The sequence below is a fragment of the Meleagris gallopavo genome, chromosome Z (assembly GCF_905368555.1).
Source record: "Meleagris gallopavo chromosome Z, MGAL_WU_HG_1.1, whole genome shotgun sequence".
Taxonomy (NCBI): domain Eukaryota; kingdom Metazoa; phylum Chordata; class Aves; order Galliformes; family Phasianidae; genus Meleagris; species Meleagris gallopavo.
Genome location: NC_139435.1, coordinates 59,201,210 through 59,446,426, shown reverse-complemented (window position 1 = coordinate 59,446,426; position 245,217 = coordinate 59,201,210). Strand labels below are relative to the sequence as shown.

The 245,217-nt window shown below is 36.9% G+C and overlaps 2 pseudogenes; both read right to left on the bottom strand.

The window, feature by feature from the left end:
- Positions 1-24,883: 24,883 nt before the first annotated feature.
- On the bottom strand, positions 24,884-159,970 carry LOC146542326 (uncharacterized; annotated as a pseudogene).
- A 145-nt stretch (positions 159,971-160,115) lies between these two features.
- Positions 160,116-160,933, bottom strand: LOC146542325 (uncharacterized; annotated as a pseudogene).
- Between the last annotated feature and the right edge of the window lie 84,284 nt (positions 160,934-245,217).

The following is a 245,217-nucleotide window of genomic DNA, read 5'->3' as shown; positions in this document are numbered from 1 at the left end:
TCCAACACACTGCAAGACTTTCCACTTGATAGGACAGCAAAGTTTAGCATCAAAAAATATAAAAGCTATGATAGCAAAACAACTTTAACGAGAACTTCTTGAACATTTAAGTAAAGTTATAAATGCCTAATTCCTATGTAGAGATGTATTTTCATATATTTCAAATATTTTCATAATATCCAAAGCTTGTAAATACTACTAAAATAGAAAATAAACAGAAGAGATGATGTTATAAAGAATGCATTATTAATTCTAAATCATTACAGAATTCTGAACTTAAGTTTTCAATACAATCAATCCCATTACCCTTGATCTTTTACAAAACACAGTGTAATCCCACAAGCATAGCATGCAATGTGTTGAAAGAAAAGGATCAAACTTCTCTGATAGATGTTATTATTTTTATTATTTCAACTGGTGAGAAAAATTGCCAGCTTCAATTTCCTCAGAAGAAATTTATCAGTGTCAAAACTCCACAATATGAAATGTTTTACTTGTATATGTCAAAAACACATTTATTTTTTGTGAGTTAGGGAAGTATTATCCTCAGATTTAGGTATTCAATTCAAATTTTCATTGAAAAAAATTTATTTTGATTTGTTCAAATATTTGCAATAACTGCTATAAAAATACTTTCCTATAAACATATTAACTTCCTAGGATATTTGCACTCTGTAACTGTAAAAATAAATTCACTCAGTACTTTTGAATAAACATTCATGGACATGTCTGGAATATTCATATAACTTAAATTGTAAACCTCAAAAAAATTACAAATAACTCCCTTTATTGCCACGATAGTTATTGTCTTCCACTCGTCAGGCAGCTACTAATACTTTCTTTTACTATTAAGACTCAAAAGCCAAATTTGCTACTACTCCTCTGCTGTTGCTGCTCTCTCTCCTTACAGCTGAACATGCCAGCACATCTGGAAATCGACTTGTAGTCTCACTGCAAAACAGAACTGCAGTAAAGCTTGTATTCCCAGGTTTTGTTGCACATTTAGAAGCATGTTACATCTTAGCAAATGTCCAATTTGGGCAGTGTTACAATAATAGTCATTTTTGCACAGCAGCTTTTTGTTTTAATAGACAGTACTGACTTCCTAGTCATGAAGAAATTCCTTTAGCATAAACAGCTACGTATTGCCTTCTAATGAAATCAAATGCCAGAACCTCTCTAGCTTCACAACAGTGAAAGTTCATACCATCATTGTCTGACCACTGTTATAACTTTCCATTCAGAACAGATCAACTTCAAATAGAAAATATAATCACAGAATCGCAGAATCACAAGGTTGGAAGGGACCTCAAGGATCATGATCTCCAACCCCCCTGCTAAGATCTAAATATACCTAGACTAAGATCTAAGCTAACTCAGTGTCTCATTTGACTTAAAGAAACAAGCTTGTTTTTCAGATCATTATAAAAATATGATTCATTACATGGTAAAAATAATAGACACAAGACTGGAAATTTATGCCAGTTTTATAATTTAGCCATATATATAATAAACTTTTTCTTACTCAAATTTAAGAGTATTTTTTTCTATATAAAGTATGCGCCTTACAGTATCTTTGCATTTTTCTTCTGAATAACTATACTTTACACACTTGCATTGACTCACTGAAAGAATGAAGAGCTTTGAAAATGACACTTTAATGACTTTTGTTATGACTCATGCAGTCTATGATAGCAATCTTCATTCTTCCATTTCTCGACAAGTATACTACATATATAGTTATCTCCAAAGAGAGTACCTTTTGTTTCTCAAAAAGGTCAGTCACATCCAAAATTTTGCTCACCTGTTGGTAAATTATTCCTTCCTAGAATTTACTATGATATTAAGATATTTATCACATTGATGCATGTCTGTCAGGTATGTATGATTTAAAACATTCTTTGTTGTTTTCTTAAAGGATTAAACAAAATAATCCACTTTCAGAAACATTTATTTTGGGGTAAATGTAGACATGTTTTAACCACATCAGCATCATTTCACTGGGATCTCTGCTGCTATTCACTTGGGCATTTAGAAAAATAAATCACTTTATACCCTATCAATGTTATCAGTAGCCTGTGCTTCCAATGCAATATTTTCCATTTAAGATAAAATTATTATTTTTTTTCTTGATCTACATCATGATTTTTCACAGAACTATGTCAATATTTAGAGACAAAAAGCATTCCATTGTTCTTGTATTTTGAGATGTAGCAGCACTTGTTTATCAGGATTTCATCATATTATCACAGGTATGCTTTTGATCTTACTCAAAAACTCATTTGGAGAATCCCTATGAAAACAAGTTTAGATAAATTTAGTGTCTGTTAAAAAGCATATTCCTGAACATTTTAAAATTTAAAGGGGGTGCAACACAAATACAACAGAATTGTGAAACACTGGAAAGGACAGTTTTAGGTTTTATCCTGGCTGATTTAGATATTAAACTACATAGCATGAGAGTGACATTCATAATGAATATGCTATTCACTGTGAATGCCAGGGCAATACTCAACATGTAAGAAGCTTCTCACAGTTAAAAGCCTGTTTCTCAGTACTTTTGCACATACGCACAGCCTTCATCATTCCCCAGAGAGGAAGAAATTAATTAGCTTGTGACCCAAAGGCTGGTTGACAAACTGGAAGCATAGTTGATGTAAAGTTTAAAACAACTGTCAAATCAGGAGTACACAGCACATAAAAAAAAAAAAAAAAAAAAAAAAAAAAAAAATGATGAAAGTGGGAGAAATAAAGCAGAGCTTAGACTTACTCAGCTCTGTTTAACTTAATTCTCTTACCTTTTCATAGTTTCTCTTTTCTGTTTAAACTAATTCAGATCTATTGCTCAAGCCAGCCAGGTGATATATGACATCAACAACAGCACAGCTTAAGCACTGCAGGGAGGGTCTGTAATGTGGCAAATGGTCAAGGCTCAATAGTTACATTCAGAATGAAGCATGCTTCAGAATCAGAGGAGTTGAGGGAACTAGGCAGAAGAGTAAGGTAATCTTCCACACCTAAGATCTATCTGTCTGACTAGTTACTTATTTTTTTCACAAAAACAATTCCTCAAGTTAATTTTTTACCTCTTCTGTAAGAGTTCCTCATGGCTTGTTCCATAAAATTTCTTGATTTGTGTTTAGATTTTAGTATATTACAAGACTTTTTTCAAATGTTTGAAGCATACGCTAAATGGGACTGTTGATGGATAGATTAATTAAAGAAAATTGTTATTCAGTGTAGGTATTTTGAGCACCAGAGTTGCTGTCCAGAAAGTAACAACAATACCAATGTTTCTTGTTTCATATAAATATATGTTTCATCTTTGATACTAATATAGTTACAATACAGATACTTGTGTGAACTTTAAATTATTATTTTTTAAATGAAACTAGAGACAAATAAAAGCTAATAAATTAACAATCTTGACTGCTTATACTTCTTGTTTCAATTTACAATATTTAACACTATCTAAAAATGGTGCATTATATTTACAGTTGTCAATTTTATCCAGAAGTTACTTGAACAAAAATGAATAACAAATATTTTACAAGTTAACTTCTGAACACATTAACAGAAGATGTGTTAAACTCATCAGGAAGGGAGGAAATAAATTTGTGAATGGATAACTGCCATTCAGAGCAAACTTCATTTGTTTCCTCAAGAAGAAATATATGCCAGAAAATTCTTGCCTGTATCATTTGACTTCTGCTTCACTTAAGAGGAAACAGTTAAACTGCTAGTTACTTTGCTTAGTATCATTTAAAACCACTTCTTTCCAAGTTTTTTCTTCTTATTAGATTTAAGGAAACTAAAAATGAATGTGGTGAAGAAGAAGAAAAACATGAATAAAAAAAATAAATTGCGGATTAGCAATTTTCTTAGCAGATTTTTGGTAGTACTTTTTAAAACTGAAATTTAGCAAAAGCAGCTTCTATATTTTTAAAACATCTATAATTGTAAGATTTTTTGCTATATTATCAAGTTAAGGAATGAGTATTTAAACTTGGGTGAGATCCCCGTTAATTCATGAGAAGGAAGAAAAGCTCTAGAACCAAGGAAAAGCCTGTCTACCACTAATGCTTGAACAATTGAATGCCTGGGTATCTACAGGTACCTGAATTGAATTGTAAAGAGCCTAGTAATTAAAGGTCATATGGCACTGAACCTCCTTGAATATTCACTGGTACACTCATAACTATGTGAAATGGAGTATTTGAAGCATATGATTTAGCACCCTTAAACAGGAAATCTGCATTCAGCCATTAAAAAAAGTCATGAAAGATGTTTCCTAGATGCATTGATCTTTTCCAGCATGACTGCTGTGCTGTAAAACATGCATCTGTGTTAAACACCCGTTACATTTCCCTGTCTTATTGGTGAACTTCAGTATACTCATTGCCTGAAAATAGCACCGGGATTTATTTTTTACAGAGAAGAAAATACATACAAATATCTCCAAATTGCAATCTATCTGTAGCACAGAAATAAAACAGAATCTTAGATCTGTGCAGAAGAGATCTTCCCTGACTTTTCTCAAGTGAAATTAACAGTGTTGACATTTCAATTATAGTCACTAGGAATCTGCATGAAATCTTATTTGATGAAACAAATAGAAAATTTCACACATTTAATAACTGTTTTCATCACTACTTTTCATGCATCCCTAGAAGTTTAAGCAAATGCCTCATCAGTGATGAGCTGAATTTTCTTTCATAACTATTATACATATTTTTTTAAATGGAAGATCAGAATCAGAATAATAGGACAGAAATTAATTTTGTCTGTTTTTTTTTTCTTTTTCTTTTTTCTTTTTTTTTAGCAGAGAGTGAATATGTCAAAAAGCCATAAATATATATTTATATATATAATTACATCATTTGCAGTCTTTTAAGAAGTGACAGAATAATCATATTTTTAGAACTTGAGAAATGCATTATTATTTCTTGCTTGAATTAACTGTACCATTCAAAGTTAAAATCTCTACTCTATAAGAAAATAGAGTTTAAAAAACCCTGTTACCTGTCTCCAGTTAAGACAGTTTTGCAAAATCTATTTTTTTAAAAATTAAATGCTCAAATTCTAGAATTATATGCTTCAAAATAAGAAATTTCTGTGAATGTCATTTTCATAAACTGGTAGTAGGATTAGTCATCAAATCAAATTTGTGGGAGATAAACTTTGGAAAATGCAGCTATAGAACTAAAAGCCATCCTGATTCATGTTGTGGATCTACTCTCCTTTTGTAGACTGTTTTCTGTGCTAGACACACTAGTCAAATTATTCATTTCAAAGAGTGATAAGGGGCAAAATCAGATTGAATACATCAGAAGATGTTAAAAACAGTTTCATGAAATCTTTCACTGGTAGTCCATACGTTGAAAAATGCTCCTGCATAGCTTCATAGATTTTCTTTTATATTAATCTATTATCAGATCAGAATCTTACTGTTTATTATCTATCTTATGATAAATCCTATGTGACCCTATTTCACTGTTAGCCTAAACTAAAAAGAGAAGTCTTGATGTGCACAACTGTACATAGTATTTTTCTGCTTACTACAGAAAGTGGTAGAAAAATTTTATCACAATTACACACAAAGGAGAGGAATGCACATCTATTTTTGTTTTAATAGCTTGTTCTTTTCTTTATACTGCAAAATAAGAAAATGCTCTGGTGTCTCTTGTAAATTGTTTTTGAGAGGAGTCTCTGGGTTTGGCAGCTGGCCAATTTAAGTATGAAAGGCAAGACAGTTATCTATGAAAATTTGGTATTTGAGAATGTTATGCTTCATGACTTTTTGCATTTAGTATGGCATAACATCTTAGGGAAGGTTGTCTAATTGTACAGAACTAAATGCAAATTTGTCCACGTATTCTCTGTTAAGTGTGTTTCTGTATCTGCCAAGTCAGTACCAAGTTAAAACCACTTTGTTTAAAGATAAAAATAACTTCACCAAACACTTAATATTTTAAAAATAGACTATGAAGGATTTCAGTAAAGTCTAGGTCATCTTCATTGCCTTTTAGATGTCATTATAACACTGTAGTAAAACAAGAGACAGATATGGTTGCTTATACTGTTCAGCATTCTCTTTCTTTACATTATTTTTCACTTATTTTCTTTCAACCAATAATGTTGAAGTTCTCAAATGTAAAAGAATGAAGTTCCCAAAAGTAAAAAAATTGAGGATTACAGTAAAAATTGTTAATAAAGTTCAATTTGGTTTACTGAAAAACATTATTTGCCATTTGGAAGGAAAATGCATTTTCTGCTCCTTGTAATCCATATATTCATTTTGTGATAAGTGTAAAAGTCTCATGACATATCAATACATAAAGTGCTCTTTCTGTCTGGTAAAAATAAACCATAATTTTCGTGTCATACATAATCTCTAAGGTAACTATGTTGACAATGATTTCACTTGCACAGACCAGCATAAAATATAGATGTAAAAGATGTAAATCTTTTGTATGTCATTTGCCACTGTTTAAAATTTCTAAACATGTAAAAATATGCATGTACTGATAACCATCCTGTTTTTAGTAATGTAAGAGTTCATAACATTGAAGGATCTCAATTGTTGATGACTGTTCTGAAAAAATGATGTATGTTCTGAAAAAGGAATGAATGAAAGAGTAACTAATGACTGTAATGTGAGGTGTTTTTTTTTTTTTTTTGTAGTTGTTGTTACTCTCGATTCTTCCTTTTCTCTTTCCTTACTCTGTTTCTTGAAGTACAAATGCCTAAAAATATTTTATTTTCATTCGCCAGTTCCCTGTGAGCATGTAACTAGTGACGTCACAGCTGGTTGCTAAGGAAATTATTTTCATTTCTAAAAAAGCAGGCTAATGGTAACTTGGATTTGGGAATTAACTATAGGAAATTATGATCTTTCTTCTTTGTCTTTTTTTTCTAATACAAATGGTCAAAAAAAAAAAAGTCTAAAATATTCAAAACTATGACTGCTTTTAATGTGAGGAAGATTAATACCTCTACATCTGCTTATTTAGATATATTGCATAAAAAATCAAGGATATACACAGTAACATATGCAAGTGAAGGAACTCTACCAAATTATGGCTTATCTAGAACACTCTCACTGATGGGAAATCCACAAATTCTCTGGGCATTGTGTTCCAAACTCAGCAACCTCATCATTAAAAAGTTCTTCCTGATGTGCAAACTAAAGCATTTTACTCTTTTACATTAAAATGTTTGCTCCTTGCCCTGTTACTCATAGCTGTCTCTAGTAAAAAGTTTTTCTGTCTTATAAGCTCTCTTTGTATCTTGAAAGATTGTAACAAGATCTCCCAGGAGCCTTCCCCAGGTTGAACAACCCTGTCTCTCTCAGAATCTCTTCACAGGACGAGTGCTCCAATCCTGTTAATGTGCTACAACTGGAAATTTTCAGAGTCAGATTGGGTGGGTCTTTGAGCAACCTGATGAAGTGGAAGGTGTCTCTACCTATTGGAGAATCTTTAGAAGTCCTTTCCAGCCCAATCCCTTCTCTGTTTCTACAACTGATTTATTGTGTGTGTATGTGTACATGTTTTCTTGATGTTGCAGATATTCCTTTCCTCATCAATGTACTTGTAGAATCTCTGCTTCTTTACTTCACATTCCTTATCAAATTCATTCCATCTGTGCCTTAGCTTCCCCAATCCCATTGCTAAGCAAGAATTATGTGACTGTTATAATGGTCTTCTCAATCCTTCATAATGACTCAAAAGCAATGATAGATAATGACTATACCAGGAACATCTGTCTTTCTTCCCATAAGATAATAGCATTAAAACAGAAACATTTTTATTCAGGTTTCTAAGGTACCAAGCATCTTTTTTGTTAGGAAGAAAAGCCCCATACTGTTAATAACATTAATCAAAATCACTGTGTTGATTATGCAAGTAGGAGGCTATGTGCTGTGGTTTGACCCTAGCAGGCATCTAAATACAACATAGCTGCTTACTTACTCTTCTCAAGTGGGTTGGGGAAGGGAACTGAAAAGGTGGAGGTGTGAGAAAAGATAAATTTCTTTGACGACTCTGGGTCAGATGTCCTGATTCCATCACCTCCCAGCTTCCTGTGCACCCCCAGCTCCACTCTGGCAGGACAGTGCAATATGCTGAAAAGTTCTAGATGAAATCACTGCTCAGCAACAACTCAAACATCGGTGTGCTAATGTCATGGAGTTAACTAGATCAATCTATGACTGTGACAGGGGGGCAGTAGGCCCTCTGGGCTCCCCCATGGCCCCATAAAATGGGAAGGAGAAGGGAAAAGGGATGGAGAGATGGGAGCTGGGAAGGAAAAAAAAAACCCAGCAGCAATGATCTATGGAGGAAAACTTATTTTACTAACTATGATACCAGAATGCAAGATTAACACAATATAATACAATCTAATTAAGACAAATAAATCAAAATAAAATAGGAGAGAGAGAGTTCCTGAGACTGAGTCAAACCTGAAAAGCTTGGTACAGCTAGGAAAGCACCTTATGCACCCCTTGCAAGGCAGTAAGAGTCCACCCAAGCACGAAGGGCCAGATCCCATGACTTCCATGACGTACAGAGACAGGTACCTGGAATTGGAACATTAACACTTTAAATCCCAGTGCACTACCTGATGTTATGATGTGGAATACCGAAAACCAAAAATCACAAAACCATGACAGTTAACGCTATTTTAATCAAAATCCAAATCATTGCATCTTGTGAGCTTCTCCAAAGAAAATTAACTCTGACGCAGCAAAAACCATGACACTACACCACATCTTAAAGTATCTGCCCTGCTTTTGTAGGAATTGAAGCCCCTACTATACAAAGAACCTATAGAGTGATGCTGAATAAAAGATTCTGTACTCAAGTGGGTAGTTAAAAGTGCTTCATCTTCTGTTTTAGTTACGTATTTTTAAAAAATCTATTTATCTTCTCCTTATCTACCTCCTGTGTTGTCTCATTGCTTCAGAACAAAAATCTTCTGCAGATTTATGGACAATGTTAAGCAGGCTAGTAAGTCTGCTAACAAAGAGAAAGAGAAAATAAAAGTCTTAAAGCTAACTTCCTGATTCTAATGGTCTGATACTTCTCGGTTTTGGATGACTAGTCAAGTTTAAGAAGTGTCATTATTATTTTTCACGCTTTCTGACCCTTTATTAAAATTGTAACTTTTCCTACACATTGACATTATATCTCTTTAATAGATGCAGAATGTTTCTGCAGCACTGTAAAAGTATAACTGAGGAAAGAGTAATTTTTTTTTTTTGGCTTCATGGACAAACTACTCTAAGTTACAACAAATCTACCTGCTCAAGAAGGGTTTACATAGCTGCAGGAGAAGCCAGTTTTGTGGTCAGAAGCAAGCAGTGGTTCCAGTTGATAACAAGGGCTTGGTGACAGTCAGCTTAAGCATAAGGCAATGTACAAACATTTCAGGACACCTAGTCTTACTAAGACAAAGTAAAAATGAATGTAGATTCACCCACATAGTGTGATGAGTTGAGTAGTAGAAAAGGTAAAAACTATTTTATAGCTCTCAGCCCCTCTACTTTACCTTCTGTTCTACCACACCACAAATTCCCCAATTCCCTATTTTAAAAGCATAACAATTTCAATGACAGTACAGTACTTTTTCTAATATACACAGGAGAGATGATGTATTTATTAGTAGAGTGGTTCACTTAGAATTATGGATAGTAGCAATATGCTAAATTTTCTCTGGAGTATGTTTTTCTATTGGTGTATATATATTTTTATAACTATGCTGGTTTAAGTATGTATATGTGGTAAGCGTATAGATGTAACGCTATTGAAATTGTTCACAAGAAGAATGGAGTGAAGTGGAAAAGAATAGACAATGGAACAGAACAGAACAGAATAGAAGAGAAAATGGTTCAGTTGGAAGGGACATACAACATTAATAATTAACAAATGATTGTGGCTTCATTTAACATGAGCATACACAAGGTTCTTCATGCTGAGAGCTGTCAAAAACAGTATCCCAATAGAGATGAGTCATTTGCAGCTCCATGTCCACAGTGTCATGATTTTGTGGTTTGTTACTGGTATTCCACATCATAACATCATGCAGTGCACTGGGAGTTAAAGACTTAATGCTGCAACTCCATGGAATATCAATATTTCTAGTCTCTTGATCTCAGAAGAGTAGAGTGAACTACAGGTCCCACAAGATTTCATTTTTCTGTTTCCATTTTCCATTCGGAGAGTGTTGCCAACCTCCTCGTAACCCAGCCCGGTTAGCAACACCGCACCCCTACCATCTGCACCCCACCCAGCACAAGGACACGAGAGACCCACACATAGAGTGTAGCTCAAGTGCCGATTTATTGCTGTGCAACAACTGCCTATATACTGTGAAACATGACCATCCCGTGACCCATTAAGCACCACCCAGAACCACCCCCTGTAAGTACCACCCACCATAGCCCGAGTACCACCCACATCGAGTATCTCCCACATCTCCCCCCTCTCTATGCCATGCTACTGTGTCCCCTACTTTCTACTATTATTTCCCCTAGTCACTAGGACAAGAATAGTGCATAGTGGCGCAGATATACTGGATCCGCTGAAAAAGATTAGTTCTTGTCTACGGCTGTCATTGTGCAGAACAGTTCCCAATGTCTGTCACTGGGGAATTGCCCAGGGGCAAGGTCTCTCCTATTCTTGGATTATCAGTCTGGCAAGAAGACTAGATTCCCAGTTCGTGCCTTCCTTAACATCCAGAGCGACGCCTCTGCAAGTGCCATTGCGCATGCTATTATCAAGGAAGCGTTAACCAGGACCAGACTTGAGATGTTCAACTCCTTGTGGTGCGCTGTCCAATTCAGGTAAGGCAAGCCCAAAGGATAGAGGGAGAATGGGTCATCAGTTGCAGGAAGTGTGAGACACTTCAGTCTGTCTTGTCTGCTGGGCCCTGGGCTGGCTTTACCCATTTTCCAGGAATCCAGTGCAGGCCACCACTATCCCCCACACAAGCGTACCCACACCGAAGCACCAAGAGCAGACGGGGTTCTTTCAACCATACCCCATCCAGACCTTGAACGTACACTGCCCCAAGTCGGCTGCCGACCTTCCCCAAAACTGTGATCACCCTTTCATTGTTCCAAGTGGTTCAAACTGTACAGAGCTCTTAATAACTACGCCAAGGGGCACAGTTCCTCCCAGGGAATTTCTCCCCTCTCTCTAAGAGCCACCAGATGCCCCTTTAGCATGGCACGCATCCACTCAACAATGGCCTGACTGGTGCTGTTGCCTGCTATTCCTGTGACGTGCTCAATGCCCCACAGGTTGCACCAGGAGCATAACATGGCACTGCGATAACTTGGCCTGTTACCAGTTTTTAGGCATTGTGGCACACCGAGAACCACTACTGCTTGATGCAGGGCTTGCACACAGTGTAGAGCTGTCTGAGCTGTTAATGCAGTAGCCCATATCATCCCACTGCAAGTATCTACCATGACATGCAGATACTTCTGGCGCCCAAACGGTGTGTATTCGGTTACGTCCATTTGCCACAACATTATGGGGCGCAACCCTCGTGGGTTCACCCCTGGATGTAACGTTGGCAAATTAGCGGAACAGGCTGAACAAGCCGCCACGATCTGTTTAGCAGCAGGTAGCAGTAAGTTGTAAAGGCGGGCAAGGGTAAGGCGCTTTGGTGATATAGCTGGTGTGAGTGCTCTGCAGCAGTGGCTGTGTCTATGTTAACCGTGTAACATGCTGCGTCAGCCAGCTTGTTGCCCTCTGAGATAAACCCAGGCAACTCTGAGTGACTGTTGACATGCATGAAAAAGACAGGAGCCATGCGCAGGGACAGTGCATTATAGAAGGCAACTGCGATGGGAGTGATGCCCCCAGTGCAGTCCCTACATAACGTAGCCATCCAAAAACAGTACTGGCTACCAGTTACCATGTTCGCCAGTTCTTCCTCCTGAGTTGCAGAGCTAACAGCACCGCCTTCAGCTCTAATTGTTGGGTAGATGTGTCTGGACAGATCTCAACCCGTTTGCACCATTGCTTCCTATCATGCCACACTACAGCATATTTCCCAATTTTCCCTGAAGCATCGGTGAAAAGGGTCCGACCCAGTAGTGGCTGATCACTGACTGGAACTCGCGGTATAATGTTACCAACTTACATAGCGTCCCCACTGAGATAGTTTGTACTGCTCTTACCTCACCAAGAAAACCCTCCAAACTTGCCTGAACCACAGGACTATTCTGAAGATATTGCGCCCAAATGTCCCCTGCAGTCTCAATGGACACAGACCCTATGAGAGCGGTAACCTTTCACTGGACCCATGACTAATGGCTTGACTAATAAGAGTGCCCCACTGAGGCAAAGCAACTTTGGGCACTGCCACATAGCCCCATAAGATGGGTCGCTGTATTCCCCTTTGATGTAATGCTATTATGGCTCCCTCCCGCTGTAAACCAATGTGACCTCATAGTTTCTCCCCTGGGACCTGATGATAGAGGGCCAGGGATTGCGTGCGAGACAATAGATAAGAGATAACACGCTTTTGTTGCGATGATAATTGTCGTGGAGGTGCTAGATCTGTATCACCTTTGAGACCGTCAGTTAGGACCTTCTTATCTGCCGGTACCAGTGGCACGAACTGTCGGAGCCACTGTATGGCCCCTATGAGAACCTGTAAGTCATTCAGAGTTGTCATGGCCATATCCGCCAAGATGACCTTCTGCGGCTGAATCAGGTGCTTCTCTACCAGGGTACCTAAGTACTTTATAGGAAACACACTCTGGGTCTTGTCCTCCCCCACTTTGAGGCCTCTTGCTAATAACCCCTCCCAAAGGTCCTTTTCTATGTCGGGCATCAAATTTTCCCCAGCTACCAAAATGTCATTCATGTAGTGATACACCACGAGCTGCGGGTACTTCTCTCGAAAGGGTCTCAGGGCCAAGGCAACATACATCTGACAAATGGTGGGGGAATTTTTCATACCTTGTAGTAGTACAGTCCATTGGTACTGCCTTGCGGGTTCTGCATTATCAACAGCTAGGTGAGTCATCTGGATGTAAAGGAATACTAAAGAAGCAGTCCTTCAAGTCAACTAGCAGATGTTGCCAAGAGTCAGGTACCATGGATGGTAAAGGCAGTCCCTGCTGTAAAGACCCCATATCCTGTAAAACTGCATTGACTCCTTGCAAATCGTGCAGCAGTTGCCATTGTCCTGACTTCTTTTTAATTACAAAAATAGGGCAATTCCACGGACTGGTGGATGGTACCAAATGTCCCATAGTGACCTCCTGATTGATTAATTCATTAACAGCTTTCAACTTTTCATGAGCGAGGGGCCACTGAGAAATCCATACTGGGTCATCACTTTTCCAGGTCATTTTCCAGCAGGTTACTTTCCCAGCGGCCCCAGCTAAAAATCCAGACCACCATCTAACTTGCCTTCAATGGAGATGTGCACACTGACAGCGGTAAGTGCATCGCGCCCAAGCAGCGGAATCAGAATGTCCATGCCATATGGTCGAGTCGGGCTCAACTTCTTCCTGCTGCCATCTTGATAACTAAGAATAACGGGATATACACTACACTGTCCCACCAAAATCCCGCCAACCCCTCTAACCATGGCTGTAGATGCCGCCACAGGCCACCACACCGGCCACCTCCCTATGGGCATGGCAGTCATATCTGCCCCTGAATCCAACAACACATCAAAGTACCACTTAGGTGGCGCTGGTGTCAACAATCCTGTGATGCGAACCTGAATTTGAATGAGGGGTCTATCTTTACCCAGCCCAAGAGAGAGGGTCATAAGTGGAAGTGCCGCCTGAGGCGTTGGTAAACAGCCAGTTGCCCTAGCCAGGATCTGGCTGCCGTTTGTGGACTGGGGAGGTGCTTCCATCCCCAAATCTCCTGCCCCCCCCCCCCCCAACTACAATGGTTCCAGGTGCCACTGGCCATTCTACTGTTTCATAGCTCCACGCCCGGGACAGCAGGGGATCTTCTTTGACTCTAAATTGTGCTCCTGATCTGGCCCCGGCCATGGTGCTCCCCATGAAAGCTGAGCCACTCTGTTTTTTTCCTCTGGGACGATTGCACTGCGCTGCTGGGAGCGATGTCCCACCCTCGTCCTAGCTGATCTGTTTCCCTGATATCTATTTGGGCAAATGCGAGCTACATGAGGACCGCCACACACCCACCATGTTACTGATTTACATGTAGCCTGTGTTCGAGTTGGACACTCTTTATGGATGCGATCTGTCTTCCTGCACCTGTAACACTGCGCCCCACCTAGAACTACCTGCTGTAAAACTGCCACAAGAGGCGCCTGTTCCACACGCCTACTGTGCAGAACTCCCCGTTCTATCAATTCCGCTGCTGTATCTGCTGCTGGCAGATTGTCTAACACAAGTTTACACTCTGCCATCGCTCCCGAGAGCAAGCAGTCACGCAAGACAGCGTCTCGAGCCACCATGGGCAGGCTGCTACTATTGACTGCAGCCTGGAGGTGATCGGCAAAGGGGCCAAAACCCTCACCAGGCTTCTGTTGTACCAAGGTATAACTCTGTTTCTTTGTTAACATACTACCCATGTGTTCAAAGGCCTCTCTCCCTATCCCAGCTGCAATCATCAGTGCAGGCGTTGGCAGCTCTAACTGCTGCTGCAGTGATACCCAGCAGCCCTGCCGAATTATTTGACCCAATTCCAACGCATGATCCGGATGCTCCGCATCCATCTGCGCTTGTATAATAATCTCCTCTGCCTGAGCCCTCACCTGTTGCTCCCACACTGTACATTGTGCTGGTGTTAAGACTGCCATGGCCGTCAGTCAAACATTAGCGGTCCTGACATCGCAATGGTATCTAACATCAGCTGTGCCTCTGATCCCAATATCCCTTCTGATTGAATAGCTGATCTCAACTGTAACAGAACTTTATAATTTACAGGATTCCATTGAGGGGTCCCATCTGGACCAACCAGAACTGGAAAAGCCGCTGAGGGTGAGGGTGCATCAGGTTCAATTGTTCGCAGCTGACAGCCTGTCAATACACAGTCCCTAGCCATGATAAGCCACTCCCTTCCATTTTCTTGCAGAGTGCCATTTAAGGCAGCATGCCTGGTGTTCGACGTTTCTTTGCTGCCCGCTCTGCTTTTTGAGCAACTGCACCCATTTCTTTTACCATCTCTTGCATTTTACATAACAGTCACATGGTCTGTGCAGCTGCAGCCTCCTCTACGCTCAATTCCTGTTCCGCCTGCCTGGCCTCTTCTCCTCCAATCACCGGCCCCGGTTGCTCTGCCCCCCGCCCCCCCTTTCCATTGCAACTGCGAGCTGGCTGCCTCCACCCCCACGGCACTCCCCCCGGCATACAGGGGAGGGGCCGTAGGCACTGTCACTGAAACAGCGGTGGGCATAGGCATGTCCCAGGGACATACAAGAACTCCATGGGAGTGCTCTCGTAACCACAGCGCTGCATCCATCTGATCAATGCTGTCAGTGATTTTGACTACAGCGAAACCCCTACCTGCTTTCCCAGCATCTTCAGCATACTCACCACCTGTTGCATAGAAGCCATACTGTGAACTGCTATCGCCTACCCATGTGCGCACACCTGATCATGTCAGGGTCACCAATTGTTGCCAACCTCCTCACAACCCAGCCCGGTTAGCAACACCGCATCAGCGCCCCTACCATCTGCACCCCACTCAGCACAGCGACACGAGAAACCCACACATAGAGTGTAGCTTAAGTGCCAATTTATTGCTGCGCAACAACTACCTATATACTGTCACACACAATCACCCCATGAACCTGTGACCCATTAAGCACCACCCAGAACCACCCCCTGTAACTACCACCCACACCCAGTACCACCCAGAGAGGGAAAGATAAAACCAAGTGGGAGTCACGAGACTTCTCTCTTTGCCCTCTGTGCTCCCAGCTGTCTCACCTACAGCACTAAGTAAAGACTTCAATTTTGGAAATGCACGTTCTCTCTTCATTTTATCTGATTTATTAGTTTCATTCCAATCATAATGCATTATGTTGTATTATCTCACATTCTGCTATTATGTTTAGTAAATAAAGTTTTTTTTCCCTTACCTCATTTTCCCTGCTTTTCTTATCTATGCCTGTGTCCCTATCATTTTCCCTTCCTCCCTTTCCCCTTTTCCTGGAGCACGAGTCCGTGAGTCCCTTTGTCCCAGCCACAGAACTAGGCCAAACCAGGCCAAATCATGCCACCCAGGTTCAGCTATTAGTATTGCTTAGTATGTGTTTCCAGAAGGTACAAATGTACACATAAATGTAATATGCAGGCTGCTCTGAAAGTAACGTCTTCTATTTTATTATTTTGGTCTATGACATCAGAGGCAGATGTTGGTTGTATGGCAGCAGAGGCTGAACCATGCACTGATATTCCATTACATTTTGTTGCCATGCAACAGAGGGAAAGTCTGACAAAATGGCATCTGACGTGGAAGTGTGTATGAAGCAAAGTGTGGCATTGAATTCCTCTGTACAGAAAGAATTACACTCATTGGCATTCATTTATGCTTACTGACTGTTTATAGACACCAAACAGTAGATGCGACTACTGTGAGGTGGTGGGTAGTGCGTTTCAGCAGTGGTAACAGTGATGTGAAAGACAAGCCATGCTCTATATGGCCATGCAGGTTTTTATTAATATGGCACACAGGTTCCTGCTCATCATTGTCAAAAATGTGTAACTACCAGTAGTAACTTTGTTGACAAACAGTGTTTTGTAGCTGAAAACTTTCTCTATCAAATAATGTTGTTATGCTCTTTGTACCTGTTGTTGTTGCCATGGAAATAAATAGGAGGCATTACTTTCAGAGTCACCTATATACATGTATGCATATGCTTGTGGCCAGTCACAAAGGTAAACACAAACAGGAAACAGAAACAACACTCACATAAATGCAAATAATGTCAATGGCTTCACTCTATTTCTGATTTCCTGATCAGGATGAAAGCTAAGAGGAAAAACTATACTTTAGTGTGTGTGTATGTATGTGTGTGTGTGTGTATATATATATATATTCAATTTTGATCACTTCAGTAACTGACAAAGAAATTACCTTCCAGCTGTCCCTGGATCCGTGTTTTATCCTGAATCTGGTCTCTGAGGTCCACAACCTGAATATAGATGCTATTTTTTAGACTCTTTCATGAAAATACAAAAACGTACTTTAACGCATATAGATGCTCACAAACACTATGGAACCTGCTAGTGGCCTGCTCTTTACAATATACACTGGGCCTTTGGATCCCCTGATCTCCTAACAGCCTCTTACACAATAAGAAACTTGCAAAATGGGATAGCGCTGAGGAAGACCCTGTGACTGCTGTAGCTGCTGGCTGGGATCCGTGATCCCTCCAACTCTCAGACCCCCAGGCTTTCCAGTATTCAGCACAGTCTTAGGACCACTTTAACAGTCATCTTCTCAATTTTTCATTGTAGTTGCCACTTTGTTCAGCCTCATGCTCACCAACAATCACTCATACATTATACATATGTACATGTATACACAGGCACACACGTCTCCACAGCCTGGTTTCTCATCATCGGCCTCCACTCCCTCACTACCTGATGATCCTGTGCTCTCCATGCATATGGAGAGGAACTTCTTCACAGATGCCTTCTCCATGAACTTTTCTGCAAGGAGAGCCTGAGCTGTGATAAACAACATATAATTGCTGCAACTTTTCTATCATTTTCATTATGGAATTGAATAATGAGACACAAGTGGACAGGTAAACTTACTGTAAGTGAACATAGATATAATACTCACATTTTTACTTCAAGTATTGTGTCCCTAAATAGAATTGATGACTTCTATAAAATATTATTAAAAAAATGTAGTAGTTCAGTCATTTCAAAAATGCTAAAGCCACCACTAAAAGTAAATATGATCTATGACCACTAGTCAGTATTTTTCAGTGTCAAATCCCAGCACTTGTATCTAACATCACCTTCTGATTGTCATCTACAAAGAAGGCACCCTCAGTATTTACCACTTCTTGGTATACATGTGCATTTAAGTAAATATCCAAATATTCCATGTGCATACATGTTTATTCAGTAGCAGATACTACTGCTCCATGATTGCCTTATATATTTAGATGATTTTAAAATACGGTATAACAAGTTTTGCGTTTCTGCCTTTATTTTCAATTTTAGTTAATCTGAAATCAAAAGTATAGTTCTCTGGCTAGAGGAGCAGAAGTTTACCTAGCAGATTGTTCTGTAGATTTCTCCTGTAGTTGTGCCGCTATGCCAAATTATGTCAATTTTTTTTAGTGGCTGCTACAGAAACTCAGAGTCCTGTAGTCTGCTTTTAGGTGCTGAACATAGCCAGCATTTGTAGATGTGGTACTTTATATGAAATGTAGAGACTGTAGCATGATATATACTTTTTTTTCAGTTATTCATTTTTATCATTCTGATTTTAAAACAAGTGGTTTTTTTGATGTTATTGTTTTTCTTTCCTTGTTGGGAAAAAAAGATAAGGCACTCAACCCTGTTCAAAATGGTTCAACTGAAGAAATTTTCCATAATCAGAATGTAACAGAAACAAATATCCTGATAACTCCAAAAGCTTTTGCAAAGCTAGAATGCTATTCTATGGAAATAATATTTCTAATAATAATTATTATTAATAATAAGTATCTACATACTAACAAAGCTAAAAATATTTTTCATTCAAGACACTAGAAATAGTATTATTTCTTAAAATCTCAGAAAGCTAATAGGACTTTTTTTTATCACTTTTAATAGCATCCTTTAATTCCTCCCTAATATAAGTAACTTTAATGCAAATTGAAATTGAATTTTTTCTTATTTACTTTGCAGCTAAAATTGACAGAAGTTGTAGCTTTATTCTGAAATTATTCTATGAATAAGAAACATTCTAGGGGGATATTCCTAGTATATCTTCGAGCAGATGATCTTTATATACTTTGGACAAGATGTCTTTTTTTTTTGCTTCACACCTTGAAATTTGGAAATCATAGAAGATACACACGTGTGTGCACAGATCCCTGAAGATTTCCCAAAGATCCTGCCTATACTGAATATCACAGAGAGTGACATACTGAACAACTCCCAGGTATATTGCTTAAAACAGGGTCATCAAAAGATTAATAAAAATACTTTGAGAGCATCACCATGTTGTTATCTTCTATGTACTTTGCTGCCTAAATGAATGGACTGAGGTTTTTCTACTCTTAATGGTACTTTATGCTGCTTTTATATTTCTTTATTTCCTATGTATGTTGTTTTGGAATAATATCCATTTGAGTCATCTACTTCATATGTTTGTTCCCTCTATACACTAGGTCCTGATGAAAAATGAACTGTTACAGTGCTGTTCTTCAACTGAAAACAAGTGCTTCAATTGATTTTGTAGTGTGCTTTATACAAACTGAAACAGATGGAGTAGTTAAGTAAAAACACAGAACTCTACATTAAGTACATTGTGGATAATTCAAGAGCTTTTACAAAAGAAAAGAAAAAAGTAATATGAACAAACAGCATCTATTCTGATGAAAGCAATTTCTGTTCATTAAGAAAGGCTACCATATTTTCTTTTTCAGTGCCACAGTACACCAGATAGTGCTGCTAAAAAATTGTACGCTCCTCTCCATTTATTTTCATGTACTTAATTGACCATTTTAAGAAAGAAATAGCCTTTTATGATAACAAGATAAAAGCCAGTAATTGACTGAAATTGGCTCCAGCTAGCTAAAACCACTTTAAACTAATGGAAACTTGAATAGAAGGTATGAAAATCTCAGCCAAAAGCTAAAAAAAAAAAAGTTTTTTTTTTTTGTTTATTTGTTTTGTTTTTGTTTTTCCTATAATGAGGAATGAAGACAAAATATCTTGGTTATGAATTATAGACTCTACAACTTTTAAAAGAAAATGTAGAAAAAGAAACTGCCTTGCTTTATAGTAAAGCTGCAGGATGCCTGATAGTTTCATACAATGCTGGATTTATTGTGGAAAATTGATATTATTTTAGAAGCTTTATCTCGCATTATTATGCTGCCAGCACAAGCTTATTTAATGTGTGTGCATCCAGGGAAATTCACTGTTTTTTCAAGTACCTACAGGTGTAACAGTATTCAAACAACATTTTAATGGGTTTAATGCAACAGGCAAGCCAAATTCCTCAAAACAAATATGTATTCCAAACAATAAAAGAGTTTATTTGAAAATAATACTGAAATGAAATTTAATAATTTTAAAAAAATCTCTTACTTACTAAGACCAAGAAATTTTCTGTTGTGTATGTGTGTCCTTCCCCACTCTACTCTTACTCTATTCTCAATGCTAGTAATGAAAAGATCAGTCTTTAGAAAATAAACATTGTCCTCCTACGAGCGCTTGGAATTCGGCACACTAAAGAAAAAGAATAGAATAAATCAAATTCTATTCTTCATAACATGAGTGGATCATCCCTGGAATATTTTCGTTTCTTATATTTGTTGTACTCCTACTTATTTGAAGTTCTTTCCGTGTTCTCAGTTAATGGACACTAAGATTAATCTTTGCAGCCTCAAACACAGTAATATGACACCTGTACATAATGAATTATACTGTATTATCTCTCATGCAATGTGAAACATTTCAGTAACAAAACAGAGCTCTCATGATGTAATTATTTCTCCCAAGAATAATGAAACAGAATCCAGATTTTTGAATGATTTTATGGAAACTTCACTGGCATGCAAGAGATATGGACCATAATAGCTCCAGGCAGCTATGATGTAGGTATTACAAAGGCAGTGACCACCATTCCTGCCAAAGTAAAGAGAAAATAATGGCGACCTTCCAAACTGTTCATCAATGAAAAAAATGCCATAATATTTATAAACAATGAGAGTGAGAACTGAATGAGAATTCTATTCACGACGAACTTATGAAAAAAAAAAGTACTGGCTAAAAAAAATAGCAATGAAACATGTAAAGTAACTACTTATTTGGTGAAGTCAGCTATGCAATTTTATTTGGAAGACAGAGGGAAATCAAAGTGTTGAGGAGAATTGATGAATAAGATCTATAAGTTCTGTGACCCATTGTTGTTTTCAGGATTGCAACTAATGTCACTGTGCTTTGGATATCTGCCATCATATGTTTGCTGCACTTGGCAGCTGTCAGGGGAAGTTAGAAAGACAGGATGGCAAATGCATTCTGAGACCAGTCTGTACTAATCAGGTGACATTTAAGCAAGAACTTGCAATTCTCTAGAATGTTTCACATCACTGGAACGCAGATAGGAAAAGGTTAACAAATAAAAATCTAAGCCTATGCAGATGCGCTAATATATTTTGGAGTGGCCAGCGGTTTACATAAAGGGATATGTTGTCTGCTCTATCAGAATTCAACAAATACCACTTTTGCATTACAACATAGACAGGATAATATACCAACCGTTCTTCCATATATACTTTCCATCTTAGTCTGGAAATGTGTGCTAGGACTCTCCCAAATATGTCCACTGTCAGTGCTTTAGGCACAAACAACAGATGGAGCTGTGACACAAGGAGCTGAATATGTCCTGTATGTAGCAGGACACATGTTCTCCAAGAGCCAATGCTTCCTCACAGCTAGAAGCATTCGATTCACGGAGGAAAATGTTATAGAAGAAGCCCTATAACATGCATTCGTGTGAATGCTAAAAACCAATTCTACCACCTTCAGATAGGTTTTTATCAGGTCACACTCTATGTTACTGTGAATAAAAGTTTTTAGCCCATAATACTGTGGATAAATTACATTCAGGTTGTCATTTCCTTATGTACACTTGTAGCTTAAAAATGGAGAAAAAAGCCATTAAAAAATCAGTACTTTTGTACTCTCTCTACATATTTCTTATTTAAAATATTCTAAGTATTAATTAATTTAAGGTCTAACTTATAATTTGTAAAGTAAGCCCAAATCTCTGGATGAATCTAATTCTTAATTATGTTTAAAAACCACACTGCAACAGTAATTTTGCAAAAAAAAAATTTTATAAGAGACAATTTCCAATTTCCTTAGTGGCCAGATAAAGGCATATATATTCTGAGTATTGCAAAAGAAATGTGAAAAACATTTCCTTTGTTCTGCAAGCATGGGTTACTTTTTTTCCCCCCACAGATGTTTAGATTATGAGCTTTATATGTTGGTTCTCATATTTTAGCCAACATTTAAAACAGATGGTGAGAATGTGCCTTTTAATCATGTAGTTTATATTGTGCTCAATGATAAATGCTACTTAAGTATTTTTAAATGTGTTAAGATTGTTTTATTACAAATACATTCCTCCAAAAATCAGTACTGTGGAACATTACATTTTACACACAGATATTCCTATGCATAAGCCTATATTTCTTTGATCTTCTTAATTTTCCGTTCTCCCATTTTCACTGTGAATCAAAAATGTGCTTTATTTTTTGTTGGGATTTTACCCAACATCATGTGAAGAATTTCATACAGAATAAAACCATCCAACTGTGTAAGATTAATATACTCTTAAAACGCTCTTATAGTATGAAAGCAATAGGTCTGTAACTTTGATATATTGCAATCTCATCTCAGGTAAAGGTCTCACTATTTAATATCATTCTAACTGCATATTGCCATCAGCTTCCCATGCGCGAGTGTTCATATAAGGCTCTCCAGATCCATTAAAAAATTAAATATCTAAGGACATTCAGTGGGGACCAGAAAAATCTCTTGATGCTTCATGTATTTTTTAGTAGCTATCACAGCTCCTTTATAACAATACTAATCTTCTAGTAAAACTACCTTGATCATTTTATTTCAAAATAAAATGGAAGTACAGACACTTGCACTTTTGTAAGTGCTCAGAAAATTCAGGACTATGTTCAGCCCACTTTTCTCCACTCTTGAGTGTGGTTATACATTCACGATACATGAGCACCATATATCTTTTCTCTCTAGCTGCACTGAAGAGTGCAAGGGACCTCAGCTACAGACAAGACAAAAAGCTGGACTAGAGTGCTTAGTCCACAGTGAAGAAGCCTGCTTCCTGTGGTGTTGAGTGGTGAGTTCTGCATTGCCAAATTGATTTGAAGGAATCTCTATTTTAAGAGGTTATTAACCAGCAGATTGATTTTTATACATTTTTTTCTTTTTTAAAAATCAGCTTTCAAGCAAGATACTTTTATTAACAATGGTGTTAAAAAGTAACATATGACCTACCTTTCACAACTAAGAGGACAAACCAATATGTGGAAAAATATTACAAACAAAAGCAACTGCTATTTTTCTTCTCCTGCTGGTATTCTCTCTCCAGGTACACTGCAATTTTTAAAGATATCTTCCACAAAATGAAAGAATAGATTTTCTTTTTTACTTTTTGTTGTTGTTGACAATGTTGATTTTTGTCATCACTGTTTTGGACTTTTTTTTTTGCTTTTTTTTTTCTTTTATATACTTGTTGTGTTCTCAGGAGCAGTCCATAAAATGGTAGTAATAACAGCAACAATAAGGTAGTCTGTGGAATGTGAAAACAATCTGTGGAAGCAGAAATCAGTACTGCAAATACATTATTACTATTTCTTTTTTCTTCCATTTTTTTCTTCCAAAAAGGTAGAATGAGAAGAACTCTAGCTTAATTACAGTTTATGGCAACTTACCTATTGGCTCCTGACACTACTTGTATTCTCCAGTAAAAATATGGAAACATCTTTGACAGCAATACTGGAAAGTTTTAAATTGTAATCACTGTTTCTTTTTGTTTTGAGTATGATGTTCTGAATCTCTTAGACTCGCAACTCCATTTTTAATCACACAGGGGACTATTAATTACTTTGTGGGATTTTAGGTTTTTTGTTTTTTGTTTTTTTTTTCCTGTTGAACAAGTAAATACTGCTGTGGAGTAGAAGTTTTAAATGAAATCTCAATTTCTACCAGTTAATGTCATATAAAAATATGATCATAATACTTGTAAAGTCAGTGGTGGATTTCTATGTGATAGCAGCTGCTAAAGCTGGAAGAGCACAATTAGAAGCATAAAGTAAAGATGTCTCAAATTGTGTGGATTTGCAAATAACATGTACAGAGAAGCTGAAAAGACAGCAATATTCGGACGGTTTGAGATCTAGAACACTATGTTAACTCGTAGACCAAATGTTAAACACCTGAATACATAAAGAAATCTCCAGTACTTTGTATGACTTCGTAACTTAGTGTTCTTATAATAACATCTTGATATAAGTAGTTTATTTGAATCTGAGCTGTTAATAAAGAGCTGTAGTGTCCATCCCTGTTTTTACATATATGCTTCATACTTTTGCCTGAGGACCATACATTATACTTGAAATGTTCTCTACAAATAATAAGTAACACTGGAAACCATTTCAGAGTTAAAAGGAATAAAATAGTGAAAACAAGAAAATGATGTTTGCCATTGTTTTTCTAAATTTTGTATGCTCATGAATAAAATATGAATGGCATTGCATTTTTTCTTGTACAGACAGGTTTTTTTTCTTCTGTCATATCTTTCATTAATAAAGTAGGCTACCAGTGTAAGCTGTGCTAAAACTAAAGAAATCTCACAAGATGAAAGCCTGTGATTGAGATGCTTATTGTAGCTGAAGCAAGAAGACCTATCTACAGACTCCTCTTGATCATGTAGCCTGTAGTAGATCCAAACCACCACAAGTCCTTATTGGTCCAGTTCGTAATTTAAGCCACAACCTCTCAACCTGTTCACTGGTTGTTTCTCAAAAGCAATTCTTTGCACTCTATCCACTTCTTAACACAGAAGGCAACTCCCTTGCTCCCCCTTCACTGCCTGTTTCTTCTGAAAAGCTTGTTGCCCGCAATCATCATGCTCCAGTCATATGAACCATCTCAACATGTTTCTGCGATTTCAATCAAGTCATAGTTTTCTAACTGTGCCATGGCTTCCAACTTCTCCTGCCTATTTCCTAGGCTGTCTGCATTGGTGTAGAGGCATTTCAGCTGGGCTACTGGCATTGTTACCTTTTTAGATGAGCCCTCTTGTAATCCTTCGGGACAATTCTGAGATTTTTCCCTGCTGTTTCCTAAAGAAGAAGTGTTCCTTGGCTTTTCTCTGTCACAGAATTCGACCCCTTTCCTCCACTGAATCTAGTGCAACAACAAGCAAAGCAAAGGGCTAGGATGACAGGAAAAGAGAAGAGAGAGCTATAGACAGTGAAAAGAAATAAATGTGCTTGTAGAAAAAAATGTACAATGAACCTAAAAATGCCCTAACTTAAGGGAAAATGCAGGAAAGCAGCACTTAGCAGCTACAGAAATAATTGAACCTGAGGCATGGCAGTTATATATGAGAATAGTGCTCCAGGTTCATGACCTATTTTCATGGACTCAGTTGGATTCCTCTCTCCCAGACTTTCAGTCACATTATTATAAAATTAACTCAATAGAAAAAAAACATTCTTCACTTTGTTTCCAAATCAGTGTTTGTATATTTGTGAATGGTTCATTGTAGAATTAATGAATATACTAGTGTTATGGTATAGCAGTATACAATTAACAAATATACAGATGTTAAGATATAACAGAGTTTGGTTATTACACCAAAGCAAGAAACAGAAATGATAGGTACACTCACCCATAATCTGGGTTCACATGGGAAACTCCAGCAGAACAGACCTCCAGAAGAGACCCTTCCCCACTGGTGGTCAGCTCTTAAATGGGTCTAGGAGAGGTGGAGCCAGCCTCCACCTCTTCCTGCAGCACAGGTGAATTGCCTTCACATGTGCTCCTGTGGCTGACTCACTGCTCGCCTCAGATGATTAATCAGTGATTCAGACCATGATTCAGCAGTCCCCATACAGTTCATCTAAAGCAATCAATTAAATTACCACATAAAAATTTTGACAACATGAAAAGTTAAGCTTCTTCTGTGTCATATGACAGCAACAGGGAATAAAAAAGACTAAGAGTGGGCTGTGTACCTGGAATTTTTTCATAAAATGGAGGTCATTCCTATTTAAAACAAGTTATTTTAACAGTGCCCTGCGTAAACTGATATTTTGGAGACACCAAAAAGTAGAGTAGATGGAGAAATAAAGTTCAGGTAATATATGCATGATATGTTAAAATTGAACTTCTTCATTGCAGCTTCTAGTTTGATTTTGTTGAAATCTAAGTTTTTCTGTATTTCATCCTTTAAAACAGTTGTTTATAAATGTACATACTGCCAAAAACCTTAATATAAATAAGGAGCAACTGTAAAGTGAGGGATGTTTTTCTCTGTTAGGATAGGGTTATAAAATTCTAGTAAAGAGAGATAATCAAATTTTTATTTCAATTGGATACATGATTTCAATTCAGTGTATTCAGTTTGAAAATTCACTGTTTTAATATATGTACATCAACTGAAAATAGAATCTCAAATTTACCAAATAAATTTATGTTTTTTTTCAGAAATTTTGCAACTTACTCTCAAATTTCTTTTTCAGAGGGAAAGCAAGGCTACTTTCTTTGTTGTTTGTTTTTCACAGAACTGTTTAGCTAATGTATAAAAATGAATACAATTATTTGACATAACTTGCGTTAGCACTGTACTACGCCCTCCATTTTTTCTGGTTTCTACCCAGACAGCGTTAATAGCACATTGATTATTTGGTTGCTGCTGAGCAATGGATGCATACCCAGGCAGGCTGAGCAGTTTGACAGCAAAAAAGATGCCTCCATGATGCTGTGGGGCATGGGGAAGCTGCAGTATAGGCTGGGCCAGGCTACACGCGTCCTGCAGGTCAGTAGGTTAGATATGTCTGGATTAACAGATAGAAGAAAAGTATACACCGATTAATTAATAGCACTTTATCAGAGACTGTTGCAGTGAGTTAGATTTAATTATTAGTAAAGGAAATTTCAGTAAACAATTTAAAATGCATGAAAAGCTGACAATTTCCTAAATACAAAACATAAACTATTCTTCAGTGGTGAAGAAAGGCTAACAGCTTGGCAACTTCAAGCAAATACCTGATGCCTTAACTTTCAGCCATCTGTTATTGCAGACATCTCATAAAAGATTTCTTAAAATAGAATCTCTTTTCCAAACATTGTAGATATAGCTAGAAAAGATCTGCAAGTAGTTGTACATCACAAGAATTAGAAGACAATACAGAAAGGAGGTATTGTTCTTTTATTACTTGTATTAGATAAGAAGAAAATTGGACAAAAGAATTTTTCATTTTTCTTTCATGTTAGTTTCTTTTTCATATGGCCACTGAACAATTCCAATATTTGTGCTTGTTGTGTTGTTTTTTTATTTTTTTTTTTCCTGAAAAAAAAAAAATGCAGAGTCTTTGTCTGAATCTTATACTGAATTTTTCATTTAATACACAAATTTATATTTAGGAAAAGTGTAAAAATAAGACTAAATTACCTCATCACATTTATATATATTTTAATACTTATTTAGTCTCTATTAAAAAAAAAAATCAAAACATAAGCATTTATTGTAGAGTGTCTGTCTGCCCAATTAAACAAGCTAGAAATATGAAGAGAATACATTTTTGTATTACCATATGCTAAAGAACTCAGTTTCTTGTCAAGTTTCTAGTTCTTAATAGATGCTTTCCTGTTTTATAACTAATTTAAACTTTTACAACCTGGATGTAGCCTGGAAAAATATGACCCTCTCTCTATGCTCTAAATGTTGGCATCTTTGTGCTGAGTTATTTTGTCCTATTTGGGGTTTGAAGGACATTCTTTTAACATAAGTAATAAGAAAATACTGTATTTTTTTTTCTTTCGATCTGCCTGAATTCCAGATTTATTCTAATACTCATGAAACAAAATGCACGTCTTACAAACTCTCTTATGAGTTCCATAGCATGCCAATTTCAAAGTGTTTGTTATTCAATATTTTTAAGAATTCCAAAAATCAAATACTTTTGAATCTATTTCATTAAAAAATATATTTTCAAATCATAATGTCACATCACATTCTGCCTGTAAAGGGTGGAAAGCATGATCAGATTAACAAAAAATAAAGAATTCTTCATCTAAACCTAATAGGATTTTATTTTTAATTTTCCAAAATTTAATAGTTTTGAAAGATCTTTGCTTAGTTTCCCAAGTTAAACAAAAGAATGGTCATTTCAGCAAAGTGTAGTATACCAGAAAAATCAAAGAAAATAATCATTAAACAAATCTGTGTAATCTCTTAATCTACTGCAATAATTAGGATATTATAATGTCAATGAATTAAAAAAAAAACAACTGTTTGTAATATTTTAATATAAAGTTTTCAAACCTCTACTTACAGAAGCTTAGTCGCGGTCTCTGTGAAATAAGGATAACTTGCCATCAAAGTCAAAAACTAGACTAGATTATTATTAATATTTCTAGAAATGTAAATAAATAAATAAATAAAATTGAAATACAATAGGTAATCCTGCCTTATAAGAGGAAAACAAAACAAAACGAGACAAAAAAACTTTAAGGGATTAGTACATTTTTTATTCATTTCTAACAAAATTTCTCTGCTCAATAGTCCATTATGGGATTCTTTAATATGAACTGGTCAGTAAAACACACATTACTGGATTAAATCTAATGATCTATGCCAGCAAACATTGTTTTACCCGACAGCTGCATATGTACAGTGCAGTGTACACATACTGAATATATTCTGTTTTTACAAAGTAAACTGATAAATAGTATACATACATGAACATTATAACATTGGTATTATGAGTTAAAAGAAAGCAATTCATCCACATCCCTGGAAAAAAATAGTGTCTTTTTGTTTTATTCACCAAGATCCTTCCTCCAGCAGGACCTGCTGTTAGGTGTTTCATATGCACAAATCACTGGTGCATAGCTCACCAGAACTGATAGTGATTCTTGTGATGTGATCATTTGCAATCCGTGACACTTCTTTCACCAGAAACTTGTAGAAGATTGTGATTGACAGAGTCCCTAACTAACAATAAACCAACAGAAGCAGAATCTGATATTCATTATGCCCCAGATAATCTTCTCTTTCTACTAAATATGGAACTCTATAATGTAGCTTATATAGCTTACTTCTTCTTGAGAAAGAAAGACAATAGCAATAATCCCCTTTTTTCACTATGGTAACTGCCAACAACTTCCAATCTTTTAACAAAAAAGTTTATTCTTCACACACAGTTAACTATGCAGTCTGAACTAGGAAATGATAGAAAGCCTGTTTGCATTTCTTCCATTTCAGAAAACTGACAAGGATTGATTCAGATGCAGCATGACTTTAAGATGAATCACTATCATTTTAAAAAGTTTTTAGTGACTGAAAAACCTCAAAGGCCTTTCAAGGACATAATAATTTCTGGAATTTAGGAGACTGAGAACTGAAATTCAAAAATTATGGAAACACTGACATACTGGAAGGAGTCCTGGAAAGGATGACTAAGATTGCATCTCTCCTGTGGGGAAGGGCTGAGAGATGAGACTGCTCACCCTGCAGTAGAAGAGGGGAACCATATATGTATATATAACTGAAGGAAAGGTGAAAACAAGATGGAGCCAGTCTCTTTTCAGTGGTGTCCAGTGGCAGCACAAGAGGCAACAGGGACAAACTGAAACACAGGAGGTTCCCTCTGAAAATCTATTATTTGTTAGGTAAGTGACTGAGCACTAGTTGCCTAGAGAGTTTGTGAAGTCTCTCCTTGAAGTTCTTCAAAAGCAACTCAGACCCACGTCCTGGGAACCTGTGCCATGGTGCCCTTGTCTACTCATAGATTTTGAAATGGATGACCTCCATAGATCCCTTCCAATCTCAACATTTCTGTGATTCTGTCGTTTTGTGGTTTGACATAGATTGTATGTTCTCATCTCTCTTGTGAGACAGTAATTTAACAGAATGTGTATATCTGATAGAAACTCTTTTGAGTTGACTGATTTCCTCTTGTCTTTCCAGCTTACTAGAAGACTAATGTGTGGGGCTATTTTGTTTTGCTTCTTTGTTGTTTTGCTTTGGTCTGAAAGCATTCCATATAAAGCAGAAGAAGCATTTGTTAATTTTCTACCAGTATGTAAAATTCTACACCAATAAGAAGTCTAAATATATTGGGAGTAATTGTGAATAAACAAAGCTGTTTTATTCTTGTTTGCTTCCATAAAATCAAATATTAATGATCATCAGTTAAAAAATCTCACACCCTCCCTGTCCTCACCAGTTTGTGTCTTGCATTCTCATTTATTCAATTCAGCAGTTTCTTTTCCTCTTCTACTATAATTCTCACCTACAATTCACAGCATTAATCACTTAACACTTTTCTGCACCTATGGTTCTACTTAAAGCATATTTGACACTTTTTTAAGAAACTTATCTAAGCAACAATGAACACAAATTTGTAAATTGATAATATATTTGTGTTTAAAATTAATATTTGTTTCTCATGTTCAATAACTACAGAATATACAGTCAGAAAAAATTCCATTATACACTTCATTATTTACAAGTATGACTTAACAAAATGGCAGTGGAAAAGAATACAGTAAAAATGCAGTAATAAAGGCATGATGCAGCTGTGTGGAGTTCAGTCTCCAGACTATGAGGTGATGATTATCTTAAATTTAACTACTTATATACAGAAACCTACTGGAATCAGCGTGTCCAGGTCTCGCTGAATGACAGCACAGCCTTCAGGCGTGTCAGCCAATCCTCCCAACTTCGTATCATCAGCAAACTTGCTGAGGGTTGCCACTATCCCCTCATCAAGGTCATTGATGAAGATGTTGAACAAGACCGGACCCAGCACAGACCCCTGGGGGACACCACTGGTTACAGGTCTCCATCCAGACTCTGCACCACCAACGACGACCCTCTGCGCTCTGCCAGTCAGCCAGTTCTCAACCCACCTCACTGTCCACTCGTCTATCCCACACTTCCTCAGCTTTGTTATAAGGATGTCGTGGGAGACAGTATCAAAGGCCTTTCTAAAATCAAGGTAGACTACATCTACCGCTCTTCCCCCATCCACCCAGCATGTGACAGCATCATAGAAGACCACCAGGTTGGTCGAGCACGACCTCCCCTTGGTGAACCCATGCTGACTACTCCTGATAACCTCCTTTTCTCCCAGCTGTCTGGAGATGGTATCCAGCACAAGCTGTTCCATCACCTTTCCAGGGACAGAGGTGAGGCTGACAGGCCTATAATTACCCGGATCTTCCTTCTTGCCCTTTTTGAAGACCGGAGTGACATTGGCTATCCTCCAGTCTTCAGGGACCTCCCCTGTTATCCAAGACCTCTCAAAAATGATGGAGAGCGGTTCGGCAATGACCTCCGCCAGCTCCCTCAGCACACATGGATGCACCCCATCAGGTCCCATGGACTTGTGGACCTTAGTACTGCCTAGGCACTCACGCACATCCTCTTTCCTGACTAAAGGGAAGTCTCCCATTCCCCAGACCCTCTCCCTAACCTCCAGGGTGTGGGATTCCTGTGGGAGAGCCTTTTCACTGAAGACGGAAGTAAAGAAGGCATTCAGTATCTCTGCCTTCTCAGCATCCCCCATTACCAGAACCTTCCCCCCCCCCTCACTTAGTAAGGGGCCCACATTCCCTCTAGTTTTCCTTTTGCTGTTAACATACTTGAAGAAGCCTTTTTTATTATCCTTTATCACTTTAGCTAGATTCAATTCCAGGTGGGCTTTAGCCTTCCTCGTTGCATCCCTGCAGGCCCTGACTACATTCCTATATTCTTCCCAAGTGGTCAGACCCTTTTTCCACATTTCATGGACCATCTTCTTTCCTTTGAGCTTGCGCATGAGCTCCTTGCTCATCCACACAGGTCTCCTGCCACCTTTTCCCGATTTCTTGCTCACAGGGACGCACGGATCCTGAGATTGGAAGAAGAGCTGTTTAAATGCTGACCAGCTCTCAGAGTCCCCCTTACCTTCTAACACCCGAGCCCACAGGATAGCTCCAAGTAGGTCCCAGAAGAGATCGAAGTTGGCTCTCCTAAAGTCCAGGGTAGCAATCCTACTTATTGCTTTGCTTCTTCCACTCAGGATCTTGAACTCCACCATCTCATGATCACTACAACCCAAGCTGCCCCCAACCTTTACTTCCTTAACAAGTCCATCTCTGTTGGTGAGAATAAGGTCCAGTGTTGGTGAGAATAAGGTCCAGAAGACCTTATTTTTTTTAGAAGAAAAAAAAAAATGTTGATAACACACCAATGTTTTAGGTTTTGTTGAACAGTGCTTCACAGAATTAAGGATGTTTCGTGACCTTAACTGGCCAAAGAGATGTTCCACATCATGTGAATACTGTGAAAAACGCTAAAACACTGTAGCACTGGTCAGGGAGAGTAGTCATTTCTGAGGGCCTGGCTGGACAACAGTAATTGTATTGTGAGAAACTGTTGAACAATACTTTTTTTGTTTATATACCTAAGCATAAACATGCATATATGCATTACATACACACATATATATAAATGCTTAATTATTTACGTATGCAAACAAATATAAACAATTGCTGTTCATGATTTATTTTGTTTATATATATAAAATGTATATACATATGTATATTACTAATATCTGATAGTTCTCTCAACTTACACTTTCTAAATTTTTCCTGATTCTCTTCCTTATTCCTCTGGAGGTGGGATGGGGGGGAAGAATGTATGTATCTTGCTTAGCTGCCTGTCAGGTTAAACCACAAAGCTGTTCTTTAAAAAAATGTAAAAAGGGAATTTAAGCATTTATTCCTAAACAAAGTGCCTTGTCTTGTAGCTCTTGTCAGATTCAGCTTTATTAATTTACACCTAGACTTTTTCCTCTTTGAAAGTTATTTTACAAAAATAAATTCACATATCTTAGGTACGGAATGGGACTAAAATTTCACAGTATGGTAGCTTTTGCACTTTGAGACAGATGTTTTGGCAAGAAACAGTGTGGTAATATATAGTATATAGGGTCATAAATATGAAAGTAGAAATTATTTGGCCTGAAAAAGAAATAAAACTATGTGCTTAGTAATATCATAGAATCACAGAATATTAATGAGCAATATAGTTAGATTAGAAAGACAAAGCCCTGTGGACAAAGCTGTGGGAAAAGATAAAATACTGCAAGTCACAATATCAAGTCCATTGCTGACACACCTGTACAAAATTTGTAAGATTCACAGCATAACATTACACATATTTGTGCTTCTGTATTGTAGATAAAGATTTGTAGAAGAAAGATTTCATTTTCTTTCAGTATTTATCTGAGATCTTGAATTGGAAGGTATGGAAAATAAAAATGCAGTCTTGATTGCCCGGAAGAGCTTCTTTTTCAACGAAAGAACTAACTATAAATGCTTTCAAAATTATTGTTGAGTCTACATACTGTCAGAACTGTCAGAATGAAATTCCTTTTTTTTCAGAGTTGTCTGATTGACATAAAACACTGGACAAAAACCTAATATGTACCTTCTGAATTATTTCAAATGTTAAAATAATAACTGATATGCTACTATATCATTTCCCAGATCAAGAAGCATCACCTTGTAAGTCTTGAGGCTGGCAGAACTAACTGTTCACTTTTGCTTCAGTACTCTCCAAACCTTAAAGGCAACATCCTTGATCTAACAAGAAAAAAGAAGTATGGCCAGCAGGTCGAGGGAGGTTATTCTCTCCCTCTATTCTTTTCCGATATGGCCACATCTAGTTCTGGGCTCCACAGTACAAGAGGGACAAAACTACTGGAGAGAGTCAATCAGAGGGCCACAAAGATGATTAGAGGTGTGGAGCATCTCCCTTAATGACTAAAGAATGAGAGATGGGACTGGTCAGCCTGGAGAAGAAAATCCTGTGAGGGGTTCCAAATAATGCTTTTAAGCCTGTATAATGCTTGATGGTTGGACAAGATGATCTTTATGATCTTTTCCAATCTTAATGCTTCTATGATTCTATGATTCAGGTGTCAAAATAACGGGGCAAGATTCTTTTTAGTGGTGCACAATGACAGAACAAGGAGCAGTGAGCCTAAAGTGGAACAGAGGAAGTTCCATATAAACAAGAGAAAAAACTTTGGCAGGGACAGAAAATGGAACAAACTGCTCAGAGAGATTATGGAAACTTTCTATTTAGATGTTTTATTTTAGATGTGATATTTTAGATGTTCAGTACCTCCTGGGAACTTTCCTGTACAAGCTTTTCTAGGGAACCAACTTAAGCAGGGAAGTTAGACTAAATGACCTCCAGAAGTCACTTCCAGCCCCTACGATTCTGAGATTCTGTGAACTATGTAACTATGTAGATATATAATAATATCCTTTTATGATAAATTCTTTGGAGGAAGACATCAGTGGCTTTGGAAACAAGAGAGTCAAAACAGAATGAGGGAGGAGGAGGAAAGTTTGTCCAAACACAGAGTGATAGCTTATGCTTAAAAATACCAACAGATTGTGAGTGACGCCCTGCCCTAAGGAAAATGAGCAGTTCTAGAATAATAAGATTCTAGGCAGCGCACACATAGCAGGATGTATGCCTAAAAAGAAGTAGAGTTTTCAAGTTAGGCTACTTGCTGACAATTTTTTTTTTTTCCTGTTAGTATTTTACATAACAAAATCAGAAGAAAAAGACAAAAATCTATATGGATAGAATGTCAGTTTCTCCGCTTCTGCCAAATCATAAGAGCAGAAAATGTGTATTTATGGAAGTTACTTATTTTCTGTGTACAAAGAAGAGACAATCTCCTTACTTTCTAGTGCATACCTTAGGTTATAGGAAGTAGCTAAAAGGTAAAAGGAAGCTACTTTGTAGAAACAAACAAACAAACCAACCAACATCTATGTTGTTAAAAACTTTTCTGTGTCTTTAAGGTTTTTATTAATTCTTTCCAGTATACCTTTTGAATACGTTCAATCATGTTGTGCATCATAGTCATTGCTGTAGTTGTATGAAGAAGTCGCAAGCAAAACTAAGTCTCAACTCAGTTGCCTTAGTATAGGTGCCATTTAGTCATGTTGGTATATCTAATACATCACTGTGGAACTGACAGTTTTCACCCAGCTCTTGTCATAATGTTATCCTTTCTGGAAGCCAAGAGTAGTACTCTAGGGAGTTTCAAGTGTCTCTTGCTTAAGCAGCTGAAGCATGGCCAGGTGACAAGTGCTGCAGAAAGGAAGAGAAGAAAAGCGACTTCCAAATTGAAAAGCAGCCAGCAGAGACTTGAATAACTTTACATATACATTTCTTGATCCTTTGGGCAGTGTTACTTTTTCCTACTAATCTCTTCTTGCCTTTATATGCATTGTCAATATTCATTCAAATGCACTATTTATGAATTAAGCTACTATTTTCAACTATGTATCCCTTATCACTCTCATAAAGGAATACAAAACATCAAGCACCTACTGATGAAATGATCTAATCCTATGGATTCAGCATATGGTACTGTGTAAAAGCTAGGTTTAAAAATACACAATTGTCCTGGTTGACTATGACCCAGCAGTGTGTCATCCTGACCAAGAAGACCAATGGTATCCTGAGCCAACAGATCAAGGAATATACTCCTTTCCCTCTACTCTGCCTTGGTGAGGGTACATCAAGAACACTGTGTCCACTTCTGGGCTTCACACTCACATAAGGACAGCAAACTATTCGAGATAATCCAGAAGAGGAATACAAGGATGCTGAGGGACCTGGAGCATCTCTCTTATGAGGAAAGGTTGAGAGGTATGGAACTGTTTAGCCTGGAGAACAGAAGACTGAGCTCTTATCAAAACTTGTAAATAGCTAAAGGATGAGCGTCAAGTGGATGGGTGCAGGCTCCTTTTGTTGATGCATGATGACAGAACAAGGGCCAATGGACACAAACTGGAATGTAGGAAGATATGAAAAACCCACTTGGATTCTTTCCTGATCAACCAACTCCAGTGAACCTGCTTTAGCAGGGGGTTGGACTCAGTGATCTCCAGAAGTCCCTTCCAACTCTTACAATTCTGTGTTCCTGTGATTGTAGAAGAATACAACTAAACAAGTAAAAAGAAATGTCTGTGTTAAGGCTTTATAATGCAATATAAGAATTCTGTAGTCAGGTAAACTAAGAACTGAAACGCAATTGTCCTTGTAGTCATAAGCTAGATAGTAGGCTGATTAAAAGCATAATTATTCAGTTAGATTTTCAACAACTGAGTAAATGAGGGAAACAGAATAAGATGAATTTAAAATCTTGCATTAGGAAACCTCTATGATCAATGATAGGAGTCTTTCTCTATGAGAGAAAGGTGGCTGTTAATCTGCTTTTTGAAGTTAGCTACCATTTCTAGCATGATGCAGGAACAGAAAAGAAGCATGAAGTTTCAAGCAGCCCTCTAGGTACCAAAATTACTTTTAAAACCTCTAAAACTAAATTGCAGTAGTAAATTTTGAGAGGAGAAGTTTGTCCAATCCAGAGCAGTACTGTTCAGTAGATGTAAAGGAATTTTAACTGGCTGTTACTTAGTAAACATAACGTTAGATGCAGCAGCTGTAAAACACAAAAGTAAATTGGATTTTTAATTGTTAAATGCCTGTTTAGATTGATTAGCTGATGAGTGATACATTAAGATAGATTAGCTGATATGTGATACATAAATGTAATATTGTGAATTATAGACTAACTGCCATAATCAATACAGAAGAACTATTGTGGAAAAGTCTTATAAAGATAGTTTTATTACTTTTGATATGTAAGGTTAAAAATTTATTTATGAATACATTTAGATTTTATATAATATGTATCTGTGATATAATTTCATGGTTAACTGTTGACCTCTGAATTTACATCAGTTTTAAAATGATCTGAATTACTTACAAATTTAAGATCCTTTCAGTGACATGTTTTCAGAACTGCTTTTTAAAATTTAATTCCAAACTTTTTTTTTTGTTGTTGTTTCTTCACAAATTTTTCTGCTTCATTTCATGTCTCGTTTTATTGATATTTTTGAGTGTGCATCATTTTCTGCTGGACCTAGCCTTATACTTATATCTGTTTGAGGCATTGCTGAACATCAGGAAACTTGCTATTTTATCCACTATAGAATCATCATCACCACCAGCAGCAGCAGTTAATTTTTTCCAGTGACATTCACTCTCTGAATCCTGGATAGCCAGGTGAATTTCCATGATTTGGCAGTCTTATCTTTTTTGTGCTATTCATTATTCAAAAATGTATTACTTCCTCTCTTGAGATATATATTGGGTTTACATGATAAAGTTTTGGGTGCAGGAGTGACCTCTGCTCACAGAGCCAATGTAGGAACATTGCTGCTCCAGCAGCTCCAACAGCGACCTGCCTCTGTTGGAGCTGATTTGTGGGAGACACTGGGTGCTCTCTGGGTGAATGTATGTTCTAAAATTATCTCCAAAATATTGGCTCTCTAAAATCAAATCTGTCTTAGTCTGGCTAAACTATACGACTTTTACATGGCACTCTATCTACCTTAAACTGTGGGGCTAAGTTTTATGACTTTCAAAAAAGCAATAACACAGAAATAATTCTCAGAATTACTTAATTACTTTACAAGAGAAAAAAAAAAAAAAGCAAAAAAAGAAAACAGAAAAATGTGGAGAAAGAATCAGAGATAGACAAAGAAAAAAGATCAATGATCCATGTTCCAGTGCAGACCTGCTGGCTCCAGAGGAGGGATGGGGTGGAGTGAGCATTCATCCAAGAAGTTGTATCTTGAACCATCAAATAGCAGGCAGTGAAGATGAGATAATGATGACAACACGGGATTCCTCTTAGACATCCTTCTATGCCTGCTATGTTTGCAGGTGCACAATCTCAGAGTCATAAACATGTCAAAAATAAGTTTGTAGCAAATACTTTTCTTCAGAAAAGCAGGCTAGTTTGTCAGCAAAGCAAGGCTATCTTTTTCTCACACAGGAATCTGTACTTCCCTGATATAAGACTTCAATTTGTTGTCACGGTGACAACATTGTCCTGGAACTGTGGCAAGACTTACCAAGCACACCATAGAAAGTCAGAAAGCATTTTTTCTAGGCCCTTTACAAGATCGAGAATCAACTGTAAGTTTCTTTATGTAAAACCTATTTTTTGAAGTCACCTTTGATTGTTTCTGAATTATACAAGTTCTTCATTTGAAGGACGTAGATCAGAATGCTACAGTTGAATGAAATGTTAGCAAATCTATACCACATTATGCTCTTCCCATTAAAGACATAAATGGCGGGAATTCATAGACTACCAACACAAAGTGGAAATAATTATCTGTGGTAAACCAGTTATATGAAGGATTCTGCCACACTGTTCATTCTGCCTCATTATGTGAGGTCTTACCTCTCCAAAATGGCATCTTTAATATTTTCTACTTGAAATGAATCTTTATTTATAATTTTCTGGCATGATTCACTCATATAATCTTTGGGATATTAAGATCTACTTATCATGTAAAAAGATTCACTCCTTTTATTTTTTGTTTGTTTTCTTGAAATGAACAATTAATAAAGACAACTGTTATGCAGAAAAATATGAATAAAATGAGAATTATCTTGGAATTTTGTGGAGGATTTCAGCCTAAGACTGAAAGCTGCATCTTGTTTAAAACTGAAAGCATCCTTCTGAATTCTCTAAGTTATATTATTTTGTATATATTACATACAATATATCTAAAAATATAAATAAAATATAAATTATATAGAAATAAAATATAAAATAAAATATAAAAATATATCTAAAATATTTATTATATATGAAATATATATATATTAAGAACAAGAGTTTTTCATTAAATTTAATTATAAGCTTTTCTATAAAAAATATTTAAAATGATAGAAAAAATATGTGGGAAAAAGTGAAAAAAAAAACTGTATGTGTTCAAACAGTAACATTTTCTCTGGGTTGAAGCCCAGATCTGCAAAGAATTAATGGGCTATGCTGTTGTAATTCAGCTGATCCTACAAATGCCTATGCATATAAGTTGCTTTATCCATGCAAGAATCCCCACTGATTTCAAATTATTCACAGAATAAATATTTGCCAGATCAAGAGCTCAAGTAGAAAGCTATCTTTCTGCTCTATCTCAAATAATATTAATGTAGCCATATTAGTAATATTTTACTACAAATAATCTAAAGCAAATTTTAGCTTTTTATTCTTGAATAAGATAGTATAATAAGTAAATTATAATTATTACTTAGTAATATCAACACTCTTTCAAATAAATATGCACTTATATTAGAATTCTGCTACATTTGCTTCATTATTGTGGTTAATTATCACTACATATGAGAGTATAAATGAAATCCATAATATTTCCTCTCCTCTCCTCTCCACTCCCCTCCATTCCCCTCCCCTCCCCCTCCCCCTTCCCTTCCCCTTCTCCTACTCTCTCCCCCTCCCCTCAACAGTTTTATTGAACAACATGTTTGCAAAATCATGATTAGATTGGCCTGTTCAACACCTTCAGATTAAGAGAGAAATACGGAGCTTGTAAAAATATGAATATCAGACAAGAAAGAATAAAGATATCCTTTACTGCTATATCATCAACATTCATCTCTGACATCATGGGCCAACATAATAATACATGAAGCATTACTTTTGGAGCAGTTTAGGACAATTGTTAGTGCCTTTAGAAAATAGGTCTTCATGTTTCTTATCATAAGGCAGCTTCATTTTTAACTGAATTAGCTCAACCAAATTTTAAGCACTCAAGTCTTAAAACTCTCTTCTATATATTCCTTTCCTTTTTTTCTTTCTCTATAAAACATTCTTCAAAAAACCCCATAGCCAACTTTTCATTTATAAAGAAAGCAATTAGCTTTATTCCCATGAAGTTTTATTATTAAATAAGGTAATTCTATTTTTAAAGAAAGAAATACTCTAAGAAACAGTGTTATTTTCATTCATTAAACACATAATTAACATGTAAGTTAAGTCAATTCTTTCTTTTATTAAGCTGAATTGTCCTATTTCATCCGCAACTGTTTTTTTCTGAACCATCTAGTAATCATTATTTGTAACAGTATCATAAAATCATAGAATCATTGAATTGTTTGATCTGGAAATGACACTTAAAGGTTATCTGGTCAACTCCCCTGCAATGAACAGGAACAATCAGGTGCTCAGAGCCTGGTCCAACCTGGCCTTGAGTGTCTCCATGAACTGGGCTTCCACCACCTCTTTGGGCAAACTGTCCCAGTGCTTCACCACCCTTATTACAAAAGAGGGTTTTCCTTATACCCAACATAATTCTCCATTCTTTTAGTTTGAATCCGTTTTCCCTTGTCCTATCACAACATATTCTGTTAAAGAGTCTGTATAAACCCTCTTTAGATACTGAAAGACCACTACCATATCTCCCTGGAGACTTCTTTCCTGTGGGTTGAATAGCCTCATCTCTCTCATCTTGTCTTCATATGAGAGTTGTTCCATCCCTTGGATCATTTTGTGGCCCTCCTCTGATCACGCTCTCACAGCTCCACATCACTCCTGTATTGAGGACTCCATGTCTGGACTCAGTACTCAGTGAGGTCCCACGAGCACAGAGAATAGGGGAAAGATCACTGTTCTTGACCTGCTGGCCATGCTTCTTTTGATACAGCACAGGATATAGTTAGCTTTCTCAGCTGTGAGGGCACATTGTTCACTCATGTCCAGCTTGTCAACCACCAGTACCCCCAAAGTCCTTTTGACAGGATGTTGCTCTATCCTTTTGTCATCCAGTTTGTATTGATAGTTAGGGTAGTTGTGACTCAGATACAAGGACTTGCATTTGGATTTGTTGAACCAAACGAGGTTCTCCTGGATCCAATGCTAGAACCTTTCTGCATCTTTCTGAATGTCATCTTGGCCCCTGGACATGTCAGCCACATCACGCATCTTGGCACCATCTGCATTCTTACTGAGGGTGCAATCTATCCTACTGTTGATGTCACTGATAAATATACTAAAAAACACTGGGAAAAAAATGAGACTGTAAAAATAAGTATGTATCAACACACACACACACACACACACAGACACTCTCCCTCCAACCCCTCATCCCCTCTTCCCCCAAGAAAAAAAGAAGAAAAAAAAAAAAAAAAAACAGAGTAAGGAACATATAGTCCAGGAAATCTTTAATCAGAAAATTCATGTGAGTTATATCTTTGAAGGACCCAAAATCTTTCACTCAACATATTTCATCTGTTTTTTCCAAGTTGCAATTTTGGAACTGGATTTCTTAAGGATTAGTTACAACATAATTTGATTGATGTCTCATAATAATAAAAAATGATATACTTACATTTTATCTTTTTATACTATTATACTCTAAGTGCTCTTATTGATTGGTTTCTGCTGGCAGAAAAGTTAGTTGCTTATTAAATCTGTTTTCATTAAAAAAAGATGGGAAATAAATGAAAAAAAAAAAACAAACAACTACGCTACATATTTGTGAGTTGCTTATTAAATCAACTTATCAGCTTATATTAAACTGGAAGGCAAATAAGAAAAGCATACCAAACATTTTTGACTAGAAAAAGATTCATCTCAGTAACTGAGATTAGGAATATCACTCTGAGTCAGTGGACATGCTGACATATTTGATCATGAGTGACTAACGGGGTGGTGATTCAATTTGTAACAATTATGATTGACTGGGAAATCAATGATTTTTTTCTAAACTTTTCATTTGTGATTTCACAACTTAATTCATGTATGCTCAAGTTCATGAGCACTATGAGTTCAAATCTTACTTAAGAATTGTTTCTGAAAGTTTAATTGTATAATAAAAAAAAAAAATTTGCTTTGTCCCAAGTTAAAAAAAAAATAAATAAATCTAAATTACTATTCTCTGCATATATTATGCATCCTTATGCATCTTTAGGAAAATTTATTGTCTTTAGTAAAAGATACTTGAGTTCTTTAAAAATGATTTTTCTATCTTCAAGGATATTTTGAGAATAGGATTAGTTCTGTATGCTAATAATTCTGCATTTCCCATTTCAAATGCTTTGAGAAAATGCAAGCAAATTCACATAACTTTAATGTCGGGTGCCATAATTTAGATTGACAGTGTAATGATAGTGATTTGATAGAAGAGTATACCTGCATACAGATGAATATATATATTCATTCACTTACATTTCTTTCATGGTAAAGGAAGAATTACAGTAGTTTACAATCACAAAGGTAATTTTCAGTATGAAACTCTAAAAAATAAAAACAAAAGATGAAGACCTGTGTCTATGATGAGAGTGTTTTTCTTTTTTGAATTTTAAATTAGTACTGAAAAAAAAAAAATCACTATCAGTTCTTTTCACAAACATGAGTTATTCATTGCAAATGAAAACTCAGCTGTCACTGAGGTAAAAGGGAAAGAATACTTTTCTAAGGGTGATCCTCCTCCACAGAGAAGGAAAAGCAAATGAATGAAAGAAAAATGGGAAAAAAAGCTAATGGAAGCACAGACTGAAAAGGAAATGAAACTGTAACATCCACTTTCTTGTACATTAGCAGTATGTTTAAGTCTTTGAAACTGTTGCATGCTTATTGCAAAGAAAAATTGAACCTCTATATTTCTGTGCTAAATATAGTATATGTGAATGTTCACTGTACATTAAGCAGAAGAAACATAGTAAGTGCATCTACTCATGCCTGTCTTCTTCTACATACTAAGGCAAATTAGGACCATAGAAGCTGTCTTTCATTTATGTTTATTTCTATATTTATTTTCCACTACCATTCTTTCAGTCAATCTAGATTCTTCAAAAATATCTATGCTTTGAAGTATTTCCATGACAGAAAAAATGTAGTCATAAACTCTCTGAAATTATCACAGAATCACAGAATTTCATGGGTTGTAAGGGACCTCAAAGATCACTGTTGTGGGTGTGTACTACAGGCCCCCTGATCAGGATGAGGAGGCTGATGAGGCCTTCCAAAAGCAACTGGATGTAGCATCACGTTCCCAGGCACTGGTGCTTATGAGGGACTTCAATTATCCGGATATTTGCTGGATGACCAACATGGCCAGGAACGCACGGTCCAGACGGTTCTTGCAGTGCGTTGAAGACAACTTTCTGATGCAGGTGGTGGAGGAACCGATGCGGGGAGGGGTGTTACTGGACCTTATTCTCACCAACAGGGATGGACTTGTTAAGGAAGTAAAGGTTGGGGGCAGCTTGGGTTGTAGTGATCATGAGATGGTGGAGTTCAAGATCCTGAGTGGAAGAAGCAAAGCAATAAGTAGGATTGCTACCCTGGACTTTAGGAGAGCCAACTTCGATCTCTTCCGGGACCTACTTGGAACTATCCTGTGGGCTCGGGCATTAGAAAGTAAGGGGGCCTCTGAGAGCTGGTCAGCATTTAAACAGCTCTTCTTCCAATCTCAGGATCCGTGCGTCCCTGTGAGCAAGAAATCGGGAAAAGGTGGCAGGAGACCTGTGTGGATGAGCAAGGAGCTCATGCGCAAGCTCAAAGGAAAGAAGATGGTCCATGAAATGTGGAAAAAGGGTCTGACCACTTGGGAAGAATATAGGAATGTAGTCAGGGCCTGCAGGGATGCAACGAGGAAGGCTAAAGCCCGTCTGGAATTGAATCTGGCTAAAGTGATAAAGGATAATAAAAAAGGCTTCTTCAAGTATGTTAACAGCAAAAGGAAGATTAGGGAGAATGTGGCTCCCCTACTAAGTGAGGGGGGGATTCTGGTAATGGGGGTTGCTGAGAAGGCAGAGATACTGAATGCCTTCTTTACTTCCGTCTTCAGTGAAAAGGCTCTGCCGCAGGAATCCCACACCCTGGAGGTTAGGGAGAGGGTCTGGGGAATGGGAGACTTCCCTTTAGTCAGGAAAGAGGATGTGCGTGAGTGCCTAGGCAGTACTAAGGTCCACAAGTCCATGGGACCTGATGGGGTGCATCCACGTGTGCTGAGGGAGCTGGCGGAGGTCATTGCTGAACTGCTCTCCATCATTTTTGAGAGGTCTTGGATAACAGGGGAGGTCCCTGAAGACTGGAGGATAGCCAATGTCACTCCGGTCTTCAAAAAGGGCAAGAAGGAAGATCCGGGTAATTATAGGCCTGTCAGCCTCACCTCCGTCCCTGGAAAGGTGATGGAACAGCTTGTGCTGGATACCATCTCCAGACAGCTGGGAGAAAAGGAGGTTATCAGGAGTAGTCAGCATGGGTTCACCAAGGGGAGGTCGTGCTCGACCAACCTGGTGGCCTTCTATGATGCTGTCACATGCTGGGTGGATGGGGGAAGAGCGGTAGATGTAATCTACCTTGATTTTAGAAAGGCCTTTGATACTGTCTCCCACGACATCCTTATAACAAAGCTGAGGAAGTGTGGGATAGACGAGTGGACAGTGAGGTGGGTTGAGAACTGGCTGACTGGCAGAGCGCAGAGGGTCGTCGTTGGTGGTGCAGAGTCTGGCTGGAGACCTGTAACCAGTGGTGTCCCCCAGGGGTCTGTGCTGGGTCCGGTCTTGTTCAACATCTTCATCATTAACCTTGATGAGGGGATAGTGGCCACCCTCAGCAAGTTTGCTGATGATACGAAGTTGGGAGGATTGGCTGACACGCCTGAAGGCTGTGCTGCCATTCAGCGAGACCTGGACAGGCTGGAGAGCTGGGCAGTAAGAAACCAGATGAGGTTCAACAAAAGCAAGTGTAGGGTCTTACACCTAGGGAGGAATAATTGCATGCACCAATACAGGCTGGGGGATGAGCTGCTGGAGAGGAGCTCTGCAGAGAGGGACCTGGGAGTCCTGGTGGATGACAGGTTGGCCATGAGCCAGCAGTGTGCCCTTGTGGCCAAAAAGGCCAATGGCATTCTGGGGTGCATTAAGAAGAGCGTGTCCAGCAGGTCGAGGGAGGTGATCCTCCCCCTCTACTCTGCCCTGGTAAGGCCTCATCTGGAGTACTGTGTCCAGTTCTGGGCTCCCCAGTTCAAAAAAGACAGGGATCTCTTGGAAAGAGTCCAGTGGAGGGCCACAGAGATGGTGAAGGGCCTGGAGCATCTCCCCTATGAAGAAAGGCTGAGTGAACTGGGTCTGTTTAGCCTTGAGAAAAGACGACTGAGAGGGAACCTGATCCAGGTTTATAAATATGTGAGGTGTGGTGGCCATAGCGGTGAGGCCAGTCTCTTTTCAGTGGTACGTGGAGACAGGACGAGGGGAAACGGACATAAGCTGCAGCATAGGAAGTTTCGCACGAATGTGCGTAAGAACTTCTTCACGGTGAGGGTGACGGAGCACTGGAACAGGCTGCCCAGGGAGGTTGTGGAGTCTCCTTCTCTGGAGATATTCAAGACCCGCCTGGACGCCTACCTGTGCGACCTGGTGTAGGAAACCTGCTTTGGCAGGGGGGTTGGTCTCGATGATCTCTAGAGGTCCCTTCCAACCCCTACAATTCTGTGATTCTGTGATTCTGTGATCATCTATTTCCAATCCCTCTGCCACAGACCAGAGAATGATAGACCACTGTTTAATTTGGTTGTACAGGCTCTCTTTTGTTTGTCTGTTTGTGGTGGTGTTTTTAAATTCTAAGTTGAAGTGAAACATGTTTGTTCATTTTTGGTTGGATTTCCACATTAAAAACATTCTGTATCTTTGAAAGGTTCGAAGCTCTTTCTTCCCATGTGGATTTATTTGTATTTTAATTGTAGATTTAAATACAGAGTTTCCACACAATTCTTATATTCTTACAACTTCTCATTAAGAGAGCTGTAGAGTAGAAAATAGGAGATTCTGTTAAAGGAAAAATTATATTATCCCCAACTTTTGTAGAACTCAGAGCAAATTCCACACAAACAGTGTCTTCAGGACTATGCTGTTTACTGTTTCCTTCACATCTGGTTCAAAGTAGTTCATAAATTCACTGCATTTACCTATAAACATATCTATAAATGTTCTAGTTAATCAACATGTCAAGCTTAGAGTAGCACAAGCAAGTATTTCCTCAGGAGCTCACAGAAAATGAACAATCACTCTTAGACACCATGATTCTTCCAACAATTTGTGCTGAAAATTAGATCTCTTTTGCCTTCCAGTTATAGAGAGCCAGATTTTTCTCCTTACCACAGGTACAGTCATCACAAAGAGATTAAGTGAGATAGCTTGCTTTCTTTTCATATTCCATGGTGGAGAGGGAAGTTTCAATATTGAAAAAGAAAAAAAACAACAGCAAAAGAATCACACAACAAGATGGTGTTTAAATACATTTATTAAAAATATATATGAATGCAAATTATTTATCAGAGTTCTCCTAGTTTAAACTGTAAAACACCAATAATTGGTGCTGTATGCAAACAATTGTTTTCTATAAATTATTTATATTTATTCTGAATGAAACAAATATTTTCCACTATTTTATTACAAAACTTATGGAAGCTCTGCAAGTTAACATGCTATAGAGCATAAGCCATGGATTCGTAACACTTAGAAAAAGGAAATTTGTTTCTGATTCTAGATTTTTTTTTTAAATGATCTTATTATAAAGGTATATCATATATGATAAAAAGATTTAATAAAATGTCCTTCCCAGAAAACACCAGAATAAGCGGTGATATTGGATCAGAAGATGTTTTTCATTTTCACATTATCTACAAGGCCTTCGAGATACCCATGTTTGAGCATGAAAAGGCTTTACTTTGTCACTACTGCTGTTTTTAATGATATCACCTGATAGGCCTTTCCTCATCTAATCTCTTTAATGCGGTGAGTTTCATTAGTAGCTTCTTAATCCTTTGAGTTGATGCTTTTAATAATTTATATCACTTTTATGAACAGGCTTTTAATTTTTGGAGTGCTGATTGTAAAATCACCAAATTTACTGATTGTCCTTATCTCTAATCAGAACTTTCTTAGCATGTCCTTCAAGACCATGAGGAACTTCTTATAATACACCTTAGTTCTAAAGAGAAATAAAGTCTAAGGCCAACAGTGTGTGTGGTAAGTCTTTTATTTGGCTCTCTATTTAAGTTTGCCGATGTTTCTTTGATTGAAGGACCACTGAAATCTAGAAAATGTTCTGCGTAATTCTAAACTACTTTTAATATTTTTCTTTGTTAATTTACTAAAAAAACCTCAACCTTTTCTCAGTGGTAACGATGAATTTAATTTTCCTTTTTGTTTCCAGTTTATGCTTCTTGCAAGAGAGTATGGAAAGGTTATTCATACTGTAAATTCATCTTTTTCAATCTGTTTTATCAGAAAAAAAGTCAATCACCTTGCAGTACACATCATAAAATGGAAACAGCATCATCAAAATAATGATTTATTGATTTCTGTACATCTTATAGATTTTAAAAATCCTGTCTCTTACTGTGATTGGAGTAAAAGTGTTTCATATACAATCTATTAGTAGTTTGTCCAATATTGCAATTCTTTAATTTAAAGCTATATTCAGAACTCCAATTGTTGGAATTTTGTCTCTAGGTGACCTAAGGATCTAGATGACCCCCTGTGGTTTCTTTAGTTGTTCTTGCAGATCTGATTTAGAGAAAACAGATAGAATAAGAGATTTTTATGCAGTTGCAGGACCATGATCTCACTGCAGTCATGGAAACATGCAAACATGCAATACTATCATGGATGTTTATGTGCCTTTTAGGAAAGACAGATCAGCAACATGAGGAGGTAGACTTGCTCATTATGTGAGACAGCAACTGGAATGTGTTGAGTTCTGCCTAGGGATGAGTGATGAGCCAATGGAGAGTTTGTCAGTGAGAATTAAGGAGCAGGCCAGTACAGGTGAAGTAATTGTGGGTATTTATTATAGGCCACCTGAACAGGAGGAACAAGCTGATGAGGCTGTATAAACACAGCTGAAAGTAGCCTCATGATCATAAGCACTGGTTTTCATGGAGAACTTCAATCACTCTGGCATTTGTTGGAAAAGAAACATAGAAAGGCACGCAGAGACTAAGAGGTTCCTGCAATACACTGAAGATAACTTTCTGATGCAGATGGTGAAGGAGCTAACACGGAGAGCTATGCTGCTGGCCCTTTTCTTACAAACAACAAAAAAAGGACTGACTGGGAATATGAAGACTCATTATATTTGATCTATGAGCTTCAATTCTACTTATATTGTATTATAGTGTGTTATCTTACATTCCGATACCATATTTAGTAAATTGGTTTGTTTTCTCCTCAGATAGTTGCCTCTGTTTTTAATTATTCTGGGGCCCCCTTTCCCATTTTCAGTGGCGTGGATCTGTGGATCCCTCCACCCCGCTAGTCATGGAACCAGGCCGAAGCAGCCTGTAAATAGCTGACAACAGGGACTAGAGTATTGGAAAGTAAGGGTGCCCAAGAAATTTGGTTGACATTCAAGCATCACTTCTTCCCAGTTCAAGATCAATGCATTCCTAAGAGTAAGAAATTAGGCAAAGATAACAGGACACCCCCATGAATGAGCAAAAAGCTCATGGAAAAACTCAAATGGAAGAAAATCTATGGAATTTGTAAAGTACTCAAGCCACATGGGAGGAATTTAGAAACACAGGAATGCCACAAGGAAGGTTAAGGCTCACCTGGAATAAAATCTGGCTAGGGAGGTCAAGAACAACAAGAAAGGCCTCTTCAAGTATGTTAATATCAAAAGGAAATCTAGGGAAAAGGTCAATACAGTGCTTACTGAAGTGGGTGCCATGGTAACAGGGGACTCGAGAAGGCAGAGATGATTCTTCTTTGCTTCAGTCTTTATTAATAAGACTGCTACTCAGAAATCTCAAACCCTGGAAGTAAGAGAATGAGTCTGGTGAAAGGATGACTTTCCCCTGGTTGAAGAGGAACTGGAAAGAAATCATCTAGGTAAAATCACTGTAGACAAAATGAAATGAAGGAAGTGATTGCCAATCTACTCTCTGTCATCTTTGAAAGATCTTGGAGAATGGGAGAGGAGGCTGAAGACTGGAGGATAACCAGCATCACTCCTATCCTCAAAAAAAAACCAAGAACAATGGTCTGTACAACTACAGGTCAGTCAGACTTACATCCATCCCTGAAAAGGTGATGGAGCAACTTGTTCTGGATGCCATTTCCAAGCAAGTGGATGAAAAGAAGGTTATCAGGAGTAGACAACAAGGATCAACAAGGTGGAAATCTTTCTCAGACAACTTGATAGTCTTCTATGATTTCATCACCAGCTAGATAGATGAGGGGACAGCAATGGATATTGTGTATCTTGACTTCAGCAAGATTTTTGGAGCTGTCTCTGACAACATCATGGTAATGAATCTTAGTAAGTGTGGGATAAAAAAGTGGACACTGAGTTGGATTAAGAACTGTCTGACTGGAAGAGCTCAGATGGTCATAAACAACAATGCAGAGTCTAGTTGGAAGTCTGTAGTTAGTGTTCTTTCCAATGGGGCAGTACTGGCCCAGTCCTGTTTAACATCTTTGTCAAGATTCTGGAGTCCACCTTCAGCAACTTTGCAAATGAAGCAAAGCTGGAAGGAATGGCTGACACACCAGATGGCTGTATTGCCTTTCAGCAAACCTGGCTAGTCTGGAGAGCTGGCAGGGAGGAACCTGATGAGCTTCAAAAAGAGCAAGCATAGAGTCTGAGTTGTGGGGAGGAACAATCACATACGCATTACAGGTTGGGGGATAACTTGCTGGAAAGGAGCTCTGAAGAGAAAGACCTTGGTGTCTAGATAGACAACAGGTTAACCATGAGCTAGCAGTGTGCCTTTGTGGCCAAGGACAATTGTCTCCCATGATATGTTAAGAAGAATGAGCCCAGGAGGTCTCTTCTCTGCCCTGGTGAGGTCACATCTGGAGTACAGTGTCCAGTTCTGGGCTCCACAATTCAAGAAAGACAGGGAATTACTGGAAAAAAAAAATCCAGCAGAAGGCTACAGAACTGATGAGGAAACTAGCGAATCTCTCTTGTGTGGAAAGGCTGAGAGGCCTGAGTCTGTTTAGCTCAGAGAAGACTGAGAGGGGATCTTATCAACACTTATAAAGATCTGAAGGGATGGAGTAGAGATGGTAGAGCTGAGCTCTTTTCAGTGGTGCCCAGAGGTAGCACAAGGGCATTGGGCACAAACAAGAACACTGGAGGTTCCATGTGAACTTTAAGAAAATTTTTTGTTTTGAGGGTGACAGAATACTAGAGCAGGCACTGGAATAGCTTCTCCAGGAGCAAATTGTACCTGACCAGTCTGCCTCTTGCATAGGAGTGAGTGTATCAGTTAACAAGGGAAGATCTGAAGTTCTGCAAGGCCTTTGCTATGGTGTCACCTGAAACAGAGATACAAATTTGAAAGGGGAACTATCCAATGAATAAGGAGTTGAATGGATGGCTGCAGGCAGAGAGTTACAGTCAATGGCTCCATTTCCAAGTGGAGACTAATGGCAAGTGGTGTCCTTCAAATGTCTGTCTTCGGACTGGTGCTCTTCCAGCAATTAATGAAATATAAGGAAGGAATGCCATCCAAAGAGACCTGGAAAAGCTTGAGAACTGGCCTACATGCTCTGAGTGAAGTTCAAAAATTTCAAGTACAAGATGCTGCACTTGCATCACAGCAATTCCAGATATTTTTGACAGACTGGAGAAAGAATTCATAGAGAGCAGCAATGCAGATAAGGACTTGGGAGTTCTGGTGCATGAAAAGCTCAACATGAGCCAGCAGTGTGTACTTGCAGCCCAGTAAGCCAACCATATCCTAGGCTACATCCAAAGAGGGAAGGCTTGCAGTGCAACGGAAGTGATTGCCCCCCTCTACTCTGCACTCATGAGGCCAGTGCAAGAAAGGCATGGTGCTTTTGAAGCTAATCCAAACAGAGTCACATCAGACATCTGGAACACCTTTCCTATGAAGAAACATTGAGGGAATTGGGCTTGTTCATCTTGGAGAAGAGATGTCTTAAGGGAGACATCATTACAGCCATACAGTAGTTAAAGGGAGCTAAACTACACTGAACTAAAAGAAGAGAGATTTAGATTACATGTTAGGAAGAAATTCTTTACTCATAGATGGTAAATTGCTAGAACAGGCTGCCCAGAGAAGTTGTGGATGCCTCATCCCTGGATTTGATCAAGGCTGGATGGTTGGTACCATGGAAAACCTGTTCTAGTCAGTAGTAATCTTGTCCATGGGAGGGAGATTGAAACTAGATGTTCTTCAAGGTTTCTTCCAACCCAAGATACTCTAGATTCTGTGATTCTGAAATGAAAGACTTAAAAACTGGCTTGCTGTTTGCTTGAGGATTTTAAATTTCATTACTAAATATTTATTTAAGGATCTAGGCATATAGATATGAAATTTTCTACATAAGATATTTATAAAGATGAGAGGTAATCCACGTTAATTTTATAGAGTAAAATGTGGGAAATCACAAAATATAACTGCTACATTCAGTATCTAAAAGAACAACCATTTTAAAATTTAAATGGCTATGGGTTTTTTTTTGCTCACTATTTTATTTTTAAAGCTTAAGGGCCTTTTGTTAGCATAATAAAAGCTACTGGAAGGTTATTATCTGAAGTACCAGTATAAGAGAAACAAAGATAACCAAAATCTACACTTCTGCCTTTGATGATAAACTGTAATCTAAATGATTCAATCATAAATTCAGGTACAGTACACCACATTGATTTAAACTACTTTCTTTTAGTGGTTTTGTATACAATAACTTTCAAAGATACATTAGCTATTTTAAATTCAGTCTGCAAATTGCCCCAGCAACAAGAAAACAAAAAGAAAACAATATATATCCAAACACTGAATTACTTCTTAGGGTGTGTAAAGTACAAAAGCAATATTGGCAATGCCATATATCTTTCAGATGAAAATACAGATTGCAGGAAAAGATAGCCAGAAAAAAGATAATAAAATAGTTATACATTCATTAACCATTATCCTCTTGCAAGATCACTTATTTTAACAGAGTGAGAAAGCCGATAATAAACAAAGAAAATTTCAAAGTAACAAACAGCATATTTTAGAAGCATTCCTAAATGTTTCTTGTGAAATTTGTATGATATAGACAGTATGTTCCTCTAAAAATAGAAATGGTTTTTATATGAACTATTTGTATGAAATTCTTCATACCTAAGGAGTATTATACTTGAAATATCATTTTAAGAAAGAATTTTTATAGTGATTGCATATAAAATAAAGTACAAGTTTGGCTACAAGCAAAAACATAAATCTTATCTTTGCAACTACTGTATTTCCTAAGCATTTCAGCTTAACTTGTATCTCACACCATTAACATGATATTGCGTGTTTCTTTCTCTTTAATATAGTGTTTTCCAATAGAACTCAGCAAAATAAGAAACGTACTTACCGTTTGGCTAAGAGATCTATTTTCAGTGGCATTACCTTTAAGAAATTGAAGCCTATTTTTTGTCATTATCTCTAAATAGACTGTGAATTTCTTAGAATATTTCAATAATGTTCACGCAGATCTAGTTCACTGGTAAAAAGTGGAGAACTAGCCATCAACTTATTTGTTGTTCATAAGACTGATTTTATTTTATTTCATGAATTCTCCAGCTTTTCAATAGCCTGTAAAAGCATTCTGGGACCTGTGCTCTTCCATTTATTTATCATTTATCATAGTGTGATTGAGCACATCCTCAGCAGGTTTGCAGATGAAACCTCTCTAAGTGATGCACTTGATACAGTGGAAGGAAGGAATGCCAACCGAAGAGAGCTGGACAGGTTTGAGAAGCGATATTCTAAAAGCCTTCGAAATAGTTGTGAAAATACTGATTTTATTGCAAAAGTTCTATTCCATGTATTTCCACACACTTTCCTCCCACAGTATTCTCTGGTAACAAATATCTGGTAACAGATATCACCTCTGATATCTGAGAGACATCAAAGGCTGGTAAAATCAAATGAAGCAGACAGCACCTTATTTAAAGTTTAAGCACCTTTACAGTATCATTCTACATGTAGTGCTTTTAAATTAATATTAAGCTGAAAAAGGTAGGCATCACTCACTGTGGAATTACAGTTTAGGATTATGAATCAAGGAACATTTCTTAGTTAGTCTTGTAGTTAATGAATTCAAATTATCTTTCATTTACGTTTATATTACAATGTGACTCCCATCTACAAGAAAGGTTGTAAGGAGGATTTGGGGAGCTACAGGCCTGTTAGCTTGATCTTGTTGCCAGGAAAGGTTATGGAGCAGATTGTCATGACTGAGATCACACGGCATGTGCAGGACATGCGCGGAGGATCAGACCTAGCCAGCATGGGTACATGAAGGGAAGGTCCTGCTTGACCCATCTGAACTCTTTCTATGATCTAGTGACCCATCTGGTAGATGAGGGAAAGGCTGTTGATGTAGTCTACCTAGACTTCAGCAGAGCCTTTGACACTGTCTCCCACAGTATTCTCTCACGGAAGCTGGTAGCCTCTGGCTTGGACACTCTTGGTACACACTTGGTATACTCTAGGCTGGATAAGGAACTGGCTGGAGGGCCAGGCCCAGAGAGAGGTAGTGAATGGAGTTAAATCCAGCTGGTGACTGATCACGAGTGGTGGTCCCAGGGTTGGTGCTGGGACCTGTCCTCTTCCATATCATTACTGATGACCTGGAAGAGGGCATTGAGTGCACCCTCAGTAAGTTTGCAGATGACACCAAGTTGGCTGGAAGTGTCTACCTGCCTAGGGATGACAAGGCTCTACAGAGGGATCTGGACAGGCTGGATAGCTGGGCTGAAGCCAATGGGATGAGGTTCAACAAGACCAAATGCTGTCTCCTGCACTTTGGACACAACAATCCCAGGCAACACTACAGGCTTGGGCGGAGTGGCTGGAAGACTGCGCAGAGAAAATGGACCTGGGGGTATTGATTGATGATCATCTGAACATGAGCCAGCAGTGTACCCAGGTGGCCAAGAAGGCCAATGGCATCCTGGCTTGCATCAGGAACACAGGGAAGTAATTGTCTCCCTGTATTCAGCACTGGTGAGGCCGCACCTCGAGTACTGCGTCCAGTTTTGGGCCCCTCACTGCGAGAAAGACATTGAGACCCTGTAGCGGGTTCAAAGAAGGCCAACAAAGCTGGTGAAGGGTCTGGAGCACAGGCCTTATCAGGAGTAGCTGAAGGAGATGGGATTGTTCAGTCTGAAGAAGTGAAGGCTCAGGGGAGACCTTATTGCTCTCTATAACTACCTGAAGGGAGGTTATAGTGAGCTGGTTGTCAGCCTCTTCTCTCGTGTAACTGGTGATAGGACTAGAGGGAATAGTTTCTAGCTGCGCCAGGAGAGATTCAGGCTGGACGTTAGGAAATACTACTTCTCTGAAAGAGTGGTCAAGCACTGGAATGGGCTGCCCAGGGAGGTGGTGGAGTCACTGATCCTGGAGATGTTCAAGGAACGTTTGGATGTTGTGTTGAGGGATACGGTTCAGTGAGTATTATTGGTGATAGGTGAATGGTTGGACAGGATCACCTTGTGAGTCTTTTCCAACCCTGGTAATTCTATGATTTAGTGGACGGTTGTTAGGGTAGTATGGTTAGGTCGTGGTTGGAGTTGATGATCTTTAAGGTTTTTTCCAACTTGAGCAATTCTATGATTCTATGATTCTATGATTCCACTACCGTCCACTAAAGACAAATCTATGTTTTCCAGTTATGTCCAGATTATTTCTACTTATATAATCAGATCTCAGACAAATCTGAGAATATGTTACACATTGATAAATTAAATATGGACAATTATCAATTCCTTAAACAACTCTCTGTTTACATGTATGAAAAAGCAGTCAATGGAGAATCTCTACAGAACAAGAAAATGTTCTAGGGGTCTAGAAATTGTAAATATTTGCTTCCTGGCAGAAAACACACAGCACAGTTTTGCATGAGTTTTGTCAAGAAATTCAAGATACCACTTCAATGGACTAGAATTTAAAGCTCACCTTACTGAGCGAACTATTTAGTCAAGAGTAAACAAAAATATACTCTTAATTTGAATGCACATGCAGTTATATTTTATTATTCCCAAGTTTGAAACAAACATACAAATACTAGTAGAACATAACTTCAATTGATAATTAAATGTTTTAAATAAGCTTTGTTACTCAGAAGATGGAACTTTCTATTAAGATGAGAAGAATATTAAAACAAACAAGCAAACAAACCCTGTAACTACAATATTTTCAAGACAGCACCAAGGAAAATAAATATATAGTAAGAAAATAGTGTGACAGAGATACTTAAAAGGAAAGGAAACATACTCCCAGTGTATAGGTTTTTGTTTTTATTTTTTTTCCTATCTTAATAGAGCAAGTGTTGAGCTATAATCTGTCAGACAGCTAAGCACCACACAGTTGTTCTCTCATTTCTGCCAAATGGAATGGGATGAGAGAAACAGAAAAAGGTAAAATATGTAGGTTGCAACAAAGATAGTTTATTAGGACAGAAAAGGAATGGAAATTAATAATAACCATAAGCATAAAAACAACAACAATATTAATTATCATCAATATAATAAAAAATAATGGTGCACAATGTGATTGCTTACCACCTGGTGATGGTGGGCTCTTCCTACCCCCACCTATCCTCCTCCTTGGTTCTAGCTATTATATGCAAACCCAGTTCAGGCAGATAATTAATACAGTATTGATTATTAACTGACTTTTTTGATACATGGTTCAAAAGTTGAGGACCAATTGGGCATGAACCAAAACTATGACAATGAGTCAACCATTTTACCCCATAAAGGGTGAGCAGTTCAAGAACCCCTTAACCTTTTCTTCATGGCAACTGGCTGTATCGCAGGATCTGCTCTTGAGAAAGGATTCCTATTGAAGTTTCAGCTGCTATAAAGGTTCCTTACAGCTTGGTGTCAAAAGGCTCCTTGCCTTTTGTCTCAGATCCTCCATAAATGACTAATTAAAGCTTAAGCTTTGTTAGTTTTGCTAAGATTGTATCTTATTATATTGTATTTTTGATCCTGCATATATAGTCCCTTAAGCATAAACTGGTAGCCAAATGTGAGACTAGTAGTCAGTCTTGCGAGAAGGAGTTTAGAAAGCAAAGGGATCTTCTTTGAATCTCTTGATTCAATGGGTGGGGCTCCTGGATGAGTGTGTTTAACTCCACCCTCCATGCAGTAAATAATCAAGTGAACCTTGCCATCTTAAATCTTGCTAAATAGCTGTCTCATTTATGTTTAAGCTTCCTTAAAACACCATATAACATCAATAATTATATTGCTTCTTCACTCTAATAAGTGTAGTTTCCATACATGACATACTCCCCAGCACATGTCCCGCTAGTTTCCAAACAGCAGTCACTCCCCTAGCTAGATCTCCCCAGAGCAGCATCATGTTGTATTGTATAGGATATCTGTTTGGCCAGTTTGGGTCAGTTGTCCTGTTTCTGTCCTGTCCCAGCTTCTTGTGAAGCTCAACCTCCTCATTGGCAGATCAGTATAAAAGCCAGAAGAATTCTCGACTACTGTAAGAACAGCTCAAGAACAACTATCACTTGAGGGTTATCAAAGTTATTCTTATCCTAAATCTAAAACACAGCAACATATCAGCTACTAGGAAGAAAATCAACTTATTTCATCTGAAGCCAGGACAGTCAGATAACTTAAAGTATATTAAACTACTTTATATTGCATACCTGAACAAGCCTGAAATGACAACTCATGCAGAATGCTGTTACCAAATAACCAGAAATCAACTTACAAAGTTACATTAATCCTCACATGGAATATAATAATATAAGTGAAAATAAATTAGATAAATGGTTTATCTTAACTTTATAAAGTGTTATCTATTTCTTACACAGATGGAGAATATAGAAAGGAGATGGAAAAAACACCCTGGAGAATATTTGATCACAACAGTCCCAGACAATGCTACTGGTTTGGGGCAGAGAAGCTGAAAAGACTGCAAAGATGAAAAGACCCTGGGCTTTTTGTTAACACTTGGCTGTACATGAGCCAGAAGTGTGCCCAGGTGACCAAAGCGGCCAATGGCATTCTGGCTTGTATGAGGAACAGTGCAGTCAACAGGACCAGGTAACTGATTAACCCCAGTTGCTTGACTGGAACTGTATAGTCTGGAGAAGAGGAGGCTTATGCTTTCCTCTACAATTCCCTCTATTGTTACCTGAAAGGAGGTTGTAGTGAGGTAGGGATTGGCCTCTTCTCCTAGTAAGTGGCAATAGGACTAGAAGGAAAGTCCTCACGTTGTTCCAGGGGAGGTTCAGATTTGATGAGAAAAAATTCTCAGAAAGGGTAGTCAGACTCTAGAATGGGCTGCCTAGGGAGGTGGTTGATATGGTGCTTCTAAGGAACATGGTTTAGTAAACAGCATTGATGGTAGGTGGATGGTTGTACTGAGTGATTTTGGAGGTCTTTTCCAACCTTGATCATTCTATGATTGTAAGTTAGAACATGTTCATATTTCTCTTTATTCCAAGATATTAGCACTTGAATACAATAGTGTTAAAAAAATAAATAAATAAATAAAAAGAAATCACCTGTATAATTTGTAGTTGGTCACGACAAGTAAGGAACAAACTCCTGAACTCTTTCAATTTCAATCCATACATTTAGTTTTGCTTTTTCTGAATCTTTTCATGTTGGTGGTACAATCTTTTGTAATTGTATTCCATATGCTAAACCAGTAATTCTATCTTCTGATCAGACATATTGAATACTATAGTTATGTCACAAATGCCTGCCTACTGTAACTATAGTTACAGGCTTCATTTGAAGAATCACTGCACTTGGTTTCTATTTCACAAAAATCATAACTTCTTATGTGCAAAAGAGACTTCTGTTTAAAACTTACCGCCAATTAGAAGATACCTAATTTTATTTATTCATTTATTTTTAAATTAATTGCATTTAAATCGTAACTGCAGAATTCATATCTTGAAAGAACAGATGATGTCAGTGCAAGTGAGAACTGGACCTAACCAAGACCGGAATGAAATGTGAGTTTTAATTCCTCGAATCATCTTAATGATCTTTGCACAAATAACACATCTAAAAGCATTTTAATAATAAGCATGTTAAGATTACATGCAAACTCAATAGATTTGGCTGATTTAAATAAACTATGGCTGTTGTTCTTTAGAATGTCACGTGAGCTTACTCATACTATGTAGGATGCAGGGCTTTGCAGGCTTCAAATGTTTTGTTGACAGCACAGCCATTCAAAATCCATACAGGAACTGTGGCAACAATGGACATTCCTTTCTCTGATCCTGCCATGTAGTATATGAATACATTCTGCTGAGCTTTTATGTTGCGAAGGTGTTAAAATATGAAAGATTTTTATTTAGAAAGAGAAGGTTTATGAAGTCTAGGCTTCAGAAGATTCTGGAAATTTGAACTAATCTCAGTTTAGATGGAAATTTTACCATTTTCAATGTTCCTAATTATCCTTATTTCTATATGAAAAATTAAGTGTTAGGGTAAAACTAGAGCACAAGCTTCCAATTCAATTACCATAATGACTTCTATATTCTCAAGCTCATTTTTATCTCACTTAACTGTAGTAGGTACGTATGACTCTCTCTATGTCTAAAACTTTTCTTAGAGATTAAAGAAAAAAAAAATTGCTTTCTGAAAATAAGTATAATTTACTGAATAGTTTTGATAATTTCGCATTATGATGCTTGAAATTGATGCTTCTTATATCTTTTTTTTTTAGGGGAAGGGGAGGGGGGAATGTGAAAAGATCTTTGAAAAGAACTTGCAGCACCTTCAAATTCAGCTCTAAGGTAATTCTTTTAAGTCTTCATAAAATCAACGATCATTTTTACTTCTCTCTGTCTGTACCAATTAATAATAATTAAATAGTAAGCAGAGTTAGTAGGATAATTTGTCCTAGTGTCTTTCCATGAACAAGCCTACAAAAAATTGGAAGATGATAGCATTCAGTTTATTGGAAAAAAAAAACAAACAAAACAGCAACAACAACAAAAAAACACCAAACAAAATCAAAGTAAAAAAATGACACCCAACACACACACCCAACAAAACTATTTATATTAAAATTAACACCAGAATGAATGTGTTATGTGTACATGTAGTATAATGGAATTCTTTCAAACTGAACCTCATCAAAACATTTGAGTTCTACTCCCACCACTGATATACCTTTGTGATGCATTTATCTGAAATTAATCCTGTCACTTGAGCAAATTAAGAATGACTGATGATACATCAAAGAAAGTGTCCCCTGATCCATCAACTCAGTATGGTTATATCATGCAACTTTACTGAAAAATAAACAATGCAAGACAATGTAAGTGAATCTTTAATGCCGGTGTAGAGAGTAAGTATTATGTAAGACAAATTGCAAACACTAGCTATGCAATAAGTAAATAAATAAACAAATAAAAATATGTTGTTTTCCGTTATGCATTTTGCTCTATGAAAAATGAAGAATTTTTTTCTGAAACAGAGACAATATTCTGCTTTTTCTCAAATCACATGTACCCAAAGAAAATAGGAAATATGTGATAGATTGTAATACAAGGGTAAGATAGCTCAGTAAATGTGTTTTCTTGTATTATTTTCTTTGAAAGCATAAACAAGAATTCATTATTTACAGTATGCCACATCCTGATGTAAACATGTGTTGTACATGTTTCAGCCTACTGGGCTTGGAAATTTCCTATCAGAATAAAAATGCAGATTTTTGTTTTCTCTTATAATGAGTGTCACTGAGTGTGCTACACTTTTTACCATTGAATGTCTAGAAAACATCCCATGTCATCTGTTCGTTTATTCCAAGCTGGTCAGGTATTATCACTTCCATAATATTTATAAACGAACAGAAAGAAATGTACCCTAAAATATTATTTTCTTTCCCTTTTATCTGTTATTCGATCCACAGAAAATGGCATTGTTGCCTACTATTCATTTTGTTTAATATTGCCTCGATTAACAGTAGAAATTCAGTCTTCAATTGAAAATGATGATGAGTCACTAAAAACTAGTTGTTATTCACTGTATCATCAGCCTGATGATTACTCACCATCATCTCAAAAAAAAAAAAAAAAAAAAAAAAATCTTATACCTCCAGTGCATTTCTGAGTAGTTAATATTAGTGTACCATGTTAGTGTACCATTAGTGTACCATTCGCACGAATGTGTGTAAGAACTTCTTCACGGTGAGGGTGACGGAGCACTGGAACAGGCTGCCCAGGGAGGTTGTGGCGTCTTCTTCTCTGGAGATATTCAAGTCTCGCCTGGATGCCTACCTGTGCGACCTGGTGTAGGGAACCTGCTTTGGCAGGGGGGTTGGTCTCAGTGATCTCTAGAGGTCCCTTCCAACCCCTACAATTCTGTGATTCTGTGATTCTGTGATGTTATATACTAGCACTATATTTTATTCATTTAGTATTTTATGTTTTATATAATTTAGTACTAATATTAGTAAAGTTTGTTATTTTTCAGAAACTCTTTTAGAGCTTTTCTTATGATTTAGCTATTTTCATTGAAAAGCTATTAAATGAAAACTATCTTCTTTCAATCTGGTATTTTAAAAAAACAACAATCAGTATTTCGCTGGATGCAGGAATTAAAACACTGACTTTTTTTTTCATAAAATATACTTTAGTGATGTGTAAGTTAAATGCAGTTTTCAAAGCTCCTTCTGATCCACGTAGGGCAATATGTAATGATATAGAATGTGATTAAAGTCCTTCTCCACCAAACTGTGACACAGTATAAAACTTCACTAACTGGAACACAGGCTGCACTTATTTTAGCAGTGCCTGACTTGATATACTATGTCTGAACAAAAATTTCAGTTGTTCCTCATTTTGTATTACAAAATACCCAGCGCTGACGGCTTAGAGTCCAGCTAGTAGAAACAATGAATCAGACATATAAAGGGCTTAGGTTATTTAAAACAAGGGGCTCTTTGACAAAACTCACATACCTGTGAAAAATACCTAACTCCAGTTTTGAGATTTAGAAGGACTCCGAAAACTGAACAGATGCGTATAGGCAAATACTTCTAGCATCTTTCCCCTCAGGCTTGTCTAGAAAAAAATCAGCCCTGTCACTGATGAAGGCTGGTGCCTAAAAATTGAGATCATAATTCTTCTTTTCTTGCCTGCTCAGCATCCTAAAATTGGATGTGGTGCTATGGTCATTTAGTTTAAGGTTGTTACAAAACACAACTAACAAAATTTGATTTTCCCTTCAAGTTTCTTCTTTATTCTTTTGTTTCTTTTCTTTTCCATCTTTCTTCTTTCTTTCTTCTACCTTTTCTCTTCAAGAGGCCACCAAATGGTTTACATTTCTTTGAGTCATACTGATGTGAATGATACTGCTAACCAAGTTTTATTTGAGAAAGGATTCTGAACATTTAACAATGGCATCAAATAACTTTTAGATGTTGTTTCACATTTCTAGATAGCTGGATATAATTCTTAAGATACGGCTGCAATAACTCTTGATATTATTAAAAAAAAAAAAAGAAAAAAAAGAGGATATAATATGATTTATCCTTACATTCTTATGTGAGAGGTTTTAGATGAGAATGTGGAGGCAAAGAAATAACTTGCAGAAATGAAGGACAGAATAAATAAACCAAAACAATATGAAGTACTCTGACTAGGTACAAGAATGATGTATCTGCCACTACAGTCCTGAAATCTCTTCTACTGTTAAGATTTTTTATTAGAGTCCCATACAGAAATTGATAAGAAAAGCCTCCCTAGGCTTCGTGGAATGTGAATCTAGACATATTCTGTTAAAGTCTTTGGAGTGCAAGTTTATAATGGGACTATTGCTAACAGCCATTCACATGAAAATTTCTGAAAGCTTCCAGTATTCAGGATCGTAATGTTTTTTGTTGTTGTTGTTGTTGTTTGTTTGTTGTTTTTTGTTTGTTTGTTTGTTTGTTTTGTTTTGTTTTTTTTCACGTGCATGTAGTGTAACAGCTTTGGAAATTTTTGTCTGTTTGTTTCTGTTTGTTTGTTTTGGTTTTGGAGTAGTACAAAATGCTTATTGTTAGTCTTAAAATCCTAGGGTCCAAGTAAACTATACAGTTGCTGTTCTCTGCATGCAGCTTTGTGACATTCATGTTCGCTTAATCAGTCTTGCTATATTATTTCAGTATTTTCAGAGATTGGATAGCTGAGACATCTACAGTGTCTCTGCAAGAAATCTGTGTTCTGCATTTGCTAGACAGGTTGATGCATTACAAGTTTCACTAAACATCACTGTTTAAGCAACTGAATTGGGATTATAATGTCTGTTAAGACATTTTACATGCACAACCTCCTAAGTTTAATGTTTTCATGAGTATCTTAAAATGGCTTCTGTATGCTTAATTGGACTTCTGTCATAAGGGCAATGTTTATTTTGAGAATAATCTACCTCTATATATTTTTTTTTCCAGTTTTCTCTTTGAAACTGAGTTTGGACTTTGTAACAACACAACATCCAGAGAGTTTTTATGAAATGTGGAAAAAAAAGAAAAAAAAAAAAAGATTTAATGAATATATTTAAATATTATTAGGCAATTAAACATCTACTCTCATTATTTTTACACACATAACTGTCGTTTTGGGATACAGTGTCTATCTCATAAAGTTTTTTAAATGTGTATTTGTTTTTGACTTTATATTTCAGAGAAAACTGTAACGAACCACTATTATTTCTGATTTTCTAACAAATATGTTACATATTCATCAGTAGTACCTTGTAGACTTTGATACAGACACTTGTGAGTCATTCTTAATTGCTCTAAATGCAAAATTCTTTTAGGAGAAAACTGGTTTATATATCAGTATTTAAACTCCTTTTATATTAGTTTATGATAGTATATAATTTTCCTGGAATATAATTCTTTTTTTTTTTTTTTATAGGAATTTAGTTCAAATTTTAAAGGATTCTATTTTTCCAGAAGCAATTTTAAGTTGATCTTATTTTGTGAACAGTTATGTCTATTGTACATGACATTTTGTAGTATAGACTTCATTTTAATTAATCAGAATAACACTGACTTTTACAAAAGAGCTCAGATGTCAAGAGAGAAGTGAATCAAATGTTTTCATTGTTGTGTGTACAGTATATCAAACAAGTTTATCTGCATTATTCCTGATATACTGCAATTATAGTTAATATTCTGCATCCCTCTTTTTGTACAGAACTATTGCTACCTGTGAAGGTAAAAAGCTTGATAGGTGATGTGAGTCTTATTAGCTGATATGTTGCAGATGGTTACCCATAATCCCCCCAAATTAAAGTAATCTGTTCTGACAGAATATTCAGTGTGCTATTGCCCATACAAACTTCTTACCCATTCCTCTGTAATACCCTACTTTTCCATGTAATTGCAAATCTTTATATACATGTGAGTATATACAATATTCATAGGCACTCAGGTATTTTACTGCAGTAAAAGGATACAAAACAATAGAAAAAAAGAACAAGGAGAATATCCTTTATTAGATTCTTGGGGAAACACAATGACAAGAGATGAGGAACTGGCTGAGTTCTCTTATACGCTCTTTATCTTGATTTTTATTTGTAAGACTTGGTGAAGGTGAAGGTAGAAAAAGGGAACAGAATGATGTTGTTATAATGAAAATGATTGGAGACCTTCTACATCACTGGAATACACATAAATCTATGGAGCTAGATGCAATCCACCTAAGAGAACTAAGAACTAAGGACTTGGAAGTGCTCACCAAGCCATTTACAGTAATTTATCAGCAGTCCTAGCTAAATGAGGAGATCCCAACTCACTAGAGATTAGTGAATGCAATGCCTATCTATATTAAGGGCAGAAAGATGGATGTGGGAAATTATGGACCTGTCACTCAGAACTTTGGTAAGATAATGGAGCAGATAATCTGAGTACCAGATGGACAACCAAGTAATCAATGGCAGTCACCACAGCTTTCTGAAAAGCAGGCACTACTTGCCTAACCTGATCTTCTTCTATAAGATGACTCATATACTGGACAAAGGGAAAGTTGTAGATACTGTTTATTTGGACCTTAGCAAAATATTTTATTCTGTTTCCTATAGCATTCCTTGGGAGAAACTGTCTGCTCATGGTTTGGACTTAACTGATGAGTAAAAAAAAAAAAAAAAACCAAAGGGTCATTGTGAATGTACTTAAATCTGGGTAGAAGCAGGTCACAAGTGATGTTCCCCAGGGATCAGTGTTGAGGCAAGTTTTGTTTTATATCTTTATTGGTTATATTGATGAGGAAATTTAGTGCTCTCCCTGTAAGTTTGCAGGTGACACCAATTTGGGCTGAAGTGTTAATCTGTCTCAGGGTAGAAAGAGTCTAGGATAAAATCAATGGGCTGTGTCCAATTGTATGGCATTCAACAAGGCTAAATGCTGAATTGCTATACTTGGGTGAGAACTACTTAATGTAGCAGTGTAGGCTTAGTGAGAAGTGCCTGAAAAATTCACTAGCTGAAAACCACGTAGATAAACTTCATAGAAGAACAGAAGACACTTGTTTTCAGAGAAAAGTAATTTTAGGGAGGAAAGAGAGAGATTAATTTTACCTTTCTATTTATTATGACGCAAGAGGTAAATAGCTCTGAGTATCACAATAAAGTGAAGAAAACAACTTTTTTGGTCACATATTACACTTTTAGCTATGTTTGAAGTAAATGTATAATATGTGTAAACTCTCCTTATAATTTCAATGAATATTCTTCATCTAGAGCATATGCAGTAGCTTTGTTTTATGGTAGTTCATCTTCAGTGAACATTCTTGTTTTCTAGACAGCATTCACAATACTTAGGTATCCCAGACACGCACACTGGAGTGGTTCATTGTGTATCACTGAGAATTAATGTTTCTTAAGGAAAGGGAACTTAACATATCACCTTGCTGAGGCCACTACCCAGAAAGTAATACGGAAGCCACATAATAATTTATCTGTTTGAAAGGATTACTAGTATTGCAATCAATGTTAATTTATTATTCAATTTGAAGTAGTTGAAAACAGCTGGTTTTGCACTTTGTAAAATGACAAAGAATAAAGCTAAGACAAGAATTCTGGCAGAAGTCAAAGAAGTGGGTAAAGTATAAATAAGGAATTTATCTTCAGACAATCATGGAATCATAGCGTGGCCTGGGTTGAAAAGGACCATAATGATCATCTAGTTTCAACTCCCATGCAACGTCAGATCAGGCTGCTGAGAGCCACATCTAGCCTGGTTTTGAATGCCTCCAGAGATGAGGCATCCACAAACTCCTTGGGCAATTGTTTCAGTGTGTCAGCACCCTCTGAGTAAGAAACTTCCCCTAACATCTAACCTAAACTTCCCCTGTCTCCATTTAAAACCATTCTCCCTTGTCATATCACTATCCACCCTCATAAACAATTGTACGCCCTCCTGTTTATACACTCCTTTCAGAAATTGGAAGACCACAATGAGGTCTTCCTGGAGCCTTCTCTCGAAGTTCAATGAAATTAGAAACAGCTGCAAATAAGAGGAAATCTAAGGGAAGAAAACACTGACAAACTTAAGCCTAATCTGACAAGTAATTATCAATGTCTGTTTACTTTCTCAAGCAGTTTTGGCTCCGTTCAAGAATACTTTTAATTTCATAGGGAGAAGCACTAGGTCTGTTGTAAGTCCCTTTACTGTCATGCTCTCCTTTGGAATGATTTCCGCAGTAACACATCACCTCTTTCCCTTGTGGAATGAGGGCAGCCAAGAAAATTCCGGAGCTGCATTAGCAGAAAGGAAAACTGCAGTAAGCACATAGAAAATGGAGCTAGAGCAATCAAAACCACAGACAGATTAAATTTTCTCTTGGTTTAATCCTCATGTCACCACTAATAAATTTGTGTATGAAAGGTATGGGAAGAAAGGAGCATTGAGATTTACAGCAAACAGGAATTGAGATTGAGAGAACTAGGAGCCATGGAAAAACAAAATCATGGGATCTAGGGTTTGATATTCAGCAAACTGTGGAGGAACTAGCTCAGTTCCTGGTAGAGCCATGGAGCATCTATCTCTATAATTCCAGTAATTCTTCAGTGGTCAGAAACCTGACAAATAGGCTTGAAGTATCTTAGAGAAGGTTGGTGACATCTGTTCTAAGACATTAAGAAAAGAAGAATTCATTAGGAAGAAAGAAATTTAAGATATGAATTTGAATTGTCACACAGTACTCCCAAATTTTTATCACTAGTAAAGGAAGAAGCTTTAAGGTGCTTCGATGATTTATCAGCAATTCCTATTCTCTATAAAAGTGAAAAGAGCATTTACTTTGCCATTGCACAAGCATAGTAGAACAACTGAAAATTAGTGTTAAGATATTACATACATAAAATCCAAGTATGTTATCTCAGAGAAAACAAACAAACAAAAGAAGTATCATGCATAAATCAAAGATTTTGATGTCTAATTAAGAATGGTTTAGAAGTTTCACACAAGATGTTAAATTAAGTGTTGATTTAGGGCATGTAAACTACATATGAAATAAATAGCTAATATTGAGCAATGATTTTGAGACACTAATTTTGTTACTTATTAAATTTAGGTAGACATTTATGAGAAGAATATAACATTCCTCAGTATTTATTTGTTTGAAGCTTTGGAAAGAAAACAGATAAGCTGTTGCTATCTTTACAGTTTTACCTTCAGATAACATTCATACCTCAACAACATGAGTGTAAGTAAAATCTCTTTCTCCTTTTTCACTCTTACCACCATTGTTCAGTAGGAGATAATGCTAAAAGCAAGAGGTTCAAAAGAAATTGATCTTCTGTAATAATCAGTGAAAGCAGCAGAGGTATATTTATTGATGACATCAGACATATAATGATGAAGTAGTATATTGTTTTCTTTACAATGTCAACATGACAAAGCAGATTAAGGAGATAGTAACAAAGAAGAAGCTCCTGTGATTTAAGGAAAAGAAAAAATGTGGCTAGTCCTTAGCAAGCTTCAGTAAATGGTCTGAGAATTGACATTTTCTGATCTTGTTTTCCTTTCTCACTGCAGAAATTTAACATTCATATAGACTAGTCATACAGACTGATTCAGGGCTATACGTGCTCTTTCACTTCAGGAAATACAGGAACTGTTTTTAGCAACCTAAATAAATACGGCTTAGGTCCTAATAGGTCCTCTTTCTAGTAAATCTAACATCTATAGAATATGTCCTAGGAGACAACATTCCATGTACAATCTACTGCTTTAATTTAATTATTCTGTTTTGGCCTTGACTAAGAGATTATAGGACAGAAATTCATTTCCATCATAATTTTTAAGGAAAAAAACTGCACTACCATCAACAAAACATGCTAATAAATTTATTTGGCTCCTGTTTCCAATAATAATTATTAGTAACTGTGGCAATGCAACAACAGAATGTGAGACAGAAATTTTTTTACTGTGTGTTATATGTGGAAACTGGTTTTTTTGGCATTAAATAGTTCCAGAGAAGTAATGAAAAAAAATGTGTTATATACGAGAACTTAAAATAATTAAGTAATCATGAGAATGATACATAGAGTTAAAATTCAAAATCTGTTGCTCTCTCCTTGTTTTTTGTTTTGTTTTGTTTTTTAATTACTTTAGAAGAAAAGTTGCAAAAATTCATTTTTATATATAAGTTCACATCAATTGAGGATATTTATGTATTATCCATTATACTTTTCTGTTTATGGAGCCAATCAATGTCTATTTATGGTAGACACATAGAGAGAGACCTGAGATAACAACTTCACAAATTTATTATTCAGACATTTGTAGAGTAGTCTGGGGAAGTTATCTCTACTTCTTGATTGAAGCACAACATGATAATTAGTCTAAAAAGAAATGGAGGGAAAGACAGATATTCTTAGATAGTATCATAGATCAATCATACAATTGAATAATTGTTTCATGTCTTAAAACATAAATTTCTTCCCTCATTCTATATTCCACTATCACAAGGATAGTTTTTAAGAAATAACAAAGTGAATCTGAAAAAAAAAAAATCAGCTTCTCTATTTCTACAGAGACTGCAGTCAGCAAACAATGCCATCAAAATTAGTGAGTTGTTAAATGAGATTCACGGTGACCTGGAAAATATGAATAGTAGATAATAACTGAAAATAGACCATCTAAAATTAACAATTCATTGAATGCAAGCAAGAAGTACCGGCTCTGTCTAACATGCTAGAAATCCTTATATCTTGTAGAGAGGTGATCAGCAAAACTATGAGTTTCTAATTATCCACTGAAGAATTAATGGAAACATTAGTGAAACAGGAGTGGAACTAAGAGCTAGAAAAATCTATTTTACAGGCACATAGGAATAGAAAAATGCAAGAAATTAATGAAGTGAAGAGAGCCTTCTATTACAGCTTACTTGATAACAACAATAAAATCATCCTTAGGGTATGTTGGTATACACAAAATTATCATCGAATTATGTCTCAGCTGATAAGTAATCCTGGACTTAGAGGTCAATCCAGGTTCTCTAGAGAAAAGAAAGAAGAAAGAATTGCCTTGAAAATATATTTTTGTCATTTGTTATTTTTTCTAGACATCACGAACAAACAATCTGACTAACAACACAAATTCAGAATAAATTGATATTTCTTATCCTGGTATTCTGGTTTTTAGTGGCTACGTTCTATTGTATGCCCTGCTCATTAAAATCTGCACCAGAGGAAGTGCAGATTCCACACTGTTTCACAGCTGATATGATGATGTCATTGCTAGGAAGACATTGCTTATTCAATCCAACTTGCACCACTGTTTGATCTCCATAAATGTTCAACAAGTGTCAGTGAAGGCCAGTGAGAGCAATTTTTTTTCCACATAGAAGAATTCACTGATACACTTTTGCTTCATACGTCCAGGTCAGATGCCATTTTGTAGACTGCTCCTCTGCTGCCATCTGTTGCACAGAAGCAAAATATAATGGAATCCTGGCAGGAAATGGTACTGACATACCGTTAACATCCATTTCTGACATTATGGGCCAACATAATAAAATAGAAGACATTAATTTTGAAGCAGTAGTTAGCTTTTTTTCTTTCTAGTTAAAGGTTTCATGGTCATTGCCACTGCTAGCTACAGCTAATAAAAGCAAATGTGAAAGTGTGGTAGCAATGGAGGTTTCATATGCTAGTGAAAAAGAGAAAAGATGAAAATGTGTAATCGTCAGCAGGTACAATACAGTCTTGCCAGGATTTCACTTGCAAACCTTTTATGACCAACAGTAGAAGGCATGAATATCATTTAATCTCTAGTCTGTATCTCACAGTAGATCATAGTTCCACTGGAGAATTGTGCTTAGCGTAATTGCACGTATAGACAGTATTTTGCCTGTTAGTTCGAAATTTTGGGAAAGAAAACAATTTCTTTTGAAATGAAACTACCTAATAGGGATTTACTATATGGGCACTCGTAGGTGGAACCTTCTACAAGCCTCAATTACATATTAATCATGAAAATATATGGAAATAGGTTAAAGCAAAATGTAATACTTTCTTCCCTGCCTTAATCCCCCTTACAAATAGTTTGCTTCATTTATTCTAGACTTTTTAAAAAGCAATCTATGCCTATTTTATTTGTCTAGATAATAAAACACTTACATTGGTCCCAGCAGCACACTTACATCTTGTTTTTATTATTTTGGATATACAAAGCATAACTGTTTTCTACAGAATTTACAGATTTGCCTTTCCTGCTTGTCACCTAAAATTTTTGCCCATAACAGACATTTATTTATGCAGAAAAACAAAACAAAATAAACAAGAAAACAAACAAAACTACATGCTTGATTACAATGGAAACTTGGAAGAAGAGCCAAATACTGTCACTGTCTGTGGTATTCCCAGAATAATGTCTGATCCAACAGTGAACAATGAATAACCCCAATAATAATAGTATTTTGAAACACTAAATGATTAGCAGTGCAAAAAAAGAGTTTATTTAGTTTATTTTGTTCATGTGTGAACAATTTAAGTAGTTTGTTGTGCATATTCCTTGTTTGAGGGGAAAACAACAATAAAGAAGTATAAATTTAGAGATAATTTATCTGTCTGTATCATTTGCATTATGAACCAGTTTTATAATATTAACATAAGTAAAATAGGTTCTTAAAGTTGAATGGATGCTGTTACAATTATCACTCGTCATGAATACTACAGGAGAAAAGAAAAGCATATTCTTGATATTATAAATAACAGGGTGTCTGAATTCCCTCTACCTCCTGGAACAATTGCTATGTACTTTCCTTTTTGTACATAATTCCCTGTTTATAGTGTTTAAAAAGTTATGCCCCTCTTTCAATGAAATCAAAATTATTGCCATGAAACAATTCATACATTACTTTATTACCTCTGATCTGAGAAAATAGTGCTTCTGTTGTAGAAGACTTTTCTATTGCTTTATTTTTCTAATGCTGTCAAGGTTGATCAGAGATAATAAAAAAGTATTTACTGTATTATATGCTCTCCATTAAGATAAAACTTTCCTATTTGGAAAGTACTGAGCATCAGTGAGTTTACCTGCAATTCAAAACTGTACTTTTTGAAATCATCTTTGTTACCTACTTGGGAAAGTGCATCCTTTGTTGTCTGCTTTTTATGTAACACTTGCACACAAGCTTTGAATTTTATTCTGAGAATTGATTTTTTTATACCAAAACCATTTATATCCCTGAGATATCACAGAAGTACTTCTACTGCTATATTTTTTTTATTTTTTTTTTTTCACCAAAGCAAAGTTAATAAATGTGAAATCCTCTCTCCACACTCAAGATATCAAGGTAAGGAGGATACATTTGAAAAATTGCCCTAATACATCAGAAAATATAAAAATCAATAAGCTATAAAAGCTAAAAAGCTTCTTCAATTTTGTCCCGTTATTGCTCAGTGTAGGTGGCCAGAGCACTGAGAATAGTCCAAGGGTGCAAAAAAGCTATTATATATCTAGATGTGCATGGTGAAGAATATATGAATTCTCTATGCAAGACTGAGTGCACACTTGAGAAACAGAAGGGAGCCAGCAATGACCTTCAAGTTATTGGTCATTTGATTGAGGACTTTAAAGTGTGCTTGAGGGATTCTGCAGCCACAGCTGCGGTTCATGTCATTTTTGTATGAACTCAAGGTATATCCTTTAAAACAGTTTTCTAGTCTTTTATTCCTTGTGTCTTTTTTGAGCAATGAAACTTTTTTATTTTCATCTACAATGTATTCAGAAATTAATACATGAACCAACAACCAGAAGGATTTTTGAAATTATACTTTATGAATGTTTTCATTTCCAAAAGACAAATACAGTTATTTGCAGGTTGTCTCCATTTCTGAAGTTGAAATCAGGAAAAATAAGTAAATAATGTGCAAATCATTCTGTTTCTTTCACCAATACGTGGTCTCATATGAAGACATTCTCAGCTGAAGGGTACAATCAGTTTCACAATCTGGTGACCCTTCCACAAGAGGGCTCCAGTGCCGCTGCTGGATTAATTTAGAAGCCTGAATGTTGTTTAAAAAAATAAAAACAAAAAAATCAAGAAGCTTTCTTGAAGTGTTATTTTTATTCATTTGTTTGCAATTAATGACAACCCATAGAGGAAACAATAAACCAAAGGGTTACCAAACCAAATGCTTTAACTATGAATCACCACTGACTTCTAGCCAAAACCCTTTACAATAAGAATAGCATGGTAAAGATACCTATACAGGACACCAGTCAGCAGTGTGCCCAGAAGGCCAAGAAGGCCAAGGTCTCCTGGCTTATGTCAGAAAAAGTGTAGCCAGCAGAATCAGGAAGGTGACCATCCTCCTATACTCAACGCTGGTGAAGCTCCAGTACTATGTTTAGTTTTGGGCCCCTCACTATAAGAAAGACACTGAAGCCCTGGAGAGTGTGCAGAGGATTGCAACTAAGTTGGTGAGGGGTATGGAGCACGAGTGTGATGTAGAGCAGCTGAGGGAAATGGAATAGTTTAGTTGTGTGAAGAGGAGGCTCAGGGGAAACATTATTGCTCTCTATAACTGCCTGAAGAAGGCTGTAGAGAAGTGAAGATCAGTCTCTTCTTCCAGTTGGTTACTGATAGGATGTGAAATACTGACTCATACGAAATGCCAAATAGACTAGACTCAATTAGATTACACTTGATTAGAATAACATATTTGTTGGAAGGGTCTTACAAAGAGTCATGTTTTTTCAGTAGCTGGCTATGCTTAGTTTTTCAGCTTGCAGAAGATGAGATGGGGAGAAGTACCGCAGTGGCCTACCACTTTTTCATGAGTGGAGTGGAGGGGCGGATACTGACCTCTGCTCTGATGAAAGTGATCTTACCCAAAGGAAAGGCATGGAGTTGCATCAGGGTTGGATCAGGTTGGTGTTAGGAAGATGTTCTTCACTATGAGGAGGACTGGGCATTGGAACAGGCTCCCCATGGCAGTGACACAGTCATGTCAGAAATCATGCTGGAGCTCAAGAATCAACATTCTCAAGGATGCGGTTTGAATTTTGAATGGTTCTGTATGGAACCAGAAGTTAGGTGCAATGATCATTTTAGGTCCCTAAAATTCACAACGTTTTCTGATTCTGTGATTCCTTTCTGCACAGCTGCTCTCCATCCACTCTACTCTCAGTCTGTACATGACTGGCATTACTTATTCCCTTATGCAAAATACGTAATTTATCTTTATTTAACTTCAAGTCAATGTTGAATTTTCAGTACTTCAGTCTATCTAGATCCCTCTCGTCCCTTAAGAAAGCCAACAGCAGACCCCACTGTAGTATCATCAGCAAACTTTCTAAGGATACATTCAACTCCTGCCTCTAGGTTATTGATAAATATACTGAACAGAACTGAATCACAGAATCACAGAATAACCAAGGTTGGAAAAGACTCACAAGGTGATCCTGTCCAACCATTCACCTATCACCAATAATACTCACTGAACCGTATCCCTCAACACAACATCCAAACATTCCTTGAACACCTCCAGGATCGGTGACTTCAACACCTCCCTGGGCAGCCCATTCCAGTGCTTGACCACTCTTTCAGAGAAGTAGTATTTCCTAACGTCCAGCCTGAATCTCTCCTGGCGCAGCTAGAAACTATTCCCTCTAGTCCTATCACCAGTTACACGAGAGAAGAGGCTGACAACCAGCTCACTATAACCTCCCTTCAGGTAGTTATAGAGAGCAATAAGGTCTCCCCTGAGCCTTCACTTCTTCAGACTGAACAATCCCATCTCCTTCAGCTACTCCTCATAAGGCCTGTGTTCCAGACCACTCACCAGCTTTGCACCCTTCTTTGAACCCATTCCAGGGCCTCAGTAGAGCCTGACACTAGAATAGAGCTCTGGGAAACATCAGCCACATGTAGCCTCATTCACTATAAAACTTTGAGATTTACCATTTGGACAGTTCATCATCCAGCATAGCATGAAAGTATTTCTCTCAATGAGGGGCTCAAAACTGGACGCAGTACTCGAGGTGCGGCCTCACCAGTGCTGAATACAGGGAGACAATTACTTCCCTGTGTTCCTGATGCAAGCCAGGATGCCATTGGCCTTCTTGGCCACCTGGGTACACTGCTGGCTCATGTTCAGATGACCGTCAATCAATACCCCCTGGTCCATTTCCGCTGCGCAGTCTTCCAGCCACTCCACCCCAAGCCTGTAGTGTTGCCTGGGATTGTTGTGTCCAAAGTACAGGAGACAGCATTTGGTCTTGTTGAACCTCATCCCATTGGCTTAAGCCCAGCTATCCAGCCTGTCCAGATCCCTCTGTAGAGCCTTGTCATCCCTAGGCAGGTAGACACTTCCAGCCAACTTGGTGTCATCTGCAAACTTACTGAGGGTGCACTCAATGCCCTCTTCCAGGTCATCAGTAATGATATGGAAGAGGACAGGTCCCAGCACCAACCCTGGGACCACCACTCGTGATCAGTCACCAGCTGGATTTAACTCCATTCACTACCTCTCTCTGGGCCTGGCCCTCCAGCCAGTTCCTTATCCAGCCTAGAGTTTACCCTTCCAAACCACAGGCTGCCAGCTTCTGCAGGAGAATACTGTGGGAGACAGTGTCAAAGGCCTTGCCGAAGTCTCGGTAGACTACATCAACAGCCTTTCCCTCATCTACCAGATGGGTCACTAGATCGTAGAAAGAGATCAGGTTGGTCAAGCAGGACTTCCCCTTCATGAACCCATGCTGGCTAGGACTGATTTCCCGGTTCTCTCGCACATGCTGCATGATCTCCGTCAAGACAATCCTCTTCATAACCTTCCCTGGCACTGAGGTCAGGCTAACAGGCCTGTAGTTCCCTGGATCTTCCTTATAACCCTTTAAGACGGCAAGCTTCCTGTCTTCTGGGACCTCACCAGTCAACAAAGAGTGCTGCTAGATAATGGCGAGCGGCTTGGCTATCGCCCCCGTCAGTTCCCTCAGCACTCTCCGGTGAATCCCATCCAGCCCCATGGACCTGTGACAGTTCCGTCCATGTACATATAAATGTAGGTAGATATGTCATATAGAAATAGTCTCTTTACATTTTGGTGAGTTTTTGTTGTTGTTTTTTGTTTGTTTGTTTGTTTGTTTTTGATAATGTCTGATGTTCAAGCTGACATTTTATGATCACTTTTAAAAATAAAAAAATACTTACCAGGAAACAAGATTGGATTGATATCTTTAAGTGTAAGAGAATATCTTTCTTATTTGTTAAACTTAGAGTAAAAATCATGCCTTTTTAAGAGTATATAATGACCTTTTTTTCTGAAAATTCAAGTATTCAAAGAAGAACTGTCATTATGTGGCACTTATATTTGTATTATTTTTTACCAGTTCAGGTGTTCTCAGCTCATTTCACAATGAGCTTTTCCTGACAATCCTAAGAGTAAAGGTCAAATAAATGTTGAGTTTGTAAGAAGGGCCAAGAAATGAGCACAAATAGGATTAGGCTATGTGATGAAGAAATAGGCAAGCAATGCAGTATTGATTCAATCCTTTTTCTGGAAACTCCAGGCATTTTTCAGCAGACGTGGGAATATATTTATATTCTTACAAGATTTATAAAAGTAGATCACAGCTTACAGCTAACCAGTGATTCATTTATAGACCTGGATTCAAAAGTATACTCACTTTGTCAGTAAATGACTTTGAGAAATCCACATTAAGTGAGTTGTGTAACATTAATATCTGTATAATATCCTGAAATAACATACTATAGGGTGCAAAGCTTATATTCATTACTATTTTATTTTAAATTTGCATTTAAAACAAAGAAGAAAACTAACCTTTTTTTTTTTTTACTTTTTTTTCCCCCCCCCCTAAGAAATTATTCCTTGTAGCAGCAAAGAAAAGTATGTAGGAATTCAGTACTACTCAAACAGTTTGAAAGGTTAACTCCAAAGGAAAAACGTAGATAGCTGGGCTTTTTACTGTTTCTGTATGCTTTATAAAAGTGATTATGTTGGTAATTGGTTGTTGTTTTTTTTTGTTTGTTTGTTTGTTTTCTGTCTCCTTTTTGTACTGGATTCTTGTTTTAGAAATGTGTGATTTTTTTTTTTTTCAGTTACTTGCAGGGAAACCTATGAAGATTGTACACTTTCCAAAAGAGGAGGATTTAATTTGAATGGACAGAGTGAACAAAACACATAGGTTTTTGTTTTGTTTTGCTTTGTTTTTCTGTGATATAATCTGAATCAAGTGGCTCTTGGCCTTGTTGAATTTGCAGTATTTACCCACTATACTTTATGGTAGAAGTCTTGCCAAAAGGAAAAAGAAAAAAAGCTGTTTACATGCATTGCTATGTAATATTATTCAAAACTGAATAAGATAAGGCAATGTGAGACATATTTCATGCAAGAGCTTATCATAATACATTAGTGTCTGGTGATATCAACATGCAGCATGCATCACTTTAGTTCTTGAGAAGCATAGAGAAACTGTGCATTAAAGTATTTGATATATTATTCCTACAAAAATGTATAATAATAATAATGACATCATAACATAGGGCACTCCTATTTTTTATTGTTTTTAACTTTTCTTTCTCTCTTTGCTACCACTTAAAAATTAAAAAGAATGAAATGAAATAGTGAATATGTTAAATGTATGCTGATATTCTAAATATACTCATTCATTTGTTGCCTTCACATCGCTTTCTACATCCAAAAATTGACAAGAAGCTTAAACTACACTAGTTGATAAAAACATTCTAAGGTATGCGTCCTGTAGGAAAAAAAAACATTATTTTTCATGTGTTTCCAAGAGATTTTCACTGTAAGCTTAGTCTTTTCCTCAAAAACTCATACACTGAAATTGTCTTGAAAAATTCTCTGTTAAAGGAAATATGGAACAACATCATTAAGAAAGTCAATTCTACTTGTTATGTATTATATTAATTGATTTAGGATATTATTATTTTTTTTTAATCCAAATGTCTGTCTATCAAAAAGAGCTTGATATAGTCAGGGGTAAAGCAAAAAACAGAAATAAATCAACAGCTTTCTAAATGTGTATTTATTTGAATGTATTTTTAAAAATGATAATGTTGCAAACACATGCACAAAGTACTTGTTTTTACATGACTGTTATACCTACTTTGTACATAGATATAATCTCTATGAATGAATGTAATCATAAATAAGGGCCTATACGGAATATGTATTTTAACAAACAAGGTATTCTGGAATTTTGAAATCAATGTTAGTTTTCTTTCATTCTTGCTAGATTGCACTTTAAAAATTAGCATCATACCTACCTAAGTTCACCTGCAGTTTCTGATGGGTAGGGTTGGGTTAGATTCAGTAATATTCTAATATCTTCTTTCATACAGAAAAATGATTTATTATGCAAGCAGACTAATTACTGGCAAGCAAATTATTTTGAAGGAAGGGAATATTCAGTGAATATAAAGGTATCAGCAATTAGACCATGCTGTTGCTGTGCACAGTTAAATTCTAATCTTAGCAAGATATTGTGGTATCCGTGGAGATGGGAGACTTTGTGTGTATGTAAGGTAAAAGTCTTAACCTGAATCTGAAAATGGTTACTATCTCTGTGGATTTTGTCTATGCCCTAGAACAGCATAGTGGCTTTGACATCTTTAGTGGTGGTTCTGAAAAAGAATCCACTTTAACAAAGAGCATTTTAGTAAAGAAAGATTGCAAAGCAAAATAATCAAATAAAGAAGTTTAGACTCATTATTTTCTTTATCAGTGACATTCTTAGGACTTATAATCAAATATTCATTACAAGCCATTATAATATTTTAAACTTAAATTTCTATGAAGCAAAAAATTATTTATCTTTAAAGTGATGCAGTCTAAAGAAATAAAAAAAAAATATAAAAATCTGTCCATCTTTTATTTTTATCCTTGGTTATATTTATTGAGCTTGCTAAGCTATTCTCTCTGTGTACAATTGCAGTTGCAGAAATTTTCTTACATCACAAAATATACATAGATTTATATGAATCAAAGAGCCAAAGTGCTTCTATAATCTTTCCTCCCCTCAAAAAATGTACATATTGAATAATCATGAGTATAGTTTGGAAAGCAATTTATTTTGTTAAAGCTGACCATGAAAGACAAGAATATTTGAAGATTAAACCCAGAATATCTTCAAGCCCACAGTATCAACTGTAGATTCAATGAAAAAATATTTTATTAGAAACATTAATTATGTGCATAAAGAGAGCTGTGATGCTAGCAGTTAATTAACCACAAAGGGAAATTAAAACTAATTACCTAACTGACACTTACTATATGGCACTATTTTATTAAACAAAATAAATTTTAATTTGTCATAGCTGGTACTTCAGGATTCAAAAGGAATGATCAGACACATAAATTAGGTTAAAAGCTGACAATCACATAGGTCAGCTCTATATCAGCAACTTTTCCAATCAACTTTTTTTTTTTTTTTTTTTTTTTAACAATTAGCAGCTAAATTAAATCACAGTAATGCATTCCATTTCTCATGGGAATGTGATTCCTCTTGCCAGTGCTTTGTCCTTCATTACAATGAACTATTACATTGAGCTGCTGCAAACAGTTTGTGAGAATTAACAAAGTTAGATGAAAATTAAAGCTTTTCAAAAGTTCAGTGCTGGTCATATTTTTCTCTGAGTTGGAATGTGTTGGAAGATTTGTCAGGGAAAAAAAGAAAAAAAAAAAAAGTTGTAAGATAATGCTAGAAAATGTACTTTAGCATAAGGAAGAGTTTGAAAGTGATCCAGGAAGGCGTACATTGCAACAAAAATCAGGAAGAGATGATCTATTCTGCCCAGGTCAGGCCTCACCTGGAGTACTATATCCAGTTCTGGGATCTCCAGTACAAAAAAGACAGGGATCTTCATAAGAGACACAAGTGGACAGCCACAAAGTTGATAAAGAGCCTGAAGCATTTATCTATCCGAAAGGCTGAGCAAACTGGGTATGTTCAATCTTGAGAAAAGAAGACTGAAAGGGGATTTGATTAATGTTTATAAATATCTTAAATGTGGTAGACTGAAAACATGGACAACCACTTTTCAGTGATCTGCGGGGACAGGATAAGGGGAAATGGCCATAAACTAGAGCGCAAGAAGTTCTGCATCAATGTGCAAAGGAATTTCTTCATGGTGAGGGTGATGGAGCACTGGAACAGTCTGCCCACAGAGATTGTGGATTCTCCTTCTCTGGAGATATTCCAGACCCATCTGGAAGCATACCTGTGCAGCCTGTTGTAGAGCCTGCTTTGCAGGGGTGTGGAGCTTGATGGTCTCTGGAGGTCCCTTCCAAACCCTAGAGTTCTATGATTCTCTGATTTTGTGATCCAAAGGGATAGAGTACCAACATGCAGCTGCAGATAACATCTCTGTGGTCCATCTTCTCCAGCATTTTGGAACTTTTTGAAACCAAGAATGTGGTGGTATGAATATATACCTTGAATTCCAGAACAACATTATCATCAGAATTAAAGATTCTCTCTTACAATTTGAGATAACATAAATATTTCTCAGCTCCATTAAAATTACTAGATGCCTACAGACCTAGAAGTATAATTTGAATTTAAAGAAAATCATTACAGCTTTGACTTCATATAATAAATGGGATTTCAGCTCATACAAGGAATGCAATTTCTATATGCTTATTTAAATAAACATTTATCTCCCTTCAACAAGAGCCGTTCTACATACCTCTTTGGTATGTAATGAATGTTACAAGCTTTCCAGGTTGCATTCCTACAAATCACCAAAAACTCATGACATCCACAGAACTCAACTGCTGAACATACCAGATGGATCTACTCTATGGTGAGCTTGAAGGAATTCTCAAGAAAACTAGTAAATGGAGGTCTGTAAATTTGACCTTGAGAACCACACAGAGGTAATAATACAGACAGATTAGGTCTATAACATAAGCCTCTTATAGTTAAGCTTCATGCCGACTGTAAAATAATTAAAAAAAAAAAAAAAAAAGAGTATCTTTTCCAAGTTTATGAAAGTTTCTAACACAGGGGGAATTTAAATTTAGGAGATTACTTAGGAACCCATCCAGGTTGTGCTTGGCTAATGCTCTTTGTTCCACTTCTTTCAGAACGCATAATTTCATACAAATATTTAAATAAAGAATTGCAAGAATAGATTGCAAGATCAGATTAGTTTTCTGTTCTTTTTCATCTACAAAATAGGGAATTAACGGAGGATAAAGTAACGTAAATAACAATATGCAACATTTTGTGTTCCAGAACTTTTAATTTTTGATAATATATATATATACATCTTTTGTAGGCAGATTCTTCTTATCAACAAAATAAATTGCTAGAAACACGGAATATATATACATTGAAATTTTTACGAAGTCATACTTCTTAGCATAAGGCTTAACTGAGTAAAACAAAACAGCTTACGTAGAATATTGCAACAGGGATTTGGATAGAAATTTTTTTTTTTTTACTATTAACAAGCTGACTGCTTTACTGCTTTCTTACACGTTCATTGTGTAAAAAGATAGGACAGAAAGCAGTGCTGAGGAGTACCAATAATATTTTATTTGTGGTTAATGTTGTTTTGTTATTACAAAAAATAAACTGTTTTAATTACAAAACTTCAGTCAAGATTCCAGAAACATTAGGATTTTGTGTTTGTATGCTTTATTTAACTTGTTTAAAAATATATCTATTTTTAAATCTATGTGAAATAATACTAGTACTGGAACTTATTCATTTAATTTGAAATTACAGATTTCATTTTGTTTCTTCTCATTTTCATTGTCACTGAGCCGCAATCTGTTTGTTGTTTTTTTTTTTAACATCTATATTACTTTACCATAATAATAAACTTACACAAAAAAAGCAACATAAAAATACAGACACATGAATTAGTGATGAAGAATATTGTCTCAGTCTTCATTTACAGACAGAAATGTTAGATATTGCTGACAGCATGGATGACGTTAAGACTACATTCATTTAGATGTCAAAATACTCTCTGTGCATGTGGGTGTGTGAGCGTGTACATGTGTGCACTTGCTCTGCTGCACAGGAGAAAGACTGACAGGTATCTATCTCTTCAACATACCCCGTGGCAGGTACAGTACAAAATGAAAATATATAGAAACAGCTAACACAGTGTTTCTCTGAGATGTTTTCCAAAAATCTTAGTATAGTAAAAATCTGTATGTCTTAGCAAAAGTCTGTATTTCTATTTTGGAAATAGTTTGTCTGAACTATAGAAACAATCTAAAGCAATACTTTCTAAAGTATTCTGAATATCCTTCCAGAGGCTGATAGTTAAGCACAAATGACAATTTTAAAATATCTATTACTTTTTTCTCTAGATCCTGCAAACACAGAGGAGAAGACCGTCTGTGTAAGTTTCTACACAAAAATATGGCTATATTACTGTTAAACTAAACTTCAGGAAGCATAGGGATACTTAAAGAATCTAGCTCTTGCAACAAAAATAAGTAAGTCAAATATCTCATTATTTTATTACTTGATAATGTATTGTGGGTTTTTTTTGTTTGTTTGTTTGTTTGTTTGTTTTAACTTAGGATCCTATAAACCTCGGATTATGCTTCCCTGAGTCAAACAAATGAATAGGAAAAAAAAAAAAACAAACAACACACCAAGATACCTTATGCTGCATGTGATAGTTTAATTATATTGTGTTGTCATTGTTTGTTTGTTATCGGTATTCCACATCATAATGCTATGTAGTGCATTGGGTATTAAAGAGTTAATGCACCGGTTCTGTGTACTGTTAGTATTTCCAGGTACCTGGAACTACAAATCCCCGAAGACTTCACTGTTTCATTTCTGTTTTCCATTTAGAGGGAAAAATGAAGGTGCATGCAAGTCATGAAACTGCCCCTTCTTTTATTGCTCATCTCTGCTGTCTGTGCTCCCTAGCCGTCTTTCCTTCAGCATTTGAGTGAGGCTGTTGTTTCTGAACTCTCTCTCCCTCATTTTATTTGATTTATTAGCTTCAATTCAATTGTATTGTTATATTATGTTATTTCGATTCCACTATCATATTTAGTAGATTAGTTTTCTCCTTTAGCTCTTTGCCACTGTTTTGCTTTTAGGCCCATCTCTCCACCTTTTCCCTAACCCAACTCCCTCTGTCTCGGGGCAGGGATCCATGGGTCCCTCTGCCCCATTAGTGATGGAATTGGGCCAAACTGGTCCACAAACCTTTGACATATGTACACAGTAACATTGTGTTTCTTGCACATTGCCAGGTTTTATAGGTGACTGGTACCATTTATGCCAATGAAGAGAGCACTGTACAGTAATTTTGAAGTCTTTATTTCTTGAGTCTTCTTCATTCTATAGGATGCTGTGCAATGAAGCAGGTAACAATTTTGTTATTCATGAAAACAGCCTGTTACAAAATGGTAAGACCAGACTAAATGTATTGATTGATTTCTAGTCTGTGACAGTTTTCTACGTGCGATGTAGTCCTTTTTGTTCATAATGGAAAATCACAACCTTTCTTCAATTTGGAAAGCAGAAAATAACTTGCCAGTTTGATTATCCATTCCTATGAAACAATGTTTGAACATAATTATCCTTCTAGAGAGTTAGATATACTTGTTTTCCTATAAAGTGATACCTATTTTCTGTATAAAATCACAAGCGAGCATGCTTATTCAATGCCTATCAGCTTGACAGTTTGTTTAGACAGTGGAAGATAGGTTTTCAAAGTCATTGAAATATATACTGTTTCCTTCTATCACTTTGTATAAAAATAGAGACCAAAAGAGAATTCTGAAGACCAATACATTACATCTCACTCTCTGACAAGAAAATTACTAAAACAAAGTGGATTTTTCCTGTTGTTCCAAATGTCTTTCCTTCAGAACTATAAAATATAACTACCAGATGAGGTTATTGGTACTGGATTACAGAATCTTTTTGAAAACCAGTAGTTTATAAAAACAAACACTTCTAACTCTAGATTTTATTTATTTGTACATGCATACATGCTCTATTTTGATTTGCAGTTCCTTTGGATAGAATAAGATGATAGTATACAAAAAATATATATTATTTCTTTCATTAATTTAAAAAACTGTGTGGTATTTCCACAGACAGCATACTGTAGTTAATTAATGCAAAACATATTAATTTGTTTTTAACTTTAAATTTCTCTACATTCATACAGAATTTAGTAGCTTCATTCAAATGATTCAAGCCTATGCATGAATGTTTTCCTGCATTAGACATTTAACTCTTTCCTAATAATGAATCTATTTTATCACAAATCTTTAAAATTGTCCCTAAGAACAGGTGATCAGGGAAAGGATTCCTTGATCCTAAAATGTACAGACGTCACCTAAGATGTTTGCCACAATTGTGTAAAACACAATTTTAGGGCAACATAGTTTGCAGGGTCTATGTTCAAAATTAAATAAAAAATTAATAGATTCTAGTAATTTCTGTAATTTTCTGTATTTAAATGTCAGTAGCATCTTATTCATGGGATCTGAAACAGGGGATTTGTACATGGGATTTGTAAACTAATCCAAAACAAATCATAGGATGTCTTTGGTTGGAAAGGACCTGGAAGTTCATCTTCACCACCATCAGAGTAAAGAATTTCTTACTCTAATATACTCTAAATATATTTAAGTCTATATCTAAATCTTCCCTCTTTCTGTTTAAACCTATCACCTTTGTCCTATTACCACATGTTCTAATAAAGAGGCCATCTTCAGCTTTCCTGTAGGCCTCTTTGAAATACTGGATATACCATTATAATTTCTTCCCAAAGCTTTTGCTTCTCCAAGCTAAATAACCCCAGTTTTCTTAGTCTCTCTTCATAAGAGAGGTACTCTAGCCCTCTTCTGACTAACTCCAACTGGTTCATGTTCTTTTTGTGTTGGGACCTGAAAGCAGTACTCCAGTTGAAGTTCTCACAGTAGAGGAGTAGGTGAGAATAATCACCTTCCTCTACCTGCTGGCCATATTTCTTTCTATGCAAACCAATAGATTTCCGGGACACACTGCATGCTCACATTGAGCTTCTCATTGAGCAACACCTCAAAATCCTTCTTCATAGGGTTGCTCTCAATCTGCTATACATGCTCAGCCTGTATTCATGTTCAAGATTGCCCAGACCCAAGTATAGGACCTTAAATTTGGCCTTTTTGAATATGATGAGGTTCACACAGACCCACTTCTCAAGCCTGTAATGGTCCTTCAGCCTGTTAACCACTCCACTCATTTTGGTGTTTTTGACAAACTAGCTGACTGAGGATGCACCCAATCCCATTGTCCATATCATCAACAAAGATGTTAAATAGCATCTGTTCCAAAACTGACCTTTGAAGAATGTCACTGTTCATCACAATCTGTTGACTGCAGCTCTTCAAGTGTGATCAGCCAGCCAGTTCCTTATCTAAGTACATTTCAGTTACATGAAATAGCTATGCCAGCTCAAGATGTTTTCTCTTGGGAATTGTTATGTGAAAAAATATAAGGCAGAAGTGATCTTTGACAGAAAATGAATTTCCCATGGAATTCATAGATACTGAAAACTAAACCAGGCACTCCTCACTGTTTATGATGCATCTCATGAATGTAGGAACATCCTCATATTATTACTAATTTTAAAAAATACTCTTAAGCATACTTAAAAATATTTAAATAGTTTCTGGCCGTTTCCCCTTGTCCTGTCTCCACACACTGCTAAAAAGAGTCTGGCCTCGCCACTGCCCCCCACACCTTAGATATTTATAGACCTGGATCAGGTCCCTCTCAGCCTTCTTTTCTCAAGGCTAAACAGACCCAGTTCACTCAGCCTTTCTTCATAGGGGAGATGCTCCAGGCCCTTCACCATCTCTGTGGCCCTCCACTGGACTCTTTCCAAGAGATCCTTGTCTTTTTTGTACTGGGGAGCCCAGAACTGGACACAGTACTCCAGATGAGGCCTTACCAGGGCAGAGTAGAGGGGGAGGATCACCTCCCTCGACCTGCTGGCCACGCTTTTTTTAATGCATCCCTGAATGCCATTGGCCTTTTTGGCCACAAGGGCACACTGCTGGCTCATGGCCAACCTGTTGTTCACCAGGACACTCAGGTCCTTCTCTGCAGAGCTCCTCTTCAGCAGGTCATCAGCTAAAAATCTTTTCAGGAATTAATGCGACAGTCTTCTGAGCAGAGCTGGTATTTGGCTACATCACATCAAAATAAAGAAGAAATCTATGTAACACAATCGGAGATAATTATAATTGTTGTATTAAGGCAGAAAACAAATATCATTTATTACTGTAAGAATCATTTAATTTTACATCTAACAGGAAATAAACTTATTTGTTGAACATTATCCAAGGCAAAAAAGAAAGTTCTCTTTTTTATCTCCAAATGAAAACTAATGGGATATTACAAATTTCTTATAAATAATGAATATTATTTCTTTTATTGACAATTTCATTCCCCAGAAAAGATTGAGTTGATTTAATTTAAATTGATCAGTTAGAGAAATGAAAAACAACAACAAATCCTTAATTTATGTGATGGGTTTGGATTTTTTGTTTCCTTCTTTTGTTTTGTTATTTTTAATTTTTTTAGGATTTCAACAAATTAGGGAACTAATTGTGAAACTAATGAATGAAGATACATAGACTGGAATATAGAGGATGCTTTACTTTCACTTCTGAAATGAAGAGTTCAGAGTTCTGAAAAAATATAATAAAAATAGAAGAAAAAAAGCAGAATGATTCAGCTATTAAAATCAGTAACACAATGTAATTAATAATTACATTAAAGAGAAACAAGACATAAGAAGAGAATAAGGCTGAGCTAGAATTGTTTTTGAAGATTAACTTAAAAGCAAAAGTATCCTATACTCAAATACACGTAACACATGGCTGTAAGGGCATTCCACATCCAATTCTAGTCATTTTCAAGGTACAATTCTTTAAAAAATATTACATTTTCCATGAAAAAAAAAAAAAAGAAGTAAAAAACTTTTCAATGTATATTGAATGAGTTTAGTTGTGTGCCTTTGAGTTGCCTATCAAATTCACTGCCTTTAAACTAATAATGTATTGACTATTGTAATTTTAACTAGACTTTTAGTTTGACAGCTTTTGAATATTTCATTAAAAAGGAACAGGGAAGTGCAGTCAAGTAATTAACAAATGAAGAGTTCTAATTTCTAAGTGCTCTATTTTAATTTCATAGCCAATCAAATTCTAAAGAAAGAACCACAAGAAGGACCACAAAAATGATCCCTGGAATGAACACCTTTCCTTCAAGAACAGGCTGAGAGAGCTGGGGCTGTTCATCCTGGCGAAGAGAAGGCTGCAAGATGATCTGGTAGTGGCCATTCAATATCTAAAAGAGAGCTACAGGAAAGAAGGGGACAGACTCTTTAGCAGGGTCTGTGCAAATAGAACAACGGAGAAATGGCTTCAAGCTCAGGGAGGGTAGATTTAGTTTAGATATAAGGAAAAGATATTTTACAGTGAGGGTGGTGAGGCACTGGAATACGTGTGGTTGATGCCCTGTCCCTGGACACTTTCAAGGCAAGGCTGGATAAGGGCTTGGGCAACCTGATCTATGTGTGGTGTCCCTATTCATCACAGAGGAGTGGGACAAGATGGCCCTCATATGTCCCGTCCAACTCTAAGGATTCTATGATTCTATGAACAAATGACAACATAGAGAGGTAATCGAACTGCACAGTGAGGTAATCTAGGCATAATCTTTCATAACTTTCAGGTGAAAGCTATGACATAATCAACGGATTATGGAAAACAAAAAGATGTTTCCTAGGGCTGGGAAAAAAAAAAAAAAAAAAAAAAGGCTTCTCAGATGTAAATAAGCACCAGACAAATAAATACAGGGAGCAGAGCACAACTGGTGATTTAAAATATTACCTGTGTGAATTACAAATTAATTACCTCCACAACAAATATAGTACTTTGTCATCCTCAAAAGTGAGTTCCGATAGCCCATAACAAATTCACAGTACGCAGATGATATAAACTGACAGGAACTGAATCTATAATATTTCTTGTGCTAGGGAAAATAAAACCAACAATGCTGAAATATTTTCGAGTTATAATTCTGAATTAAACTCTTTCCTCTTTTTACTTCATGGAAAGATCTTGTCAGACATTTTTAAGCAAGTACGTTTGAATAAAGTAAGATACAACGGAAATTTAAAGTTTGAAAAACTTCATTACAAAATAGAAAATAAAAAGGAAAGTTGGAAGACCAACACTGTTGATTAAAATTGATGATAAAATAAATATAATAAACATTGCAATCTTCAAATAAAAAATATATGGATACTTCTTTTGGGTTTCTCATCCTTCTGGAAAAATCTCATTAAGAGCAAAGAATTTTCCACTTCTCTTTCTTAAGTAACCATTGGAAAATATGAGGGAAATTATTTTGGCTGCAGGAACTCATTGCAGACAGCAAAACTTATACCTTTCTTGAAGGAAGAGTGAGAAATCCAAGAACAGCAAAAGAAATTTCAATTTTCAGCTAATAATGCAGCCTTGAAGAAAAGGTACAGCTTTTGTTTTTCATCTGTACTTTTCAAATTTAATGTTAGAAAAACTAATGAGTAGCTACGCAATAGAAAAAGGCAGAAATTGATTATGCAGAAATTCAGATGTTTTGGACAGTTTGGACAGCCTACAAACTTCATTTAATTTTAATTTACTTTGTCTCCCACTACAAAATTGTTGTCCCTCAAAATTATCTCTTTTTTCCTCAGGTAAAGGGAGAAAAGATTTTTGATCTAACATTGGCATTGCCTCTGATATTCAATAGGGAAATCATGATAATGAAAAGAACTGTCCTGCGCTTGATTTTTCTTTGAATTGTAATAAACTCATCTGAAATTTTTTCAAGGAAGTATGAAAATAAGATTTCTGAAGAAATGTTTGCACAACCATTCATGCAAAAATAAACTGAGTTATCAAAAGGAATACGGCAAGTAGTTGTCTTCATTTCATCCTTTATTATTTATATTTATATTTATTATTACTTATTTCTTATAACATCCAACATTCAATGCGTCCATGCAAACATTGTGACTTCTGTGCTCTGTCAGAGTTTTCATTGCATTTCTAAAACTCAGACAAAAATGTCAAAGGCATAGGAGCCTTGTAATTCTGCAGTTATTTTGTTCCAGTTGTAGATTTAAACTGGCAGCATAAGTCAAATTTAATAATCTCCTCTGAAATATACAGATTGATGCAAATGTGTTAACTTTCTTCCTTGGGACTTAGGTTTGAGTATTGCTTCTATCTAATTTATCAATAAATATGCAAAAATTAATAATAAGCTGTCATGGCTAACATTTTAGTAGTCTAAGCCACTGAAAAATTAACTGAGATTCTTCTGAATTGACGGCTTTTTTCTTTTCTTTTCTTTCCTTTTCTTTTCTTTTCTTTTCTTTTCTTTTCTTTTCTTTTCTTTTCTTTTCTTTTCTTTTCTTTTCTTTTCTTTTCTTTTCTTTTCTTTTCTTTTCTTTTCTTTTCTTTTCTTTTTCTTTTCTTTTTTTTTTTCCTGAACACTGGAGAAAGTCAACATTCTTACTTTGTGTAGAGAAGTGACCTAGTTAATCAGCACTGATTACTCTGGCTTGGTCTTTCAGTAATGTTTGTTAATCAAAGCACTTTCTTATGAACAGCTCAATTCCTCCAATGTGGAGGGCAAAACTGGGAGAAGATAGGCATCTCAACCAGCATTCTTTCTCACTTGAATAAACAGAGCTCCTTTCTCACTTGGAAAATCATGGCTGAATTACTGAAAATAGAAAAAAAAAAAAAAAAAAAAAAAGAAAGCCAAAGACATTTTGTCTGCATAGACTTTTTATCTTCAGGCCCCCCTGGCTATCAGTGTGAAGAAACATAAATGAAGTGAACATCTTTTAGTGGGAATCATCATCATCATCATCAAGTGTTTGTCAGAAAGGAAGACAAAATGCAATTATGTGGATTTACAATTGGACCAATAATTACTATTCAGATGTTTCAGCTGCGTGGAAAATACAGGATTCTGAACTGTGATTTTTTTGTTTGAATACAGGGATTTTTTCTCCTTTCTTGCTCTCTTTTTCTTTTAAACATTTATAGAATATGTCAGTCATGATGTGGCACAGCTGAATAATTGTCATAGAGTCAAATACTTGCAGATGGTTAATGGAAACAGAGAATTAAATGAACAGCAGTAAGGAAACTCCTGCAAAATTAAAGAACCCTATTGCAAATTTAAAGGGTCATTTGGTTTCATCAAAAATCAAATAATATGAATATGTTATTCTCTGCATGAAAGAGACTATATTAAATTGTTTTGAGAGCTGAAAAATGAGCAATCAATGGAGCACTAATGAAATTTGTGAAAAATCATGCACTATTGAAATATGCAGTAAATTGCCAGTTAGAGACTACAGAAAAAAAGGGAGAAGGATTGAATTTTGTCACTTTCTGTTTATTTATTAAAGTCTAGAATTAACACTTGGTAGAGTACTACAAAAAAATATAAAAATGAGTATTAGACAAAGTAGCCTTTATCTTATCAAAATCAGGTACACTCTTTTCAAGTGATTTTTCTGTGAATTTCTTATAAAATGAAAGTAGTCCAACATTTCAAATGATATTGATTCAACAAAATACAGAATTAATTTCTATATAGACCTGAAAAGTCTTAGAGTTGCATTATCATACTAAGTTCTCAATTGACATTTTTTACAGATATAATTGATAAATCTATTGCAAGAAACAAAATTACCTTTCTAGGAAAAAAATATGTAACATGTCAGTCGCTATAAATCACTTGGAAGTGGATATAATTTAAAGATCCTCTAGAATTGATTTTGAAATTTAAAAAAAATTGTATTCTTTATATCTCCTCTTTATTTTTCAAGTTTTTATCATTATTTCCCAGTGAAGTCTGAAGTAAACAATAATAACTATGTCCATCAATTAAAATAATAATAATTATTTTATTTTTTATTCTTTTGATCTTAGGGGAAAAAAAAAACCTACAAAAAAATCAGATATGTCAATCAAACATCATACTTTATATATTGTGAGGGACTCATGCTTATGAAAGAGAGGACTTACATAAATTGGGAAAGGAAAGTCCATTAGGGCCTCCCTAATGAGCAATACATGTAAGCTGGCAACAACAGACAAGGAGTAGGCTGAGGTAGTCAGCAATGTTTTTGCCTCAGTCTTCTCTGGTGACCACACCCAGCCCTCAAGTGAATAGTTTGGAAGATGGGACCTAGCAGAGTAATATCCCTCCTGCTGTAAGCAAGGATCAGGTTTGCAATTGCCTGAGGAACCTGAACACCCATAACTCTGTGGGTCCCAATGAGGTGCATCTCAGGATCCTGAGGAAACTGGCTGATGTAGCTGCCAAGACACTCTTGATGATATTTGGAAAGTCATGGTGGTCAGGTGAAGTCCTCGGTGACTGGAAAAAAGGCAATATTGCACCCATTTTTAAGAAGGGTAGAAAGAATGATTCAGGGAATTACAGACTTGTCAGCCTCACTCTTGTGCAGGTAAGATCATGGAGCAGATCTTCCTGAAAGCTTGTTTATGAAAGAGGAAGAGGCAATATGAGATAACCAGAATCGTTTCACCAAGGGCAAGTCCTGTCTGTGCAATCTAGTAATTCTTAATGATGGTGTAACTGTATCAGTGGACAAAAGAACAGCCAATTATGTCATCTGTCTGGACTCAGTCAGGCCTTCAACGTGGTCCCTGTTAACATCCTTCTGTCCAAATTGGAACAATTTAGATTTGATGGATAAGGAACTGGTTGCAAGATTGAACTGACAAAGAGATGTCCAATGTCTCACTGTCCAGATGGAGATCAGGGACAATTGGTGTCCTTCAAGGGGCAGTGCTGGGACCAATGCTCTTTAGTATCTTCATCAGTGACAGTGACAGTGGGATCAAGTACAACCTCAGAAGTTAGTGGATGACTCCAGCCTGTGTGGTGTGGTCAACAAGCCCAAGGGAAGGGAGGCCACCAGAGAATCAGACAGGCTCAAGCAGTGGGCCCAGGAGAATTTCATAAGTTTCAACAAATCCAAACGCAAAATCTTGTACCTGGGTTGTGACAACTCCCACTATCAATACAAGATAGGCAATGAAAGGACAGAGCACAGTCCTGCTGAAAAGGACTTGGGGATACTGGTAGACAGCAAGCTGGACATGAGCCAGCAGTGCGATCTCACAGCCCAGAAAGCCAACTGTATACTTGGTGTCATCAAAAAAAATGTGGTCAGCAGAGAGAGGAAGCTGGAGTCCTCAGTGCAGGAGAGACAAGGTCCAGTTGGATTGCATCCAGAGGAGGGCCACAAAAATGATCCAAGGAATGGAACACCTCCCTTGTGAGGACAGGCTGAAAGAGCCAGGGATGTTCAGCTTGGAGAAGAGAAAGCTCTGGGGAGACCTGATAGTAGAGCAGCCTTCCAGTATCTGAAGAGGAATTATAAGGATTAAGGGGATAGATTCTTTAGCAAGGTCTATTGTGGCAGAACAAGGAGAATTGATTTTGGTCTAAAAGAGGGGAAATTTATGTTGGGTATAAGAAAAACGGTTTTTACAATAAGGGTAGTGAACTGAAACAGACTGCCCAAAGAGGTGGTGTATACCCCCATCCCTGGAGATATTCAAGGTCAGGCTGTACCGGGCTCTGAGCAAACTAATCTAGTTTTAGATGTCCCTTTGAAGGAGTGTTGGACTAGACTTCAATGATCCTATGATTGTATTACTTCCTTGTAGGAACAAGCTAAAAGATAAAAGATCACATGGCACATGCGTAGTGTCCAGGGGATCAGGCCCACCTATCACGGTTCATGAAGGGGAGGTCATGCTTGTCCAACCTCATCTCGTTCTATGACTGGGTGACCAGTTTGGTAGATGAGGGAAGGGCTGTTGATGTAGTCTACCTAGACTTCAGCAAAGCCTTTGACACGGTCTCTCACAGGCTTCTGCTGGGGAAAGTGGCTGCCCGTGGTCTGGACAGATATACACTTCTTTGGACAAGGAACTGGCTAGAGGGTCGTGCCCAACGGGTAGTGGTTAATGGAGTTAAGTCCAGCTGGCAACCCATTATGAGTGGTGTCCCCCAGGGGTCAGTACTGGGGCCCATCTTGTTTGATATATTTATTGATGACCTAGATGAGGGGATTGAGTGCACTCTCAGTAAGTTTGCAGATGACACCAAGTTGGGAGGTGGTATGGATCTGCCTGAGGGTAGGGAGGCCCTACAGAGGGATCTAGATAAGCTGGATCTCTGGGCTGAGATGAATGGAATGAGGTTCAACAAGGCTAAGTGTCGGGTCCTGCACTTTGGCCGCAAAAACCCCAAGCAGCGTTATAGGCTTGGGGATGAGTGGCTAGATGATTGTGAAGAAGAAAGAGACCTGGGGGTGCTGGTTGATGCTCGCTGAACATGAGCTGACAGTGTGCCTGGGTGGCCAAGAGGGTCAACAGCATCCTGGCCTGCATTAGAAATAGTGTGGCCAGCAGGAGCAGGGAGGTGATCATCCCTCTCTACTCAGCACTGGTGAGGCCGCACCTCAAGAATTGTGTTCAATTTTGGGCTCCTCACTACAGGAAAGATGTTGAGGCCCTGAAGCGTGCCCAGAGAAGGGCAATGAAACTGGTGAGGGGTCTGGAGCAAAAGTCTTATGAGGAGTGGCTGAGAGAGTTGGGATTGTTTAGTCTGGAGGAGTCTCAGGGGAGACCTCATTGCACTCTACAACTTCCCGAAGGGAGGTTGGGGTGAAGAGTGGTTTGGCCTCTTCTCCCAGGCAACAGACAGGACCCGGGGAAATGGCCACAAGTTGTATCACAGGAGGTTTAGGTTAGACACGAGGAAAAACTTTTTCTCTCATAGAGTGGTCAGGCACTGGAATGGCCTGCCCAGAGAGGTCGTTGAGTCACCATGCCTGGAAGTGTTCAAGAGGCATCTGGATGAGGAGCTGTGAGATGTGATTTAGAGGCTTGTGGTAGCAATGGTAATGAGAAGACGGTTGGACTAGATGATCTTACAGGTCTTTTCCAACCTTGTGATTCTATGATTCTATGAAAACTATTCAATAAACCACAGAAACATCAACTTCTTCAGAAAATCTTAGAAAAGAACAAAACTTAATAACTGCTTTTATTATGACTTTTTATTATTTTTAATCTTGATTAATGATAGCTCATTTTATCTTGTGTTAATCAGAAAATAAAAGCAATTGCAAACTTTTATGCTTCTTTCATTTACACATGCTCTTGAGCACAGAACATATACATCTATGATATTTTGTTTGCTATAATTCCTGCAAAGTCAGTGAGTATTTTATTAAACTGATGCAGAGATGAAAATATTAACTTTGTTTTCCCAGCCTAATAGGTACAAATACATCCATGGTTTTTTGTTTTTTTTTGCTATAATTCCTACAAAGTCTGTAAGTTTTTTACTAAACTGATGCAGAGATGAAGATATTAATCTTATTTCCCCAGTGTAAGAGGTACAAAGTGTCTTCTCTTACATCTTCTTGGATATCTATTTTACGTTACATATCTAACTGAGTTTAAAGTGGAAGTTCCTTTCCTTTTCTAATAACACAAATAGTTTCAAATACAAAATTGCTAAGGAATGATGAATGCTTCATGGTAAATACATTAAAAATAAGCATTTTGCCTCTCTGGATTTTACTTAAAGATTTAATGCCATTTTCCAAATAGCACTGGCTTAAATATGGAAGCATTTGTATATTTTTCACCAGAATTGTTCAAGTTATTCAATTTTTGAATGACAGATACACAGTACTTGCCATGAGAAATCAATCTTTCACAGCAAATAAGTGTGGCAGAATAATCCATACAATGGATAGTAGGCTTATTTTTACCTATTATTCTTCATGAAAATATTTTAAATGTTATTTCTAGATATGTGACTGCCATTTTGAAAATGTGATACATTTTTTATTCTTTTAATGGAGCTGGATTTTTTTTCCTCATAACTAACCTACTTCCTCATAACTAATCCTATGTGATTCCATAGTTACACTTAACAAAAATATATATTTATTCTGCCAAAATGAACCTTTCTGTTTCATGCAAGAAAGATGAAAATGGCCTTGTCCAACATGTTTTACTTCATAAAGGAAGCTTCAATAGTTTCATTTGTATCCTGCACCTCTTTTGCAAAATCTGGTAGATAAAAGGGAAAAGCCATTCTTGCTTAAACACTGAAATATCAAGTGATATTTCAGACACTTCAAAATCTTTTATTTCCTCTTTTGCTTTCCTGGGAAATGAAGTATCCCAAAAGGCTGGAAATATTCAGAACAGGAAAGGAAGATTAATTTAGGGGAGATGTTCCTGGCTTCATGCTAATTTTAAAGCAATAACACCATGCAATGTGCCGGCAGGTTGAAACCTGTGTTCATTGTGCAAGCAACTGGAGAAAAGAAATATATTGCTTTTGTAGCATGCTGTCTCTTTTTTCTACCAAAGACCAGACCAACACACAGCTTTCAAACACTGTAGGAAGCTGAGTCACAGTGGTGAGCTGTACTAAGCTGGCTGGTTTTGCCTTGATTAAGAAGCTCTTACATAGTAAAACCCAATGGCCAAGAGAGGTAGAAAGCTGGAAATGATGGGAAAATATCTGAAGATGATAGAATTTGCAGGACCTTCAGCTGAGAACAAAGACAGTTTTATCTTATGTGAAAAATGGAAGGGAAAACAGCAACTGAAGACTGGATTTGAAAGGAATTGCTTGTTTGAGAATTTGCCAAAATAATGTGGCAGGTAGCGGTCATCAAAATGTCCGTGATTCTGACCAAGATGTTGATCTATTTCCTTCATGAAAAATGGATCGGTATTTCAACAATAATGGTGTTGGTAAAAGTGTGCTAGTGATAATCACTTCCATGATAATCTGTCACAAAACGTGGACTGTTTTCTACTATAGGTGCTTAACTATTGTAACAAGTTTTTGGAGCAAGAAAAGATCACAGAAAGATCATTCATTTCAGTTTCAAGTCTGTAATTTTTGTAAACAAATTACACTTAAATGCTGAACATTCAATGTAAAATAGCCCACATAAAGCTGGGAGGAGTTATCTTACAAAATACTTTTGTTCTCTAGATGCATTTTTAATGGGACTGAAATGTACTTATACAGGAATTACTGGGGTGTGCCACTGAACAAGATTCCCCTCCAAAATCCAGGAGATACTATGTTACCATCGTTTTCTTAATCTATGTATTAGAATAGAGTTTTTAGTTTGCAACATTGATTTCCAATTTCTGTCCTTCACCAATATGTTTATATGTTGTATATGTTTCAAATAATAATAATAATAATAATAATAATAATAAAATAAATTACAAAGACAATTATAAAAGCAGGAAATGTAAAATTTTATAATTTGAATTGATGCTTACCTATCATCTTTTATTACTTGCGATCTAGACAACTGTTGAAGACAATTTTCTGATGCAGGTGGTGGAGGAACCAACGATGGGAAGGGTGTTGCTGGACCTTATTCTCACTAATAAGGAAGGACTTGTCAAGGAAGTAAAGGTCAGGGGCAGCTTGGGTTGTAGTGACCACGAGATGGTGGACTTCTAGATCTTGAGTGGAAGAAGAAAAGCAAAAAGTAGGATACTTGGAGCTATCCCGTGGGCTAGGGTGTTAGAAGGTAAGGGGGCCTCTGAAAGCTGGTCAGCATTTAAACAACTCTGCTTCCAAGTTCAGGATAAGTGCATCCCTGTGAGCAAGAAATCAGAAAAGGGTGGCAGAAGACCTGTGTGGATGAGCAAGGAGCTCGTGCACAAAGTCAAAGGGAAGAAGAAGGTCCATGAAACGTGGAAAAATGGTCTGACCTCTTGGGAAGAATATAGAAATGTTGTCAGAACCTGCAGGGATGTGACAAGGAAGGCTAAAGCCCATCTAGAATTGAATCTGGCAAAGGTGATAAAGGATAATAAAAAAGGCTTTTTTAAGTATATTAACAGTAAAAGGAAGATTAGGGAGAATGTGGCTCCCCTACTAAGAGAGGGGGGGTGTTCTGGTAACAGGGGATGCTGAGAAGGTGGAGATACTGAATGCCTTCTTTGCTTCTGTCTTTAGTGAAAAAGCTCACCCTTAGGAATCCTGGACCCTGGAGGTTAGTGAGAGGGTATGGGGAATGGAAGACTTCCCATTAGCCAGGGAAGAGGCAGTCCGAGAGTGCCTAGACAACACCAATGTTCATAAATCCATGAGACCCGATGGGTTGCATCCATGGGTGCTGAGTGAGCTGGAATAGGTGATTGCTGAACCACTCTCTGTCATCTTTGAGAGGTCTTGGAGAATGGGGGAGGTGCCTGAAGACAGAAGAATAGCCAGTGTCACTCTGGTCTTCAAAAAGGGCAAGAAGGAAGATACAGGTAATTACAGGCTTGTCAGCCTTACCTCTGTCCCTGGAAAGGTGATGGAACAGCTTGTGGTGGATGCCATCTCCAGACAGCTGAAAGAAAAGGAGGTTATCAGGAGTAGTCAGTATATGGGAACTGCTGAATCACCCAAAAGGTGCAAGGTCCAGGCCTGTCTGTAAATTTTCTGGGGGTGGTTTGGTCAGGAAAGACCAAAGTATTACCCAGTGCTGTCATAGATAAGGTTCGGGTGTTCCCAGTCCCTACAACATCGAAGCAGCTGCAAGAGTTTCTAGGTATATTGGGTTACTGGCGTTCCTTCATACCTCACCTATCGCAGCTGCTAAGGCCACTGTATAGACTCGCAAAAAAGGGGCAGCTATGCGACGGGGGGAAAACAGAACAGGATGCTTTCCAACAAGGAAAACTTGCAGTTAAACAAGCCCAGGCATTGGGTATATTTGATCCTACCATCCCTGCCGAATTGGACGTTCATGTTACTCAAGACGGCTTCGGCTGGGGCCTGTGGCAATGCCAGAATTCTGTTCGGATCCCCATTGGTTTTTGGTCTCAGGTCTGGCATGGAGCAGAAGAAAGATACAGTATGATTGAAAAACAGTTACTGGCTGCCTTTTCAGCACTGCAGGCAGTAGAGCCAATAACTCAAACAGCTGAAGTATTAGTTAAGTCACTCTGCTGATTCAGGGGTGGGTAAAAGATCTGACCCACCTTCCTAAGACAGGGGTGGCCCAACCACAAACAGTGGCACGATGGGTTGCCTATCTCAGCCAAAGGAGTAGTCTGTCTTCATCACCCTTGAAAGAAGAACTTCAGAAGATCCTAGGCCCAGTAACATATCATAGTGATGCACCAAAAGAAATATTGGTTGCTCCACCAGAGAAGAGTCCCGTTCAGGAGGGAAATTATCCTATCCCTGAAGATGCTTGGTACACAGATGGATCCAGCAAGGGCAACCCGAACAAGTGGAGAGCAATAGCATACCATCCTTCCACCGAGACAATATGGTTTGACGAGGGGGATGGTCAGAGCAGTCAATGGGCAGAACTGCGAGCTGTGTGGATGGTTATAACTAAGCAACCTGGTGATGGTATGCTGAATATCTTACAGATAGTTGGGCTGTGCATCGGGGGCTCACTCTGTGGATTGCACAGTGGGCCACCCTAGAATGGACTATCCATGCTTGACCAGTCTGGGGCAAAGACATGTGGTTAGACATATGGAATACAGTCAAACACAGAACTGTACGTGTCTACCATGTTTCTGGTCATCAGCCCCTACAGTCACTGGGAAACGATGAAGCCAACACATTGGCCCGAGTTTGATGGGTTGAGAATTCACCATCTGAGAACATCACCTGCTGGTTACATCAGAAGCTACGGCATGCGGGACAGAAGACAATGTGGGCAGCTGCCAAGGCATGGGGACTGCCCATACAGCTACCTGACATCGTCCAGGCATGCCGGGATTGCGACGCTTACTCCAAGATGAGATCGACACCGTTGCCCGAAACAACAGCCCATCTTGCTAGAGGACACAATCCTCTCCAGTGATGGCAGGTCGATTACACTGGGCCCTTTCCTCAGTCTGAGAGGGTGAAATATGCCCTGTCCTGCGTCGACACTGCAACCGGGCTACTGCAGGCCTATCCAGTGCCGAAAGCAAACCAGGCATATACCATCAAGGCACTCACAAAACTGATGTCTGCCTACGGGACACCTCAAGTCATTGAGAGCGACCAAGGAACTCATTTTACTGGTGCAACGATACAGCACTGGGCAAAAGAAAATAACATTGAATGGTGATTCCACCTGCCATATAATTCAACAGGGCAAGCCTCATTGAATGTTATAATGGTATTCTTAAGGCTGCCCTGAAGACAGACTCCCAGTCCCTGCAGAGGTGGATGAAAAGACTGTATGAAACCTTGTGGGACCTGAATGAAAGTTCCCGAGATGGCAGACCCAGTGCCCTGAGAATGTTGCAGACAGCATGGGCCACCTCGTTTAGGATCCAAATTACGAGCACTGATCATCAAGTAAGACCCCAGATTGGTAATGAAAATAATCTTCTGCTCCCTGCCCCTGAGAATTTAGATCCTGGCACCCATAGAATAAAATGGCCTTGGAAGGTGCAGGTAGGAACCCAAGTGGTGTGGCCTACTTGCACCCTGGGGGAGACTGTTGGAGGCAGGAGGCTCAGTAGTCCCTCCAGTAACAGGTACATGGCCTACTGATGCTGTGGTCAACACTCTGATTTTCATTGCTAAAGGGACTCCCATCATGTCCCTATGGCAGATCAGGACACCTCCTTTGGTGCCTGATATTATTATGCAGCCGCAGACATCTGTCCAGAAGGCGTGGCACAGGTGGCCAGGACATGCCCCAGTACAAGCGGAAGTGTTGACCCAGGATAGAAATACGGCCTGTATCTTGCCCTGGAGAACAGACCTTCCCTTCTTGGTACCTCTGAAACATCTATATTTCTCCCCGTGAGTCTTTGAGCCTTCAGGATCGCCGGAAGGAACAAAATGCCATCAAAGCATTCCAGTGTTACTATCAGATCACATGCAACACTCAGTGATGGTCAACATGAGACTGATGGAACACAGGACAGACCTGCACCTCACAACCGCATGCCTCCAGTAACATCATCGAGCACTGGCCCATAAAAGAATATGGACATTCACTGATCGTCACTCGTCTTGAATTGTACCAACATGTGTCGCGATGGAAATTGTATAAGCGTCGCAGTATATTGGATCTCTGTATTAGGAAAAGCTTACCCTTTAGTCAGCCTGATCATTGGTTCACGCCGTGAAGGGGTGTAGGGTATGGGAACTGCTGAATCACGGCCTGAACCTCTGATTGATCACCTGAGGCTAGCAATGAGTCAGCCACAGGAGCACAGGTGTAGGCAATTCACCTATTCTGCTGGAAGGGGTGGAGCCTGGCTCTACCTCTCCTAGACTTAAGAGCTGGCTACCACAGGGGAAGAATCTCTTCTGGAGCTCTATTCTGCTGGAGTTTCATAAGAGAGCCCAGGTAAGCTTTCTGTCAATTCTTTTTTGTTATTATAATCTGCTTTGCCTAACTCTTATTTATTTCATAATTATAACATTTTAATATTCATTGATTATACAAGTCAGCATGGGTTCACCAAAGGGAGGTCATGCTTCACCAACCTGGAAGCCTTCTATGATGTTGTCACTGGCTGAGTGGATGCAGGGAGAGCACTGAATGTAGTCTACCTTGATTTCAGCAAGGCATTTTATACTGTCACCCTTGACATCCTTATAGCAAAGCTGAGGAAGTGTGGGATAAATGAGTGGACAGTGAGGTGGGTTGAGAACTGGCTGACTGGCAGAGTACAGAAGGTTGTCATTGGTGGTGCAGAGTCCGATTGGAGACCTGTAACTCGCAGTGTTCCTCAGGGGTCAGTGCTGGATCCGGTCTTGTTCAACATCTTCATCAATGACCTTGATGAGGGGGTAGCGGCCACCTTCAGTAAGTTTGCTGATGATACAAAGTTGGGAGGATTGGCTGACACACCTGAAGGCTGTGCTGCCATTCAGTGAGACCTGGACAGGCTGGAGAGCTGGGCAGTAAGAAACCAGATGAGGTTTAACAAAAGTAAGTGTAGAGTCTTGCGTCTGGGGAGGAATAATTTGCGTGTGCCGGTACGGGCTGGGGGATGAGCTGCTGGAGAGGAGCTCTGCAGAGAAGGACCTGAATGTCCTGGTGAACAACAGGTTGGCCATGAGCCAGCAGTGTGCCCTTGTGGCCAAAAAGGCCAATGGCATTCTGGGGTGCATTAAAAAGAACGTGGCCAGCAGGTTGAGGGAGGTGATCCTCCCCCTCTACTGTGCCCTGGTAAGGCCTCATCTGGAGTACTGTCCAGTTCTGGGCTCCCCAGTACAAAAAAGACAAGGATCTCTTGGAAAGAGTCCAGTGGAGGGCCACAGAGATGGTGAAGGGCCTGGAGCATCTCCCCTATGAAGAAAGGCTGAGTGAACTGGGTCTGTTTAGCCTTGAGAAAAGAAGGCTGAGAGGGACCTGATCCAGGTCTATAAATATCTAAGGTGTGGGGGGCAGAGTGGCGAGGCCAGACTTTTTTCAGCAGTGTGTGGAGACAGGACAAGGGGAAACGGCCAGAAACTGGAGCATTGGAAGTTCCACACAAATGTGTGCAAGAACTTCTTTATGGTGAGGGTGACGGAGCACTGGAACAGGCTGCCTAGGGCGGTTGTGGTGTCTCCTTCTCTGGAGATATTCAAGACCTGCCTGGACACCTACTTGTGAGACCTGGTGTAGGGAACCTGCTTTGGCAGGGGGGTTGGACTTGATGATCTCTGGAGGTCCCTTCCAATCCCTGTGATTCTGTGATTCCCATATCATGTGCAACCATGTACCTTCCAATAATGGAGGCAAAAGGAAAATATCCTGAAAAGTCTCTTGCAGTGTATGCATGTGCCTTCATGATCAAATATTGTACTGAAGCAAACAAGGTGCCAATAGTTATAAAACATATTAATAGGCACTTTGGTTTGATGTCTCTTTTACAGCATTTCTCTTAATACAGTTGCAGATCAGTTTAATCAGCTCAAGTACTAACTACCCAGTTCTAAAATAAAGATCTCTGAATGAATCACTGTGCTACAAAGTGCACTAGAGAAATATTATTTTTTTTAAATTTCACCATAAAATTGTACTGTGTGGGGAACTGTTGTTCTGTTGTAACATCCTTAAAATCTTTAGGCTGTGGAATACACAGTTATTTTTATTGTAATTAAAAACAGAACCAATACTTTGTGTGCCCAAGCACTTGATGATTAACTAAAGAGTACATAATCTGCTATAAGAGGTTTCAAATGATTTCTAAGATTCTTTTTATCTTTGGTATAACATTGTCATCTCAGGCAAGATAGTGGAAGTTTTACAGGAATGTAAAAACAATAACAGACAATGAAGGAAGGATAGTATTATATTAATTCTCTACAAAATTCAGATAAACATACTGCAGTTAATCAGAGTTTACAGTTTTCTCAAATTAAGGCCAATTTTCTGATACATCTGAAAAATGACTGAGATATTAGTAATCAGGAGAACAGGTAGGAAAAAAACCTTTCTTTACTGCTACAAGAAACTTCACACATGAATTCCCTAATGATTAACTTCCAACGATTCTCTTCATGGCAGTAGATAGTTTGAAATTTGCCATATGTTTGGATATGTTTATTGTAGAATGCTACTTAATCCTGCTACTAGCGACTTCTCCTCTAAGTAGGATGCTGTCAAGGATGAGGACAAGAGTGTTACTTTGTTTAAACATAACTATCATTGTTAGTCTCCATAAGACATCTGCCTTTTACAACCTGCTATGTGGGTGAGTTATTGAATTCCATTTGTGAATTACTTCCTGTTCCTCTGAATCAAGTAACACTTCAGCAATTGCTGAGATTATCTCTGGAGGGAATTCTGGTTGCTTTTCAAATCAGCCTTCTGGCTTTGCACAGACTGTGTAGGTACACAACACTACCTATAAGTCGCCAAATTTCTTGCCATTTTCTGCTTATAGTAATGGTGTACTTTGGGACATCTTTTGACAGAATCATGGTTCCAATCATTTTGATAATAACAAATTGCATGATTGACTAGAACTACAATAGCCTGAGGCATTTCTACCTAGGACTGAAAATTAACTAAATCTATCACTACATGGTGTGTCATTGAAACATCATTTCCTGTCATTGTCTGCCCAACAGTAGCATCAGCAAGATATTTTTCAAATATTTTTAATAACCTATCACCCCACTGCTCCCAGTTGATATTACAGGATTTTCACTACACATGGTTAATTTTTCCAGAAAATCCATTAAGTACTTTCTACCTACTACTTTTACGTTGTACGTGCCTGCATTTCTTCAGGTTAATTTAACTCAATAAACTTGATTATGTTAGTCTTGAAGGACATTTAGATGAGCTGCCACATTATTCATCCAGTATTAAATATAAGATTTTGTGGAAAATGAAAAATTTAAAATTTCACATGTTCAGTTTATATTAGACAAAGTATTAAAGTCAGAAAGTCAGAAGTACAGACTGGAAAATCACATTTTGTAACAAACTTTCTCTGAAATAATAATAAAAAATAACTTCAAAGGCCTATTCAGTCATGCAGTTTTTTTTACCTCATTTACTCTTTTATGCTTTCTATTACTAGTGTTGTTCACTTAGTCACGCTAACAAGATATAGAAAAACTGTGAACCACGTTTTCAGTCACAGTGATGCTTCAGATTTATATTGTTTTATATACTATTCTCATAGCAATTTTAAAAAATGAGGCTAAAAATGTCCTATGGCTACTTTGAGGTTATCATTTCAAATTGAGAAAATAATAAACTTACTTGTAGGGAAACAACAGTATATTCACTATGAACTATTTGGAATTTTTAATTACAATTGTGTCTGCCAAGTATGGGGCTATGTATCTATTTCTAAATACATTCTCTGTCAAAGTCCATAGGAAATACAGATTCCATAGCAGCTTTCAAGTTAAGAGAATTTATAATTAATTGTAATTCTTAATTCTCCAAATAGACCTTCCTTTACTAACATTCAAATTTATGGTGCCCCAAAATTGCCACTGTTAACTCAACTGTGCATCACGAAGTGGGCTTTCTTTCTTGAACATGACGTAGTCACAGAACCATAGAAACACTGAGATTGCAACAGACTTCTAGAAATCATCTGGTCCAATCGCACTTCTCAAACTAGTATTTCCACTGCAAAACACCAATGGAGAGTGGAGGCTAACAGTGGACTATCATGTCCTGACTGAAGTTGTGCCAATTCTGAGTGTTTTCATGCCTAACATGAAAGAATTTCACTATGAATTGGAGTTAAAGGCAGCCAAGTGATCTGCCACAACTGATATCATCAATGTGTTTCTCTCAATCCCTCACAACAGTTTATTTTCACTTGAAGGACTATGCAGTATTACTGGAATTGACTAACTGCCCCAGGGGTGGAAATACAGCCCTACCATTTGTCATGTGCTGACCCAGACTGTACTGGAGCAAAAAAAAATTCCTGAAAGCCTGTAATACATTGATGATAACATCATGTCAACACAGCAGATGAAGTTTTTAAGAAATGGAAGAAATTTATGCAAATCTTTCTGAATGCTGATTTTGTCACAAGGCAAAGTAAGGTCAAAGGACCTGCACAGGATATCCAGGTCTTGGTAATAAAATGGGAAGATGGACATTATCAGATCCCAGTGAATGTGATTGACAAAATAACTGCTGTGTCTCCATCAACTAACAAAAACAAAATGTGAGCTTTCTTAGGTGTTGTGGGTTTTTTGAGAACACATATTATGGATTATCTGATTGTAAACCCTCTCTATCAAGTGACTTGGAGGAAGAATGATTTCACATGGGGCCATGAAGAACAACAAGCCTTTGAACAAATTCAACAGGAGATTGTTCATGCAGTACCCCTTGGACCAGTCCTGATAGAATGAAATGTAAGGAATGTACTCTACAATGCAGCTGGGGAGAATGTTTCCTCTTGGAGCCTCTGGCAGAAAGCCCCAGAGGAGAACCAAGGGCAACCCCTAGAATTTTGGAGTCTGAGGATATAGAGGATCCAAGACCAACAAAGTTCTAACTGAAGAAGAGAAATTGGTGACGTATGTTGGGATTTAGACAGTTTCAGAGGTGATTGGTACTGAAGCAGAGCTTATCTTGGCTCCTTGACTGCGTGCTGGGCTGGATGTTCAAGGGAAGGTCTCCTCCATGCATCATGCAACCGATGCTACATGGAGTAAGTGGATCTCACTGATCATACCATTGTCCAGAGATCATGGAAGAGATCGTGGTCCGGCCTGAAAGCTGGAAAATCACCAGAGAAGGAAGCAAGATGTGCTGAAGAGGCCTCACTGTATAATAAACTGCCAGAAAATTAAAATATGCATGCCTTTATCACTGCTGGGTCTTTGTAGCATTCCGGGAAAATGTCTTAAGTGGAACACTGCTGTATGTAGACCTACAGGACTGCTGAAAGAGGAGGTGAATTGTGTCAATAGTTTGAACGGTAATTGCTATATAATACAGCATGATGTCACTACTGTAGTTGCTATAGTTGCTATTTGCTTTATTAATAGTATAACGGTAAACATCAACCAGCTTCTGACCTTTTTCTCCAAAACAGAACTGACCCTGGCGTGAAGAAATCCAACACTATGCATCATCTCTTCTGTCCTGCAGGACTATTATGACAGATGTATAGTAAGCTCAGATGTATAACAAGCTCAGCATCTCCTTTTACCTTTTCATATTCTAGAAAAGAGGAGACTTCGTATGGCAATCATAAAATTGGTAACCAAGTGATTTCCTAGACAAGATTATTCTGTTGTCTCAATAACACAACCGTCAAAATGCAATGGAGTTTTATTTCCTCTGAAGCCTATTCGTAAGCACTTTGCAACATCAGTAACAGGACTGGAGATAAGTAGTAACAGAGAGTGAAAATAAAAAAAAATAGGTGACTAAGAGCAGAGACCAGATAGGATTTGTAATGAATTGATTAAGTAGTAGAGTATACAAAAATTTTCAGACCCCAGGAATTGTATAGCACTTTTACAGCACGCAAAATCATGCTATGCAAGATCAAGTTGATAGAGAAACAGGCATCTTTTTCACCTAAAGTAAGGTACAGATACAGAGAAAAGATACCTGAAATACAGTGAACTGAAGGAGACCTTCAAACAAATGGAATCCCAACATAAATAACAGCACCACGAAGGAAAGATTCTGCAATACATGCTGGAAAAGAGAGAGAATTCACCAGTGAGATAAAATCACTTTGAGATTAAAGGTCTTTGATATTTTTAAGCAACCGCCTATTCTTTTTACTCTATAGCCTTTTTTTTAATAGATTCATCTGGCAGATAATAGTTCCAGCAGTCCACTCTTCTTAAAAGTGCAGGTGATAAGAGCAGGAACAGAAGAATAACAGCTATGATGCATTGCACTGCTCTGAGCAGAGCCTTTTGGTCTTATATTTCTAAAAAGTTATTACAATAATAGATTACTACTGCAAAAGCTGTGAATGTTCATTTCAGATTTCAGCTTATGGATTTTGTTTGCTTGGGTGGTGTGAGTGGTACTCGGGCTATGGTGGGTGGGAGATACGGGGGTGGTTCTGGATGATGCTCAAGGGGTCATGGGTTCACGGGGCTGTTGCGTGTCACGGTATATAAGCAGCTGTTGCACAGCAATAAATTGGCACTTGAGCTACACTCTATGCGTGGGTCTCATGTCCCTGTGCTGGGTGGGGTGCAGATGGTAGGGGCGCTGATGCGGTGTTGCTAACTGGACTGGGTTGCGAGGAGGTTGGCAACAGTTGGTTAGTTGGTTGGTTTTTTTTTTTTTTTTTTTTACCTTGTCTTATTTCTGCCTTGCTGAAACTTCTAGCACTTTTGGGGGGAGGGGTTCATTCAACATATTCAAGTAAGGAGATGTTTTATCACTTTATTGTATTATTATTATTGCTTCTGTGTTCTCTTCACTTGTGGCACCATTAACTTCAAAGCAGCAAATTCAAATACAGTAATGATATGGGTTGGCCTTAGCTGACAGCTAAGCATTGCCAGTCCCACTTGTTCATGTCATTTATTCCTTGATCAGGATGAGGCGAGAAAATAGGAAGAATAGGAATGAGCAAGTTTATATTGACAGCAGGATCATTTACTAATTACTGTTGCGCACAAAACACACTGAATATTTAAATACTAATTTATATGTTGGGAAAGGAAACAAAAAGGAATGAAATACCCTATAAGAGAGTGTCTTCTTTGTTTGTCCCCAGGTTACAGAGGATGGAAAGGTGAGATGAGAGGAAAAGAACATGCACTTCAGCACAGGAAGAAAAAGCAGGTATATTTCAGTTTGATGACTGAAGAGGCTGAAAGGAGAAAGTCCTCTGGGGTAAAGTAGTTCTATGTAGGTTTGTGGAGCTGAAAAATATCGCTTTACTTTGAGCAGTGGCTATAGGTTGAGGAGCTCCCTGTAAGCATGGTATCATGAGTAACAGCTACAGATGAAAGTGAAGAAGAAAAACAAAGTAATTAGGAGATTTCAGTTCATCTGTATTAAAGGTTTATGAACAAAGAAGGTTACTTGTAAGCAACATAAAGAACACTGAATGGAATTCAGATTTAATATTTACTTCCTGAAGAAGAAAAATGACATAGAAATACTTAGCATGCATGTCTTACTGATTTTTCTTTTTACTATTTTATATTTTTACTGTGTTTGCAGCCTTCTAAATAATTTCTATTTACTGAGAAATAAGTTATGCAGAATAAGGATATTTTCACGGTATTATTTATTTATTTATAACACATGCACGTGCTAGTTTTCTTGAGTGGCAGAAGAAACAAAGAATTATATGGGCCATGGTCTTTCTGGGAAAGCCTCAGAGCAATCATAGAATTAAAAATCATAGAACGGCTTGGGTTGAAAGGGGCTTCAAGGATCATCAAGTTTCACCCCCATCTGTCACAGGTTGGGCTGCCAGCCACTAGATCAAGTACAAGACAAGGTTTCCTAGGGCCTTAAATAACTCCAGGGATGGGGCATCCACAACCTCTCCAGGCAACGTCTTCCAGCACCTCACCGCTCTCTCAGTAAAAAAGCTCCCCCTGACCTCTAATCTCCCTTCCATTAGTTTAAAACTATTTCCACTCTTTTTGCCACTATTTATCCATGTAAAAAGCTGATTTCCCTCATGTTTATAATCTCCCTCTAAATATTGCAGATCTGCAATGAGGTCTCCCCACAACCTTCTCTTTTCCAGGATGAATAAGCCCAGCTCCTCCAGCCTATCTTTATAGGAGAGGTGCTTCAGCCCTTGGATCATTTTCATGGCCCTCCTCCAGACCCTTTCCAAAAGCTCCATATGTTTTCTGTGTTGGAGGCCCCAAAGCTTGGGTGCAGTGCACCAGCTGGGGGTTCACAGGGGCAGAACAGAGTAGGACAATCAACTCCCTTGCCTCACTGGCCAGTCTATTCTTATGGATTCCAAGATACCATTGGATTTTCGGGCTGCAAGAGCATACTGCTGACTCATGTTAAAGTTTTCATTAACCATGATCTCTAAGTCCTTCCCAGCAGGGCTACTCTCAAGGAGTTCTGCTCTCAGTTTGTACACACATCTGGGATTACCTTAATCCAATTGCAAAATCTTGCACTTTGCTTTGTTGAATCTCATTAGATTCTCTGGGGACCACCTTTCAAGTTTATCAAGGTCGGTCCCTTTGTGTGGCATCCCTTCCTTCTTCTGTATCTACCACACCTCTTAGCTTGGTTTTAACATCTCACAAGAGACAGCTTTATGCCTAGCTCTTAGCACAGGTATCTGTCCAGAATCACTGGCAAAATATAGACATTCTGTTCAGTATTTATACCACAGTTTTGTCTCAGGTCTCAAATTTGATGTTCTTGCTCCTAAGGCCCCCTTGAGCTGTGCTGATTTTTCCATATGCTCTGAGTAGCCTCAATATCCTTCCTGGCCACTGCTGTTTGTATATAGTAAATATGGGCCCAACATTTCAATTTTTATTCTTCCTCGGTCTTAACTTAAACAATCTCTGGCATTCAACCAGGGTGGGGGTGTGGCTCTCTTTTTTTCTTTTTTTGACACTATAGTAGGGGTTGTCTCTCACAGTTTGATGAGTCCTGCAGAGAACATAGTCACCAATAGTTTGAAAATTATGAAGGAATCTGGCCATATGTAGGTGTATTCCCTATACACTGTTGAAGTGTAGTGATCTTTTTTACGCTTCTCATGCAAACCTTTTTCTCCTTTTATTAAAGTTTTTCTTTATTTTTAAAAGTTGCTCCAAAAGTAATGCCTGCAATTTTATTATAATGTCCCAGAGACAATCTTCTTTTATCACCTGACTGAATTAAAAATCACTTCACAGTGTTGCACATACCACTAACGACAACTTTTGTCCAGTTTGCAAAGGTATAATGTGCTCTTGCACAAACCTTCTCCCTTTACTAAACACTTTTGATGTACCTAAATTCTTTTCTTCCAAGTCTGTATGAAGGGATCTCTTTTCTAAGATGGTGATGGTCTCCTAAATGATCTCCAGAATTCATCAGTGACTTGCTTCTTTAATCAGTCCATAAAGTTTCAATTTCGGTTTTGTAAATGTACACAGTACCAAAACAAATATGCTTATTTATATTTCCATTTTCTCAGTGATTCTCTATGCGTTAAAATATACTTCAATCTTGTAGATTTAGGTACAGATCAGATATGTCTGGAGGATTTCAGTTGTTTAAATAGTATTAAATAGAAAATCATATGGCAAACAATTTTGTTATGCAGTGGTGATCAGGACAGATCATTGCCGATATGTAACTAGTCAGAAAAAATGTGTGCTGTACTGTCTTGCTTGAGTGGTACCCTCAGGCAAGCCAATCAAATTTGATATGTTGCCTATTGTTTTTGTTTGCCCTAAACCTCTATACTTTCAACAATGCCAGCAGGTTTTGCATCAGTCTCTCACAAGAAATCTGTACAGTCTTTGTCTGCAACTAGTGAGCTGCCTCATTATTAAAAATAACACTGAAAAGAAAAATCCTAATAGATTTTATCAAGTTGCTATATTACATTATAATGCATGTTATGAATTATGTATTGCTATATCGTTCTGAATAATATCAAAGAGTAGTTCAACTTCTCTCTCATGTATAATCTGATATAACCGCTTTAGAAAGAAACAGCACATTCCTCACTGTCCTATTAAAAAAAAAAAAAAAAAAAAAGTTAAAAGAGAGGATAAATTAACATAGTGGTAAAAGGTCTAAAAATTTAAAAATTACTCCCAAAACAGAATTTAAAAATTACTCCCAAAACAGAATTTAAAAATCCTGATGATTAACAAAAGTGAAAGTTTCAACTATAGCTTAAGGAAATAGGAAACTGAAAGAAATCTACTTTTTCTGCATTCCTTTCTTCTTTTCCAATTTAATTGCATAAATTAATCACTCTGGAGAAAAACAAACAAACAACAAATAAACTAACAAATGAAAACAGAACGCTGTTCATTGAGATTAGGTACAGTGCCCTTTCTTCTTCAACTTTGATTATAGTGAAAATAATTTGACCTGAAGTAAAATAGCACTGTCAGATAATTTATTATTCAGTGCTTAATACTTCTGTAGCTTCAGTGCTTTTTTTTTTTTCTTCAATAGCTAATCTCATTTTAGTTCAGATACTCACAATAGCAAATACCTTATTTAATTAGTAAATGAAAAAAGAGTTTTTCAGAGCCCCTTATCTTTCTAGTTTTGTTATCCCATCTGTGCATGTCTTGAAAGATATGTATAATGCTAATTAATTTTGTACCACACTAGAGCTGTTAAGCCAGGTATTCAAATTCTTTTCCCAATTCAAATGCATTATAAAGCTTAAAGTTATTACTGCTAATGAGTAACTTAATTTACTTTAAGTTAATTAAAATGTATTTAATTCAGTTACATGAAGGTGCTCGTATAGTCTTTGAAAATATATATGATAATAATATCCATGGATTTAAGGAAAGTACTGTTACAAATATTTTTTCATTATATTGTAGAATCACACAGGGCTAATGGTTTCTAGAGTCCTCCAAGAGCTTCTGTAAGATTAAAAACAAATCAAGAGATAATCATCAAAGTGTAAAATTAGCATGTAAAGCAGGCATGTCTGACCCATGGCCCATGGGCTATATGTGGTGCAGTTCAGCCTGTCCTTTGACCACTTTCTTCCCCACACCATCATGGCTCCTGCCAAGAGGTCCAGCCCAGCCTGAGGTGCACACCCATCACTCAGCAACAAACATCAGTGTGTGACTGGCATTTTCTGGACTGAAACCAGAACACTGGTAGGAGAGCACAGGTCAGTGCTAACTCAAATTACAGCACTTTGATACACTGGCTAAACAGTCCCACGAACAGCCAAAAATTGGCAACCTTGCTTTCATTTTGGATAAAGGAGTTTGAGTATAGGATTCAAGATTGATTTCAATTCTTTCCAAGGATGAAGTGTAAAATTTCATCAAAATCTTTGACTAATATCTTGAGCATCCACTATGAACTGCAACTGCTTTCATCAAACCAGATGCATTATTTTCACAAAAGCAAGGTCAGACATCCCACTAGTTTTATAGATTCATTTTTATTTCTCCTTTTTTTTTTTTAATTTTAATAAAAATATAAAACTATGTTTTGTTACTTACATACATTAACTTCATTATATATTTTATACGAAGCTCGAGATACTTCATCTTCATTCAGTGCAGCCTAGGCAAGCAAAAATATTGGACATCCATAATGTAAAATATGATTTGTGATCGAGCAGGAAAACATACTTGACACTTAAAGTTTAAAGCTAAAACAATATCAATAAAGAACAATGAAAGTAACTTTCAAAAGGAATAAATTAGGAGCTGACAGATAAAAACAATCAAAATATGACTTAGCTATGTCAAGGTCGGTTTCTCTCTCTACATTTTGTGTAAACTATCTGTAGGAAAAGAACAGATGTAGACTCTTTTGTTGTTACCTTCCTGTGCACGTAGTGCGTATGTGTTTATATTAACCATCCTTACATATGCATGTGAAAAATGTAAACATATTTTCATGTTTAATGAAAGCCAGACTATTTTACGTGTTAGAAGGAAATAAAAATCAGTGTATTTGTGAGCAATATGCTATGATTTGAATATATTAACTAATGCACACATCTTCAGTGCTGCATTTCCCAGGTATTAAGCTACACATCTTACTCCACCAACCCACAATAAGTCCTGTGCTCAAGAGTAACTGGTGCAGCCTCTTGACATAAAGAACAATTAAGGTCTTCATTGTGTGTTCAATACTGAATCCTCCATTCGCTTGGGTAGCTAATTATTTTAGAACTCCCATTTTCTTTCTCTTTCCATACTTTGCTTCCTAGTAATTTTCTTTTTATCCAATATTTTTCCATCATTCCTTAAAGAACACTACTTTTAAATTTTTATTATTGTTCTCTCTTTTTTGTGTGTGTATGATCATTCTGTTGATTTCCATATTGTTTCTCTTTTTCAGTTCTTATCTTTCTTATCTTCCTCCTGTGTCTTTTCACGATCTACTTCAAATTCTGACCAGTTTCTTGCTCATTTACTTTTATTATTTCATTTCACTCAGATACATAAAAATCTACAGTATTCACAGTCAGTACAATAGTTTTAGTGTTTGACACTGTGCCCCAAAAGTTACAGCTTCAAAAAATTAATGCTAATTATGTAAGAATGTGCATGTGCTCTGGTTATAAAATAATTAAAATGTTTAAGAAAGCAAAGCAAGCAAGTCGTGATTGTAACAGCCCTATCTATCTACTCTAAATGTAGAAAATGGAACAAAGTTGTAAAAGATAAGGTCCGATACTATTAACTTTCCTTTATTACAGTACATTTTAAAATGCAGAAATTTTATGGACTTCTCTACAGAACAAATGTACAAAATATCATAGAGAAAATGGCTAGGTCTGATATAGCTGTACTGCACATTTGCCTCTCTTCCTAGAAGACAAATACTCTACATAAGTTCACAGATGTACAAAAGAATGCATAAGTGTGTAAATAAAAAAAAGTTAATAGATTTAAGTATTTATAGTCCAAATGTGTGGAGAAGATGACAAGTTAAAAAAAATGCCAAAAAGAGAAAGCTACTTAAAATTCTGTGAGAAGTAGATAGTCAGATCAGTGGAGCAGTGAAAAAGAAAAGTTGAGGAAATGGTCACTGTAAGTGGTCTAAATATATTCATTCTACACAGATAAGTCAGCAAATAGTTATTAAACAAAAATTAAAAGATGAGAGTGTTTCAAAGATCTTTGTCATGCCAAGCTATATTTTATATATTTAATTCATTAGAAATACAGAAAATCAATCTCCCCTTTTTGGTCATAGAATCATAGAATCCTAGAATGGCCTGGGTTAGTGGCCCTCCTCTGGAACCATTCCAAGATCTCCACGTCCATCCTGAACTGGGGGCACCAGGCTGGGTTACAGTACTGCAGATGGGGCCTCACAAGAGCTGAGTAGAGGGGGACAATCACTTCCCTCTCCCTGCTGGCTGCTCCTTTTTTAATGCAGCCCAGAACATAGTTGGTCTTCTGGGCTGCAAGTGCACACTGCTGGCTCATGTCCAGCTTCTCATCTACCAGGACCCTCAAGTCCTTCTCCACAGGGCTGCTCTCAAGGAGATCTTCCCCCAGTTTGTAGAAATACTTGGGATTTCCCTGGCCCAAGTGCAGCACCATATGCATTAATTTTTAATCACTGTCACTGGATGAATTTTGAGTTTTGCTAAGTAAAAATAGAGAAATAAAGGAAATAAAATAAAAAATTGGCAAGATATAAGGAAATTTAATCTATTCAAAGCATTTATATTTTCTAGCAACATTAAAATGTGTGATCTCACTCTGATCATTACATCAGCAGAGGATAACCATCATAGATCTGAGGTGCAATTCAAGGAATAAAGTTGAACTAACTTTTCTATACCCAAGTGAGCTCAGAGGACAATCTTTTCTGTTACCACCAACTATTAAAGGCTACCTGTTTGCACTCTTAAAACCTAGTTCTGTACTTAGAAAATAATAATTTAAAAGTATAAGCACATTCATATGAATCATGGTGATTTTCATGGCAACATTAAGATTTTAAAGTGGTAAATAAGGAAAATTCATCACACATCACATTTTGAATTCAACACACTTTCACTGAGAAGCACTTCAAAACTTTAAATTTATGCTTCCTGTTCAAATTCCAAGAAAGAAAAGTATTCTGTCTTTTTTACATCAGAGTTTATGAAAAGAAAAGCTAATTTAAGAATTTGCTGCAATCTGAAATTAATAGATAAAGAACCAAAAATTAGTCCTAATGTCTTCATTAAATTTGCTTTAGAGTCATATAAAGTCATATTGAGACACTCAAAGTATTTGTTCCACCTTAGATTTGTTGTTATATAACTTCCTAATAACTACCTAGTGGAATTGAAACAGATTCTTTCTGAGGAATATTTAGTTTGAAAGAATTTAAGACCCTGTGATGAAAGTTTTCCCAAAAGACATATAATGTAATTTAGCATTTATATAAATTATTAAACAACTTAAACAGATGTTGACATCTCTCAATTTATATCAAGATAATTATCTAGTTAAAAGATCGGTTGTTTAGTTAATGTGTTTCTACATTTAAAGGAACAATAAACTTAAAACTGAGGAGTTGCATTTCATTCCTCTCTTCTGAGAAGAGAACCAGATAACCAGAAAAATTGACATGGAATACAGCATTAACTCTTTAACTCCCAGTACACTACATGATGTTATGATTTAGAACACTGATCAAAAATCATAAAACTATGACAAACTGTGATTTTGAAAGTTCAGAACTTCTTCTCTCTGAAATACATGTGATTTTTTTAGAGCACAGTGAAGGACTGTAGATATAATTTAAAATCTGATACTCTGAAAGTAATACATAGTTCTGATTGTTCTTCCATAGTTTCCTTCCCTTTCCCTTTCCCTTTCCCTTTCCCTTTCCCTTTCCCTTTCCCTTTTGCTTTCCCTTTCCCTTTCCCTTTCCCTTTCCCTCCCCCTTCCCCTTTCCCTTCCCCTTTCCCTTCCTCTACTTCCCCTTCCCCTTCCCCTTTCCCTTTCCCTCTTGTGGGCATCAAATGTTGTTTCTGCATTAGAATTAGATAATATTTTTTTTATTTCATGGTCTCTGCTGCCATAGTTTGCATCACTTATCATTTAGACGAGACTTCCCCAGGAATGCACGCTTAGTATATAGATGTATATGTGTATACTTTGTCATACACATTGCAAGAATATCCTGCACAAGATTGATCAAACTAGAGAACAAGTCATGACATGCCCAAGGAAGCACATGAAGAGACACTGGGAAGGCCTGATATCTCCCCCCCACACACAACACGGTGCTCTTTGTTTAATGAAGACTGAAGAAAAACACCTATCAGTACGACAAGAAGAGAACTGAGACAGGATGGCTACTGTTTGGAGCCAGATAACACACGAATTAACAAATGTAAACCCTTGATAAGATTGTGAATCTGGAGTACCCAGCCAATGGGGAAACAGAGGAGGGGGATAGGCAAAGGGGGAAACAAGGTACAAAAGCTGTCAATGTGTCCTGAGGGGTTCTCCTGCTTGTGGGACGCCTGCCATTGCAATCACAAATAAGATCTGCTTTTATCAGAGATACCATCCTGACAAAATTATTTGGATATTTCCAACACTCTGCATCCCCTCCTCTCCCTTCCCCTTGATGTGCAGAATCAAACTCTGTAACCCCAGTAAGATTACAAAGCAGGTATGGTTTATTCAGTGCTGCACAGATGCAGGGTACAAGGGGGATAGATCAACCTGACTTGCCCACCATAGAGCAAAAGCTTGGTACAGATATAGACTGAACTAATACATAGTCAATGATTTTCCTGGAATTCGTACCCATATTCCCTCCCCTCCCCTTCTCTCCTTTCCCCTCTCCCCTCTTCTGGGTCTTGCACTTTGATCACAACAGCTCCAGGCAATACTTCAGGCTTGGAGCAGAGTGGCTGGAAGACTAGGTAGAGGAAACAAATCCAGGGGTATTGACTGATGCTTGGCTGAACATGAGCGAGTAGTGTGCCCAGGTGACCAACAGGGCCAATGGTATCCTGGCTAGTATAGTGTTGCTAGGAGGAGCAGGGAAGTAATTGTACCTCTGTACTCAGCACTGATGAGGCTGCACCTTATGTACTGTGCTCAGTTTTGGACCCCTCCCTGCAAGAAAGACATTGAGGTCCTGGAACGTGTCCAGAGAAAAAAAAAGAAGCTGGTGAGGGTCTGGAGCACAGGCCTTACAAGAAGTGGCTGAGGGAGCTGGAATTGTTCAGTCTAGAGAAAAGAAGGCTTAGGGGAGACATTACTGCATGCTATAACTCCCTGAAGGGAGGTTGTAGGGAGCTGGGGATCAATCTCTTCACTTGTTTAATTAGTGATAGGACTAGATGGAATGCCCTCAAGTTGTGCTAGGTGAGATTCAGGTTGGATGTTAGGAAATACTACTTTTCCAGAAGAGTGGTTAGGCTCTGGAATGGGCTGCCCAGGGAGGTGGTGGAGTCCCTGACCCTGGAGGTGTTCAAGGAATGCTTAGACATTGTGTTTAGGGGCATAGTTTAGTGAAAACTATTGGTGATAGGTTGACGGTTGGACTGGATGACCTTGTAGGTCTTTTCCAACTTTGGTGATTCTATGATTCTATTGAGTTCTGTGTTCATATAGTGAACACCAGCAGACTTTGAGCAAATGATTGGGCATTACTCAGAATCTAAGAGCAGCCACTCCCAATCCTTCTGATGTCTGTGGATAAGCTGAGACTCAAGATGATTTATTTTCTGCAACTTTATATTGCCCATTAACACAACATAAAATTGATGTAATCAGCAGTATTGCCATGGATAACTGCTGCAAAAGAATATTTAAAAACTGAAGATTTGGAAATATGAAAATAAAGTGATAGAACAGAAACAAACAGGAACAGGGCATAGAAACTAAAGTAAAGGAAAATGAATTTAAAAACCTGCAAACAAATTTCCTAAAGCAGAGTAATGAGTTATAAAAGAAGAAAGCATTAGCCCTGTGCATTCATAGAGTCATGATTTATAATCATCCTAGTGGCATTTCCTGAAGTCTAATTGTAGCATTTCAGAAACAAGATAACGGTGAAAGAAAGGATAATATTTTAACTCCTCTCCTTTCCTTTCTAGAAAGAAAAGGAAAAAAAAACACCCACAGTCCCTCAAATACCCACACTTCCTGCCCCAGAGAGAAACTGCAAAGCCTGAAAAACAAAGAACAAACAATGCCTGAAGGCACTGGGCCTTCCTGTCTGAGAAAAAGCCTATTCATAAATGAATAACATCTCATATATTAATTCCAATTAGTCCTTAAGGACAACTGGCAAAATCTCTTTAATAAATATGGGAGCACAAATTTTAATGTCAACACAACTAAGTTCTGATAAACTAAGCATGAGATTCAGTTAATATTATCAATGTAAACAGAATAAAATGTTGTGTGCGAAATTGACAAAACTAATTTCTGGCTCCCAGGCAGGAAATGTATGTCAACCACTTGCATTGCAATTATAAATTGACATGAAAAATATTTCAGGTTTTGGTAGTTTAAAATGAATGACCTGGGTGCCCAGTTGTTCAGTTCAAATATTGATCCCAATACCTATAAAAACAGGGACACTGCAGTGTATATATTTCAGACAACCCTTACACTCTTAATGCAAAAAATTACCAATGTTCCATAATACCTCATTTTCACTGTGAGATGCAGTGGAATTTCTGAAGTTATAGTGGATTTGGAAATCCTGAAGATGTGAAATTGTACCAATGTAAAATAGAATTGATTAAAGGAACTTCCCTTAAATATGTGGGGACTGCAGTAATGGTAGTGTGATTACCTGTTGTTTAACACACATTTAAAGAAACAGAACAACAATATTCTGAATGAGAAAAGGGAGTTTTATCTTTAGTCTGAGCAGTTAATCAAATTAGAGAAAGTACATCAGAGACAACCTGTGCAAACTAGAAGAATTCATAAAGTGGACCACTGTCTCAGAGGGAGCTGTGGAAAAAAACAGTTTTAGAGTATGGTATGCCTATGGACTTGCAGAAAAATACATAGCTTATTGAAGAACACTCTAAATGCCACATATCACATGTTCATGGGGAATCTGGTGCTAAGTCATTCATAGATAGCCTGATTGTGGGTCAGGGATTCATGTGTAGCAGAACAGTTCCCTCACTGTGATCCCTCTCCTGCTCCCACTACTCACATACACTGAGAGTATACCAACAGCCCCAGTGTAGACTGAAACTGCTAGGAAACAATTCTGCTAAAGTGTCAACTTTACATATCAATAGAAGGAAAGCTCTATGATCTACATGAAATGTGGATTATACTGGACTATTTAAATCACGTGGGAGATATAATACATTTTCAAAGGAGCGGAAATAGTCTTTGGCTTACTTCAGGGGCTAAGCCTTAAAAGGCCCTTCACTACAAGAAATACACTGTGGCCCTGGAATGTGTCCAGAGAAGGGCAACGAAGCTGGTGAGGGGTCTGCAGCACAAATCTCATGAGTGGCTGAGGGATACATGAATGTTTAGTCTGGAGAAGAGAAAGCTCAGAGAAGATCTCATTGCTGTCTACAGCTACCTGAAAGGAAGGAAAGGAAGTTGTGCGAGGTGGAGATCAGCCTCTTCTACTAAGTGATAAGAGATAGGACTAGAGGGAATGACCTCAAGTTGTGCCAGAGGAGATTCAGTTTGGACATTAGAAAAAAATTCTCCTCTGTAAGAGTGGTCAGAGGCTGAAACAGGCTGTCCAGGGAGATGGTTAAATCACGGCTCCTGGAGGAGTTCAAGAAATGTTTAGGTGTTGTACTAAGGGACATGGCTTAGTGGGGAAATACTGGTGGCAGGTGGACAGTTGGACTGGATGATGTTTGAGGTATTTTCCAACCTCAGTGATTGTATGATTCTATAAAGCCAATGGGTAAGATACAGTGCAAAATTTATTGTTTTTGTTCTCAAATCTAACTACTACTGACATTATCTAATATGATAATGGAAAAACTGAGTGCTAAAACTGAGGAAAACAAGAAGGAATTCAGTGGGTATTTTACATCCCATACTGTCTTCACTCAAAGGGGTCAGTAGAAAGAGCAAACTTTTAAAAACTGAGCTTAGTGTATCACCTATCAAGAAGAGATAATATCCATTATCATGATCAAAGCAGCTTGTGATTGATGAACAAATTAGCACATACTGATGCTGTCCTTATGATTTTAACTAAATATTGTAGCCCATTTATCTGAATAGTAGTGATGTTAAACATAAAACTAAGGCATACTTAATTTATCTTTATTTTTAATGGAGTAATCTGTTCCTGTTTCCCTGCTGAATCAAGTCTTCACTTTTTTTATAGCAACACAAAAGGTAGCGAATGGAAATGCTGAGATCGTGCTGCCATCCCAGTCTTTAAGAATGTTAGTACTTTGTTACTTTGTCCCAAAGTCTGGGTTCCATACCTAGGTATGCAAGGAGATGATGTGCACATAAAGCTGTGAGGTATTTGTTTTCATTTCCACATATAGAGGATTGCTGAGGAGTTTGTACACAGGTCTTCTCTGTAGTACAGGATTTATTTTGTAGGCAAGGAATGCAGGGTCACCTTACCTGGTAGCATATTCATAGCATTTACCTTTACTTATGGTTAACTGTTCTTCATTTACATTTGAAGTCTTTTTGCTGCTGGTATTTGTCGTTCAACTTTTTTTTTTTTTTTCTTTTTCCTTTTTCTCATAAGGATAAATTCAGTTTTCTTATATGTACGTGAATGTAGCTTGAGTTTATATCTGTGCTTGTATTTGAATGATTCATTGTTTCTCAAGATTCTTTAGTATCTGAAATTTGAAGAACAGTAAAAAAAGTAGAAGAGAATCTTTTATATTGAGATATGTACTTGTAAATATTCTTTAACATATGACTGATGGGACAGCTGTTTTTTTCCATTTTTTGCTAAATTTATAGGTGTTTCTAAATATCTGATATAATATATACGGACTTTCAAATTGGATATAGAATATACCTGGGGGATGAAGACATTTATTATGTTATAGAATATACATAGCCTGTATATTTAGCTCTGAAATGACACCAATTTGCCTTAGAAAATGTTATCTGGCAATAAATACAAATCTTAGTGAACAGATAGAGGGAGACATGCTCTAGACTGAGTTGGAAACTTTGACGTTTCTTTTTACATTAAGAGTTATTTGTTTTTGGTGATTGTGGGCTTTTTATTTCTTGTGTTCTTTGGTTGCTTTTTTTTTTTTTTTTTTTAATTGTTTGTTTGTTTCTTTCCTCTGAATAGAGTTAGAGTTAGATCTTTCATAAAGATCCATAATTTGATATCTCCCTCTCTCTGCAAATAATGGCTGAGTGGGAAGTATAACAGCAAAGTAAATCCCGTTCCTCAAAACCCAACAAAACCCAAGGATATCAATTCAGGGGATGAATCCTCTTCACGGAGAAGAAAAAAAGGAAAATATTAAGTTAATAATATGGCAAACCATTGTAGATATAACTTTCAGAGGGAAATGACTTTTTTTTTTTTTTTTTTAATAATGTTGATATTTTTACTTCTGGCATTGGTTATATCTAACATGGTAGTCAATTTATTTCAGCCTCAAAGCAGAGCATGATTCTAACTCCAAAGCAATCAGGTCAGTCAGTTGAAGAGTCTGCCATTACCTCAGTAGTTCAGAGAAAAGTTCCCAAAGTTAATTGCTTGCATGTCAAAAACATAGCCATGATCCTTGGAAATAATGCCTTGCACTTTACTTCAGACAAAGACATTCTACCTTTTCAGCATAATGAACAAAAGATTATGAGAGTAAAACACTTGAGTATAGGCTAGTCATACTCCTAATAAAATAGTTTTGCTGATTTGCCAAATGCTTGTCTTACACAGTTGATTACATTGTTGTCTTGCTATTCATTTCTAACAGAAAATAAATCCATAAGAAATGGAACCTGAGCCTTCATTAACATGAAGTCATATAAGATAATTAAGAAATCATCTATTCATATTAACAAGTATGAGATCTGAACTCTCTCTTGCACTTTCTGAGTATTATAGAGGTATCAGTAGGAACACAGGAAGTTACAAAAAATGTGGGGAAAAAACAAAGCAAAGCAAAGTTGAAAGTAATGTTCAACACAGCAGTTAAGTTTTCAAATACTTAGGTAACATATAGTTCCAGTTAGTCTTACATTCCTAAAGAGAAAATGGTATTAGATATCCCTTGAAATTATAGAAGAACCTGAGATTGTATCAAGATTTTATATGCTTATTCCACTGAACTGTCTAAGTGCAAGTGCATATACTGCAGATGTCAGTATTGGAGAGATCTTTAGGAGACCCCAGAGTCTGAGCTCCAAGACACTACGCATATTCTATGACCAGTAAGAAAATAACCTTCATCTGCTTTCAGGATCCATGTTAACATTCTGAATAATTACAAGGAAATGAATGGCTACAGGCCTGGATCTTAATAACAGAGAAAAATATTCTAGTCAAACAAACAAATGAACCTGGAACACGGATGGGCATTTACTAATCAGACAGTAAGACACACAAAAAGCAACAATCTAACCTATGACTTCTCACAACAGTATCACCATATGGAATTAGTATATATCTTGAGTTCTGACAACAGAATCTTTGCAATATTTCTCTTTCTTCTTTCATCTGTGCCTTATTATACTGCCATTTGATTGTCTCAGTTTCACAACTTAAATCTGAAGGTGGTAGAATACATCTGTAGGTATATGACTGCAAAATATGCATACAGTCAGTAATTAGTAATATTAAGAGAAATAGTATACCTGTCTCATTATCAAAAGCAGAGATAATCCTTACATTGCAGAACCCAGAGAAAAGAGAGTTATGCTCAGAGAAGGGATTGTGGACTGCAGACTTCATTAATCTTCACAATTAAGACTTCTATAACTAACCCTGAATCTCAAGGATCTGCAATGCAAGAAAGTCTGAGTTTTTTTGAGCTAGTTCTGAAAGCCATTTCCTTATACGCATCAGCAATTGTTTTTTCAAGTATAATATGAACTATTTTCATCCTTTCCTTTATCAGTTGTCTTATTCAAAAGGAATCCAGAGATTTGAGGGACTCTACTTCTGCTCCTCATGGATGAGCTTAGATCTTTGCCCTCCAGACATTTTTCATGTACCAGTTATACACAGGTATTCCAGTTATGTGGGAGCTGGCTTCCAGTTCACAGAGATACCGTGTCAGGACAGGGCACTGCCATTCTGACAATGCCTCTGGAGCTGTGAAATGTTTTTTCATTCTTATATCTCTGCCCTCCTGTTGATTATTTACTCTTGCCTGACACAGCTGATCTGAGAACAGATACTAGCAAAACAAACATACTAGCATACTTTGAAGTACAATTTATTTTTAATCTTAGCATTCATATAGCAAATTAAAGTTGCTCAAAATACACTAGTGGTTATCTTATTTAATGTGAATAAGCTTGATTATTTACTTATTTAATGCAGACAAGTTTTACTCACATATGATTGAGAAGTAAATAATTTGATGTCCATAATTCAAGTCTGAACTGGCAGGAACATGTCTATGTTAATGCTGTGAAACTCACACTGTGCAGTAAAGCTTATGCCAATATGATATTATCTTTTTATACTATCCTTAGAAGTGAAGATCTTCTTAGAATTAGGAATAGTACAGCTATGACAGTATAGAGCATATTGAAGCTTACTGGTTAAGATTATATCAATCACTTGTGTACTGTGGAATCAAATGAAGTTTGATTGCTATGTAGCCAAACCACTAATAATTTGTGTAAGCATTTGTATGGGAACTGCTGATCATGGCCTGAACCTCTGATTGACCACCTGAGACAAGCAATGAGTCAGCCGCGGGAGCACAGGTGAAGGCAATTCACATGTGCTACTGGAAGGGGTGGATCCTGGCTCCAATCTCTCCTAGATTCCATTTAAGAGCTGACTGCCACTGAGGAAGGGTCTGTTTCTGGAGATTGCTTCTTGTGGAGTTTGTTGTGAGACTACAACATCAGTGAGCATTTTTTATTTATTATCTTTCCACTGTGATAATCCTACTTAGCATAACCTCTATACATTTATTGAATGTACAGCATTATGCTAAAGAAATAGTAAAAATATGTACTACAGACAGTAAGATTTCTTTTAATCCAAAATGTGATTCTTTCTATCACTGTGTAATTCTTTAGAGTCTTATGCCATGAAGATATAATATCTTTTGGTTCTAAACTGAAAACTTGACCTGCAGTGAAAGTTCAAATGATTGTATGAATGTGAATCAGGAAGCACTGAATATGTTAAGCTTCTGATTAATTCTTGACACCACAGCTAATGTACATATCTTTACTCCACTTACATTAAGTAGATAGTATTTGTTCCATTTGATCTTCACAGTATAAATATTAAAGAGCCTAGAAGAGAAGACTCCTTAGTTACCCTTCAGCAAAGAGGGAAGGATCTTGTAAAAAGTCTCAGGACTAATAAATTGGTAGTATTCAATAATAAGTAATATAGCATTTAAGCACAAGTAAGCTAACCAACATTCACAAACTGCTGGAATATTTTGGTGTTCTTCACTTCCTTGAATTATATCTTTGTCATCTTTTTGATCTATCAAGATAAAAGCTGGTGTACCATAAGACATGAAATTTAAGGCCCAAAAAGAACCTTCTTCTCCCTTAGTTTTTTGTTCATTTTAGCATGAAGAAAAGCATGACTTTCTTCCTTACATTGCTGCAGTTTAGCCCAACAGGCAGTTAAGCACTACACAGTTACTTGCTCACTCCCTCCTTTGGGACTGGGGAGAGAATCAGAAAAAAAAGTATAGTAGAACTCGTGGGTTGAGATGAAAACTTTTTACTAAGATAGAGAGAAAAGGAGAAGGAAAAGAGAGTAATAGTTAAGATAACAATATAGAATCATTGGATAATGAAGGTTGGAAAATACCTCTAAGATTGTCTAGTCTGACTGTCCACCTACCACCAACATTGCCCACTAAATCATGTACCTAAGTACCACATCTACATGTTTCTTGAGCCCTTTCAAGGACAGTGACTCCACCACTACCCCAAGCACTACCTGTTCCAGTGGTCTCTCTTTATATATATATATATATATATATATATATATATATATATATATCTCTTTATATATATCTCTTTATATATATATATATATATATATCTCTTTATATATATATATATATATATAGGGAGAGAGAGAAATAGTGATACATAAGCAATTTCTCTCTACCCATCAATCACTGCCCAGCTAGTTCTTAAGCAGCAGCAGACTAGTGAACCAACTCCCACCTATTTTCAGTCTTCTTTCCACATGATGTCAGATAGCATGGAATATCCCTTTGATAAGTTCAGGTCAGCTCTTCTGGTTCTGACCCCTTCCATCTCCTTGTATGTCATTTAGCCCCTGACGGGTGGGACAGCATAAGAAGATGAGAACTTGAAACATCCTTGGCTTTGTACAGCACTGCTTAGCAACAACTAGAAATATTGATGTGTTATCAATGTTTTTTTTTCTCCTAAAACCCAAAACATCTCAAGGCATACAAGCAGAGTGGGTGTAAACAGCAAGAGATGGCACAGCTGAAGGGAAATTTTTCAGTCTGTTTAGGTGAATCTTGCCTATGAATAATAGGTGATGAGAGTATAAAATTTAATACAAATGTCAATGAGCATATTGGTGCTTCCTATTTTTGCCACTAAAAGTAACAATATTGAACAAAGCTTTGGAGGTGGGTATAAAAATATATATATATAAACACACACATATATATATACATATATACTTATCTATAGAACACAACGGTTGAAACAAAACTTAGTAAATGGCAGTTATATATTTTGAGTACAGGAACAATACTTTTAGAGAAAGTGCAACAGCTATGTAAGTTATAAGGATTATGTTGTGGATTTTGAAAATAGGTACTCAAATTTGTTACAAGAATTTGAGGTAATGTTAACTCTGCATACTACTTTTCTACATTACGTAATTTAAAAACAAAGTATTTTTGTATCCTTTCTCATTTCCTAACATGTATATATACATTTGTTCCAGGTATAAATAAATCCTACTAATATATACTGTCAAATATCTTATTTCCACAAATTTCAAGCAACAAAATTAATGTCTTCTCAGTAGCTACTGAAAAATAAAATATTACTGTAAGGATATTACAGGTTATGTGTAGCTATTTAATGATTAATCATTACTGCAAATAATATTTGAAAGGCTACTATGATTTTTTACTCTCAACTAAATATTTAAATCTGCATGAAAAATATTGCTAATTAAAAGATGAAGCATTTAATTTTAATTGTTGTCCTGGCTTTAGACAGGATGCATTTATTTTTTTCTCACCTAGAAAGAACATAACAGACTAATGGGAACTTAGCTATTTCATTTTAAAATTCACGAATACAGGACATAGCAATATCCTGTTCTGCACAGTTTATGAAAAATTACTTAGATTTCAGACAAAATATTTGGAAATAGAACTAGCAGTGGAGAAGTATTAACAATTTTTAGTCAAGCAGATGACTAGATATCAGAAAATTTGTCAAAAGAGCAACTTAAGGAAATAGAAGATGTTCAAAGAGAAAATAACATTTAGCACCATCTGCTATTACTATGCTAACAGACTACAGTAGATAAACACGTATTACATGCTTATATGCATATAAACTGATAATGATAATGAAACAGTAGTTGTGGGGTTTGGGTTGTTTTTTTGTTTGTTTGTTTTTGTTTTCTTTTTTTTAGAATATGGATTATCTGTGATGGAAACATGTGGAAATATCTTTTGATTACATGATGCAATGTGGGGAAGGGAATTTTTTTAAGAACTTGAAAAGAAAAATGATTAAAATATTTTAACTGTGCTGAGAATGTTCCTGGCACTTAAGTCACTGCTGCAACCTGAACTGTCTTTTCAAATGCGTTTTTATAAGCTCCGAAGGAAAATTGGCTATATTTGAACCAATTATAAATATTTCTGGGAAAATATATATATATATATATATATATATATATATATATATATATATATATATATATATATATATTTTAAAGATCAAAACAACCGAGTCCAACTTCAATCTTTTGTAAATTCTGGACTACAGTCATTGAAAGAGTAATTTGTATTATATCATATCCTATGTGTATATTTCGGGATTTGCATAAAAAGAAGATATTTTAATCATTTTCTCACATCATTCTGTAATGTGATAGATCATACGTGGATTTTATGTGTGCTGGATAGTACAAATAAACATCAAGTAAATTCAGTTTTCCTGTTGGTATTTGTTGTTGTTGTTATTGTTTATTTATTAGTTTTAAATACTTCATCTGAAAAATTGACTTTAAGAGCAATTTAGTACAATTTAGTATATCTGTACATATAATTTTAATGAAGATTTATGTGCCTTACTAACCTCTAATATAGCAGCTACACTGTGTTTTATGTTGTTCTTCAAGACACAAATATAATTTAGATACTAAGTACATTGATATTTAAAGTCTTATACTTAGTAAAGAAAGAACACTTGTTTTCCTTTTGGCACTACAGTAGATGATGAGAATAGTCAAGTCCCTTCCTACCTACCAATGCACATATTTTCCTCTCCATTTTAGTGATACTAATAGTTTCTAAAAACTGATGCCAAATTTTAATTTTACTATTTATTATAATTGTTAACAAGTTATGGCAAAGTTATCAAAATATCCCAAGCACAATGGCATTTTATGAGAAGATAGGAATTCATTTTAATTTCTATTCAATATTTGCACTGTGTAATGTTTTTTTTTCCCTAACTGTTGTCCTTAAGAAGTACTGTATTAGTACTTTTGTTAGTAACAGTAGTAATAATAATATGCAAACTGTAATACAAAAGGTTCATTGTTGCAAAATCTTTCCTGCAAGAAAATAAATAAGAAACATTACTATCTTTTCATTGTTTTATGGGTAATAGGGAAATATGCTGACACTCAAAACTCATTCATAGGGAAGAATTTGTTGTTGTTGCTCTGAAGTACAGGTGTTTGAAATCATTTCTTCAGATATGTCTCTTTCATGAGTGCTTATCAAATGTGCTGACATAGTATCACCTAATAATCCACAGGCTTATCATCAAATTCCACAAAAATGTCTCTTCAGTGAAGTAGCAACAGTTTGAAGGTCATAATAATCTCTGAAAGTCAATTTCCTGAAGCATGGTTCAGAGCTTTTGCTATATGCAGGGGTGAACTTGGTGTTTTGCTGCAACGTACTTCAATCAAGAACTAACTTGTGAATAATCGAGAAATACTTCACAAATACTTCTAAGCTCCACTTTCCTAATCCAAAGGTGTGATAGGGTGCAGCCAACCATGGTAATTCAACTTGGAACAAGTTATTATCAGAAAGAAAACATGACGGTAGGCTGAAATGTACTGGAGACTTAAAAGACTTCAAATGTTTTATCTAATAGAATATGCACTTTTCTACTTTTCTGTTTTCTCAGGTGTGTCATTTATATTTTGAAGCTGAGCCTTTTCTATGAGAGGTAAGTGAATAACTTAGTGAAAGAGTAATCTCACAAATAAAAGACCCACAAACTTTGCTTAGCAAAAACACCCCCCAATTTATATCTCTTTAAAAATCTTTGGCCAAGTTTCTACCTTCTCACTCAAACACTGTACATGCAGATCTCTTCCTTACCAGAGAGTAACTTTTCCTTAACCTGAATGTTTGATCTTTCATTCTGAGGGAATGTATGCTGGTAAGATGAGGTCCACTCAGGAATCCCAAGGGAACTGGAGGATGAAGTTGCCAAGCTGCAATTCATCGTATTTGAAAGGTCATGGCAGTCTGTAGATTTGATGGATGAACAACTCACTGGATAAAGAATTGGCTGGATGGTCACTCTCAGAGGGTTGCGGCCAATGACTCAAAGTTCAAGTGGAGACCTGTGATGAGTGGCATTCCTCAGGGACTGATGTTGGGACTGGTACTATTCAACATCTTTGTAGGAAACATGGACAGTGGGATTGAATGCACCCTCAGCAAGTTTGCAGATGACAGCAAGCTGAATGGTGCAGTTGACTCGCTAGAGGGAAGGGATGCTATCCAGAGGGACCTGGCCAGGTTTGAAAAGTGGCCTATGCCAACCTCAGGAAGTTCAACAAGGGATAGTCTCAAGCACAGATACAAGGTGCATGGAGAATGTCTTGTGCTATTGTTTAATCCTTTATACGATGTTTCCTCACTCTGCCTCCTCCTCTCCTCTTCCTCCTTACTCCTCCTTTTTTTTTTTTTAATTTTTTTTTATTATTATTTTATTTTTCTGTCTCATCCTTTCACCAGGCATCCAGACATCCCTAGTAGGAGCCAGGCTCTTCACCAGAGCTTCTGGTCAACAGATACACGTATTTCCAAATCTAGACATATTTGATTTCTCAATAACCAACTCCCTTCTGGTAAGTATGAGATCACAAAAGAATAGTATCATGATAAATCTTAGAGGAAATTTGATATCAACACAAAAACATTTGTGATGAGAGGGACAACAATTTAGAAAGCTGCTTTACTATTTGCCTAGAAAGGAGAACAAGCTCAATAGTCTGAACTCTGTTCATTTTTGTAATGGTAATATCGAGAAGGAATAAAGACAGTTTAGCTTGTCATTAGAATGCTTTTCTGTATGTATCTGTGCAGATTAGCAATCACTAATCTTTTGACATATCACTTATTGAAGTCAGCAGAAATTTTAAGTTAAAGCTTGTAGGTGAAGTATATCTCTTTAATCAAGTACAATCGTTACAATTGAGAACTTTCTCCATGTCTCTGGTCATTTTCAGCAAGAAAGTATACAAAACCATAGAAGTTAGGTAAGAGGAATGTCTATTAGTATATCTATTCCATTTGTCTATCTGCACAATAAATTTTCCCATTTTACTAATGTTACAATCTGTATATTTTTAAAGGTCAAATTTTAATTAAAAGTCAGTTTAACTTATGCATATAATATTATGCCCGCATTTTCAATTTATTATAGCAAATACATTTAAAAAACAGACCTTAATGAGTAAAAGTGACAAATTAAGCATGTCAATTGAATTTGTTCAGGCAGTTTCAATTTGCATGCGGTACATGCTTCTGTAGGGGCAAAGTCTTTCTGTCCCGCTTTCATGATTCAATTAAACAAAGTTATTGCCAAAGTTTCTATTCTTTTTTTGGACAGAAATAACATTAAACCCCACATTCTCATACTATTGCTATTTTATGATATATCTTCCTTCCTATTTTTTATTTAAGATATTGTTGAATAATTCTTTTTTCCATTTTCCATTTTCTCCTGCAAATGTTTGTAAGCTATTACCTAGAATTTTGAGACAGGTCTACCAGATGGAGATGGCAAAAGTAATACTGAAAATGAAATAGCAGGCCTACAATGAGCTCTGTTAGAGAACTCACCTATCCAGACTTGACAGTTCCTATGGAATAAATGAATAAAGTTTTAAAGTTTTTCTTAACACAATTTGTCTACAGTTAATTAACATGAATTTGTGCTGTTTCAAGTCTTTGCAAAGGATAATAATAGATCTCCCTTTTCTGGGATTCTACCATTCGTTTCTGAATAAGTCACACTAGAATTAACTCAAAGCAGCTTTTCCCTTCAGTAAATTTCTGTTAATCATTTAGTGGATGATATATGACATTCGAGTTAAATAGCTGACCACGTTTACCAAGTGACCTCAACGTTACTGCAAATGAATGTGTGTAACTGTAAGTATGTAGTAATCACCAGACTTCATCCAAGCATGGATTCCTTGTTAGAGGACAGATTGAAATTTATTTACTGCTGTTACTCATCATAGTCAGGTGCCAATGACAGGAAGGACAAATAATACAATTTAATTTGCAACTAAATAATGATTTTTATTAGACTTTGAACTGGTGAGACCTCACCTGGAGTACTATATCCAGATGTGAAATCCTCAATACAGGAGGTACATGGACCTATTAAAATGCATTCAGAGGATGGCCACAAAAATTGTATAAAAGATGGAACACTTCCCCTGTGAAGTCATACTGAAAGAGCTGGGGCTGTTCAGTTTGGAGAAGAGAAGGCTCCAGTGAGAATGAGAAAGAGAGGGACAAACTCTTTAGTGGGATCTATTGCAGCAGGACAAGAAGAAATGGTTTCAAATAAGAAGAAGGGAGATTATTTTGGATATAAGAAATATGCTTTTTATAGTAAGTATAGTGAAACACTGGAATGAATTGCCCAGACAGGTGGTGGATGGTTCATCCCTGGAGACATTCAAGGTCAAGATGGACCAGGCACTGGGCAATCTGATATAGCTTTAGATGTCCATACTCATTTTAGAGATGATGGGCAGGATGACCTTTCAACTCAAATGATTCTATGATTTCATGATGATTCTTCATACAGTAGAATAGAATCTAGCCTATACTTCTGATTTAGAGTCATCTATTATAGCTTCCTATTATTACTGCAAAAACATTAGGATCATTATTAAATTCTAAAAATAATGCAAAGTATGAGTCTTTTTTTTTTCCTTTTTTTTTTTTTTTTTTTTTTTTTTTGAGGGGTAGGGGAGAAGGAAAAACTACCTAAACCATGGTAGAAGCATAACTTTGAAATTTAAGGTTTTTCATATTATAAATCAGTTCCAAATTAAAAAGGCAGATTAACTACCACCGAGTGCTTTGTAAACACAGCAGATAGTACCTCACAGCACCAAATGTCACTCTAGTGCCCTTGTAGCTATTATATTTAAAGATAAAGACATGGCTGAATTTGTTGTGATAGATTCTTTCAACTGCCATTTAACCTATGCTTAGGACCATTTTTGTATTTCTACTATCAAAAGTTTGCAAATTGTTTCATATACAAGATCTATAAAAAAAATAGTAACCCTCTCTCTTATTTAATGTTCTAAAAATAACTCAAAATAAAAAAGCTGCTCAAAGGAATTAATATTCAGAGACTTCAAGGTACTTTAAATTGCTTTTAGTAACAGCCATTTTCAACTTCAAATTAACTTTGATTTTTTCCCTTCCTGTTATTGGCATTTGAGTAGAACGAACAACTGTGGTCTGTAAACTACTGATTCAAACCTGAACTTAGCAAATCATTAAGAATCTTATTTAAAATTAAATTGTTCTTTAGGTGTTTCTCTTCCACACAAATTCATCAGAATTAATAAGCATCAAACTCAACACCAGCAGCTTTTTCACATGCCCTGATTACCCTCTTTGCATTTCAGAGAAGGAAATCAGATGAGAGGAATTCATACTTGGTTGTTTTGATCCTCTATCAAAGAAAAATAAATAAAGGAAGATATAATATGAAAGGATCAACTATAATTTCTCAAGAGCCTAAGAGATATTTCAGAGAGGCCGGAATCTGAGCTCCCATTGAAATTACTTTGTTTTTTCTTCACTGTAACAGCATTTCCAACCTAGCTCAGCCTCCCCATACTCAAGTTTTGTTTGTGGATAGCTGCAGAAAAATTTACACTCTTGTAGTTTTTTTTGTTTGTTTGTTTGTTTGTTTGTTTGTTTGTTTTAAAGCTAAGTGTGTGAGAAGAACTTGGAAAGTTCACCTGACCAATAAATGCATGTGACAAGAGTACTCCATCTCATGTACAATGCAGTGTGTCCGTGCCTACAACAGGATGCCACACATTAGTCAGACTAGTTCCCCTGCATGGAACTCAAAGCTGATAATGAACACAGTTTATTGAATTATATAGATTTCAATAGCTGTACTTTCCAATCTTTCAGACTGGTCATAGAACGTGTATCTTCTTAACTTATGTGTTTTGCAGCATAGAATCATAGAATCGTAGAATCACAAGGTTGGAAAGGACCTACAAGATTATCTAGTCCAACCGTCCTCCCATTACCACTGCTACTACAAGCTACTAAACCATAACTCATAGCTCCTCATCCAGATGCCTCTTGAACATTGCCAGGGACGGCGACTCCACCACCTCCCTGGGCAGGTCATTCCAATGCCTGACCATTCTCTGAGAGAAAAAGTTTTTCCTTATGTCTAATTTAAATCTCCTCTGGTGCAACTTCTGGCCATTTCCTCTGGTCCTGTTTGTTGCGTGGGAGAAGAAGCTAAAACTCTCTTCATCACAACCTCCCTTCAGGAAGCTGTAGAATGCAATGATGTCTCCTCCTGAGCCTCCTCTTCTCCTGACTAAACAATCCCAGCTCCCTCAACTGCTCCTCGTAAGACTTGTGCTCCAGACTCCTCATCAGTTTTGTTGCCCTTCTCTGGACACATTCCAGGGCCCCAGTCTTTCTTGCAGTGAGAGGCCCAAAACTGAACACAACTTGCATAGTTTGCATACACAATTTTTTCCCCCAAAAAAAACATTTTTGTTTTGGTTGGAAGGGACTCTTAAGATTATCTAGTTCCAAACCCCCTGCTACAGACAGGAACACCTCCCTCTAAACCAGGTTGCTCAAAGCCCCAGCCAGCCTGGCCTTGAATGCTTCCAGGGAGGGATCATTCACAACCTCACTGGACAGCCTGTTCCAGAGTCTCACCACCATCACAGTAAAGAATTTCTACTTAATATCTAGTCTAAATCTACCCTCTTCCAATTTTAAACCATTTCCCCTCATCCTACTGCTACTTGTCTTTATAAGAAGTCCCTTCCCAGCTTTTCTGTAGGCATCCTTCAAGTACTGGAAGGTGGGTATAAGATCTCCTCAGAGCCTTCTTTTCTCCAGGATGAAGATCCCTATCTCTCTCAGCCTGTCCTGATAGGAGAGGTGCTCCAGCCCACTGATCATCCTTGTGTCCCTCCTCTGGACCTGCTCCAACAATTCCATGTCTTCCTTGTGTTGGGGCTTCCAGAACTGGTGTAGTATCCCAGTTGTGGTCTCCTGAGAATGGAGTGGAGGGGCAGAATCACCTCCTTCAACCTGCTAGTCATGATTCTCTTAATGCGACAAGATGTAACTCCATCATAAAAGGCCAGTAAGTTTGTCAGGCATTCCTCTTCTTTTGTGAAACCATATTTGCTACCAATCATTTTGTTTGTATTTTCCATGTGCCTTCAGAAGGGCTTGCTCCATGATCTTGCCAAGCACAGAAGTGAGTCTGACTGGCTTGTAGTTTCCTGGATCTTCTTTTTTTTCCTTTCTTGAACATGGGGGTTACGTTTTCCCTCTTCCAATCAGTGGGAATTTTGCCATGACCTTTCAAATACGATGAATTGCAGCTTGGCAACTTCATCCTCCAGTTCCCTCAGAATCCATGGGTGGACCTCATCAGGTCCCATGGACTTATGCAACTTTATGTTCTTTAGATGGTCTCGAACCTGATCTGCACTTACAGCAGATCTACCTTCTCCAAGTTCTTACCATTGCTTTATACAACTTGGGAATTATGGCTATAGCCCTTGCCAGTGAAGACTGGGGCAAAGATTTCATTAAGCAATTCAGCCTTCTCTGTATTCCTCATGACCAGGTTTGCAGTTTCATTCCAGAGACGGTCCACATCCTCTCTGACTTCCTTTTTATCATTGCTATACCTGTAGAATTTCTTCTTATTACTCTTCATGTCTCAGGCTACATTTCATTCTGTCTAGATACTAACAATTGAGGGAGGTGAGTTGTAACGGATCTTAAAGGATGAAATGTAGTTTCACCATGTGACAGGTCACGGTGCTAAATAATCTCATTTTATCTCTTTTTTTCCCCCCATAATATTGAACCTGATGATTTTTTATTGTCTCTTCCAACTTAGGCTTTTCAGTAGCACAATTATTGTAACTGTTCATTATTTCTGATATTACAGACAAAAATAGATACATGCACAAAAAATCTAGATCCAAGTTATTTATAATTTTAATATTTGTAGACATGGCTTTACAAAGGCTTCAAAGATTCACTGGTTACTTTTGATTATGACAACAACAACATCTCATTAATTTTATTTTCTAAACAGTTTTACAAACACTACCATTAAAGGATTCACATAATAATTCACAATATATATTTGGATTTCATTCCTACTATTGCTGTGGGAATAAAATATAAAAATTTATATATATATATATATTAATATAATTGCATTAATAATTATATATATATACATACATACATACATATAATTTTTCCTCATCCTAAGTGGAGAATTAAAATAAAAATAAGTGTATTATGATCAGAGAAGAAGTGTATTTGCTGAAGTTTTAGAACAGCCTAAGAGATGAGCACTACAGTTTTGAGATCTAATTCAATACCTGTTTTCTGTATCACATTTAAATGATGGCTTATATCAGTTATTTCTAGTTAAGAATCTGAAATACAAAAGAAAATGTAAAAACAGAAATAAGATGTATAAGAAGATCTTAAAATAAAAAGAATGTACATTGACAAAAAAAAACCTTTATTTTTATGATGTGGAAAAGAACTACAAAAATGTATTCCATTCCATTACTTTTAGGGATGTACTCTTTGTGCCCTTTTCTCATTCATCTAACAGTCTTTCAAATATAGTCCTGGTTTGATCACAACCATCAGAAACAAAACAAAAGAGAGAGTCAGGCCAGATACAGACAATAAGTCTAGGACGATCCCTTTTGGAAGGAATCCAAACTTACATAAACTTACACTGTTTGATAAAGTATAGAATATATTTGTCTTTTGTTACCCCTAGTAAATCACTCCTGTTGGTGGCAAAGTACAATTCAAGAGTATCAAGCTGATTGCTGTTACATTGATTAGCATGCTGGACAGCCTTGCTGTGATACATTGCCCTGCAAGGCAGGTCTACACATCCCTGGGTTTTCATTTGTTGGTTGCTTTGTTCTCCCCAGTCATTTTTTGTGTCTGTCAGAAAATATGATAATCATGGGAATTTGGATCAAAATAAATCTTCCATGGTAATGTTTTGTTGCAAAAAATCATACTAATATAAATGCAAAATTGGTCAGAATGTGTCAAGATTACTGAGTCTTTTGACTCTGATGTCTTCTACATTGTTGAGCCTTAGGCTCATAGATCTATACAGACGTTTTGAGAAATTACTCAATCCTTTCTTATCAAGGTTATGCATAATTTTTCTGGACATCAAATAGAAGAAAAACTCTAACTACACACAGAGAAGTTGCAGAATCAAAGAGAATGTAATTCACAGTCATATATTTCCATTATGGATATGTGTAGCAGGAAGGAAACATGAGATTAGGAGCATGTGGAAGGCAAAAGAAGAGTATTGCAAATCAGGCAACCAATCACTGTTTCTATAGCTGCCTTTGTGTTAACAATATTGAGAGTTAGGACAGATTCTGAAATTAAAACAACGACATGAACACAACAACAACAAAAAACCATTAAGCAGTATTCTAGCAGCTTTAGGACACAGATCTAGACATTCTTTTTAAGTTAAAAGACTTGGTCTCATTCCACAAAAGACCCAATTCATTATAGAAACTCTAATTTTATTTTATTTTATTTTATTTTATTTTATTTTATTTTATTTTTTTGTGCATACAAAGATTGTATGGTGAGTAGGTTGTGTAGTTAAAATTCTTAAAGATATATAAGAGAATTCCTATTTCTCTGTTGCTAAATTTTAGACCTAAGTGTAGAGCAAAGTCCTATTTTCTTTGCTGCAGTTACTGAAACAGCCCTGGCATTTCTGTGATCATCTCCCTGTGTTTTGTGCACTACCTACTGCAAAGCTCTGTCTACTCCATCAAATATTTTATTTGATTTTGACCCTTTTGTTCTTTTTAGAATGTGAGTGCAGGTTGATAAATCATGTATTTATTTCTTATTTTATTTCATAAATGTTCATTGAAACCTTTTATTTTTTTCTTCATAATGTGACAGACATAAATTTCAAATAGAACAGGAAGGATACATTTGAAGAAAAGAACAAAAAGAAGTGTCAAAAGTGTCTCCCTCTATACCTTCCAAGAAATTATACAGTTATTTTGGTTTTAAAATTCAGTTTCCCCAAACTGTTCTTGTAGCATACCTAAACTTCAGAGTTTGATGTTTTATACAGTATTTTCAAAATTGCTCAGACATTCCTTATCACCTGAGGACATGACACTGCTGAGAAAATTATTGAGCTCATGAAAGCTGCAGATCAGCTGTGCAAAAGCAGGTGTCACTATCCACACATCTGAGATGCATAAAACATCAGTTCAACAAGAGTCATATAAGAACAAGGAAAATACTATCTCCTCATAGAGGAATATGAATGGTACCTATTAATATAGAACTATTATATGAGAAATTAGTGTGGATGGAAAGAATGGCATAGATAGAACTTTTCATAGCTGTAATTATGTTGGGAAAATTGTGTTGAGGCTCAGCTGCCCCACCTCCCTCCAAAAAAAATAAAACAAAAAAAAACCAAACATGGTTGTCTTTGAATGCCCATTCATCCGTCAAGTGCCTTAACATCTCTTCCAGATTGCCTTAACATGTCTTCTGGGAGCCACTGTTCCATGATCTTCCCAGGCACACTGGTGAGACTCACCATCCTGTAGTTCCTGCCTGCTTTATTATTCTGAGGAATGGAGAGCTCTTGAGCTCTCAGAAAAGGATTCTTAAAGAGAAGCCAGCTTTGTTCTACTCCTTTTTCTCTAAGGAATTTTTCCCAGGAGATCTTGTTCAACAATTCCTTGAATAACCTGAAGTTCACCTCTTGGACTCCTCCAGACTGGACAGGTCAAGGCCCCCAGCCTCCCTAACATGACATGCCTTCCAGAATTTTTACCAGCTTTGGTGCCCTCCTCTGGATGCTTTCAAGGACCTCAGCATTCTTTTTACATTGGGGAGCCAAGAACTTAATGCAATATTCAAGATAAGTTTACACCAGAGCTAAATATATTGGAAGAATCATTTTTTATTAACCAGCTGGTGAAGCTGCATTTTAATGTACCCCAAAATGCAGTTTTCCCTTGTGGCTGCCAGGGCACACTGCTGGCTAATGCTGAGCTGCTGTCATCAGCAGCCCCATGTTCCTTTCTGCTGCATTTCTCTTCAGTTACTCAGTTGTCAGTCTGTTCCTGTGTCTGGCATTACTCTATCCCACAGCACCTGGCATTTTCCTTTACATCTTCATGAATGTGAGTGCTCTGCATGTGCAGCAGTTTCCACTTTCTACTTGATATGAAAAAGCATGCCCGTGTCACAGAATTTTAGCACCTCTCTGCATAAGTTTTGGATTCTGAAGAAATTCTCTCTAGCAACAGAATCAGACAGTGATATAATCTACTGCATCAGAAAGAGGATAAATTGTCTGAAAATAACTTTTAAGAATTCACAGTCACATACACGTTCTTCCTATCTTTTACATATTTTTCTAAACATAATCTTAGAATGATAACAATTATTATTATCCAATAATTATGGCCATATGAAACAAGAGAATGTATCATTTCTATCCCAGGAACAGTAAGTTCTCCACTCCTTCACTGAATGACATACAGTTCTACCATGAATCATGAGAACAGATTTTCTATATTGTGAGAGCAGCCTCTAGCAGCCTTTTGCATAACTTCAGTGGATACAAGCGGGAGGACAAGAGGCTTGCATAAGTGTAAGCTCAAGAATGAAATGCAGAGGTGGCAGAACTTGTTGTCAAGTGAAGATAAGAAAGTAGAATAGATGTCCTGATGTTGAAGGTAAGATGGCAAAACAGATGCCTCAGCTCAATGTAACATCAGTGGGAACTTGTTCAGGCTACCCCTCCTTAAGTGGTTGGAACTTTACAGTGAAAATGATTACTAGCCTTCCTTCAACAATCACCAGAAACCCCCTCCACATTCTTAGGAGCATGCTTGAAAGGGTGGGACAGTATGTTAATTATTTCTTGGAATTCCTGCGTATGTTCTTGGAGTGTAAAGAATACGTATACGCTACACGTTTAAATATACAGTCGCTACTTTTTGTAGTGTGCAAATCCGTTGGAGCGATCCCCCATGCACCCAATGCTCGAATAAAGGGAATACCTGCTTGACATAACTCACTGGTGTGTCAAGTTACTTTGTCAGCTTTATCAGCTTGAACCCCTATGTACTACTTTATTTAATCCACAAACAAGATGAGATGGCCTTTCTCTTGATGGCAAGTCCTAGAGCACCAAAAATATGAACTTACATACAAGTTTTCCATGTCTTCATTCTCACACATCCTTCCAACTCTTAATCCATAATCACATTACTATGTACTGTTATATTAGACAAAAATAGCTCTGCTCCATTCAGTACTCAGTATGTACATCTGTATTATCTATATTACTTTTCCTCTGGATGCACATAAATTTAAATATATATATATACCTTCTGCGTACATATAGAAATGGGAAAACCAATTAAAAATCTGTCAAACAGAATGCCTTTTGATTTTACTTGGCAGAACTTGACTCAGCAGATCATCTTTGATCAAAATCTTCCACTGTCAGTGACTGACAGAGACTGGTTTATCACTAGTCTCTAGAAATAGGAAGGGAAAGATCCAAATCTAATTATCAAGTATGGCTGACTTGATAAGAACTATCTGGCTTTTTTTTTGGTTCCTCCATAATAGCTCAGTTCTATTCAGAATCTGTATTTTCTTAAAAAATAAAAATTCTATCTATTCTAACAACTAAATGAAGAGACCAGAGGACTGTCAATGTATGAGTACCACAAACTCCCAGGATTCTGAAAAAATAGAAGTGCTGGGTAATGATCCTATGTCCGTGAATTGATCTACCAAAATGCTGAGCTCCTAATGTTTCTTCTTTCTTCTTATTACAGCCTCAGAGAATATTGGTGTAGACCTGGAAGGAGAAAAAGGGATTTCCTCATTATACTGGGAGAGCAATCTTGGAAGTCTAGGGAATAAATTTATTCCCATCCCTTCAATGTTTTGTTGACAGCAGTTAGAAACCAGAGTGCAGGTGGAAGATTACAGAATTTTCTTGGACAGTGGAAGGAAGTAATGGCTCTTGGCAGATCTGATCCTGGGTATACATAATCTATGCCACACATTCCCCATAGACAAAATGTACTTCACTTCATTAAAGTAACTCACAAATATTGATTGTCATAGAATGGCTTGGTCTTGAAGGGACCTTAAATATTTAATATGTCTAGTGGATAGCAACTCTGGCCATGGGAAGGGTGTTGGAACTAGATGATCCTTAAGGTCCCTTCTAACCTATTCTACATTTCTACAGGTTTACAAGACAGAGTGCCAAAGATGCCAAGGCTGTTTGGAAACCTTATGAAACTCTCACACAAAAGATTTGCATAGCCTTTTTCATAAAATGAACTTGGAACTTTTCACCAAATGTATGGAAAATAAAATTTAATCCATCTTGAAGATGAAGTCATAATACTAGTAATTATTGAAATTCACAATGAGATCCCTAGAGTTCAAATTTAGGAAGGACTTTTAAAAAAAAATGTATTTATTTATAATCACCAAAACATTACACTAAGTTGTTTGTTACTGAAAGCTGCGATTTATGGTGTATTTTGAACTATGGTAGCATCTGGCTTCTTGGCAGGTTCCACTGAAAACTGGCAGCTTAGGACTAACATGTCTGTCAGATGGTAAGGCAGATGCTGATGGACAGTGCTTATATGATTTTCCCAGATGTCTTTCATTTTAAAATTCCTATTAAATCTATGAAATCTGTACATCTGTTTACAAAGAGATTACTACGTACATTTTGAAAGAAGTGTGACAGTTAGAGGAATTTTTTATTTAATTGACTTTTCTGTAGTTTTTCTGATTAGCTGTCATAATTAAAGCTACCCTTACGCTGTTTCTAATTTCTGCTAAGATAGATTCTGCTTTATGTTTTCTGTGATTTCTGCTGATTTGCATGTTTTGGATTCTTTTGTTTCCGTTTGCGTGTTTTGAGGATTTTTATTTGTTTTGGATTTTTTTTTTTTTCCCCGAGTTCATGTGTTTTTTTTTTTTCCTAAGCTTTTAAGTATAACTTATAGAACTAGGCAGTGGATCTGTTCTAAACTTGTAGATATTAGTAAGGTGCTGGACACCCAAGTTCCTCTGAATATGGAATGAGAGTTAAAGAAAATCCTTACATATTTTTTTGATATGCATATGATATTGTTTGTGCTTCAGAGAGTTCTGTTTCTGATTAGTGTATGTTTTTGCTGTCAGTGACAAAACGATGCTGTCAATGTTTTATTTTCCTTTCACCTCAAGGCAGCAAGTCTTTCTGAAGTGAGGAATCTTCCATCCATTTTACCTTTTAAACAGATATTTTTTTTTTTAACATGGAATGAACTCAGCAGATTGATTCTGATCCCTCACATTTTCACTGCAGTATTAATTGGTGAAAAATAATTTGATCTTCCTTACACATCTTGTGGAATTCACTACAGGAACAGATCGCTGAACCAAAGATGTTCAAATGGCATTGGACACTTCCCTCTTCATAAGCAAGTACCTGAGGTCAGTCAGCAGCTTTGCTAGTTGAGGTTAAGTAGCCAAGCGGCGTGAAGTATAGGCTAGTTGAGATACAAGGGTAGTGACCTTTAGACAGTATTAAATTTAGTTCATTTACCTGAATGTTCATTGAAAAAGGAATAGTAAGAAGGCACAAAAAAATAAGCAGAATCATCTAAAAATGAGCTGCTAAGATTATTATTCCATGATTATTTTACTCAGAAAGCATTTTCTTAGTAAATCTTTTCTTATTTGTAGTCAGCCATTTAAATGAAAGTAAGAACAGAAAAAAATCTTCTTTCCTATCCCTCATAGTGGAAACCATTTCTTGCCACTAACACAGGTCTTTTTTATGATAGTTGATACTGTCTGCCATGTTGATGGGACACTGAAATTTGAGAGGAAAAAAAATGCATAGTACTGTCTCTGTTTCTTAAATTCCTTGGGAACTACAGGGAGGGAAAGTTGCCACCCAAAACAACAGCCTACAAAGTTAACAACTCGTATACCTAAAGCTAATTACTCAAATAATGCTACACTTGAAAAGAGAAAAATAGCTGTCTGGCTTGTACTAAGTGAAGTGATTTTCTGAGAGATACACTATGGCTTGCTCTCCAATTCAGAAGCAGAAACAAACAGCTCTGAGTCGGATTCTGATATTCCTGAAGGGTGAACAGCATTTGCAAAGAAAAACTTCCAGCTACATCTGCTTTGCATACACTTGGTACATATACTTAGAAACATTCAGCCTCAGTAGTTAGATGTTACTCAACTGCTTTTGAATTTGACATAGACTGATAATAATTTTTTACTTTTTGAGTTTGTTTTTATTTGTACAATAGGACATTAGGTCATGAGAGTCATCAGCTGTGTCCTGATTCATGGAATTTTATTATTTTTTTTTTTTACACTGTTTACGAGGAGAACACAGTTCCTCAAGGACCAGGATTCTGATGCTATTTGCATTCATAAATATACCTTAAATACCAGTTTTCAAACTCAGCTCACAGAATAGGTGAAAATATTAAGCAAATTCTCAGAACTGGTTTTCCTAAATAAGAGTATCATAAACATCAAAGGCATTTGATTCTCACGTAAAGTGTGGCTTTGAACATTCTGACACTTTTAATTGCTGTTCTGGACTTGAGGAAAACCACCATCCTCAAAAGCCCAGACTGTTCTCTCATTAACTTCTTTACTTTTTCCAGAAAATATAAATCATCCACTGATTTAAAGCAGTTCTAAAGTCATTTTAGTGAATCTGATGCTAAAGTTTTATTATTGATTCCTGAATAAGCATTTTTCCCAAATTTCATACAATGTGCTATGAAGTCAACTGACAGTTTCATTTGAAAATGTGCCAGAAAATAAAATGCTGAACTACTTTACAAAGCAGTAATGTTAATAGACAACTAGTATTAAGGATCAGCATATGTAACTCATAGCAATGAGGCTGCTACTTCATGTCAAACTGATGTGTAACTCAGAGGTCAAATCCAAAAATTCAGTTTGCTGGATGTTGAAACCACTGAGAAATAAATCTGAGAGGCTGTAATTAGTGTATAGAGTTATTATTATTAAGACAAAAGTAAATCTGTCAAATTTCAATTTGACAATTAGAGAAAAAATGTTGAATTTTCTTCCAGCTGGTAATATTTTTTTAAAGGAGAAAAAAAAGAATTATTCTGATGAAATAGTTGTGATTTCTGGTGACATAGTAAAGGGACCAGGAGGCATGTCCTATGAGGAAAGGCTGAAGACACTTGGATTGTCTAGTCTAGAGAAGAGGATGCTGAGAGGTGATCTTATTGTTCTCTGCAACTTCCTAGAGAAAGATCCATGGGAATGGCACAAAACAGTCCCATAGAAAGTTCACAGATCACATTAAGAAAACTTTCTTTATCATGAGAGTGATCAAACACTGGAACAAGCTTCCTAGAGAGACAACTGACAGGCCCCAACCCTTTCAATTTTCAGAAGTATATGGACAATGCTTTAATTAATATACTTTAACTTTTGCTAACTTCTGAAGTGGTCAGACACTCAGGGCTCAAAGATCTTTGAACCGAAATATCCTGTCATTCTATTCCATTCCGTTTCATTCCATTCTATTCTTTCACCCTGGAGCTACAACTTGTATATTATTTGAAACAGCAAAAGAACTCCATTTTATCTTTAAAACATTCCCAATTTAATTGACTTTGAGATAACTGCTCTCTGTGACAAGTCTTCTCAGAGCGCTATTTCTTACACTAACACATTATATGGGCACATACAAATATACAGTGTCATGATCATACAAATACAGGAAGTTACATTACCATGTTTTACTAGAAATAAAACAAAAAAAATCAGGAAAACAAGATTCACTAAAGAATTTTGTATATGTAGTTTTCTACTAAGCAAACTACAGATATCTGTAGAAACAAACGATCAGATAACATTTCACATAAAGCTCAATGATACAAGAATATTAATATGCTGCTGTTTTACCAGACAGGACTGAAATGTGCTTTCCGTACTGTCGAGTTTACTTAAAATATCCACTACTTAAGGGCACTGTAACTTAAAAATACCATAGAAATGAGGAATGTCAGGGATCCTGCCAGTTAAAAACATATATATGTATATATGTTTATATATATATATATGTTATATTCAGGAGCAACCACGCAACCACGTTTTCTGTGTCTGCAAAATACATATATATATATATATATGAAAGCAGTTATTTGTTGATGAAGCAAAAACATACAGAATTAATATGAATTTCTGAGGAATATGTCATATTCATTTATATTAGCAGAATTGTTGTAGCACTATATGAATAAATCAATTAATATCATTAGCATTATACACATACTTCATATTTAGAAGCAGTATTAAAAATGAACAAATTACTCAAAGAAAAACATTACACCAAAATATAATGATTTCAGCATTATCTATCTTCATTGATATTATTGACTACGTTAATAACTTGAATCTAAACTTCATATTGGTTGGCATTTTTGAGAAAAAAAGTTGGAAGCTAAATAATAACTTTATAAGGAGTAAAAGGAAAATTTAATTCTGATTATTCTCCTTACACTTATAGATTAGGGTACTGTGAGGAAGAGATTGATTAATTTTTTTTTTGTAAGACTGAGACACAGCTGTTATGCAGTTCCTCTGCCTTAAAATTGATTTGGTGCTTAGAACAGAAGAATTTACAAAGAAAGGCGAATTCCATTAAATAATACTGATATTAAGAGATAAAGCAAGGAAGCGTGACAACAAGAACAAGCCCTCCCTGATGCCATATAGAATCATCAGTTTGGGAAACACAAGCACAGAGTGATATCAAGAAATCATAGTTTCACTTCTCAGAATTAATGAGCTTTAGTAATCTTATCAATTCATTTATATAGTTCTTAAATGAGAAATATAAAAATTATATTTACTATTTTTCAAAAATAGTGATAAGAAAGGAGAAAAAAATCAAAATGCATATAGTTATTATAAACAAAAGTCTGTATTTCTTCTATTAAAATACTGTCATAGTTTTTGATACTATCATAACAGATATTTAGAAAAACGCCTATGTAAAAGCCTTTAATCAGTCAGTATTCTGAGCTACATTACATTTACTGCAAAATTAGTTCCAACAACATAAACTGCCACTTAGAAATAGCATCCCCATGTGCCACAAGCTGAAATATTTATGCATATCACACATATAATCTAGCATTTCATATATATATATATACATATTAATCAAATCTGTAGTTTCCTGAGTGATAATTTCTTACCAAATGGTTTAACATTGTAAATGAAAAAGTAGATGTAATCAGTGGTTCATATTGAGAGGAGAATGGGGAGGGGGAAGGAGACGTTATATTCAGGAGCAACCACGTTTTCTGTGTCTGCAAAATAGCATTTATCTAAACACACTGTACAATGAGCTGGTAATATTTACCAGGCAAAGCTTTACTGGCTTTACTGTGTCTCTATCAAGGACAACACACTCATAGAGCAAACAATAGTAACCCAGAGATTCTAGCTATGAGAAGAAATACAGGTTGCTATGTAGTAATTCATACAGGTTTTGCAACAGCAGATGGACATTTCGGGTGGAATTGATGCCCATTTGGCTCCAGTCCCTTTTTCCAGAGGTTTGAATTTTAAAGCAAACCAGTGTTGAGGTTTTAGAATCTGAACACGTCTGATCCTTCTTTATCATCTTAAGAGTAATAGTCAGAGACATTCATGTATCTACTTCCCCAAAGGTCAAAGTCCAAATACACTCCAATTTTGGGAGAATTAACTCTCATCTCTTTTTTCTGTCATTAGGAATAATTTGAATTTACGAAGTTAGAGTCTTATTGAGAGATGTGTACAAACTGAGCCCTCTGCATTGTACGGATACCAGTTTGAAATCCATTGGTCTTGCTGTTTCACTTGAAGACAATTTCATTGCCTCCACACAGAATTAAGTTAGCTTCCTGCTCATTACTGTAGATCTGCATGAGAGGGCAGGAAGAAATCACAATAAAAATGGAGAAAGAAAGAAAAGAAAGAAAGGAAAGAGAACTGTATGGCCTTAGTAACTAAGCAAGTAAATAAAAAAAATACCATGACTAAGGGGGAAAAACTATTTTTGCAAAGCACCTAGTAAGGAATAATATTGAGGAAGAGAAAGAACACATAACACGCCTTTTCTTTGAAATCATATTGTGGCATGTCTGAATGCGAGTGTGTTCTGCCTCTCTTCATGTGCTGCTGTTGTGGAATGAGCTCCAAACATAAACAGACATATATGCTGTACTGAGCGCTTTGCAACTCTGTGAAAGAAGCTTGCAGTTTCTGTTATGGTAGGGTGGGCAGAGGGTAATTTGGCTGGCATTACAAATAGTACTGTCTTACTAACAATATTGCTGCTTTTTTTCCCTCATAATAGCACACCATTGAAAAAATAGGTTCAGAAACAAATATCTTCCTTAACACCTCCCTTGTGATACAGAACTAAGCCATACTAGCAGCAGTCATAACAAAGTACTCTATATCATGCCCTTCCAAATGCTCTAATTTTATGAAGCTGGCAGACTTAATTCTTACAGCTTTTTAAGATTCCCTGCCTATCCATCTGCCTATCTCTTACTGTTAGTTGCTATTGCCTTTCTTCTTATCTGGTCTCATTATCACTGTCTGAAAACCTGACTCCTGATTTTCATTCCACTGTAACGTTTTTTTACTACTATGACTTCCAGAAGGTATTTTTTTATTGGCTTAATCTGCAAGTAGGTGAAATGCGAGAGTGACCTCAGATAGTCCAGAGCAGCCCACCTACAGCTATTTTAGAAGGGCTCAGCCATCTCCAGCATTGATTGACTATTGACGTTAGCAGTCATTAAGCAATTCAGAGCCACACTGAGATTATTCTAAGATATCTTATGGAACATGATATATCCATGGTTGCCCATTGTATTGGGAAATATAATGGCTTTTGAGAATTTTCTTCTGTTGTATTGTCAGAATAGTGTAGAAATAAAACCATCTGACAGAGGAGATTCAAGTCATATTTCAGACAGATGCGAACATATGTTTTCATTACTGTGAGTCTCCAAGGGACAATATAGAAGTAACGTATTTAGCCACTTCTCTGAAGTTCTTGATTCAGGAATAGCCACCTTAAAACTAACACTGACTTCATAATGTTAACACAGAATAAAACTGTTGCTCATTTCTGTTATGTTTGTTTGGGGTAGGTACACACTAAAGTTTGTAGCAATTCTGATATGCAATTCAAATCAGGATGTAAACAGAGTGACATTTGGGTCATTTTAATCTTAAAACATCAATCTTACCCTAGCCAACAACCATCAAATCTGATATCTCAAATCCCATCAATTGTTATATGAATCCTCAGATAACAAAATTCATAGATGTTTCACAGAAATTTTGCCCAAGGAGATCAGAATTTGCTTGAGAGTACCCTCACTAATGCCTTGATCAGCTTACATTGCAGCTTCCTTTTCTTGTCTGAATCTGGAAGAGACACAAATCTAATCGTTTCCTATTAGTTCTTTCTGTTTAGGTATATTTGATCACTTTTTCTTTAATCAAATGAACAAAAATCATGAGGAGAAACATGATGGCAAAGTACAGCTAACTCAATTTAGTTCAAAGAGAGCTGTTAATAGATGTATTAATGCCTATTTTTAGATGCCCAATAGTTAGACTACACTGAGAAATCAGAAATTCTTAGAGAGTATCTACACCAATATATTAGCTGGTTGATTAGGATACATAGCAGTCATTTATATAGGTTCCTTGTTCTCTTTGATGCATAGATGGAGAACAGTAGAGTTTATTCAAACATTGCAAAAATATTTATGCATTTCACTTTAGTATCTAATTTGATAGAAATTCAACATTTATTCCTTAAAATTACTTTAAATTAATAATTCTAAAGAAAAAAATGAAATGTAATACTTAGAACCAAGGAAAGCAAGAGTCCTCATTGAGAAGTTGGCCAATTATAGATTACTACGTTACAGATTCAGCAAGCTACAACAATGTCTTGTTCTATTGTGTTTCCATTTTCCCAGGTCAAATGAATGCAATATCGCTGACATTGTAGCTTTGACAACATACCCTGTCTATTCTGTCATTCAGTGACCTTAGCTCTTGCCTCTTAAGCAGGAAAGAGATTTAAACACTCTTAAGTTGTGGGTATAATTGAAAACAGGAGGTTTTCACTTGAGTCTACATAAGCAAAAAAAAAAAAAAACAATGTTGTGCCATTGTTCAATTGCTGATTTTCTTGAAGTAGTTAGTCTCTTCAGATGCATTTGAAATCTAAGGAAAAAATATCACCAATACATGATGATTCCCAATATTCAAAAAATTAACTGGACCATGGAGAAGGTGGAAATTGAGACATTTTATGTTTTCTATACTTTATTTTTTTTAATTTTGAAAATTCTCCATTTTCATACATTGAATGATACAAGTTATCATACATCATTGTTCATATATAGAATAACAAAATGTATCCTCCTATTCATATTGACATAGCCACACAATGCTCTGTACGACTACTGAAGTTAAATTGTTAATGTTATTAGTCTGAAATATCCATTAAAGAGTGTAAATAAAGCTATTTTTCTTTCTTTTATTTTCCAATTATTTTATTTTTAATAACATTTATCAATTAATACTTACATAGATTGAGTATTTTAACTTCCCATGTATATATGCTGTACAATCCATGAATATACAGATGGTATAGCATACAATCAATGAATATACAGATGGTATATAGTACATCCAGGAGTTTGGCTGATGTAATTATATTGGAGTAGGAAAAGAAAGACACTCACCCTATCCTGGGCTCACAAAATAAACTCCAATAGAGCAGATCTCCAGAAGAGATCCTTCCACATCGGCAGTCAGCTCTTAAATGGGTCTAGGAGAGGTGGAGCCAGGCTCCACCCTTTCCTGCAGCACAGATGTATTGCCTTCACCTGTGCTCCCTTGGCTGACTCATTGCTCACCTCAGGTGATTAATCAGAGGTTCAGGCCGTGATTCAGTTGCCCCATACATATGTGAAAGTGATTAACAAGGATCAGTCTCTCAAAGATGATTTATTCAGGGGGGGAAAAAAAAAAAAAAAAAAAAAAAAAAAAAAAAAGGTATTTCAAAGTGTGAGTCATTCAGAAAAACTGTAAAAATTATAGCATTTGAAAAGACATTAATTACTAATTGTAATCAACTCTGTGAATTTGTTATTTTTTGTGCATGTGAAATGAGAAATAAGAGTTTTTTACCCAATGGACAAGCAACAGCGTTATTACTCTGCCTTGTGCAACCTGGTAATTCCAGCTAAGCTGCTTCTATCTTGTATTTAACATCAGTAAGAGAAAACAGGTGTTTTTATAGATTTTTATCCAAACTAAAACCTAAAAAGAAAATATCTTTTCACTGGAAATGGTTACTAAAGAAGTATGTGAATTAGGAGGAATTCCAAACAAAATTATGATCAATACATTAAAAATTCACTGAAGGAGCTGAAAAACATTGACAAATCCTGTTAAAATCCATGAAAATACCCACTGTTATCTCAGCTTACTAAGGTTTTAAAAAACTACAGAATTTCATTCTGGAGTCTTCTGTCTTTCACAGGGAGGTGTCAGATCTTTCTGAATGGTGGGGATTTGAATAATCTGTTTATATGAATCAGTTCAGTGAAGATCACTTTGAACAAAATTATTCTTCTTTGCTACTGAATAATTGCTGTTACCAAAACATGAGAAGCTATAACTTCTTGTTATAAACTAATACAGCAATCACCATTCAGTTAATGAAGTTTTAATAAATAAAATTCCATAGAGAGAGGTGTTCCCCTCACTTCTCAAACAAAGTTGGACCCCAGCTGCAGCAATTTTTTTTTCAAGGGCTTGGTACACAGTTATGAAATGAGAGATAATAACAAATTTTCATAATAACCAACAAACAACTGATGTATGCAAGTACTAGGATCCAATCTTCTTAATGATCACTACAAAATAATTGTTTACAGTGTAAAAATACTTCCTAGGTACCATCTAGAAGGAATAAGCCTGTTTCATAATGTAAGATTTGTGACTAGTAATACAAGATAATGCTTAATACATCAATCCAAAAAGCCAGAAGTCCCAGCTGTGGTCATTTTAATAGTTGCCAAAGAGCTATACAACAGAATCTAATGACATAATCTGTTTTCTGCATTAAAAGAATTGGGTTCAGTTCTAACTTGTTTCAAAGAACAAATATTTCATGTTGGATAAAACTTACTTCTATTACAGTAGTATCAAAGAATGGCTTGGGTTACGATGGACTTAAGGATCATTTAGCCCAAACCCTCTGCCATGGACAGCTTCACCAATCTTCACCAATATCAGGCAAAAGATCACGTTGTAGAGGGCACCATCCAGCTGGCCTTGAACACCTCCAGTGTGGAGCATCCACAACCTCTCTTGGAAATCTATGCCTCTTCCTCATGACACTCTGAATGAAGAATTTCCCCCCTAATGCAAGGATGTTCGTTTTTTTTTGCTTATCTGGGCCACATTTAGTGAACAGATATTGTTTTGGGAGGCATATATGTAGATTGCTCCAAAAGTAAGCTCTCCTGTTTATTTCCTTGGAAATGACAACAGATACAAAGAGCACAATAACACTATATTTGATAGAGAAAATTCTCAGCTATTTTTCAACAATCACCACCATTAGCTAAGTGTTTTCTCCAGTGATGAACAAGAATTTGCATGCCTTACTCATAAAATCTGCAGCCTCAGAAGTGAGCCACTGCCACTGTCACCACTGCTGAAACACCACCCATCTCCTCACTGTGTTTACAACTGCTGTTTGATCTCCATCAACTTTCATCAAACATCAGTGAATGTCAGTGGGTGCAATTTTTAACACATGGAGGAGTCCAACTTCACACCTTTGTTTCATACGCACTTTCATATCAGATGCCACTTTGTCATACTCATCTCTGCTGCCATCTGTCACATAGCAACAAAATGTATCAGGATATTGATGAGGAGGTTCAACCTCTGCTGCCATACCACCAACATCTGCTTCCAACGTTATGGGCCAACATAAAACAGGAGACATTACTTTCTTAGGAGCCCTCATGAAATATACAATGTCATTAATATGTAAGTAGCAAAGAATTTTAATTTAAAATATTTTTTCTTAAAACATTAAAAAAAAAAAAAAAGAGAGAGATTATCAGTGAGATTATCAGAGAAAATCAGTGGGATATAATAGTAGGGATAGTTTAGTTTGGAAAAGAGGAGGCTCAGGAGAGATCTCATTGCATTCTACAACTTCCTGAAGGGAGGTTGTGATGAAGAGAGGTTTAGCCTCTTCTCCCACGCAACAAACAGGACCGGAGGAAATGGCCAGAAGTTGCACCAGAGGAGATTTAAATTAGACATAAGGAAAAACTTTTTCTCTCAGAGAATGGTCAGGCACTGGAATGACCTGCCCAGGGAGGTGGTGGAGTCGCCGTCCCTGGCAGTGTGCAAGAGGCATCTGGATGAGGAGCTACGAGTTATGGTTTAGTAGCTTGTAGTAGCAGTGGTAATGGGAGGACGGTTGGACTAGATAATCTTGTAGGTCCTTTCCAACCTTGTGATTCTATGATTCTATGATTCTATTTTACCTTGTTTTTGTGAAAGTAACACAGCAGTCTGTTTCAATGGCAGTGGCTATAATTCTTAATGAGGTCTCTAAGTATTCATTAGACATTTTTGATCAAAATTTACTCTGTCTGTACTTCATCCTTGACAATAATTGTTCGAAATGTATGTACTTCCAAAAAGAAATGATACAAATAATATGTAATTTTGAAGTGAAGGATATTTTTCTCTGGAGAACCTCATGAAGTTCAACAGAGCTAAGAGAGAGGTCTTGCACATGGAACAAGGCAATACCACCAATAGAAACTGGGGGATAAAAGGATAAGTTAAGCCCTACCAAAAAGGATTTAGAGGTAGTTGTGGATGGCAAGCTGGACATGAGTGAGCAATATGCCCTCGCAGCCCAGAAAGCCAGTTATATCCTGGGCTGCATCAAAAGAAGTGTGGTCAGTGGGATGAGGGAGGTGATCCTGCTCCTCTTCTCTGCACTCGTGAGACCTCACCTGAAGTACTGCATCCAAAAGTGGAGTCCTTAGTACAGGAGAGACATGGACCTCTGGGAAAGTGTCTAGAGGAGGGCCACAAAAATGATCCAAGGGATGGCACAACTCTCCTACAAAGACAGGCTGAGAAAGCTGGGGCTGTTCAGTTCAGTTCAGAGAAGGATCTGGGGACACCTGATAGTGCCGTTCAGTATGAAAAGAGGGGCTTTAAGAAGGACAAGAACAGTCCTCAGCATGTTCTATGGTGACAGAAAAAGAGGAAGTGGGTTCAAACTAAAAGGGGGGAGATTTAGGTTGGATATAAGGAAAAGGTCTTCTAGTTAGAGAAGTGAGGCACTGGAACAAGTTGCCCAGAGATGTGGTAGAAGCTCCATGCCTGGAGAAAATCAAGGCCAGGCAGGAAGGCAATCTGAGGAATTTGATCTAGCAACAGATATCCCTATTTGTTGCAGGAGAGTTGGACTAAATGACCTCTAAAAATCCCTTCCAACTCTAAGGAATCTATAATTCTATTTTCAATATCCTTTACCAAAGTTGAAAGCATGACTGCATATTCTTCACTGTTCAGAGTACTGTGTTTAGCCAGTGTATCAAAATGCATACAGTTATTTGTCATCATGTAATTCAATGCTGCACAGCACTGCCCTCCCTGTGCCCTGTTTTCCGTGGACACAGTGTTAATAGGACAATGATGGTTTGGTTGTTGATGAGCAATAGGAGAGTGTTTGGGGCCATTGAGTGGGAAGAATCACTGCCTTTAAATTACAGGGGGAGGCTGCATTGCCAGCTGTGCTTGGCTACATGCAGCCTTTAAGCCATGCGTTCGACATACCTGCCCTAATGTCTAATCTAAATTTCCCTTCTTTTAGTTTAAAACAATTAGCCCTTGTCTTATCATATCAAAACATGTAAAAAGCCAGCCTCCCTCATGATTATAAGCTCCCTTCAAGTACTGGCATTCCACAGTGAGATCTCTCTGGAGCTTTTTCTGTGCTGAACTAGCACTGCTCTCTCAGCTTTTCTTCATAGGAGAGATGCTCCAGCCCTCTGATCATCTTCATGGCCCTCCTCTGAATTTGCTCCAGCGGCTTCACATCTTTCTTCAGCTGGAGAACCACAGACTCGGACAGGATGCAGTACTTAACACGGTGCCTTGTGAGAACAAACTTGCTTTACCACCATTCCTTTTAAATTTAATGCAAGTTAGTTCATTATCCAATGACGTGCAAGGTACTGTCAAATTTTAATAATTTGAGTATACCCAGATAGATAGCTGTCTGGGTAGAGATTTGAACAACATACTTGAAAGTGAATATATTTTGGCAAGTATTCATAGACATCTCAGTCAATCCTGATAGGCCATGATATTGCAGAATTCAAGCTCTCCTCTCTAACTCCATTTAATCCTAAAAGGATGATGCCTACATAATAAACTCGCATTCTCTTTAATTTCCAAACTTCATTAATAAAAATCTATCAAAATACTTAGTGATTGAACTTAAAGTGTGGCACTGAATTCAGTAAATAGTAGCAAATCACAAAATCATTAGTTTGGCACTGAAGTGACAAAATGCTGTGTTCTTAGAAAGGTTTCCAGACTATTTAGTTAGAAATATGAAGTACTATGTACTTCTACAAACAAAGAAAAAGAAGAAAAAGAGAGATATTTGCAGTACAATTTTCATAACAGTAATGTTAAAGTGAGTTATAGTGCTGGTGCAAAGAGAACAGTGCAGCTTGGAAGTCTCGTCTTCCAAGAGCCATGAATAGTTCATAACTGTTCTTCAGAAACTTACTGCCCTGTGTTCATAAAAATTCACATCTCGTATTGAGATTTTGTGAACATCTATATATTTACACTGAAAAACAACATAACTCATGAAAATTTAATTAACTATCCTTCTAAGTAGTCTTTTTGAATACAGAGTTCAGTTATGGTTGTCTTATGATTTTAAAAAAATAAAAGGAAAAATAAATATAGCAAGAAAAGAAATTGCTCAAAGGAGACAGTTAGAATTGTGGAGATTTACTGTAACAAAGGATTTTAACAAAATTATGTTAACTTAGAATGTAAAAGAGAAGTATCAATTAAAGAAACCTGATATTCAGAGAAAATAATTATATTAATGTTTTTTTTCCTAATGAATGAAAGAAAATATTGATCGTGCACTACAATTAGTGATAATGCATCATCAAGAAAACAGGATGTTTTTTGAAGAACTTCTTTAAATCAACAGGAATGGAATCTGCAATTACTCCTGATAATAAAAAATGCTGCTTCTTAAATATATAACGTGATCAAGATCACTGTGACATATTACTTTCTTTCAATTTGCCATCTTAGATTGTTGAGTAGTAGGCCTTGATTAAATCAAGGAAATTGAGTACTTTTCAATGATTGTACATAGATTAATTCAGGATGGCATGTTGGATCTATGTTATTGAAAAAAATCATCAAAATGTTGCATAAATTACTTTATAATAACTTTATTATGTCCAAGAAGGGTTTGAGAGTGGCAAGAAAAAATAGCACAAAGTTATCAGAATAAATCTAATACAGTATATCGTAAACATAAGTACTTAAAAACAGTAGTCCCATGTATTGAATAACATGCTGTCCTTGTAATTTTGTAGAGAGGGAGTAGTAGAGCTTTTTTGCCTAAAGAAAGCAAGAAATTAGGCTGGAATAAATAAAACTCAAATTAATTCCCAGTACAGTTAGTACTGCTTTTTACTTTGCTTTTTACTTTGTTTAAAAAATAGATTATGCTTTATTTGTAGAACACACATGTATCCCCTTTTTTCTTAGAAAAATTTTTCATTTCAGGAGCTCTATTGCTAAGTGCCATTAAAATAAAGTACCCCTATATTACTCCACTTAATGATAATGAATGATAATTACGCAATATGATTATAACCCAATAAAAAGAGTTTTTAAGTTTTAAAAACTGGATATCTTGCCAACTTTGAGAAAATTTAATACTCTTTTGTATATTCTCCACTGGTTTTCACTGCTGAATCTTTTTAATAACATGTCAATTATTTATTATCAATTCATGTATAAAAAATAGATATGTACAGTTTTATTTCAGAAAAGTTATCACATCCATGTAATATCTTTTTAGAAATAAAACATAAGCTACTTTTTGTCACATTTTGTCTCACAAAGTACACAGCGCCTTTACGCTGACCATGCTGTTAGATTTCCCATAATAATTCTTTCGTTTTCTGCGGCAGATAAACCTTGACCGAGAAATTGTACCATAGGCTGCCTCCAGGTGCCATAAACTCTCTGTTCTCCTGCTTTATTCTTTGTCTCAGCCCACAAATAGCTGATCATTTTGACGATGTCCAGAGAGAACTAAGTTTCCATAAGCAAATTTTGGTCCCTGCAGTAGGCAATGAGAAAGCGGCTGTAGGCCTCAGGCCAGAGCCAAGCTGCAGATTGATGCCATCTAGAGGCTTGGTCCCTAAGGAAAAGGACACTTTATGCCAATTTTGTGCCTGGTGCAATTAACTTTGATGGAGTATGACAATCCTCAGTTTTCAGAGCTTTAAATTTCAGTGAGAATCTCTGAATCCGTGCCAGTGATTTCTTTGCATTCTTTTGCTATGGTGAGGCACATGCCAGGTCCTTACCTTGGACTGACTATAGTACTTCACTGAGATAAGGAAGAATCTGTTAAGAAGATTCCAGAGGGATTAAAGTTGTAGATCATCATGTTCACGTTCCTATATCTCTTTTTTTCATTATTACTCATTGTACACTGGCTTTAATCTGTGAACAAGGACTTTTTTTTTTATTTTTAATTAATTATTTATTTATTTATTAATGTTTCCTTAGCAGAAAAGACTAGGAATAGCTATGGGGAAGGCAGGAAGGCAGGAAGAAGAAGGAAGGAAGGCAGGAAGGCAGGAAGGCAGGAAGGCAGGAAGGAAGGAAGGAAGGAAGGAAGGAAGGAAGGAAGGGGGGGAGAGGAAGGAAGGAAGGAGGGAGGGAAGGAGGGACGGAGGGAGGGAGGGAGAGGGGGGGGGGGGAGAGGGAGGGAGGGAGAAAATAAATTCAAACATTTATATCTGTTTGAGATAATAGACACAATTCAGAACTGATTGAACAATATTTGAAAGCTTGGTTTCATTAAAGAAGAGGAATTCACTAAAATCATAATTAGTTGTGGCTGGAATTGTTACACTGAATAAATTCTCTCAACGTCTCTCTCTTTGGATTTCACTGTCAACTACTTTGCAGTCTCAATCTAGTTTATTCCCTTGAGACTAATACTCAGAAATATAAACATATTGGATTTTGTCTGTGTAGGCAGATAGGGCTTTATACTTGTTTCATTTGCAGATACAGGTTATAAGAATAAATGTAGTAAATTACTGAATGAAGTACTGTACTCTATAGAAGCTTGTGCTTTCATCAAATTCCTTCTCTATCTTCTAAAATGTCAGGGGAAAATTTTTATTTAACGTAAAAAGTAAATTTATTTTTTCAATTTTTTCTCTGTATTTCTTATTTTTTCTTAGCAATTTGAAATAAATGTAGAGTGATTTTTTTTTTTTTTTTCATATTGCTTATAACTGTACTTGAAAAAGTAAGTAGGAAAACTTAGACTACTCACTGCAAAGGACAAGTTACTAGATCTTATTTAATTTTCTTCAAATTACTAGTAGTTTCCTGTGGTTGTTATTATTTGCAAGTAGGTATTAAAGGCATAGCTATGAAGATTTTTGTTCTAAGTTATATTTTGTTACATTTTAATATTTCTCACGCAAGTCACGCAAGTTGATTAGTAGCAACTTTTAGTAATAGCAATTGACAAAATGTGTAATATTTTAAGGAAAAGGAATTTATACTATCTTATATGAGAATTCCAAACATAAGCCAGTATGTTCATTAACAGTTTGAACAAGTAGGATACTATCAGTAGTTTTATTCAGAGTTTTCCTAAGTCTTTTTAAAAGCCTTTCTGAGATTCTACTTTAATGAGAATTTATTTACTATCCAATCAACTGAAGCTGATCACTGAGGCCCTCAGTTCCAGTGCTACCACATTCTGCATTGGAGCATGCAGAGCACTTTCCTGAGCCAAAGAAACTTCAGGGGAATGCACAAACCCAGCAGCTGAGGACCAGTGGCTGAGGAGCCATGACTGGGGTCATGAGTAATGCCTGTCATTCTCTGCACATAGAATCATAGAATCATAGAATCATAGAATTGTTCAGGTTGGAAAAGACTTTCAAGACATCAAGTCCAACCATAACCTAACCATACTCCCTAACTCCAACAACCCTCTGCTAAATCATGTTTCCAAGCAGTGGAACCAAATGGCTTTTAAACACATTCAGGGATGGTGACTCACCATAGGGAAGCCTATTCCAGTGCTTAACAACCCTTTCTATAAAGAAGTGTTTCCTAATATCCAACCTAAACCTCCCCTGGCCCAACTTGAGGCCATTTCCCCTCATCCTGTCACCTGTCACCACTGAGAAGAAACTAACCCTCTCTGCAGCTCTTGCTGCAGTCACCTAATCTGGGAACCTCCAGTTGAAGAAAGATGTGAAGCTGTTGGAACAGAAGAGGACCACAAAAGGAATCAGAGAGCTGGAGCACCTGTCTTTTGAAGAAAGGTTGAGAGAACTGTGCTTGTTCAGTCTGAAGAAAAGAAGGCTCTGGAGAGACCTCATTGAGGACTTCCAGTACTTAAAGGGAGAGAGAATTATATTTTACAAGGTCAGATAATGATAGGACAAGGGGGAATGGTTTTAAACTAAAAGAAGGGAGATTTGTGTTAGATGTTAGGAGGAAATTCTTTATCAGTGATGAGACAGTGACACAGATTGCCCAAGGAAGCTTTGTATGCTCCATTCCTGAAAGTGTTCAAGGCCAGGCTGATGGCTGAATGGGCCGTGGGCAGCTTAGAGGCTGACATCACTGTCCACAGTAGGGTTTTGGAATTTCATGATCTTTAAAGAGTCTTTGTACCCAACCATTTGGGAGTCCCTTCCAAATCAGATTATCTTATGAACTTATGATAGTAACTTTGCTGTGATTCATCAGTGGTAATATCTAATGCAACATATGTTTGGAGTTGTATTTTCACATTTCAGCTTTAATCTCATCCTCTCACCTGGTCCTTTTTTGTTTGTTTGTTCATTTGTTTTCTCATAACCCTCAGATAGTCTAGTCTGGTCTGTACTCATACTTTCCATCTGTGGTTTACTTATCTTTGTCAATTCCAGTCAAAACTTATAATTCATACAAGGTTACAATTAACTAAATTTTTGAAGATTCATCTTATAAACTTCCAATATTAACAATTTATTTCCATTGCCACCATAATTGCAATTCAATAAATACAGTAAGAGGGAGCAGGGATGCCCACCTGCATCCTGTTTTTCACAGGACACAATGGTATCATTCCTCAGTTTTCCTATACCAAGCTGGAGCTATTTAGTCACAGGCCAGATCTTCCGCCAGTAAACACTACTGAGCACTGTCTTCCAGAAGCAAACAGCTCTGGAGGAAGATGCTTTCAAATGTTCATAAAGTGATGTTGATTGTCACATAGTAGCATTTATCACTTGCCTCCTCAACAAATCAATCAAGACTCTTATCAAAAGAAATACCTCAGGAAGCAAGCTTTGAGCCAAAAAAAAAAACAAAGAAGGATTCTCACACAGTGGAACTTGACCTTGCCAGTGCTCCCTACAAGTTTCCAGAACAAAGACACTGCTTCTCAGGCAAGTCTGGAGTTACTCTGCCCAGTAAGAGATCCAAAACAGGTTGAAAAATGAGCTGGGCAATGAGATACTCAGAGGGGAAGCCAAAAGCAGAATGCTGACTTCCTTAGGAACACTGAGATTGGATGCTTCTGGATTTAGTCATGAGATGAATTGAAACACCTTGATAGAAATGTGGCTTTGGGCATTCCCTATTTTGCCTGGCTTGCTTTAAGCAATTGAGTCTTTTGTTGGAATGAGCTCAGGATGTCATCCACAGCTGATTGCAACAGAGATAGGTTGCAAGTAAAGAACATTATATCTCAGCCATATATATTCTATAGTTAATGGCTGTTATTCCAGAACCTGTCTTTAAAAATGACTATCTCCAAGTAGTGATATATTCACTCCTACAATAGATTCCAAAAAAATTGTTTAAAACGGACCTTCAATTTAGAAGACACAGGTTGAGTAACTACTACCAAAGATGAAGTACCTGATATTTATTTCTAAAAATAATGATTTTTATATAAATATACAGATAGCTAGAGGTTGAATGCTATTCTTTTTGACCAGAACATTAATACTGAAGGAAAAATTGAACATAAGCTTCTTCTGCTTCTTCTTCTTCTTCTTTTTTTTTTTTTTTTTGGTTGTTATTATTCTTTAGAGATCTCTGTTTTCATATCAATTATAGAAAAGCAAGTTTTTCTTTGATCATCAATATTGGGTACCGTTCATATAGAACAGGACTGAAAATCATTAGCCAGCAGTACAAAAAAAATTTGAAAGAATTGCTGATTAGTTGGGATTCAGCTAGCATCCCTTCAACTGAGCTACTTTAAGAGCCATGTGATTCTTAATAGCACTCCTGAATGAGTCTGAATGAGTTAGCACTGGGAACGTATGTTCAAGTGTCACATGAGACATTTTTGTACTCACACATGCTTCAAAAATTCATTCAGAGGTGCAGTCTGATGTTTTTATACAACTGTTCTTAGTATACATTCTCTCTTTTTGTCATTCTACTAGTGTTGCTTTTCCATATTTTGTTTTCATACATCCACAAGCATAGGTATTAACATAAGCTTTGCATTTTCTGGGTAGATGTAGAGGCAGATGAAGTTGCCAAGCTGCAATCTATCATATTTGAAAGGTCACAGCAGTCTGGTGAATTTCCCACTGACTGGACAAGGAGAAAACATAACCCCAATTTTCAAGAAGGGATAAAAAGAAGATCCGGGAAACTACAATCCAGTCAGTTCATCTCTGTGCTTGGCAAAATCATGGAGCAGGTCCTCCCAAAGGCCCCACTAAGACACTAAGGTGGAAAATAAAGGCAAGGTGATTAGTGATAACCAACATGGCTTTACCAATGGCAAGCCATACCTTACTGGTCTTTTATGATGGAGTTACAGCCTGAGTAGATAAAGGAACAACAACTGATGTCATTACCTGGACTTATGCAAAGCATTTGACATTGTCCGCCTGTCATCCTGGTGGCAAATTGGATTTTATAGATGGTTCACTCTGTGGATAAGGAATTAACTGAATGGTCACAATCAGATTGTTGCAGTCATTGACTCAATGTCCAAGTGGAGACTGGTGATGAGTAGTGCTCCTCAGGGATTGATGTTGGGACTGATGCTATTCAACATCTTTGTAGGAGACACAGACAGTGGGATTGAATGCACCCTCAGCAAGTTTGCAGATGACAGCAAGCTGAGTGGTGCAGTTGACACACTAGAGGGAAGGGATGCTATCCAGAGGGACCTGGACAGGTTTGAAGTTTGTCAACTTGAGGAAGATGCTGCCTTCGGGTTAGGACAGTCTCAAGCGCAGATACAAGGTGCATGGAGAATGGCTTGAGAGCAGTCCTGAGGAGAATGATTTGGAAATGTTGGCTGATAAAAGACTCAACATGTGCCAGCAATTTGTGCTTGCAGCTCAGTAAGCCAGCTGAATCCTGTGTTGCATCAAGAGAAGCATGACCAGCAGGTTGAAGGAGGTGATTCTGCCCCTCCACTCCACTCTCAGGAGACCGCAACTGGGGTACTGCACCAGTTCTGGAAGCTCCAACACAAGGAGGATATGGAGTTGTTGGGACAGGTCCAGAGGAGGGACACAAGGATGATCAGAGGGCTGGAGCACCTCTCCTATCAGGACAGGCTGAGAGAGATGGGGATCTTCATTCTAGAGAAGAGCAGGCTCTGAGGAGATCATATAGCTGCCTTCCAGTACTTGAATGGGGCCTATGGGAAAGCTGGGGAGTAACTTTCTATAAAGGCAAGTAGTAGCAAGATGATGTCCCCATTTTTCGAGGTCCGGTCTGCCGGGGGCTAGCGATCTCCCCTCGCTAGGACCATTACAACACAGACAGCAATATGAGGATGTAGCAAATGACCTTTATTGCAACTAAACAGCGACTTATATATCCTACATGCCTCGTCTATGCCCCTTCTACGTCCCTCAAGCGTGCGTCATGATTTGCGTAACAGAGGTCCTAACGCGTCACATCCCGATGACTCGTTAACGCCTACTACAACATCTCCCCCTCCCCATGCTCGGTAAAGCCTTGCCCCGTTACAGCGCGTTATTCACTTGCCGCCTAGTAGCTCTAGCGTAGGTTAAACAGGGAGTGATATGCTACATTCTTAGCTAATTCAAGCTGGGCTATTCGTCTTAGCATACGCCAGACCTTCACATATAATATAATTACAAGCACCAAACATATCAATGTTAGGATTAATATGATAACAACCAGATGCAGTATGGAATTTAATACCTCTGTTGCTATTGGTGACCATCCAAGAAGTGTCTCCCACCAATGATGTTCTCCGTCCTTCTTTCACCCTTTCTAGGACACAAAGTATCTCTCCCGCATCATGGTGAACAGTGATCAAGGTTTTCCGTCCATTGTCTCGAACGGGTTTTAGCTGCTGGTACAGATCATCATGTTGCAACAGTTTCCTTACCAAAGCAAGATTCATTCCAATTGGGGCAGATAATACATCTTGAATCAGTGTGTAATTAGACTGCAGGAACTGATGTGATATAACCGGAACTGTGTAATTAGAGTCACACCCTACAATACTGGTGAAGCTGCAGACACAGAGATTTGAATGTTTACTGGTATCCACAGCAACATCGTCTATGAGTATGGAATTACAAGAGGTCCTCATACAAACACACCCTTTTCCAATGTATATAAACAATGTTTCAAGTGCCTCATTGGGATGAAAAATGGCAAATGTTCTGTTCAGTATCAGGACAAATGTCTCGAGCCTTAAGAGTATTTCTCTCACAAACGAATCCTCACAGCTCCCGTACAGTACATGAACTAACATCAACGGTTTGCCATTTTTCTTCATTTTGAAGAGCCCACACTCGATGTTCTATTGGATAAAGTATGACCCCATCATGGTTCAGTCCCAGTGCAATGATCAGGTATATTGTATAACTGAAACACTTCGTATCGTTAGGACAAAAGCGTACCGGTCCAACATACCAGTCCTGTTGGCCCCCTTGCTGGGCCCCACGATCCCTGTGCCCCACGCGCGGTCGGGCAATTTGCCTTAATGTGGCCCGCTTGGCCACACCCTTAGCACGGTCCCTGGGCTGTTGTGCAACAACAGTAGGCGCCGCTAACTCTTAATTGGTCAGAGATGCTGTCTTTTGCTTATCCAGAATATATTTGATCATCTCCCCAGGCATACCGAGCTGTGGAGCAGTGCGGAGAAGTTCCCTGACCTCCGGCTGGCTTTGTTGCCGGAGACAGTCCATTATAACTGGACCTTGGGTCGATTTCAGAGTTCTGACCCCTGTATGGCCTTCAGGAGTCTGTCCGCAAAGGTGGAGAATGATTCTGTCGGCCCCAGGGTCACTTTGGTCCGGGGGTGCACAGACTTCACGTCCTTGGCTACTCTCTTAAACACTTGAATCATCGAGTCTGTAGCCACTATAAGCTCCCCTAGTCTGAGCCTAGCTGCTTGTCCCTGGGGGATTTCCACTCCCCTGGCCATTCCTGCTAAGCACATTAGTGAGGACCCATGTAATGGGTGGTTAGGACTTGATTCCGTGGCCCCTACAGCTGCCATCCACTCTGAGGACCATAATGTATACTGTACAGCACCATATGCATCAAATTTGTTATGTCATGAGGGAGAAGGGAACCTATAGATGTCATGGCCTCTAAGGGCATTCAGGGTGAGGGGTGAACTCAAGCCTCGCTTCTCCACGCAGTCTAGCAGGCAGGTAATGCCCTTTGGATCAAGAGGTACCCACTCAGGGTTTCCTCCACTGCTTACAATAACTGGGAAAACTTCTAATGATTTTCCCTCATCTATCAGATTAGATCTGACCTTTCCCCAATCTGTTATTGTGTCCCTCGTTCCCCAAGACAAAGCTGCTTTAACCTCCCCCTCACTGTCCTCTTTCCTCAACTCTGCATTAGCCTGATAAGGCGTCATCGGGTTCCGCGCTTCACCTCCTCTCCCTGTCCCCCTCGGCTCAGTCTTTGACTGATAAGACGTTATCTGCCGAGGAGACTCCTGATTGGTCGCACACTCTCTCACTTCCTTAAAAGGATATTGTGGCCTTTGTGGTAGAATTGATGGGTCCAGATATGGTGGTGGGCAGTTGCCATCTCGTCGCCCTTCATCAGGTGCGGTCAGGGCAGACGGTGTCAGTCAAACGCAGTCGCCATCTTGTCTCCCTCCACCGGGCACTGCATCACCCAAACACCTACAGGGTATATTGCCTCCCGCCTTCTCTCCCTTCCTCGCCTGCCTGTCATTCCAAAGAGCGTTAACACTCTGTTGACTCTCATCCTGACCCCTCTCATCTCCACCGGCTGCTATAATCACACCTCCTGCTCCCCCCGCCAGTGAGGCAAGCCCGAGAAGCTGTCGAGCAGCCCCCGTTGCTTTTCCCTCCTCCTTTGTTGTTTTTAATATCCCTAGCACCAAGCTCCATGTCTTGAGTTCTGCACCCGATTGGGTGCTCATTGTGTGCTGCACAAGCAGCAAAGTAATCTCATCCCACTTCTGGGAATTCAAAATATCCCTGGGGTCCTCACACACCTCCTCCTGCTCCAGCTGGGATACTACGGCAGCCAATTCCTTCTTAAAAGGCATATCCTTGCCACCGTAGTCCTTACCCAACTGCAACAATACCTTAATAACCGATTCCATCCTGGCCAGGATCAGGTCACACACCAGACCTCAGGTCACACACCAGACCTCAGGACAAACACCAGACCTCGGGGGACATCAGGGGGGTGACTGGCTGACGATCCTCACACGGGGCATCACTTGTTGTCCCCATTTTCAAGGTCCGGTCCGCCAGGGGCTAGCGATCTCCCCTCGCTAGGACCATTGCGACACAGACACCAATATGAGGATGTAACAAATGGCCTTTATTGCAACTAAACAGCGACTTATATATCCTACGTGCCTTGTCTACGCCCCTTCTACGTCCCTCAAGCGTGCGTCATGATTTGCATAACGGAGGTCCTATCGCATCACATCTCGATACCTCGTTAACGCCTACAGAACAGGGGAGGTCCTAACGCATCACATCCCGATGACTCGTTAACGCCTACTACAACACAGGATGAGGGGAAAGTGTTTCAAACTGGAAGAGGGTAGATTTAGACTAGATAATAGGAAGAAATTTTATGCGTCTCGCGTTTTTTATTCTGAAAAGAAATAAAATAAATTCATAGACTTCTAAGTCATTTGGGCCTTGCAGCATCTAAATAAATTTAAACATCCATGTTCTTAGTAGGAACTTAAAAAAAATCTATTTATCTGACTGCTAAGGAATTAAGTATGTATGCTTTAAGAAATCATATCAGACTTTTTCTTGGCATCTCCAGACAAAATAATATCTTTAAAACTACAATCCAAAAATCTCTTCAGACATTTGGATTTAGATCCAAAGTCACAGAGATTTTTTGGCAAAGTGGTAAATAGCTGATTTTTTTAGAAGATTATCTAAATGTACACTCAACTACAAAGCCAAACTTTAATTCTCAGAAATAAGATTTGGTATGCTTTTTTTTTATCTGCTTTTTATTTTTATTTTTATTTTCTTTACTGTTCTTATTTATTGAATAAAAACTGTTCAGGGATGAAAACTTTGGCCAGGTTGGTGACCAGCTGAAAATCTTCCAGGATGACAAAAGAACAATGTTGCTTTGACTACCTTTTTTTTTTTTTTTTTTTTTTTTTTTTTTGGCACAGCCTGAGCAATAAATGTTTGATCTGTCCCTTTTTATTATTATTTCTTTTTTTCCTTTTTTCCTTTTTTCCTTTTTTTTACATTTACTTATATAATTCAGCAACAAATGCATGAGATTGGAAATGTTTTTTCTTCTGTTTTTCTGCAGTTAATAATATACTAATATATTGTTAACAAGGTGTTCTATTCACATGGTCTATAGCAATACTGTCCTAATATTGAAATATGCTAAGATAAGTTTAACTCACAAAAAATCCAGCTGTCCTTCATTCAATATTAAGTAAAAATTTTGAATAGTTTAGAGATTTTTAATTTTTTTTCTGATATCAGATCGAAGGTTTTAAGGAGCTATAGCCTTTTGTAAAAAAAGAATGTATCTTTATTTCTACTGAGAATCCAATAATTCACTTTCAATGGAGTCTATGAGAAATTCAAACATTGTTTTTTTTTTTCTCAATAGTCTCTTCAATTAAACTATTTTTCTCCTATAGAGGATTCTGTATAAGGTCACCTGTTTTCAGGAACTGGTTCCAACTCAAGTTGTTTTTTTTTTTTTTTTTTTTTTTTTTTTAATACAAATCTACCTTTTATAAAAACATAATAGTATTCCAAAATATTTCTAGGAACCAAACTCAAAGAATAGGAAGGAGTTGAGTCTGATTTTACAGTAGAATTTATCATTTTTAGTAATTCATAAAAACAATTGAAGTACCCATAGATGAATTCTATACTAACCTTTATCTCTCCCTTCTTAAAATGTAAAATACTTAACAATTTATACCTAGTTCAAATGGTAATGAAGGTTTAACTTTTCTGTGTTTCATTTTATATTGACTCTTTACTGTGCAATATCACAGTGCCGTGAATCTGGACATCCATGCTTACTCAAGTTTCCGTATCTTTTCAACTAAACATCCACTATCAGTTAATTGAGCTGGAATTAAATGAGTAAACAAACCCTGAGTGAAAATCATAGGGGGTATTTATAACATCAACCAGCTCATTAATCTAGTGGATACCACAGCTATATTACTAAGTGAGAGAAGTAAATCAAACAAGATTTATAAGGAAAGGAAAAACAGCTGTGTAAATTGCAATTCAACTATGCCTTCATTACAGTGCAGTTTCAAAGAGCATAGATAAAATAGAACTGTGAAGACTTCATTTCGAGGCAGTAAAGTTGATAAAATATAACACAATTTGTTTTTTAGTAAGTAAAATCGCAAGTAAGCCAAGAGTCTTCCTTCTGGGGAAAGAAAAAAAAAAAAAAAGGAAAAAAAAGAAGAAGACTACTAAGGGTATGACATTACAGATTGACAAAGATATAAGCAGTGTATTCAGGTTCAGTGAAGTTTCCTGAGCTTTCCTTCTGTGAGGACTAGTTACTGCTATAAAGAGCTAATAGAAGACAGGTTTAAAACAAACAAAAATAAGTAATCACTCATAGTTATTCATTACAAGAATATGTTACCTCATGCTTAACGAAAGAAATATCATGCATACCTTAGTGGTTTTGTTTTGCCCTTGGCATCTATTTACATCTACTGCATAAATATCAGTGCACTGGATTGGGTAGACATTTGATGTGATCTGTATGAACTCACCTTTTCTTATCCATCTTGTTACCTTTCTGCAGAGACCTTGGATAGGAGCTCTTAAATATAACTGTTATTTTATGGACTAATGGATTTATGGAATAATGGACAATACACTGTGCTTCTTCATTTGAATATCTCAACAGCCAAATAATCATTGTAATACTATCAAATGCTTGAAACTTGAAGTACTACGTTCTCTTTATACACATTTGACTGTTCCTAGTTTAACAATAAAACGTAACATTTTTTCTACCACTTTTCCTTTTTTTCTTCCATTTCTTTTCTGTGCAAAATGCTACTAATATTTACACATTAAATTTAGATCTACAATTGGTAGTCCACAAACTGGTGACTGGGTCTCTTACAGAACCCGTACAACTGTCCATATCATAATTAAATATTAGTCTTTATGGTAGCAGTAGCAAGAAAGGTAGGGATTAATATAGCACTTAAAAAAAAAATCTTCAAAATTACTTAGTTCTGGATTTTTACTCACACAATTATTCACTCAAAAAGTCACTCTGTCATCATATAATTTATTCAATACAAGGCAAAATTTTTTTTTTTTTTTTTTTGGTCTATCCATCTCTTTCTCTTTGGTTGTCAAGAGGAGCACATAAAAAGAGAGACAAAGAAATCAATCTATGCTATTAATGACAGACAGTAGAAGTTACTAACTAAATAAAAATCCTTACATTCTTCTGCACTTCACAGAATAGATAGTCCCATCCATTTTGACATTTTTGATCCAAACAACTTAGTAATAGTTTCTGAGACATACATATTAGTAACTTTTTTTCTCTTGAAAGAGCTCAGTTTTCAAATATTTCATTATATATATAATATATATATTTCAGCTTCATTTATTTTTTTTTTTATTTTGTTTATGAAAGAATGGGTTAAAAACTGCACACTTAACTGTATATATGGGATGTGATTCATCCTTTTTCTTACCATTTTGAAAAGCTCTTTTTATTAATTTAATTTACTGAATTTATAGTGTTGTCCAATAAGCAGTAGATATACTGAAAGGGACTGGTGCAGTCAATACCTGGATTAATACAGATAGTTTATTGTTGTCCAATTTTTCCATTATTCTTCATTTTCTGTGAAACTACTGTGTTGTTTCCACTTTCAGTAAAAGACTTCCCTGTAAAAGGGAAGGTTTATCTGTCACCTAGAAGGAACACATTTCCACTGCTTCCGCATCAGGATATGCATGTTTCATTTTATTTTATTTCAACCACTGGAATTCTAATGACGAAATTAATTTCAGAAGGGACCATACATTATAACAGCAACCTCATTCACAACTGAAAGATGAGTCATTTTCTTTATTACTTATAGATCAGTGATGACTTCAGACCCATGTATACAGATAGATTCCCTTTATATTTTTAAGTATCTCTTCCATTTTGATAATTGCTGAAGTTTTATGAATCTTTGTAGACCTTCAACTTCATATTTTTGATGCCACCATCCCCAAGAAAGTTACAATCAAATCATTCTGCTTCCATCAACTAGGCTATTTTTTTTATTTTTTACTTTTTTGTAAACAATCTGGACTTAAAGGAGGAAATTCTGCAGAATACACATTGGAACTAAAAGAGCTGATTTATCTCCATGTGGTATATTATGTATTGCTATAAACTATGCTAGAAATAATGTTTATTTAAAGCTTTCTCAACATTTTTGATACTGTTCATCAAAACAAATGGAACTGGCCTTGGATATTCTTTGTACATTTATCATTAGTGAGGACAGAGGGCTAGACAATCACGAGAGGAAAGAGGACCCTCATCTCTGCTCAAAGCAGAAGGAGGCGTCTGCTCCCAACACCCACAGTCCCCCCAACCCTTGCAGGGTCCCCTGCAATGTCCCTGAGGAATAGATTCAAGGCTCTCAGGCCAGACAGGGATGAGGGTCTGGAAAGCAATTTAAACCCTTGCCCTGAAAAGCACATTGAGAATACATGCAGGAACAAGCATAGGGAGTGGGACCAGTCAGGGCACTGCCTCAATACCAGTGCCAGCAAGAACAGGGAAGAGACTTAATAATTGAGGACTACTTACTGGGGGACATCGAGGCTTCCATTTGCTTCATGGATAATCTCTCCAGAGGGGTGTGCTGTCTTCCTGTGGCAAGTCTTAGAGATGTTAGGAAGGCTCTACCACAACTCATTAAATTGTAAGTTTACTATCCTTTTATTGTCATTCAGTCTGGGTTCTTGGATGCTGCAATAAGGAAACTAATGAAAGTTAAAAAGGACTTTGCATCCCTTGGAAAGATGTTGAAGGGATCAGGGGTGCAGGTAATGTTCTCTTCTATCCTTCTGATGAGAAGCTGGTACCAGAAAGATGGAGGAGAAAGTTGGGTGAATGACTCGCTGAGGGAGTGATGTCTTGATCAAAGCTTTGGTTATTTTGATCTTGGACAGACCTTTGAGGGTGATAATCATAGATGATTCCCTTCTGACAGGAATAGAGGGCCTGGTATGTCGGCCTGATCCTACCTGTGGTGAGGTGTGCTGCCTTCCCGGGGCCCAGGTCAGGCATATCTCTAGAAAACTTCCCAGTCTGATCTGCCCCTCTGATTATTATCCTTTACTGATAGTTCAGGCTGGCAATGATGAGGTCACTGACAGAAGTCTGAGGACTATAAAAAATGATTTTAGGGGACTGGGGAGATTAGTTGATGGAGCAGGTGTACAAGTAGTATTTGCCTGTATTCACAGCGGTGAGGAAGGACCCATCTCATAAATGCATGGCTGAGAGGCTGGTGCAAGTGTAGAATTTTGGGTTTTTTGATCATGGGATGGTCTACTTGGCACCTTGCCTGAGGTCTGCTGGTAGGTATCATCTGTTTCAAAGGAGAAAATGGATCCTTGCTCAGGAACTGGTGGGACTTGTAAAGAGGACATTAAACTAGAGCATGGCTCTCTATGCTAGAGAGTGCTTTGATATAACTGAGCTAATGGCTGGGGATGATAAGGTTGAACCTCTATGGATAAAGATCAGGGGGACAACTGATAAAGCAGATATCCTGGTGGGCGTCTGTTATAGACCACCGAACCAGGATGAAGACTCAGATGAGGTGTTCTAGAAACAGATGGCAGAAACTGTGTGATCACCAGCCCTTGTCCTCATGGGGGACTTCAACTTCCCCGACGTATGCTCGGAATAAAACATAGCGCAGAAGAAGCAGTCTAGGAGATTTCTGGAGTATATGGAAGATAACTTCCTGATGCAGCTGGTGAGAGAGCCAACGAGAGTAGCTACCATGTTAGACTTGCTGTTCACAAACAGAGAAGATCAGGTGGGAGATGTGGATGTCCGAGGCTGTCTTGGACAACGTGACCATGAAATGGTAGTTTTCGATTCTTGATGAAGCCAGAAAGGGGAACAGCAAAACTGCTACCTTGGACTTCCAGGGGATGGACTTTGAATTGTTCAGAAGACTAGTAGGGGGGTCCCCTGGGATTCAGTCTTAGAGAGTAAAGGGGTCCAAGATGGTTGGTCACTCTTCTTAAAGGCGCAGGAGCTGGCTGTCCCCCTGAGCCGCAAAATGAGCTGGCGGGGAAGAAGACCAGCATGAATGAATAGGGAGCTATTTTTGAGGCTCCAGGAGAAAAAGAGAATCTACCTCATGTGGAAGAAGGGGAGAGCAACTCAGAAAAAAATACAAAGTTGTTAAGATGTGCAGAGAGTAAATCAGAAAGGCAAAAGCCCAGCGTGAACTCAACCTGGCCGCTGGGGTAAAAAGGAACAAGAAACTCTTTTACAAATACATTAACAGTAAGAGGATTAAGGAGAATCCCCATTCTTTACTGGATGAGGCTGAGAATGTAACCACTGACGATAAGGAAAAAGCAGAGGTTTTGAATGCCTTCTTTATGTCTGTCTTTAAAGGTCAGACCAGTTATCCTCAGTGTACTCCACTCTCTGACCTGGTAGTCTCGGTTGGGGAGCAGACAAAATCCCCTACGATTCAGGAGGACACAGTCAGAGACCTACTACTCCAACCGTACTGCCACAAGTCCATGGGGCCAGATAAGTGATCCAAGAGTGCTGAGGGAACTGGCTGAGGTGATAGCTGAGCTGCTTTCCATCATCTATCAGTGCTCCTTGTTGACTGGTGAGGACCCAGAAGACTGGAGGGGTGCCAGTGTGACTCTCATCTTCAAGAAGGGTTGTAAGAAGGATTTGGGGAACTACAAGTCTTTTAGCCTGACCTCGGTGCCAGAGAAGGTTATGAAGCAGATTGTCATGAGGGAGATCACACGGCATGTGGGGGACAACCGGGGGATCAGGCCTAGCCAGCATGGGTTCACGAAGGGCAGTTGCTTGACCAACTTGATCTCCTTCTATGATCTAGTGACCCATCTGGTGGATGAGGGAACGGCTGTTGATATAGTCTACCGAGACTTCAGCAAAGCTTTTGACACAGTCTCCCACAGTATTCTCCTGCGGAAGCTGGCAGCCCGTGGCTTGAACACTCTTGGTACACTCTTGGCTGGGTAAGGAACTGGCTGGAGGGCCAGGCCTGAAGAGTGGTAGTGAATGGAGCTAAATCCAGCTGGCGATACCAGTCTCAAGTGGAGTTCCCTAGGGGTTGGTGCTAGAGCCTGTCTCTTCCATATCTTTATTGATAACCTGGATGAGAGCATTGAGTGCACCCTCAGTAAGTTTGCAGGTGACATTAAGTTGGCTGGAAGTGTCAATCTGCCTGGGGGTAGTGAGGCCCTACAGAGGGATCTGGACAGGCTGGATAGCTAGGCTGAAGCCAATGGGATGAGTTTCAACAAAACCAAATGCTGTCTCCTGCAGTTTGGACACAACAACCCCACACAACACTACAGGCTTGGGGCAGAGTGACTGGAAGATGGTGTAGAGGAAATGGACCTGGGAGTATTGATTAATGGTTGGCTGAATGTGAGCTAGCAGTGTGCCAGGTGGCCAAGAAGGCCAATGGCATCCTGGGTTGCATCAGAAACAGTGTTGCCAGAAAGAATAGGGAAGTAATTGTCCGCCTGTACTCAGAACTGGTGAGGCTGCACCTTGAGTACTGCATCCAGTTGTGGGCCCTTCACTGCAAGAAAAACATTGAGGCCCTTGAGCACATTCAAAGAAGGGCAACAAAGCTGATAAGGAGGCTGGAGCACAGGCTTCATGAGGAGTGGCTGAAGGAGCTGGGACTATTCAGACTGGAGAAGAGGAGGCTTATTGTTCTCTATAACTACCTAAAGGGAGGTTATAGTGAACTGGTTGTCAGCCTCTTCTCTCGTGTAACTGGTGATAGGACTAGAGGGAATGGCTTCAAGTTGCACCAGGAGAGATTCAGGTTGAACGTTAGGAAATACTACTTCTCTGAAAGATTGTTCAGGCACTGGAGTGGGCTGCCCAGGAAGGTGGTGGAGTCACTGACCTCTGGAGGTGTTCAAGGAATGCTTGGACTTTGCACTGAGGGAAATGATTTATCAAGAACTATTGGTGATATGTGGATGGTTGGACTGGATGATCCTGTGGGTCTTTTCCAACCTTGGTGATTCTATGATTCTGTGAATCTGGGCGTGAACTTCTAATCAGCTCTGTCTGTACAAGCAAGGCAGAAGTGTTCTGGGGAGCAAAATCTCTGGATTGATTACCAGGGCTTTAAGTTAGGTCCAAAGAGGGGGAAGGAGGGGAGTTATATATGACAAAGGGCTGAGGGATGTTGTCGCTGTTGAAGATTGCAGGGCAATCTGAGTATATTCCTATAGGATTGTGTGAGGACTCCTCAGTGGTCAAGTTGCCGACATCTCATCCAAAATGTTCTTGCATTTCTCTAGTGGTAACTGCACCTGTTTCTTCCCTAGAGTGCCTGTATAGAAATGCATATAGCATGGGAAATAAACAGGATGAGCTGAAAGTCTGTTTATGGTTGCAGGGCCATGATCTCATTGCAATCATGGAGACGTGGTGGGACAGCTTGCATGACTGGAATGTTGCCATGGAGGGCTATGTCCTTCTTCGGAAATGTCAGACTTGGGAATTGAGGTGGAGGAGTTGCATTTTATGTGACAGACCAACTAGAATGTAATGAGCTCCACCTGGGAAATGGGAAAGAATGCGTGGAGAGCTAGTGGATGAGAATTAAGAGGAGAGTTGTATGGCTGATATCGTTGTGGGGATATACTACAGGTCACCAGATCAGGAGAATTATGTCGATGAGGTCTTCTACAAGCAACTGGAAGTAGCCTCACAATCCCATGTGCTGGTTCTCATGGGGGACTTGAATCATCCAGCTATCTGTTGGTTAAGCAACACAGCCAGCCATGTGTGATCTGGATGGTTCCTGCAATGCACTGAAGATAATTTTTTTACAAAGGTGGTAGAGGAGCCAACAAGGCGGGAGGTGCTTCTGGACCTTGTTCTTTCCAGCAGGGATGGGCTTATTAGGGATGTGTGGGAGAGTGGCCAGCAGATCAAGGCAGGTGATATTCTTTGCCCTGGTCAGGCCTCACCCGGGAGTACTGTATCCAGTCCTGGGTTCCTCAGTACAAAAAAGAAAGGGATCTCCTGGAGAGAATCCAGGAGAGGACTGGGTGAAAAAGAGCCTGGAGATCTCCCCTATGAAGAAAGGCTGAGTGAACTGGGTGTGTTCAGTCTTGAGAAAAGAAGACTGAGAGGGGATCTGATTAATATTTATAAGTATCTTAAATGTGGAAGTCAAAGAGACATGGCGAACTTCTTTTCAGCAGCCTGTGGGGACAGAACAAGGGGAAAAGCTATACACTGGACCATACGAAGTTCTGCACCAGTATTCGAAGGATCTTCTTCACAGTAAGGGTGATGGAACACTGGAACAGGCTGCCCAAGGAAGTTGTGGATTCTCCTTCTCTGGAGATATTCAAGACCTGCCTGCACATATACATGTGCAAGCTGCTGCAGGGTGCCTATTTTGCAGAGGAGTTGTACTCAGTGGTCTACAGAGGTCCCTTCCAGCCCCTACAATTCTGTGATTCTGTGATCAGCATTTAGTCATTTGTAAGTAAATGTGTTAGGTGTAGAACCAATTCATTAGAAACTAAGAATATGTTATCCTACATTAGGTAAGCATACTCAATGACTACTGAGATCTGAATATTTCTATTACATTTTGAGCTTCCTATTAGCGCAGCTAAACTTAGTTGCCTCTAGATGGCAGCTGAAAGAGAGAGGAAGCTAGGGAAATACTGTGTTAAAAATGAGACAGAGGAAATACTGGGCAAAGGATGTTTGAAATTCTGCTTTTTGTTCTGGGAGTAGGAAAAATGAACAGCCAGCCATCTCCAGCCCTTTGGGATTTTTATTTTATTTTTAAATAATTATTTATTAGACCTCCCTGATATTCTGAGTAGCTTATTATTTTCTTCCTACTTTGCTGAGAATGTAGCAAAATCTCTTTTTAACTAAGATAGATTATCTCCTACCTCTCTCAAATGAGTTCTGCTTTACTGAAAAAATTTGCAAAATTTATAACTTAGCTGGTAAACTCATCACTCTTTTCTCCATCAGTTCCAAGGGTATATTAGCAGATAGCTTTCAACAGAGGGCCATGTAGGAGAGAAAATGGTGTAGTATACTTCAGCAAAGATCATGGCTACATGTTATTACAACACTTTTCTTGAATCTCCTTTGTTGTCTGAAAAAAAATATATCTTAAATCTTGATTTCTTTTTAGCATCCTGTATTCTACAGCATCACAAAAAAACCAAGTGATAGTGCAAATAATAAGGAATTCTAAAGCTATAAGTGTTTTCAAACTAAGAAGCATGTGACAATAATGTTGAAAGGTATGTAATACTAGCTATACTTGATGGAATGTCCTTTAAGAAATTAGCATCATAAGACTAGAATTGGTTGATCAGTGAATATCAATTTATTTGAAAATATAGTCACATTTTCATCACTGCTTAAAGTCACATATTCAAAACACATACAAACCAATCCAGATCATTCACTAGTCATCTTGATAATCTGTATCCTTTTTGTTCCCTGTAATTTATTGACCTCTTTTCACGGTTAAAAGCTGAAATAGGCCAATTCAGATTATTCAGAAGATAAGGCACTTCAGAAAATCAGAAAATAAAATTGTTATTATTACTTTTTCATATATAGCTTGATTGTTTTTATTATTATGAGCAAGATGTCTTGAAGAAACTGGCTGATGTGATTGTCAAGACACTCTCCTGCATATTTAAAAAATTATAGCTGCCAGGTAAAGTTATTGTTGACTGGAAAAAGGGAAACACAATTCCCATTTTCAAAAAAGAGAGAAAGAAAGTCTCAGGAAACTACAGGCTGGGGAGTTTCAAGTCTGTGCCTCAGAAGATCATGGCACAGATCCTCCTGGAAGGTATGCTAAGGCAAATGCAAGAGGAGATGATTCAAGATAGCCAGCACAGCTTTACCAAGGGCAGATCATGCCTGACTAATCTTGTGGCCTTCTACAATGGAGTGAAGGCATCAGTGGACCAAGGAAGAGCAACTGTCCAACCAGACTTGTACAAGGCTTTTGACATGGTCCTGCACCACGTTCTTCTTTCTATCTAAGTTGGAGAAATATTGTTTAGAAGGCAGGACTATTCAGTAGATAAAGGATTGGTTGGATGACCACAGACAGAATTTTATGTCAGTGGATCTGTGTTCAGTTGGAAGCTGGAGTGGTGTCCTCCAAGGCTCCATCTTGGGACCAGTGCTCTTCAATATTTTTATCAACAACAAAGACAGTGGAATCAATCATACCCTTATTAAATTTGCTGATGACACCAAGCTGAATTGTGCAGTTAACACAATAAAAAGAAGGGATGCCACCCAGAGGTACCTGAACAAGTTTGAAAAGTGGCCCCATGAGAACCAAATAAAGTTCAAGAAATGTGCTGCAATTAGTTCAGGACAATCCAAGATGTGTGTGCAGACTGGCGAAACTGCAGACAACAATTTAAGGGTGCTGGTGGATGAAAGTCTAGACTTATGCCAGCAGTGTCCTCCTGCAGCCTGGAAGGCTAACAGTATCCTGGGCTGCACCAAAAAAGGAGTGATCAGAAGGGTGAGGGAGATGGTTGCCCCCCGGTTCTCTGCCCTCATGAGGCTCCACCTGGAGTACTGCATTCAGACCTGCAGGCCCAGTTACAAGAAGGATGCAGAATGACCTCATTGCAACCTTCCACTACTTGATAAGAGCCTTGGGAAAGAGACCAAAATTTTTAATGTGGTCTGATAGGTACAGAACAAGGAGGAATGGTTTTAAAATAAAACAGGGAAATTTAGGTTAGATGTTAGAAAGAAATTCTGCAACTGTAGAGTGCTGAGGCACTGGAATAAGTTGCCCAAAGTGGTTGTGGACACCCTGTATATACTTGAGATCAGATTAAATGGCATCCTGGTCTATTGAGGTGGTGATCCTCCTACAGCAGGTGGTTTGGATCTGGATGATCTTTAAGGTCCCTGCCAACCTAAGCCATGCCATGATTCTGTTCTATGTGTCTATGATAAGTACATTGGAGGATGGGTTAAAATTAAGATCTTTTTAAAAAAATGAGAGTAATTCTCAAAGAAAATATTTTGGGTAAGAAAAAGTTCTTCTATCAATACAAGCATAGGCAACAGAATCAAAGCAGATTGGAGAGTAACAATAACAATTTTGCAATGAGCTTCCCAGAAACTGTAGTGAAGTAAATCTTCAGCATAATCTATATTATTTATGAAAGAAAACAAAGAAATAAACAAAAATAAAATTAAAAATTAAAAATTAAAAAATAGACAAATCAAAAAAGAAAAAGCTTTTTTATTCTAAGGGAAAATATTTCAGCAGCATAATTGATTTAATCATTATCTATGTAGTGTATATTAATTAAAATAAATACCTCGCTTAAAGGACTCTACAGTTTACTTATCACTCTACAGTAAATTAGTGAGGACAGTTCAGAGAAGAATAGCAAGAATAATCAGAGGTACATTAAAATTATAAAAGAGGAAAAATAGATTTCATCTTCCAGGATATAGAGAAGATCAACTTGTAGCTAAATAACTTTAGATTTCCTTTGTCAAGCATTAAAATTAAATGTTTTTTTTTTTTAATAATTTCTTAAAGGTTCCAATGCTAAGATATAACTTATTTCTATTCAATCCTCCTGACAAAGTGATCGTCTTTAATGGAATCTAGTTTTGAATAATGAGAAGCTGTTTCAAGAGTTAAGTACTTTTTATTAGAAAAGAATTTGCTTTGAAGAAATACAATATTTTTTTCACTTTCCAGGGCAAGGAAGTAGTCCTCATAGAATTATACTGGAGCGGAGAACTGGATTATTGTTTGAATCACCATCAAATAATGTTAAATAATGAGACTAATTTCCATTTAACTTCCAGTGTATTCCAATGTTTTCCATTTGCTGAGGAGTTTAATCTTTCTCACAAGCAGAGGATCCCGCCAATCCCAAGTTAGATTACATTAGGTCAGTGCCTCTGAATCTGCCTCTCAAGATAATGCACAAATTTCAGCTGATATAAATGGTGTCTGTCACCTTCTCCATGTTCCAGGAATCATAAACACATGGGATCTATTCTATCAGCTTTCTTTGCTAATACAAAGCCTAACTGTCCAATTATGTAATGGATGAGACTGGCTACTGCTAAGGCAGATTTCTGTCTTCACATGATTCAACAGTTACTGGGACAGTGCAGGTCACTGAGGAAGAGCAAAGTATGTGTCAGGTGGGAGTGAAAAATCCTCTGATGAGGAGTTTACAAGCAGGAGGAAAAAACTTCCAGAGGTTCCCAGGAGATTTTAGTCAAGTATTCTAAAGATAATGATATGCATGTCTTCTCTTTGATTTCCTCCTCAAATTCTCTACCTTGATCAAGGATCTGGTTAGGAATAGAGGAAAATTATGCTTACGCTTTATTAGATTCTGGAGAGATTTTATTACTTACATGAAATTGTTACATAAAGGACATTCGGGTAGGCAGTGGATAAACAGATAAGCAGATGTTCTTTTGATTTATGAGTACTGTAGCAACAGAAGCAGAGAAACTCTGGTGAATTGGAGTGTGATTTCCATGCATTTGCTGTCCATAAGTTAATCTTCTATTCAGCAGCATGATGCACTGTGCAAAGCATATGTGTAATAGGAATAAAGAACAGGGACTTCGGTAAATTGAATTTATTCACAGTAAAAGAAAGGAAGGTAGCAATAACATTTTGTATTTACGTCAGTCACATTTTCTATGAAAGTCATACCAAATATAGGAAAAAAAAACAACTCTCACATTTTCGTTTTAGCTGCTGTCATGCATTTTTCAAAATGCTCTTAGTAGCGTGACTATAGCCATTCTCCCTGTTTCCTACACACTCTGCTGCAAAGCAAGAACAGTAAATTAGATCTGCTGTGTATGTTGTGGGTTTGTTTGTTTGTTTGTTGGTTTTGTTTTGTTTTCCTGCTGAATTACCTGTGAGCTCTGTAAGTTTTAGTCAGGAATAAAATATATCCTTACATTTGCAAAGGAACAGAGTAAAGCTGGAGTTGCTCTACAGGAGCTGGGAGCAGAATTTAGATTGTTGTCTTTTCAGTCCTTAAAAATACCATTCCAAGGGAGATCAAATTTATGACAATAGAATGGCAGTCATGACAGTTTGGCTGCTTTTCAGCTTGTTTGTTGTTCTGAGTTATTGCTCCGTAGACTCCTCAAGTCCAGAGGGAGAAAAATAATACGCTTTAATGGTTTCTTTCTAACTGCATCCCAGCACTTTAAAAGAAAGCCTAAAACTAACTTGGAAAAAGTTTTCAAACTAGCTGGAACACCTTGTCATTAAATTTGACCATGTCATGTCATGATGATTAATGAAAGGAAAAAATTAAAAATATTTTTGATTATTTTTTATAAATATTTATTGTTTATTGAAAGAAATTCTAGTGTGACTGTGTCAGTAAAGAAAACCTGAGACTAATAATATATATAATATACTGAGAAGTAATATTCTATTTTCACTGATCACTCAGCATATGTCTGTTAGTTTCATCAGGAAAAGATTTATAGTGGATTTTGCTTAACAGTGCAGCAGTGTTCAAGTTTCTGGAAATACAGTAGGATGACTGCCAATTTTTATTTGGTTCTTCTATGGCATTTCAGGATAGATCTAGTAGGGAAGCCTGTACTACAAGATACTGCTGACTGATATTAGACTATGTATTTTGTTTGTTTGGTTGGTTGGTTAGTGAGAAAGTTTGGGTAGCAGCTTGACCAGATGAAGGCAAAAAAAATGAGCAACGTTTGTAGTAAGGGCCCACATTTTCTATTCCTGAAACCTAAATAGAAGGAAGTATAAAATCACTTATTTCTAAAGAAAGCATTAGATATTGAAGGGCAAGGTAAGTGGGAAGGCGAGGGAAAGCTCCCCTAAGAGGTTACCAAGGACAAAGCAGCCTACTCCGTGTGTTAAGACTGCTTCTGCCAGGAGAGAAAGAAGGGTGGTTGTGGTAGGCAACTGCCCTCTCAGAGGAATGTGTACTGCCTTCCTGGGGTCCAGGTCAGGGACATAACTAGAACACTCCCAAAGCTGCTTCACTCCACTGATTACTTCCCATTACTCATAGTTCCGGTGGGCAATAATGAAATCGCAAATCATCTGGAGTGAAATCACATTGCACATGTGTAGCATCCCAGCCAGCAAATTTTCATGAAAGGCAGGTGATGCTTGACCAACCTCATCTCCTTCTATGACCATGTGACCAGATTGGTAGATGAGGGAAAGGATGTTGATGTCTCCCTAGACTTCAACAAAGACTTTGACACTGTCTTCCTCAGTATTATCCTGGGGAAGCTGGCTGCTCATGGCCTAGACAGGTATACTCTGTTCTGGATAAAAAACTGGCAAGAGGGCCATACCCAGCAAGTAGTAGTTAATGGAGTTAAGTCTAACTGACAACCTGTTGGAAGTGGTGTCCCCCAGGGGTCTGTTCTGGGGCCCATCTTGTTTAATATCTTTTTTGATGACCTAGATGAGGGGATAGAGTATACTCTCAGTAAGTTTGCAGATAAGAAGAAGTCAGGAGGTAGTGTGGATCTGCCTGAGGGTAGGGAAGCCCTTCAGAAGAATTTGAAAGAATCAGGAGGCTGAATTGCTGGGCTGAGGCAAAAGGGGTGAGGTTCAACAAGGCCAAGGGCCGAGTCATACACTTTGGCCACAGTAACCCCATGCAACGCATGGGGCTTGGAGCTGAGTGGCTGGATGACTGTGAAGAGGAAAGGGACCTAGGGTATTTGTTGATGCTCAACTGAACATGAGCCAGCAGTGTGCCCAGGTGGCCAAGAAGGTCAATGCCATCCTGGCCTGCATTAGAAACAGTATAGCCAGCAGGAACAGGGAAGTAATCATCCCCCTGTACTCAGCACTGGTGATGCTATACCTTGAGTATTGTGTTCAGTTTTGGGCCCCTCACTAGAAGAAGAACATCAAGGAACGTGTCCAGAGAAGGGCAATGAAACTGGGGAGGAGTCTGGAGCACCAGTTTTATGAGGAGCAGCTGAGGGAGCTGGAATTTAGTCTGGAGAAGAGGAGGCTCAGGTAAGACCTCATCACACTCCACAACTTGCTGAAGGGAGGTTGTGGTGAGGAAGGGTTTGGCCTCTTCTCCCAGGAAACAAATAGGACCCAAGAAAATGGCCTCACATTGTACCAGGGGAGACTTAAACTAGATAAAAGGAAAAACCTTTTCTCTCCAAGAGTGGTCAGGCGCTGGAATCGCTTGCCCAGGGAGTCAGTATTCAAGAGGCATCTGGATATATATTAAGTAATCAACTTAATTAAATACTCATCATTTCAGATTTTTCAGGGAAAATCTGAAAATTTGTTCAAAATGCAAACTTTCAAATCCTCTACCAAATTTTCAAAACAGTATGTCTGTATCATCCCATATGAAAAAAAAGCAAAAAGAAGGATACAAGGAAAAAGAGAAGGAACAGGAACAAGAAGGAACAGGAAAGATATCAGTGAGATAGAAAACTAGAAATCATATGGTGCTTGTCTCCACATTTCTAAGTAAAATTTAAAGAAAGCAAATTGTTCTTCTGTTAGGAACAATGATATATCTGTGCATACTATGAAAATCAAGGAAAAAAAAGTATTTCCTGATGTCTCTATTAATCTGTCAGCACAATACATATTCTCTATTTCATTACAGAAGATGGCTGTATTCCATTTAAGTAGGTATTGCCCATTATTTAAATCAAAATAAAGATATAAAGCTCAATTATGATTTCATGTCTGAAAAATAGCTAGACAATATGTAAAACAAAAAAATTTGGAATATAGCAGAAAGCTATATTTTAATAAGCCGCCACTATAAATCATGTTTTGGAAATGAGAGCTGATTGGCTAATAACGATATTGTAATCAGTGGAAATGTTTGTCAGGAGAAATAATACGTGTGTTTACATTAGCCCTTTTTAATTACATTGTTAGCACAATGGGATTCATTTTATAGCAGACAAAGTTTACTGGATAAAGTACTGGATTTCTAGTTGAACAGTGTACTTATTAATTGTTTCAGATCAGAGAACCATATTTAAATTCTAGTGTTTTCTGTTACTTAATTTCAGAGATATTTTGTAGGCTTATATCCTTTACGTCTTTTGCATTGTTTCTTACATCTTTCTATTATATTTTTTTTCTTTCTCTAGGAATTAATACGCCAATGAAATTTCAGGAGTATACCATAATTTTGTGAGTTTTCTTTTGTTTTACAAAAGAAAAGAAAAGCTCTTAAACATTGTGTGGACAATAGATGCTTAGATTATCTTACTGCTTTTGCTGATATTACCCGTGATGGTAAAATGTAGGTGAGAAACAATCTGCATCTGTTGGGCAAAGCCTTGTTTTCTAGTTATGCATGGCTACTTTAGTCAATGCAGTGAAGACAAAATCTGCAGTGCTGACACACCCTTGAAACTCTGATATATAGCCCAAATAACAGATGGAAAAGTCCAGGCTCACAATACCGGATTATAAATGGATTTATTTATTTATTTATTTATTTATTTTTATTTTTTATTTCAATACCAGAAATATATAGGGTTTGAAGGGATATCTTAGAAATAATAATAAAAAATGCTATGCATTTTTCATGCATTTACAGAATCACTAGGCTCCCATGTAATTTAAGAATGAAAACAAGAAACATTTGGTATAGATGTCCAAAGTCAAAGGAAAAGAACTTTTTTTTTTTTAATGTCAGCCTTACATAAAAATGTGTCTGCTATAGAAAATGAGACACACACTGTTCTTTACTGCCACTGTCTTTTTAAATGAGCTATTATATATTGGTGAAGAACTACCTCATTACTAACTCCCATTTTGCTCTTTCAGACAAAAGGTTTCTAATTCACCTATCCTCAAGTTAAGTAATTTGAACTTTACACAAATTGTAGAAAATGACTCAGAAGACTTAAGAGAATGTCCTTGTCCATCATACCCGTGATATAATAAGAGTTTAAGATAATGTCAATGAGACAGAAAGAAGGTGGCATTTTCTGTGAATAATTCTGTCCTTCGCAATGCTGAGTATACCTCTGCTTCTTCACTTCTGTCCCTGTTCATCTACTGCACTTTTCACCTATGAACTAGGTTCATTTTAAGCAACTGCTGCATTATTTCTTGCTTGCCAAAATTATGTTGTGTGACAACTCTCACGTAGACAAAAAGTCTTATGAAAAATCTACAAAAGGTATAAGGAAAATATTTTGCATCAATGTTCTTTTATTTCTGTCTTAACTTTTTTTTTTTTTTTAAATACTACTTTTACATATGTGCTAGTGACTTTCTGTTTTCAGTGGATTGCTGTGAAATTGCATTTTCTTTGCAACACTAAAAATTAACTTACTCATACATTAATAAAAGTGAAACTCCAGATGCCAGATTTCAATTTGATGGAGCTGCAATGTCATCTATGCCTTTAGGTGGTATAAAAGCCAAACTTTAAACACACCCACTCAAAAATCAAATCTGTTTCTTATGTTTTCATTATTCTGGCCAAATCTTGTTTCTTGTTTCAGAGATATATAAAATATATATATATATTTTTTTTGCTTTTATATATATATTTGCTTTATATATATGTGTGTGTATTTATTTTGTATTGTGTCTTTGCTATGTAAAATAAGGGACTTTTTCTTCCAGGAATCCAATAAAAAGGCTGAGAAATGTCAACAAGTTCCAGCTGCTGTTGCAGTTTTCTGCAGTTTAGTGGTTTTCTGGGCTTCGTGCTACATTAGACCTATGGTACACACCTCAAAAAATTCTTTTTACACAAGTTGAATGGTAAGCAGAGTTAGCAATTGAAACTTTTTTGTTTTAATCAGGTCACCAAACATTTGAAATCCCCAGACATTTTAGACAATATAAGACATTGTGTTTCCATCAGTCTTTCTTCAGCCTATTTCTTCTGTGTTATTGTTACCATAGAGACGGAAGGAAAACAGCACATTGGGTATTAACATAGAGGAACTGCTGTTTTCTTTTCTGGTAAACTAATTACTACTTAGCCCTTTTTTACACCTATGGTTTCAGTCCCCCTCTTCACTCATTATTCTGATCTACCCATGTGTTTTCAGTAGAAAGAACGTAAGCACTGAAGTTTCTCTTCCTTCTTGTGCTGCATTTACCTTCAGTTCCTTGAACCCAAACAAGTGAGAGTGAGAGCACCTTGAGCCATTTGTCTAAGTAATGACAAGAAAACAGAAAAAGAAAAGGAAAGGGAAAGGTGAAAGAGAAAGAGAAGCTGAAATGGAGAAGAAAAAAGAAGGATGGAAATGAAAGAATGAAAGAACAACAGAATGAGAGAAAGATCTTGTATATGCAATTTTAAGGGCATTTTTTAAAGGAGGAAATACACAAATTCATACAGAGAAATAATCTCACATATTAGTTACATTGTTTTACTGTTGGAGCACAGGTCAAACTCTAGGGATTTCAGTGCATTGCTCATGCAGATTTGACTTGCAATTCTGTTATTCTATGATTCTATTCAAATTCAGAAGGTTTGTTTTGACTTCCTGGGCAAGTGTTTGTTAATTACCAAGCCTGCCTATTTTTTTTCAAAAAGAGAAGGTATCTTTCGCTAGTTAATTATTCTTGCAGTAAAAATAAAATCATCATATTATATTTCTCTTGGCAAGAACTCATGCTAAAATTATATATATATATATAAATGTGACTTCAGAAAAAAAGCTGGTTTCTGAAAAAGACAAATTGCTATACTTCAGATTTGGCTATATACTATATTTTTGCTTCCATTGATTCTATTAATCCAATCCTAAAATGGCAACAAAACAATTACCATATTTAGTCTTCTATGTCCCTGTAAATTTCTTTTCTTCACACTTCTCTGCAGTCAAGCATTGACAATGTGTTCTCTCACTTCACTTTCGAAGAAGACTGACACAGGTAAATTTTTCACCTTTTCTATTTCCTGATATTTGGAAAGATTTCAGTAACATTCAAATCTAAACTTCTTTCTTCTCTTTCATCTGTAAACATGTTCTTATCTATGACTCTGAATATCCTATGAGTATGCTGATATCATAGTTTTAGAAATGCTACATAAATACAGTATGAATCAAAGATTAACCTCAATATTTACTCAATGGTACCTTGCCATTAGTGAGGATAACTGAAAGGAGGTTGTCCTATATCAAAATTACTTCTGATACCAATTTTGCATTAGTAAACTAATATGAGTGTTTTCTAGTGTAATTCTAGTTTTAGCATAGGTCTTTTAGCAAGAACTTCATATGCATTCATAAATTCTGGAATGTATAGTTTCAGTATGACATCTGCACTATAGTTCACATTAAGTCTTATGCATGACTTTCTTATGAAAAATCCAGCTGTCCAAAGTGCACATGCTTTAAACAATATCATAACAAGCAATATGCTTTTCAGTCATCTATCAATTGTCACATGTTATTCTTCACATTCCCATTTCACTTTAGCCTCTGTTCACATACACCATTTAAATAGAAAGTTTATTGTCATCTATTACCCCATGCCTGCCTCTTCTGTCCTGCATTCCTTCTCTCACCCAATGAGTTCTGCTCATATCTTTGAGTGCACCTACAGTTTCCACATCCTAATTATTTTTGTTTCCAGTTTTCCAACATTGCTACTCTATCAGCCAGTCTCCTCTGTTGATCTAGTCACCTCTTTCCCCTTTTTCAACTTCTTTTCATCCATAGCCATCTTTGTTATATTGATTAAAGCCTGAAAAAGAGTAACCAAGAACAAAACGACAAAAATCAGGTGCCTGTACTTTTTGAATGTTATGTTAAGTGTAAAATATAATGTACGGTTTCATCTTCCATCTGTGGTTTGAAAGTAATAAAGTAGTGACCTCTTTTATCAATTCTGGACCAAATGGCAGTGTATTTCCCATGCAGATGAAATGCTGATTCAAATCCTTCCACTAATACAAAATCATACATTGAAAGATTTACATTATATGGTGTAGTCAGTTTGATCTTAATTGAACAATTTGTTTACAGGGTAAATATTTAATCCAAAAAGTGTTGTTGGGCACAATGAAATCCTTAGTCTCAGAAGAGACAGGTGTTTTTTTTGTTTGTTTTTGTTGTTTGCTTTTTTTTTTTTATCATTTTCCTATGTACTAAACTATGTTGTTGAAGCTAGCACAATGTCTTATAACTATACCTCACAAAGATGTTAATGGATAGAGTTATACAGCACGTCTTGAGGATAAATCTCTTCAATTTTTTTTTTTTTTTCAGAGAAACAGTGAGAATCATCTTGATGATGCTTGAACAAAAAGAATAACAACACAATTATTACATTTCAGACAATATCAACAGTGATTCAGAAGTCTTTATACATTTAGAGTTTATCTGTATAGTTCAGGTATTGAATTTCTGCCCTTCCACACCAGATTACTATTTGCTTGTTCATGAAATATCCTTAGAATCCAAAATACACAATCTATCTACATATATCACTACTGTTACAGACACTTTATCAGTGCCATCCTAAGGGAGGCCAGTGATGACATATTGTAATTGGTTTTTATTCCTCATGAAGTAAAACAGTAGAATGTAGGTTTTTACTCCATACATATGCAAGGAGAAATATTGTAAACAGAACAGACAGAATACATAACAGAAGTATCTGTCAGAGATTACATAAACAGGAAAAAAAATTGAGGGACATACTGAAATGAAATGCTCATACAAGTATCTTGAGGATTCTTACATAAGTGTAAATATCATTTAAAGTAAAACAAAACAAAACAAAACAAAACAAAACAAAAGTGAATTAGGAAAAAAATAAACCTATCCATCTAACCTGGGAAACACATATCTCCTACTGGAATAGTTATTCAGAGGGATAAAAAGGCACTGCAAAAATCTCAGCTTCAATTCAATGGGGAGTGAAGACTAGTGCTGCATTGATGGAAGATTATCCTGGAGAATCTTCTTCATCTATGATTGGAGAATGCCCAGACCTTTTACTATCACAAGATGGATCTCAAATTGAAGTTAAGATAGTGCATATGTATACAGTTGTAGTGTGTCTAGAGACTTAATTCTAGATGTTGCTCAATATCATGCAACATCCGAGTCTTTCAGATTGTATGTATTGGCACATAAAAGGCCTAAATTTTATAAAAACAACAGAGACCAGCAAAGAGTGCCCAGGGATACCCAGCAAAGTTGCCCTGGGCAACGTGATCTAGCTGTGGTGTCCTTGTTCATTGCAGGGGACTTGGACTAGATGGCCCTCAGAGGTCCCTTCCAACTCTAAGAATTCTATGGTTCTGTGATTCTAGGATTCTAGGAGTCCAGGATTCTATGAAATAAATCTTCAACTTTGAAATGGGATCCAAGGGCAAAAATAAAATATATTGCTTTTTTCCAGCATAAACCAAAAACTGCACTGTGAGTTTGGTGCAAGCTCAGGTATAAATTTTGGTCACTTTCATGAAAAAGACTGTTTATTTTTATACACAGCAATAAATTAGTATCTAATGCTTTGTCGATTGCTATTAAAATATGTTCTGCTTCTAATGCTATCAGATCTAAGGCATCTTTCATTGTCAACATGTTATTTTAGTTTCAGAAAATATAAGGAAACAATAGTTTAAGGTGTTTCAAGAAGAGGTATGACATCAGGATCGGAAATATTTTGATAGTTATTAGATCTCTCTCTGAAGAAGATTGGAGAAAAAAAGTCATTTATTACTTCTCTTTGTGCTGTGAATTTACATCAGTAGTAAAGGACAAGGTAATGATATTACTAGATTGAAACAAAACAAAAAAATACGTAATTGCAAAATTAATACAGATCAGAAAAAAGAATAAATATGGGAAAGAATGAAATGTATAAGACTGAATCATCTTTGTTTTATTGTAGGATCTAAAGAGAAAGAAGCTAAAGAGAAAGAGGTTCGGAAGACTTTTAATATTGCATCTGGATAGCCAACAGACTTGAGAAGGTGACCATACTTGCTGTAACTTTGTCTTTACATGTCATTTTCCAGATGTAAACTTCATACAACTATACACTGCACCAGTACAGTCTTGTTCTGCACAAGCTTAGCTCATTCCATGCAGAAAGACAGAATAAATAATTAGTGGATAATCTGAAATGTGAGCAATTAGAAATGAATGCATCTGAGTGCATATGATTTCTAATTAATGTCTGACTAGAGCAAAGTAAGAAAATTTTTAAGAGAAAAATGCCCCAAAGCTGAATTTTGTTTACTTGATATTTTAAAATAACTAAAAAAAATTAGGACAAAAGAAGAACTTCTTAGTACAGTAGACAACCCTGTATTTGATAACCAAGCAAAATTTCATTTTGCATTTCAAGCACTAACAAACAGTTTACCTCATAAATTAGGACACATGATGGATAAGAACAGATTTAATGGTTTGTTTGTTTGTTAAAGCTTTGAGCACTATTGTCAGTATTAAGGATTTATTAATTCCTTTTTATGTTCCCAACAATCAGATATGCAATCTTCATGACTAATCATGTTGTGGTTTATTTATTTTGCATAAAACAAATGGATCCTGTGTATGACTTTAAAATTAATTAATTGTCATATGAATTAATGCTTGCTTAAAATTTTTAACATAATATTCAGCAAGAGAGAAAGGCATATTAAACATCCTGTGAAAAAGTTAACAGGAACATATTGCCCAAGTGGTAGTTATCTTTCCTTAAATCCAAAAGAGGTAGTAGACTCAAGTCACTTTTAAAGATAAATCTGAATCAGATTCTGTTGCCTTTAATCTTGTTGTTCTACATGAACAATAGTAGTGCTATTAATGTTACTGTTTATATAATAAAATAGTATTCAATCTCAATTAAGTACTGCCACAGTGCCCCCAAAGAGAGCTATTTAAACTGTAGATTGGTATCTAACTTCTACTACTTCCAAGGTAAAAAAGCTATACTTCTGCATATGTGCAATAATTTGTGTCTACTAATAAACGCTATTATTGTTATTTATGACAGTTAATTATTGTTAACTGTCATAAATTTTAAAATCTAGGGAACTTAAATTTATTTTTATGTATTAGATATTACACCTATAAACATATATATATATATATTTCAAACTTCTTTGACATCTGGGCTCCTCAGACTTTCAGGACTGCATCTTATTTACAAATTTGGCATACGAAGATTTGCTCAACTACCGATTCAGAAATGCAAATGGAATAAATTGCAAAACGTATCTCCCATTTCTTCTGAATTTCTATGCCTGAAGCACTTCACCGCCTCAAGTGATACTTGACTGAACCGGTTCAACGGAATATCTTCTGAAAAGACGTTGATAGCATGGTGAGATGTAAAGCTGGTCATGATATATACAGAGTTGCTTAATTTTCTTCTTCATCTTCTGTTATTCTTCAGCTTCTCCTTCTACTCTTTCTTTCTTCTTTCCTCCTCTTTTTTTGTATTAACAGTAAAAACTGTCAGGCACTGACATTTCACCAGAATAGGAAACTTGGCACTCAAAGTCATCAAGAATTTTGCTGCTATTAGTATTAAAGATTTGCCTAGGCATGCCCTAGCGCAGCCATTTCTTTTAATCATTTCATTTTCTTAACTGAAAAAATCTCTTCAGAAAAGTATGACTCAAAAGTATGATGTAGTTTGGGGGGAGCGGGAAGGAGGGGAGGGATGGGGATTTGGTGGTGGCAGCTGTAATTGGAAACCAATTGATATGCCAAGATTTTTCATAATTAATATGAAAGAAAGTTGCATTTTTTAGTACTCTTCATTACTCTAAACATAGTATGTCAAATGATGGAATGTTAAAGAATTTCTGAAGTGTTCAGAACCTTGTATTGTGTAAGATTAGTAAAACTTCTAATGATGTAGACAATTTACTAAGGAAACATACCATACAGATATGACATCCATGAAGAAAGACATTCTGAGGCATTATGATTCGTATTTCTTCTGTTTTCTCTATGTTGTTGCAGTACAAACAGATGCTCAGTCATTTTGATTTTGATCTCTTGGCTTTCAGAATTGAAGTTCAATCATTTTTTTCAGTTTTTTTTTTCCCTTTTTTTTTTTTTTTTCATTAGCATTAAATTTTCTCAGAGCTCATATGAATAGCAACAAGGAAATGAGAGTGATCAACTGATCACCCACTGAGCAAGAAGATACAACCAAAGACGCTTAATGGAATGAGTAAATTGTGGATGTTTGCAGTGCAGCTCTAATAGTCTTATGGGAGAGAAAGGAGGTGCACCACTGAATGAGTTGTGGTTCAGAAAGAGCGATTAGTGAGGAGAAAGGAGGATGAGAAGATTTTAGCTACAGACATCTTTTTTTACATCCGATTCTACCTCATCATTCCTCTACCTGCTGTAATCCAAAATTCATACCATTGAAGTAGTCCATATTCTCCAGCTAGATACAACTCCAGCTGGCTTTCACCATGTTTATTGTAAACAAGATAACTGAAGCTGTTAGAAGGAAAGGAGAATAAGGCCTCAAGAGACCTCACGGTTGTTTAGATCAAATTTTGCTCTCCCACTGCAGCAAGCTGAACAGTGGGGAAAAAGAGGAAAGAAAAAAAATCTAATTGGTATTGATTTTAGGAAGAAATGGCTTTCCTATGTAGGACAATAGTAACAGAAGCTGACTTGGTGCTTCAGTCTTCTTTCTGAAATGAATAAAGCTAATGCAGCTTTTCACAATATTGAAGAGGGGAAATATCTTTCTGTATCAATTTTCCCTGATTCCTCTTATTTTTATCCATTGTTGTAACTCTTGACTCAGTCACTCAAAGAACCCTGAAGTCTCCCATCTTCTGCTAAACTAAATGGGTAGAAACAGTGTTTTCTCCTCCAGTGCTGAGAAAAACTAGAGGGCATAAAGAGTAAGCTGGATACTGGAATATCAGAGACCTATGGCTCTGTTATACTTACAATAGTGAAACAAAACTGAAAGGGACATTTGACAAAAGTATGTTAACTGAGTTGGAAAAAATAGTATGCGGAGGTAAGAATCCAGTAGGTCTATAATTGTTTACCCTTCATCTCTTATTTGTACATGCTATGAAAATCTCCTGTTTTGAAAGATGAGTTAAAAAATGGAACAGAGAAACTGGTGGGAAAATACAAAATAAAAAATAAATAAATAATATCAAAATAATAAATAAATAAATAAATAAATATAACAGTAAATGATAATAAATAAAATAAAATAATAAAATAATAAGTAATAAACAGTAATAAAATATCATTGTTTGTGATCTTAAATAATAAACAAATATAATAAATAATAAATATTTAAAATAATAAAATCCCATTGCTTGTAATTCAATTAACTATTAAAAAAAAAAAAAAAGATAAAGAAAATATACACCTACTGATTCCTCATATCTCACAGACCTGGCTACATACATGAACAGTTATGAATTGAGCTACGGAAACACACAAAAAAAATGAAGAATGAAGACTTTATTTTCTTTATTTCCTTTATTTTTTTAGTTAATAATTTAAGGCTACCACTCTTAAGTGACAATTTGTAGCTCCTTTTAAATACAATCAGTATGTTTATCTCCATACATATATACTTTTTTACTGCTGTGTTTTATTTTACTGTTGTTCTAAGATATTTAGGTATCTCAGCATCTTATCAGTCAATAAATTTCCAATACAATTCTGGCAAAATCATTTTTTTACTATCTTGTTAATCTTAACCAGATGATTTAACAGTTTCACGTACTTCTTATCTATGGAATATTGTCTTCTTTTAGGATACATCTAGCAAATTAGCCGCTTCATGGATAGCTAAGCCCTTATTATCTGTCAGTGTTTCTGCTTTATTTGATTTGGGATATCTATGTTCATTTGTAATTGTTTGTCAGAGACTTCAAATGATTTTTTGAATCTATGTCTGAACTTGATGTGCTTGTTTTTAAGCCTTTACCGGGGTCTTCCTGATATCTACTGTAATTGAGCTGTGATTGAAATTCATCATAACTAATGTTTTTTTTTTTTTGTATGTGGATAAGCCTTAGAGAGTACAACCAAGTTTTGTCAGATTTTCAGATCATCTACTACAGTATATTAAAATTATTCCTAAAGTTTTATCTGTTTCTTCTGCAAAAAGAACAAACTTTGTACTCTAAGGACTAAGTCAGAGCCTACCAAAAGGCAATAATTATTGTGGTTACTTTGCATGTATTAAATTCAGCTAACAATATGGAAACAACTATTTGTTCCCACCACTAATGACATACAGACTTTGAATTTTCATTTTGTAGCTTAGTCTGAATGGAAATTCTTATTTCTTGTTTCCATTACTTTCTTTTATTTTGTTTCTAGGGATTTCTGTTACTGTTTCTTGCACAGGAATATTTTCACTGAGCATAAAGAAAAGTTTTTTTTGTAGCGAGCTCTGCAGAATCATGAAAGTAAACTGAGTTAATGGACTTTGATTTTGACAGGTTGTATTTTCTCAATATACTTTCATAACTTGCAAAAGTATTCAGATTTTGAGCCTTTCTGTGGCTCAGATTAATAAAACATTTTACTTGTAAAGAATTCTGTCTTTTGCGATTGTGTAGGCTTAGTACCAAGCTCAGTATTTGTGCACTGATTGCAGTGTTTCTGCAGAATATCTCATTAAATCTGTAATCTTGTCACAGTAAAGATCACTTGAGGTGAACCTCCAATAATACACAGATGGAACGAATCTACAAACTATTCTCACATGAGGCCTTATGTCTATTCAGAGGGAAGAAATACATGATCAGACTAAAGAGAGACGTAGATCTCTAGCTTCTCTGCTAAAATTTGAAGCATTGCATTATGACTCTTGTTTCTGAGGAGGATTACACAAGATAGCTGTCAATGGTTTACGGGCTGGTTCGGTCCATTTCTGTGATTAGAAGGGCGGAGGGATCCGCAGATCCACGCCCCTGGAAAAGGAAAATAGGGGACCCCAAAATAATTGAAAACAGTGGCAACAATCTGAGGTGAAACAAACTAATTTACTAAATATAGTATCAGCAGAATATAATGAGAGAGAGAGTGTGTGTCTGGAAGGTGGATCGGCCTCACCACAATGCTGAGATGAGAAGTGCAGTCCAGTTGAGCCGATGAAGAAGCGCAGGCAAAGAAGAGAACATCAGGTGACCTTGCCAGGAGTTCTATCTCCTCGCTGACCGCAAAGCCCCCTGGGGAAATGTAGCTCTTCTTCTCCTCCGGACAGGCACCCGGAACTTGAGCATCAGCAGTCAAACCCCCCGTGCATTACATGATGTTATGATGTGGAATACTGATAACCAAAAATCATGAAACCATGACAATAGGAAACACACTCTATGACAAAAAGAGGGAAAAGTGTGCTTTCTTTAAAATAGTATCTGGAATTGATTGTTGGGAATTTACTCTTGGGAATGTCTTCCCATCCAGAACTTTAATTCATGATATTCAAATTATGTTCTAACATCTCTCCTTTTTAAAGGGAGATCCACATGGGATGCTCTATATTTTCTTTCATAGGGATGTATTTATATTATTTTATTATTAAGTCAAACTCAGTATTTTGTTTCTGAATCTCAAGTAATTGCCTAAATTTAATTCCAATCTAGACCTGTATTTTGCCCTCTACTGAATCTGAAATATAGTGCTTGACCATCACTTAACCCACTATTCTCCCCCCCAACCGCCCCCAAAAAAGTCATAATATCATAAAGTGGGATCTGATCAGAATAACCAAAAGCTTGGTTTTCATGAAGAGTAATTCCATTACTCAAGAACAATGTAGATGTTCACTATGCTAAAGAGCAAGTAATATTTAAGGCAATTATCATTTGAACAGATGTTCCCAGGGATAACTATTAGAACACATTGGTATTTCAGATTTGCATTTTAATGCAAATAAAAATACTATCTGTATTTGTAAATAATGTTAATATATTTTTTCTATGTATTTCCAAATACACTCAAATCTTTCTACCAAAAGCCCTAAGATGTTGTGGGATGGTTTGAATACTTATATGAGAGAAATAGCATTCTGAAAGTATTCAGAGAATTACAGACCGCTACAGTTACCAAGCACACAAAATATGATACCCTTATTCCATAATTTTAATTGGAGGGCTGTGATGTACAATTTCTTTTTCAGAGACTTTCAGTTAGGAAATGCACTATGCAGCACCTCTTATGCAGTCAAGGATTTAATGCCTACCCCAATGCCTCAGTGACTTTAATAATGACTGATGATGCAGTGTATCTACTATTCAGCAAAATAGAAAGCTACTCAGTCTAATAAATGGGGAATCTTTTTATTCTCTTTGTTTTTCCCTTCCCTTAGGGCTTAAGCAGAGGTGAATTGTAATCTGAAAAGAAAATGTTGGTGTGGAAAACATCTGCAGGAAACTGTTTCCATCTTTGACATATGCATCTTGAAAATTTCAGAGAATAATAGAAAAATTTAAAGTATTTTGTTGATCTAAGAGTATTGAACTCTTAAACCACTATTGTAAAATGCATTGATAATAACATCTAGATTCTTTTTTCCATATAAGTAAACTGCAATATGTAGTTTGCTTCCCATCTACACTATATTCAATCCTATTATATGCATCCTTCTTTCTGACATGCCACTTATAATACACTTGACCTCCTAAAACACCTATATACAAATGTCTTCATCTATTCCCTAAATAGTTATAGATATGTTTGCCATGAAAATTTATTTGTAACTTTCTTATGTTTAGTAGACAAAATACATACAAAGGTTAACTTATTGTGGAATAATTGAATCCTGTTAAGAGCTTATAAAAATATCTTAAACCAGAAAATATGCTTATTTCACACTTATTTCTTATCAGAAGTGTAAATAAATTGCATCTTATGCCTCATTTAAAAGAAGCGCTACCTATGTAGATTAAATATCCCTGCTTTTTATTCTGTACTTCAAAGAAAAATTATGCCAGAAAGTAGAAAGACAAAATTTTATTAATTACTGGAAATCGTAACTTAATATAACCATTTTAAACATTTGGAAGAGTACATTACAACGTGTTGTAAATGTAGATCCAATAGCATTTCTTAAAGGAGTTCTCATAGTTTTATTTTCAGATTCAGGAAAAAAACACTAGATCAGTTCAGTGTATAACCCTCATCCACACAATTATTAGTGACTTTTGGAATTGTGAACTGCTGATTCCTACAAGTAGATAAAAAGAAAATTTCTATTCAAATAAAATTATCAACCCAACTTCTCTTCCTAATAGTAGAACAGGAAGTTGATAATTTATAAGTTTCTATAAGACAAAAAAACAAAAGCAAAACAAAACAAAAGAGTCCTGGTCCATGTGATGTCCTTAACCCTATGTAACTTGAATGGTCATTCAATATCAGATCAAGGTAGAGAGGATCCTCTTCAATATATGTAGATATTCATATTTAAACTATTTTTCAAACAGTGAATATCACCCTAGTAAATAAATACTGAATAAAAGATTTTCTGCATGGTAAAATATTCATGGGGAGACTACAATGTCTTTTTCAAAGCTGATTTAAAGAACAAGAATAAGAATGCATGTATATTACCTAATATGTAATTCATTATCATATACAGAAAATTACAGTAGATAAAATGTGTTATCAGGTACAATACTTATCCCCATATCAACTCGATATGTACTAACTGACTACATACCTTTATTCCATTAGAAAAAATAGTTAATTTCTTTCATGGCAAGAAATTTTTTTTTAAATAAAGAAATATTTTTTTTTTAATAAATGATGATCATTTAATTGTTATTACAGTGTTAAGGCAAAATGTTTATTTCATTTTTTATCCACATCTGCAGAACAAAAACTTGTTTTTGTTTTATTTTTTTTATATATTTTATTTTATGTAATAATATACTTTTCAACACTCAGCAGGCAAACATATTTTTCAAGATTCCTCTTTTAATTAACTTGTCTTACAAACAAAAACTACCAGATAAGCACAATTTATCCACAGCATGTATTTTCAGCTAGGAGGCAGATAATCATTGCTCTCTGCAGAAATAATATTATTCTACTTTTTCATGTAAAACAAACTTCAAATGTCCTTTTACAGTGATAAAGATTACACTGCACAACACCATCTTAAGATATAGCAATTACACAGATGAATTTCTAATTAACCTAAAGGTTAGACGTGAGAGATGATCACCAGTTTTCACAAATACAAACTCACATTGGTTTAAGCTAAATGCAATGATCTAATAATAATGAAAATGGGGACTGTAAAAATCTAATTGCTATTATGGTGCATTTTCAAACAAAATCATATAATCTGTGAACACCAGAAGAACTATGTCACTTCTATCTCCTGTTTTTTCTTCCTGTTTTCTACTTCTTGTTTTATATTACAGGAAGAATTGTAGAACATAAAGTAGCTACTCGATGTTACAGGTTAAAATTACCTTTTTAATAAACTAGTGACAGCTTTGTATAACATTAAAAAGCATTGTTTCGATTAAAAGAAACAACCACAAAATAATCTTTAAACATTAACAGAAAATTGCATTTTCAAACACAACTGCTGCAATAGCTCTAAACATATTTACCGTGTTACATTAAGCAGTGTTTAGAATGCAGCAGAAAAAATAAAACAAGTTTAGTTGTTTGAAACTCTAAGTTAATATATGCTGTGTTTGAAATTCTGAAGATGCCATTTCGTGCAGTGCAGATTATTTCTTATATCCCTTCCCTTCCCTCCCCTTCCCTTCCCTTCCTTTCCCTTCCCCTCCCTTTCCTCCCCCTCCCCCTCCTACTCCCCTCCCCTCCCCTCTCATACACACTTCCGTCTCAGATATCGTTTGCTGAGAATGCTCTTCTGCTGTCATCTGTTGCACAACATAAAAACTTAATGGAACATTGGCAGGAATGTTCAGTCTCTACTGCCCTTTCACTAACATCCACTTCTGACACTGTGGGTCAACATAATGAAATAGAAGGCACTGCTTTTGGAGCAGGCCTCATGCACTGTACAAAATCATGTACAAATTTATTTTTAGTACACTTTATATCAAAGCATTAAATAAAATCTTTTGGACCCTTGTGTATGATCTGTAACTACTCAAATGTCTTCCAAGGAAGTAAGTTGCTAGGCAGTGTTTGTCTCCTAATACATCTAAAGAGAAAGGAACAGTCCTACATGACATGATCTTTCAAATACAATTTCAGTGGTATAGTTATCATTAATCAACAGAAGAGATGAGAAAAAAGAGATGATAAAAGACTGATAAAACTACTCTCTCAGATGATTTTATACCATTCCAAAAACTATGCCAGCAAGGTAGCAACTAAGGCAGAGATTACTAAACTTCCAGAAAACTTACTTTACCACCTCTTTGTTAAACTGGACTTCAGTAAACTCTGCTCCTTTTCTTATTTAAAGAACCAGCAGAATAATTAAATCCATAGGCAGCTTTTTTATGAACTCTCAGAAGCACAATTACTGGCAAACTTATCTTAAATGGTCATGATATATACTCAGTGTGAAACCTGTTGGGCTTGATAGCCCATTAGTTAGATGAAGCTTAAAGAGGAGATTAGGGAGATGCCTAGCATCTTAGTTGAGAGGAGAGTGATACCATTTAAATTCCTCACAGATTCTGAAGATTGCATGCATCATCTTTTAACAAGTGCAAAGGCAATCTTCTCAGAAGTGACGGGTTTCTTTTCTTTTCTTTTCTTTTCTTTTCTTTTTCTTTTCTTTTCTTTTCTTTTCTTTTCTTTTCTTTTTTCTTTTTTCTTTTCTTTTTCTTTTCTTTTCTTTTCTTTTCTTTTCTTTTCTTTTCTTTTCTTTCTTCTTCTCTTCTCTTCTCTTCTCTTCTCTTCTCTTCTCTTCTCTTCTCTTCTCTTCTCTTCTCTTCTCTTCTCTTCTCTTCTCTTCCTCTCTCTCTTCCTCTTCTCTTCTCTCTCTCTCTTCCCTGCCCTCCCCTCCCCTCCCCTCCCCTTCTCTCTCCTCTCCTCTCCTCTCCTCTCCTCTCCTCTCTCTCTCCTCTCCTCTCCTCTCCTCTCCTCTCCTCTCCTCTCCTCTCCTCTCCTCTCCTCTCCTCTCCTCTCCTCTCCTCTCCTCTCCTCTCCTCTCCTCTCTTCTCCTCTTCTCTCTCTTTTCTCTTCTTTTCTTTTCTCATTTCGTTTGTTGTTTACGGAAGCAAATGTCTGATTTGTGAGAAAAAATGTTGATAACGTATTTGCAAACTTTATATTGTTTCTAAGCATTACGATCTTTAGCAAAAATATACAGTACTGTTGAGCTTAGTCTGCATCTTTTCTATAAATCCTAAGTATGGGCTGGAGTTTTATTTCAGTGACAAGTTAGAATATGAATCAAATATCAAATCCATCCAAAATGTATACATCACTACTTTATACATCAGTCTTCCTCCCAGAAGATAGAACAGTAGAGGTAGAGAAGCAAAGTTTGTCTCTTAATTTACCCAGGCACTTTCTAGATTCATAAGAACTGAGAAAACATGACCTTGTCCTATAGCAGACTGTTATGAGTAGTGCAGGATTGTTTGGCTATTTCTGTACCAATGTAGAAGTAGTAAATCAAATATGTCTGTTATCACCTTCAGGGGAATTGGCCATCAGGCATGCAATGGCTGCATGTATATTAGCAAACTGCTCTTTTGATCATAAAGTGGCAGCCCACAATCAGGCACTGCCTCATTTCCTTACACAGGCATAGACTTTGTGTTTTATCTCATCCTCATAACCAATAAGGGTGACAAATTAGGTCATAACGACAAACATTTTCTTGCCAGAAACTCCCGTGTTTTGTTCTCAAATAAAATACCTTACAATGTAAACCTGTCTTGATAGAGGTAAGTGAATGAGTCCCCCTTGGATTCAGTTATGTGATAAAATGAAGCATTTTGTGTTGCAGGGAAGTTTTAATTTGATACACTGTATGAGGCTTTTCAAAATTCATGAATAAATTTGAAAAGGAGGAACTTAGCTGTCCATCTATATGCTTAGCCTAGGCAAAATGTATTTCAAAAAGTTGTAGTTTTCCTTAATGTTCTATTCGCCTCGGTGTCTTGTCAGGGAGCTTTATTTTTTCATGGAAGGTACTTATTCATTCGACAATAACCTCTGGGTTTAAACATAGTAGTATTTTATAATAAACTCAGATGCACATAAGTGATTCTGTTGATATGCAGGTGAATGTCTATGCCTCAGAAATGCTTATTTCATTATATTTTCACTTACTTTGCAAGTATCAGCTGCTTGCAGTTATAGACATGAAAAAAATAACAAGATTTATCAGTAAGTGAGAATCTTTATTATTTTTTAAAGTCAGATTTATGAGCTTCATGGGAGAATGACCAATATTTTACAAACAACAACATCAACAACACAACTGTACAGATACAGATGGTGGATAATTCTCAGAAGATTTTACATAAGGACATATGCTTTTGCGCAAGATATTTAAAAACGTGAGTTTTTTTGTTGTTTTGTTTTGTCTAAGTCAAGATGATATGTACCATTTAATATGCTGCTATAGTAATTATTATGAATTAAAAGACTTCTACATAACATTTTAATCCTATCAGGACACAAGGCTTACATGAACACAAGATTTCTGCCTAAATTAAGAACTCAGTAAGAACCAAACACTATTAGAAAGTAGCTCCCATGTACTATGAATGGAAGCAAATCATTAGAAAAAAAAAAAATTGTTTTCCATTAGTTTTTATTATTATTATTATTATTATTATTATTATTTGCTATGAAATCTGCCCTCAAGAGTATTTGTACATATGCATATATATGTGCATAACATTTAAATTATGATGATAGATTTTCTGAGGAAGATCCAGGTGACAACTTTTTGCTGGCTTTTTTGTTGTTGTTTTTCTTGTTGTTTTTCAGATAGAAGCATGCATCAATTGACTTGGGACAAATGATTGTTCCAACAACATGAGAAAACTGTACTACTGTTTGTTGGTTTACAGCAGTAAGCCAAATATGAGTGGATAAAATGACATTAAAATAATGCAGTTCTGCAACTATTATCCCTTTGTACTTTGCAGCAGTGAGAAAACATCTCAAATATTGGGTTCAGTTTGCATCCCTCACTGCAAAAAGGATATTGACTTGCTTGAGCATGTGCAGAAAAGATCAACAGTGGTGGTGAAGGGACTAGAAAATGAGACTTATGAAGAGTGACTGATGAAACTGAGGTCATTTAATCTGAAGAAGAGGGGGAACTTCATCACTCTTTACAACTACATGAAAGAAGCAAGCCTGAAGCAAGCTTTGGTATCTTTTCTCAAGTGACAAGTGATAGAACAGGAGGAAAAGATCTCAAATTGCTTCAGGGGAGATTTAGATTGAACATTTAGCAGAATTTCTCCATAGAAAGGGTGGTCAAGAATTGGAATGTTCTGCCCAGTGGTGGTGGAGTTGGAGTTCCAGTCACTGGAGACATTTAAGAGATGTGTGGACATATCCCTGATGGGCATGGTTCAGTGACAGGACTAAAAAGGTCAGTTTGATAGTTGCTCTTGAATATCTTGATAGTCTTTTCCAATCTACGTCATTCTATGGTTCTAGTACCGTACTCAGAATATCCAACACAGAGTAAGAAACATGAATTAGCTTGTAGTCCAGTGTCTTTTCTGTGTTGAATATGGACTTAAGTTTATCTCTCTCTTTTTATCTTCCCAAAGGTGCTGTAGAGAGGACATAAAATTTCATCTACATTTGAGTCAGTACATATCACTAACAGCCACAACGAGTTTCTCATGAGAATACTGGGTTTTATCACGCACAGCAAATGACGGTTTTGTCTGTGCAGTTTTTATTTGTTTTTCTTTTAATATTGTATATTCACCTGAATTGCCCAAAGATTTAATGGAATAAGAATTAAGTTTTGTCACATATTTCTCTTCTGTACCTACACTTGTTAATCCTGAGAAGTAACTTCTGTTTGAAAACCTGTTTGCATAATGATTGCACAATTATAAAATTAATTAGACTATAGCAATTGCAATGTTTTCTAGTCAAGCTGTGATTATAAAACCTGAAAAAGACAAAAAGAAAAGAAATATTTTTTCAATATATAAAGCATTAAACAGGGAAAAGAGAATTGTCTGAAGCAAATACAGAACACGATGAGGTAACACCATCCAGTGGTCAGCTTCTGCAGATCATATACACAGCATTCTTAGGGAATTAGACATAAGACTTTACTTTTTTTTAATAGTTTTTCTTTTTACAGTCAACATTAAGCAGTAATAATATAAAAAATGATTTTGTTACTTTTCTTTTTTTAAATCAGGTCAATTTTTAGTTACAGTATAGTCCAATCTCAATGTAGTAAATCAAGAAAGGAAATAGGCAAACAGATAGAGTTATACTTATAAAACTGAGTTATGTTTCAATGCTATCTCACAACAATTTGTTTTAGCATACATTTATCTTTTCTTGGAATGAAGTCCATCTTATTCAAAGAAGCCTACAGTAAATTTCAATTTTAGTTAAAGCTGTGAGATTGGCTATATGTTATGGTGAAATAACTGTTGGAAATAAGGAGTTGGGGAAGAATATCTTTTTCCGAAATAGAAAAATACATTCATGAAATAAAAAAAAACTGTTAAAAAAACAAACTAAACCAAACCAAAACAAAAAAACAACAGGGTTTATGTAACTGTAAATCTAACTACATTTTTCTTAATTTTCTTAACATTAAAAATATACATATATGTCCTGAGAATGCCATCATGAAATGAAATCATACTGTATAGGTACAGAGTTGTACCTAGCCTGAGAGTACTAGATATGAATCCTCTGTTCTCACAAACACTATCATGAGTTTGTCTTTCACATTTATCATGTAGTTTATTCGTACAATCATAGAATATCCTGAACTGAAAAGGACCAACAAGAATCATCAAGTCCAACATTTTGCTCCACACAGAATGTCTTCAAAATCATATCATGTATCTGAGACTTTTATCCAGACAGTTCTTGAATTCCAGCAAGTTTGGTGCCTTAACTCCATCACTTCAGGTCTTGCTTTGGTGCCTGGCCACCTTCTTGGTGGTTCAGTCATCTAGTGCTATATGCAGTAGAAACATTGCTGCAGCATACACTTTTGAGGTTGTTTTCTAGACCTCAGTGAATCTGAGTCTCAATGCCTTGAACTAATAGTCAGTAAAAAAGAAAAAATGTAGTTCGAAATAAAATTAAAACGTTACATTTACAGATAAATTCACAGATATATGTTCATAATAGCCACATCTACTACTTATGGTTCCACACTATTAAACTCAATGAAGTTCTGCCAAATTTCACTATTAACTTCCTAATCATGGTATTGCTCAAGATTTCTTTGTGTACTATACAGAGACAGGAACAGAAACAGTTTATATTAATCCTTTTTTAGTTTCTGATGATCAGAATTCAACTGAAATATCTCTACAGAGTTTCTTGATTAGTTCACTTAGTCTATAAAACTATTTGTTAGGAGATAAGAAATACATTTGATTTTTACTTCCATTTATCCTTATGTTTCTGCTTTCTGGTGTAATTTGGTCACAGCTAACAACTTGATAGCTCACAGATTCCTAGAATCATAGAATCATACAGTCATTAAAGATAGAAAAGACATCTAGGACCATCTAACCCAACCATCAACCCATCACCTGTAAACCTAGGTGCCTCATCTAAACATTTCTTGAACACCTCCAAGGACAACGATTCCACTGCCTACCTGGGCAACCTGTTCCAATGAATTACTATTCTTTCTGAGCATAATTTTTTCCTAATATCCAACCTTAAGGTACCTTGTTACAACTTGCCATTACCTCTCATCGTTAGCTATCTGAGAGAAGAATGATCCCTATCTTGCTATAAACACTTCAGATAGTTATAGAGAGCAATAAGGTCTCCATGAATCTTCTCATCTGCAGTCTTAACAATCCCAGTTTCCTCAGCTGTTCCTCATAAGTCTTGTGCTCCAGACCATTTAGTTATTCTTCTCTGGATGTACTCCAGGGTTTCAATCTCTTTCTTGTAGTGAGTCCAAAACTGAACACAGTGCTCAAGATGTGGCCTCACCAGTGCCAAGTACAGGAGAATAATCACTTTCCTAGTTCTGTTAACTGTATTGTTTCTGATACAAACTAGGATGCTGTTGATCTTCCTGGCCACCCGGACACACTGCTGACACGTTTGCCACACAGCCCTCTTGAGAACAAAGTGCAAGACCCAAAAATTGGTCTTGCTGAATCACATTCAATTGGCCTCTGCATTGATCCAGCCCACATAGGTCTTTCTGTGGGACCTTCCTGTCCTCAGGCAGATCAACAACCTATCATCTGCAAACTTATTGAGTGTGCAATCAATTCCCTTGTGCAGATGATCAATATAGATATTAAACAGGAACGACTCCAATGCTGTTACCTGGGATACACCACAAGTGACCAGTCACAAGCTGGATTTAGTGCCATTCACCATTTCCTTCTGAGCCTGGCCATCTGGCCACTTCTTAATTCAGTGAAGAGTATAACTGTGTAAGCCATCTTAGAGGCTCCAAAGACTGCCAGCTTCTCTGGGATAATACAGTGAGAGGTAGTGTCAAGGCTTTATTGAAGTCTATTTCCATACTCTTTTCTTCAACCGCTAGGTGTGTCACCTGATCATAGAAGATCAGGTTAGTCAACCAGGACATGCATTTCATGAACTCATGCTGGCCTAATCCTCTGGTTGTTGCCCTTGTGTTGTTGATCTTGTGGTTGCATTCATACGATCTACTCCATAACTTTCCACAATACTGATATCTGTCTGACTGACCTATAGTTTTCTGGATCCTCCTTATGACCCTTCTTGTAGATGGGTGTCAAATTAGCAAGTCTCCAGTTGTCTGAGACTTCCCCATTTGACCAGTGCTGTTGACATATGGTGGAAAATAGCTAGGCAAGAACTTCCACCAGCTCCCTCAGTAAGTTCAGGTGAATATCATAGAGACCAATGGACTTGTGATAGTCTAGATACAGTAGCAGGTTACTAACTGTTTCTTTTGGAATTACTGGGGATTTAGTCTATACCTCATCCCTGTCTTCCAGCTCAGGAGACTAAATACTTTGAGAATAATCAGTTTGACTATTAGAGACAGAAGCAAAGAAGGCATTGAGTACCTCCTCCTTTTTCTCATCCTTGGTGGTAATTTCCCCAGCAAATGACGGAGATTTTCCTTGGCTTCTTTTGCTGTTAATGTATTTATTTTATTATTATTATTATTATTATTATTATTATTATTGTTATTATAATCTTTTACAACTGTGGGCAGATGGAGTTCATGGTGGGTTTTTGCCTTTCTAATTTTATCTCTATGTATCCTAGCAACATCCTTGTACTCATTTTGAATTTGTCTACTTCGTCTTCCAACCATGGTAAACTCTCTTTTTTTCCCAGAATCTCAGTGAATGCTCCCTGTTCAATCAGGCTGGTCTTCTTCCTCAGTGGTTCATTTTATGGCACACAGAAATAGCCTACTCCTGGCTTTTAAGATGCACTTCTTGAGAAATGTCCAGCCTTCCTGGAAACCTTTGTCCATCAGGACTCACTCTCAAGAAACTCTCCTGACTGATGTCTGAATGGTTCAAAGTCTACTCTCTGGAAGCCCATAGTAGTAGTCTTGCTGATCCTGCTTTCAACTTGATCAAGTATTGAGAATAAAATCATTTTGTAATCTTTACATTGTCACAGGCTGTTAATAAATGCAATTTAAAGCAATACTAGTCCATCCAACAAAGCAGCAACAACAACAAAAATAGTATACTCGAATTATGACCCTCAGACTTGAGACATGGATATTTTTACTCAAAAAAAAACAATGCTTTAATCTTCAGCCTGTTCTGCCATATTTCAGTTAAGGAATGACAAGTTTTTTATTTACTCAGCATGCATGCACAGACTGTTTGGAGGGAAAACAAACAAACAAACAAACAAACAAACAAAAACAACAAGAAAACATAGACAAACAACCCCAGTATGAACTGGAAAAGTATTTATGGAGGAGGTAAGAGATTCCAGTTTTTAGATTAACTAATGTTAGGAGACAGTGTGTATACATGTGCTTGTGAGTTACCCACTTTGATAGGCTTCTAATCAACCTTTATTTTCTATTGTGTTATTTACTTTCATGTCTTCATAATGTCTATTAGAAAAGAAGCAGAAAATTCATTAAAAGTAGTTTAATTACACTTATTCATCTTGTCTTCATAAAAGATAATATTAAAAGTGTAACCATCATAAATATATAATCTCCCACACATACGTTTCATCCAGCCTTTCATTTTATCCTACATAGATGTTTTATTCACTGTAAAACTCATCTACATAGAATGTAACAGGATTCACATAAATCTCTAGATTATCTACTTGTTAATTCTGTGTTCCCATGTACATGGTTATATTTTCTGACAAAAAAACTGCTTTTATATTTATGTGTTTATCTTTCAGTATGTATTCAAAAAACAATATTGTCTGATTTCCGTGATACCATAAAAAATACATCTAATAAATTTTGTTCCATACAGATTTATTATTTCTTTAATTTCAGTATTGTTTTAGGGATCATCAATTTATAGTCCCTAATCAGGCTTATACAAATGTTTAGTTATTCTTCATCTAGTGGTTTTTTTTTACTTCATTATATTGTGTCAATCCACTGTACATTCTGTACATTCTACATACGCCTTTTCCTTGGCAATTTTTGTCAGATTTAGCAGCACTCTTCTGATTTGATGCCCCAATAATTCACACCTTTACTATGCTTTTACTTGATTCGTATATCTTCTGTTTATTCTGTAAATGCTGAGTTCACTGTTATGAGCACTGTGTAAAGGAGAGGACTTGTATAAAAAAGATTTGAAGCTTAATCAACATTTCCTCCTCAAGTATTTGAAAGAGTATGTATACCAAGAGAAGAAAGAATGAGTTAATATACTCATTCCTAGAGCATAAATTCCTCATACCTAGAGCAGGTAAAGGAGTAATGAGATGGAATTAGGAAATTAATTTTTAAGTTAAATTAATATTTAAACTATAAAATGAAAAAGTCTTTTTGATACTGAAAGTCACAAGCCTCTGAAAATGTTTCATAACTGTATTGGCTTTGGCTGGGATAGAGTTAATCTTTTTTGACATACTTTGTATAGTGGTGTGGTTTGGATTTTTGATTAACACAATGTTGTTAATGAATCATCTTGTTGCAAGCATTGCATAATGTAGGCTGAGGACTTTTCAGCTTCTCGTGTTGCCCTGTCAGTGAGTAGCTGGGGATGCACAGAATCAAGACAGTTGATGCAAGCTGTGCCATACAATATGACATCATACTCAACAATAAAATGTGTTGAGAATTAGGGAAAGAGGGAAAGGTATTCAGAATTAGGGCATTTGTCTTCCAAAGTAAGTGTTATACATAATGAAACCCACTTTTCTGAAGGTGACTGAACATCTGCCTGACAGTGGGAAATAGGAATGAACTACTTCATTCCTCTTTGCTCATGCATTCAGTTTTTGCTTTACCTATTGAACTGTCTTTTATTTCAACACAAGATGGTTTTCTCACTTTGACCTTCCTAGTTCTCTCTCCCTTCCCACTAGAGGTATATGAGCAGGCAGCTGCACAGTGCATGCTGGAGTTAACCTTAAAATATTAAAGAAAGACTAAAGAATTATTTCCTAGGAAAATTACAAGTACTTGGGCTCAAAATGAGTAAATATTGTAATGAGGAAATACTTATTCAAGGAAAAACAGGGCAGGTGATGGCATAAATTCTACATCTTTATTTTTGTTTGTACTTTTTCAATTTCAGTACTGAATATTATGCGCCAAGAGGTTTTGCAAGAACACAACTATTCTTCAAGCTGACATAAAGCAGTAATTCTTAGGTTTCTAGTCATCCGATACTGTCATTAAATTGCTAATCTCCATAACATTTAAGAGTCTTTAAGTCGTCAGTCATTATGTAACTGATAAAGACCAAACAGATCATTAATACTTAAACAGCTATCACTGTTTTAAATTTCCTACTGCAGAATCAAAAATGTCACTCATCCATAATTCATAAGTTGTGTAAGAACAGCAATTAATAGCTTGCTGTAGCCCTGTAATCCATGAGTTGAAGTCCCATGTAGGATTTAAGGCCAATGTAATTCAAATGAGATTATGAGTAGAGTAACAATTGTGTCTGAATAAGAGGGCTAAAAATCCTTCAGCTTGATTCTGAGGGAAAAAATTGTTTACGTGAATATGTAATTACTTTGTGAGATGACTATAGATCATAGTTAATAGGACAACAAGACAATGAATTTGTCCTTGAGGATAGAATGCCAATTTGCATTTAAGATGTACTTAGAGGCTGTCCTACAGAGCTTAATTCTATTTAGTTGGCTTTTATGAAAAATATGTGTGAAAAAAAAATGAAGTTCTGTACTCCAAGTCTAATCTGTAAACTTTACAGCAGTTAAATATCCTTTTCAGCATGGGTCCTGGACAATTCTATTGATAATGCAAACAGGTCTCATTCAGTCATTAATGGGTACTTAGGGTATTTCATTCTCAATACTCATTTTGAGTCTTTGCGCCTTTGCTAAGCTACTAGGTATGTTGAACAAAAGGAGCAAGAATTAGTCTCCAGCATTAAAGGCTTGTAAGAAACTAAAATTAGAAGAGGAGATGGCTAAAAGAAAAAGGATGTTTTTATTTATGATTTAAAAAGTATTAGCTTTCTGCACTGAATCAGTGAAACACTATGAAGCAGTGAATTATGTGTAGATAACAATTTTCTTAGTGTACTACTGCTATAACAAATATAAAAAACATAAGTGATTATTAATTATTCATTTAAAATAATCACTTGTAATGTCACACAAAAATGAAAGAAAAAAAATGTTCAATAGTGTTAAGTGCAAATCTTAATATGGCATAACATAAGGTGTGGGACTCAAAACTTTAAAAAAAAAAAAAACAACTCTTAGATATGTTTGGCACAACAAAATATATGGAATAGTGTTAATGAATAAAAAACAAAGAAACAAAAATAGTGAAATAAAAAAAGAAAAACAGACTGCATGCTGGCCACGAAACCGATGCAACCCTATTTACTCTAATTTTCTGAGAGTGAAGCTTCGGCCAATTGTTTTGTTTAGCTGTATGCTGAAAAGTTTTACTGAAATCCCAAAGAACATGAATTGACTTCCCTTGGTCAACTAGGTGAACAACCTTGTCATAAAAAGAAATCAAGTTAATTATATAAGGACTTTCCCCCTGTTGTCTCTTACACGGCTGCACATTGTTACACGTGATTTTTTAATAACTGTCATAAAAAATCTTTTTAATAATTTATCCATAATTTAATACAGGTATGGCCTCATCTTGAATATTAGCAAGTAAGATAGAAGTGTTCTTGAGAGTCCAGCAGAGGGTCACAATGATGATTAATCTTCGAGTAGCAATTGGGTTATAAGGAAATGCAGAGGGACCTGAAGAAGAGAAGACTCAAAAGGGGATCTCATCACTGTTAATAAATATCTGAAGTGCAGGGGACAAATGGATGATATGAGGCTATTTTCAGTGATGTGCAGTGACTGGACAAGAGGCAGTGGGCAAAAACTACAACACAAGATGTTACATAAAGATATGAGGAACAACTTCTTTACTGTGAGGGTGACAGAACACTGGAACAAGCTGATGAGAGAGATCATGGAATCTCCTTCCCTGGAGATATTGAATACACAACTGGATGCTTTCTTGTGCAAGATACTGCAGAGAAACTGCTTTAGCAGGGTGCTGGATTTGATGGTCCCTAGAGGACCCTTCCTGAATCTACAATTCTATGATTCTGTGATTGTGTGCAGTTCTTGACTTCAAAACATAAAAAGAATGATGAAGTCTTTTGAAATTACCTAGAGTGATACAACAAAGCTGGTAAAAGGACTACCACCTAGTAGGACATATCCTACGAGGAGATTCTGAGGACCCTTGGGTGGTCTAGTTTGGAGAAAAGGAGTCTGCAAGGTGACTTTATTGATCTCTGCAACCTCCTGAGGAGAGGAAATGCCAGGCTCTGCTTCTGGTCACTAAAAATAGGATGCATAGAAATGGCCCAAAGATACACCTGAAGTGATTCAGACTGGACATTAGGAAAAATTTCTTTACCATTAGGGTGGTCAAACATTGAAACAGCCTTCCTAGAGAGATGGATGATTACCTATTCTAGTCAGTGTCCAGGAGACATTTGGATAATGGCTCCAATAAATGTTTAAATTTTTTGTTAGTCCTAAGGAGAGTCAAGCAGTTGGTTACCATGAACACTGAAAGTCCTTTCCAACTGATTGTTGTATTGTATTCAGTTCAGTTCAGTTCTATTCTATTTTGTTCTTTTTTTATGTCACTTTTTTTTCCAGTATCCACCAAGCTCCTTACTATAATGCCATACTATTAACAGTCTTTCTTCAGAAGATGTAAAATCTGTTTATATTTATATAACATATATGTATATATGTATAACATATGTATAACATATATATATATATATTATGGCTTAAATAAATTATTGAAGTGTTAGGAATGGATTTTTTGGAAATTCAGAAATATCTCATTATCTAAAACACCATGTCAAACGGTAGATTAACAGTAATATGTCTAAAGAAAATGCATACACACAAAGATTAACAGTTTGCATTACCTTTATTATATTTTGACTAAATTTTACGTTACTTTTAGTGATCACACTGATATATATTGGGAATTCTAACTAGTACTGTGGGCTTGTTGCAGAATTTAAATACACTTTAATAATACTATAATATTTTAATATTTCCTGTAAAACATAGACTGATTCAACATTGGAAATTCCTGGAAGAAAAGTGGAAAAAGCTTTGGTAGAAATACTGAATGACTTGAATATTCTGCTCTGCAATGTCTGTGTGTGCTTTTAAAAGTCCCAATGAAGTAAAAAATATGTACCAAACAGCACAAAGGGCAGACCTGTGTGACACATTTCTTTCTTTGAAGTCATCAAATAATATTTGCCCTCCTCCCCTTTGAAGTCATCAGCATCAGTGTCCTTGTCATAATACACACAATCTTTCTGATATTTGTTGGAACACTTCCATAGTGCTCACAAAGATAATAAATCATAGAATCATAGAATAACCTGGGTTGAAAGGAACCTTAAAGGACATATAATTTCAACCCCCCCTGCAACAGACAGGAACACTTCCTACTATGTAAGATTGCCAGGGCCCCATTCAACCTGGCCTTGAACACCCTCAGGTATACTAATAAGTAATAAACTACCAAAATAATAAACTACTAATAAATACTAAGTAGTACATTTAATGTACTTTATCATTTAAGATCTTTTTCCCCTAAAATCCCTACACTCTCTGGAAAATAGAAAAGAATTTCTACTGCAGTAAGCAAACAACCAGGTGTATCCTTGTTATCTTGTCTTGATTGATGGCAACGCTTTCAGCCCTTTCGTGACTTCTAGAAATCTATTTCTATTTGACTTGAGCTGTAGTTTGAAAGCTACTTTTTCCATATGCTGAAAATTTCTTCTGTTATATCTCACTCTGCTGTTAAGTCAAATGCTCTCTCTGCAAGACCTTGAAATGTAAATTCTAGCTATCGTTGCATCAACATATTCTTGCTTGCTGAGACCTCTTGTTTCCTGAGTTGACAGAAAGCTGTTTGCATAATATACAGGTTGCTGAAAACTAAGGAACTGCAATGTCATTTTATTGTAAATCTAGTCATTAGTTGGACTCCCAGTTTCAAATACAGAACGTTGGTTATAGATGCAACATTCTTGACTCCGTGCACAGCTTCTGATTTACTCCATAAATATCAGATCACATTTATCAAAACATGTACTCCCATTATGAAAAGAAGTGAGGTTAAGACACAAGGCAAGCAACTATACAAATAAAACAACAGTGAGTATCAATTGAAACATAATATTGGACTGGTACTGTTAGTGCTCTTGGAGACTGTATCATTAGCAATGCCTTAGATGTTACAATGAGATGAAAAATTGCTAAGTATTAATGTTTATTAATGAAGTACAAGTCTTATGAGGAGTGGATGATGGAATTGGGATTGTTTTGACTAGAGAAGTGGAGGCTCAAGATAGACTTCAATGCTCTCTACAACTACCTGAAAGGAAGTTGTGGCAAGGTGGCAGTCAGCTTCTTTTCCCATATGGCTAGTGATAACACAAAAGGGAATGGCTTCAAGCCATGGGAGATCTAGGTTGCATGTCAGGAAAAAATCATTCTCTGAAAGAGTGGTCAGACACTCGAATGGGTTGCCCATGGAAGTGGTTGAGTCACTATCCCCGTAGGTGTTCAAGAAATGTATAGGTGTTTTACTAAGGACATGCTTCAGTGTGTGAATACTGGGGGCAAGTGGATGATTGAACTGGATGATCTTGGAGGTCTTTTCCAATCTTGGTGATTCTTTGATTAAGAAACAGTAACTTAGCAACCATATTAATTTGTTAGTAAATTTGTCTTTTTACTTTTTTTTTTTTTTTCATGTTGCTATTGTCAGAAGTGTCCATAATTTCATGTAAATGTGATATTGATCTGTTGCTGATATTCACTGAGTAGCCAAAGAGGAACCACATTGCCAGTTACAAACTCCATCAATCATAGCCTCCTTAATAACAGCGCTTAAATGATCTCTCTTGGTATTAACTTTTTGAGAGAATCCTTCTTTGTTTTTTTTGGCTCAAAGCTTGCTTTCTGAGGTATTTCTTGTGATAAGACTGACTGATTTGTTGAGGAGCCAAATAATGGGTGCTACTGTGTGACAATCGACATCACCTTGGGAACATTTGAAAGCTGCTTGCCTCTGGAAAAGAGTGCTCAGGAGTGTTTACTGGTGGAAGATCTGGCCTGTGACTAAATAGCTCCAGCTTAGTATGGGAAAACTGGGGAATGATACCATCGTGTCCTGCGAAAAACAGGATGCAGATGGGCATCCCTGCTCCCTCTTATGTGCTGGCAAGGCACGGAAGGTGGGAACAAAGGAGTTTCTGCTGAGATCCCAAGGCCAGCAGCTGCCACTCCAAGGAGAGCTGACTCAACCACTTTGGATTTGAGCTGTCACTCCAAAGGCAGCTGACTCGACCACTTTGAAAGCATTGAAAAGGGTCCATCATCGCCATGGTCATCGTCGTCGTCGTCGTTGCTGTTGTCAACAGAAACACACTGTCCGACGACCCACCACTACTGAAGATCAATGACTGAACTACTAGCCGTGCTGGATCCATGGTGGTGACTATCTCCCTCTTGCTTCCTATAGAGACTCCCTGCTTCTTCTTTTCTATCTGTTCTATCGCCCTCCTTCCCTTCCCCATTACCCTACTTCATAATAGTGTCCGTCCTCCCCTTCCCCATCTCCCTAATCAAGACTTATAATAAACTGGTTGGACCAACATTTGAACTGCTGTTTCTTAATCTCACGCCGGGTATATAATATTAAAAGAACCTCCTCTCCCTCCTATAAATCGGAGCGAGACACTTTTATTGCAACACTGGCTTGAATCCAAGATTGAACTGAGAAGGGTCCTTTAGAAGAAGTACCTTTGTGGCTATTGTGATCATTTAAATAAAAATATTCCTGTTTTAGTTAGCATTTTGTCTACATTAATTTGTCTGCATTGGGCTGGTTAGCCTGATTTAATCCAATTAGTTCTACTGGAAAGGAAAGAGAAAAAATGCCTGCATTACTTAGAAATATCAAAGAACCATAATGCAATAACAAAATACTATATGACTTTAATGCAAGAATATAAAATCTGTTTTGTTAAAAATTTTATTAATATTCAGCATGAATGCTGATACTTGAGATATTTTCTGCAGTATTTATTACCACAATGATTTCACCGTAAGAGATTAATTTTACTTTGTGGGACCACACGTTTTATTACAGTGGACCAAACTGTGGCTTCACATATAGAACTTGATTTGGCTGTTTGGAGAACATATCTGAAAGTCATGATGTTTGTACTAGAGTAAAAATAGACTGCTAAAATATGACATAGTCTACAACATAAAATTAAATCAGCCGTTGCATTTTTCTAAATAGTGTAATTTACACACTGAATTAATTCTCTTCGAGTTATCTATCTCAATCTTACAAAGTCCTATGTTGGCTTCTCCAAGGGGAAAAAAAAAAAAAAAAAAAAGAAGTATATGTCCATTGAGGATATTTTTACTAAATCATCTGAATCACATTTCTTATCTGAACAGCCTGGAAGATCTGATGTTGTATAAACCTTAGCAAATGACATGAATTCTTATAACCCCCTGGTAATAATGGGCATCACACTGCTGAAGTATAATACCACAATCCAATGTATTTACATTGGATATATCAAATAATATTTGCTGTGTCAGCATTTCAAAATAATAATTGTAATATAAAAAGGTGATTTTCCCCCTCTACTCAGCTCTTGTGAGATCCCATCTGGAATTCCGTGTCCAGATCTGGAGTCCCCAGCACGAGAAAGAAATGGAGCTGTTGAAACAGATCCAGAGGAGGGCCCCTAAGAGGATCAGAGGTCTGAAGTACCTCTCCTATGAAGAAAGGTTGAGGGAATTGGGCTTGTTTAGCTTGGAGAAGAGAAGGCTCTGGAGAGAGCTCATTGTGACTTTCTAACATTTGAAGGGAGCATATAAACAGGAGGGGGAACAGCTGTTTACAAGTGTGGATAGTGATAGAATGAGGGAGAATGGTTTTAAACTGAGATAGGGGAGGTTTAGGTTAGATATTAGGAGGAAGTTTTCACACAGAGAGTGGTGACCACACTGGAACAGGTTGCCCAAGTAGGTTGTGGATGCCCCATCCTTGGAGGCATTCAAAGACAAGGCTAGATGTGGCTCTGGACAGCCTGGTCTGGTGGTTGGCGACACTGCACATAGCAGGGGGTTGGAACTAGATGATCATTATGGTCCTTTTCAACCCATGCCACTCTACGATTCTATCAATAATGATAATAATAACAAATTAACTCTGGAGTTATCCATCCTCGACTTAAATGCAAGTGAATATGTAGTAGCATTCTATCAATGAAACACAAGAAAGATCATTCCACTCAATACTAATTTGCATTCATTAGTTATGCAAAGGCTTTTATTATCTTGCAATGAACCTTATTTAAGTAACAAAAATAAAAGTGACACTAATAGCAGTTTTAAACCCAGGAAGAAGTAACTGGAAATTATCACTACAAAAACAATATATTTTCAGCATTCTATTCCTTTAAATTTGTACCGTCATGCTTATATACAGTCTGTGTTATGAGTCAAAGCTGAGATCAATAGAAATTACATAACATATAAAGCACTCCTGCTTGATACTTCTTTTGATACTATATTTTTCTTTAAGGAATCATTCATTTACAACATGTTGAGTGACTATGAAACTGATTTACCCCAAGGATAAGGATATTTATGTTATTTGTTGCTCTTAAGATGTCTGCCCACAGTCTCAGCCTAATTATCTGGGAGACAGAATGTAAAAGAGCCCAATTTACATATACTCCCAAGGAACTTCAGTGACTATGCTAAACTATACTACACGCCTTCCTTATATTTGAGTAGGATCTTTGTCTCCTGTTAGTAATTTTGGACATGAAAATTGATACTTTAATAATTTCTGATAATGTTCTCTTTGCAATATATACGTATTATCTACATAATCGTTATTTAATTTATTAAGACAGTTACAAAAATGTCAGAATATAATTTTGTAAAATTCCAAGTCAGACTCTTCTTGCTATATGAGTAATTTTTCTTTGTTTCAATGTCTCTTGATTCAAACCTGAAAAGGACTTACGATGCCCCAAAAGTAATGCCTCCTATTTATTTCCTCCTATTAATTATTATTATATGAAACAGCAACAGATACAAAGAGAACAATAACACTACACGATAGAGCAAATTTTCAGCTACAGATCACTATTATTCAACAGTAACCACCATTAACTATGCATTTTCATCTGTGATGGACAAGAGCCTGCATGTCACACTCCTAAAAGTCTGCACAAATGGAGGCAACCCACTGTCACTTTTGCCACTGCTAAAATACGCTATGCACTGCTTTACTATGCTCACATCCACTGTTTGGTCTCCATAAGCATTCAGCAAGTGTCAATGAATGTCAGTGTGTGCTGGTTTTTTACACGAAGGAATTCAATGACACACCCTTGCTTCATACACACTTCTATGTCAGATGCCATTTTTTTCAGATCTACCTTTTGAGCCAGAGGGAATAATGTAAGAAAGAGCTAGACATGAAAATCATCTGCCAAGAGCAGTGTAGGAGTGTATGGAAACAGAAATCTTGCATATTTAGTCAAAGATTTTCTGCAACATATTTATTTCAAGTTTGCTTGACTCTCTCATGGGCAATAAAATTATGAACACTCAGAAATTTAAGTTATAATTTATTTATTTTTTTTTACTTTTTATTGTTTGCTTCACTCTTTCTTTGTTGCCTTTTAAAATGCCAGATCCTCTGTGTTCAGGGGTTACTGATTGTGGTCAAGCTCTCTATTTCCAACCAGTTGCTGTTCTGATTTACTTAGCTATTTTTTTATTACTTGTGTTTTATTTCTTGCTTGATTTAGTGTATTTATTCTTCACTTATTCCTCACTGGTTCTTGATCCAAACTGAAATTCTCTCCAGACATACAGAAAATGCTTGAAGCCATCGTTCACTGCACTATAATTGTCCCCTCATTCCAATATTCATGTTCGTCTGTCTTCTTCATAGTGCAGACTCCTTAGGCGGAATCAGTCATGAAGAGGGATTAGCATGGTAACGAGAGAACAGCTTCATTTACAATTAAAATTTAAATTAAGTAAGAAATATTAAAAAACAAAACAAAACAAAAACTAAAAATAAATAATGAAAATAATCAAAAAATAAAAATAAATGATAATACTTGATTTTACTTTTAGTCTTTAAAAAAAAGCCAAAACCCACAAAACTGAATATTCATTACAAATTTTCGAGTTTCTTTAATTTCCATATGCCAAAGAAGTAGTTGTTCCACCATTAGCCGACAAGAACACTTCCTCAGTACACATCTTTACTGTCATGCATTTTACCAGTTCTATCCCATAAGGTTCAAAACAATCTGGACCACAAGATTATGGAGTATAGTTTAGAAAACCTAAATTCAATAAAAATAAAATAATAACTCTAGTGTTGGTGAAGCGTTTCAAAACAAATAAATTTAAGAAGTCCAAATATGTGTCCAGTAGCCGTAATATGTATTCTCTATCTAAAATATCCTAAGGATCTATAGAATTTAGTAGCAAAATGAAATACTTTTTGAATTTATTTTACTCTTCTACCTTTGCAGCTGAACAGTTTAAATAGTGTCTTATAGAGCAAATCTACAGCAGGAGGCTTAATAGGGATGTTGTTTCCATAACAACAAATAGGATTTGAACAAAAACACAATACTCAGTGGTTACAGCACTTCATAACACATAAAAGCAGTTATTCAAAATTACAAACAGTCTGACATTGAAGAAATAAATTAACTCAGAGGGTCTAACAACTTTATTCTGTTTATAGTTTACATTTTATTTATAAATACTCAAGGGGCAATTACAACAACCCAGAAATGTACTGCATTGGTGTATTGTACATTTGAAGATAAATCATTACTTGAGAAAGAAACGGTGCTTTTTGTTGTTATTGTTTCTTTCTTTCTTTCCTTTAATTGTCTTTATTGTCTTTTTTATTTATTTTTTTCTTTTCCTATAGGTACAAAAGCAACAAAAAAAGAAACATGAAGACAAGCCACAAATACAAACCAGATAGGCATATATTGTCTCACACATGAGAATGATAAACAAATGAAGAGTCTAGTTCTGCCTTACCTGAGAGTCATTATTTCTAACTTTTCATTTTTAAGTTAATTCAAAAAGATTGGGGATAGAACGTTCAGATTGTTTGGCATTCTATTTTCTATTTTTATTATTTTCATCAACTATATTATATTTTAAACACTTCTTTTATTTTGAAAATTACATTCCCTATATTTTTACTTACTTATCTAACTCCAGAATAGATGTTTTGCTTTTCCATACAAAATTAATTTTGTATAGAACCCTCACTGTAATGAAGTTCTTTTGCATATTTTTGTGGAATTTCCTGTGTTCCAGTTTTTCATTCTTTCTCCTTGTTCTATTACTACACACCACTGAAAATTCTGGCTTCAACCAGTTTCCTTCCATACTTTATATATTTATAAACACTGATCAAAAATGCTTTCAGACTTTTCTTCTCTGGGCTGAACAGACCCATGTCTCCAGCCTTTTCTTGCATGAGAAAGTTTTTTATCAAATTTGTGGCCCTTCACTGGACTCATTATAGGAGATCCATGCCTTTTTCTAACTGAGGAGTTCAAAAATTGACACAGTATTCCAAATGTGGCCTCACTGTTTTGCTTTGATTTGTGGTTTTTTTTTGTTTGTTTGTTTGTTTGGTTAATTTTTTTTTGTTGTTGTTTGTTTCGTTTCTGTTTTTCCCCAGGGAACAGATTTTATTTTTTTAATTAATTAGTAAATAAAATAGCACAGAGAACACCTCCATGATATAACATTTATTTTCTATTTTAAATATCTTGAAATTCACAGGACAAATAAGAACCGAGTTTAAAAGTGTAAAAGAGTAGTAAGATATGACTCAATAGATATTACCCAATGTAGATTTTGGAAATGAAGTCAACCTGGATGATTCTAATGTCATACTGATAAATCAGAACTAATGCAGCCACATTCTTAGTGACATTTGAGAGTATGATATGAGAAAGAGGATATTAGGTATCTGTTCAATTAAGAGAAATGTCAGCCAATAATACCACTTTATTAGAATCATAGAATTATAGAATGATAGAATGCCTTAAGTAGTAATGGAACATGAAGATCATCTAGTTCCAGCCCCCTGCCATGAGCAGTGTTGCCAGTCACTAGATTGTGCTGCCCAGGCCCCATCCAATCTGGCCTTGAATGCCACCATGGATGGGACATCCTACTTCTCTGGGCAGCCTGGTATGTGCCTCACCACTCTCTGTGTAAATAATTTCTTCCTAACATCTAACATAAATTTCTCCTCTTATAGTTTAAAACCATTCTGCCTTGTCCTCTCACTATGAGAACATCTAAAAATTTTGTACTCCTTCTGAATACAAGGTCCTTTCAAGTACTGGAAGGCCACAAAGAAGTCTCCCCTGAAGTTTCTCTTCCCCAAGCCAAACAAGCCCAAATTCCTCAATCTTTCTTTATTAAGAGAGGTACTTCAGAGCTGTAATAATCTTCATGACCCCTCTCTCTGGGCTGTATCCAATAGCTTCACATCCTTTCTGTGCTGGAGGCCCCAGACCTGGACACAGTACTTCAGATGGGGCCTTACATGGGCAGAGTGCAGTAGAACCTCTCTTAGAATCACAGAATCACTCAGGTTGGAAAAGACCTTAAAGATCATCAAGTCCAACCACGACCTAACCATACTTCCTGTCATGGTTTTGTAATTTTTTGCTATTGGTATTCCACATCATAACATCATGTAAAGCATGGGTAATTAAAGAGTTAATACTCCAGTTCTGTAGAATGACAGCTTTCTGGATACCTGGCTCTCAGAAGAGAAGAACATATCCCAGGAGACCTCATGGTCAGAGAGGAAGATGAGTCATGGGAGGAAGGAAGTCACGGGATCTTGCTCTCTCTTTGCCTCACTGCCTGGCAGAGGATATGTGTTTCCAAGCCGTGCGCCTTCAGTTCAAAGTAAGCTTTTCTATTTCAGAAAACTCTCTCTCCCTCTTATTTTATGTGATTTATTACCCTCAATTTCAATTAGATGTATTATATTGTGTTATCTTGTATTCCAGTGTCGTAGTAAAATAAGTTTTCCTCCTTAGATCATTGCCGCTGTCCTGCTTTTTTGTTTGTTTTTCTTTTTTCTGTTTTGTTTTGTTTTGTTTTTGTTGTTTGTTTGTTTGTTTGTTTGTTTGTTTGTTTTTGAGCCCAGTTCCCAGCTCCCTACCCTTCTCTTGTCTTTCTCCTTTTCCATTTTTTGGGGCCAGGATGCCCACAGGCTTACTGCCCCCCTGACACAGCCGTAGATTGATCACAATAACTCCGTGATACTACCCTAACTCTATCAACCGTCCGCTAAATCATGTCCCTGAGCACCACATCCAAACAGTTTTTAAACAAATTCAGAGATGGTGACTCAACCACCTCCCTGGAGAGCCTATTCCATTGCTCAACAACCCTTTCTGTGAAGAAGTGTTTCCTGATATCCAACTTAGACTTATCCTGACTCAGCTTAAGTCCATTTCCCCTTGTTCTGTCATCTGTCATCAGTGAGAACATCCTCGCTCTCACTGTAAGTATCTTTCAGATCTTGGAAGAGAGCAATAAGGTCTCCCCTCAGCCTCCCTTTCCCCAGACTAAACAGCTCCAGTTCCTTCACTTGCTCCTCATAGGACATATTCTCCAAGCCCTTCACAAGCCTTGTTGCCCTTTTTTGGACCTGGTCCAGCACCTTGGATTCCTTTCTGTACTGAGGTGCCCAAAACTGAACACAGTACTTGAGGTGAGGCCTCACCAATGCTGAGTACAGGAGCAGGATGACTTCTTTAGTCCTGCTCACCACACAATCTCTGGTACAAACCAGTATGCCATTGGTCCTCTTGGCCACCTGGGCACACTCTGGCTCATATTCACCCAACTGGCCATCAGTACGCCAAGATCCCTTTCCATCAGGTAGCTTGCCACCCACTCCTCCCCAAGCCTGGGGTTGTTGTGACCAAAATGCAGGACCCGACACTTGGTCCTATTGAAACACATCAGTTAACCTACTTTCATCAATCCAGTCTATCCAGGTCCCTCCGTAGTGCCCTTCTCCCCTCAGGCAGATCAACACTCCCTCCCAACTTGGTGTCCTCTGCAAACTTACTGAGGGTGCACTCAATCTCCTCATCAAGATTGTTAACAAATATGTTAAAAAGAAGCGGCACCTGTACTGAGCCTTGGGGGACACCACTCGTGACCGGCAACCAACTGGTTTTAACTCCATTGACTACAACTCTTTGGGCCCAGCCATCCAGATAGTGTTTCTTGCCCTCGTGGCCAACCCTCTTCTCATGCAGCCCAGGAAAGTTGGCCTTCCAGACTGCAATTGTACACTACTGGCTCATAGCCAGCTTTCTGTCCACCAGGACCTCTTAATCTTTCTCCACATGACTGTTCTCAAGTTCTTCTCCCAGTCCATACACATATCTGGAATTCCCCTGATCCATGTGCAGCACCTTGCCCTTGGCCTTCTGGAACATCTAAAACATAAAGCTTCATCTCAGATTTCCCCAGGTCCCTTTGAAAAGCATCCCTTACTTCTGCTTTATCAATTGCATCACTCAGATTGGTGTAAGCTGCAAAATTGCTAATGGTACACTTGATCCCATTGTCTACATGATTGTCGAAGTTGTAGAAGAGCATCTGAGGGGTGCCACTACCAACCGGCCTCCACCTGGACATAGAGCCATTGACCACGGAACATTAGAAGATTCCAAGTGTATGCTTTTGGCTCTAATTACAATTGATCTTTATGAGTAAGTTTAAACTGACTTTTTTTTCGCAAGTGATTCATTCACATTTTGCTGAGTCACAAGTGCCAGAAAGTATGCAAATTCTCAGGAACAAAACAGAAATGGAAGTGTTTAGAAATTGCAGAGAAATCTTTGTAACACTAACCATGACTGTTCTACTCTCAATGGCCTTCTTCCCTCTAAACTATGTTTTTCAATCAAATGATAGAAATATGATTTCTGCCTTGTTTTCTTCATTCATACTACGACATGGTTCATACAAAATAATTTATTAATATCTGAACAGTATAATTGTTATAGATGCTCATGTCAACATAGGAGTCTCATAATCTCACAAGAGCGGATGAGTATGAAATTAGAACCATGAAAAATTGACAGAGTACCATGCCCAGTTTATTTACATTCCCAGATTCTAAAAGGAATAGTGAGAAGAAATAAAAGAGCATCTGGTTTGGAATGGTAATATTGTTATAAACAAGCAGTGAATTGTATCTGAGGAATATGAAGGCTATGAGAGACATTACAAAAGCATCTCAGTTTAAGAAATGGATCAATGTATTTATGAGAAATGTCAGTGCTATGAATGATCTTAAGCAACATTTAGAAGTATATTATTTAATGTATGTAGCCCAAGATACAGAATTTTATCATAATTTTTTTTTTATTTTAGTGTGTTGATTACAGTTTAGCAAGACAAATTTCCACAAACATTTCTACAAAAAGCAGAAGTTTGATATTAAAAATATTGACACTCATCAGTTCAAAATCAGCTTGAAGTAAGTTATCTTCTGTTAATGTGTGAAATGTGGTTAATAAAATACTGGCAAGACATTACTTGTATCTCACTTTAAGATTATGCAAAATTTAAACAATTGTGACACTATATTTTGATTTTACATTATCAGTTTAAAATTAAAAAAATACAGAATTGCAATTAATAAAGATTCTGAAAAATATAATAGATTACTTTGGAAGTACAGCAAAGTTGGTATAATAGTGGGTATGGGGGGGAAGAATGAAAAAAGAAAGCCAAATATATATTAACTATATTTGACACTCAATGTGTGCAGAAGTAAGAAAAAACAAACAAACAATAATAAAAAAATCCACTAACTTTAGTCTGTGTTTTTTTACAACTGTAGTGTATATATATATATATATATATATTTATATTTATATATTTATAGAAGAACAACTCGAAAAGTCACACAATTTAAAGCAATAGTTAATTCACACATTTAATTTTATTCTATAAGAAACTGGAAATGTGACCACAAGGTATGAATTAGGTAAAAAACATTCACATTACAGTATAATTCTTTCATAATCTTCTACTTAGGGATTAACCTAATCAAAAAGCTGCATGGTTCTGTCAACGTATTTTTCATACATTTTCTGAAGAAATATAGTATATGTAGAAAATGGGTAAAGAACACAATGCCAAACTACAGGGGGTGAATAAATAAATAAATGAATAAATAAATACATACATAAATAAACATGTTTATAATAACAACAAAACACATAAACTTACAAATAAACAAGAATAGAAAAAAGGAAAACTATAATGATGTTCTTTGAGTTTCCCATTTAATATCATGGAGAACTGGAGCACATTTTGTCCTTGGAGAATATATTCATCCTGGAATTGCAAATTAGTGGTCAAAGTAGTAACAGAGGAACAAGATCAGTTGTATTAATTTATTATGAATAGTCTTTCCTAGGAAAAATGAAGACAGCCCACTGCTTATTTTAAGGCAACTTTTGAGAAAATAGTTGTGGAAAGAGCTTTCATAATATGATTGCTCCTGGTAACAGGCCTATGTTTCAACAGTTAGGAAATACCCTCCAGTTCATGTCTGTAAAATTTTGACTAAGCAGCTTTTCAATGTATAGTCTAACCGCAGAAACTCAAAACTATCTGCCAGTTCACAGTGAACTTAAAGACATCATCTGCCTATTACTAAGAAGATGTCTGTTTTAGCAAACAGTACCAGCAGATGCTGGCAGGTGATTCTCTGCCTTTGTTTGAGTTGTAGTTTTCACAGAATTACTGGCTAGAGGTGACACAAATGTGCAATCACTCTTTTATCCCTCTTTAGTAGCAGGAGACAGATCATCCTATTACCTAGAATTTAGGGATTTACAGAGATACTACCCAGGATGTGGGGGATTGTATTAAAAATTTGAATAAAACATTGAAATAGGCTCACGTTTCTGAATACTGATGCAGTAGCTAATCAGTAAATGTATTTCGTATTTTTGGAAATAATGCTACAGAATTATTAATTCCACATCTCACTACATCAAATAAGAGCAACATGTACTTAAGGAGTACAAGACAGCCAAAAAAAAAAAAAAAAAAAAACCCACATCTGCAGTTTTAATTCAAGAATCAGATTTCAGGTCATAATACAAACAAATAATTTTGATAAATGAGATTGGGTTGTTTTTTTTGCAGAAAGAATTCTAGTGCTTGTGTTCTGATCTAGATTTGAATTTTACTATGGGAAAACTGAATCCAGTTATCCAATTTCTTCTTATCTCCTACTGGGAGTTTTCCCACTCTCAGTCTTATGGTTTTGTTTGTTTGTTTGTGTGTGTGTGTGTGTGTGTGTGTGTGTGTGATTGATTTCTTGCTCCTGATGGGAAAACAAACACAAATAAATCAAATAAGTGGTGCAAATATTGTTCAGGTGACACTTATAATGATCCATCAAATTGTTTTTCATTGTCTCAAAAGAATATTCATTAAATATTTTTGCAACACACTCTTTTTTTTTTTTTTTCCCAGAGACAGTTTTAAAATGTCAGTTTTTTGTTTCTTAAAAAACTTAGAAAACATATTTTCTAGGGGTTACACAATCTACTTACTTACAAAAAACCCTAAGTTTTTGCTCTCCATCCCTACAGTTCTGATGATTTTTTTTAGTTATGTTTTATTCTTAAAATTTAAGGGAGGATGAAAAGAAAATATTGCATATTTAAATGAAAATTATTCAGGTTTTGGAAGAGAGTCAGATAATTAAGGGCTGTCCGGATATATATTAGTGATTGTATATATATCAGTGAATTGCAAAGATTATTATGCACAAGATTTTTTTTCAAGAAAAATATAATTGATTATACTTTACAACATCTGGACAGCTTCCATATTCACTACTTGAAATTAACCCATGATTCTACAATGCTGATTTGGATCAAGTGCAACTAACAACACTGGATATGCAAGTAGTTTTTGCAGCATGAAGTTTGATTTCCAATATAGCAAGCAAAAAATAGCCATTGATTAGTAGTGTGGATATAAAAAACACTGATATCTTCAAATTTCATTTTTTCAAATCTTGTCAACCATACTCTTCTACTACACAAATTCAAAATGTATAGTCATGATTTCTTTTCAGAATAAAAGATGAAGGGATTTTTTCAAGGATTATTTTGGGCAAGACTTTTTTAAAGATAAAAGTCTTTAAAAGATGAGAAAGATTTCTGACCAAGAATATGACTACGTTAAAATTTGCATCTATAAATAACTGACTAAAGTAGTTATTTAAACAAAGAGAGCATTATGTATTGAGTAATGCACTCTTCTTAAAATGAAAATTATGAGTATCTTCTAACTTTGTGCAATTGAGACTGTGAGCGTTCATCTTTCAGATAGTGCTAATAAATTGGAGGTACCTTAAATGGATTTTCCAGTCTGTGTTGAAATTACTTAGTTTTTAGTTTTAAGAATAATGGTTTCTTAACTTTCCCCTGTTGCTATTCAGAAGAAGAAAAAAAAAAAAAAAAAAAAAAAGGAGTTTAAATTTTTTAAATGCATTTGTTTCTTCAGTTACAACTGTAAAATATGTTTTTGTTCACCTGAAAAGGAACGGGTAAATTCCTGCTACCTTACTTTTCGTAAATAATTCACAGAATCACAGAACTACAGATGTGGGAAGGGATCTGAAGAGATCATGGAATCCACTCTCCCTCCTGAAGGAGATACACTGCAATAGGTCACACAAGTAGGCGACCAGTCATCTTGAATAGGAGACTCCAGAACTTTTCTGGATAACCTGCTCTCATTCTCTGCAATCCTTACCGTAAAGAAATTCTTCCACATTTTAGTACACAACTTCCTATGTTCAAGTTTTAGGCCATTAATCCTTGTCTTATCCCTATACACTAACAAGAAGAGCATTTGCTTCCCACCACCCTGTAGATATTTGTAAGCATTTATCAGATCCCCTCTCAGTCTTCTTCTCCCCACGCTGAACAGACCCAAGTTACTCAGCCTTTCCACATATAGGACATACTCCAGGCCCTTAATCATATTTGGGGTCCTCTGCTGGACACCTTCTAAGAGATTTCTGTCTTTTTTGGTCTAGGGATACCAGAAATGGACACAGTAGTCTAAATGTGGTCATACTAAGGCAGAATAGAGGAGGATAATCACCTCCATCAACCTGTTGGCCATGCTCTTTTTAGTAGACACGAGGATACCATTGGGCTTCTTGGCTACAAGGGCACACTTCTGGCTCATGGCCAACCTGCTGTCGAGCAGAACCTCCTTGTCCTTCTCTGCAGAGCTCATCACCAAGATGTCATCCCCTAATCTGTTTTGAGGTATGCAGTTATTCCTCTCTAGGTGCAAGACTTTTCATTTGCTCTTTTTGAATGTCAGCAGATTCCTGCCTGCCCAATTCTCCAGTCTGTCCACGTTTTGTTGAATGCTAGCACAGTTTTCAAGGTGTCAGCTAATTGCCCAGCTTAGTATCTTCAGCAAACTTGCTGAGGGTGGCCACTATCCCTTCATCCAGGTTGTAGTTGAAAATGTTGAACGAGAGCAGACCTCTTACAAATACCTCTAGTTACAGGCCTCTAACCAGACTCTGAACGACTTATGACAACCCTCTGAGCTGTGCCAGTCAGCCAGTTCTCAATCCACCCCACCATCCACTCATCTATCCAACGTTAAGTTTCTGTCATGCTTTTATGATTTTTGATTATCGATATTCCAAATCATAGCATCATGTAGTGCATTGGGAGTTAAAGTATCAGTGCTCCAGTTCTGGATACCTGTCCAAGAAGAGAAGAACTACATTCTCCAGAAGACTGTTCACTGTGTTGTTATCATTTCTGCTCAGGGGGAGCAGATATAAGGCTTTGGTAGGTCATCTGACATTTCTCTTTTCGATCGTCAGCCTCTCCTCCCTGCTGCTTGTCCCAACAGCACGCAACACCTCAGCACTAGCATAAGGCCTACAGCTTTCAGATACTCTCATCATATTTGATTTATTAGCTTCAATTCTAATTATATTGTATTATAGCGTGCTATCTTGCATTTAAATACCGCATTTAGTAAATTAGTTTGTTTCTCCTCAGATCATTGCCAATGTTTTTAATTATTTTGAGGTTCCCTGTTTCCCTTCTCCAGAGGCATGGATTTTGCAAATTCCCTCTGCCATACTAGTCATGGAACCAAGCCGAACTAGCCTGTAAACCACTGACAGTTTCAAGACAAGGATGTTGTGGGAGATGGTGCCAAAAGCCTTACTGAAATCAAGGTACACAACATCCACTATTCTTCTATATCTATCTAGACAGTGATGACATCACAGAAGGCTATCAGATTGGTCAAGCATGATTTTCCCTTGATGAATCCAGATGCTGACTACTCCTGATAACTTCCTTCTCTTCCAACTGCTTGCAGATGGTATTGAAAAAAGTTCTTCCATCATCTTTCCATGACTGGTGGTGAGCCTAACTGGCCTGCAGTTTTGTAGATTCTTCTTGCCCTTTTTGAAGACTGAAGTGACATTGACTATCTTCCACTCTTCAGACACCTCTCATGTCTGCCAAGATCTTTCAAAGATGATAGAGAGTGGTTCAGCAATCAAGTGGGAGCATCCCATTGGGGCTGTGGATTTGTATGCCTTGACTTTGGCTAGATGCCCTCTACAAATGGAAAGTCTTCCTTTATCCAGACTCCCTCTCTTAACTCCAGCGTCTCAAGCTCCTGAGGGTTAGTCTTAGCATTAGACTGAGACAAAGAAGGCATTCAGGCTATCTTCCTTCTGAGTAACCACTGTTACCAAGGCACCCACCTCATTTAGTAGCAGACATACATTTTCCCTAGCCTTTCTTTTATTGTTGACATACTTAAACAAAAACTTTTATTGTTATCCTTTACCTTCTTCACAAGGTTTAATTCCAAGAGGGTTTTAGCCTTTCTTTTTGCATCCCTACAAGCCCTGACAACAATCCTATGTTCTTCTCAGGTGGACAGGTCCTTTTTCCACATTTCATGGATCTTCTTACCTTTCTGTTTATCCATGAGTTCCTTGCTCATCCACACAGGCCTTTTGCCACATTTCCCCAATTTCTTACTCTTAGGGAGGCATCGATCTTGAGGTTAGAGGAAGTGGTGCTTAAAGACCAACCAGCTCTCATGAGCCCCTTTATCTTCTAGCACTCTAGCCCGTTGGACACCTCCAAGTTGGTCTCCAAAGAAATCAATATTGACTCTCCCAAAGTCCAGGGTAGAAATCCTACTTATTGTTTTGTTCCTTCCACAAGAACTTGAACTCTACCATCTCATGACTGCGGCACCCCAAGCAACCCCCAGCCATTACATCCCTGATCAGTCTTTCCTTGTTAGAAAGAACAAGGTCAGGTAGCACACCCCTCCTCATCAGTTTCTCCACCGTTTGCGTCAGAAAATTATCATCAGCACATTGCATATTGCCTGAACCATTTGTGCCCAGCTGTGTTGCTTATCCAGCAAATACAAGGATGGTTGAATTCCCCCCGTACTGTGCAAAGGATTATGAGGCTATTTCCAGCTGCTTGTAGAAGGCCTCAATCACCTCCTCCTCCTGAACGAGTGGTCTGTAGTACAAATACACAAAAGTGTCACCTATGTTAGGCTTTAATTCTTACCTACAAGCACTCCATTTGTTCATCATCTCCCCACCAAGTGGAGCTCAATACATTTTAGTTGCTTTCTCACATAAAGAGCAGCTTCACCACCTTCCCTCACCATCCTGTCTTTCCTATAGAGAACCCAGCCATCCTGTCATGTGAGCTGTCCTACCATGTCTCCATGCTCAAAATGAGATCACAACCCTGAGATCACACACAGATCTCTATTCTTCCCTTTTTTTTTTCCTTGTAAGCATTGAACTTTTAGGGTAAACATGTAAGAATGTGTTGATTGACTGCTGTAAATATTCCATCCTTTTTAAGCAATTTTGAATGACTTTAATCATTAAATTATCCCAGTAAGAATGTAACACAAATGCAGACACAATAGAAAACGCCCCTTGGCCTGCTCTGCTCCCCAGACAGAAAATAAAAGCTGCTAATGCACTTACGAGCAAGAATTCTACATATGTATCATCATCTTTTAAGCTTCAGTTTAAATGGTCCCTGTGAAAAGAGAAACTTTTTTAGTAGCAATTGATCTATTTTGATTGTAGAGTTTATGAAACTTTCAGAGCCATTTGTTTAGTCAGTCATACCAATCTCTGCAAGGACAGAGACAAGAAAAGAAAATTAATCAAGCTTAAGTCTTATTATGCATATTTTTCTTTTTAATAATTTCAAAAGGTCTTTTATATATCAGGAGAATATTAACTACACGTGCTATAAAATAAATAAATAAATGAGAGAAAGACAAAAAGTGAGGGGGGAATAGACAAGAGAGAAGAACTAGTACATGATTTTATGTTTAAAGGAATATTTGAGACAGATAGAATCATACTTTTACTCAAAAATAAATGTTTGAGGAGTTGTTCCTTGATTAAATCAGCACTCATAAATACCTCTTATGGTCACTGATATTCTCTCTAATAATTCATCACTGCGTCTCAAAAATAATGTACCCCTTCTTTTATGTAACATCAATTTATTTTAAATTTTATTTAAATTTGCACTTTAGTAGCAATCTTTTAATCACTGTAATATTTATCTTTTTTTTTTTTTAATATTCAGTTTAAAACATTTTTGTTTTCAATGTTTTCTGTTCAAAAGAATTCAAAGAATCACAGATTGTTGAGGCTGGAAGAGACCCCTGGAAGTCATTTTGTCCAAACACATTGCACAAGAAAAATACCTAGATCTGATTGCACATAATATTTTTCCAGAGGGCAGAGTATGAACTGTTTACAACATTGGTTGGGAGAATCACTTGGGAATCAGTCTTGAAAGGCAAAGAGATTCAGGATGTCTGAACACTGCCCAAAGAGGAAATCCTAAAATCACAGGAAAAGATTGTTCCCCTGAACTACAAGATAAGCTGTCAGGGAAGAAGACAAGCCTGGTTGAACAGAGAGTTTTTGGTGATATTTCAGGAAAAAGAATATATGATCATTTGAAGAAGACTCAAGCAATTTCGGAAGAGTATAAGGAGTATGTAAAAGAAAAATTAGGAAGAAACTAAACAACAAAGAATTTCATGTGCCCGTAGTTGTAAGAAATAACAAGAATCATTTTTTACAAATACATTAACAGCAAGATGAGTTCCAGAAGGTCAAGTCTCACAATTTTTGGATATGGAGGGGAACATTATCACTTAGGATGAGGTAAAGCTGAGGTTCACAATGCCTTCTTTACTTCTGTCTTTAGTTGTCAGGCCAGTTATCCTCAGGGTACTCAGGCCCCTGAGCAGTTTGTCTGGAATAGAGAGCAAAATATTATTCAGGTAGAAACAATGACCTGCTATTCCATCAGGCCTGATGGGACCAACTTGAATGTTGAGGAAGCTGGCAGAGGTGATTACTAAGCCACTTTCCATTATTTAGCAGCAGCCCTCCTTAAGTGTGGAGGTCTCATACAGCTAAAAACTTGTTAACATGACATCCATCTACAATAAGAGTCAGCAGAAGAATCCAGGGAACTACAGACCTGGTCAGCATGGGTTCATAAAAGGCAGGTCCTGATGAAAAACCTGATCTCCCATGACCCGGTGATCCACCCAGTGGATGAGGGAAAGGTTGCAGTCTACTTAAACTTTGACTGTGTCTCCCACAGTGCTCTCCTGGAGAAGCTGGCAGCTCATAGCTTGGACACAAGTCTTAGGGGAGTGGCTGAAGGAATTAAAATTGTTAGTCTGGAAAAGAGGAGACTCAGAGAAGATCTTATTATTCTCTGCAACTACTCATTAGATGGTTGCAGCGGGGTTTGGATCTTCATCTTTTTCCAGCTAACTAACAATAAGAGGTAATGGCCTTATGTTGCACTAGGGAAGCTTTAGGTTGAATATTATGAAAAATCTCTTCTCAAAAGAGTGGTGAGGTATTGGAACAAGTGGTGCACAGTGGTGGTAGAAACACCATACCTAATGGTTTTCAAGAAAAGTGTAGATGTCACTATGAATGACATGGTTTAGGGTAGCCATAGGCATGGGTTGATGATTGGACTGGACGATCTTAGTGGTCTTTCCTACCTTAATGATTCTACAGTTCTGTTCTATGGTTCAATGTCCAGATAGCTTTTAAATATCTCCTAGGTGGGAGACTCCTTAAACTCTCTGGGCAACCTCTTTATAATGCTCTGTCACTCACCTAGTATAGATTTGCTCCCCAGTGGTCACAGAGAACATCTTGTGTTTCAGTTTGTTCATGTTGTCCTGGCACTGGGCTTCACTGAAGAGAACCTGGCTCTGTCTTCTTTGTTCCCAAAATTAAGCTATTTATAGACATTAATAAGGTCTCCTCAGAGATTCTTCTCCAGGCTGTACAGCCCCAGCTTTCTCAGCCTTCTCTCATAAGAGAGGTGTCCCTTTCCCTTTCAACTTTCCTTTCGTTGGAAACTTTTCAGTATGTCCATAGCTCTCTTATACAGGGGAGTCCAGAACAAAACAATGCACTCCAGTTATGGCTTCATCATTGCTAAGAATTACCTCTCAAACTGTCAATACTTTCTCCAGTGCAGCCAGAAATACCACTGGCCTTCTTACAGGCAAGCACTGATGTTCAACTCGTTTTTCCCCAGGACTATCAGGAAGTTTTCTGCAGAGCCACTTTCCAGTTGGATGGTCTCTGGCAAATCCTAGTGCTTGGGGTTGCTCCTTTCTAGCTACAAGACTTGGCTCTTCCATTTGTTGAAATTCTCAGGGCTCTTATCAGACCATTTCTTCAACTTACCCAGGTCCCCCTGGATGATAGTATGACCCTCTAGCCTAAGTTTCTAACAGTTTTGTGTAATCTGCCCTATCATCCAGACCATTATGTTAAAAATGACTGGACTCCTAGAGTACACTGCTAGTTACTGACTTTCAGCCAGACTTTACACTACTAATCCATATCTTCACCTTAGACATTCAGCCAGATTTCAGTTCACTTGGGTGGACTTCACTGGGGTGGACATCACTCATTGATGTGACTAATAATTCCGTTGTGGATGTTTACCAAGCTAGGTATGCAGGACTTCACTCTTGGTGAATCTATGTTGATCATTTTCTTCTCCTTCATGTATCTGTAAATTGTTCCCTGTATTAGCTTCTCTATAATCCTCACAGGGATCAAGTGAGTCTGACCAGGCCATAGTTCTCAGGTTTCTCTTTCTTGTCCTTCTTGAAGATAGCAACATTTACTTTCATCCAGCATTCAGACACTTCTACCAGTTGCCATAATTATTCAAAGAATATTGAGAGTGACCTCATAATAACGTCTGTCATTACCCTCAGCACATATGATTGCATCTCACTAGGGCTCATGGGCATACATATGTCCAGCTTGCTAAATGGCATACTCTGAAATCATCCTATTCTATCTTCTGTACTCCATCTTTCTCTGTGATCTCTAGGACCCAGCACTCTTGAGGGTCAAACTTCTTGGTAAAGATGAGACAAAAAAAAAAAAAAGGTATTCAGCACCTTGGCCTTTTCTCTGTCACGTGTCACAATGTCCTCCACTTCATTTAGCAGAAGGTCCACATTTTTCCTAGTATTTCTTTTGTCATGAATGTACTTATAGAAGTCCTTCTCATCCTTGATATCCTGCTCATTAGTTGGATAACGATAATGAGCTAAGTACCCTAGAGGTCAATGCTGGATTCAGTCTTGCTTAACAACTTCATTAGTGATCTGGACATTAGGTTAGAGTGTGCTCTCAGTAATTTGTGGATGACATGACATTGGGAAGAATGGCTTACTCATATGAATGTTGCTCATTCATCAAGCCCTTCATGATGACAGAGTATGAGGGTCAGCAGAGCAACCTCTCCTCATTGGTTTCTCTATCATTTGGAAATAGAATTTGAATTATCTTGAGTTATCTTCAATGCATTCCAAGTATCTCTTGGATTATGTCCTACTGTATTTCCACACCATTTCTACACCAACAGTCACCAGGGTGGTTTATGTCACCCAAGAGAAACTATCCCTGTGGACCATTAATTCTATCTACCTGCAAGAGGCATCATCTGCTTGTTGGTCTTGATCAGGTGATTTGCAGCAGACACCCACCAAGATGTTAGTTTTCCATGTTCTTTCTTTAATCCAAAGCCATAAACTCTCAATTACCTCCTTTTTCATCCCCAAGCAAGTCTCTAGGCTCTCCAGCTGCTTTCTCACATGTGGGATAACACCCTCTCAATGTCTTCTCAGCCTGTTTTTGACTACCTGATTTTGTCCAGGACTCCAGTAGTCATGGGAGCCAGCCCTACCATATCTCCATGATTCCAGCAGGATCATAGCCCTGCAACTGAACATAGATCTCTAATGTATTGTATTTATTTTCCACGCTGCACACATTACTTTTTGGAAATTTTAGAACACTAGAACACTCCAGTGTGTTGACTTCCTGGGAAGAGTTTGGACGATCTCTTCACAAGGAAGTGCCTCCTAAATTATTCCTTGCTTACATGCAACTGCTGGAAGTGGCCTTGCCTAAGCTCAATGGTAACAATCTTACAATCTCCCCTATAGATTTATTTGCTCATCATCCAGAATTACACTCAGACTAATAATTTCATTCTAATATCATTCTATGATAATTTCTTAATTTGCCCAGGATAATCAGGACAAAGAATCTGGACAAACAATCAACATTTAATTTGAATGAAAGTTACTTCTGATTTCACTTCCTTCGTCATAACTATTTTACTGTCACCTTCATTTTAAACTGTGTTTTTAACGATAATTCTCTCTACAGTGTAGACTTACCTGTCACACTGCACTGAGAAGTACCATGCAGCTGAATGTCATAGCTTCACAAAATATATATATATATGGCTCCAGAAAAACACTTGTTTTAAACAATGTGCATTATCTGACAGTCTGTGATTTATAACAACCTTAGTATTGCCTGTTGATCAATTTCAGGGTTTTTTATATTATGTAGTTCAGGTCCTGCACCACAGAATCCTTACATTAGAAAACTGTTCATTTAACAGAGTGTTAGTACTTAGAGGTTCAGAGCTTTGCTACTAGTTTTTCCACAGAAGTGACTAATTCAGTAGATATATATAATTCTTCATACCTAATTTTCCCTTTTGAATGTTTTTTGTTGTTGTTGTTTTTGCTTTTTGTTGTTGTTGTTTTTAAGTAGGAATCCCATATTTTCATTCTAATGTATTTTGAGGCTGGTGGTAATGAACTTTATCCCCAACTTTCTAGAAGCCTAATAGCTATTTTCTGTTTTGTTGTTGTTGTTGTTGTTGTTACTGTTGTTGTTTTTCTTTTACTCTCATTTCAAGGGCAAAAATACTACTTTGTAGCTACTGTTGTGTTTAAAACTTATTCTCCCAAAAAATTTGTTCTGAGAAATGTGAGATGTATTTCCCTTGTTTCTTTTCATGATAAATGGAATATAGATAAGTCTTATGTAAGAATTTGAATTTTGAATATTTGAAACATAAATAAAAAATCTCCTGAGAGTCTTCTGTGATGTTATAGAATAAAATCTTCAAGTTTCTGAAGGCTGCACTGTTTTTCATTTGTTTGTTTGTTTTTGTTTATTTGGGGGTGTATTGATTTGGTTAGAATATGTTTCATTTTGTTGCTGCTTTTGAAAGGCTTTTTTTGTTTGTTTGTTTTTTTAAAGGACAACTTAATTATACTCCAGTCTTTTTCATTTCTTCCTGACAATTTTGCTTTAACTTTTTAAGAAAAGATGAAGCCACAAGAGAGAAAATAAATGTCTTACTTCTTCCTGTTCTATACTTCTATTAGTATAACTGTATTGTCAAATACATGGCTAGGAAATTTCAGAGATAAGTTTTTAACATAATATTTGATTTATGATGTATATATAAAGAAAAAGCATCAGTACCACTCATACTATGCATTGAAGCTGATAAAACATCTTCTAAATGATTATCTGCTGTAGTAGGATGTAACTTATCACACTCTTTTAATATGTAACAATTTACTACTGCTTCTAACATCCAATCATTTTTAAAACTACATCTAAGGAACTTAGTATAAAATGAGATTACTTCAGGAGAAGTGATTTCTGTTCACAAAGGATCAGATAGTATCCCTCTACAATACCATTGTGTCATGTTATGCTTGCTCAAATACAAGAAGAGGTAAGTATGTATTTGGAACTTTTGCTTTCCCTTTGATACTTCTGTGGTCTTTCTGAATGTCTTTCAGATGACAGCATGCTATTACAGGTATTTCCTTAAAGCAGACGTGTCCAACCCACAGCCCGTGGGCCAGATGCAGTCCCGCACAGCATGGCCACCCTCTGCCCTGTGTCACCATGGCAGTGGCTTTGCCCTGACAAGTAGCCAAGCCTGGCCATGGGCATGCAGCCATCGCTCACAACAGCCATACATAGGTTTGCAATTGGTACTGCCTGAGCTCAAGCGATTGGAAACAATTGTATGCATTTTGATACACTGGTTAAACACAGTCCCATGAACAGTGAAAAACAGGCAACTGTGTTTTCTATCTTCATAAAGGAATTCGAGAATTGGTATATTTTTTACTCCATTTTCAGTCAACAGAAGTACATTAATTGCAAATTTTAGAATGAAATATACAGAATTACAATCAGATATTCAACTCAAATATTGGATCTCTTTACCAGACTTTTAAAAGACCTATCTTATCAGAGAAAAATATCCCTCTCTTCACAATCACACCTTATTCAAGTTATTGCTTTTTGGCCGTGGATAGTTTTGCAAACAACTGTTTTCAAGGATGAAGCACAGAAAGAAGATTTCATTAAAAGGCTCTGACAACACAGCTTGAAAATCACTAAGAATTGCAACTATTTCCACTGAACCAGATGCATCAGTTCAGAACTGATGCATCAGTTTCACAAAAGCATGGTCAAATATTGAACCATTTTTGGTTTTGTTACTTTCTTTTTTTCCTTCGTTATGTTTTAATAATATATATATATATATAAATCAAATATATTTTGATTTCTTATCTTTTGACTTCTTCTAATATATATTAACTATATTATAGTTTTATATTCAGCCCAAGAAATTTTCTTTACTTTGAGTGTGGCCCAAATAAACCAAAGATTTGGACATGTATTCCTGAATCAAAATCTCTGTTGAAATAGGTCCTTAGGATATGTATACAGGTAGTGTATATACTATTACAGTCTCCCCTTTGGTGAATAATCTTATAACCACAGATTTGATGACAACAAACATAGTTGTTAACAGTGATTCAGTTACAGTTACAGTAACATGAACTAACATGATCTCATCGCTGTAAAACTTTCCTGCTTACATGTTTTGAAATACAATTCCGTCTTCAGTTCATTACTGACTATAGGTCTAATAAGCTACAAGAAGTGTAATGTTCTGAGGAATTTTTCAGGTGGTAAGTGACAGGTATCAATTAGTGTTATCAACTGCTGAAAATATGATGATAAACTCTGTTGGAATTGATGGAAAATATGCACTTCATTTTTTTTCTGCAGTGTAGAATTAATGTTTCTCTTTTGAATACCATTTCATAGAAGCATACCCAGAATGCAAGAAAATTCTGACATGATCTCTCTTTGCCAATTGATGCTAAAAGTTCTTTGCCAAGTTAACACTGAAATCCAAGAGCTGAGATTTGATCAAATTCAATCTTTTTTTTTTTAAGGTTAAGCTAATTATTTTAGTGAGCCGATATTAATTGGATTCCTTTGACTTCATTTTAAGAACAAAATTTGGGAGTATAGAAGCTTACAAATGATTCTGTTCAATTTCATTATGAAAACAATCCAACACTTCCTATTTGACTGAATATTAGTAAAACAATGTAAGAGACTTATTTGCTGTTAAAATACTCTCAGATGTTCTCAGTCATCTCTGTGCTGTGTTCAGAATAAAATAAGACATTTCAAACTGTTCAGAAATGAGAAACACATGAGAATGAAGAATTCCAATCTTCAATTCAGAGAGATTTCTGAGACATATAATTGGAAATGATTGGAAATTGTTTTAATAAATGGCATGGATTATTATTCTTGCACAAGCTGTTTGTGACAATTTGAGATAAGCTTGCTGTTATTTGAAAACACCAAAACACCAGTAACTTCTGAGTCAAGAAAATATCATATGGGAAACTTTTTCTTTCTGTTATAATATATCCTAGAGAATCTTAGAGAAAAATAAGCCTGATTGGAAAAGGAAAATGAAAGGCCTGAAGACTTTCAGAACTCAAATAACATAGCTGACAGAGTAACTAGCAAGGTGATTAAATGTCATTCTGCAACTGAGGAGGAATACTGAGAATGTATTTGGTATTTGCAGGAGGAGATTTATGCTTTCACACCTGCCATGTGGGGCATAAGGAGGCCTATCCAAAGGTACTGCATCATGCTGAAAAAAACAATATATTTTTTGTTACTTCCAAGAGAATAATCTTATAACATCAGTGTGGAAAAACAACCTTTACTGACTAAAGAATGCCTTAGCATTTTGCACATCCTCTAATAGTAACCATTATGATATATATACAGTCCTGTCATGAGTGGAAATTTGTTGGAAGTTGCAAAATTCCTGACATGTGCTTTAAGGTAATATCTTAATATAAAAATATGATAGTTGCAGCTGACAAATAGGAATGCAAAATGGAAAGTTGTATTGTTTGTTTTTTTGGTTGGTTGTTTTGCCCTATTGTATTTTAACAAATGACCTTCTCTCCATCTCTCCATTTGTTTGGACAACTAGTGTTTTGCATACAGATAATTGAATATTCTCTATGAGATCCACAGCTAATGAGTTCAAAATAAGCTTGAGGTAAATGTCAAGATAGCTAATATGTTTTGAAGGGTCCTAAGTCACACATACACTAGCACCACTGGCAGCTCTGTAATGAAAAGTTCTGATGAATTGTTACAGATATCCTTACACTAGTTTGAAGTGTATTGCAGGACACAAGATTTAACATAGACTTGTAAAGTACTAACATCAAAAAAGGTCATTAAGGTTGTTCTGTCTGGTTTCCTGCTTCTGTGAAGATTAAATTCTAAACACTACTAGCAAATACTTCTGAAGAAGAAACATATTTCATTATTTATGAATGGCAAACCTAATCCAGTAAGAGTAAAATTGTATATCTACTGTGGAGTTAGGTATGTATTGATTAAATTAATTAAGGATATTCGATTTTGGAATTATGATGCTTCTAAAGTAGATAGTGAATTTTTTGGCAAATATTTAAATAATCACTCTAGAGAAAAAATAAAGTAGAAATGCAAAGTAATGTTCTCTAATATTATTGATGAATAAAGAAGTTCAATTTATCCAGATGATAAAGTATTTTCTATCAATGCTTCATTTTTACTTTTCATTGCAAATTCCAGAAATATGGACCAAATTCATAAAATATCATAGATTCTCTGCTTTGAATCTGAAAGTGCTGACTTTTTGAACTGTTTTTTGCATGAGTCATTGTCTGACCTGCTGCAAGACCATTCATCTGGACTAAGTGCTCCAAGGTAGCTGAATATGGTACTGACTGCATAGGTCTGACATATATTGCTAGCTACGAGAAATGCACAATTTAATTTTGCCAACTGGTTTTTAAAACTCGGACTTTTTACAAATATTAGAGATGTTATCAACATATGTATAGTAAGTACTGTAAAGCAGGTTGAATTCTCATAATGCTTAAAGTCTGATAATCCAAATTTAGAGAGATCTAGTCTTTCTTGTTAATGAATATGGCAAGGATGTGAACTCAAGGATATGTACCACAAATCCTGTGGGAGTAGACTAAGGCATATCGTACACATAAGTGAGAATTCATTAACTCTGTATATTTACTAGTTATTGAATTACTGTAAGATACATTGGAGGAGTATTTGCGAATTTACTCTTGTATGACTTATGTAGCTCACTGACAGTGTGAAAATTAACAGGTAAATTCATTCAAAAGGTCCAGGTGAAATATCTGATAAAGTGGAACAACACTGCTGTGTCAAAGCTAATTTCAGGCTTTGAATAAAGCTACCAGGATGCTTTTCCTAGACTGAAAGCTTGAAACAAAAAGATTCTAACAGTTAGGAAATGATAGTACAGAGAAAAAGTAAGTAAATAAAAACTGAATTAGGCATTTCCAATGAATTATTAGGGATGGATGGTTATGTTTTGAATAAGTTGTACTGTATTCAAACTGTTCATTTGTTGCTTTAAGAAGCTTTATTGCTCCTTTCAGAAATAAAAATATTTTCTTTAAGAACATTGTTTGATCTCACTATCCACAAGTCACAGTTCAGGAGAGGAAATTTGATAGTAGCCTATCAGGTTTGAACCAGATAACATTGCAGGGAAGAAAGGGCTCCAAGGAGAATCAAGTAAAGGATCTTATACCTGAAAAATATAGAATCATAGAGTCTTAGAATCAGTCTGGTTGGAAAAGACCTTAAAGATTATCAAGTCCAACAATGACCTAACCATACTACCCTAACTCTAACAACCATCTACTAAATCATGGCCATGAACACCATGTCCAAACAGTTTTTAAACACCTTCAGGGATGGTGACTCAACCACCTCCCTGGAGAGCCTATTCCAGTGCTTAACAACCCTTTCTGTAAAGAAGTGTTTCCTGATATCCAAAATAAACTTCCCATGGCACAACTTAAGACCATTTTCCCTCATCCTGTCACCTGTCACCAAGACCAGAGACCAACCCAGTTCTTGCTTTAAGCACCTTTCAGGTATTGAAAGAGAGCAATAAGGTCTCTCCGCACAGAATCACAGAATCACAGAATCACAGAATCACAGATTGGCCTGGGTTGGAAGGGACCTCAAGGATCATGAGTCTCCCCAGACTAAACAGACCCAGTTCCTTCAGTCTCTCCTTGTAGGGCATGTTCTCCAAGCGAGAATATAGAAGAGTCCTGAAAGAAATGAAAATGTTTTCCAGCTCTTGGATTAGGAGGTAAGCTACAGCCATAGCCTTAGTTTGGCTCCTCTTGTGTCCTTGATTTCCAGGAGAAGGAAACATTTACGAGAGACATAGGAAAGAGATGTAACTAGTTCCCTGATCTGAACAAGTAGACAAAGACTGTTTTACTTTGTGGTGATGCTGTGAAAACACATCTTACTACAGTAAAGTGATCAAAAGAGAAAAGATCCCTCTAATCATACACAAAAATTTACAAATCAGCTTTTCTACTTTTTTCTCTTCTGCAAATTGAAATATTTACTTTATTCTACAGGTTTTCTGGAATATGTGTTTTCAAAATGAAATTAATGCAGAATTTATTTCATGCTTAGTTTCCATTTAATTTTCCAGTTTTTCTCACAAAGCATTCAGACCCCAAAGTACCTGCAGATAACAATTTCTAGAAATAAAGCTTGTTAATTTATCTATATGAATTTTATCTGGTTATTCCTTCTAGTTCTAAGGAAGTTGTCCTTTATAGCTAATTCATAGTCCATATTAGGACAGAATCACAGAATCACAGAATCATAGGGGTTAGGAAGAGATTTCCAGAGATTGTTGAATCCAACCCCCCTGCCAAAGAAGGCTCCCAACACCGAGTTGCATAAGTAGGTGTCCAAGCGGGTCTTGAATATCTCCAGAGAAGAAAACTCCACAACCTCCCTGGGCAGCCAGTTCCAGTGCTCCATCACCCTCACCATAAAGAAGTTCTTGCACACATTTGTGTGGAACTTCCTATGCTCCAGTTTCAGGCCATTTCCCCTTGTCCTGTCTCCACACACTGCTCAAAAGAGTCTGGCCTCACCACTCTGCTCCCCTCACCTTGATATTTATAGACCTGGATCAGGTCCCCTCTCAGTCTTCTTTTCTCAAGGCTAAACAGACCCAGTTCACTTAGCCTTTCTTAATAGAGGAGATGCTCCAGGCCCTTCACCATCTTTGTGACCCTCCACTGGACTCTTTCCAAGAGATTCCTGTCTTTTTTGTACTGGGGAGCCCAGAACTGGACACAGTACTCCAGATGAGACCTTACTAGGGCAGAGTAGAGGGGGAGGATCACCTCCCTCAACCTGCTGGCCACGCTCTTCTTAATGCACCCCAGAATGCCATTGGCCTTTTTGGCCACAAGGGCACACTACTGGCTCATGGCCAACCTGTCGTCCACCAGGACACCCAGGTCACTCTCCACAGAACTCCTCTCCAGCAGGTAATACCCCAACCTGTAGTGGTGCATGCAATTATTCCTCCCTAGACGCAAGACTCTACACTTACTTTTGTTAAACCTCATCTGGTTTCTTACTGCCCAGCTCTCCAGCCTGTCCAGGTCTCACTGAATGGCAGCACAGCCTTCAGGTGTGTCATCCAATCCTCTCAACTTCGTATCATCAGCAAACTTACTGAAGGTGGCCACTACCCCCTCATCAAGGTCATTGATGAAGATGTTGAACAAGACTGGACCCAGCACAGACCCCTGGGGGACACCACTGGTTACAGGTCTCCAGCCAGACTCTGCACCACCAATGACGACCCTCTGTGCTCTGCCAGTCAGCCAGTTCTCAACCCACCTCACTGTCCACTCGTCTATCCCACACTTCCTCAGCTTTATTATAAGGATGTCACGGGAGCCACTATTAAACGCCTTGCTGATAAGTATATAGGTATATTGCAGATACATATACTCATCTTTTGAGTAGGAACAAATTTACTAAATCTCAAATGTTACAATGTCATTCATCTGAAGTTAGTAACTAGGAAGATAGGGTGCCTTATTCTCAGAAATAAATGATGTGCACAAGCACATCTCTTTAGACAGTATATATTCAGATCACTGGATCGCTTAAATATCATGTTGAGCTGTAAATAAGAAACTAAATACTTCCTTGTATCATCTTCTTATGACCAAGCCTGTAATCAGACCTGGGAACAGCACAGCTTGCTTCTATTCCAGTGGCAATTACAAAAAGAGTAAGAAATGTTAAGAACAAGAACCCACTGCTTTATGTCTGTAATCATGACTGATGGAGGTCATGTGCTGCAATGAAGTGTATCCTCACCATCATAGAACTGCATGTCAAAACAAATTTTGTAACTAAATCCCAAAGCAGAATGATGCTGAATATATTTCAGAAAGAGATCTTCGAGGAAAATTGTTGCAGGCCATGTAGTTAATACTGCAGTTCTTAGTTCAAGGAGAGAGCCATTGTCAAATAAATACATGGTCACTTGTCTACTTATGAGCAGAGGTGGAGGCCAAACATAGGATAAGCAAAAGAAAATAAGGCAGATGGAAAGGCCATGGAATTAAATATATTTTCTGGATTAAGCATTGTTTCTTTACTTTATGAAATAATTTCGTTGCCACTGACATTGCTAATCCTTCTGCTTAAGACTGCATATGGGAAGTTGTAGTTAAATTATAATTAAACTAATTTAATTTTCTGGTTTTCTAATAATTTTACTGTTGTTTTATCCCTATTTTTAAATTCCTGAATTTGGTTTTCTCTTAATACCTTTGCCTTAATAATTGCAGATTGTAAGAGTTACAATCCAGTGCTAAAGGAACCAGAAATTAGAATGATTTAAAATATGTATTGGACATGGTTTGTTTTTTTCACTTATCACTTCAAAATGCTTGTAGATTTATTCATGAGAGCTTTATTTACTGTAATTTTTCTCTGTTCTCAACAAAGACCTCTTCTTTGTCTCCTCCCCCTCTACTCTGCCCTGGTGAGACTGCATCTGGAGTATTGTACTCAGTTCTGGGTCCCTCAGTTCAAGAAGGATAGGGAACTGCTTGAGAGAGTCTAATGCAGAGCCGCAAAGAAAATTAAGAGAGTGGAGCATCTCCCTTACAAGGTGACGCTGGTCACATTAGGAAGAGTCTGAGGCGTGACCACATTAATGCTTATAAATACGGAAAGGTTGAGTGTCAGAAGGATGCAGGCAAGCTCTTCTCAGTGATATCCTGTGATAGGACAAGGGGCAACGGGTGCAAGCTGGGACACAGGAGGTTACATATAAATATGAGAAAAAACTTCTTGATGGTAAGTATAACAGGACACTGAAACAGGCTGCCCAGAGAGGTTGTGGGGTCTCCTTCTCTGGGCGCATTCCTGTGTGACCTAACTTAGGTGTTCCTGCTCCAGCATGGGCTTTGGATTAGATGATCTTTCAAGGTCCCTGATATTCTGTGATTCTGTTAAATTTTCTCGATAAAGTGCCAAAAAATATTCCAAAATTTCAAGGTGTATAGCGTCATGTTGCTGTTAGGCTATTCATCACAAAGAAAGAGAAGTCTAATATGAGAAACTAGAGATATTGTTATTATCTTAAAAACAAAATAGAACAAAAATAACAAAAAGCCACAGATTCCTTGAGCATTTATAAAAAGGAGCAGCGATGCATCATTCTTAAAAATATAAATGTATGGTAATTAATTTGTGTTTGTTAGACAGAATTAGAAGTATTAATTCAATTCAATGTCAAGTGCAGTGCTTGGGATTGTTCTGGGAATGAAAACTGGTTACAGCTATAGAGAATTTAAACCTCTAAAAGGTTCTGCTGTCCATGTTTTCTTGAGTGTGAGCAATTTCAAAGCTGTGACTTTGCATGTAAGCTCAAGTATTCTTGATCTCTATTGTCGTTGGTCAAACAAGATATGAACAAACCTTTATGTGCCTTTATTATTGTAGCAGAATCAGGTTAGTACTGCTAGATTTGTAATTCTGAAAGCAGTAATGTTGACAATACTCTGAAATCAACAGTGATCAGCTGCCTAATGTACCTTTAACTAGAAAGTTATTTCCCTTGTCTGCATGGCTCTTCCTGATTCTGATGACAGGGTTGTATGTATTAAGGCAAATGCCACAGTAGCTTAAGAAAGAAAATACAAGATGTTGCCCACACTCCAAAGATGTCTCACTAAGTCTTTATTCCAGGGCTGAGCCAGGGCTGTGATCAATTCTAACAGAAACAATCTGTCAGGTGAGGAGTACTCCTGCAAATGTAAACGTACTGCAAGCTTTCACAGAAAATCCTGACCAGATTAGATAAACAATCATTAGTTGTAGTTTTTTTCTACCTAGACTTCTTCAGAAGATCAGGAGTCAGCAGTGGGAAACTACAATGAAGGAGAAAAGAACAGCAAGCTTGTTAGGATATCTCAGTGACTTCTATTCCCAGTTAGTATCTCATGTAATACAAAAAAACCTGCTACCTTCTTGTCAGTTAGCATATAGGAAACTAGTTTCTTATGAACAGATTTGTTCTAATTTTGCTTAGTGAAAAGGTGGAAGGTGATAGTCATTACTTCTTTTCTAAGCCACAGAGTTGCGCAATTCTCCCATCAAGGTATTTATTTGGCAAAGATGTTTCTCTGTATTATCTCTCTGATTTTTAAATCAACAGAACGGTTGATATAAGATACAGCAACAAACAGTTTTCCATTTCTACATGGGAGTACAGCTCAATCAGAGCTTGCAGAAACTTGTGTTATCTGCTGTAGGTCATAATCCCTATCAGTGTTAGACAGGTGTATTTGTGTTCACTTCAAATCAATAAGAATTTATAAATGATATTTCCTACTTTGAAGAATGACTGTTGACTTCCTGCCTTGTTTTTGAGTATGAATAACTCTCAGACAACAAAACTAAACCAAAATGAATATGAATGTGACTACCTTGCACAAATAAACAATTTCTATTAAAAGAGAAGGTATTCTGAAGATACTAGAATAATGTACATTTGCATTTTAGATTTTTGTTCCTGGTTTATTTTTTACCTTATGGATATCTTTATTGAATAGTTTTTTTATATATTCATTATGTGCTTAAATTTAAACCCTTCGTGATTCTGTGATAATTACAATAGCTTTCAGTTTGATTTTGTTTTGTTTTGTTCTGTCTGTTTTTAGGTATCTGGCATACAAGTATTAACCCTGGGTGGAGCTGGATGCTCCATACTTAGAGTAAATCTTCATTTTAGTAAGAGTGTTCTATGTCATTTTGTTCTAATGCCAAACTTGCAATGAGATGTCTGTTTTAGTGAATTCCATCCTTCTTGTGCTCTCTCCCTTACTCTTCCTGTCCCTCTCTCTCCCATCTCTCTTTGTTCCCAGTAATACACAAGTGATTACAAGTAAGGCTATTCTTCTCTATACAGGTCGCGTGTTTCTTATCAGGCTAGTAGACATAGTGTACCTTCCTGAATTCTGTAAAAAGAAATTATATTTTTGCCAATCAAAATGCAATTAATCAATATGACAGAAAGAAAGCAGGAGAGATGGTTTAAAAAATGATAGCAAATACTTATAATCCTTTAAGGGCCCTAAAACTTTCTTATTAAATGAGGAAATTGATGAGATTATATTCTAACTACATGCATTCCACTGGGCTTAATTTCAGGTAATTTTAAGTCATATGTATATCCTAAGTTATGCCTCTAGGAGATGACCGTAGCAGTTTTCGTTTGTGTGGTTTTCTACCGTCTTGTTAATATGCAGCCATGGCAGTCACTATCTCTATTCCAACATGAATCTTAAAAAATAATGTCAAACAATACTAAGGTATTTGATATGCAACAGCCTTTTTTGACATTAGCAAATGTACCTCTCTATCTCTAGAAACTGGAATAATTGAGAAGACCTCATATTATTTGAAAGACTGGAGAAATTTAATCTGCACATTGTCACAATACATTTAGAATTTGCTAGCATTTTATAATTCCCTGCTAAAAACTGTTGAATTTATAATTCTCTTATTATTATATTTCCTATTTTAATCCACTACTTTCTGATTGTCTAGATATCCTCCTTATTTTATCAATTCAACCAACAATTTCTTGGCTGACTTATTTTGTTCCTGTTCTAAGTGTTTCTCACTACCATTCCATATCATTTGGTTTTCTGTTTCCCACTTTCTTATTTGTTTTCCTCAGATCTGCACCACACATGCTCTGTCATCATTCCTTCTGTATCTGGAAATTTTTACACTACTAGCAAATTAATGTACACACTGCTGCAGTCAGACACAGAAAGCTTGGGCACATCCTGCAGACTGAGACCTGAACGGGAGCATCGTCCCTTGGGAGCTCTTTCTGCATTGCTCTGTCACTAGCTGGAGAGGCCACAGGAGACACAGAAGATTCTTTCAGGGGAGATATTATGACCAGATTGCCATGCAAGAAGTTGACAACTCCAGCTGGAAGTGGCAGAATGACAAACACCCACCCTGCCACCCTGTATACCCTCCTCTGCCAGCTGCAACTCCATTACCTGTCTGCTTATTTTGGTGGTGTTCTCCAGCATTTTGCATGCACAGGGAAGAGCTACCAATACTTCTGACTGTGGCTCCTTACCTGCTGTCCTGAGAACTGCTGGTTGATTGCAAATTTCTGTGCTCCACGGTGTCACCCCAACTCAGGAAACACTTCTGTATGCTGCAATCCCCTGCTCCATTGCAGAATGCACCTATACCAGAGCTGAGGATCTCAGCAAATTCTTAACAAATTGGAGGGTTGGGCAATCACTAACCACATCAATTTTAACAAGTGCTAGATTCTGTGCCTAGGATGGGGCAACCCTGGATAGTCGTACAGACTGGGAAACAGTAGACTGGGGAACAGCTTAATGGAAAGAGATTGTGGTGTTTTGCCTGATGGCAACAGTGTGCCCTGGCAGCCGAAAGGGCAAACTGTACCCTGATGTACATTAGGCCCATTGCTGCCAGCTGGGCAAAGGAAGGGGCTGTCCTGCTCTGCTCTGTACTTTCTGTCCTTATCTTGTGCGTGCATTTGGATGCTATTGGAGAGCATGTCTAAAGGAGTGCTATGGAGATGATATGGGGTGGAGAGCAAGAAGTAGGAGGAATTGCTGAGATCTATTGGTTTGTTCAGCCCAGAGTGGAGGAAGCTGAGGTGAGCAAATGGTCAGCACTGAGCTCTGCTCTCTGTTGACCATAATAGGAATAACAATACCTGCAGGAATGGCATAGAACTCTATCAGGGGAGTGTTGAAGGGATTAGGAAAAGATTATTCAGCAGAGAGTGATGAGCATAAAACAGGTCTCCAGGACAGTGGTCACAATACCAAGACTGTCAGATTGCCAGAAGCATTTAGACAGTATTCTCGGTCATATGCCTTAATTTTTGGGTGGTCATATGTGGAACCAGAAGTTGGTTTCAGTGACCCTAATGGGTTCATTCCAAACAAGGATGTTCTATGATTCTTGGCAAAGTATGTTTAGTTATGCAAAGTCTGCCTTTTTTTGCACCTGTAGAGCACAGAAAATACATTTATATATATATTTTGCATTCAAACAGCCTGTTAAACTGCTTTAAGACTTTTAAGACTTCTTGAGTAGGAGATTCCATTATTCTACAATTTTATAGGCACTGATTTCTGAATACTTCTCTTGATCTTGCTCTTCTATGTGAGACAGATATGAAACATAGTTGAACTTCTGCTTGTATATACATTTGCACTCTAGATATCTAGGAAAGACCAGAAAAAAACATTGAGAAATATAACTTGTTCTGCAGAAGAGGAAAATCATTGCATTTGGGAACTTGGTTCAAATCAATGAAGAATTTTTTCATCCTCCAAATTATCATTCATATATCTACAATAAAGTTTCCATTATTTCAGAAATATTATTTAGGAAGTTGAGGGCAATAACAATCCTTAGAGCTGTACCAAATTGAAAAGAAATGTGCCTTTGTGCAGCTAACTTCCCATTCACATTAGGTAAACAGTGACATCTAATATAATTATGAAGAATTTTCACTGCTTTTAAAGCTATAATATCTCATTAAGTGATAAATTCAGACAACCCACACGGCCACAGTGCAAAATCTTGCAGGCCAAATCTCTACATACAAAATAATTTCTGACTGCACTCTAGCCAGGGGACTATTTGAGCAGCGTGTCAGTTCAGGTAGATCTACACCTCTGATCCATCTCAGTGGAGATATTTCAGAGAAGGAAAGAATCACAAGGATAAGGAGCACCGTTACAGTATATTTCCAAAGGAAGGGAAGCTATTCCATATCAGTTCCTCAAACAGCAGCAGCTACAGCAAAGACAAAGATTTGAAAATTTTCCATGTTTGCTGAGCTGTGAGAAACTGCAGTGAGAGGCACTCTACCCTGCAGTGCCAGACATTGAAGACTCCCATATTCAAATGTTCCACTTGGTGTCTAGATGTTTTGTGCAAAAAGTTTTCTTTATGTATTTAATCAGTCATAACTTACTATTCTCTGTCCTGCTAAACCATAGTCTTATTAGATGTTGAAAACTTCTGCCAGAAAAAGCAGTATCAGGCTTATCATCACTGGGCTTGGAGTACAAAAATAGCAGCACATATTGAAACAGCCAACAACTGATAAAGAGCAGCTCTGGCGTAAGGATATCTAACTCTGAGCAGCTGTTGAAACACTCCACAACTGGGCATACTGCTTGTTTTTTCAGTATTATGTGTTTTTTCCCTTTAACTAATGCACAAAGATTCTAGTCATGTTTACTCTCAAATATAACATAACACAAGAACTAACTGAAATAATTTCCACATTTTCAATGTTTACTACAGCAGGCTAATTTTGTAGTACAGCTTCAGACAACTCCACATTAAATTGTGAAAGAGATACTAGGGAGAATTAATATGATATTATGTCTGAATTTTATAACCTGGGTTTTTCCAGGAATAAAAAGAAAATAGTGTTCCTGAGAACTTAACGCTGTTCCACAGGGATAAATTCCGTGTTTTGTTGTTTGTTTTTTTTTTTTTCTGCAAAATGTCATATCTGAAGTGTATGAATATATATGTCTATACATCACCTGACTTTAGTGGAACAGGGCTATGATCTAGGTTTCCAGAAAATGTGATTAAACATCCATGAGATAAGTATGTCATTGATCCAAATGAGTTACTGACAGCATATTCTAAAGCATGATATTTAATCCAGATCAATTTATAAAGTCATTAATGAAAGAATGTTGGTTGACTTTAAGAATAAGCAGACCATTATGAATCACAATTTGGGAAATTATACATGTTTTGTAAAGTTTATGGGCTTCTTTTTGCCTCCTTTAGAAATATTCTGGACATAGTTTGAATTGTTTAACCAGAGGACATTCAAAGTCCTCTTGTTCACTGATGAAAAATAGAAGAGCTTGAAGACATAGTAAATGTGAGAAGTTAGAGAAAGAACATGCTTTAGTTTTTAATCCAAGCCAATGTAATCAAAAGCAGAATATTTTAATAGTAGATTGATTCCCACATGGGCAAAATAAGTGATAATTTTACTTTCTTGTGTACAATCAATA